This window comes from Mauremys mutica, chromosome 9, assembly GCF_020497125.1.
Source record: "Mauremys mutica isolate MM-2020 ecotype Southern chromosome 9, ASM2049712v1, whole genome shotgun sequence".
Taxonomy (NCBI): domain Eukaryota; kingdom Metazoa; phylum Chordata; order Testudines; family Geoemydidae; genus Mauremys; species Mauremys mutica.
The window spans coordinates 18,227,167-18,515,524 of record NC_059080.1 but is presented as its reverse complement, the minus strand read 5'-3'; the positions used below and the strand labels follow the sequence as shown (position 1 = coordinate 18,515,524).

Genomic DNA, 288,358 nt, shown 5'->3' with positions numbered 1-288,358 from the left:
CATCTCGTCACTCTCTGCATACACCACTCTACGTCTCTTGTTCTTTACATAACAGACATAATGTGAAGGAGCCGCACAAGCACAATGTAGTCCAAATAGCCATGGTTACTGAACATACACAGCACACTAGTAGAAATTTCCTTTTCCCCCAACAGAAATGGGCTGCAGTGCTTCTAGCCGCCACTAGGGGCCATTGGACATGGCAGAGCCCAGCCTGCACATAGAAGACACTGCTGTGGGGAGGGAGCGGGAGCTAGGGGGTGCAGTTCCCAGCATGGCCTGAGGGAAGGAGAGGGCGGCATGCAGGAAACTCTGTGCAAGCCTGGGAATGAGCATTAGGCTGTTTCTCCCTCTGGATCCCTGGGCTCTGCAAGGGGATGGGTGTCTGGGCAAGGGAGGGCCCCCGCAGCTGGGCTCTGGGCAGGGCCGCCCAGAGGGGGGGGGCAAGAGGGGCAATTGGCCCCAGGCCCCACAGGGGCCCCCACCAGAGTTTTTTGGGGCCCCTGGAGCAGGGTCCTTCACTTGCTCCGGGGGGCCCGGAAAACTCTTGCAGGACCAGGCGCAGGAGCTTCTTCCGTTCCCGGTCTTCGCCGGTGGGGGGTCCTTCCGCTCCGGGGCAGAAGGACCCCCCTGCCGCCGAATTACCGCCGAAGCGGGACCCGCCGCCGAAGTTCAGCCCGGTCTTCGGCGGTAATTCGGTGGCGGGGGACCCTTCCCTTCCGGGACCCGCCGCGGAAGTGCCCCGAAGAGCCCCCCGCCGCTGAATTACCGCCGAAGACCCGGCTGCACTTCGGCGGCGGGTCCCGCTTCGGCGGTAATTCGGCGGCCGGGGGGGCCCCCGCCGCGGGTCTTCGGGGCACTTTGGCAGCGGGTCCCGGAACGGAAGGGCCCCCCGCTGCCTTAGACCCCAGGTCCCCGGAATCCTCTGGGCGGCCCTGGCTCTGGGGGTGGGGGAGGGTGTGAGTATTTGGGCCGGGGGGGCCCATAACTCTGGTGGGAGGGTGTAGGTATCTGGGCTGTGGGAGAGGGGCAACATTTGGGCTCTGGGGAGAAGGGGGTTCAGATGTATTGGCTGGGGGGGGCCTGCAGCTGGGCTCTGGGCGGGGAGGGGTTGTGGGTGTCTGGCCCCCTGGCTGGGCTCTGGGGGGGGACCAAGGGGGCAGAGAGACAGGAACGGGGTTGTCATAGGGGTTTCTTTAACTCTCTGCTCCTGGGGGAATTTTTGTGTGGGTTTGTATCGTTACAGACATACTTGCTGATGGGTATTTTGAAATAAATTACCAAAATAATTGAAACTGGCATGATTATGTATTGTTATTTTGACAAATAAAATTTGCAGAATTTAAAAATATTGTACGCAGAATTTTTAATTTTTTTGGCACTGAATTTTTAACTTGTTGATGGAGAATGCCCCCAGTAGTAATATATACTCACTGCTCCTCCGGTGGGGTTCTAATATGTAGAACTCTGTAAGTCCCACCATTTAAAGGGCTACCACTCTATTCCTATAAACTACATCCACCATTTATAAATGCTCTACATAGTGTGGCTACAACATACAAATTAGAGTATTTCAGAGGTACTGACCGAATATGGTAACCCTGCCATGAATCCTATCCAGTTGTTACTAGAGCACTCATTTCCGGGTATAATATTACAGAAAGAACCTAGAAATTCCTGACCAGGATTTTGAATCAACTAAAGAAGACAGGAATATCTACCCACCCAAAGAATCTGACCCAAATTTTAGAATGGACTAAGAGCATGCTAGAATAGGACTGTTAATGTTGTGTATTTGCTCATATAGCCCCTGATTTAGCTGAATATTTAATCACATGCTTAACTATAAATGTTTTGCTGCATCAGAGCTGGAGTATAGATATGTCCAACACAGATGTAATATGCAGTCTTCATTCATTAAGAAACTCTGAGTAACTTGGCCTTACATTTAGGGATGTCGTTTTTCTAGCTTTTTATCTGGAAGTCACTTGAAGGCCTTGTACAAAGTGTCTCTTCCTTCATTTTTTAAAGAAAAATATAGTACTGATCAAATAAAACTCTATTTGGTTGGGTCTCTGTTTAATCAAAGGTGGCTACTATAAGAACACACATTTATTTAAGCTGTGAACATTATCACTGCTCAGGTGACGTTCCCAAGTTCACTCAGCCAGTCAGTGGCAGAGCCGGGATTAGGAGGTCAAGAGTTCCTGACCTGACTCCCAGTCCTACACAGACCACTAGGCAAATCTGCCTCCCAATGACTCTGATTCTGGGCCACATTGCAGCCCCTTTATGCTGCTCCAGTGGCTATCCCCATGCTGATGAATTCCCCAGATGCCATAGGACCCCTATCTGGCCACACATGGCCACCATAACTTAGAGCAGCCTCTGGGGTTTGGGCAGGCCCCCAAAATTCAGAGGGCACAGAGGTGGCAAAAAGCCACCTTTGCCTCTCATCTGGGCTTTGCCTGCTATCTTCTGCTGCTCAGGAGATGCAGCAAAAACGAGGGCTCAGTGAAACCCCTTCCATGTTCTGCTTTAACCTTTTTATAATGGCACATTCTGGCAGAGATGCATTGAAGGGATAAGCTGAAGCAAACCACTGACATATCCCCTATGGAACCGAGGAATATTTTGCAAACTAATAAGGAACACCGTTTTTATGATGTGGTAGAATATGTTCTGTTTGTCACTAAAGAATGTCCAGAATCCTCACAAAACTCCCTTCCCTTAGCCTCCACTCTTTAAAAATTGCATCACTGTTGTAGCCATAAAACCAGTTAACAGAGTTTACCATGGAATAAACAAGAGAGAGCATCCATCCTTGTTCTTTCTAGTCATATTTTCCCTTATGACTCATAATCAGCTCCTGCAAGCAGAAGTTAGACTGGAGGACAAAATTTTCTGAAGTTATTCTGAGCCTCCCCTCTGATGGTCAGATCTTGGTACAGTCCAAAGAAATTTCAGGTTAAGAAGCCAGGGACAGTTTGTTTGCAGTATTGATTTTGGAGATTTTGTTTGCCTGACAGCTCAGGAGCAGAGACGATATAAGCCAGGTAAGTGCCAATGTTAATAAAGCTAAAATGTGTTTAGTGGATTTGCTTGGTTTGTTACCAGAAACAAAACTCTCTGTATAGTAATGATAATCACCACTTCGATTTCACTTTGATATCCAGAGTAAGAAAATGCTGTACTTGTTATAACACAGTAAGATACATACTTTAGATAATCATGGCTGGATTTGATACTGAACTCTGATTGAGGCTTTTGTAAATGGTATATTGTAAAAGCATGACTACCCAGGCATTTCTTCTGAGATAACCAGTCTAACATTACATGGAGTCTGACTGTTCTACAGGTGTGACTTCCACACAGACACAAAAATCAGAGGGGCCAGTGTTGCTAAACAATGTGATTACAATCTCACAGTTAAACCAGTTTCACAGGGGGTACGGAATTGCACCTTCTTTGGTTTCAGTTCTTGTTGAGGACTTTTCTATTGCAAGTCTCACGTGGGCATCTTAAATCTTTCTTTAGAAGAGATGTTGATAATATCTAGCAAGAAGTAGGTGCTTAGCATCATGGATAAGTAAGCATTCAAAATAATTTAACAAGAATACCACATATTCATGGACTCACATTCATTAATTGCCATGGTCATCGTTAAAACTGAATAGAATGTGAGAGCAGGAATAAGAGTTTTTAGGAATTGTGAAGACAAAGTTGCCTGCTTTATTTTCAGACAGAGAACATGTCTAGAAGGATTCCACAAACATTTCTATCGGCACACTTTCTCTAGTTTGTATACTTATTCTTAATGCTATCCTGGCTTGCACTAGTGTTAATTGCAAATATATCATCATTCAAACATACTCAATTATTTCCTTTCCAAATCAAGAGTGTTGTCTAAGGCTCTGACCCTGTGCTTCTGTAATTAATTTGAATAATAACTAACTGGTTTTATGACCATTGGATAAATCACTTAGGGGCAGCTTTTAAAAGGCATTTGGGCACCTTAAAATTGAGATAGGCACCTAGGTATTTTTGAAAATCCCATTAGGCACCTAACTCCTATTTGGTGCTTTTGAAAATCCGATTAGGCAATTAAATGCCTTAAAATCTGGTCCTTAGCCACCTTGGCTCAGTTCCTCAAAGATATTTAGATACCTAAAGATTCAGAAAAGTGCCTAATGGAATTTTCAAAAGCACCAATGAGAGTTAGGCACCAAGGTACTTTTAAGTATCTGGACCTTCGTTTCTCAATTTTCCCATCTGTAAAAAGGGAATTACTATGCTGATCTATTTAAAGGACAGGTTGTTATGAATAATTTGATAGAGTTGGGTTCTATATAATGTGCAAGGCACCAAACTGGGTGTGGTTTGGGGCTACACCGCCTCAGAGAAAGCAGCAGGAGGCAAAAATGCAAAGTATCTCAGCTGTATTTTTTTCATGAGAAGAGATTAGCATACTACGCTCCTACTTTCTCAATACTTGAGAAGTAGGACAAGAAAAATGGTTGTATAATCTCCTTAAGACTCAAACTTGGGAAAATGTATGCCTAGAATATTTATTACTATGTGTACATTCTGATGTAGCTTTAAATGGATAAAAGGTCACCAATGCATACACAAAACATGATCATAGGTGTACATATTCCTTTTAAGAAGGTACTCTATACCTGAGAACAGATGCAGCACATTTGCCTTAGAAGGGATACAATGGTAAGTGGATTCCATGCATCAGCATGTGTACATCAACAGCAGAAAATGTGCTGGTACTTTCCACTCCCCACCAATAAATGTAGCTTTGATTCAAGCACCATCCTTTTTCTAAAATATGCCTGACTTTTGATGAAATGTTAGACTTCTGAGCTAGTAATCCGGCTTTTCTGTGGAATCCAGCTCTTCTTGATCCTTCACACATGAAGGGAAAAGCAGTTAGCATATATTTCCCAGGCAACTATGTGATGAGAAACTTTTCCTCTACAGGGCAACTGAGGGGGAAAGGACTGGACAAATCCAGAAGTGTTTCTCTAGGTACATGTATTGTAGTGACTCCGAGTGGCTATGACTGAAAAAGTTCCATAATCACCAACTCTTTTTTTGGGGGGGGCACGTGTGGAGTTTACTTGGTTTGCAAATTCAAAGTTTTGTTTTCTAACTGCCAGCCCTGAAAACTCAGTGTGGGCTCTGAGAGTTCATCTGGCTTCTTTCTACCTTGTGCATCATCACCAGTAATAGAGGTCCTTAGCTACACCTGAGGAACCCTATTGCCTTCAGCTCATGCCCTGAAGCACTTGAGTAACCTCGTTAGCATTAAGTGAGTTTACAAATTTGTAACTGATATAATCCAGAGAGAATAGGGTTGCACAGATGTAGCCTAGGGTCATTTTTGTACTTTCCTGCAATTCTATAGCACAGTTCATCTAGAAGGATCTCCAAATGTTTGCCAGCTTTGTATATGGCTAGGTTGTGACTTCAGACACTGCCTGACCAAGAGATTGTGCATAAACTCCACCTCCCCAGGAGTAAAACCCTGGGAGGGCTTGTGCTTCCCTGGCACACGTGTGATTCAGATTTCCATCCTTGCTTTCACCTTGAGCCTAGAGATTAATTCACTGCTGGCCAGTTCCAGAAGTAAATTACTACCCACTCCACAGTAACAAGTAGTGGCATAGAACTAAGGCTCCACCCATTCCCCCCGTCTACTCCCCATCCACTTGCTCCAGGGAGGGTATAAGCAGGCAAGCAGCCCTGTTTGTTGCTGCAGACCTGAACCTCAGTTACGGTAGCCTGTGTAGGGACATAATAATACCTGTAGTACAAGTCAGAATCTAGCCCTTAGGAATTGCTTCACCCATCACTGAAAAATTCCCTCCTGCTACGGTCATTAAAAAAATTATTCAGACAGGGTGTATCACATCAACATAAACCAAGCTATAGGGTGCAATTCATTGTTGCAGAACTTCAGTGAAGCAGATGGAGTCGCATCAAGGATGGACTTGGGCCAGGAAGCTTCAGTTACAAAGAACACTATAGTTTGAAGGGTAACATAAAGCCTCCTCTCTCCTAGCTCCCAGTCCAGAGGCGGTGTAGGGACAAATTAATAGGGTCAGAAAGGACCATTGTGATCACTTAGTCTGACCACCTGTATAAGACAGGCCACAGATCTTTCCCCAAATAATTCCTTTTGAAATTATACATTATCATTGTGTGATCAAAAAGAAAAGCCTCATTAGAACATCATAATGTAGCTGTGGCAGAGCTGTTGCTAGCTTTGGTACCTCCCAGTGCCAGAAAATGCATGTGCCTGCTCGTGTCCTCCTTCACCATAAGAATTAAATCTGACTGCAAATGGAAACTTCACTAGAGTTCCTGACACCATCTACTAATAGCAGTTGTTGCTGTTTCCCTTGGTAATGGCCAGTCCCATCTGATTACCTCTGGCCTGCTACTCCTGTCTGCTCAGTACCATCCCTCTCCTGTATTTCCCCAGTTGGTCTGAATATAAAGATAAAGGACAAATATTCTCACCAGAAAGTTTAAGGCAAGATACCGTAGGTAGTTTTCCCCTTTGTAGACATACAGCAAGAAGACTGCCATAACTGTACAACTAAAAATGCTTGGCATCTCTTGGCTTATTTGGTTACACAGCCTTACATTCATGTGTCTTTCCCTTAGAATATTTCTTCAACTGAACTAAAAGCTAGTTTTGGATAGAGAAACCTTCACATGCTTAATAAAGTACCAAGCTATCTAATAGTTAAGCACATATTTTCTTTTCAATTTTCCTTTCTAACAGAGTCACTTACTGCTGGACAAGAGAAGGGCTAATGCTTCAGGTCAATTTAGCTACCAGCAGAACTCAGATCATGCAATATAACTTGGCAAGTCAGCAAACATATGAAAATGTTTCTCTCTATAATGGTTCTGAGCGAAGTACAGATTTCACAACTGCTTTGAATTTAGCCAGGCTTTTAGTACAGACTTGAAAAACCATCACTTTATAAAGCCCTTAAATCTGAGCAAATAGAAACAAAGCACTATAAAATTCTTCTCCTTGTTTCCTGGAACCTCTTTACATTAGGAATCTTTCAGGGAAATAGTTCAGAGCTTGCAGTAATTTAAAGCTTCTGGCTGTAAAACTAGTTTGCTGGTCTAGTGGTTGTGAAGTGAGTTCTTGGAGTGCAAGCTACCAGGAAGAGATGCATGTTGACTAAAATACCAAAAGGGTATGTTTGATCTCAATCAAATAGCTGGCTTTTTACTTTGCTGGCTCATTGCTTGTGAGATTCTTTGTTTTTTAAACAGGAGTAGTCAAAGGAACAAAGAGGTTGTTTTTTTTTGGCACAAAATATCTAGCAGGCTACACAGTGTAGCTAGAAAGGGAGTGGGGAGTGGATGAAACAAACTGAAAATCTTGACTTGGGCTGTGAAAAATGATTGAACTCATTTAAAATCTGGGTGCACTGGCAGTCTAGTTACATTAGCCCAACTCCTTAAAAGTTCTGCAGCCCTGCACAGAAGCTGTTCAGATATCTATCCTGAGCAACTAAGCCCCCCTCCACCCATCACCAGCCAGATGAGGGAAATACATGGAGGTCATCTCAAAAAGCTTAGTGGAGCATGGAATAGAGATTTTTGAGACAGGGATGTTGTCCTAAGTCTGTCTTCTTGGGCTTCACTACAGGATTCAGTTGGAAGGAGAGAGAGCTTTTATCCAAATCCATGCACAATTGCCGAACAAATACAATACATATGTGGCTAAAAATTCTCCCTTTTTGTGTTGGCTTTTGTGTGAAAGCCTGTGTTTGTGAATTCTGTGTACAGAACTGTCTGTCTGGACGTATAATGAAATAAATGAATTTTCACTAAATCAGGCCCCTCTCTTTGAAGATAGATCCAGATTAGAAGGCAGCACTTGCTGCAGCATCTCAGAGAGATGTTGCCCTGCAGAATTGAAAAGCAGCTTTGTGCTTGTTTTTGTGAAGGTGAAAACAGCCTTTGTGACTTCACTGTAACCTCACTGCTATAAAAAGAAGATATGCTTGTAGACAGCAAAACACACTAGTTGTGAATAGCCGTGCTTAAAAGACATCATTTAAAAATCACACTTCTTACTGAGTAGTCCCATGTAGGTTAGAATGTTTCAGAAACACCTTTGATGACCAAAACTGGCAGATTAGCAAAGAAATATTTTTCTCTATTATTTTCAGCATGTTTCCTGTGTGCATTTGACAGCGCTTTGTGTATAATAATTCTGACTGCTTTCCCTGCATGAACAGTTAGTGAGCTTTCTGTTTTTGCTTTTGTGGGTCTTCCACGCAGCACCGGGGCACAGAACCTTTAAAAAAAAAAGTTTTTTTTAAAACCTTAAAACTCAGCAGGGGCACTCAGAGGGATAGTGCCTAAAACTGTTCTTAAGTCTCCCTACACAGATTGGATTTCGGGTTCATGGCCCTTTAATTTTAGAACTACTGATAGTGCCAGGACTCTATTTGCAGCTATGCTGAATGTGATTTAGCTCTGTGCTCGCTCCAGCTGGGGAAGTGTGGCTAGATAGTCATTGTAAGTAAAGATCAAATAATACTGTTCTCTTGCAGTTAAAATAAGGAAGGGGCTGTGTGAGTAGGATCTTATCAGAAAGGAGAACTGCCTGGATTACCTTCACTGTCTGTGCTGATAAATTTATTCCAGTCAAAATCTCCTGGAAAGGAACAGTTCAGAAAAAGTCTTCCAACTCTGATGCTAGTCCCTGAGAAGTCCTGAACATCCTCCATTCAAGTTGATTTCAACGGGAGTTGTGAGTGCCCAGCACCTCCCCGAATAAGCTTTCAGGTCTGCTGCTTGATTGTGTTGTACTGGGCAGGGGAGTGAATGAGGCTTTACATTCCAGTCTCTGGAAGCTTAGCTTGGAGAGTCTAAAGAATGTAAAAGTAAAGAGTGCCACTGTAACTTGATAAAGTCAAAAGGGGGGGTAGTTTTACTAGAGTCTATAGACTTACAGGATTTTTCTGTCTGAAGGAATTGCTTTCTTTAATTACTGCAGCCCAGCCTATATAGCAATGCTGAGGAGGTTCTCAAATTGTGGTAAAATATTTTTAGGACTACTCATTAGCAAGCATTACACAGGTGATGTTTCTCATCACATCACAGCGTACTGAGCCCTAGTCCAAGGCATGCAGGAGAGGTTGTCTAGCCTTGCTGTATTTGCTTGTGAGTCCAGTAAGTGCCAGTAGTGTAAGATGTAAATATTTGATAGTAGCTAACCAAGGGACTAGGGGGTATGCTGTTGAAACAACATCCTTCGGCCCATGGCAATATCATCTATTTCCTCCCTCCCTCTGGTCACTGTAGTGTCTGAGCACCTCCCTATCTTTACTATAGTTATCCTCACAACACAATGCCTCTGCAAGGTAGGGAAGTACAGCTAGCGAACATACTCTCAGAGGTGGATGTTTTACCCTCACTGAAGTAGCAGAAATCAGTTGGAGCCAGGCTTCTAAATACCTTTAGGATCTGGGTCTAAATGACTTGCCCAGGGCCACACAGGGCATCTGTGGCAGAGCAGAGAAATGAACGAGTGACTCCCAAATCGCAGGCATGCAGCCTAACTCCTGGGCTATTCTTCCTCACTAGTATGCCTAATAACGAGCAAAACTGACTCCTTCCAGCACAGCTGCCCTGGGTCCCAGCTGGCTAGGCAGATATTGGTTAGATTATGTTCTTTATTGTATGGCTGCCTTTATACACTGCTGCAATATAAGATGTTGTGTTGTAGCTGGGGGGGATTTTAATCCTGAAAGGATTGGAATTCCCATCCAGCACAGCACATCAAGAGGGGGGATGGGTAAAGTCACTACAAACCTAGCTCTGTGAATTATGCAATGACAAGTTGAAACCCTTATCCCCCTGGAACAATTTTAAAAACAAGCATATCTTGCAAATAGACTCGTAGTTTGGGATCTTAGTCAGCCAGTGGAGACTTTTTAATGAGAGAACGTCAATGAGTGTTATCATGAGGTAATAATCTGTATTCCATTCAAATTAGAGTAATTAATTTTTCTCCGCTCTTGCTCTTTTTTTTTTTTAATTGGTGAAGTATTCTGCACTTGACTTTGAAGCAGGCGGGGGTGGGGGGGGCGGGGAAGAAGCAAATCTACTTAATATTCCTTTGTCTTTGGAGACCAACTGCCAAGCAGGATATCTCCTTTCAGGATCATTAATGAGAAAAGAATTGCCCTTAAGAGAAGGGAAACTGTTTAGAATGATACAGTAGCACTGAGCTGTTTTGCCCCTGAACAGCCAATTTTCATACTGTTGAGCTCAAAGGCTGTTTGTATTGACATAAGGAAATATCTTCCTCTTTGAATCACATAGATGGTAAAAGTCTAATCCTGAAGGGATTTGAAATACGCCCATTGACTTCAGTGTGGCCAGGATTTTCCCCAAAGTCTTTATACTTGGGCAAAACTCCCATTTGTTGTCAATGGGAGCTTTGCCTGAGTAAAGACTGAGAACTTATTAAGCAGGCACTTCAGGATTTAGCTAGAAATGGAAAAGAAATACAGAATCATGGTCTACCACTTTTCTAGTGCAGGGTACTCCCCCAGTCTCTGCTGCGCCTTTCGGCATACACTAACATCAATACAGATCAGAGATTTTGGCTCTAAAGGAAAATCTGCCATGCTTAGTTACAGCTTTGGGCCAAATTCTGGCTTCAGTCCGTGTGCAAATAAATGCAACAATGGAGGATGCACATCTGATATCAGATTGCTCCTTCCACTCCAGTGGGTGAAGGTGCTAACACCTAAAGAAGATCATTCTGATACTTTGATTAGACCCGGGTGAACTTTTTCAGATGGAAATTTTGTTCACTGAAAAATGCATATTTGAGACAATAAACACATCTTGCAAACTTATATCAAATTCACTGAATGGTTTCAGCTGGGGAGGGGGGAGAAAAATGCCAAAAAGGTCAAAATATTTTGCCTTTTTTTTTTAATTCAAAATATTTATTCATGTAAAATTTTTGCTTTGATTTTATTTTTAAAAATCATAAAATGGTAAGAAAACCTTAAATGAAACTAAATGTTTCAGGTCAAGCAGAAGATTTTGTTCAACCTGAAATGAAACTTTTTTGGCTTTTGCATTTTTGCCCCATAACCAACCAATCAGTTATTTGCACAGCTCTAACTGTAATTGCATGCCCTGTTGCATGTTATTGCTCCCTCTGCTCAACAAGGATGTTTTACACACACAGTGTCCTCTACTTCAGTGACAGTCTTTTTATTATTGCAGATCATTTCAGGGGAAGGGGAGGATGTGGCCCTGAAAATATGAGGGAAAGAAGAGGCAAGGATTCACCATACAAGACATTCCAAGCAGAGTGTCTTCGTAATCCACCCGTCCTTTCTCCAACAGCCTGGCCATGTAGAAAATGGAGCTGTGCAAAATGTTATAAAAGCCATAGACAATCCTAAATAATTTCTGCGAATAATTCGTGGTTTGTAGCATGTTTACTGCAAGTATAATACTTGAGCGGTGTGATTGGTCGCCTAAATCACATGGCATGTTTGTATTACCTGATTGCATAGTCATAACTCTTAGAATCAATGCAAACACAGAAAGCAAGTTTCCTATTCACTTTCCACCAGGATTCTCAAATACCTGCTGCTTCTGTGAACATTGCTGTCAGGAAAATCAATTCACTAAAATATCTGGAAAAAGCAAAACCAGCCAAAGCATATTCCTTTAAAAATTCAAATAGCTTCTTGTGGAAATTGTGTTGCAGTCTTCACCCACCTCTAGTTTGCACTGTTCATGCATAGAAGTGGTGACAATTACTGGGCCCCATTTTCTACTTAGCTGTTGGAGAGAGGAGGGGGTGATTATGAACACACTCTGCTTGGAATGGTCTTGTATGGTCACTTTCCAGGATTATCTGGTTATCTTTTATGTAATCATCTCCCTGCCACTGTGGTGGCTTGGGGCACCTCGGTCCCTCCTAGTCCCTCCCTGTAGCATATCATAATGTAGTCTCCTGTATGCTGTAATATTTTGGTTTCATTTCAGTTGCTGGGGTTAAGGTGTGGGTGCTCGGTGGTGTTTAGTGCCCTGTGATATACAGAAGGTCAGAATAGATGATCTGGTGGTCCCTTCTGGCCTTAAAATCTATGACTCTGAATCCCACCAGATGGAAAGGAGACAAAAACCTTCCCAGGTACTCTAGCTTGGGAGCACACACCCACTCTGTTCAGAGTTTACCTTCCAAGAACCCTAGAACCATGAGCAAAGAAGGAAGTGCCATGCACCTGCTCTGTCAAGAATCTTCTTTATTATTCTTCCTGATGAGATGCATCTTCAGAGTTCTCTCCAACTCAAAAATTAAGGCCTGTGTAATATCCAAAAAGATAAATCCTTTTGAGACTTCATGATCTAATTCCAGCCTAATCTAATTTGTAATCCACCTTTTATCTGACAGCAGTCTATCATTTTGCCTAGAACTACTGGTTGTGCAATCTGTATGTTTTAAGAGCATGCTGAGGGGGGAATCCAAATTTACACAAATTATTAATCTTAATCTAGGCTGGACAGAGGACTATGTTTTCATCCGTGAAATCTTTCAAAGATCAGAAGTATCATGAACTCAAGCAGCAGTGCATCAAACAAGGACGACTCTTCGAAGATCCTGAGTTTCCAGCATCGGACGAATCCCTTTTCTACAACAGGTGCCCCTCTGGAAGAGTGGAATGGAAGCGGCCAAAGGTAATTTACACCATTTGTGATGAATAGAGCCCAGTTTGTGCTGTTCATCTGCAAGGTTAACAGAATCCTTTTAATTCCTATTCACCCTTCAGGAGTAAAATATAATTTACAAAACAATTCTTCTCCTTCCTGTCCCACAAAGCCCCTCCCTCCACCATTATTTCATACAGTTGTAAGGTAGAGACAACAGACTTGCTGTGTCAAATTGCTGTCCAGACTGCAATAATGCCTTAATACAGAAAGACACAATGTGAATTAAATGCTGTGCATGACTAATTGTGTTTTTTACTATTGATAACTCTCTACTATAAAACCAGAAATATGAAGTGACTATAATCTTAGTTCCATTTAAATCAGTATTCTCTGAATTCACTGAAAAAACTCAGTACAGTAATATGTTCTTGGAGTAAAATATTAATTACCTGGGTCAGTCTGCAGAGAAGTCCCTTTTTGGCCTACTGTGCTGACAGAAGTAGTACAATAATGTGACAGACTTGGTTTAATCATGGTTTCAATCTGTGATGTATTGAAAACGTTATCAAAACTACAAGCAATCACTTTAAGTTTATAAAGGGTTTTCTGGTCCTCCTTTCAGGCTAGGGGGCTCTGTAGGGAATTGTGCAATCTGAGTTTTGAGAATTCAGTCTGGAAAGACCCAGCCTACAGGAAGGTGGCACGATTTGTGCCTCTCTGCCTTGGGAAACAGCCTGCTTTGTCTCTCTCTGGTTTTGATTCTTGTGTGTGAGGTTCTGGATTTTAAAAAGAAAGTAGTGTTCTGTTGCAACTTTCCAGCAAGAATATTTTATATAACATATCTGTTTATGTGCCACTAACATAACACACTTCTTTATCTGACACTTCTGGAATCCCTATACAGGAAAATAGAAATTGCCATATAGCATTTAATTCTGTATCTGTTTTTATATATCACTCATCACCAGAGTAGCTGAGTGTCTTCCAGTAGTGCATTAGAATCATAAAATATCAGGGTTGGAAGGGACCTCAGGAGGTCATCTAGTCCAACCCCCTTTTTCAAAGCAGGACCAATCACCAACTAAACATCCTAGCCAAGGCTTTGTCAAGCGTGACTTTAAAAACCTCTAAGGAAGGAGATTCCACCACCTCCCTAGATAATCGATTCCAGTGCTTCACCACTCTACGAGTGAAAAAAGTTTTTCCTAATATCCAACCTAAACCTCCCCCACTGCAACTTGAGACCATTACTCCTTGTTCTGTCACCTGATACCTCTGAGAAGAGTCTAGATCCATCCTCTTTGGAATCCCCTTTCAGGTAGTTGAAAGCAGCTATCAAATCCCCCCATCATTCTTCTCTTCTGCAGACTAAACAATCCCAGTTCCTTCAGCCTCTCCTCATAAGTCATGTGCTCCAGCCCCCTAATCATTTTTGTTGCCCTCCACTGGACTCTTTCCAATTTTTCCACATCCTTCTTGTAGTGTGGGGTCCAAAACTGGACACAGTACTCCAGATGAGGCCTCCTCAATGCCAAATAGAGGGGAATGATCACATCCCTCGATCTGCTAGCAATGCTCCTACTTATACAGCCCAAAATGCTATTAGCCTTCTTGGCAACAAGGGCACACTGTTGACTCATATCCAGTTTCTCGTTTACTGTAGTCCCTAGGTCCTTTTCTGCAGAACTGCTGCCCAGCCACTCGGTCCCTAGTCTGTAGCAGTGCATGGGATTCTTCCGTCCTAACTGCAGGACTCTGCACTTGTCCTTGTTGAACCCCATCCTTGTTTGGCCCAATCCTCTAATTTGTCTAGGTCCTCTATATCCTATCCCTATCTTCCAGCGTATACCACTCTTCCCAGTTTAGTGTCATCTGCTCACTGTAGGGCTCACACTACTTAAAGGGATCTTACTCTACAGAAAGGTGCCTGAGAAATCGCAGGGAATCCATCTCCGTAATGGAACAGAATGGATCTGACATGAAATGAAATGGAAAGGAAGGTGGCTGCGATACTGGAATAGAGGGGGTGCTGCCTCCAAAAGGGGCTTGTGGAGTCTTCCCTCTCCTCTGAGCCCTCTGAAGTTGGGTGTGAAAATGTCAGCAGGCCGTTTTCTCATCCCTCCTGCTGATGCATGTCTCAGGCTCAGCTCTATCAGGTCCCTGGAAAAAATATTAGCAAATGTTGGGTTTTTTTTCTTTTTTCTTTACTGATTTAGGGAGACCGGGACAACATCCTGGCTGCACTGAGGTTGATAGAAGCTTTATCATGGATTTCCATAGGGATGGGACTTCACTTGAGACTTAGATGTTTTAAAAGGGTGACAGTTGCCTGACAGGTTGCAAATAACACAGAAAAAATAACGAGAAGTCCTTGTGGCACCTTAGAGACTAACAAATTTATTTGGGCATAAGCTTGTGTGGGCTAGAACCCACTTCATCAGATGCATGGAGTGAAAAATACAGTAAGAAGAATATATATTATAGCACATTATATTGCTGTATTTTACTGTATAATATAGCATATTGTATTGCTGTATTTTTCACTCCATGCATCTGATGAAGTGGGTTTTAGCCCACAAAAGCTTATGCTCAAATAAATGTGTTAGTCTCTAAGGTGCCACAAGGATCCCTCATTACTTTTGCTGATGCAGACTAACATGGCTACCACTCTGAAACCAATTAACACAGAGACATTTGTACTGATGACTGCTCCTGGGCTATTTTAGTAGTATCTGCCTTAATAATAATAATCTGCCTTAATAGGAACCAAATGTCACATTGTTCTCTTCTAGCTGCTGCTGACATGCTGTGGTTTGAGTTGCTGATATTATTTTATTGGGGTCTGTTAGTCAGTTTGCAGTGGGGGTTATGGGTTGTTAATTTTGCATTCCTGAAATTATTCAGAGTAGGACATGAGCAAATAATTCAGAGGGAATTAAAATAATTTTAACTCTGCTGAACCATATGGCTTTCCAATGGAAAATGTAATTGGGTTATATCTGGCCAGATAAGGGGCAGCAGAGTGTGGAAACTCTGTAGTTGGATCCATAACGTGTTTTCATCCTTAAGTACAATGAGTTTGGTGGCCTCACTATTATACACAGCCTCAGTTTTTGGCTAGCAGATAATCTGCATGCAGCAGAAATTTAGGCGGCTTTCTGTAAACACCTGAATTGCCTCCTACCCAGACAGTGTGTGTGTCCTATTCTCCCACACATTTAAGACTGGGGTTTGGTATCCTACAGGAAAAAGAAAGGCAGGTGGGACCAGTTCTAGCTTGCACTGTTCTGGTCTGTATAGATTTAGATTTTTTCCATGGTGCTGTTAATTGCACAAGCACAAAAATAGAAACCTAAAAGAGTTTAGTGAGCAGAGCATGTTTTCCAATTAAAAGATTAGATTGTGCACAGGGAAAGTGAAAAGCAATTTTATTATGCAAATAGCAATCCAAGTTTTAGAGAAATGCAGAGGTTCCAAGGATTCATTCAGTGTTCTCGTGTTTGTTGGGGGTTTCCTCTCTTCTCTGAAAAGGAGAGAAGGGAAATGCTATGAAAGCACTCACGGAAACACAAAGAAATGAATTAACACAAAGAGGACAGCGCTTCCGAGTAGAGAGGGATGGGAACTGAATCATTCTGTTTCCTCTGAGGTGAGCAAAAGATCTGATGATGATCCAGGGGAAGGCTTTGTGCTGCACTTCCTAGGGGGCACAGCGTGGGAGTTGGAGTCCAGACAAAGGTGCTTTAAGCCACCTTTTGGGCTGGCCTATGGGCCACTGTATGGCTGCTCCTGAGCAGAGACTAGCGGAAACACGTTGTGCCTCTTCAGCCTTTACGATGGGGCGGGGGAGGACTGCACAGGAGGGCAGTGTAGGTCTGCTGTTCCTATGCTGCCTCTGCACTGGAGGAATTCCTCAAGGGGCCTGTTTCTATTGTTAGCCAAAAGGGCTCGATTCCCCCTGGAGCTTACCTAATTACACCAAGGAGGCACGGAGACAGGAAGACGAGTACCACACCCTTTATTGATCGGTCAGCTGAGCGGGTGCTCTGATCGGCTAGTGCCAGAAGAGAGACACACCCCACAAGCCCGAACGGGCCTTTTTATAATCCGTAACAAACAACTTAGCCTACGTTTGTCTACGTCATTTGGTTGACCTGTAGAACCTGTACATGCATCTATTAGGGGATAATTGGATACGCAGGATACATATATCATTTTGTGGGGGCTACAAGATGCATCTGTTGAGGATACATTTGTCATTCTGAAGGGGACACAAGATACATCCGTTGACCCTTTGTACTAGATACTTTGGATGCATACATGTGAACGCAGCTGCATACACTTGGGGAGCCAAACAAGCTCATAAGCAAAATAGCTGACATAGGTAAATACACGGCCTTCAGTCTAATAAGTTCTGTAAGCTTTCCAACACGGTTTGGGCAAGCATAGCATAACTTTGGTTCACTCAGGCCTAATACAAAAAGGCTTCATTAGCACTATGGTTTTCCAACACTATCCACTGCAGCAGAGGACAGAATCTGCCTTCCACTAGCTAGCAGGGGTACCAATAGCTGTGAAAGTGCATCAGCAGAGGCTTCAGCATGGCTGTATGAGCCTGCCTGGCACACTGGGTAATTACTCAGGTGGCTACCTGCACTGAAGTCTGTACTGCTGTGGCTTCCCTGCTGTCAGCACGTGAACCAGCTAGATTAAAGCTAGCTCAGGTATGTCTGCATGTGCACTTAAACCCCTTGATTGCAACATAGAGATACCCTTAGCAAGAGACATGGGCCTGCGGCCTGAGCACAGGACAGGGAGCTAGGAACACCTGACTTCTGAACCTGGCTTTGACACTGACTTCCTCCATGGCCTTGGGCAAATCACTTCAACTCCTTGCTTCAGTTTCCCCATCCATAAAACATGGCTAATAACACCTCCATCCCAGGGATGTGGTAAGGCTGAATTTGCCAACATTTGTACAGTGCTTTGGCTGTGAAAAGAGCCATGTACGTTCTAAGTATTAATAGCTTTACTCTCAAGTCCTGTCTCTGTCTAGACCTTTGCTGAGGAATGGTGAGAACATGACTGCCAGTCTGGTGTTCTATTTTTAGCATGCATTAATGCTAACCCCTTGCTTAATCCCTAAAACACTGGCATTTTCCAAGCAAAATTAATGCTAAGGAGGCCGTGTCTATGGAGATATCTCTGCAGAGGTTTTGCTCTGATCTGCTAAAAATAGGGCTTCTACTGTGGCGTTTTCCCCGTCACTTTCTTCCTCACATCAGCACCTGCAAGATTAGTGTGTGTGCTGTTTGTAAAACCCTGTCAGATTAGCAGCAGTACCAGGCTATCCTGATTGCCATTAATAATCTGTTTTTTTAAAACGTCCCTTGAGAAGCAGAAGAAAGCCAATATGGTCTTGTTAAGTGTTATATCCAAGGATTAAGAATTTGATAAGACGAAAGGCACCATGTATCGCACTGCAATCCTCTGATGATGGCTGAAATTCACAGCAGCATATTCACAAAGAGAGAGAGAACTGGGGTTTCTATACAAATGTTCCCCAGCCAATCAGCTATCTAGGGCCAAAAGGGCAAGTCTCTTCAATGCACTGTGCATTGGGTTTTTGCACTACTTGCGTGCAGAAGTGGCACTATTATCAGTGCGGCTCGATTGGCAGCATGAACCAGAGGTTCTGGGTTCAAACTGCGCACAGGAGTTCAGACTCACAGACTTTAAGGCCAGAAGGGGCCATTATGACCATCTAGTCTGACCTCCTGCACATTGCAGGCCACAGAACCTCTCCCACTCCTGAAATAGACCCCTAACCTTTGGCTGAGTTACTGAAGTCTTCAAATCATGGTTTAAAGACTTTAAGTTACAGAGAATTCACCATTTACACTAGTTTAAACCTGCAAGTGACCCATGCCCCATGTTGCAGAGGAGGGCGAAACCCCCCCCAGGGTCTCTGCCAGTCTGACCTGGGGGAAAATTCCTTCCCAACCCCAGATATGGCAATCCGTTAGACCCTGAGCATGCGGGCAAGACCCACAAGTGTCTTAATAGGCAGCAGGTTTAAAACAAACAAAAGAAAGTATTTTTTTCACACAATGCACAGTCAACCGGTGGAACTCCTTGCCAGAGGATGTTTTGAAGGCCAAGACTATAACAGGGTTTAAAAAAGAACTAGATAAATTCATGGAGGATAGGTCCATCAATAGCTATTAGTCAGGAAGGGCAGGGATAGTGTCCCTAGCCTCTGTTTGCCAGAAGCTGGGAATGGACAACATGGAATGGATCACTTGATGATTACCAGTTCTATTCATTCCCTCTGGGGCACTTGGCATTGGCCACTGTCAGAAGACAGGATACTGAGCTAGATGGATCTTTGGTCTGACCCAGTATGGCCGTTCTTATGTTAAGGCAGATACCTGGGAAAGAATTCCTGTAGTAACTCAGAGCCTTCCCCATCGAGTGTCCCAACCATTGCTCATGCTGTAGTGCAGTATGTGGTTGGTAGCGGGCAGCCACTGCATGAGAAAGGTCTAAATCTACTTGGAGTATCTAGCTCCTTGTTCTCTACAGTGCACTGGGAAGGGTGCGGCATGGTCTGCTGACTGAGCATATCCTTGCCTTTGAAGAAAGCAGGCCAATCAACAGCTCCAGTTTCCACTGACATCAACAGGATTTCTGGGCACTTGCTGCTTTCGAAAATAAGGGTAGACCACCCTCCCTGTGCCTTTGGTTTCTCATCTGCAAAATGGGGATATTAATACTTCACAGGGGAACTGGTGCGTAAGCAGCGAGGGTTCAGGTGTGCTTTTGAGGCACAGGTCTGCACTGGGGGCAAAGCAGAGGCACGGTGCCACCAGGGGATCTGTGGGAGGCATTCTAAATGCCTTCCAGAGTTCCCCAGCAGGCAAGGAGCATGCTTCCTATTATGCCTCTTGATGGCACGAAGCTTGCTGCCTCCCTCCCCGCCATTGCTCCCGCACTGTTCCATGAGATCGTGTAGAGGGGGAGCAGGGCCATTGACCCACATGCTGCCTTCGGGGTGCGATGAGAGTGTAGGCGCTGCAGTTCGGCTTGCCTCTTGCGTAGGCCGTGCATGGCCAGGGAAGCTGCTTGCTCCCTTCCCAGGTGGAATCAGGGCCAGGCAGGCACCGGCCCAAACGTACAGAAGTGTGCTGAGATCCTGGGATGGAAGGGGCTGTCTGTGCTCGGAGAGCTGGTTGGAAAATGCCCATTGTCTTTCACAGGGAATTCTGACTTTTTTATTTTTTTCCAAAATATCTTGCAAATTTGGGGGATTGTTTTCACAAAATTGAAACCAAACCTCTTTACTGAAAATAGAGGGAGAGGAATCTGACTGAAACAAACTTCCTGAGAAAATATTTGATTTTATTTTGTGTAGGAAAAATCTAGTTTCCATTTTAAAAAAAAACATCCAAGAGAAAAATGTCCTACTAGTTATATTCAAATCAACTCGTCCTGTTCAGCTTACCTGGAGTTTCCATTCTCCCTGCCAGCTTTTGGAAGCATAGAGTAGAGTTGGAGGGGAGCGTGAGTGTCCTCTGTGGGAAGCCTTGGACTAACCCAGAGAATTACAGGGATTCTCTCCCAGCCTCCTGCTGGTAGTGTGGTGTGTCCTCAGCTGCGTACCCATGCTAACCCATTGATGTTGGACAGAAATGTTGCCTCCTTGTGGCAGTTATGGTCAGCACCAATCTCTAATGAACAATTGGCTCTTCACCTCTAATGAAAACACCAACAGATGGTGCAATTAGCCTGAGGGGGAGATTTAGGATTTTCAATTATTTAAACTAAAGTTGAGAAAGTTTAAGGCATCACCATCAGAGGCTTTCCTGGCAAAGGCTATTAAATCCCAATTCGATCTTTGTCAGTGGTAAGCAGATAATAATGATGATTCCCCTGTGTAGGGAGGACATCCTTGATTATACATAGGGTTTCCTTTCCGAATTATTTGTGGGGGGAAAGTGATAGTCAAAACTATAACTCGCTTCTCTGGGTTTCCCCAGTTGGCCTTTTCTCAGACCTAGCAGGTTACTGTGTGGTTGTAAACAGTGTTTTTGCTGTGCTCTGCACAGCAATGAATAGAGTATAATCAGTGCCCTAGCACACTGTAAAGATGACAGTGTGGGTTCTTTTCCTGGAGGATAACACAGAAAGACTCTTGCTGGGAATGTTGCTGTGATGTTATTTGCCATTTCTGAGAATCTGAGTCCCAGAGACAAAATGACACAATGGATTCATTTTCCCTCTCTCTTTTATTAAATACACATTAACTCCATCATGTTAAGGGTCAGATATTTAGCTACGAGGCTGGGGATTGCATAAACATGGGCCACTCTTTGGATCTCCTGGGTTTCTAAAAAGCTGCTGTGTTGTTTATGGCCCCAGTTCTCTACTCTACTACTGCAACTTTACTTGGGTGAAATTCCAGTGCTTTCAGGGGGGTTACACGTACTACTGGTATCAGGGAAGGGAAAGCCAGGCCCCCGTGTGTTCAAAGTTCTGTACAGACACCAGTTACTCAGGTAGGCATGGTGAGTATTACCCTTGGTTTACAGACTGGCAAACTCAGGCAGAGAGGTGAAGTGACTTGCTTAAAGCTCCACTGCAAGCAAACAGCAGAGATGGCGTTAGAACTTGGGAGTTCTGGCTCTCAGTCCCAGCGCTTATTTTCTCAGGATTACGCTGGTCCTTGTGACTCGTTGGAAGGGCTGTCAGTCATCCTAGCCACCAGTGAATAAAACCTCTCACCAGTTGTGAGTGCTGACTTGGGCATTTAAGGCCCCTCCTGTAGTCAACACCTGTCTTGGAGGAACATTACAGAGCTCCCTCTGAGGAAACAGAAGGCTTAGTGTTTTGACAGCATTTTTTTCCCCATGTGCCCTTTGTTTACAAAACACCTTGTCATGTCGGAAGCTGGTGAAAGGACTTTAGCCCTCCCTCCTTTTCCTATCCATTCCATGGCTGCACTGACCTAAGGATGCCAGTCAGGTTCAAAAAACATATCACTGTGGCCTCAAGCAACAGAAGCGCTTTTAATTGTTTTTAGTGGCAAACCCCTCCCCGCCAAAGCATCCGCATTTCTCCTTTGAAAGTTGTGGTCAGCTAATGTGCAAATTAATACAAACAGCTAAGCCCCATATAATGCCTCATTTGCATCTTTTAAGCTCATGCAGAATAGATAACTCTGGGATCGCGGATGTGTATTTCTAAGTAAGCTCAGCTGAGCTTTCATAGTGTTCAGGAATCTTTTTATATGGATCACAGGCCTATTTTCTTTCAGCACATGGAGGCATTGGAGAGAATATCAAATGTGCTTGGGAATGCAGATTGCTGTAGGAAACCCAACCTCTACCAGTTTATGGTTCTTTTCTTTTTCTTCTTACTGGGGTCCTCTGGTACTGGAATAAGGAGGAAGTGGACTGCATTGAAGTAAAGGGAGGAAAGCACATCAGAGGACTTTAACATGCATGAATCTAATGTAAAGTTCAGGTGGCTGCTTTTCTTTGCATCCCAGGGGTCATAATGCTTCACACAATGATTGTTGTCCTGTACAAATGATATATGAAACATGGAGACTTATGCTATAACAACTATAAGACCATATATTGCCATTTAAAGGCACCTTGATACATTAGTTCCCCTGTAAGGCAATCAAAGGGGTTCCGAGTGGATTATTAAATCTTCAAAATATTAGCTTAATATTATAATATGCGGTGTTATACATTGTAATTATCCACGATTAACCATAAGTGCACTGAAAGGATGGTTAATACTTTAGGGCCACAATTTTACTTTCCGTTAAAAGCAGATTTTAATGTTGAACTTGACCTCCAGATTCTCCCAAGGGACTTTTTGCTCCAACCATGAGACAGTGCAAATGTGGGACTTATTCTAGGTCCTACCATCAGCACAGCTGTGCACATAGGCTAAGAGAGTACACCAGGCATATTTTCATCTTTGTCGGGAAATAAGCCAATATGTGTGATTGGTGTAATTTGTTTCCCCTTCAGCCTACAGGATCTGTTAAAAAAGACGTATAAATAATTATATGCAAAAGCAGCCTTTACTTTAAAGTAAGCAAACTTTAAGACCTAAAACTTTGACAGTATCTCTTTAAGGAACTGTGCAAAGTTTAGGATCCAAATTTAATGGTTTTTTTTATATGAGAGAGACAAGATGGACGAGGTAATATCTTCTATTGGACCAACTTCTGTTGGTGAGAGAGACAAACTTCTGAGTTTACACAGAGCTCTTCAGATTTAAGTATGGCAATCAGAGGGCTGATTGAAAGGTTTAGGCAGAAATATTACAGTCCTGCCATGCAGGTTGAAATTCTGTAGGCAAATATATCTGATGTAGGCAGCTATATATGATGTGATTGCGGGTACGGTGGGGTGGGGGAACCAACAAAAGAAAATCATTTTTAAATTACAGTAAATGATCTATCTTCTTTAGTTAGCCTGTGTATTCAGTACCCTGGCACTGGGTGCTCATAATGAGCTGTGCATTCCTTAGAAGCCTGTAAGTGAAGTCTACCAATACGGAACACTTGATTTGATAAGGGGTTACAGCGTCCTTGGCTCCTGATTACTCTGCGCCCTGCTATAACCATCCATCATTCTAATACAAATGCCATTCTTCTAACTGTGAATCGCTGCCTTCCAAGAGCTGGCTGATTTAGTCACTGTTGTAAAAGGGAAAAGTGGCTCCTGGGGAAGAAGACGTTAAATCCATCCCAGCTGCTGTATCTCAGATGTTGGCACAGTTCCCAAAGATGCATGTGGCAATACTAAAGCATGCTCTTCACATGCGTTACCCTAGCAACTGCACATTCAAATGGCAGAGAATGGCAATGACATTCCGCAGACGTTGCAGTTATTATTAAGTCACATTGTCTTCAGGTTGTTAGTTGTAATTTTCAGCCAGATGGGGAAAAAACCTCAATGATATTCACAATGAATTGCCACCAAACCAAGGTCTTGGGGTAACCAGGACTCCTTCATTATGTGTATTTCTTTGACAAGTTGAATATTAACCTTCATTCCCTTCTGAGCCTTGTTTTCTTGCTGAAGGAACTGGAATCCGGACTATCAAGCTCTTTGGAGTGAATTAGAGACTTTAATGAGGTTCAGTTGAGGATTTAAGAAGGTGGCTGGCCTTAGCACAAGTCCAAGATCCCACTTTTGCCTCCTTGCGACTCAGAATTCATAAACTTTAAAAATGGGATCTTCAAAGACACCTGAAAGGTTTGGATGCCTGCTGCCCATTCATTTTAATGGGAAATTGCTGTCCAAAAAGCGGTCTTTAAAATTCTCAACGGAACGATTTAAAACAATGATCTCTGGTCAGATTCTTCTCTTGGCTGGGCTGCTGTGAATCTGGGGTAACTGGGATCAGAACCTGGCCTCTTTGCATTTGGTTTCATGACATTGGTTGATTTTGATAACTTTCAGCAGGACCAGCAAATATATAGTGTAAAGTTGGGTTCCATAAGGCGTTATTGTTTGCATCTTACCCTGGAGTGACAGAAATAGACTAAAGCTTTGTGTGTGTGAGAGAGAGGAAGCTGAACTAATTAAAACTAAATGTATATGATTTTAGCAGTGTCCTGGGATTGCTCTTGTATATTGGGACTAGTCTTTAGTTTGGAAAAGAGAAGACTGAGAGGGGACATAGCAGCAGTTTTCAGGTATCTAAAAGGGTGTCATCAGGAGGAGGGAGAAAACTTGTTCACCTTAGCCTCTAAGGATAGAACAAGAAGCAATGGGCTTAAACTGCAGCAAGGGAGGTTTAGGTTGGACATTAGGAAAAAGTTCCTAACTGTCAGGGTGGTTAAACACTGGAATAAACTGCCTAGGGAGGTTGTAGACATTTATCTAACCTACTCTTAAATATCTCCAGAGATGGAGATTCTATCAGGGATGGTCTAGACAGTATTTGGTCCTGCCATGAGGGCAAGGGGCTGGACTCAATGACCTCTCGAGGTCCCTTCCTGTCCTAGAATCTATGAATCTATGCTTTAAAGCCCAGAAAGGTGCTAGCAACGCTTAACCAAACATTCTTTCCTCGTTTAAAATTATCCTTTGGAATGTATGTGGATATTTTTGTTGACTATCGGTTATGAAGTGTTTGTCCTGTTCTTGACTTTAGTGGCAGTCCAAAAAAATAACCTTAATGCTAATTTAGTGTTCAGAAGCCCTGTGATGAAGTCCTCTGCCTAGACGATGGGCAGTATGTACAGCACCGTGCACATAAAGCGTGCTAAGTGCCAGTGGAAGGCTTTTCTATAGCACTTTACCATTCCTCAGAAAAGCACAGATACCGAACCTTAAGGATGCATATTTTTATTAGGGGATTGAGATCTTTCCTTTTCTGAAATTCCAGCAGGTGAGGTTTGAGAATCCAGTTTGGACCAACCTCTAGGATTTAGACTGGAAATGGAATCATGATCATTTTCAAACAAAAACAAAGAACTGGGTATGTAGTTCCTCAAACAGGTAAATGGAGATTATCTAACTTCAGGTGAAAGATGTGAAGATGGATAGTGTATTAAAATATTGAAGTCTTGCCCATGCGTACACTAATTCAAATAGGCTTGATGAAGGATTATGCTGAGTGTTAATGGCACTTGTGTCTGGCCCTGTGTACACTGTCTCTCTACTTGTAGGTCCTCTTTTTTTGCCCCTGAAAAATTGACAAATGAGTGTCTTAGAGAAAGGGTTCCAGATGAGCAAATGACTTTAGCCTCAGCCTCAGTGACATGGTGGAAAAGCAAACCAGGAGATTCCTAAAAATTATCTTAACAGTTACAAATGGAGTTTTAAAAACACCCATCAGAACAAAACACTCTAAGGCTTGCACTAGGATAGAATAATTCAGACTGTGTTTCAGGGACAGTGTATAATTTATAATTCACATCTCTGTCCTCTCATTACTGATGTTAACTACGGTAATACCCTAAACGTATATATAATGCATCAATCAAAATACAGCAATAATTAGAATCCGTAAGGGCTTTGATGCAGGGACCAGGACAAAATAGGTAATGGCTCAGCATAGATGGTACTAATAGAAGAGTAACATGATTATTACTCCTACCCAAAGAAGTTCTTGTGATTCTTTTTTAGTTAATCAAAGGACTGGTCAAAAATTGGCTGTCTGAAACTTTTTCGAACAGAAAATTGCATTTTCAAGTAGATGAACACTTCCACAGATAAGGTCTGCTTGAAAACCTTTAATTTTTCTTTGAAAATTCCAAAACCAAAAATATTCAGTCGAAAACAGAAAAAAATATTTATTTTTGTGATTTAAAAAGTTGAAACTTTCTGAAAATGTTGATTGTGCAGGAGTGCGGAGGGGGAAGGAGGGTTGTTGAAAATTTTCCACTTGGAGGAGAGAAGGGAGAACAACATTTTCTGACCCACTCTAATTGATAACCTGACCAAGTTCCACATAATTTTTCTCATGTGTGATTAGAAATTGTTGACTGTGTCCCATGAAACGTCACACAGGACTTCCATGTATCTTAGAAAGTGTGCAGGGAGAACAGGATATTCAGATGGCATCCACCCAAATAGTTCCAGGCTTTAAAACATTGTTTGTTCTCAAATGTTTCCTATCATTTCCCCCACAAGGTTTTGATTCCTTTGAATGGCGTGTTCTGAATAGAAGGTGACATTTTAATATCCATGTGAACATCTCCTTAATTTTGTTCCCCTCTCTGTGTTTCCGCTCTGCGGTTCATGGTTTTTCTTTTCTTTTTTTTTTTTTTTCTTTTTCTTTCTCTTCTTTCTACTGTTATAAGATTTCTCTACTCCAGTTTCCCCAGAAATTCTTCCAGGTCAATCATCAATGCTTTTGTTGTTGACAGTTCAGCTGATGGTTCTACTCAGAACCTTCTCCAGCCTGGATCATAATATTTTCCAACCCGAACTTTGGTCATCCCCTGTCTGGTTTAGGATTTTATATTGACACCTATCATCACAATTTTGAGTGCCTCCCAGGTTAAGTAAATTCTCATAGTAAGATTTCTAGAGCAGTGGCTTTCAACCTTTCCAGACTACTGTACCTCTTTCAGAAGTCTGATTTGTCCTGTGTACCCCCAAGTTTCACCTCACTTAAAAACTACGTGCTTACAAAATCAGATATTGAAATACAAAAGTGTCACAGCCACACTATCGCTGACAAATTGCAGACTTTCTCATTTTTGCCAATTATAAAATCAATTGGAGTATAAATACTGTACTTACATTTCAGTGTATAGTATATTGAGCAGTATAAACAAGTTATTGTCTGCATGAAATTTCAGTTTGTACTGATTTTGCTAATGCTTTTTATGTAGCAAGTTGTAAAACTAGGCAAATATCTAGATTAGTTGATTTACTCCGTGGAAGACCTCTGCATACCCCCGTGGGTACATGTAACCCTGGTTGAGAACCACAGTCCTAGAGCGTGTCTTTTGCTCTTCTAACTTCTCTGGTTATTGGAAGCCTTGGGGTTTATTTTTGGTTTCTGCTTGTGGGGAAGGGTGTTCTTGTTTGGATGGTAGTAGGGGAATAAAGTTATTGTCATGAGTGTCCATTCTGGTTATGAGGAAAAGATTTATTATACTGGATTAGTCTGATCTCTTCTCTGTCCAAAACCACCCAGAATGTCTTGTCTCTGGTTCTCGTATGCTTTATTCTGCTTTTAGTGATTTGCATTGTCCCAGAGAAGCACAGTTGTCTTAGCATTGATGATCTAAGTGTCAGCATTACCTGGGTATAAAACCTCATGCATGGAGTTGAGACAAGACCCTTACAAACACAGCTGACTAAATCCGTCATCAAACTGCCATTTAGGAGAGAGCATCTCGTATTAGCCCTGTAAATCACAGCTGACAACTGGCATCATCATAGTGGTCTGGGGAAATCACGGAGGCAGCAAAGAGTATTTGATATAATCCTCCTTTGTTTAAGATTAACATTGTGATTTGTCTGCTCCTGTTGTCAGCTAATCTCTTTGGGAATATATTCTCCAAAGAGAAGAAAAAAGGCCTGTGTTGCCTGCATGGAAGAGACAGCAGTAGCAAGCTATTACCCTTCCCTTGATGTTTTAGGGCTTCTGATTACAGGATCCCAGTGAAAAGGATGCTATTCTGGCTAGAATCGCTACCTGGGCCTGAGCTGCTGTTCCCTGAGTCTGCTCCTTGTGTTCAGAGACAGATCAGCCTGAGCAGTGACACTGATCCCTTCCCAGCATGTCAGAGTCTGACAGACGTTCTGCTGCATGTCCCGCCTCACATTCCGGCAGACACTTTAATTAGAGCATTTACTGCCAGGGGTGTGGGCTTGAGAACAGTTATGTTGACATCTTCTGCAGCCTTGGATTTTTGTTCTCTTTTTTAAAGTAACCTCAGTCGCTGAAATGCAGCAAATTGATTAATAGGCCTTTCGCTGCAGGCTCACTTGATGTATGTTGAACCACCAGAGAACTGTGTGCAGATTGTGTTCTGTATCTGACTGAACCCTGCATTAAAGACAAATTTAAAAGTGAAGGTCAAATTATGCTCTTGAGCAGACCAGTATAAACCAAGAGGAATGCCCCTGAATCTCTGTGCACCTCCCATAACATCCTTACCAGTATCCTCCATTCTGATTCCAAACAGAATCATCGGATGTGGAGTCAAAAGGGACTCTTCTTCCCCACCCCCATATGCCTACAGACACCCCATCATACACAGAATATTGGCAGGGACCCTGCTAGGGGAGTAGTGCAGGATGTAGAAGGAGATTGGGTTTTGGGTTCACACAATTATGTCAATGTGAATCCAGGAGAAATCCGTCACATTTCAAAAGCAGTGTGACCCACAATGAACGAAGCATTGTTTTAAATTACATTTTATGTTTTATTTTAGAAACAGTAAAGAAAACAATACATTTATACTTTCTTCCCCAGCAGCGCCAGTTTTGAATCTGATTAATAAGAAGCATGGTGGGAAAACACAACCATTCCAGATGGATAATGCATTAATGCTCTATGGGGAAAGGAATCCAAGGATCATGGAGAGGTTCCTGGAGATACAGCAGCAAAAACAGCCATCTTCTGAAAGGGCTTGTGTCTATTTCCAGAGACTTGTTCTTCCTAAGAATTCTCATTTTCTGTTTTGTCTGGGTTCTGTTCCTTTGTCCCTGTTGGACTAGCCCAGATGATTGGTTAGAATGTGAGCAGAGAACAATGCTCATTGTATAGAGAATCCCACCCAGACAGCCAAATGAGAACTACCTTATTCTGTTAATCCATTCTAGCAGCTGATGCTGGCTGCAGCCAAAATTCAGGCCTCAGAGGGCTACATTCAGCTGTATAAACCCTTCCCACTTCCCAATTTTAGACAGGAATCTGCTTTTCAAATTAGAGCTTGGATTCCTTCTGCAGACCGTTGCTAAGATAAGCATATTGAAGAGCACAATTCTCTGGAGTCCAGCCACAAACTCTGAGTTAGTGAAGGTCTGAAAACCGCATGTAATATTTAACACAGGCTTCTGCAACACAGAGGCTCCCAGGGAAAGGGTCCCCTATTCTTTGCAAACACCTCTCACTTTAAACCTGACAAACTCACTACACCAAAAAATATCTTCCAGGATATTTATCTATAAAGAACAACATGTAAGGTACCCATAAAAAACTAGTAACTTATATTTGTATTGAAAGTATGCTTGACGGACTTGGCATAAAAGTTCGTCACCAGGGGATAATGTTTCAGTGATAGCTCATTCAAGCAAGAGAGAGTTGTCACCCTCTCCTGGTTAGTTGGTGATGTAATGCCAGGCTCAATTGTTTAGATTTGCTCAGACCCAAGAATATTGATGGAAAACTATCAGAGATAACAGCAAGGAAGCTACCTGAAAGTAAAAAAGGAACATTACAAGAAGACAGGAGTTCGCTTTGACTATGACTAGAATCAAAAGACTGTTTCAGTATAATACCAAGGAGGGAGAGGTACTCTGGGTCCACGCACAGGAGGAAACCTCTGGTGGAGTGGGAGTGTATTCATGGAAGTCTGGATCCTGGTTCCTGTGAGAGCAGCCAGCTCTGCGACAAACTGAACTTTCAGGGGAAAAGTTACTTTATTAAAGAGGAAAGGTAACTATTCAATGTAGACCCAGGTTCATGTTTTATCATGTTTTGTACTGGAACCATTTGTTCCCATCACTCTCTTGTTTCTCATGAACTTTTCATTGTTACTTAAATAAACCTACTTTTTTGTTTTATTATAAGTGCTCACAAGAGTGGTGATTTAAGGTAAAACTAGTAACGTGGTGGCACACTGCTCCTTTGGGGGTAGAAGATCTGGGATTTCTGTTAGTAGCCAGCATGAGGGGCTGGATATCACAGGGGAACACTTCAAAGTGACTCTGCTGGGGTGCAGCTCTTGTTAACCTGCAAGGCAAAGGCAGGGCTGGCATAGCCCAGAGGAGAGTGCTTGAGTGGCTGAAAGGCTGGTGATGTTATGGAGCTAATACTCAGTCACCGCAGGCAAGATTCCCTGATGCTGCTGGCAGGGGGTAAGGAGGTGCCTCACAGTCCTCTGGGAACTGTCACAGCTTCCATTTCTGTACCTGTGAAAAGGCCCCTACATCTTCCCGGATTGCATATGGGACCTCTGCTCCTGGCTCATTAGAACTGGCTTCCCAACTTCCAGTCATGCAGCTCCTGTCATGTGTTGAATTAGAAGATACTTATGTCTGATAGTGGTAATATGCCAAACCTTGCACTGGATAGATCTCCCTGTCATCCTCCCTAACACAGAAAATGGGAATGGACAATGTAAATGGCCCCACACATACACCCTTGTGGAGAGCATAGCTCTTGGGAACTCTGGCACCGAACAGCACATACTCCTGGGCTGTTTGGTTTAAAGGATTTCCTTTTTCATTCCTGTCCTTTAGCAAAGAATTCAGATGTCCAGGTTTTGCCTTCAAAGACACAGGCAGTGCAAATAGGTGTTAAAATAACTTCAGCTTGTTCTCCTAAATTGCACAAGGAATGTTGTTTTAACAAAGGTAGAAATCAAACAGGAGGGATTAGTGAGCTCAGCTAAAGTAGTACACCCCTCCAGGAAAGGAAAAGGGAGGCCCGGCGCGTGTGTTACATTATCAATAAAGCACTTTGAGTCCAATCCTGGCCCCCATCTAAATCCATGGGAGGTTCTCCATTGCAACCAGGATTCTGCCCCTTGAGTCCCGACCGTCTTGGCAGCATGGGTGTGACAGGCTTTATGAAGATTTTTTCCACGTGTGTCAATTTTTGTGTTTGGACCAAGTGGTAGATTTTTTTTTTTAAACAAACTATTCTATCCTTAACTCTTTAATGACATTTCAACGTGCTTTTTCCTAGCATTCATACATCTATAAAATGTTACTGGAATGGAGCGACAATTCCCTCTTACATTTTGCTTTGTTCTTTTTATTTTCCCTGGGGAAAAAAAGAGCAAATGCGGGAGAAGAGATTTCCCTGGGCTATAGAGCCATCCACCTCTACGCTGATGCCTCATGCTTAAGTTGTATGTTATCGTCTGATGGTTTTGGGGACCCTGTCTGAAAAGAACTTGAGGTCTCAATCTAGTTTCTAATAGGTGTCCCCCTCACAAAAACTCGCCAGTATTGCTGGCACCCTTGTTGGTAGCCTCACCAGAGAAACCAAAGACTGAATGAACAAGAAAAATGAGCTGCTTTTGTTTCCTTAGAGGTGGTCCCTCAACATCCATCCCTCTGTGTATTTATATGGCTGCCAATAGCATGGTAGCTGAGCACTCACAAGCTCCTGTAAGGTAGAGAACTGTAATTACCCACGCTTGCAGAGGACGTCTGTCACAGAGCTGGGATGTCCCAAGTTCTAGTCCATTGCCTGAGCTACAATTCCATCCTACCTCTCACTGCCAAGATACAGAGCAGTGCTGAGGAAACTTGCATTACCACTGTCCATTCTTTACTTCTCTGTTGCTATATTCGGGAACCTTTCATGGGGTGTTTAAATTTATTTACACTTGAAGCAAGGACACTGTTTTGGAAACGGCAACCTTGTCAGCAGTGATGCATCCAAATCGTTCAGGGATGAAATGACAGGCAAACATTTGTAAATTACACATATGCTGGCCAAGCAGACAGAGCTTCAGATGCCAATATTTTTCTCATCCGTTTTGGCAGTTTTGCCAGTTAATGTTCCCCTCCTACAGATGGGATGGAGACATGTTGGGTTTTTTGTTTGTTTGTTTTGTTTTTGGTAGTCTCTGAAGAAAAGACCTCAGCGTCACCTCTAGAAAATAAACACTAGACTTTTAGGTTTCTGAATGTTTCCTTAAATGAAAAGTTTAAAATGTCAAGTTTTTGTTTAACTTTGTAATCTCTCTTAAATTAAAAACAGTTTCTCACAGAGTCAGCTTCAGTTTGTCCTGAGGCAAGGACCTAAGGTGACCAGATGTCCTGATTTTATAGGGACAGTCCCGATTTGTGGGTGTTTTCTTATATAAGCTCCTATTACCCCCTCATCCCCATCCTGATTTTTCACATTTGCTGTCTGGTCACCTTACAAGGACCTGATGAGGACGATGTAGCTATTGGGCTCAAAACAAATGCTGTAAGACTGAAAAACTGAGGCCAAGATCCTCAGCGGGTATAACTCAATATTTCTCTGACTGCTATGTTGACTCCAACTAAGGACTGAGCCCTGAACGTCTGGCTTCATTCAAGGAAAGTTGTAGGATGAATATGTTGTTTGGAAGGAAAAAGCATTGTTCTGTTGACACTTCACCAAAAGTTGCCGTGCCCTCTAGAAATGAATTGGAAGGAATGCACTGCGCATCTGAGTTTTGTGCCGTTCTTGAGTTTACTTCCATATTTAGAAGTGTAAGGGGATGGGGGAAAGCTCTGAAGTTTGAGGATTCGTGAGCCATTATTTTCTAGGCTTGCAAAACTAGTTCAAGTTTTCATACTGTTTTTCCTGTGATTTAAATGCATGTTTCCTTCTAGGGTAATTCAATTTATAAATTAAACAAATAAAGCCACATGTTTTTCTAGCTAACTGGAAGTCTTTTCTGTCCTTTGCAGATAGAAGAGCCTCTTAAAAGCTTGTTTAGCACAAGTGAGCTTCCTTTATGTGGCATCTCTCAGAGCTTTATTACCTACTCATTGCAAAGCTTTTTAAAATACTACTAATTTGCTCCTTTTGAGTTTTGGGGGCATCTGTGAAAATGCAGGTTCCGGTTAAAAGGATTCACAGCAGCAAAAATGTAATGAAAGTTGAGAACAAACTTTATTCTACATTTTCTGCATGTCAGCAAAGTTTTTTTTTCCCATTATGCATATTTGAGTTTCAAGCTAAGGTAGTTGAGTATTGTCACTTGGTAGAAATCACATGACATTTCCTCAAGATCCCTGAGCCTACTCTGTGCTGGTGCGGTAGGTCAGCCCAAACCATCTTGACTTGATCACTTATGTCTGTGTGAGAGGACGGTTTTTCCTGGGTGAGTCTGCTACAGGCCCCTTTTGAGGAAGAGGGGTTAGAATAGCCACTGGTCTGGATAGTCAGATAAGCATCCAACCTGTAGGAGACTTATCCAGAGTGAGCTCTGAATCTGTAAATATTTCCACGTTGTTAGTTTTATATCCCTTTTTCCCTATGTTGAAGCCAGTTTTATGTTTTTATATTGTGGTAGTACCCAAAGGCCCCTACATGATTAGAGTCCCATTTTGCTGGGCATCGTACAGATAGGAAACCTGGTTCCCGATTTGAAGAGCTTATGATCTAATTTCAGACAAGACACAAGTGAGCACGGCAGCAGCAGGGAAACAGAAAGGAGTTCAAGTGGCTACGCAGGTTGTTAGCTGTGTGCGTGACGTGATGATTTGACTCAACTAATTGTATTCTGTTATTTTTATTAATGTAGCATTGCAGTGTTGAGGCTCCTTCATTGAGTGTTTCGGTCTGGGGAAGACTTGTTGGTTGCATGCTGTTCTGGTGGTAACTATGTGGTTTGCGCTGTTGTTTTATGGTCCATGCAGCTCTGGAAGCAGAGCAGGAATTTCAGTTGAGGAAACACAACTGAGCTGACACCACTTGGAAAGTGTAAAATATTTCCTGTTCCTGTAAGCTATGATTCCAAAGGCACCTTGTCACACCCCATGTCTAGATTTTATGTAGCTCAACAGCAGCTGTGTTCAGCCCCTCCTTTATACATTTAAAAAAACCCAAAACCAATCAGGTGAGAGAGTAGGAGCAGCCCCTTGTTCCCTTTCGGTTTCTGTAGTGACTTTTCCCCTTAACACAACAATAATAGCAAAAAGAAACCACACAGGCACAGTAGGGTCTAAATAACCATGTTTACTACATATGTACAATGTGTAAGGCCTAGCTACATATACTCATTCTGCTCAGGTTGGATTCTAAAACCTAGAACACAGTCTGTGAGCCCTCTAGTGGCACTCACTATTTAAAGGGATGCTACCCAATTCCTGTGCACTACAGCAGGGGTCAGCAACCTTTCAGAAGTGGTGTGCCGAGTCTTAATTTATTCACTCTAATTTAAGGTTTCACATGCCAGTAATACATTTTAACATTTTAGAAGGTCTCTTTCTATAAGTCTATATTATATAACTAAACTATTGTATGTAAAGTAAACAAGGTTTTCAAAATGTTTAAGAAGCGTCATTTAAAATTAAATTAAAATGCTGATCTTACGCCGCCAGCCTGCTCAGCTCGCTGCCACCCTGGGGTTCTGTTCACCTAGGCCGGCAGCAGGCTGAGCAGAGCATGCGGCTGGGACCCCAGACCTGGGGGGTGGGGTTCAGGGGTCAGGGCAGAGGGCTGGGGGAGGGGGTTCAGGGCAGGAGGCTGCGGTGAGGGGGGATCAGGGCAGAGGGCTGGCAGTGTGTGGGGGTGCAGGGCAGAAGGCTGGGTGTGTGGGAGGGTTCAAAGGTCAGGCAGAGGGCTGGTGGTGTGTGGGGTTGCAGGGCAGAGGGCTGGGGGATCAGGGCAGAAGGCAGCGGTGGGGGGGATCAGGGCAGAGGGCTGGCAGTGTGTGGAGGTGCAGGGCAGAGGGCTGGGTGTGTTGGGGGGTTCAGGGCAGAGGGATGGGACTGTGAGGATGCAGGGCAGAAGGCTGGGTGTGTGTTGGGATGAGGGGGTTCAGGGCAGAGGGCTGGGAGGTGCAGGGCAGAAGGCTGGGTGTGTGGGGGGGTTCAAGGGTCAGAGCAAAGGGCTGGGGGGTATGAGAGGTGAAGGGCAGAATGCTGAGTGTGTGGGGGGGTCAGGGCAGAGGGCTGGGGGGTATGGGGGGTGCAGAGCAGAATGCTTAGTGTGTGGGGAGGGTCAGGGCAGAGGTATGGGGGTGTGGGGATGCAGGGCAGAATGCTGTGGGGGGGGGTCAGGGCAGAGGGCTGGGGGGTATGGGGGCTACAGGGCAGAAGGCTTAGTGTGTGTGGGGGGGAGTCAGGGCAGAGGGATGAGGCTGTGGGGATACAGGGCAGAAGGCTGGGTGTGTGTTGGGGTGGGGGGGCAGGGCAGAGGGCTGAGTGTGTGGGGGAGGTCAGGGCAGAAGGCTGGGAGAGGGGGGAGGTCAGGGATGAGGGCTGGGGTGCTCGGCTTGTAGGGGTGCTCCCAGCCCCCTGCCCTGAGTGGCTCAGGGCTGGAAGGGATATGCCCTGTTCCACCCCTTTCCCCAAGGCTCCGTCTCTACCTCTCTCTGTCTCCTCTAGGGAACTGCCTGCAGGCTGTTGCTCTTCCCCCCTCCCCCTCCCCCTCGCTAGGGCCATCAGCTGATTGGCGCAGGGACGGAGAGGGGGCGGGGCAGGAAAGCACCACTCTGGGGGAAGAAGCTGGGGAGAGGGAAGCTTAGTTGCCGCAGAACCAAGCTTCTGCCTCCTGCCCCCACAGGGAAGAGCGGTAGGCGGGGGGGGGGGGGCTGAGTGGGGCTGGGGGCCAGGACTGTGGCAGGCGGCTGCGTGCCACTCAAAATCAGCTGGTGTGCCATGTTTGGCATGCGTGCCACAGGTTGCCGACCCCTGCACTACAGTTTCCATCCATTTTATTTTATATATTAAACATATGGCCTGGCTCAACTGCTTGCTTTTTTCTCTCCAACATTTGTGGTAGCCTGCAGTAGAGAAGACAATGTTATCTGGTGTTGCTATTTAGACTGTAAGTTCTTCAGTGCAGAGACCATCTCTTAAGTGTGTATGTACAGTGCCTAGCACCTTGGGACCCCAGTCTCAGTTGGGGCCTGTACATACTGCTGTAGTACTAAAAATGCTGCTGTCTGAGACTTTATTTGAACCTTCATCCCCGTGACTGTGTGCAGGGAATAAGGGCACTGGATGTACTTGTATTTTAAAAGAGAACAGAACATTTAGCAAACCACAACATTAATAAAAACAGACATTTTCTGCTTCGTGAGAGTTAAGACATTTGTGTTGCTCTTTTCTCAGGTTTTCTACTGACATTCCTTTGGCAGTGTGGCTCCAAATGAGTAAACTGGCTAAGATCTGCTTCAGAAAGTGATTGAATTGTGTGAGGGTCAGGCTAAAAATGACTAATTTTTCCTAGGAAGTGGCCTATGTGATGGACAAGAGTGATCCAATTGTTGGTGCCATGTACTATCAACAATGATTTCAGGGTCCTTTGTGGGTTGATAATGTTTTAAGACTCCAGTTGACTGGAATGGTTGGTTCTTTTTGCACGTAATTAAGAAATTACATAGGACAATAAAGGAATTTTATCATGACCTTGAACTGTTTCCGTAGCAATTAGAGACGGGATGAGGAGGCAGTATTGGACTCCAGGGCTGGGCTGAGTTTGTGATGTCAAAAATTTATGAGCTCCTCTAGTAAGATTTCAGCTCCAAATGGGGGAGATCACAGGATATCTTTGCAGATTTGTCATCTTCACTGGTGGGAATTTTGCAAGGTTAAAAATTCTCACTAAAACTCCATCATCTTGGAGAGAAATTGTGTGATACTTTAGCCACATTCAAACTGAACACAGAAATTTGTTCAGACCTGGTTTTGGAGGATCTGACCTAGAATCAGAAACATAGGGAAGATACCATTCCAAAATTGTGACTCTAGGGAATTATGTTCTCTTCTAGGAAATTATGTGCCGAATCCTGTGAGTAATCCCACGGACATCAATAGGCATATTCATGTAAAGTTGGCAGGAGCTGTCCTTGTATTGTAGATTTCAAAATTTCTCTAGCTGTAAGTCCACTAAATTTGAAATAACACGCTGCCTTTACCAGCAGCCAGAAGGCTAATTTCTTCTTGCTAAGCATAGCACTGATATTACTGAAACACATACCGGTCGTTGCTGTCATCCTGGTCACTTCCTACTAAACTACTGGTTCTCCAAGTGGACAACTTGACACTCGTCTGTATCACCTATGTGTGCTGTATGACCCTTCCTTGGAGACGTAACTTACATGAACAAAGGGGTTGAAACACTTCATCTAATCAGAGTTCAAGTTATTCCTGATGAATCGTTACCCACAGTGTGAGTCTAATATGCAACCTCATCACTGTATCGAGTTTATTTAAACTTCTGAACATTCCGGTATTTTTAACTTGAAGTTTCTTGATAAAATGATCATTTATTGTATAGTCTTTATCTGTTTTCTGACAGCTGAGTGGTGCTGTTCTTTCCTAATCTCAGTGCTGGAGAGTAGACATACTGGTGGAGTTTTTCCCAAAGGAATTATAAGCCCTAAACTCAGAGTTCTCTTATTTACATCACACTGGGAAAATATTAGACTAAATAGATCCAACAGCTGCACCATGAGACCGTACAGCATCATACACATAATAAACAACTTATTTTTATGGCATATCTCTGCAATGAAAGCTCTTCTAGGAACCTCACAATTCAACCATACAGATAAAACTGACTAAACTTCAGCCGAGATAAAATCATGATCAAGTAAACATTCTGACAAGGCTATTCATTGGCTTATTATTCCCAATAAAGCAAAGGTTTTCAGTCAATATTTACGTCTGATTGTATCCACTTTACTCTCTGCTTCCAGCTCTAAATGGAAAACATTCCTGGGGCATGACAGTAGTCATGGGGTTTCAGTCACTTGCAGTTGGCATCAAAGTAAAAAGAAACCTCCAGGAGTGAAATAATAAGTCTGAAGAATGAGCACCTCAGGATGTCAAGTCGTGTTTCTCTTGATACTGGCACCGAGTTGCTGTGGAAAGGTCACTGCACAGCTGGGGCCTGATTCTGAACAGAAGTTGCTTACCCACAACTCCTACTACTACCAGTGGGAGAAATGGGTGTTCAGCACCTCTCAGGATCAGGCATTTGTGTCCTTTTCTTTCTTTCCCTTGCACTTTCAGGAACTTGGTAAAATGACAACAGCAATTGGCAGGGAGGGCAAGAGTGAAACATGTGAGCCCGTGTGAGAGATGAGGATGGGGGAAAGGAAGGTAAAAGGAGGGAGAGCGCATGTGAATAGCAACTCTGGCAATGACCAGGGAGGTTAATGGTTTGCTGATCAGCCTTGGGTTTTGCATACCACCTCATTAAACCTTGAGACAATACTCTAGGCAAAATCAGAGTGGTTCTCAAGGTGAGAGAAAACTGCATGCTGATTGGCTGGCTGATGAGGAAATCACAATTTACTTCTGGCTTTGAAATCTACTGTCTCTTGCAGTCAGAGAAGCTTTCTCCATTTCATCGCTTAGAACCTAAGAAACTTCCCAGGCGCTGATAATTTCTTTGTGGTTAAATGAACAACATCCTGAGCACTATTTTAAAGGTTGTCATAGAAATACAAGCTGCTGTTGATTTCCAAAGAGTGAATGAAGCACAAAGACATCATCGGTAGTTTCTCTCTGTTTATAACAGTTAGCCACAGTGATATTTGATCAGCTGAGTCATAAGCTTCTGGTACCAGAACCAGAGTTAAAGAGGATGCATGTTCTTACAGATGTTACATTTTTATAGCTGAGTGTTCAGACCCTTAGGCAAACAAGCCGTGGGATTGCTTAAACTGGTCTAGTCGGTTGCACAGATTGTCTGACATACACGTGTCACACTGATTTGATTCTGTCTGTTCTCCACTGCAAATTTGTAATTGTTCCTTAGCAACATTTTCTATAAGTTATGCTCCCTAGTTGTAAAACAGCTACAGTAGCATCAGAAACAACGCTTGCACGGTTCAAAGTGTTTATCCTCACACCGTAATATTGTGCTGTTTTAATATTGATTTGCAGTCAGAAGGGACTAGATAATGCTGTAGGTCTTCATTCTCATGGCGGCAACTTAAGCCCATGCTGGGGCAATGAATGACATGAGTCAATCACAACACAAAGACCTACCCTAGATAAATGAGGACTGGACAATGGATTCCCAGGATGGCTGTAGCCTTGAGCTACAGTTGTGGGTTCTGATGGTCCAGCAGCACTGATTACAATTCCCTATAATGTATCTGGTCTATTGATGATTAATAGCAGAAACTATTACCCTCATTTCTACATTATAACGTTTCCCAGGATGAATGTCCAGATGAAAATTTAAGGGTCTGATTCACAGCCCATTGAAATCAATGGGCAACTTAATGGAAAGACTCCATTGACTTCAACTGACTTTGGATCAAGCCCCGAAAGAGCCAACCTGTATTATCTGGTACCAAACTTATGTCTTATAAATAATATAACTGAGATTTAACTTGACCCATCCAGCCTCAGCTACCTTTGCATATGTTAAACGGTTTACCTGACTTGGTTTCAAAATGTAATGTTAAAGGTATTCTAAAACACTGAACTACACTTAACAAGCTTTTGTGTTTTAGGGTTTCTTGGTGGGGATGTCAGGGGAGAACTTGTAACCTTTTAATCCTTGTGATGTGAAGGAAGAATACTTCTAGCTACTGGTTTCTGACTACTTATGCTCTGTGGCTCAAAAAAAAAAAAAAAAAAAAAGGAAGACAGCTTTAGTTATGCAAGCGAAGTTAGAGGGGACATCCCCTGGTGTCTGGTAAAGGTGTCTGATATAATTTGTAGTGGATAGGGAAAACCAATATCTGGAGAAGAGCAAGAAGGATTTTATGTCCTCAAGGAAAGCGTGTGGGAGAAGTACTGCACGTAATAAATATTACTGTCTAGACTGAAACAAAATCCCACTGGAAGCAGGATGGGGAAAGCAGAACTTTCAGGGCTTTCTTGTGGAAGAGGGCTCCTTTACAGAGGTGGGTAAGCAATTTTTGCTCTGTGCTTTTTAATTGCACTGTGTGTGCCATGTGTTGTCATTAACGTGTGTCATAAGGAAGGGGAAAGGAGAAAAAGGACACAGCTTGTAATCTCATCAAATCTGGCAGCATTTGCAATCATATGTAACATCAGGCGCAGTGAGCCTCTCTTGTGCCTATAGCATCACTCACCTTCACGGGGGCAACATGAGCTTTCAGCCAATACAAACCATCCCTTTCATCACTTTCCACCCTGAGAATGTCTCCGAGAATACTTGACACTATTTCTGCCGGGCACTGGCCATCCAGGGACAACTACACTGGCAAAAATCAGAGTTCACTAAAATCCACCTAACTTTCCTCTTGTAAACAGCTGATTCCCATGCTGGCCATGAACAGAGCTACTAGGCTGTGTCCCGATGCCGACCCCCTGAGACCTTTCAAAATGTCAGACTGGACAAAACCTGGAGAAACCAAGCCCATAGGCCAATATGGTGCTTATTGACATAAGTGTAGAACAGCTAATTCCTCAGCCAATTAGACAAGAGTTCAGACAGCTAAACCTGGGAAGTATTTATTCCATACTAGGATGGTTCTGAATATCTCACTGTTATGAAGAATTGTGCAAGGTGATGTCCACGTTTTTTGTTTGCTTGTTTGTTTGTTTTGTTTTTCTCCCATCTTATGAAACCAGTCCAAGAATTTGGTTGCAAAGCACGTTTTCGGAAAGCAGTATAATCCAGAACTGCTAGATTGATGGCCTTCTGTTTTGGCTAACTAGGACTGGATTTAGAGCCAGTGTCTGATCTAGGAAAGTCTGACCTGTTACGTAGCTTTCAGTCCTTTTACGTAGGAGTCAGGTCCTCGGCTGATATAAATCACATTATATCCATTGATTTAATTAGGAGCTGTGCAAATTTACACCAGTTGAGGATCCAACTTAAAGTTGCTCAGATTTGAAGAACTGAGACTCATTAGAAGCTGCACAGAATTTCTCTCTCTGCATTTGCATGCATTGCAGACACATTTTGGGTTGTTCTCAAATCTTAAGATTTCAAGTGCTCCAGAAGAGATGATGGGGCATCCAAATTTTCTGCATGCCATTTTCATCTTCAAAGATTCTGCTATTTAATCAGTGCACTGAAATAATATATGCCATAATGTATTCAATTCATTAACTACCTGGGGTCAGATGGTGAACCCCTTTATTTCTATTGGTGAGAAGTTATTCACAGAGTCCCACTGATTTCACTGCTTGCATGATAAGTGTTCACCAGACTGAATAAGGGCTCCACCATCCATCCAGCCCCCAAAGTGTATAGTGTCCAAGTTGATACTTGCTTTTTGACAGAGCCATATCCTTCCAAAACCCCATAGAAAAAGCATTTTAGAAGAGAAAATGTTGGATGAGAGCCAGTCAGAAAATGGTCTGTTTTAATGTGGGAAAATGTTGACTTTTTGTCCAAAAATTAAAAGTTGAAATAGTCTTCCAAAACCCAAGAATTGTGGGCCCAAAACTTCCAGTTCCAAAAAGAACATTTTGATTTGAAAATTGTGTCATGATGACTCAAGGGAGTTGTAGTTTGGATTCCTCCTGCTCCTATACTCTTCCCTAGGCTGGCTACATCTCCCATGATGTACAAAGGTCTCCCACTCTTGCTGAGCCACAGTGGTTTATCATGAGAGGCCCTGGCCATGGTGCATCTGAGAGATGTAGTCTGGCTGGGGAACCTGCCCGATAGAGGAGAATGGGGGCATGAGGCACCAGAACTACAACTACCATGAGGCACTATTTCCACATAAAAATCTTTTTTGGTTTTGGCTAGAAGTTTTCAGATGTTCAGTTTTTCAACAAAAAGTCTAAATTTTTGGGTGTAAAACAACCACGTCCCATGAAAAATATCATTTTGTCAAAAACTCAATTTTCCATCAAAAAACTGTTCTGTGGAAATGTTTTGACCAGCCCTACTTTGGATGGATTGCAGTTCACTAGGTCATGGTTGTATCTCCTTTCTTGATTGAAGGATATTGGGATGGATACCTGGCAGGTCACTGCTGTTGATAGGTGGTGGTCTGAAAATTAGTCAACAAGGTTCTAATGGAGGAATAGCTAGCACACTAAGAGTATCATCTTTACGTGTCAGTCTACTAGAAACACAACAAAAATTGTAATAGATATACTAGAAATCTTTCTTCCTCTGAAGGAAGAAGACAGAAAGAACTAAAGGCCACAGCAGGTCAGTACTTTACTCCTCATAAAGGCAGCCTTTATCTAAAATGAATACTTGAACTATCACAGTATTTCACAGTAATGATCCAAATCACTGTGGCCTAAAATAATATAAGTATCACAGTGCTTGGGGCCAGGGGTCTAGAATACAGTATCTTTCTAGAAGAGGGCTGGAGGCTAGAGAATCTCATTGGTCTTTTTCCAGGTATACATGGCAGAAGGTTCTCAGAACCATAACTACCTCATTGTTTATTGGTGAGGTTCAATGGGAGGTCAGCCTTTCTGAAAATCAGCTGTAATCTTTCCAGCAAATGTCAGCACTCTCGATGAGAACTGCACCAGAGCTCTAAGGATCAGGAAGAAAATGGTGCCAGACAAAAAACCACACCACATTTCACAGCGTCTTTTTTTCCCCCTAACACCGATTTAGAAACCTCCCCTCTCCCCCAAAATGTGTGTTGTGGAGCCTGTGTGATGCTCAGGCTGGTGGGCCTTATGCAGCTTTAGTCATTGTTAGCCCCAAAAATAAAAACAAAAAAAGATTTATATCAAAATGTTCGTGACGCATTTAGCTGTGCAGAGTGATTTATATGAGGCAAAAAAAGTGTTGCTTAATCTCCAAATAATGCAGGCTCCTAAAGTGCAGTGCCGGATGTATGATCAACAACCCATAAAACTGGCATGCTCTTCTTCTCTTTGGATTAGCTTGCGTACTTATAGTTGGGTTTCTGTTTTTAAAAGTAGTGGGCCATGCCCTGCTCTAGTTATGGATGGGACCGAGGGGGCCAGGGTGAAGGGAGGATAGAAATTGGCCAGTGTATAAACAGCAGAATGAGAACTAGATCCTGGTCTTACATTGGGGAAACACCACTGATGTCAGTAGTTACTTCCTGATTTACACAGGGGTAAATGAGATTATGACTGGGTCCTAAATCCCGAATGAAGGTCCATCGGCGCACACTAACCTTTCCTGTAACTCACTAGTCATTTTACATTCTCAAGGCAATTACAAGCTAACAGCAAGACCTATTGCATGTGATTATTAAGACGTCTCTTTCTTCATTCCATAGGCATGGCAGCCAGGCTGCATACTGTACAAAAAGCCATCTCAGACATAACATTTTAAAAGGCTTTTTGTGACTGTTTGAGCATCTGGCACAGTTGAACTGATTCTTTTATATGAAATGTCATTGCCTTGACACCCAGCCCAAAATGGAGAAGGACTTGTAAATGTGCCAGCACAGCTGGGAGCTCTTATGGGACAGACCGTCTCCCCTACCTCTCAAACCACACAAACAGCCCAGCAACTGTGTTCTCCCCCTGCCTCCTTTTTGATGTTGTTGTTGCTGCTTAACCAGAGGGTAAGCTATAGCCGAGGGTGAACTTTCCCATCTGCACTCAATAGCAGGAAGGAGGAATTGCCACAGCTGCCACCACACCTCAGTGCCCATTGAAGTAGGCCCCGTGTGAAGAGGGGCCTGGAGGAGGGCATGACCCAAATCTGTGCTGAGCATTGTGTCTCAGACTCCCCCTGCCTTATGTAAAATGAACTGCCTGGGGCAGGTACTGCACACACTATGCAGATCTCATGGACCCAGGGTAGGCCACAGATCCCAGCTGTCTTATGAGCAGACAAAGAGGTCTCACTTTTAGATCTTTGAGGCTGGGATTTCCAAAGGACGCTTAGGGAGTTACACACCCAAACCCTACTGGAATTCAGTGGCAGTTGGGCACCTGCCGCCTTTTGAAAATCCCAGCTTCAGTCACTGCACTTGCTTTTTCTTTTTTCCTCTCCCTGAATCACTCTCCCTTATCCATCCCCACCCACTCTACCACCCTCTCTTCAGCCCCAAGTTCGCCAGCTCTGACGCACTTCCTCACAGATCAGGTCCTGCCCAGCACCAGATCTCTGTAGCCTCTCAGAATGCTTTACAGTGTAGTTTCAATGGCACTGCTGTGAGCATTGTAGTGAACTCATTAATCTTAGGGTTCGCAGAATTCAATTTTTGATCATTTTGATGGATAATATCGACATCTCTTCTTAAGCCTTTTTATCAATTATCTATTTAAATGTTTGCAGTTGTGGGATATGGGGGTGTCAGAATGGGGGGGAGTCGGACAATAACTTTTTAATGATAGGAGATGATGAGATTCAAAAAGTCAACACTTTATAACCTTAAAACATAAATTGTCACTATCACATGTCAGAATAGACATACTAAATATCCTGAAATCAAACTCTAATAATTTTTCAAGCAGAGTTTTTCTGTGAAGCCAAGGTCATAATGTTACTTTATGGCTGCTGCTAATGTTTAGACCAAGACACATTTTTACAGATGAAAGGAGCCATTTACTTAAGCTAAGCTCCTCTAAAGTCCATTACTCCTAGTAGTGTGAACCACCCGAACCACTGCCAGAGGATAACAGGTTGTCTCCTCTACCTTCCCATTCACAATTAATTACACATTTTGCAAACAACCCTCTAGACTGGAATTAGTCTCTCAATAGTGTCTAATTCTCTATTGTGATATTTTTCCACAAGTAATATCAGTCTTTCATCGTCTTTGAAGAATCCCATTACAGAGAGATGTACAAACCATTTGATGACTCGGAGTGAAACTAGTAAATCTCTGACCTTTTACCAGTTATATCTTGGGTTTTGAAAAATATGGGATTTCTCAAGAAATGTTTTCCTCGGGTGGGGGGAATCCACATACAAAATCCAACTCCCCCACCACTCAAACTCTTTTCCAGCACCTTGTGAAGTCCCAGCCTACAGTTTGTCAGTCCCAAGCAGAAGAAAACTTATAATATATACCAGCTAAAATTGTAGTTTGTGTTGTGTATCAGGTACAGTAATGAGCTCTACCATATTGACCTGCTCAGTATTCTGTGAACTTGCTTACTAGCCAGTTCATTTATTATCGTCACCATTTCACAGCTCGCCAGTTTTCAGAAAGTGCCATACCAGTTAAAGTAGGACAAAGGGGTTCAGTGAGCCACTTTCTTTCTCACAGTATCAGTGTGTGATGACATTAAATTACAGATATATCACTCAGTTATAAGAATAGGAAATGGCACAAGCAGAATCCAATTACCTGAATAAAAGTCTTGTCTGAAAATAGGGACATCATCATTTTCAGTGGACTCTCAAGCAGCTATAACCTCTTGCCTCCTTTTCAGACTCCATGCAGACTCTATACAGTTGGCAATTCTAATTCTACACATAATGCAGATATGTGTAACTGAAGAACACCAGGGAGAACTGAGTTTTCTAAGGCAGAATTATCTGAACATATAAGCAAAATACCCAAATATTTTCTTCCTGTATTATTTACAGCAATGAGGTTACAAATTGACTGAGAAGGGACAAACAGAGCATCATATATGGAAGAGGGTTTCCTGCCAATATTTTAGCCCAGATTCTGCTCACCTGCACCAGTTTTATACCAGTGTATTTCCATTGATTTCAGTGGATTTGCACCTAAATAACAGGTATGGGATCAGAAGAGGCTCCTGGGAGCCCTAAGAAACAGCATTATCAAAAGCCTGATGATCATGATAGTTGCAATATAGATATCTCTTAAAGAAAATCTGGATTAGATGGAGCAATGGTTTCCTACACTATCAATTCCTCCTGATACACTGCAAAAACAATGGGAAAAAAAGGAAACAGTATATCACTACAAATTTTTTTTCTCCTGCTGATAACAGCCCACCTTAACTGATTACTCTGATTAACTGAAAACACCCATTTTTTCATGTCCTCTGTGTATATATATCTTCCTACTGTAATTTCCACTGCATGCATCCAATGAAGTGGGTTTTAGCCCATGAAAGCTTATGCTCAAATAAATTTGTTAGTCTCTAAGGTGCCACAAGTACTCCTCGTTCTTTTTGCTGATGCAGACTAACACGGCTACCACTCTGAAACATAGGAGTTATTTGTTTGCTTCATCTAAATCCAGATACTATGGTCGTGGGTGCTATTCCAGTGTCTGTAATTAATAATAAGAAAAATATACATCACATCATTTGTTTTTGCTTAATGTTTAGCTTCAGATATTCCAAACATGCTAAATATTTTAGTAGGTAAAAATGCATCAAGCAGGCTCTTAAAAAAACAAGGAAGAAACACGGAGGCAGTGCCGATCAGCTCTTCAGCCCAGTGTTTACTTTGGGTCATAGTGGTCAGTTCCCTCTAATCATATCCACATGCTTGGCATTTTGACACAAGCTGCTTCGGGACTCTACATAAGACTATATGAGACACTTGACAAATGTCCATATAACTATCCCCTCAATAGTTTAATATGGCTATTTTTGGCAAGGAGAACAAATAAGATTAATTTCCTGTTTGGACATGTCAAATATGGGTGTGCTTAATTTCTTTCAATATATTTTTTTGGCTTCCTAAAGAGACAACAACAAAAATGTTTGGACTATTTTGTTCCTGAGAACAAATCCACCCCATGTTAATTATGCCAATGACAACATTTCAACAGGAAAAACAAACTAGAAAATATTACTGACCGTGTTACTTAGAAGTCTAGCAAAAGATAATCTAGAGATTTATCCTCATTGGGTTTGGAATGTTTACCACCATTGCAAAGAAAAGGCCAGGTGGTCTAAATTGTAGCAAGAAGCTGAAGTTCCTGCCCTCAGTTCCTGTGCTAAAGCTCCTGTACATTCTGGCTAAACATAATGAATCTGTCAATCGTGCAGGTAAGTAATCTGTGCATAGCTGACGCCAGCAATACCAGATTTTCCATGTACTTTCTCTTGTAACTTACATTATTCAAAGTTTCTTGTAAAATTTTTAGTACATGAAGTCTACTTGTAAGAATTACTGACAGAAGAATAATAAAGCACTGACTAGTGATCAGTTGCCTGTGTCTCCGAATGCTCAACAGTTCTCCCAAGAAATGCTGTTAAATGAGTAAAATAGTACTGGGATAAAAATTAAAAAAAAAACAAGCCCAATATCCTTTTTTTAAAAAAGAATCCATCCCTCCATCGCTACCCGCTCCATCTCCCACACTCGTCCCTGCTACTAACTCTGCCCCTGTCGTGCCACCGTTTCAACTCTCACTGCCATCCCTCTCTGCCCCCCACTTCTCTTGCTGTCTCTAGAACGCAGTTCAGCGGGTACTGAAGTGTGAATTTCAGATTACCAAGCACACACAACTTGCAAGGTGCTACTAGTTGTGTTATCTCTGGGAACGTGGGGCTGGAGTTGCATAGACCCCAAGTACTGAGCATTGCATGTCAATGCGGTATGATTTCAGAAGAGCTACTTTCCCGAGGAGCGCGAGATGAGTGGTCGGTAATGCTAACAAAGCCAGCACTCTCAAAAAGCTGTGTTCTTTCAGCCCCCTGTGCTTGTTGAATACTTGTAGCTGCACGCTTAGAGCCACAGGGCTAAATCCTCAAAGGCTTTTAGGTGAATTTCATTGGCAGTTAGGTGTCTAAATAACTTTGGAAAACCTTTGGGGGAGGCAAATTAAAGCCAATGTGGACAACAAGGCTAATGTTTTCACCTCTGGAGGTCCCCGGTTCAAACCCTGAGGTATCAGCCATGATAAAAGCCATGACAGAAGCAGTAAGATGATAGCATTCCAGTGTGAGGGGCAATCATGTCTTGCCATGTCTTCTTTTGAGTCCTTCGCTCTGCCCAAGCCTACCCCTCCCTTCTTTTTTCTCCCAACCTTGTCTTTGCAGCAAGTTCCCTGCTCTTGGGTGTTTAGTGATCACTCCCCTCTCATTCATGTCTTTCCTCAAAATGCACTGTCAGATGTTACCCTCCATCATTCTGTACATCCATTCATATTGTATGAAGAGCTAGAAACTCAGGCAAAAATGTTCAAATATGGTGCCTAAATTAGGCGATTAAATCCATATGTAGGCACCTAACTGTATGTCCTGACATTCAGAGAGGCAGAGTATTTGTGCTCTTTTTTGACTTCAGGGAGAGCTGCAGAAGCTCAGCACTTATTAAAATCAAGCCACTTGTTTAGATGAATGGAACTAGGAAATGGATTCGCATGTTACAGGGCCCTCCCACGCTGATCCTTTTGCAAGACCCATCCCTACTTATGGATTTCAGTGCCTAACTTTAAGCTTCCAAGTTTGAACATTTAAAAAAAAAAAAAGCTTAAATGCTGCAGACTGGTTGGGGCCATCAGAGAAGTGTTGCTGTGGTGTGTGATTGAGAACTGCTCCATCCAACTCTTGGCTGTAATTACGATGTAATATGTCACCCCTGAAAAAGTTCCTGTGTATAGGGCACAGCTTCCACAACAGCCATGGTGCAACTGATACCTGTTAATACTAATGCTCCACTGCTGGAGGGTTCTGTGGAACCATGGAGAACTAGAATTGGCCCTCTCCAGCCTGCTCCTGCAATTTCAGTGCCGCTCCGGGGTAGTCTACATGGGAGACTCTGGAAAGTTCATCAATGAAAGGTGTGAAGTTAATGCACATAAGGTAAAGCCCATTGAACCCTCATGTGGATTTTCTCATTCAGGACTAAAATAGCCTTAGTGTACGGTAGCTTAATCCTCCATGCTACAGCAAACTTGAGCCATTTTACTCCTAAATCAGATCATCCACATGGGGGTCTAATGTGCATTAACATCACACCTTTCATTGATTCACCTTAGCTTTCCTGAATGTCCCTGTGTAGACCAGCCCTTAGTCCCATCAGTTCCATTTCTAACTCCCCACTGGGCTCTTAAATACTTTTGCTCCCAAGCGTACCAGTAACTTCTCTTTTGTTGTGTAAGGAGCTCTGTGAAGACCCACACCTGTTTGTGAATGGAATCAGCGCCCATGACTTGCACCAAGGGAAGCTGGGGAACTGCTGGTTTGTGGCGGCTTGCTCCTGCTTGGCTCTTCGGGAGAATCTCTGGCAAAAGGTATGCGACCCAATATGCTGGTGCTTGACATAAAGCCTGTCCCCAAAGGAGAGCTGAGTGCCCTGAGCTGAGGTGTCCTGCAGTGGGGTGGGACAGCTGTCAGTATAAACCCTGCTCATTTTCCTTCCTGTCAGTGATAATTTAGCATAACCAATGATCCACACTTCCTCTCCCTTCCTTCAGGAAGAATATACAGCTGGGGAGTAGCAGGCATTTGAGGTCCAAATTTTCATTAGCTGCTCATTTTTGTATGCCGTCCCTCTCACCAGTTGCTGCTCCCATAGCTTGTTATTATGTGTCTTGCCCGGAGGACAAGAAAGCAACTCTCTACTGAGCTGACTCCCCCAGACCTCATTGGTATCAGGCAGAGGATGTAGCAGAACCAGGGGGCACCTGCACTGTGATGCTTCCATCAGTCACTGCAAATATCACCCCCATGCCATGTAGCCTCCCTCAGGATAGGTTTTCATTCTCTGTATGGATTGCACAAAATGGGACTTTAGGTACTTTGGGACCAAATTCACTACTGGTGTAGGTGGGTGCAATTCTACTGATTTCAGCTTAAGATCTTCAGAGGCTGACTGGGCTGCCAGAGCAGTGATCTTTGTGGTATCTGCCAAGGAACCAGCTCAAGCCACCCCCTGATTAGGTCTCACTCGTGTTTGGTGAACTGTGCTTCTCTTCATTTCTCAGGTGATTCCAAACTTTAAGGAACAAGAATGGGATTCAAAGAAACCCCAGAAATATGCTGGGATTTTTCACTTCCAGTTCTGGTATTTTGGACAGTGGACTGACGTGGTCATAGATGACAGATTGCCAACAATTAATGGGGAGCTGATCTACTGCCATTCCAACGTGGAGAATGAATTCTGGAGCGCACTGCTGGAGAAAGCTTATGCAAAGTATGAATTCGCTCAATGTCCTTTAGTTTAAGTGATTTCAGCTACACATAAAAAGTCACTCTATCATTTCAGATGCTACTGATTTCCTTTCTCACCCCTATCATATTTCCCCCCCATGTTACTTCCCAATTGTGGCTGCTCTTGGAGAATATGTACCTTTGAGACTGCGTCCAGAACCCTTCATTAATCCACTACCAGGAGCAGAGCTGGTCAAAATCAGACTTGTCATTATTGTGAAACATTTCAAACTTTTTAAAAAATCATCCGAATTCTGGACAAAAAGCCAGCATTTCATTTCATTTATTTATTGCAAAAGAAAATTCTGGAAACAAAAATCATTTCAGGTCAGTCAAAACATTTCATTTTAATAAATTCAAAGTGTTTCATTTTGATCTTTTTACATTTTTTTTTACATTTTGAAATGAAAAGTTGCTTTGAAATGAAGAATCAAAACTTTTTTTATTCTGAAAATATGAAAATTGGACGTGGCAACATTTTAAAAAATCCACATTTTTTGTTGAAATTGATACAATTTGGGGAAAAAATCAAAACAGCATTTTCACACATTAAACTGTTGTGACAAAAAAATTCTGACCAGCTCTAGCCAGGAGGTGCTCCTAAGGCAGTGATTCCCTTCCTATGCGTCTTACAAAAAACATGTTTCCTCTTCATTACATCTAATTCTAGCAATTCAGAGAGCAGGAATCTTAGGGACGCTCTCAAGTCTATTGCATAGCAGTGTAACAAAGCTTTCTTCCCAGTTCCCTGCTGTTCCGACACACTTGTCATCCTTTTTCTGGATGGTCTCAAATATTACACAGAAATAATCCCATTTGGCTTGGTTTTAACAGCCATAAGGTGAGTCAATTTGTTCCGCCTTACCTCTAGGCTGGCTGAGTCTTATGAAGCCCTGGATGGAGGCACTGCCGCAGATGCAATTGTCGATTTCACTGGAGCAGTGGCAGAATCCATTGACCTGGTAAAGGGCAAATATTGTGAGAATATTTCTGAGCAAATGAAGCTGTTTGAAGATTTGCTGAAAGTACATAAAAGAGGCGGGTTAATCAGCTGTTCCATCACGGTATGTGTGCAGACTTTGATATACAATGATTTATTCTGATGAGTTTTCTTGCCTGGAAAAACGATTTTAGCATAAATATATTCAGCATATCCTTAATTTGGATTTTGAGAAGGCTGTTTGTAGAAAGCTAATGACTTGGCAATGCTGTCAGCCAAGAACAATTCCCTAAGCCACCAGCTATAATTCAGGAAACCACAGTCATGCGCCCCACCATTGACCTTAACATGGATGTGAAGTTCTCTCCTTTCTGAATGGAGAGAGGTACCCACTTTTTAAACTTGAGCAGAGATGAACAAATTTGGAATATCCTGACTTCCAACCGAGGCGGCTGGCACCATGTCCCCTTAAGACATTTAACTTCTTGCTGAAACCTGTTTACAAAATCACTTTTCCAAGCACTGAGCTGCCAGTTCTTCCTGCTGGTGGTGATGGGGCCATCTTTGTGTCAATGTAGTACCGGAGCTGAGTGGAAGTGGTGAGCTCATCCAGCCATTCAGAGCAGGAACATGGGCTTCATGTTTTTCACTAAAGCTTCTGGTCAAATAAAAATACTGTGAATACTTGCTGGCTAAGACTGTCCTATACATATTTACAAAGCATCCAAAGTGGGCTAGATGCTTTACAAGACAGCAAAGAGACATGCTCCCTGCCCCAAGAAGCTACCAGCAGGATTGTGAAAAGTGCTGGTCACTGGTCTAACTCTGCTCTCCCAGAGCCTATGCTAAAGCTCCCACTGACTTCAGTGGAAGCAGGGTTAGGCCAATGCTGAAAGCCATTGAAAATCCCACCTTAAGTGAAGATGACATCACGAGTGAAGGGAAAACAAACTGGTCCCCATGCATTTTAGGATTTTCTGTGAATTTATTTTAAAATTATTTAGAAACTGTGTTTAGTTATTTTCTGGACAGGAGCCCTGGGGATAAAAGGGAGCAGGGATAATTCCATAAGATCAAACAGGGCAGCATTAAGGTTCTATGAAGCTCCTGGCTGCACTGCCCTCTCCTTTCAATTCTGGCGACCTATAAATGTCAAGGCTAACCTCTGTGGGCTTAGTCAAGTCACTTAACCTCTTGGCTTCATTTCCTTCTTTGTAAAATGGAAATTATACCACTTACCTCCACCGTAGAAGTACTGTGGTGATTAACTGGTTAGTACTTATAGTCTGCAATATGAATTCCCAACTACCTGCTTTGTCTGGAAATTGTTCCTTGAAAATATGAATGTATAAACATTGGCATGTGAGTGCCGATCCCAGAACAATCAGCTCTGCCCCACTTCTGCAGCAGAAAGTTGGTGGTAACTGAAAGATTATCCCATGACTGCAAAGCAAGTCAACTAAGTGTGTAGGTCCCCCAAAGAATCATCGCTCTAACTATGACTGGGCATCCACTGCTTCAATGCACTGCCTCTTTTCACCAAGAAGGGAGAGCGTAGTGCCTGGGAGATGGACTACCAGCCTACAGAATGGAGCATGATGTAGTTTGGGAGCCACATGCTCCCATTCTCCAGCTCCCATTCGGCACTGCAGCTGCACTTCAGAATCCAAATATTTGGGGAGTTGATTTTTTTTTGTTGACAAAAACTCAAAATGTAAAAAAAAAAATTCTGTCAAGCTCTATCACTAACTTCCCCCAAAGCCTCAGGCGCGCATCCTGCTTGGTAATGTGATGGCAATGGACAGAAATACCAGGGAGGTGATTTAAATTATCACTAAAAAATGCTGAGGCTGTTTATTTAATAGCAAGAGCTTGGGAAAAAGGTAAAAGTTTAGCTGGTTGGAATAAAATTAAGCACTTGCTAGTACTTTCCATTCTCCCCTGGAGTTATATTTCTTCCCTTTGAATTAATCAAATAAAATACAAATGCTTCTCAACATTGTTATGCAGGCACTATATTTATTGATTTATCATGGTCTGTAAAACTGCCTCGCTAGCATTTTACCTCTCAGCTCCGATAAGTGTGTTATACGCACCACAGTGCTTGCTAACAGCAGAATATTTAATACTTAAGTGGCTTACATCCCAATTTAGAAATGACCCAACATGCTCCTTTGTTTACAGAACATCCCAGGGCTTGTACATGTGGTAGTTCAAACAGAAGGCAATTTACATTTCTTATTTAAAAGGGGGGGAAAAAAAACTTAAATAGAAAGTGAAAAAGCCAGGTGCCATCCTGCTGAAAAGAAGAGTGCAGTTGCTAATGGAGATTCTTCTGGCTCTACGGTTTAACAAGCAGGAATGGTTATAGACTCCTTTGCTGTCATGGAAACTTGTGCTCTTATTTGTGAGGAGTACAAATGAAAGAAAGTGTTAGATTGGCGGGGGGGAAGAAAGCCCTGGGAAATGTCAGTGGCTCTCAATATAACATAAGAACTGATTCTTTATGAGCTGTTGTCGCTGAAATACACTGTGGTCTTGGCATTAGTCCTGGAATTTCTAGCTCATCAGTCAGACCTGATCTGATAGTTAGAGGTGGTGAGAAGTTGCGCTGTTGCTTCTTTTTTTACTAATTTATATACCAAGCTGCTCAAATCTTCCAGCTGATTTGAAATGGGTAAGAATGTCTGGCATGGTCACACATCACCGTCAGTGCTGTAGTCCATCCCTCTCCTCCCACCAGAACAAAGGCTGGTATCGTCGCTGAGATTTGATTTTGGTTCCATGCAGAGAACTGAGAAATGCAATGAGCCAAACCCTAACAACTCATTCCTGCTGCTCCAATGGGAGTGTTGGTTGTGTAGAGAGTATGTAAGGCCTGCAGGACCGGGCCCAACAGGAAAGAAAAACAATATAAGGGCCTGATCCAAAACCCATTTATTAAATGGGAATCTTTTTTTCCATGGGCTTTGAATCAACTCCATCTGCATAAAACAGATAGAAATCCAAGTGCAGGAGAAACATTTGTCAAACATTCTTAGATCAGTAGTTGATCAGGCCTGGCAGTACACCAGGGTAACACACTACTAACCTGTTACATCTGGAGACCTGGGCTCAAATCTAATTTAAGGTCCCCTGAGGAAACTCATCTGATAGCATCAGCATACACAAGAGAGGCACAGACTGTCACACAGCAGTAGACGGCACACAGGGACCAGCATAATCACTAGAACTGGGATCAGTGGGTGAGAGCCAAGGTCAGAGTCAGACCAGGTTCAGAGTCGAGGTAGTTACTAGGCAAGAGTCAGGGTCCGGCTGGGGTCAGAGACTGGAGACCAATAAGCAAGCTGAGGTCTGGCATCACAGTAAGCCAGAAACCTGCCTGGTTGCCCAGACAGCTTCCTGGGCCACCCTCTAGGGTTAAATAGTGAGCATGGGACAATCAGAAGGCCACAGGGTGCTGTCTCTCTGGATTCTTTGGGCAGTACATGCTGCGGTGCCTAATCTCCACAGTACTCCCTGGATTTCACTTTGTATGGCCTCCTGGTAGTGATGTGAGAACATCAGCTGCCCCAACCTCCCCAGATCAGGGTTCTAGTCCCCTAGATCCTTAGGCTGCCTGATACCAGACTAGAGGGATGTTGGCTTTGATCCATTATGGCAATTCCTCTGTTACTATATTTCTACAAGGAAACCCACAGTTGTATGTAAAAAAAAAATAAACCTCTTGACTGTGTATGGCCAGGTGCCCTTATTGATTTTGAAGTTCATATTAGTTCCTTGTGGGATTTTTTTGTGTGCTGCAGACCTCATCCCCCAATGACACCGAGGTGGAGACAGAGATGGGTCTGATCATAGGCCATGCCTACTCGGTGACGGCAATTCAGAAGGTGCGCCTCGGAGAGAGGCTCCTGTTCTCTTTTAAGTCAGAAAAGCTCTTCATGATCAGAATGAGGAATCCATGGGGAAAGAAGGAGTGGAACGGTGCATGGAGTGACCAGTACGTGCTGGGGGCTTCTGTGTCACAATAATTCAGCTGTCATTTTTGGCTGCTGGAAGTTAGATGTGTGATTAAATGCTAAGAAACACAATGTTGTTTGCAGTGTTTGTCCCAAGATACAAGAGACAAGGTAAGTCATTTTCGAGCTTCCTTCCCCAGACCCAACAAAGAGCTCTGTGGAGCTTGGAAGCTTGTCCCTTCCACCAACAGAAGCTGGTCCAATAAAAGATACAACCTCACCCAATTTGTGTCTCTATGAAATGCAATGTCATTCCACCAGGCAAGAGCCTCATTGACATTGACATCTCTTCCCAAGCATAGCAGCCTATGAACAAGTGGGATGCCACATCCTGCTGCAATGGGGGAGATGTGGCTTACTTTACATTCTGGACTGCAGCATGCCTCTTGCAGCATTCTTTTGGCAAGCAGCATGGTCTGTGGTTGAAGCCTAAGGATGATGAATCAAGGACAGGAGGTCCATTCTCAGCTGCGTCACAGACCCCCTGCATGATCCTGGCAAGCCACTGAGCCTTTCTGTGGCTCACTTTCCTATCTGAAAAATGTTCCCTCTTAGGCTATCTTGAGGTAATGATGAAATGTGCCATCAAAGTGCAAATTGTATTATTTCTGAAATGACTTTCTAATGGATCATCACATGGGTCATGGGTTCTGCAGAGACCCTTCCAGCGAGTTAAGGAGGAGCAGAGTGACTGGTTCTGCTGGGTTTGTTCCATGACCCGAGGCCTTAAACATACAAGAAATAAATAAACATTTCAGTTGGCCATTTCTAGGGCATTTAATCAATGCTTTTAACACTTAATAATATGATACTCCTTAATGACAGTGTACCAACTTCCCTGTCTTTCCTCTTTTATCTGACAAAGAGGCTGTTACTTTCAGTCGGCGCTTTATCCCAGTTTAAACAAAGTGCTGAGCTGGCCAGATGCAAAGAGAAACAAGTTGTCTTGATTTATACTAGAGACAGAGGGCCAGATTCTGAAGTGCGCTCTCAGCCCTTTCTCTGGCAAAACTCCCTTTAGCTTTGGTAGAGTTTGGCATGAGCAAGATCTGAGGAGCTGGCCCATTGAAAAATCCACACCCCTGAGAGACGTAGTTATACCGAGCTTAACGCCATGCTATGTCAGAGGGAGAGCATCTCCCGCCGACATAACTGTCACCTCTCGCAGAGGTGGAGTTAAGCTGACAAGAGAGCTCTGTACTGTCGGCTTAGAGTGTCTTCACCAGATGTGCTACAGCAGCACTACTGCATTGGTGCAGCTGTGCTGATGTCAATTTGTAGTGCAGACTTGTCCTTAGGGCTTGCCCACGTGAACAATTAGACTGCGGCAAGATGGGATGTGAATCTATCCCACAGCAGCTTGCTCGGTCTAGATGTTTGTGCACCCTGCTGATGCACATTAACAGTTCGCCAATCTGCTTTGATCTAGGCCTGGTTCGAAGAGGACTGGGCATTAACAGTTTGTTAGAGCACTTTCATCTAGGGTGACCAGAGAGCAAGTGTGAAAAATTGGGACAGGGGGTGAGGGGTAATAGGAGCCTATATAAGAAAAAGACCCAAAAATGGGACTGTCCCTATAAAATCGGGACATCTGGTCACCCTACTTTCATCTAGCCCTCCTCGAAACAGGACTAAATCAAAGTGCACTAGCAGACTGTTAATGTACATCAGCAGAGTGCACACAAACAGTGAGATGGCGGCAGGCTAATGTGGGGTTGGTCACACCCCAGCTTGCCACGAACTAAATGTTTGTGTAGCCGCCCCTTAGATAATGCCTTCCCATCCAAATGAAGAGCATGATAAACAGCTCAGGAGGAAATTCAGGCTGTGTTTCCAGAGCAGCTCATGTACATTTTGAGGGTCCTTGGGGAATAAAGCCATTCTCATGTGGAAATTTCATCCAGATCTGACCTTCCAAGCCAACGGCTCAGCTATACTGAGGGAGAGGCTGTCAAGGGAAGTAAATCAAGTGCTGCTTTAAATGTGTTTAGCGTTTTGTCTTTAACCATGTATCGGGGCTGGTTTAAAAAATGCCTCTGTGTGAGGCAACAAAACTTCCCTATACATGATTCACCTCATCAGTGCTCAGACGATATTTTAATGTGAGGGGACAATAAAAGGAATTTTTTTTTCCAAGTGAGAAGATTTAATTTCACGTATTAAACCACTTTTTACTTCCAGGTCCGAAGAATGGAAGAAAGTGAGCGACTCGGAGCGTAAGAGCTTGGGACTCACTGTTCAAAATGATGGCGAGTTCTGGTGAGTAAAAATGTCTGTTGCTTGGGAAACCTCTACTGGAGCTGGCTAAATTCAACAGTTGTTATTCGTCCCAGTGTTGTACCTCCCTCAAGTCTAATTTCTATGAATGCACGAGAATCTGTGATTGTTCTGCAGCTACTGACATTGGATATTAGCTACTGGTGTTTCTTCAGATTCTCAGAGAGTGGGAATGGAAAACATGTGAAAGAAACAATGGAACAAAATACTTAGGCCTGAATGAGTACTTACATTTCAGGCACCTCAAAGCCATAATCCTTCAATATTTAGGAAAATTCCCTTATTCCTAAGTTGATTTGTGCATGGCACGCTATCAAATGGCAGGCGTTCTCCCAAACGGCATCTAAAACTGTATCTGCCTAGTACTGTATTTACCTAATGGATTTCCAATCCACCCATCACAGTAGTAGTGAGGTACCTGTAAATAAGGGTGTAATTAACTAATTTTGATCCTAGTTATTGTTTCCCAGGCTTGGGGCGCTGTATTCCAGAGAGAATCTCTGGAACCTTGATGAGTCAGCTGGGAGGGGTCACTATCGAAAGACATTCTCCTGTCCCAAGGGTCAGTGTGTCACTGCATACTCTTAGCTTTGTCAGAACTGGGAACAAGGGGTTAAATGCAGAGTTTGGTTCTAGGCCTCTTCTATGTCAGGAGAGACCCCAGTCCATGATTACTAGACTGACCCTACCGGATTTTAATCTTCCGGACCATCTGCAATTATGTCAGGTGACACAACTACAGCAATGTTTCCTGGTTAAAACACTCTTATAGATGAGACTTAAATGGGTTTTAACTGTGTCACATGCCATAGCACAGTTTAGGGACAATGTTAAACTGTATTTAAATCCTGAGTACACTCCAGGAGGGACCCACATTGTAACCATGTATTGAAATGGTTGCTTGCGTGTTGTAGATAGAACCTTTGTAGCCAGTACAGAGATGGCATTCGCCCAATGCCAGACATACAGTGCCAGTTCCAGCCCTGTGGTTATAACCGTGTTCTTAGGATCAGATGGGTTACGGTCAAAGACGAGTGATGCCTCAACTTGAGCTTTAGAAGGTGCCATACGGTGTCGTGCCACAGATGGGCATGATTATCCTTTTTATGCAGAGCTTGAGGCTTTTTTACAAATCATGCCTTGCTTATGTCCCTGGCTCAGGATGACATTTGATGACTGGTGTCAGAACTTCACCGATGTTGACGTCTGTCGTCTTGTGAACACTTCGTACTTCAGCATCCACAAAACCTGGGAGAAGAAAATGGTGCATGGGGCGTGGACCAAGCATTCAGAACCACTGAAAAACCGCTCCGGAGGATGTTTCGATTACAGAGCCACCTTCTTACAGAATCCCCAGGTTGGAGTTCATTTACACTGAATCGAGAAGACAATACTTGGGTGTCAATGGTCACTCTTGAACAGGAAGCCTGTGCGTTTCCATTTAAAAACCACCTGGGAGCATGTTGTTTCATAGATTCCAAGACCAGAAGGGACTGTGATCACCTAGTCTGTCCTCCCATAGAATGCAGGCCATGAACTTCCCCCAAAATAATTCCTAGAGCAGAACTTTTAGACAAACATCTCACCCAGGTTTAAACATTGTCAGAGATTGTCACAGTATAAAGACTCATCTATGTTTCAGTGACCTATGTAATACCTTGCAGAGTATATAAATATTTATTTAAAACTCATTTTTAGCTATATTGAGCCTGGCCCACATGGTCAAGGCAGGAGGAGGTGTCCCTCATGGATGATAATGAAGGGAGGTGAGGATGTCAGGATGGCTGAGTGGTCTAAGGTGCCAGACTCAAAGTGCCTTCCTTTCTTGAGGGCTGGGTGTTCTGGTCTCCGAATGGAGGCGTGGGTTCAAATCCCATTTCTGACACATGGGTAGGGAGATAGCTCAGCGGTTTGAGCATTGGCTTGCTAAACCCAGGGTTGTGAGCTCAATCCTTGAGGGTGCCATTTAGGGAACTGGGGTAAAAAACTGCCTGGGGATTGGTCCTGCTTTGAGCAGGGGGTTGGACTAGATGACCTCCTGAGGTCCCTTCCAACCCTGATATTCTATGAATTCTATGAACCTATTGCCCTGAATCCATGTCCATTCTCCCAACACCTAAAGGAACAGAGACTTTGGCTGAGTGTGATTTAAGGAGTATCCCTTTGCACTGATTAGGTTCCTTAAGAATATATAAAACCCCATAATATGCAAATGAGTTGGAAATTTCCCCAGAGTCGACTCTCCTATTGCTACTCACAAGCCTCTCTTTTTCTTATTCTAGCTGATTGCTCTCAAGCTATCAAAGTTAGCTGGTTCCTCGCTCTCCCCCGTGTCATACATTGCCAGCACAGCGCATGCAGAGTCAGATGCAAAACTTCCATTATTGTCAGTGGGAGCTGGGCACTCAGTGCTCCATGTATTACTTTGAAAATTGACCTCTCTGTTGTTGTTTTTTGCAGCGCTCCCCATGCTTTCAATTGCAGAGACTGTTTTTGTGCCTCCTTGTCTACATTTAGATGGGTGGTTTCTGTCAGCATTCCTTCTATTTTCTTAGCAGGGCATCAGAGAGCTGCAATCTTCATTGCTCAGACTAGGAATCAAATGTAACTCCCCGTTTGTCCTTGCCTTTAGGTGCCTAGCAGGGAAGAATGGCTTCTCTTCTATCTCTTCCACAAACAGTCTCCCTTGAAAAGGATCAGAGCTCGTGTGAATTTATTCAGTTCATATGGGGGGGAGGGGGCAGTTCCTCTTTCTGATCCTGGATATTTTCTTAGTATTTGTGTAGGTCTACTTTTTAAGTGTTCAGCTACTAAAAAGAAGAGTTCCCGATTGTAAGAAGAATGTTATAGATCACATGCAGTGAAAAGAGCTCCTCTTATTAAACCTTGTCTCTAGACTGATACACTCAAAGATTGACAATAGCATTCCTGTGAACTCTTTACCTTTACTTAAGGACAAATTAAATTACCTTGTTCCTGTGCCACATACTACAACAGTCTAGAGACCATTTCTGTCCCTTACCCACCTGAGGGAATAGTTGAATTCCCTTGACGGGCTCCTCTGAAGCAAATATTTTCACAGAGGGATTATGAGATATCCACTTCCCTGGCAAAATAAGAGAATTTAAGCATTTTGATAGTCTACTATCAGCACATGCCCAGGGCTAATTTCTCTTATTGGTTACTTTATTGGCTACTAGGAGAACAAAATTGGAGCCAGAACAGCGGTTCTCACTATTTATCGCTCCTCAGGTAGAGATTCTTGAGCCCTCTCAGTCCTGACTAGAAACAGTTAAATCAGAAAGAAATAATAGGCCGCGAGCCTGGGAGGACAGCTTTCCTTTTGCCTCCTCTGCAAGAGATGGACATTTCCTCAAAGTTAAAATGATACTGCCCTAAAGCGTGAGGGTAAAGAGGAGAAAGAAGGGAAAATGCCTCATTCTACAGGGCAGAGTGACTCAGAGGAATCTGAAATCACCAGAAGGTAGATTAGATGATAACAGCACAGGCAGTCCCAGTGTCCACCCTTGAGGAGAACTAGTGAGGAAAACTTTTCAGCAGCATCGAATGGGAGAAAACTAAACATACCACAGATTACTTTACCCTCAATACTGGTCACAGTGTTCCGGCATTCTCTTTAAAACATGAAGCAAGATCAGTGTGCTGCACAGTCGGGCCGCATTGCAATTTGATGCTGTTTTTCATTTGCTTCATAATCTGGTGGTGGCGGGGGAGATCCAGTCTTCCTAATCTTGACATAAATAGCACCATTTCTTTCCCTTGACAATTTCCTACAACTTAGATTTGCCCCTTAGTGGCAAGAATGTGGAAGGAACAGGGAACTTAAAGATATCTGTGAAGGGGGAAAGAATTTGGTGTTTGGCCCTGTCATGAATAGTTAGTAAAGGGTTAAAAATAGTACCTGGTGGGCACCTGACCTGAGGACCAATCAGGGAAGAGAATTTGAAATTTCTAGGAGGGAACTTTTTCCCTCTGTTGCTGTGTGTATTGTTCTTAGCCGTTTTGGAATTACAAGGGTCCAGACGATTTAATCAAGCTTCTACCAGCTTCCACCTTTCTGAACTAATTTCTTCTAGTCAAGCTAGTGAGTATTAGAAAGATACGTTGTGTCTTCATCTAATAATCCTATGTTTGCAATTCTGTGTGTTTGTTATTGATTATTCTTAATTCTGCCTGTACTGGTTGTACTGAGAACGAGAGAGGATTCTCTCCAGAACTTAGCAAGGTTATACCCTATGAGGGTCCGGCTTGGACTCATAGAGATTCTGTATTTTTCTTGTTTTTCTTTTAATAAATTCTTTCTATAAAGATTTGATTAAATCCCTCTACTGTGAATACAGGGGGTGGGCTAAGAAACTCTCTCTCGGTGGTGAGACGGGCTTATCTCCGGGTAGAGAAGGGAGGGGGAAGAGAGAATTCCTCCTGGGTTTGATTCAAGCTGTTTGAATCAGGTATCTCTTTCCAGTGGCTAGGAGAGAGGGGAGGGGGAAGGTTCCTCCTCTGTGAGTTGATCTGTGTTCCCCAGGGAGTGTCTTTGAAGGGAGACAGGGGGAAAACAGGGGTGTCCCGGCCCACGTAATTGACCGAGGTGGTGGCAGCAAAAGGGAGACCTACCCTAGGATTTTAGGGTGGGGGAATATATGTGGGTCCTCACTTTGAAACCCCCCAGTTTCAAGTGAGGGTAGACTCTGACAGGCCCCGTTTGTGGTGTAAAAAACACTCTTCGGGTCTTCTTTCGTACATTAGAAATTCTGGTCTTGTCTACCCTCTTTCCTCTGAAACCCACTGAATCGCTGTGAACTAGTAGAATAGTGATACTATAATTAAAAAACAAGTGAAGCATGATTCATTGAGAAGAGGAACTGCTATTTATACAGGCTGTACAAATATTTTGATTTTTGTTTGGTCTTGTTGAAACCTATTCAACTAAAATCCCTTAAACATGGTTGGGATAAAATATCTCTTAGTTAAAAATGCAAATCACGCTCTCAATCAAGTTTTCTGAGTCTTCCAAACATTTTCAGCAAAACTAGGAAAGACCAAATCAGACATTTCTGAAGCAACTGAGGATCTGGGGGTGTGGAACAAAGAACCCTTTTCATGCTTGCGTTATACATCATCAAATACATCCCATTTGTCATTTTCATGTCACCGGTAAGGAAAATATCTGGAGTAAACAGGCCCTACTTGGAGATCCATGTAGAAAAAAAGCAAATGCACAGTCCAGAGTTTGTTGTTTAACTTTATCTCCTTACCCCTTTATATTTTTTAAGTTTTTTTTTCTATTGTTTTCAGAGCACATCTGCTGTCATGCCACTTCAATAGCTACTATTCTCTTTTAGCATGCACTGAATGAATCACTGGCTTCAATATCTCTGATACTATTACTTTCAAAATCCCTACAATTGTAACTAATTTCCAGCTACAACTTGTCGAGAATTGATCCTGGATGCAGAACCATCATTCCAGGGACAAACCCATTTCTGGGTACCTCTGCAGTATGCCCTTGTGTACAGTATCCTAGAGATGTTGTCCTTAACAGCTGGTTCTCTGTTCTGTGTCTCCCCCTTGCTAGTATGTCTTCGACGTCAAGAAGGTTGAGGACAAAGTGTTGATTTCACTACAGCAACAGGATCAGCGCATTTACAAGAAAGATGGGAAAGGGGACAACTTCCCCATTGGCTTTGAAATATTCAAGGTAGGCCACCATCTTCATTTGGGTTCAGAATCGATCTGACTTTAGGAAGCCTGCACCTGACTGCAGCTTCATCTCGGCAATGGGTGTTTGGCAGGTAGATGTATAATTCACACAGGATCTCTAACTGCCCCCAAGATCTCTCAACAAGATTCTTGCACAGTTACTGCAAATACATAAACAGATACCATGGCCATCACTGGGACCCTTCAGTTTTAAAGCTCAAACCCCGGCCTCTTGAGCTAAAGGAGTAGCAGGATATGGCAAGCCACATGCGGGAGACATGATTGTGTCCACTCAGCCTTCTCCTGACAGCCTCTACTATTGCACTTATAATGATTGTATAAAACAGTTCACACAACACTAGAGTTGATGGGGGAGAGCGGAAATTGCAGAACATTTTGAAGTATCTTTCATTCCTCAGGTTTTGAAATGAAACAACTTTTTTAGTTTGTTACAAAAAATTGTCTAAAATGTTCATGTTTGAAATGTGAAGATTTTTGGGGGGTGGCTGGTTTTCATAGAATCATAGAATATCAGGGTTGGAAGGGACCTCAGGAGGTCATCTAGTCCAACCCCCTGCTCAAGGCAGGACCAATCCCCAACTAAATCATCCCAGCCAGAGCTTTGTCAAGCCTGACCTTAAAAACCTCTAAGGAAGGAGATTCCACCACCTCCCTAGGTAACCCATTCCAGTTCTTCACCACCCTACTAGTGAAAAAGTTTTTCCTAATGTCCAACCTAAACCTCCCCCTCTGCAACTTGAGACCATTACTCCTTGTTCTGTCATCTTCTACCTCTGAGAACAGTCTAGATCCATCCTCTTTGGAACCCCCTTTCAGGTAGTTGAAAGCAGCTATCAAATCCCACCTCATTCTTCTCTTCTGCAGGCTAAACAATCTCAGTTCCCTCAGCCTCTCCTCATAAATCATGTGCTCCAGCCCCCTAATCATTTTTGTTGCCCTCCGCTGGACTCTCTCCAATTTATTCACATCCTTCTTGTAGAGTGGGGCCCAAAACTGGACACAGTACTCCAAATGAGGCCTCACCAGTGCTGAATAGAGGGGAATGATCACTCCCTCGATCTGCTGGAAATGCCCCTACTTATACAACCCAAAATGCCATTAGCCTTCTTGGCAACAAGGGCACACTGTTGACTCATATTCAGCATTTCGTCCACCGTAACCCCTAGGTCCTTTTCTGCAGAACTGCTGCCCAGCCATTCGGTCCCTAGTCTGTAGCAGTGCATGGGATTCTTCCGTCCTAAGTGCAGGACTCTGCACTTGTCCTTGTTGAACCTCATCATATTTCTTTTGGCCCAATCCTCTAATTTGTCTAGGTCCCTCTGTATCCTATCCCTACCCTCCAGCATATCAACCACTCCTCCCAGTTTAGTGTCATCTGCAAACTTGCTAAGGGTGCAGTCCACACCATCCTCCAGATTGTTAATGAAGGTATTGACCAAAACCGGCCCCAGCACCGACCCTTGGGGCACTCCACTTGATACCGGCTGCCAACTAGACATGGAACCATTGATCATTACCCGTTGAGCCCGACCATCTAGCCAGTTTTCTATCCACCTCACCGTCCATTCATCCAGCCCATACTTCTTTAACTTGCTGGCAACAATATTGTGGGAGACTGTATCAAAAGCTTTGCTAAAGTCAAGAAATAGCACATCCACTGTTTTTCCCTCATCTACAGAGCTGGTTATCTCATCATAGAAGGCAATTAGGTTAGTCAGGCATGACTTGCCCTTGGTGAATCCATGCTGACTGTTCCTGATCACTTTCCCCTCCTTTAAGTGGTTCAGAATTGATTCCTTGAGGACCTGTTCCATGATTTTTCCAGGGACTGAGGTAAAGCTGACTGGCCTGTAGTTCCCCAGATCCTCCTCCTTCCCTTTTTTAAAGATGGGAACTACAGTAGCCTTTTTCCAGTCATCTGGGACCTCCCCCGATCGCCATGATTTTGAAAAGATAATGGCCAGTGGCTCTGCAATTACATCCGCCAACTCCTTGAGCACCCTCGGATGCAGCACATCCGGCCCCCTGGACTTGTGCTCCTCCAGCTTTTCTAAATAGTCCCGAACCACTTCTTTCTCCACAGAGGGCTGGTTACCTCCTCCCCATACTGTGCTGCCCAGTGCAGTAGTCTGGGAGCTGACCTTGTTCGTGAAGACAGAGGCAAAAAAAGCATTGAATACATTAGCTTTTTCCACATCTTCTGTCACTAGGTTGCCTCCCTTGTTCAGTAAGGGGCCCACACTTTCCTTGACTTTCTTCTTGTTGCTAACATACCTGAAGAAACCCTTCTTGTTACTCTTAACATCCCTTGCTAGCTACAATTCCAAATGTGATTTGGCCTTCCTAATTTCACTCCTGCATGCCTGAGCAATATTTTTATACTCCTCCCTGGTCATTTGGTCAGTCTCCCACTTCTTGTAAGCCTCTTTTTTTGTGTTTAAGATCAGCAAGGATTTCACTGTTAAGCCAAGCTGGTTGTCTGCCATACTTACTATTCTTTCTACACATTGGGATGGTTTGTTCCTGCAACCTCAATAAGGATTCTTTAAAATTACAGCCAGCTCTTTCTCATTTTCCCCCTTGTTTTTCATTTTACCAACCAATGCAACAGAATGAACAGTGTCCAAACATTTGTCTCTTTTCCCCCTGTTTCCTATGGCCACATTGAAAAGTTACAAAAGTTGAGGAAATTTTCAAAAGTTGCAAAGTAGCAAGAAGAAAAATGGGGGAATAAAAAGCAAACTCTGGACATCATTAAGTCTCACTTTCAGGCCAGAAGGGACCAGCATGATCATCTAGTCTGACCTGCACATTGCAGGGTACAGAACCTCACCCACCCATGCCTGTTATAGACCCCTAACCTCTGACGGAGTTACTGAAGTCCTCAAATCATGATTTAAAGATTTCAAGTTACAGAGAATCAACCGTTTACACTAGTTCAAACCTGAAAGTGACCCGTGCCCCATATTCCAGAGGAAGATGGAAAATCCCCCTCAGTGACCTGAGAGAAAATTCCTTCCATACCCCAAATGTGGTGATCAGTAAGACCCTGAGCATGTGGGCGAGACCCAGCAGCCAGACACCTGGGAAAGAATTCTCTGTAGTAACTCAGAGCCCTCCCCATCTAATGTCCCATCACTGGCCACTGGAAACATTTGCAACTAAAAGTCACAGTTCGGCCACATGCCATGGTAGGCAGTCACATCATACCATTCCCTCCATAAACGTATCAAGCTCAGTCTTGAAGCCAGTTAGCTTTTTTGCCCTTTCTGCTCCACTTGGAAGGCTGTTCCATTCAGGGGAAAAACAGAAAAAGGAAAAAAAGCAGGGGGAAGAGAGAGAGAAAAGGGGAGAGAAACAGGAAAAATGAAAACATTGAAAAACATCAATTTTTCATTTCTGATTTTGTCAAAAAATGAAAAATTTTCCAAATAAATTCAATTATTTTATTTAGGAAAAAAGGGCAGTTTTTCATTTTAAAAGATCATTAAAAAATTCCAACTATCTGTATGTAACACTAATATCTTCTTTTAAGTGTTGAGTGACATTAGGTTGCTATGAAGTTTGCAAGAAGCTTTCATTAGAGATTGCAATGGTTATGTATCTGCTTTTCCACTCTTAGATTTTTCAATCATTAGAAACATTCCAAGGATGATCACCACTACTATTATATTGTTAAGTATATTGCTGTAGCATCCCAAAGGCCCAGGCAGGACCCCATTGAGCCTGGTACTATATAATCATTGTCCCTACCCTAAACAACAGTACACAAGTTGATTGTGCCATAAACAACAAGTTGACATTTACATTCAATGCATATAAATTTGATAATTTCACAGTATCAAAATATATTGAGACTGTAATTAATACATTCTTATGGAACATAGCGTGATTTGTCTATTCCGTATTCTTGTCTATTCAATAAACCTAATTATAGGAAAACAATCTGAATATAGGATAACATTTTCACAAAAATTTCTTCTTTTTTGTCTGTCAAAATTTTGTTTTTTGGAAATGTTCGACCAGTCTTACTAACGAATGTGGCTTATTACATTCTGAAGTTTAAAAGTCAAATTCTCTGCTTCATTGAAGTCAAAGAAATTATGCCAGCAGACAATTTAGTGTTTCTTTTGCAACTAGAATGGCTGGAGAAATACATACATGTTGTAATGATTCTGTAGAAAATGTTGCAGTCCCCCAGAAAAGATATTGCTTCAAGGTTGCTATCCAAACATAGATGTCAATCAAACATTTTCTGTATTCAGATTAGAAGCAACAGCAAAGGGCATTCCACACAAAGTGTGTGCACGTATTCCTGTGTTACAGATTGTACATTTTGAGAGGTTTCAGAGTGGCAGCTGTGTTAGTCTGTATCAGCAAAAAGAACAAGGAGTCCTTGTGGCACCTTAGAGACTAACATTTATTTGAGCATAAGCTTTCGTGGGCTAGAACCCACTTCATCGGATGCATGCAGTGGAAAATACAGTAGGAACATATATATACACACAGAGAACGTGAAACAATGGGTGTTGCCATACCAACTGTAAGAAGAGTAATTAATTAAGGTGAGCTATTATCAGCAGGAGGAAAAAAAAGACTTTTGTAGTGATGATCAGGTTTTGAGAGGCATTTATATGCTCTTGTGAAGGGTGCCACAGAAGAACCTCAACATGCAGTAGAGACATTTGTGTGTGAATGAGTCCCCGGACAAGCCTTCGGTTGCTATTTTCAGAACTCTGCTGCTCTATTATTGCAGCTCTGCCCTTGGACGCATGTACTGGCAGCTCTCTCTGCAGTGGGCCCTTTGAAAATAAAGCAGCTTCACTTCGTGTGCACGTGTACGAACGTTGTATACGTAGTGCAGGTAGAAAGGCTTTCCCATTCTCCATTTGGGAAAGAGTGCTGCAGTCAGAGCACTGAACTGGGAGTCAGAGCCTCTAATTCGGCCCCTGATTTTGTTTTGCAAGTCATTTTACCTCTCTGTGCCTCATTTTCACCATCTGTGTGATGGGGATAATGATATTGATCCTCTGTAAAGCTTTGAGATCCTTGGATTAAGAGCTCTAAATAAGGCTCAAGTATTATTATTAATATGATAAAATATTTATCTTTAAAAAATGTGGCCCATTTTGATTGGTGGTGTTTGTGGGTGAAGGATGATGTCAGCCAACTCCTTTAGCACTAAATCCATTTTAAACCAGATTGTAATGTATAATGATGCCCAGGAACTGCCTAAATGTACCGTAGGGCTGGCCAGGGAACCCAACATTTGATTTTCCTGCTCAGGTGACAGCACATCATTGTGTATGCATTCACGTCTCATCACTGGAAACCAGAACCAAACAATGCAGCAAGAAAGACTGTGAGTGAGAAATAAACATGCCAGATCTTGTTGTGCTGTGTAACTGTAGGTGGAGCTTAACAGAGACTATCGGATACACAAGCTGCAAATACAAGAAAGAGTGGCAACCTCCCTTTATGTCAATACACGCACTGTGTTCCTGAGGAAGCTCCTTGCACGGGGTCGCTATGTTCTTATCCCAACAACACACTATCCCGGTATCGTCACTGCATTTATCCTGAGGCTCTTTACAGATGTGCCATCAAAACTCAGGTACTTGCTACTTTACAACAGTATAAAGGTTACTCCCACTGAATCCAGTTCCCCTTTCCCCGACGTGGTTAACCCTCCAAAGACCATTAGGTCACGGAAGGCGACTCTGTCACTCATTGAAGTTCATCCACGTGAATCTTTGCTCTTATAAATGAAGGTTGGTTTTTCAGTGCTTCGAAGCTAGATGCAGCCAGAATTAGGCATCTAAACAAAAGTGATGTGATTTTTTTCAGATGTGCTAAACACTCTCAGCCACATTAGCTTCACTGGGAGCTGCGGACACTCAGAATCTCTGAAAATGGGGTCATTTTTAGTTGTCACAGTTGAGGGGAATGGTTCTAGCCACCACCTCTCTTGAGTGGAACATGCCTCTTGTTCCCTTCTGACCAGGGTATTTCCAAGGTGTACAGTCCCCTGACCATACTGGGGTAGCCTAGCAAGACACTGCCTAAGTAGACCTGCTTACTTTCTCCTCAGAGACTAATAACCGAGTAGTTACCCATTGTTATAAGGTATTACACAGCTCTTCCTGTGAAAGCCCATTTTATTCTTAAGGTAAAAGCATTGCAGAAAAAACACATTAGAAACAGTAAAAGAACCTGTCTGCATTCTAATAAATTTCCCAGAGGTCACCCCAGGCTTAACATGGGCTCTGTCAGGGGCAGTCCTTCAAAACCCCACTCAAGTGCTTTCCTTGTGGATTCAAGTTCACCCCAGGTTCTGCTCAGAGCCTGTGAACATGTTTAGTTCACCCTTTATACAGTGCAGGGGGTCATTGATCTGGAGTTTCCAGGAGCAGGTAAGTAGCAGACAATTGGTTTCTCTCCCCAGGGCGTAGCGTCAAAAGGATGGTTCCGAAGTGGGTCAGTTGCATTCCCCTTGCCCCGAGGTATTTCCTAGGAAATCCACTTTGCATGCATTGTTCCAAAAAGTCCTGTGAGGTTTCTCATAACTCCCAGTGATTGCATTAATCCTGTCTTCCTGCTTAAGAAGTTCCATACAATAGTACATAAACATTTGCATTTTTAATACAATGGACCTGAAAGGTATTAAACCTAATTCAATAATGTTTAACTTAATTCAGTAAAGTTTGTCTTGTGTCCAAAAGTTTGTCCAGGACATTGTCAGCCTGTCACAGTAGGCGCTAAAGTTTGGGAAATTTTTGCACCTGGGTCCAACTTTTATAGTCACCATCCATTCTGCAGGTGCAATTTTGTGGGCACTAATATTTGCAAGTGCAGTTGAAAACATTTACTTGTCTTGCAATCTAGGTCACAAACCAGGAGGTTGGACGTGCCAATGACATCAAATTTTACACCTGCAAAATAGGATACTGAGTTGAGGTCCCTGTCAGAAGTCAGCCTTCAAAACCAGTCTTAAGATATGTACGTTTTAGAAAGCTCATAGAATTGGGATTGCATGGTGGGCAGCTGCAATGCAAATTTCCACCACAATGGCCTGATTCTGAGGGGATCACCTGTAGGGATGATAGGATAATTGTCTCCCCATAACCCATTCAATCTTGGACCTCTTTACTGTGACATTTTCAACATGAGTACCCGTTTGTGCTGTTGGGGGAGAGGTTTATTTTGATCATCACACTCACATCACAGGCCACTGCACAGATGACAATAACATCTTATAAATTGCTATGTTGGTGTGGATTTTAACCTGGGTATGTACTGATGGAAAGACCCATGACACTATTACCACTCTCTTCAGCCATGCCATCTCCCAAACACATGCTCACTAATGTCAGCTAAACTAGTGTTTCTCAAACTGGGGCCGCCGCTTGTGTAGGGAAAGCCCCTGGTGGGCTGGGCCGGTTTGTGTACCTGCCCCGTCTGCAGGTCCAGCCAATCTGGCCGCAGTTCGCTGCTCCAGGCCAATGGGAGCTGCTGGAAGCGGTGGCCAGTACGTCCCTTGGCCCGTGCCGCTTCCAGCAGCTCCCATTGGCCTGGAGCATCGAACTGCAGCCAGTGGGAACCGTGATCGGCCGGACCTGTTTGGCAGGTAAACAAACCGGCCCGGCCGGCCAGGGGCTTTCCCTACACAAGCGGCGGCCCCAGTTTGAGAAACACTGAGCTAAACAGTGAACCTTTTTGTTCATTGGGTCTTATTCTTCTCTCTTTCACATAAGTGTAATACTGTCAGGGGACTAGCCTGCAGCAGAACCAGTCTCCCGGCAACCTAATGAGTGCAGCTGGCCCTGATAGACGCTGTCTGATTGACTGAGCCACCTGACAGGTTGAAGGAGTCAGCTGGCTTCTACTTAAGCTCAGTAGCAATAGCATTCTAGTGGCTGCTCAATGCATCCCTAGCCCGCAGCTGTGCTTGGTCCAGATCTTGCCTCTGCTTCTCTCTAGTCTTGCTCCATCCCCAGCCTTTAACTGCTCCTTCTCCAGCTTCTTTCTGACTCCCTTGGTTCTGCCTTCTGACAGCAACTCCTGTTAACCCTTCCATTGAGGCTTTGGTTTGTGACTCTCAGCTCTGATCTTCTACCCCATGTTCTGACTGCAACGCCGGTTAACACTTCGGCTGTGACCCTTGGCTTTGCTCCTCAACCTGCCCCATCTAGGCTCAGCTCTAACTGATAGGCTAGATTCTTGCTCCAACCACTACACCAGAACACCCATGAGTGGGTCACTGACAAAATCTGGAATAACTCAGTTGAAACCAATGGACATATGCAGGGTAAAACTGGTGCAAAATTAAGATTAGGCCCATTATGTTTTTGCATTGATATTAATATTGATGACTTTTAGTGTTTTTTTTTCCCCACGTGGTGTTGTCATATGAGAGATGATGCCGTTTTTATTTACTTAAATATAGGACATTCCTGTAACAGAAACCATTGGTAATAAACAGGTGAAGAACTACAAGTCTGATGTTCCAGAAAGGTCAAAATTCCACTGAAGTTCCCTATTTTGTTGCTTGACCTTCCTCGCCAAAGATTTATAATCTGTCTGAATTGCTTAATCTTGATCTTTCAGGGAGCTGAAGCTAGATAAGCCTAAACGGACATGCTGGAGCATTCTGTGTGGTTACCCTCGCATAGTCACCGAAATTAAAATTCACTCCGTAGAAGGTCTACAGAGGCAAGACAGATCAGGTGGTAAGTGCAAAGGAAGACTCAGGAGGAGTGGGAATTGCTTGCTATTTCCTCTGAGGCCATGCTCATTTGAGATGCAAATTGTTCACTTCATTAGAATAATTTGTGACTTTTAAGCCTTAGCTGTTTGTGTCTGGAGAGGCAGGGAGGATCATTTAGGGAACACTGGGATATTGGAGCAGGCTTTCGAAAGGAGAGCTGGGGTTAAGGAGGCATCAAAAAGCGACAAGAGCTATGAGTTAAACATGCTGGCCCAGATGGTGAATAATGGGCAGTCACTTTTGATGAGCATGTAGTGGGGATTATTCAGAAATTCACAGCAATCATTTCCTCTTTGGGGTTACTTATTGTGAAAATTGAAAATTGCCAGTGAGTCAGCTGGATGGAACTCCCTGTAATGAGGGCCATTATGCTATATACATCTAACCACATTTCATCCAAGGACTTAAAAGTACTTTACACTTCATAGATTCATAGAGTTGAAGGCCAGGAGGGACCATTAGATCATTTAGTTTGACTCCCTGTTCATAGGCCCTTACATTTCACCCATTTACCCCTGCAGTGAGTTCAGTAACAGAACATATCTTCCAGAAGAGCATCCAGTCTTGGGTTGAAGAGAGGGAGAATCCACCATTTCCTTGGTAGCTTGTTCCAGTGATTACTCACCCTCACTTATTTCCAATCTGAATTTGTCTGGCTTCAGCTTCCAACCATTGGTTCTTGTTATGCCTTTCCCTGCTAGATTAGAGCCCTTTAGTACCCAGTATTTTCTCCCCATGGAGGTACTTACACATTGTAATCAAGTCACCTCTCAATCTCCTTTTGATAAATTAAACCGATTGAGTCTCTCATTGTAAGGCACTTTCTCCAGCCCTCAAATCATTTTTGAAGTTCTTTTCTGCACGGTCAATTTTTTTAATATCCATGTGCACACCAGGACTCTCTACAGTATTCCAGTATCTGTCTTGCCAATTACAACTTAATCACTGTGATGTAATTACTGTTCTATTACAACTGTTTGGGGCTTGGTAAATCGAGCAGAGAGGTTAAGTGACTTGTACAGCACCAGTTATGTGTCAGCGTTTATCAAAGAGAAAAGCTGTCTTGAAACGGAGAGGCCAGAACCTCTCTGGTGTCTGCCACTGACAGCTCATTAAGACTTGCCTCATCACTGTCCTTTGCTCTCTGTCTTTTACATCCTCTCTCTGTCTGCCACAGTTACATTATTATGCCTTCCAATGACCAAAAGGGATAGTCGTGGGCAGAGACAACTGGCAGAGAGTAGTTGGTTAAGAGAAAGCAAGAGGGGGAACAAAGACAGTCCGGGTGAACCTGGAACAAGAAACAAGTAAGACTTCAGAAACAACGGCTTCCCTGATGTGTTTGCTACAGAGAGAGCTTCAGATTTGGTTGGCTTGAAATCTGAAGCTGAGTTGCTGTAACTCCTTATAATGGAGAAGTAATTATAGTGAGACCTGTGGATGAACTTCTTAAGAAACAGTTGCTAAGAATCTCCAAACTGTTGGATAGAATGCTGCTTCAGTTCCCAAATAGCAACCAATATCAGTATTCCTCTGAGGGACTAACTGCAGTCTCCGCTGTACAGGTCATTTTTGCTAACTGCAGTTGTCTTTTCAGGGGATGGGAAGGAGGAAATTGCTTCAGTTCATTTTTCTTGGCAGTTTTCTTTCAGGGCTGCAATCCTGTTATATGTCATTAGACTTCCGATGTGCACGTAATATGGCTCCACATTCTTGGAGAGACCAGATGGATGGACAAGACCAAAGGGAGCGAGACCGGCAGAGGGGGGGGTTTCAAGAGAGGCAGGGCATTCTTGCTCTTCCCCTCAAAAATGACACTTCCGTTTTTAGACTTTTTTTCTTAGTCCTTTAAAATTCCATAAGCATTTTCCTACCACATTCCCGGCAGGAAAACAGTCAGGAGAGAGAATTGGGTTCTATCACTTCACAATCCCTAGCACTCTTGCAGTGCTGACAAGATCACTAAAACAAACTTCCACTGCTGCCAAAAAGCTGGCTTCAGCTCTGGAAATGAAGCTGTGATACTGTCTATCATTTACAATGAGGACTTGCAGCCAGTGATTAATAGAAATACCTACAAGATGGTTTCAAAAACCTTCAGAGCCAGATTCTGCCAGCCTTACATGCAGCTCTCGCTGTGACACTGTCCATAGCCGATACCCCAGCCTAGTATTGCTGGTGTGCTTTGAGGAGCTGTGCTTAGACGCGGTGATATTACACTGGGGACCAGCTCCCATTCATCTCAAAGCACCAGGAAAGGACTATGTGGGTCTCAGTGAGAGCTTTCCCATGCGTGGGGTGCCATGCGGGATTCCACGTCCCTTGCGCAAGTACCCAAATACCAGCTTTATCCAGTGGCCCCTGAGTGCTCCTAGGTCAAAACTCATTTAAAAGCCATGACCCACTCCAGCCTCCTGTCTAATCAAAACAGCGGCGCATGGAAGGAGTCTGGCAGCAAACCCAGTCAGGACTGATGAGTGAGGGTTTTCCCTCATGTTAGGTACATTCAGTATGTTTGCTCGGAAGGAAAATAAGTGCCACATGAAGAGGTGCTCAGAGAAAGCTTGTTGTGCCCAGAGCACTAGACACGTTGTCTAAGGTTAATTCAGTCTCACATAGTGATTAGCTTCCTGGTGGCAAGCTCATTGAGACCTTGCCTTACAAGATGAGCCTCTTGATTGCTTTTACCCCAACAACATTTTGTGTGTGTAAATGTGAATGTTTTCTGACTCCGGATGTGAGCTCCTCATTCCTTCCACATCCGTCCACTCTGCTTTGCAGAGTTCCTACTTCTAAACCTAACTTCCTCCCTTCTTGCCTTTAGCTTCCATCATCCATCAGCTACACTGTCTGTTGTGGAACTGGCAGGATCAGTTCTGTATAAGGCATCTCTCCTGTCCCTTGTGGTAGAGAAGAGACAGGACTTAGTGGTAATATAATTGGGAATTTTTTTTTTTTTTAGCCTTTTGTACACAGACAGGATCCTGTAGTTCTTTCCAGCTCATTGAATTGCTGACTCGGTCTCTGCTGTAATGTTATCACATCGGATATCTGTAAATTGTGACCTGGGATAAGCAGTCAAGTAAGGGGCTGGTTACCACACAGTAGTATCCTATACAGAAGGGCCTGAACTGGAATGTCTGATTTGAAGAGCCTTGAATCTGGTGGAAGTTTAGATTTGGATACACTTAAAGCCTATCTGTAATATCTGAGAGCCGTTCTATGGACGTATATCTGACCAAACTACTCAAAAATTGGAGCCAAAGAGATCTCTGTCCATGGCAAACACACACTGCAGCATGGCTCTTGTTCTGGTTATTGTGACAATGTTGCTTCCTGCCACCGGAACGTTGTTTGGTTGGTTTGTTTGTTTTTAAAATACTTGCTCTGAAGGCGCCGCTTGCTGCTACTGTAGATGACCTGTCCTGGCCAATTAATAGATTGTTTGCTGTTGACAAGGTTAAGCTATGAGTCTGGTCGCTCAGATGTCAGAGACACATTAGCATATTTTCTGCTTTTCTTGGAAGTATCCAGTTATGAGTGAACTCATTCTGAGATTTAGCCAATTACCATTAAGCCAATTATGGCGGCAGACTTGCAAGGGGATGGAGAAGGGATGTTTGCTTTGGCTTTTCTTTCTTCATTCCAAGTCTATTTTAAAATCATCCCAGCTGCTGTCTGTCATAGTCTTTTCATCACAGCTAATCTCTAAGACCAAATAGCCCTCCACCAAGTTTTCTAAAATGTTGCCCCTGTAACTTCATGTTGGACTCCCATGTTTAATTCTTTTACTTTGTTTTAACTGCTCCCTCTCTTTCCAAAATGGTATTTTAATACTTGTCACTAATGGCTGTTTGATAAGCAGGAAAAGTGATGGTGCAGGAAATACCTTGTAAACATCCTGTGAAGGGGGAGAGAAAACATTTCCGAGTGCTGTACTCGGAGCCAGGGCCGGCTCCAGGCACCAGCTGAGCAAGCTGGTGCTTGGGGCGGCATATTCTATGGGGCGGCATTTCGCCCAATCCTAGGGCAGAACGGCTGGTGTGGGTTTTTTTGGTTTTTTTTTTGGTTTGCCGCTCCGGCCGCCCTGTAGGGGGCGACAGTGCGGAGGAGGGGGAGCGCCCTGCAGCAAACTGGGCAGGGCAGCCCCTGTTCTTCCCTCTCTGCCGACTGGAGCGGCGCGGAGCCCTCCCGGCAGGCGGCGCAGTGGTCGGGACCGCGGGACAAGTGCCCCGCTGAAGCCCTGGCCGCCTCCCTGCTCTCTCTCTCCCCCGCTCCCTCCCCGCTAGACTGGACACGCACTCTGCTGCACGTCTGCAGCACAGGGAGTCCCCCTGCACCCTGGCTCCGGCTGCCCGGCAGGGTTTTTTTTTTGTTTTTTTTCCCCCTGCTTTGCCGCTCCGTTTTTTGTTTTTTTTCCCCTGATTTGCCACTCCGGCCGTGCTGCAGGTCCCTCCCCCCTGCTTTGCCGCTCCGGCCATGCCCCAGGTTTTTTTGTTTTGTTTTGTTTTCTTTCCCTGCTTTGCCGCTCCGGACGTGTTGCAGGTCCCTCCCCCGTGCTGCTCCAGCCGTGCCGTAGGGTTTTTTGTTTGGTTGGTTTTTTCCCCTCCTGCTTTGCCACTCCGGCCATGCCACAAGTTTTTTTGTTTTGTTTTCTTTGCCGCTCCGGCCGTGCTGCAGGTGTCCCCCCCGACTTTGCTGCTCCGGCCGCACCACAGGTTTTTTTGTTTTGTTTTGTTTTCCCCTCCTGCTTTGCCGCTCCGCCCCCCCCCTTTTTTTTTTTTTGCTTGGGATGGCAAAAAAGCCAGAGCCGGCCCTGCTCGGAGCCAGCTCGAAAACTTGGTGTTCCTGCCCAATTTCTAATACTACTATAAGCACTCGCCTCTATTATTTATTTTGCAGTAGTGCCTAGCCCTCACGCTTATAGATCAGGGCCCCACTGTGCTAGGTGCTGTACAAACACAGAACCAAACAATGGCCCCTGCTGCAAACTGCTTACAATCCAAGTAACTGTAATCTTCAGGACACTTCATTAGTTTAATAACAAAATGCCATGTCTCGACGTCTTTGGTCAGTTTTTATTCAGTCAAGGGAGGTTTTGCTGAATAAGGACTGAGTACAGGCTGAGTAAGGACCTCAAGATCTGAATTGAAGAACACTTTTTCCATATAATCTTGAAAGCCTTTGCCTTGTACAATAGCAACTTATTGTGAATGGTCTTGTCTAGAGTCAGTTATTATCCATAAAGCAATGGGCTGCCTGCACCGTCAGGCTAACTCTGATCAGATCTCACTGTGGCTTAGTAAAGCTGTCATCTAGATCACTACTTTTCTTGGGGCTATATTCTTATTAGCTTTTGGCTCTCGCTCACGATTTTGGCTTTGTTTTTGTCTCTGTGTTATCCTTAAATTGCCGTGTCCCCTCTGTCTCACAGCCACGGGACTGTGATAGAGCTACTGTCCTGGTGTCACGTTGGGATCTGAACTGCCAAACTAGCGAGCCTGGTTCTTTACCACCTGGCACCTGTGTAGTTACTGATTCCTGTACAACGTGGGTATGAAATGCCGCCGTTCTGATTCAGTAGCCGTTACGCCTCGCTTTGCACAGGAGTAAACATACAAATAGCTGGGCAATAGCGAATCAGGCCCTTTAAAGCCACTAAGAAAATCTTTGTCAGATCTTTAGGCATCACATCTCTTTTGAGCCATGTTTCTTCTGAAGATTGTACCATTTTTCTTACAGTAACTGAAAGTTCAGCATTCCAGCCAGGAATGAATGAATGAATGAATGTTTCTTTCTTTCTTTCTTTCTTTCTTTCTTTCTTTCTTTCTACCAACTCCTGAGCAGGTTTAATTAGTTTATTAAAATGTTAGCCTTTCTATTTCTTTTGATTAATTAAATCATCTGGGTTAACAGCTCTCTGCGGCAATACAGATATGCCCGTTAACTATGAGAATTCTGTGTACTCTCCTTTCTGTTGCTTCTCTGTGCCTGTTGCTTGCCACATTGCTATTAACAATCTGCTCTAGCATTGTGCTTTGCTATTTGCCTAAGGCCACAGTAGTTGACACCATTTTGTGAAAAGATCCCATTTTATTCAGAACCGTTTTCAAAATGTCTTTGACTAGGGGTGGGCTCTTGTGTTACTTGTAACAGACTGTAAGCATGTGCCCCAAAGGCTAAATCAACACACTCAGTGACACAGAAATAATTGTTTACCAAAAAAACCCAATAAATTGCTACCTGCTGCAGTAATCTGTAAGTGCTATGTGTTGTCAGGGCAACAGTCCTATTCTATGGATAGCCCATATTCTGTACTCTGGCAAGTCTATTCCTTTCTCTTAAATATCAATGGTTCTTGCTCTTTCAGAAGCACTTAGCTGTTATCTTTGTTTGTTTGTGTGAGATGTTGTTGTCTGTCCTTGTGACCAAGTAGATACACTTGAGAGAAATGATATGTAATATCAGTTATTAAGGAACTACAGTCACTTTAAATTTAGTGGCTACAAGGAAGTTACACCTTTACATCTGGTTCTTTGTCCAAAGACCACAAACAACCTCTTTTGGAGCAGAGAACTGTCAACATGCAAATGGATGTTATTCCAATTGAGATATCATCTAGTAATGAAGTTCCGTTGCATGTTGAAAAATTATATTTACATTAATATTATATATTTAATATAAAAGTAGAAACAAAAAGAATTGAAACGATGTCTAAATGAAATGTTTTTACCTTATCAGAACCAAATGTTTTGAAATTATTAAAATAAAATGGGAATCTAAATGATTTGTTTGGACACTTTCTTGTAGACAATGGTGTCAAAAATGGACATGTTCCCGTGAAATGTTTCTTGACCAGCTCTGGTCCTAATACCAAAGAGGGTGTAGGTCAGCTCTTTCCAACTTGGATGTTTAACATTAGGCTTCTAACTTTGTGTGTAGGGACCTACATGAAAATGATCTGGGGGGTTTCGAGGGCTGGTTTTCATTGTCTTTAGTGGGAATTAGCACCTCTTGACCATCTATTTCGGTGCTTTCATATGGAGTTTGATGGCTACTTTTATACACACAAATTTTGTGTCTTAATATCTAGAGAGGTGCCAAGGGGCCTCACACTTTTACTTTAAAAACGGTCTGGTGTGTAAGCCGGGAGTAAGCTAGAGAGGGGGAGTTTGTCAAACAGACCCTGGTGTGGGGAGGAGGGAGAAAACAAAAGGTGAAGGCAGTATGGTCTAGTGGCTAGAGCTCTGGACTGGGACTCAGGGGCGTGGGTTCTATCCACTGCTCTGCTTGGTGTCATTGGGTGGGTTGCTTCCCCCCTCTACACCTCATTTCCCTATTGCTAAAGTGGAGTTAATGCTAATGACCTCCTTTGTAAAGCACTTTGAGGTCTACTATCAGCACTATATAAGAGCTAGGGGGTATTGTTAAGAGATCAAGCATTGGATTTTGGAAACACAAATGACCTTTAATAATGTGAGAATTGTACTCGCTTGTTTTAATGCATCTCTAACTACAAGGCTGTATCCCCTCTCGCGAGGCTGTTACCCAGACCTCAGATTAGCCCTGATCTTATGCAGCTTACCTTTGATTTACTTTGAGCTTCCCTAGGATTTCTGATGATAACTGGGCTGTTACATTCATTTTGCAGTTACTGTGTTAACCAAAGTGGGAATAAAAAATGATGATCTGATCTCTGGCAAAAGGCAAAGGGAGAGGGACTTTTCCTGGACATTCAGAGATACGGGGCAGGACATTCCTAAAATGTGCTGCCAGGATGCTAGTTGAAGAGAAGCATGAGCATGGCAAACAGCTTCCAGCTGCAGGGAATGCACAAGGATGTGTAATAGTGGCTTTCTTTGTATGCAACCTGTGCCTGACTCCTAACAGAATAGGGCAGGGCAGAGATAGTGACAGCAACATTAATTTCCCTCCTCCTACATCCACTTTGCACCAATTCCTCTGACCCAGTCTCCCACACTGAGCAGAGAGCGGTTAGTCACCACACATGGCTGTAACAAGACTCATTGCTTGAGTCTCTGGAATCCTTTTTGTCAGCTTGTCTCTCAAAGCATCAGTCCTGCCTTTTAAATACAGGCTGTTCTTTGAGACAGGCCTATTGTTGGTTGTGAGCATAAAACAAATCATCAGCCAGTTATGCCTGTCACTTCGGAAGGTGTAAAATAACCTCAGCTTCTGTCTTTTCTCCTCGCTGTGCATTTGTTTTGTATCGTTCCATTTAGAAGGACCCCAAATCTCTACCACTTCCCCTCTTTGTCTTCTGCATTGACCCGGGGCTGGAGGGGCAGTGCTGGGAGGAGGGTGGTGATGGTGGATATGTGGGTATAATGTTATACCCATAGTATTCGAGCTAGGGTCAGAAATGGCTGCCACTCTTTTATAAAAGAGCAGCTGAACAGAAAGGCTGGACTCGTACTTGGACAAGAGGTAAAGGTCAAGCTGGCTTGGCCTCTCTACAGGAACTCGGACTGCCGATGCTCTTCTGACTCCTTCACATGCCCCGGATTATTAAGGATGGTTCATATACTATAAGAGCCAACTCTGACCTTCCCCTCAGCACTTTTGAGCACACCTTTGTTATGCTTTGGGAAGCTTTGGGTGACTTTTTCCTCCTATTGCTTTTCATCTTCATGCCCCTCCTTCCGCCAAGGGGCTAACTGCTGTCACTCACTGTACAGTTGTCATATTACTGGCCTGGGAATGGCTATGCAAATTATGATATAAGGTAAGAATGGGAGTGACTATGCTGATCACTTGCAATCTGTGCCCACCATGAATTAGCTGTTACCACTGGCCAGACTCAGATCGAGCCGTGTACTCATCCAGTTAGGAAAAGTACTGCCCCTTTCCTCCACCCATCTTACCCTGTTATACAACATTCCTGGGTGCTATTGACAGAGATGAATTAAGTGATGCACAATTTCTCAGCAGTTGCCTCTTCCAGACATTCCTAACTAGAGGGATCCAGCCTTCGCAGCGGAGCACAGGGAAGCTAAATGACTCTCTCACCATCCTACAGTGAGCCAGGGGCAGGATCAGGAATTTGCAAACCTGTGCTCTCTTGCCCTCTCCTGACTCCAAGTCAGCCACCTCTTCTTGGTCCCATCAATGATGCCTCCATGAGTAGTTGGCACTTGTTCCTCCGACTCTCTCTGGTGTTTCTGACTCGGAATCAGTTTCTCAGCTAGTCCAGTGGGACTAATAAACTCTGCTGACTGTGTTTCAGGGGCAGATCCCTACCTGATTATCAAGTGTGAGAATCAAAAAGTTGGCTCTGCTGTCCAGCAAGACACCGTCAGTGCCATTTTTGACACACAAGCACTTTTCTACAGAAAGAACATCAAGCATCCCATAATTGTCCAGGTAAGGAAGGAAATCCCAGCGCCTTGCAGCAAAGTACGTGCTCCCACAGGCAACCAGAGGAATGCTACAGCAGGGAAAAAAGCCAGGTCCATGTGCAGTTTATTCAGCAATGCAAAGCAGCAGTGGGGTTTAAACAAACGTGACACTGATGGGCTAAAGGTCTGACATATGTTAACTGCCCCTTCACAAGATCAATACCCAGAATTGGGGCTGCTGATGCAGAAGAATACGAGAATTACTGCTTCTCCTTAACGGCCCAATGGCTGGAGCAATTCAATTTATATTGATTCTCTTATATCCACCTCCCAAAATAGTAACCATTAATAATACCCTGACGTTACATAGCACTCTTCATTTGTAAACTGCAAAGCAGTTTACAAAGGTGGTTAAACTCCTTCATCCCTATTTTATAGCTGAGGGAACTGCGGCATAGAAAAATGAAGGGATTTGCCCAAAGTCACTCACTGAATTAATGGCACAGCCAAGAACAGAATCTCTTGACTCTCAGACGTGTGGTCTGTATCAGTTAAACCACATGTCAACCTCTAAGTAAGAGGAGTATCAGTGCTTAGAGGAGGCTATGGCAGTGCAGTTATGGGAGCATGCCCTCACTGAAATCTGTTACAATTGACAGTTGCCTAGTACCATAAGAATGGAAAAAACTTGAAGTCTTTTCCTCCTCCTTGGTTGGTTCAGTGCTTCTATAGGATTTTAAGAATAATCCATAACTCAATCCACTGCTGTTAGAAAGGAATGCCAGAGGGGGAAGCTAGCCTCGTAGTTCTGTAAGAGCAGTTTACAAACTGTGAACATTTCTGACTGTTCACTACACTATACCTAGAATTCCACTGGCACAATTCTCCTCTGAGCTGAAAGGGATCTGCTCAGTCCACGAGGAGCAAAAGGAGGCTGAGAAAGCAGGTATCTCACAGCCCTCAGAATATAGTCCGGGTATGAATATAACCTAATAACACAGCTGATGGAAGGGGTCTCTGTTTCCCAATCAGTATGGGCAGGATTTATCCTGGGGACAAGTCACTAACAGAATGGTAAGCCTTCTGGGGATCAGGCTAACACAGCCCCCAGCACCTCCATGACACTCCACACAAACTCCCACTTTTCCAGGTTGACTGAGGCAAAAATAGAGAAAAACATTCAGAATTACACTGCTTCACAGGCCGAGCCAGATGCATGGCCCAGTGAAGACTGCCATGTGCCACTGTGGCAACACAAACCAGCCTTAAAAGCACTTACATTGGCAATGGAGGATTCCCCCATATGGTGGCGGCAGAGCTGCATAGAGGTGCCTCCTCCTCTGGCGGAGGAGGTGTGGCTAGGCCAAAGGAGACTGGACAAGACTCCCTGGCAGGAACAGCCCTTGTGGCCATAGGTAGCTGAGTAAAATGCAAGTGGCCTGGAGCCAGGACTGGGCTGTAGAGAAGAGACGACAAGCTGATTAGATGCAGGTCTGGATTGGTGATGAACCCAAACAGGCACTTTCTTTTCCTTTTCTAGGTTACATAGGAGGCCAAGCAAAATGCTGGGGGTTGTGTTTTCATCTCTTTATTTTAACAGTTTCTGTAAATGACTAGGCAAGTCAGGAACAGCCTTCAGGTTCTAGGTAATTAGCCAAATTTAGACCCCACTCATTCCCCACTCCTGCTCCAGGAGGTTAATGTGAGTGCCCCTTATCCACCAGGAATGACCCTTTTCAGTGGTGTGTGACAGGGAAGCACTGGCTGGGCTGCAGTTATTTCTGTTCCCTTGTAATTGTATGTCTAGGTCTGGAATAGCAACGTCTTGTGTGACCAGTTCCTTGGACAAGTGCTTCTGGCAGCACTCCCCGGTGACCCCAGAGAACCGCAGACTCTCCAGCTCCGGGGGAAAGGTGGCCGAGACGCAGACGAAATGCCAGGTCACATCACCGTCAAGGTTGTTTCCAGTGATGACCTCATGGAGCTATGAATACCAGAGCCGCGCAGACCCAGACAAAGCTGTCGCCTCGCAGCAAGAGCGCTTGTCTGTGCTTTCAGTGTGAACGACTCGGGAGCAAAGGTTTCCAGAAAGCCTTCTCTTGCTCAGTCTGACCATGGGGGGGATGTGTGCAGGGGAGGGGTGAGGTGGTTTTTGTTGGTTTGTTTGTTTTGTTTTTTAAAGGAAAAAATATATAATGCAGCAACTATGGCAGGAGATGGGCCACTCTAAAATTCAGTGACAACACTCGCTGCCAAACAGCCACCTCCCCATCCGTTCCAGCTGGGGGTGACATTGCAGTAGATTGAGGCGCACAATCCTACAGCGCAGTATTTTTGTTGTTGTCTATTTCAGGGCGACAGGAGCAGTGCCAGGCAGGAAAGGTGCTAATGTCCATGGTGCACAGGTGTGGGGGATGGAGTGCAGGAGCTGGCCCATGACTAAATCCATGCCCAGCCTTTGAAATATTTACCCAGCACCCTGTTGTTTGTGAGGGATTTGTCTGGGCTGTGGTTGGTTGAAATGAGTTATTTTCATTTAATCCTACAATAATTTGTATTAACAGCACTATTATTACTACTAATCATACGTGACTATGCCTCAGCTGAAACATCATTGCTAGAACAATTGGAGCAGTCATTCAAAATGCATAGGAGTGGGAACCTGGTGGGGAAAAAAATCCCAATGTTAAAATGATAGACCCAAATCCTGCAGTCCTTACTCAGGCATTGTAGCCAATGGGAGTTTTGCCTGCATAAGGGCTGCTGGATTAGACCCCATATTCCCTTTTCCTGAGCCAGCTGAGCTCACAAGGGCAGGTTTCTGACCGCAGGAAGACACCTGGAAATTCAGCAGTGGCTTGGATCTAGTACAAACTTTTAGTAATGAGATCCTGTTTGCAGAGCAGCAGTGCTCTAATAAATGAGACGCTTTAAGAGAGGAATATCATTGTTATTAAACATGCAATTCACGTCACCCACACAAATGAGGATGTGCATGACGACAAATTGAATTGAGGAGGACACAATCCTCCCAGCTGCTGAGAGGGATATGAATGAAAGGCAAAGTCTTTGGGGGTTGGTTACTTGATTGCATTCCCCTGAGTTTTGAATACACTGAGCACTAGTAAATCCTTGTGTCAACCAAATATAATGCAGGGCAGGCACTGACTAAGTTTTCCTACAGAGCAACCCAAGGTACATGGTTCCTTTCAACCTGTGCATACAGCACAATGGTGGGGTTCCCCAGAGCAGAATCAAGCCATATTGTCAAACTGTAGCAATTCCAGGTGTAGAGTAATTTCACAATGAAATCCCAACCCTCAACCTTCGACGACTTTTATTGCTGTTGCAAATACTGAGCTTGAGCATGAAGCTCAAAGTTTCAGGTTGCATTTTCAGAAAATTTGAATTTTGCACTCAGCTGGAGGCTAAACCAGGCATTCTTGTGGAATTTAATAGCTTGCAAGATGGTCCAGAACAAAATTACATGACTGTTTTTTTGCAAAACATTCTGAACATTTGTTCATGCGTTTTAGACCCACCGCTGCTGTGTGACCATCATTTCACTGGTGTGCTGAAGTAGGTATGGAAACACACGAATGCTACTGAGCCAGTTGGCAACCATCACTTTGGTTTTGTGTGTGAAATATTTACATCCATCTTAGGCAATAAATGTTGTGCCTAAGCTGTTTTGCACGGTGACTGCATGTGTCAGCTCAGACCTGCATGCCTGGATATTTCTATTGTCTGTAATTTGGTGTTTTTAGCTTTTGTTTTGATTGCACGTCTAAAGTTAAACTTTCCCATATAGCTCAGGCCCTGACGAGCATCAGTGATAGGGAGCCACCGTGCAGACACTACACAGTATCCTGACTCTGCATTAGGAACTGCTTGCCTATGTTGGGCCTGATTCTTCTTACCCGCTATCTTATACCATTGTAACTCTACTGGCTTCAGTGGAGTTTACTCTTGATCTACACTAGTGTAAGCAACAGGAGAATCAGGCCATCCTGTATACTATAATTAGGTAAGTACAGAAAGAGAGCAGAGGATCAACCATGCTGTCCTATCCAAATAGTCTCACCAGGTCAGTGGAGTACAGCCAGCGTGTAGATGAGTCTCATTTTTTCTAATTTGACTTGTAGAAGATAATGGTGCCCTCCCAGGATTCAATGCACTGGATCTGTTACAGCATTCAGTGCCACCAGTTTCCAGGCGCTGCTGCTTAAATCATGTCTTTCCCCTTTCATTGCATCTGAGTGCACACATATTCTTGCTATGAATATATCCTCACTACTAGCACTGTCCTGTCTCCCCTCCTGGGCAATAGGGGCGGTGGGGATTAGCCATTCGATACCCGTCTATGTGTCTTGTGGCTGAATCCCGTTCAAAGCTTTGACAAATCTTCCAAGTAGTCTTCATTCCCTCTTAAATAGTGTGACCTCAAGCTCCCAGCCCCTTGGAGAAAATGGGCCCGATCCTCAGTCAGCATAGCATCATTGGCTTCAATGTAGATGCATTGATTGACATCAGCTGAAGGCCTGGCCTAAGACAGCCTCCTACATTTTCTAGCATGACATTTATGGTGCTCTCTAGTGTAGTTTACTGTGCTAGAAAGTATTGTGTGTAGCTTCACCGTTCCTTCCTCCTCCCCCGATTTCCCCTGTGATTTCCTCCCATGCCACTGGAGGTTTCTCCCAGACCCCAGCCAGAGAACGGCTTGTTCCATGAAGCATGAGAACTGAATGTCCTCGTGACTTTACTTTCCTGGTGCAGCATCAATTGCTGTTCTTATTTATGGGGAAGTGTTTGAAACTAAAGCTGGTTGCTCAGTAATATGCTGTGGTAGCGAGTTCCCCAAGCTAACTACATATTAGGTTAAGATATATTCCTTTCATCTGTTTTAAATCTGCTTCCCTGTCATTACTCATCACCCTCTTGTTCTCGTGTTTATAAATACTTCCCACCTGGTAGTCTCGGGATCATTACATCTCTGTTCTTCTAACATATTTGCTTTTCCTCATAACTCCTGGGGAAAATGCTGGTACGAAGCCTTTCCAACACAGCTGTTCCCTCCAATACTGATGCTCTGGCCGGTGACTTGCACCTGACCAAATCAAAGCTAGATTCTCAGATGCAGCTTCCTGTAGCCTTTCTGCTCACTAAAGGCCTGAACCCAAGCCCACTGAAGTCAATGTAAAGAGACCCACTGATTTCAGTTGGCTTTGAAGCAGGTCCTAGACCACTATGAACCTAATTTTTCAGAGGTGCTGAGCAACTCCAGTGGGACCCAAAATTTGCCCAGCACCCCAAATTAGAGGCCACTTTTGAAAAGGTGGGTGTTTAAATGAGATCAGCATGATCAATTGTACATATCACCATTGTGCCAAGTTCTCAGTTGGGATTATCCCTGCTGGAAGAAACGTTCAACTCTTGCACTGCTGTTTTTCATGCTCAAAGAGCATTTTGCAGAAATGGCACTTCTGTGTCTTCGAAATACAATCACATGATGTAAAATAAACATTTTTATCTTTATTGGTACTATGTTCTCAATGTCATTCTAACTGGAGCCAGCAAAGGCAACCTTCGTCTTGCCTTATGGTAAACTGGACTTCGGAAAGGAAACGTTTTCCACACTTGACTTTGTCCATTACAGGAACATCTGCCCCAATCCGCGATGCCATCACCCCAGAGGGTTCTCTGTCTTCTAGGAAAGACAATTGCCTTAGCAGCCTAGCTAGCAAATATCCACTAGAAATGATACAACACACACATATGTGCCTCCAGCTAGTGCCAGTTCTGCATCCATGGAAAGAAAAAGCAATTTAAAAAAGAATTTGCAAAAAGAAACTTGGCACTGTGTCAGACTGTTGCCAGGTCTGTGGGCTCAGCAGCACAGTCCATTTCAGGGGCAACAAGAGACCCTTGTGAGCAGGTTATAACTGAAAAAAGGTCTGATCTGTGTTGAATACAGCAGAAGCCCAAGTGTGCATAAGCTGGAGCTCCAGCCTGCACTAGGGCATGTGGGAAATGAAGCTCCTGAAGAAAGCAGAGCTCGGGGGGGAAATAAACTCCAGCCCTCTCTGACTTGTGCCCATCCCATTTTGGCAAAGGGCTGTTTGGGGTGGATGGGATAAGTGTCCACAATGACAATTTCCACTTTTATGGAGCCTTTCATTAGAGGCTCTCAAAGCACTTGGCACAAGTTGGTAAAGCTTGTTCTCTCCATTGTACAGCGGAGGCCCAGCTGGCCCATGTGACTTGCACAAGGTCACACAGTACCTAAGTGGCAGAACAGGAATTTGGGCTCCTGCTTCCCTGCCCCATGCTCAAGCCAGTAGTCCCTGCAGTCCAGTACGCACCCTCATACTATAGGACTGCATCACCTTTCTCCGGGCACGTGGCTAAGTCTAGGCTGTCTCTCTTCTCCTTTCCCACCTCTGCCACTTTGTGGGCTCAGCTTTGTAGCAAAGCAACGTCTACTGGCAGAGTGAGGAAGCTGCAGCTTGATCAAAGGTATTAAATTGCTTTACTGAAAAGGCAGGCAGCAGCTGCATTATTAAGGCCCAATCCTACTGCATGCCCACTGAATTTGCCCATTGATGATATTTTATGGCAGGGATCGGCAACTTTTGGCACATGGCCTGTCAGGGAAATCTGCTGGTGGGCTGGGCCAGTTTGTTTACCTGCCACATCTGCAGGTTCGGCCGATCGCAGCTCCCACTGGCCACGGTTTGCCACTCCAGGCCAATGGGGGCTGTGGGAAGTGGTGCAGGCCAAGGGATGTGCTGGCCGCCTCTTCCCGCAGCCGCCATTGGCCTGGAACAGCAAACTGGGGCCAGTGGGAACTGTGATCAGCTGAATTTGCAGACACAACAGGTAAACAAACTGGCCTGGCCCGCCAGGTGCTTACCAAAGGTTGCCAATCCCTGTCCTATGGCTTCCCACAACTAGCCAGTGTTGCCCAAGGGATAGTGCACTGTCTTGGGCCTCAGAAGCCGGGGAGTCTATTACTGGCTTTGCCACTGGCCTGCTGGATAACCTTGGGCAAGTCATTTCACAGCTCTGTGCCTCAGTTTTACCACCTGTAAAATGGGGATAATGTGCCTCAGCTCCTTTGTAAAGTGCTTTGAGAACTCATGTGTGGTCCTGGCTGAATTTCTTGGTTCAAAACATGGCGATTCCTCCCCCCACATACGTACCTGCCTTGTTTCTTCATGGCCACACAACCCTCACTGATTTTTATCCTTGCCTGGGGTAGGCAGGGACAGTTTGCACTCCACTTGCTCTGGATGAGCTATCCTCATGCTGGCGTGCGAATTTAACCAACCCATCACATTCTTCCACAGGGCCTCCCTAGGAGCGAGCCAAAACCTCACACTATTACAGCAGAGCTCCCCCCACCCTCCTAGACAGCAACAGTCACTTTCTCAATAGATCTGTCCAAACAGCGTCATGCGTTGTAAAGCGCTGGTGATGGGCCTGGTCTTGGACAATGCAAATTAAGCCAGTCCAGCTCTCAAAGAGCTTGCGGGCTAGTGGCCAGGCAGCTACTGGAGCTGCAGGAGGAAGTTTTAAGGGGGCCTTTTCCCTAATGCAGCTGTAATGACTCCACAGTCCCACGGGGTGGCACTGCTGCTCTACAGTTGGGTGGCTGAGACACTTAGTTAAGAAGATTTAGGACTTTTTCTACACTTAAAACAGTACCTTGGTGCTTCACCGCAGACATGGCCCCTACGCCACCAGGAGCCCGTCTGCCCTTGGCATGGTGACCAGACAGCACGTGTGAAAAGTCGGGGGGGGGAGCTAATAGGCGCCTATATTAAAAAAAAGGCCAATGCTCAGGCCTGGCCCTATAAAATTGGGACCTCTGGTCACCCTACGGCCCCACGAGCTGCAATACTGGGTTTACAGTGATGCCAGTGGCACCATGGGGCCGGCCCACACTCAGAAGGGGCCCCAGTGCCTGGGCCGTGTCCCTCCACCCCCGGCTCTGCCCCGAGGCTCCACCCACAGCTTGCTCCTCTTTGTCCCCTTGTTCCACCACCTCCACCCCGGTCCTGCCCCCTGGGCATGGGGCCCGTGGGCACAGCTGGGCTGGGCAGGTTCTCTGGGGTGGGGGGTCATGTCCCAGGGGGGGTCTGTCCCACTCCGTAGCCCAGTTCCATCGCCGAGCAGTCTCTGCTAGCCATCACCTGCGGGGTCCCACCCACCTCCTCCTGGAACCAGTGCAGGGGCCGGCCCGGTCCCCGCTCCCACTCTGGCCTGGCTGAGCGTGCTGCTCCCAAGGGGCTGGAGCAATCCCCAGGGGCTGGAGCAATCTGCTGCCTCAGCCCAGCAGACATGGACAACTCTCAGTGGGGCCAATGAGTGTGGCGAGGGGGGGGAGGGGGCGGTCAGGCCAAGGAGGAGTGGGTTCTGTGGGGTGACCCTGGGCAGTGTCGGGGGGGGGGAACTAGGGGAGGGCTGTGTGTGTTGGGGTGCTGGGCAGCGGCGGGGGTCGTCTGTGTGGGGTACTCCTGGGGAGGGGGAATAAAAACAGGTTCCCCTCCCCTCCGCCCCGGTCAGATGTCTTTGCTTCCCTGCAGAAAGTGATGGAAAAGAAAAGGGACGCCAGGGTGGCGGGGGGGGGGGGAACACACACATGCTGGGGATGCTCTTGGGGGCAGTTGGGGGAGCATTGCCTGCCCCAAATAGCGGTGAGGGCGGGGTTACACAAGGTCACATGCCACTGCCCCACCCATTTCTGCAAGTGCAGAACTGCCTGGCTGAAATCTGGACGCCACAAGCCCCTGTGCCTCTAGATTCCCCCACTGAGCCGCCCACAGAGACACCCCCTCCCCCCCGCCATCTGATTCCACCCACACTAAGCCCCTCTGCACGTGGCTCCTGCTGCCAGGTTGAGCCTATCCACAGCTGGTGCACATGGTATGGAGGGGCAGGGCCCTAGGGTGTTTCTGGGGCAGGTCCAGCCCTTGCACTGTCTCAGAGTCTGGTGTAGCCTCACTGCCAAATCCTTGAACCAGGGTGGAGGGAGGCTGCAGGGTGATCACTCACCTCCATGCAGCGAGTGGCCTGTGCTCCCCACGGGCATGCAGGAGCCGCCGCATTTGTTTATTGACAAATAACATTTGCAGAAGTTTAAAACATGCAGATGTTTAATTTTTTTTAAAATGCAGAATTCCCTCAGGCATGTGAGGCGTTGTGCACTTGTGGTGGTTGGGGGAAGAATGCAGGGTGGGGGGGTGTGTGCAGTTGTGGGGACCAATGGGGGTGTGTGTCTCTGGATAAGGGACACTGGGCATAGCAGGTTGGGGGGGGGTGCTGGGCATAAGGGGGGATACGGGGGACGGGGGTGTGTGGTGTGGGCCTGCCCTCTGATGGCCAGTTTACATATGGCAGCTGCGGGCTGCAGAGCAGGGCCACCTCTGTCCCATCACCCCCGGCCCGTCCCTTGCTCCGGTGACTGCTCCCCACACACACACACACACCATGTCCAGTTGCTGCCATGGGGGGGGCACTAATATGTTTGGTGCCAGGCCCTCATAAGGTTAAGCTGGCCCTGACAAGGTGCTAGCATGGGCACTGGAAGAAGACTAGTGCTGGGCTACTTTGGGGGTTAGCTAGGTGTAGCTATGTCACTTGGGGAGCGGGGGGATGGATTGTAGCTATACGGGTGTAAAAGCCTAACCTAGGCCTCCATTAGCGTTTTGCAATGGTGTTGCCGTCCTGGTGGTCCCAGGCTGTTCATGAAAAACAAGGGGCGGGGGTTGGGGGGGGGGGGGCGAGGCAAAAGCTTTTATGAGCACCAACTGCTGTTGGTGAAAGAGGCATGGTGTCGAGCCCCACAGCACACTTTTTGTGTTCGAGAATGTACTGGCATCTTTCTCTGCAAACAAACAAACAAAATCCTGCTTGGTAGCATCTGCCCGGTAGCAGTGTGACATTTACTCCACTCATAAAATGGTTGCTGGACTGGTCGCACGACTCCCCACCCACCCACCCCTTTAGTCTTGCATCATACAGCTTGGCCCTTGGTCCATGGGCAAGGACTAAAGTTGGCACTAAAGCAGCGAGGTAGGGGTTGGCAAAGCAGTTTGCTTGTGAAGCTGCTGTACCACACGGCTGTGTTTCATGGCCAGCAGTGGTCCCTGCTACATTCAGCAGCATAGCTGGTGTGCTGTGCTTGCTGGCCAGGACCTACTGCATTTGCCAGCAAGCCGACATGTAACACAGCCACTGAAATTGGCCCCCTTACTTCACTTCCATTTTGCTGGAGGCCTGCAGTGTGCCACATTGTGGGCAAAGGAGGAATGGCACAGCTGTCCCCAGCGCTGAGCAATGTGGGCCAGCATGCTGAAATGTGGAGCAGGAACCACTGGCTTTTCTTTGGCTCAAGTTATTGCTTGGTTGGCTTTAGGAGTAATGTGTCCAGGCACGCTGGGGGGGGTGTCAGGTCCCTGCTGGTGTAACTTGCACGGCCTTCAGTGCCATTTTGCTGGCTTTACCGTGGTGTATGTGAGGGCAGAATATGAAGCCAATCAATGATGTTCAGTGTCGGCTTTCACGCTGCCCATTGGCTTTAGCTCACCCGACCTGTCGCTGACCTCACAATAAGCACTAACTCCACCTCCTCAAGCTGACTGTCTGCCATACACCCTGACTGCACCCAAACCAACCCCTCCTCCTGCTGCTCCCCCAGCGTGCTGCCCCCCTCCACTGCCGACCCCCTGCAGCAACCCTCTGCCAAGTGGAAAAACCTCTCATTAGCACTCCCGCTCCCTCCCCCAGGCACCAAGCCATGAGAAGCACTTAGCTCAAAGGCCAGCCCCTCCCCGCCATGACCCTGCCTCAAAAAGAATTCCAACTGCCCCGCCCAGCTGCCATCCCATGTGCTCCCTCCCCCGATCCCTATAGCGCCGTGTTCCATTGGCACCTCCTGCTGACTGCATCTACCATGCCAAGCCCCAGGTCCCCAGACCAGACAACATGCTAGCACATCTTCTGCAAAATGCCCTGCTCACAAGATGCCAGCCCTTACGACACAGCCATGTTCCAGGGGATTATGAATAGAAAACAGGTGGCGTTAAGCCTTGGAAGTTGCTACCTTGTAAAATACACACTGAACTGTCCCCCACTTAATGTTGGAAAGAGTGAGGTGGGGAGCACACTGGAAATATGGGGTTACCTCACAGCCTACTGATAGGCTGGCGCATCTTATGCTGTCAAGTGCACAATTAACAATCCACTCCCGACTCAAGGACACAGGCATGTAGAGCACAGGACATGCTCGCTGTTTCGTCAGCTGTGCGCACCAGCCTCCAAGGCAAATCATCACCGTCTGTCAGTGTCTGTTTGACATGAGCCTCTTGCAAAATCTGGCCTACAAATGATTGGCAGCATTTGACTTTTGCAAGACAGATTCAAATGGTCACATTCTGCCCTTACGTGCACTGTTCCGGGGTTGGCCATGTTTAGCTAACCCTTGCAAACATTAGCCTCACAATGCCTCTGAGAGTCGGGGGGACTTGTATGCTCCCTATTTTAATGATGGGGGTTGAACGCAGAGAAAATAAGGCCTGATTTAGAAAGGCATCTAGCTGCCTAAAGTTGCAAAGTGGCACCTAATGGGAGTCATAGACATCACCTAAACAAGTTGGGGCTTAACTCAGGTGCTTCTGAAAGCCCACTTGGTGTCTGTGATGGGTTGGATCACAGAAACCCCCTAGGAGCTGCCACCTGATGTGCCAAGACTATCTCTGCTCCTTGCTTTCCCTGCCAGCTCAGGAGTCCAGCACCCTGTCTTGCTGAGCCAGACAATCCCGTCTGCTCCAACAAAGACCCAGGGTCTGAATTACTTGCCCCAAAACGGCAGGTTTACCTGAGAGCAGCTCACAGAAGTGTGCTTGTCTTTAACACCCAGCTGCCCAACTCCCACTGGGGTCTAAACCCAAATACAGGGGCGGCTCTTATGTTTTTTGCTGCTCTAAGCACAGCAGTCAGGAGGCCTTTGGTGGCACGCCTGTGGGACATCCGCTGGTCCCGTGGATTCAGCGGGGGTTCTGCAGGTGATCTGCCAGTCCCATGCCTTCGGCGTACCAGCTGAAGGATTGCCAACAAGGCCGCGGGACTGGCGGACCTCCCGCAGGCATGCTGCCGAAGGCTGCCTGACTGCCGCCCTCATGGTGACCGGCACGCCACCCCCCGTGGCTTGCCGCCCCAGGCACGCGCTTGCTGCGTCTATGTCAAGCATAGACTGCATACAAGGCAAGGTCAAGACAGATGTGAGTGCCTGGATTCTGAGTGCCTCACCTGGCAGATGCTCACTTTACTATGACTGGCATGCTGGCAGAGAGAGACATGGTGGGTGCAGTAATAGTTTTATTGGCCCAACTTGTGGTGGTGAGAGACAAGCTTTCAAGCAACACAGAGCTCTTCAGGTCAGCCCTAAAGCACTCTCACCCACAGAAGCAGGTCCAGTAAAAGCTTTTCCTTCACCCACCTTGTCGCTAATATCCTGGGACCACTACCTTGCATGCTGTAAAACAGTTCCAGTGCTTTTTGGCATCTTAGCAGAAGGGCAGGGCTGCTAGTGTTAAGGTTGCCCAATATTTCCCATTAGAAGCCACTGTTTTCAGTTGTTTGTAAATTTGCCAAACATTAACAGTTTGGAGTTACATTTTTACATACCACATAGCTGCCGCAGCAAAATTTCAGTCAGAACAATTCATGCGTTTCTGATGAGGCTAGTGAAAAATATGTGATTTTTGTCTATCTTTTCTTTGAGACTCTCTAGTGTCCACCTCCACCCCCACCCCTACCCCTACTTACTTTGGAGCAGGAACTTGAAATTTGTTGGTGTGGGGGGGGGAGGGATGTTTCTGTCAGAGATGCCATCCCCATGAAAATCCATCCAACTTTGTAATTGTTCACAGGTTTATAACATGACCAGTTTGTGCACGCTCAGTGGAGACGACTTAAGTTTTCACCTCTAACTTCCCTGAGGATTCCATCCACACTTGGCATGTTCCAGCCTGGGGCAACTATCTCTGCAATTGCAGCTCTGGCCCGCGGTGGGCCATGCTATGTCTGCCTCAATGCGAGCAGGAAGACTGTCTCTCCTTTGCTCTCAATGCCATCCCTGCTGGGCCTGGACAGCATGGAATAGGAAGCTGTCTGAGCAATTGTAGCGGGGGAAGTGGATTGGGACAAAAAGCCTGGAGAGGAGAATGAGAGGAGACTGGAACTGGAGGGGAGCAAGATGGAAATGGGATCTAGGGGCTGGGTTGGGAAAGAGTGGGCAAGGAGACTGACAGAGCTGGGGGAGGGGCATATTGGAACTGCCTAGGCTAGGAGCCTGGGACTAGAAATGGAGGGATGAGGAGAATGGGTCTGGGCCAGCATCCAGAGGTGAAGACTTGGCTTAGGATGAGAAGCCTGAGGCATGGAGAATGGGACTAAGTGAGAAAAGTGGCACTGGAAGGAGGAGCCAGGAATGGAGACGAGACTGGGATAGGGACGATTTTGGAGATGGGGCAGACAGGATCATGCTTGCAGGGGAATGGGGAGAATGGGCTGTGGCCACTAGAGCAAATTCCCCTCGACTCTGGAATGGAATCCAAGATTCCTGAGTCTCACCATTCCTCTGCTGTCAGCAAATATCTGTGAGACCCACTGGCTGGCCATTCTGTGCCCTGAATGAGGCAGGAGTCTTGTGATAACCGTGTGTGATAATGTAATTAGCGACTGTCTCATAATGCATGTGCACAAGAGGCCAAATTAAGGCTGCACAGGCCATCTTAATTCTGGCATTTCTTGGCTTTGAGTGCTTACCTCTGCAACCATAATAATGTTCTTTTAACATGGGGAAGGTGTGTGTGTGTGTGTTAGAATAAAAGCTAAAGCTCCTCCTCCTTGTGACTTGTTTGTAGAGGCAGGGAATTCGGCTTATCTCCAGCTGTGTAATACATATTCATTTATGGCATTTTATGGTTTATAAAAATGATAATGGGCAAAACATAAACTGAAAAATCACGGCACTAAGTGACGTTTCCAAGTGGCAGAGCAGTGAAATACATGGCTGTCTGGAGCTTTATAAAGCCAAGAGATACCAAAGCTCCAGCATGCAGATGGAGGAAGACAGGTAGGAGGACTCATTGAGGACTGACAGCTGATGAGTTAATGTGAATGAATGTTTTGTCTGAATATAACTATATGAATCAGTGACAGTAGGTCTCAGAAAGGCTTAAAACACGAACAGTGTGAAGGAGTGACGTCTGCCTGAATTTGCAGACAGCCTGGAGGAGGGTGAACTACCCTATGCAACTCAAAAGAGGTGTTATCTCCAAGACCCAGAGCTCTGGGAGCTTCTGCCAATGCAAACCCCGCAAAGGACTGCGTGTGTGGTAGGAAGAAAAGACTGCAGCAGGCCCAGCCCATACCCTGCTGCCATTACACTTCCCACCCATATTCCAAGTGCGGGAAGAACTACAGGGGGACCCATGTCACGGGGTGCTTAGGGCCCAAGATTATCTTAATCCAGCCCTGATATTATTTTGCTGTACAACACAGGGAAATCCTATGGAGAGAGCTGAGAAAACACAGGTCAGTGGTATTTATAACTTTTATTTGCAATACTTTAGGTCCAAGTTTCAAACTGCAATATTTTTACACTCAAGACACAGTCATGCACAATCCATATTTCAATTTTCTATTGCTTCAACCACAATTTAAAATAACTTAATGTTGGAAAGAAAAAACTCTTAAAAAAATGGATGCTGAGGTCAGTACGATGGATCTATGCCATCAGCATATTTACAAAGTAAATAACTTAGTTCTCTCTTTAAAAAGATTGTAAGTACCTCTTAATCCAAAGTTACAGAAGAATTTCACTACACACTTTATTATTTTTTTTTTACAGATAAACACATCCTAAAAAAAGGAATGTACAGCAAAATGAGATACATTTTTGATAAACAATGAAAATGTGGGATCCTCCTGTTTACTTTTGTCTGGGTACCCTGAAGAAAAACCCAGCAGACACTAGTATAGCTGTAAACTATAACTGCTTCTGATTGACCGGGAGTTTACAGGTAGTTAAAACTCAAGTTAATGGTTGCAGGATTCTTTTGCCAAGTCTTACTAGAATGTATATGTGTGTACAGCACACGCAGTGCAGTATAAATATACATATACAAGCTCTAGAATAGCTCCCTGGTGTAGGCCCTGGACTCAAGTTCTACCCATAAGGTTAGTTATGATTTCCACCATGGCCTTCTGGTCTGTACAGTACTTTGCAATTGGGTCATGTCCGTAGCTCACTCACCCTCCAAGTCCAAGCAGCCAAACTATGGGATTTGCAACCGAAGAGTTGACCAGCCTTTTTCTGTTGTTCTACAGACAGATTTATTAACCCAGCCTAAGACTAACATAAAGATTCAAAGCAATTGTGCACACATTTCGTTTGTAACCTGGAAGTTCAGAGGTCAAAATCTTAGCAGGCATGGATGTAAAAGAATGCCTCAAAAGTGCAACATTCGGCCTATTACATGTAAAGCACCATGTGCAAAAGAACAGGCTGGGTCTTACCCTCTTGCACATCCTTGCTTACCCTGGGAATACTTCCCAGCAGCCAGCACATAAAGTGACATTCGGTTTGGGTGGCTCTGCCTTATCAGAACCTGCTAATTAAGGGCCAGCTGCTGCTGTCATTGAAGTCAATGGCAAAATTCTTACTGATTTCAGTGAGAGCAGAACTGGATCTATTCCCTAAATGTGCAGTAAGGTTGGACAAACGAAACAGAGAATATTCAGCAGCAAAACGATTTTAGTTTAAAACAAATCAAGCCAACATTATTCCCTTAAGTCTCCTACTATATTATGCCAACATGTCACATCTGGGAGACTCAGGCTCAGGAATGTCTTGGGATTGAAGGCAGTGATCTAGTGGAGGTTATGCCCACGAGGGACTTGCTCTCCAGGCTGAGGATGCCAATCTAAAACACTGCTGTAAACAGGCAATCGAAAAAGGACTGAAATGAGAAGTGTGACCACTTTGTCTCTGAAAATGATACTTGGTTAGAAGCCACTGAGGATGGAAGGAGCAGAGAGGGGTGCAGAAGGAGTAAAAGCACCCAAATAAAACACAGCGACTAGGAAGAGCCGTCACAGCAGGGGGTTAACTCCCTTTTGCTTCTCTCTTTGGAACCATTCTTCTAGCTGTTCCAAGTCCCTGAAGGGAGTGAAGGGGAAGACACACAAATGATAATTGCTAGGTACACGTATTTCCTCACTTGTAGTCTGCGATTCAAACACGTATTTGAAAGTGTGCATTGACACTGCTGAGAGCCATCTGCAATGATTGACAGCTCACCGCTCCTGATTTCAATCCTCTCTTTCCCTACTTGCTTTGACACCAGTCAGTAGGCAACTGGTAAAAGCAGGTGTCACTGGCCAGGCCTTGCAGTAATTGAGCACTAAGCATGAGTGGCTATGAATGTGGGCCCCACTGGCTTGGAGACAGCTGCGCCTGGCACACAGATGCTAATACAGGCATTTTTAATCCTTTGGGAAAATGTCAGGTGCAAAGCCACCGTGTGCCAAAAGTAAAAAAGGTCATTTTTCATGAAAGCAACTTTAACATTAATATATTATCTTACCCACTATTTCCTTAGGCTTGGTCTACACTAGGGTGGGGGGTCGAACTAAGGTACGCAACTTCAGCTACGCGAATAGCGTAGCTGAAGTTGAACTACCTTAGTTCGAAGTACTCACCCGTCCAGACGCCGCGGGATCGAAGTCCGCGGCTCCCCCGTCGACTCCGCCACCGCCGTTCGCGGTGGTGGAGTTCCGGAGTCGACGGGAGCGCGTTCGGAGTTACAACTATCGCGTCTAGATTAGACGCGATAGTTCGAACTCCGAGAAGTCGAACGCTATGCGTCGACCCGGCAGGTAAGTATAGACCTGCCTTAAGTCACCATCAGATTCTGAAACGTGGTGCTTACTCAGAAGAATAGCTAAGCAGTGACAGTATTTGCAGAATCAGACCGCTGTCTGACCAGAAGGCACCAATGAAGAGAACATAAACTTCTTTCCCCCACCCTGCCACACCCTTTTTGAGACTGCAGCTTTTCCCAAAGATCCACACCGCCTGTGCATTGAGCCAAAACAGGTAGATTTCACCTCCAAGTAGGGGTTTATGCATTTGTAACACAACCCCAGTTTGCTGGCTCATCTCTGAACCATTCATAAACAGGGGAAGGTGTAAGTAAGAGTCTGCAGGGTTCACCTAGAGAACGATCACTTTAGATCAAGGACGGGCATGAGCAATGAGGTGTTTTAAAGATACTTGAAGATCTCAAGATGCAGATATTCTGGTAGAAACCCGAGCGAGCTATCGGAACGGTCGTTCTTGAAACACAAAGGTCCTTTCCCTTGTCCTGAAAAATATGGTTTAAAAATGAAGCTACTTGCCCAGTCCGAGAGAATAACTATCTTGAAAGCTGGAGGCTTTGCTTCTGGGCCTTTGTCACTTCCCCCCACCGCCCATCTTTAAGTTACTGAGCGTGAATGAACGATACTCCATTGGGGAAAGATGCAGGCTAGTGGCCTTTTATACAGCTCATAAAGGCTAATCTAGTTTTGCTGTGCATGCCCTGGTGTTTCAAGCAAAGCAATATTTCCTCCTGCCTTCTCTGGTAGATTTTATGGAATCTCTCTGGCTTGTCAACCAAGTTGTATGCAAACCCGCTGAGCAAAGAAATATATTTATTTACATGTTTCATGTGCAGTACTGAGGAATACTCCTTATGTAGCCAAAACTATGACTCCATTTTGGAAGTAACAGCTACATAGGCAATTGGATATGATTTAATATTTCCCTTCGTTAGTGACTGGAATGTGCTTGGGTCAGAAACTGGGGGGACGGGCTGATAGGAACTATAATGTTGAGATGCTCTCACTAGCCTCAAAGAAACCTGAACAACAACAGAATAAATAAATAACTGAGCTCATCTGTGTACAATGAGATTTGGCCAACCAGTAGCCAGTGATGGAAAACAGACACATACGTATTTACAAAAGCAGAAAGACACAACAGGTGATAACGCAACCGTTGCCCGATACTGTGACCAAAACCTGAGAGCACTGTAAGATCCAGCAATTCCTCTGGCTCCCGTGAATGCAGGCAGAAGCCTTGTTACATGTAAGGCTTTTTTTTTTCCTTTTCCATTTTCTTAAATAAATAATCTGTCCTGTGCTTCTCAAACTTCCCTGATTTTACAGGTTTCTTGCTCCTGTCTTCGGACCTTTCGGAACCCTGGCGCGCTAACGGCCGTTTTCACACCTCATCATTCCGGGGACTGGAACAACATTTGAGATCTGGAAGTTCTTTATTGTATTATGAATTTAAAAATAAAATAGGAAAAGGCAATTAACCAGTCTATTAATACCTGGAATGAAAGTGTCTGAAACACGTACAGTATGTTTGTCTTTATATATGCTTTTGACAGGAGGAACAGCTTCTCTCTAATACTCCTTAAAATATACATAAATAATTGCCTAAACCAGGGATGGCTCTCAAAAAACAAGATGGTACCAGAGACTCATCTGATTGCTTGCATCTTTTTCGTTCTGCAAAGGCAATGCCTATCCTGATGTGCTATTTTTCAATTCTGTAATTCACGCACAAGGCCTGTCTCTTTCAGGATTGTTTTCCACTTCCACGTCTGCCTCCAAATCCAGGAGGATATAAAAGCCGCTGCTATCTTTCTGCATCCACTGGCTTGAAGCATTTAGTGCCACAGAATCTCCCAAGTGAAGAGATTTAGGAATGCTACTACTCCCTTATATAAAGGGACATCAAGTAATTGGTCCCTTTTACAGAGTACTCAGCTGGGCAATTATAGCTTGTGTGCTGGATGCAATCACTGGCAGGAACTGGATTTCTATTGAATCTTGTCGGCATACTAGGAATTTTTTTAAAAAGTAAAATCTCTGGATTTGCTGCTGCAAAATAAATAAATATTTTTACAAATAAAATAAAAATTAAGGCCTCTTATTAAAGCAGCTGCATTTAAAAAGCCAGTGTCAACAATATTTCACACACTGGAGCATACACCATTTTGAAGTGTATATCTTTGATTATACCTTTTTAATTTTTTTCTTTGAAGGGTGGGGCTGGGATAAAAAGGCAAAATATTTATAGCTGAAGAAAACAACTAGGGAAAAAACCCAGCAAATGGAATAGCATAACCTCCCCCAAAAAAGATTTGTCCTGGATATCCAGCAGAAATGCTCCACAGAAAGTGCTTTCCTTTCAAGGGACGGATGTACGCACCTTTGTGGATACAAAGACAAGAAAAAGCTACCCTGGAAATAGAAACTGTCACTTGTTTACTTCTGTGTGGAATTTAAATTTATTTCTTTACGATTGATTCTTTACCAAATAAGGTTGGGCCGTCGTGAGCTTGAATCACTGGATTTTCAAAGAACCCTAAACTCCCATCTCCTAGATGTCTAACCTGAGTGGACAAAGACAAAAATGATCCCACTACAGAAGAAGAATCTTTACATATTTGGGCATAAAACAAAAACTTGTTCTGCATCCCAGGAGATGGGGGAAAGTTAACTAGCAGCTGAGTATGGTAAACTAATAAACACTGCCTCAGTCAAGCCCCAAAGAAACTGAGGTGGACAAATAATGAGGGTCAGCCAGTTGGCAATATTAATGAAAGTCACAACCCAAAGATCTCACTAAAAAATCCCAAGCCAAACGAAGGCTCAAGGCCTAATCCAGGGAAGGGCTGAGCACACTTAACTCTTACGAACTGCAACATGAGTTGAGGATGCTTAGTACCTCTCAGGAACGCTCAGCTCCTTGCAGTATCGGAAACTAAATGTGAAGTCACGTTGATCTACATTCAAGGATTTATTATTATTTTTACAGAGGCGGGCTCCCCGCTACCAATAGCCACATCCTACTGTTGTTTCGAAGGGTTTTGATTTTTAAATGTAGTATTAACCTTAAAATCCAGCAGCAAATATTTTGCTGAGTGAACGCCAACCAGGTCTGTCCGTTCACATAATACAAATTGTTAATTAAGCTGTTCTGCTCCTTTACAAATAAATTTACGAGCCAGTACAATCCTCAGTCATTTCCAGCCATTATTCTCTCCTCAACATACACATACTAGCATCAAGGTGAGTTTGGTGCATGCATTGAGGGGAGAGGTAAAGGCTGACCCAGTTTATGGCCTAAGAGTATTGATGTACTCTAGTCTGCATTTACCTTTCCCTCCCTTCACCCGGCACTACAAAACCGCTTGTTTAAATACATTTCCTCCACCATCCTTTGTTGCATTGGCAGCAGAGCTCAATAGGATTATTCACATGACTAAGGGGCACTCATCGGAGTAACAGTTTAGAGCACTGGGCTGCCTAATTGATTGGGAATTTTACAGATGCTACCTGTCCTTTTTCAGCAGTCACACGCCAGCCATGGGGATGGGCAAACTTGGTTCAAAGAATCGCTAGGCTGAATTCTGCCCCTCTATTACATCTGTGCAAACCCAAATTTAAATAGGGCTGCAGTGGCATGGAGGCAGCCGATAGCAGATTTCAGCCTCCTGTTGGTTAGGGTCTGATGCTATGAACAGCTGGTGTAATCCCGCAGGGTGCTGAGTGCCTCCCGTCTGCAAAGGGGCAGAGCATCCTCAACTGCCCTTCTATCTCACCGATGGGGAAGTTGTGTGCTGAGCACTTTGCAGGAGAGATTCAGCACCTAGCAAGACTGGGCCGCCATTTGTATTACAGCTTTGTAGCAGACGAGCCCTTTCTGAGCAAACTTGCTGACCTTTCTGCTTTTCAGTTTACAAGAACTTCACCAAGGCAAAAGTACCATTGTTAATTGCACAAATCATGCTGCCAAGGACCCAAACTCTGTATGTTCACGGTTGAAAGCGTATATCTCATCAGGATTCTCTTCCTGCTCGGCGGCTGATTTATTTTTGGTTGGAAAAGCACTTTCACTTTCATCCTTACCATCTAACAGTACCATGAATGGGCAAATACTAGCGAATGGGTTGTATTCAAAAGACAACTCAGCCTGGAGGAGGTTTCTCAATGCAGGAGGGACCCTTCTTCCGTTCCAAACCAAACCAAAAAACTCAGAAAAGTGATTGTGAATCTTTAAGAACCAACCAATCATTTAACAGTGAAATGCACAGGATGGTCACTGGGAGTCTCGCGACTGAGTTCGTTTGATCGTGGAGATGGCTGAGACAACAAGGCGATTTCTGGCCTGGCAGCTCGGTTTTGGGCCCTGTTTCAGCTGAGAAATAAATTAAGAAATCAGAGAGCAGGAAGAAGACACATGATAGGTTTCTAGTCCTCAAAGAGCTGGAAAACAGCTGGCCTCCATCATGACTGTGACTGTTCGTTTGTCCTTATGTCTGCCTGTCCTGCAGCACAAGAATTGAGGTTTTACAGAGTTTTGTTCAGTCCTGCTCTGGAGGGATCTGGCCTGGGGTAAAGCCAGTCCACAATGCTAGCGGCTGCTGTTCTTAATTGCTTCCTTTGCTGCAATGATGAGAGGAGTCAGGCTGGAGAGAGGCTTGGCTAATTTCAAAAATGGATGCTATTAAAAACAGAAACAGAAAGAAAAAATATTCATTATTTTCCATTCACAGCCCATTTACCCTAACTTTCAAGCAGCTTTTTTGTTGTCCTTGCGCCATACTTAGGCTCTAATTTAAAAAGACACAATACTATGGAACTTTTCAAAACGCGAAGGACAAATTCATCTCTGGTGCAATTCTAGCGACTCCAGGGATGAATTTGGCCCAATCTTATTGCAGGCCCAGTTCCTGTATTCAGAACCTCTGAGACGCAGGTTCACATCAGTTGCCTTTTGCATGAAGGCAAAATTCAGACTACAGGGTGCTAGGTGACAGAGTGCACATTGGCCTCTCATCTCTGGGGCCAGACTTTCATCTCATTTACACCCGTGTTTCAGATTTGGTTAACTTCAAAGGATTTCCTTCTTAACTGAACCCAGGTAAGTGGAGGAGCATCAGCCCCATCTCACCCCCCCCTTTCCCCGCCCTATTCAAATGCCGTTACCTGGTTCTGAAAAGGAAAATGATACACATTACAGAACAGCTATTGCTGGTGTGAAAAGTGCCAAGCTTGAAGTGTAATGCACTATGATGATCCGACTACACCAACTCCTTGTATAGCTAGTGGGGCTCCATATTTGGAGGACACAAATGCCACCACTGACACGGACTTTTCACTTTGCAATCACCTCCCAAACCTGTGCCCATTTTACCTGCAAAAGCTCCTTGGCAGACCCTCGTCTGTCTACGTCCATCTCCAGACAGCGGTTCAGAAAGTCTCGGAACACAGCAGAGAGTCTCTCAGGATTTTGAAGTTCTGGGGTTCCATTAGTAGCTATCAGATACAAAGCCTAGAGAAACATTAAACCAGAGGGTTTAACCTATTAACCTCAATGTCTAATATGTATTCCTGTTTAAGGTCAGGTCTACACTCGCAACTTTTGCTGGCAAAGCAATGTCAGTTACAGGTGTGATTTTTGAGTGACACTTCTAAGCTGGCAAAAACCCTAGTGTAGACGCATAAATGGCTTTTGTCCATGTAGCTTATTGCATTTTCTAGCCCAACAAAAGCAATTTTTTGCTGGCATAAGTTGTGCCTGCAATGGGGGAGGAGTGGGGGCTGTTGGTATAGCTACCCTGGCAAAACATTTAAAGTGCAGAGCAGGTCTAAACACATATTTCAAAGAAACAAGGAATAATCCAAGTGCATGTCTGCAGTGCTCACTGTTCCCTTAAACACCGCTTCCATATGACAGAGTGATGCAGTAGATACTTCCATTCATTCCGGACAACTGGTTATCACTGTGATTTTGTATCATAACTCAAGTGCAGTGCACCAGTTATCAATTCAGAGAGGAAAATAGGGAAATTTAGGACTTGATTTTCAAAATACCTACAATTGCATGCCCATTTTGCATGCCCGCTTACCAGGTACACAAAGTAGATGGACAGCTGCATGGTACAAGTTGCTAGAGAGTAAACTGAAGGTTTTACCAGCTGGGCAAGTGACAATGGGGGTCTGATCACCACGGGGAGAGGGAGGGAAGTTTGGGACTGCTGGCTAAGCACATTAGCTGGATGTTTTGGCAAAAGTATAGGGGCATGTCTACAATACAAAATTAAATTGACCTAACTTATGTCAGCATACAGCCGTCACAGTAATGATATCACTTGTGCATGTCTACACTTTGCTCCTTGTGTCAGCGGTGTGCGTCCTCACCAGGAGCGCTTGCACCGACCGAACTGTCAGTGTGGGGCATTGTGGGATGGCTCCTGAAAGCCAGCAACAGTTGATGTAATCAACGCAGTGTCTGCACTGACACTGCATCGACCTAACTACATTAACATTGGCTCTACACCTCTCGTGGGGGTGGAGTTATTCAGTCGGTGTAGTGAGCGAGTTACATCGGCGGGAGCAAAATTTTAGTATAGACACTTACAAAGTTAGGTCAATTTAAGATGCCTTGCATCTACCTAACTCTATAGTGTAGACCAGGGCTAAGAAATTAACTAGTTAATGCAGACATTTCAACTGTATTCTTTGTTTCAGAGTATGCAGCCCATTGAGATGAACGCGCTAGTTCACACTTCAAAAGTGATTGTTTCAGGGAGTCTGAAGACTCAGAAAGCTAGAACTATATGCGTTATGCTTGTTTCACATTTTCAAAGTCACCTTCTAAACCCAAAGGCGTAGAAACATAGTTGGAACAAAATAAAAATAAAGGTGAAAGCTAAGATTCTGAAGCAAGCTAAGCATTCAGTGGCAAGGGTTGAATTCCACAGCAAGTTCCATGGAGCCCTGACTAAGCATCCACTGGGTCATTTGAGTGCACAAAAACTCAGTTTGTGCACACAACCACGTCATCAACAAATAGAAGCATGGCACACAATTGCACATGCATTTGTGCCCCTTCATATTTGAAAATACGGTCCTTAATGCTGCTGGATAAGGAGCAGCATAGGTTTGTCATGAGCTGAGGACACATCTATGGACCTCTAACAATGTCTTGTACTTTCATTCTGCTCTCCAAAACCCAGTATGTTCGCTCTGGATATCCTGCAAAGGGAACATATCCAATGAGGCCTGAGTGAAGATCATTAGACACATTTCACTTGTGATAGAGGCCTAGAAAGTTGAAAACCTATAGCACAAGCCTGTTATGCCACTACAGGATGTTGTTACGACACTGACAGTTTGAATCCTTTAGTAGGTTACAAAAGGGACCTATGGAACCCTACCAACTCTTTGCACTTGGACTTTCAGAATAGGAGGAGGCCTGGAAATCTCCCCCCACTCCCCCCCAAAACAATGTTTCTGTTAAAATAGTACCAGTTCTGTCCTACTAGCATTCAAACAGAGAGTCACCAAATCCACTTTTATTACCATCTTAAACATAGAGCAAGGCTTCCTAGGCCTAAAAGTTACCCTTTTAGAGCAACTGCCTTACTCAAGCAGATATTTGCTTTGATCTTAGAGGGTACCTAGAATGTCAGGACAGATTCAGGTTTCATTTACACCACTATCCATCCAGAGTAAATTTGACTTTGCAGCTATCTATGGATTTACACTGGTATTGTTCAAATCTGTGCCACTGTGTCTGAGGACTGCCCAGTTCATAGCTGAACTGATCATTTTCAGCTTTTATCACCTGAATGACTCCATCCAGACTGGAGATATTCAAGAGGTCAGATGACTTTTTGTTTCCAGTGGACTTTAAAACTTACTGATCCCCTTTTGTTTGCTGTAGGCTTAATATCGATATACGAGTTGCATCTGCCCTGTTTTGAATTCCAAGTCAAACAGGAGCTGCAGGTGAAACGCAGTAGCCCTTTTAGAAGCTGACTCACTGTGCTGATTTCATCACAATACATGAGTCGTGAGGAATAGTCATCCTTAGCCAGGCATTCCACTTTTTTAATATTTCAGGGGAAGTGGGAAAGGAGGGAATTGTATCATTTATGTCTTGCAAAGCAGGGCAGGAAAAAAATGTCCAGTATATAGGAAGTGAGCAGATGTCACATTGGTAGTAACTGAACTGCAAAGGGGCAGTAAGCATTTGGCATAGAGAAAAAAACAGGAAGGATTCAGCAGATAGTTATAGCTGCGATTTGGGAAAGTTAGATACAAACCTTATATGGGTCACATTTTCATGCCCACGTGTGTTAGGATCAATTTATGAGGAGACTCAGGCTGGGAACTGTAGCGTCCAAAGCACTTTAGAAATATTTTGCAATTTTTGATGAAAACTAATGCAATTACTGCAACAGGTGACTCACAGATAAAAAAGAAGAAAAATGGGGGTTTTTAATTGAAGCTTGGGAGATCCAACATGGATTTAAAAGTATATTGTGTTTTTGTGCACTCAGGCTTGTATCTCAGGGCCTGAGTGCACGTCTGGCACAGTGAAAATCACTGTGAAAAGAGAGTAACACTATTGCAGGCTGTATTCATGAAACTGGAAGCAAATCAGGATCTCCAGAGGCCAGAAAAGGGCACGTGTCATAGACTGTCTCTGAACACTTGTAGTTCAAAGTGGAATGCGTTTCCCCTGCGCCTGGGAAATGACACAGGCTTTTGCATCAGGACGGCTATTAACTCTGACGATGATTAATGACCTTTAAATGCCTTTATTATTTATTTATACATTTATATTGGTGCCAGCAACTAAAGCACCTGGGCACCTTGCATTATTAAAACAATTATTCACAAAATAAAGTATCAACCCTTCAGTTTAAAGCTTTGCAGAACTCCCTGAACACAGACAAACCCTTAAACACAACCATTACAATGACCTATAAATCTGCCAGCAAATTGGCTAAACAGGTCTATGCCTAGAAGCTCCAAAGACCATCCATGGGAGCTGGTTTCAGAGGCATGGACCCGTCACTGAAGATGCCCTGAAGAGTTTACTTCTGGGAATTACAGTTTGCCAAGAAATCATAACTTCAGCAGGGAGAGAGACCACCTCTTTGATTTAACCTGGGTGGGAAGAGGTATAACTGAATTTGAATGCAGTCACAGATGAGAAGCCTAATTAGCTTTGCAATAATTGATTTGCAGCTTCTAGAGGAATCCTAATCCGCTCGCTGATATCATACAGTAGGGAGATTGCAGCAGGTGAAAATCAGCTGCATTTCAGAGGGCCAGCTGGAAACTTCAGTGATGCTAATTTTCCTTGCCAGATTTTAGGCCAAATCCTGGGCATGAAGGTTTCTGCAAGGGTTCCCTGAGGAAGATGATGGGGTATGGAATCATTCTCCCCACAAAGGAGCAGAGCACATCTGGTTCTGTTCAGAGGCCACTGCTTTAGCACCAGGGCTGCAGTGATAGTGTCCACTGCCCTGGCCTTTTGGAGGTGGGGTTCCCACTTAGTAATTATCAATCCACTCGCCATGTCCCTTCTCCCACAGTGCCTCCGTGCAGTGGTGCAGAAAGCACTGGACAGAAGCAGTCTGCAGGTGCAAATTATTGTGTCCAAGCGAAGGAAAGCCCACCGTGCAGCCCTTCCACACTTAGCACCGCCTACCCCCAAACTGTGGCTTTCCAAAAGAATCGAGAACCTTTTGCAAAAGGCTCTGCAACGTCAAGTTTGTTAAAGCCCTAAGGGCGACTTCATCCTTATTGTTCTTTTCCTTAATGGCAATGACCAACACAGTTTCGCCTCCAACGTTATTTTTGTTCATTTACCTGTTCGTTCAGAGGCAGCGGTCTGTGTGCTGATGTGTGCAGGCTGGATATCACAGATCAGAACCTATGAGCATGTCTACACTGAAATAAAAGGCCTGGTGGCACGGCCAAGGCTGGCCTGGGTCAGCTGACGCTGGCTTGTGGGACCTGGACTCACGGGGCTATACAACTGCAGTGTAGATATTTGGACTTGGGCTGGAGCCTGGGCTCTGAGCCCCCATAAGGGGGCAGGGTCTCAGAGCCTGGGCTGCAGCCCAAGCCCAGGTGTCTACATTGCAATGTTTGACTCCACTGCTATGGTTGCCAACCCTCCAGGACTGTCCTGGAGTCCCCAGGAATTAAAGATTGTCATGTGATGAAACCTCCAGAAATACGTCCAACCAAAACTGGCAACCCTACCCATTGCCTGAGCCCGAGTCAACTGACCCAAGGCCTGAGACTTGGTGCCGCAGGTTTTTTGCTGCAGCATAGACGTACCCCAGGAGAGAACCTAGAGGCCATGCTTTGTTCTGATATTCTCTCTACGCAAATCTAGAATTATTTATGAAATGTTAATCCATGGTCTGAATTCCTCCTCATGCCACGGGATAGGAGATACAAGCTGTACTTCCTCTGGTAAATGTGGGCTGCTGTACCACTCCAGGAATCCACCCCAGGGAAGGAGACAAGTGTTTAACTGGGTGTTCGTTCAGTCATACAATTATGTAAGATTGTCCCTTAATATTCACTCATTTAATATGCAAATTGATTAACATAGGAAAGGACTAAATTTCTTAGGACAAAAATGTGAACTGCTCCATAGTATAAATGCCCCAATTTTTTTACTACCAATATTTGTGTTAAAACGTAACTTTAAAACTGCACTTACTAATAAGTAATTACAGATTTCACTATAAGATAAGGCATTTCATTTATTTAACAAATATACACTGATCTGTGTTTGGGAAAATTCTCCTCCCTCCCGTTCTGGTTGAAATTCTTTTCACAAGACTCCATCAGCTGGAGAAACTTGGACTCAGAAAGATTCTTGTCATCAGAGATACAGCAGAAGGAGCTTTCAGAAAACAAGCAGACATACTGAGAATTTTTTAGCAGCCCTGAAGGCAAAAATGACACATATTGAGAATAACTCCATGTCACTTCTCTTCCCTCATTTATGTGCCTATAGCAACAGTGTATACTGGTATGCTGCAATGATACTGTTGAAACGATATCAAGCTTGTGTGGTTTGGACAGGATTTTGCATCTAAAAGTGGGACAGCATAGAAGGCCAGTGCTATACGATTCCGCTTGCACCTTACCCTGAGAGGATTTTCATTAAGGTACGGGGGTTCTCCTTCCACCATTTCTATTGCCATGATCCCTAATGACCAGATGTCAACTTTGGGGCCATATGCTTTCCTTGTCACTACTTCCGGTGCCATCCAGTAGGGAGTCCCCACCATTGTGCTCCGTTTGCTCTGCTCAGGTGTGATCTGAGCACAAAACCCAAAATCAGCTGCAGAGAAGGAAAAAAATACCGTTAACACCAACTTGGGCTATGAAGCAAACAAATACAAACATTCCATGCTCCGCACAAGAATGCATCAAGGTATCTGGCTGGAAACATGGCCACGCTCTTGCTTACATAACAGGATATAGCCAAACTACTATTGAATTTGACCATTTCAGTTCTTTTAACAAAGTTGGACTCTACAGCTCTTATTTATGTAAGAAACTCCATGTCTTTCAGGCCCTTAGATCAGAACTCTGGGCTCTGAATATAGTCAAATAATTTTGAGTCACCTCAAAATTCTGAGGTTCTGAGATTTCCCCGTGGTGTTAAAATTATTCTAAAATGAAACATTTCTTGGCTGCAGTGGCCAAGGTACTATCACTTCCTTCCGATAACTAGCAGTCAGTTAGCAATTCCACAACCACCACTGGAATAATGCCACCTGAACAAGAACACCTACTCAATTTGACAGATCCATCCATCCCGAGAAGAATGTTGTCACTCTTGATGTCTCTATGGATCACTTGGTTTGAATGCAAGAAATCCAGTGCTTGCAGGCACTGATATAAAAAAGGAACATAAAGGTAAAAATTAATGGCCTGATTTCATTATATGGGGGGATAAAAATATCATTAAAAGATGTAATTTCTAGATGAATTGTGAGTAATGGCAGAATATTGTGCTGTCAAGTGAAGTAGCTTGCTGCTTCAACACTATTAGAATAATAACTTTCTAAATGAAGGCACATTAGATTTTGAATTAGAAATGTCAATTATTGTTACAGACTATAGCCTGGAAGCACAGACGGAATGATTGCTGCTACAGTGAATTTTGCCATCTCTATCCCATATGACAAACTATTATTTGCCAGAAAAGAAAAGAAGTTCTTTCAGTATGAACTGGATCACTACTGGCAAAACGCCGCATGACAAAGACTTTGGGGTTACAACCTACGGCAGATTTTAAAATATTTTTAGTCACATAATTTCTCATACTTGAACAAATTAGCATTTGTTTTTACTGGCAGTTTTTTACATTCTGTGGCAAGACTATTTCCCTTTAAAGGCCAAGGAATAAGGTGCACTGCTGAATTTCCGCAGGTAAACATTCAAAGAAGCAAAGCTAAACACTACCAAATCACCAACAAGTGCCATCAGAACTGAACTTTACTACAAGGATGACATTTTTCAGCAGAACATAGATCTGATTTCCTTCTTCCTTCTCCAATATTACAAAGACAACTTATCTCAAAATACATCTTTGTTTATCCTTTACATTCTTACCACACCATTACACACTATCCCAGCAAGCACATCCATGCATGGCACCTCTTACCTCCCTACAGACAGCTGCTATCTGTCCTTCGTCCATACAGGTCTCTGTAACCACGTCCGTTAAAGAGCCTCCCGCCAAGTACTCCATAACTACCCAAAGTTCATCGCCGACTAGGTAGCTGAAACAAGCAAATGAACACACCACCACATCAGTGAGCACAACTATTTACAGAGCTGTTTTGACAAAAGAAACTCACAGATGACTTTGCCTATTTGGCATTTTTCATTGATAACCAGCTAGCAAAGAGTCCTGTGGCACCTTATAGACTAACAGACGTATTGGAGCATGAGCTTTCGTGGGTGACTACCCACTTCGTCGGATGCATGTGTCATGTGTGCATGTGTCATGCATCCGACCAAGTGGGTAGTCACCCACGAAAGCTCATGCTCCAATACGTTTGTTAGTCTATAAGGTGCCACAGGACTCTTTGCTGCTTTTACAGATCCAGACTAACACGGCTACCCCTCTGATACAGATATAATTAACTGTTCACAGTGTTAGAAGAATGTGTGTAGTCCAAATGAAAAGGTAATACATTATAGGCAATTACTTTAACTATACAGCAGGCTTTAGATAGTAAAAATGCAGTTTAGAAAATGTAAAGGATGTTAAACTAGGCCATCTCACATTACTTGTTTATATAGAAATATAACCATTAACGACAAAAGGTATAAGATGCACAGCAGCCAATGGTGTCTGAAGATGGAATTTGATCAACAGTTTGGAAAACCTTGAATAATATAAAGCCAGGGAAAGGAAATCCTTCATGTGCTGCCTGCAGAAAACACAATCCAGCAGTAGCTGTAACGTTTTTCAGAAGCAAAGGAGTGACAATACAGCAAGAACATTTTTGAGTGCATTTTTGAAGCATCCATGGATATACAAAAACAATTTTAAAACTGATAAAGCATCAGTTTCTGAAGTGCTTTAAACATGAACATTTAAAAAAAATGAAAAAAATCCCAACAGGAATCTTGTCTTCACTGAAATTACATGAATGGTACCCTAGTGGGAAGCACCAGTTGACATAGATTCTATCACTATATGCCAGTGCCCACTTTATAAAATAGGAAGAATGTGTCCTACTAATAAAATGTGCAGATTTATGTAGTTATTGATACTGTTTTCAGTAAAGGCACGTGCTGGTCAAAATCTTCAAAACTTGTGTCTCCATAGTTTGCGGGAATCTTTCACATGCACACATGAAGGAGAGTTTTCTGTATGCTTGTGTAAATGGATCCTTATGTTCAGTGATCAGCTTTGTGTGCACAAATGGTCATTTGCACACAAAATTAAAAAAAAAAAGGTCTGGCTAAATCTTTGACGCACCGTATATAAACAAGCTCTACAATGCTAACGACTGGCACAACTTACCTGTCTAAATAGTTAACAATGTTAGAGTTCTTATTTTCCCTCATGACCAGGATTTCATTAATAATTAGTTCCTTTTTAGGCTGCTGCTGGAGATTCATTTGCTTTATGGCCACCTACAATGACATTTTGTTAAATACTAAGTTGAATAACATCAATGAATGAAAAAGAAATAAATGTGTTTGAGACCGTATGTTTCAGAGCAGCTGAGAACTATACCAAACTGTCCCTTTATTAGGGCTCAGTAACTTGCATTGCAATACTACACTTTATACTTTGAAATCCACACTACTTCACCCACTACTTGGGTGCCAATTACAGAGTACACTGCCTTACACGTCTTATTGTGCAAGGTACATAAAACGGCCTTAAAAATGGCCTCTGCTACTTAATATCATTAACATTCTGCAGTCCTAGCTTATTCCAAAATGGCCTCAATTCATTGCATTCATTTTTGCATGTAATTAGTGATTTTGGTACTTTGATTAAAATAAAAAAATAAAACCATCTTGCAATAGTATGGCAACAATACAAGTTCAATAACTATTCTCCCCAGGGAAGATTATTTATTTCCCTTACATAAATTATATAAAATGCATATATCAAATTCATACAAAAAGTGACATTAAAAGAACATTATTAAGGCAGAAGAGACATACTTAATTCTGGCATTTCCTAACTTGAGTGCTTGATTTGGCAACCTAAATAACAGTCTTTTAATGAAGTCTTGTGTGCAATTTTCTAGGTTTGTAAAAAACAAAACAAACAAACAAAAACCTGTAACCCCCACTACCCAGATATTCCATCACATAGCATCATACTAGCACCACGGTAGGTCATCAGCAGGGTTAGAACCTCTAGAGCCACCACACAGAGCTCTGCCACTTGAGCTAATGAAGTAGCTGATAGCAAAATTTGGTCCACATAGAGGATGACAATCTATGTTAGAAGGGAATGAGATACTTTGCCAGCGGGTTTCACAGATGTTTGTCAATAGCAGAGGAATGGTGAGAGGCAAAGCTTGGGTTCCATCCCAGACTGCAGATTCTTCTGCCCATATCCGCCCCAAGTATGACTTCTTTTGCCATGTCCTCTGAACTGTCCCTACCCCGGGCTTGTCTCTTCTTCCCCACCCTGGTTGCTCATCCCAGTCCCGTTCTCTTCACCTACCCAGTCCCAGTCTCCACTCACCAGGCTTCTTATCCCAGTTCCACTCTCCTTGTCGTAGTCTCTCCATCTAGACTCTCCAGTCCAGTCCCAGTCTTCACCCTCCCCTGAGTTCCCAGGCTCCTTGCCCAGCCAATCCCAGTTCACCCTAACCTGGCTTCTCATCCAATCTATCTCCTTCCCTCCCACCCCTGGCCTTCCGTCACCTTCCCACCTCTCCCTTGCTTATGTTCCCCCTCCTCATTGTCTTCCTCCATGGGCTCTTCATTCAGTCTCCCCCTTCTCCCCAACTCTTTGTCGCACTCTCCTTGCACAGCTGGTCCCAGTTCTCCCCCTGCACACTGGTTTCCAGTATCAGTCTCCTTGCACAGCCAGTCCCAGTCTTCCCCAACCCAGATCCCAGTCTCACACTCTTTGCCCAGCCAGTCCCAGTTTCCCCCCAACCCCTACTCCCTGTTTCCCCTTTTTCTCCCCATCCACCACCCTCCTTGTCTGAATCTACTCCTAACCCTCACCCCAAGCCTGGCTCTTGTCCTCATCACATTTGAATTAGGCAGCTTCCTTCTCCACACTGCCTGGACCCAGCGTTGGGCGTGCGGGAGTGGTAATCGTCTCTCTGCTTTCATCCCTGGGGCCCAGCCCACCGCAGCAACTTCAAGGAAAGTGCTACTCAACCCCAGCTGGAGCATGCCCAGTGCTGACAGAATCTGGGGGAAATGAACTGCTAAAAATCTAAGACATCTCTTCTGAGCACACATAGTGATTTTTCAAACGCTTATAACATTGCCAAATTTGAGCAGATTATCAAATGGGATGCAAAGGCACATCCCTGATAGAAAGGCCAAATTTCAAGTCCCTGCTCCAAAGCATGAAGACACTAGAGATTCTCAAAGAAAAGGTTGCCAGAATTTTTAAACAGGACAAAATAATGTAGTTTTCAATAGCCTCATTCTCAGAGATGGCTGAACCATTTTGTCTAAAAAAAATTCAGAAATAATGTGGCCTGCAGCAGATCTCTGGCAACTGAAAACAAGGGCTTATAATAGAAAATGTCAGGCAACTGTTATCTGTCCCATCTATAATATGCACCGGAGGCAAAATTCACTCCAATCCAAAAAACAAAGGGTTTGAATGGGGAATGAATGGAATCCAGCCTTTCTAACCTGGGACAAGCAGCCTTTCATGGCCACTACTCCAGCTCTGTGTTGGCCTCTTTGAACCTGGTTAGGAAATCGCTCCCCTGGAATGCAAGTGAGCAGGAACTGTAAGGCATCCAAACAAGGCGCCTCAAATAGACCCCTCCCACAAGAACTGGGTAAGGTCCCAATACTCGAAGCACTTATACATGTGCTTAAAGTTAAGCACATGAGCAGTCAGTCAATGGGATTATTTCTGTGATTAAATTAAGCGCGTGTGTAGACGTTTGCAGGATTGGGGCCTAAACATCTATTTTCATGGTAGACGTTAACTATTCTAAACCATTCTAAAGGGTACAGGAACCCGTATACAAATCCCATTACTGTATATTAGTCACATAATCAGTTTAATGTGTTTGTGTCTGATCCTGGGAGAAGTCGCTGGATGCTTTGGTGGTCAGCACCTCTGAAAATCATGCCATTTTTATTTGGATGTCTAAATATAGCTTTAGGGGTCTCACTTTAGTCACCTAATCTTGCAAATGTTGACCTTTATACAGGATTTTATAAAATTTAAAAAACTTTGCTTTGAAAAAAAAGAAGAAATGAACATGAAGGTGACAACCAAAAGTAGCAAAACTTGGGAAGTTCAAAGTCAAGACATTCTTAATTTAAGATCTCATTCATTCTCCACTCCCCGCACCGTGACCAGCTATTGCGAGGTCACGCTTAGATCAATGTGTAGTGTCTTGTACTGTGAGACATGACCTAAGCATAAATGGATGTTTTAAGGACAGATCTTTACCTTTAATTTTGAGTTTTCTTGTTTTTAATGGTCTGGGTCAACCAACTTCAATGTCACTAAAATATAAAATTGTGGCTTAATAATGCTCTGTCTTTAATTAATATTTGCAATGCACTTTGAAGATGAAAAGTGCTGTAGATAAGTGTTAAGTGTTATTACTATAGTTGAATCAATTATTAAGATAAATTGGAACCAAGTGACGGAAACATCCATCAGCTAATCTGACAACAGGTTGTTGTGTTAATACATTCAGTAATTAAGACAGAGCTAGCATGTCCTTCTGTGCAGGATATAACTTCTCTTTTCATATTCCTTCTGGTTACACTTTCTGGCAGTGCTTAATAATGCTATTGGACAACTTTCTCAGGTCACTGCAATGAACCGTATTTATTCCTAATACCAATTAGAGATGGGCTGAACTGTTTGACAAACCCTGGGTATCTTCAAGCCTGGGGTTATCCATAAGTCTGTAGTTACGTTAGAGGATGCACAATCTATATTTCTCACTAATCTAAAGTCTGATCTACACAAGTTTTTTGTGTTGTAAATTTACAGATATAAGCTCTTTTGATATAAATACCTTTGTACTGGTATAACTGCTTCCACACTACAGGATCTTTACCTATATCAATTTCTAAAACCAGTGTAGTTAAATCAGTAACAAAAACTATATGTAAACCAGCAATAGGTGCTATCTGGGATGCCTTTACAGATTTCGCTCTATACCGCAATACAACCAGGAATGCTGGAATAGTCTAGGTTGCTAGTTGGGATAGATAAAATCTAAAAGGCTGCAAGAACTTGTTTGAGGAAAGAGTAGGTAGGGAAAATATTCCACTTAACAACTGGCCATACTAAAGGTGAGATTCTGGTTCTATTTAAATCAATAGCAAAGCAAAGTAACTGATACCTTAATGTTAAGCTATATGTGAACAATGAGTATGACATAATATTCATGATAAAAGAAAAAATATTGAAGAATTACATAAGAATCTGGATTTAATATTAGCACTCACCTCTTGTCCTGTGGCAATGTCTATTGCTGTATAAACAGTGCCCGATGCCCTAGAAAAAAACAGCAGCCAAGAAGTGAGGAGATGTCCCGTGCCTTTGAGCAAAGTTAAATGCATGCACCATATCTCCGCCTAAGATGTTTACAAAATACATTTATTCAGCCAACACAGTATTTAGCTGTGTACAACAAGCCACCGCACCATGCAATGGATGCAAGATAAAATCCCAAGCTCAGCACCTGAGTGAAAAGAGCACCCTGAGTCTTTTGTTGTGACTAGACCTGGCCAAAAAAAAAAAAAAGGGCATTTTTTTCCATGAAAAATGCTTTTTATTGTTTTTCCCTTTTTTTTTTAAATGAAAACCCAAAAAATGTTCAGGGTTGTTTTTTCTTCCAAAACCCAAAAAATTTTACACATCCAAATTGTGACAAAAAAATGAAAAATTTTCATTTACTTCTGTTTTGTTATTGCAGGAAATAAGATACATCTCCCAACCAGTTCTACCTGTGCCCCCTCCAGATGATTTAGGGGTTCACTTTATAGGCTTCAGAGGGAGCTGTGCTCAATCCTCCGTTCCTAGGAGTGCTCTGGGGACTCTGGCAGGGGAGGATAAGAAAGCAGGCAAAAATTAGGGAAAAGGATTCCCTTTGTAGATCTTCCAGGAGTCACAAACTGAGGATTATCAGTGCCTGAGATGCCCGTTAGTTTACTACCCAAAGATTACAGCCTACAGTGTGTTTGCTTGTAGGCTTTCTGCAGAGCCACTGTTTGGTTTCTTTAGTCTTAAAGCAACAAGCAACCCTTGACAATATCTCAGTTTTCCTAAAGGTTTATCTTAACACTGATGAAAAACATCAAGATTTAAATGTGGTTGAGTTGAGCTCCTAATGTTTTTTCCTAGCTTCTTGGATGAAGCACTGCAAAGTTTATTTCCTGTTCTCAACATCCCATTTTCTATTAGCTCTCTTTTGGTTTTTCAACATTGCACAGGTTTCCTGATATTTTAAACATTTTCCTCAGAGCCAGAGCTTGCTGATCTTCACAACATGGATGGATGGTTTAGGAAGCCTGAGGTTCTTCTTGAGGCAGAGATCTTCTGAGGCCTCGGGCTGGCCCTGAGTTAACTTGCTATATTGCGCTAAGTGATTTTTAATTGTATGCATGCATTTAGAGATGATGTTAATTTTATTTGTAAAATTCTGCTAGGTGAGAAGTCCTAGACTCCTAAAAATGAATACAAATAAATAAATAAGAAGCCCCAGATTCCTAAGCACGTCAAGTCACTCGACAGCTTCCTATTTTAGGATGTCAGACACTTGAATCCTTCATCGCCCTTACATTCACGTTTCATTTTCAAAGCAGACCTGGAGTCTGTCATAGAGCCACCAGAAAATAAAATGACACACTGATCGGCATATGCAGATTAGACAGTCTGTTTTTTCCCCATCTGTTCATGATTAAGAAAGATTCTTTCCCTACAGTGTTGTGGATGACTAGAATTGGGAAGAGGTAATACACAGAGTAAACCACCTATTGGGTTTAAATGTCGAGGGGCCATGGTAACATTTGTTAACACGACTGGAGGCTAACACCTGAATTAAAGCATTGGGTCTCAAACTGTGATCATCTAGAGATCCTTTCCTGCTTGTCTGCAGAAGTGGATGGACCAGGATGGAAATTTTGGGAAGGGAAGCTGGAACGTTTACTTACTCTGAGTGAAAACCAGCTAATTTCAATTGAAACCAGTTAGTGTTGCCCAGCGTTACATGACGTTCATGTTAGTTCTGTTCACCTGGAAGCTGAAATATTTCCATAGCATTTTAATTTGCCAGGCTCACTCTTTTGTGCACCACAGACTGAGTGCCTGTATTGGAAACAATGTTATCATTTGGCACGCTCTGCATTCTTTTAATATAAATGCAAATGAATTTTTCTATGACTAACTGTGGAGATTAATCCAATTTGTTTTCATAAAAATCCAACAGTTTATTCAGGGTTGCTAATACTGAGCTGTACCTCCTTAGCTCACTCCTGTTAGGGTTTATTTAAAACAGCTATTTGAATTAGGATGCTTTTTTGTAGGCTCCAGGCTATCTGCTAAGAATTTAGATAGGAACCAGACACTGATTTGAGCCAGTGTAGCCTTCTCTATCAAGCAGCCATACCTATGTTTCCTAGGTATCTTGAAATGTCCTCAATCCTAAACCAAGGACAACCCCCATTCAGCTCTGAAGCTCACCTATCTCCGAGTGTGACTCTGCTGACTAATGTACACTGTTTACTAGCCATATGGAGCACTGCTGAGTGATTGCCCATCCAATTCACTTTTCCTTATATCCAAAGCTCCTCTTCAACTGAAGTCTGCCTGGTAACCATGTCTTCCCCTGTAGTCTCCAGTCTCCTTATTAACAGCTACTGAAAGATCTAACCACTCATTTCCTATTCTATTTCTATCTTCAATTTCATATTAACTGATTATTTGTAATAAATGCCAGGAAATCAGCTCAATAAGCTGTGTCATCTTCATTAACATTAACTAAATACATAAACAGCCACATCATCTCATTTACTGTGTCCCCTCCTGTAAATAAGCACATCAGCTCCTTGTCTCACTTGAAAAGCAAAGCCTGAGTGGATAGCATCCTCAGAACAGACTTCACTTCCCACGTGCTTCAGCTCTCTTTTGGGATCTGTATTCAGTGCAAGGTAAAGGAGCATTTACAATTCCCTTTTGCCAGACTTGTGAAATACGTGGAATGAAACTTTGATATCAAAGCGGTCAAAATATATTTTCATCTTGGCTATAAGATTAAACTTCTGTCCTGTCCTCATAAAACCAAAGGGGTTGTTTTTGTACGCTTTTTCTTTGAATGCAAACACTGCTCTGCCTTTGTAAGTCCTTAATCTGAGTCATTATATATTTTTCACATTTTAAAAAAAGATGGGAGTGTCTCAAAAAAGTTTCTTTCAAGGAAGCCTGCAATGATTCAGATGCTAATCCAAAATTCTGTGGTTAAAAAATCAAACAGGAATTCTTAAGAAAGTTGATAGTGATGCTGATAGTCAAGGCTGCTCAATATTTTTCATTATAAGACCCTGTTTCCAAGTGCTTATAACTTTTCCAACTTCAATCATTTGGGATGAAATTTTCCATGCGGGATGTTAGTCTCAGGCTACTTTTTTTTTAAGCTTCAGCTAAAAAATTGTTTTGAAAGTTCAGCCATTTCCAAGACTGTTATTTTGCCTGTTAAAAAAATCCTACAACTGTTTCATTGAGAAGCTTTAGTAAATTCATGTTTGGAAGTAGGGACTTGAAATTTGGTGGAAGAAAGTAGGTTACCCTAGTGTCAAGGGTGACTTTTGCTGTCCTCCTGACATTGAATGAGGCAGGGTAAGTTGTGTAAACGAAGTGTGAGATCATTTAATTAAATACTATCATAATGCAAATGCACAAGCAACCTTAATTGCGTCATTTCCTAACTTTTAAAAGCTTGACTTGACTTTACAACTTTAACATTGTTTAAAATGGGTTGTTGGGGTGTTTTGGGGAAGCTTATATATATGAAGTTAACAAGAGATCAAAATGGTTCTGGTCTATTTCAAGTTGAATTTTGGGCAATAATTCCAGACCGTTCTTATTTTATCTAAACTTCTTTGCACGTTCATATTGTGGAACAAAATGTTTGCCATCAAAATAAGTTATTTTGGTAAAAGTAACATTTATGTGCCTTGCAGTTCCCTGACAACCACTGCACTCGTCACTATCTATAGTTCTAGGGTAAAGTGATCTGCTTAAAGGGAGAATGTGTTCGCTACAGTCTTAACATTGTTCTTTAGTGTCTGGACAGAAAAAGAAATGCAGAGAGAAGGAGTTTGTTTCTATAGATACACAGACCTTCCTTGTGTCCATTGCTTGCTGTTTTCAGCAAAACTTTCCACTTACAGGCAAGGTCATGGTGTGTGTGTCTCTCTCCCCTCCTCCCTCCCTCCCCAAATTCACATAATCTCAACTAAACAAACAGCCTCTTAATTTCTTTGATAAAATTGCTGCCTAATACACTGGAGTACAGCATGTTAAATTTAGATTTTCTGTGAAGTTTTGCGTAAAAGTGAATAACACATAATGCTCCTATTCTAGACGCTCAAAGTAAGAACGTTGTTAGAATAATGGCTATTAAAGCTATGCCTGCTTCTAAACTCTTGGAAAGATATTTGCTTCTACAATGATAATACATTGTTTAATGTACAACCCAGGCAAAAAATCTTATGGTTTCCCATAAGATTTCATGATGGTTATCAGAAATGCAAAGACTTTAATTCTTCTGTAAATAATATTTTGTGGCTGTGGTAAATAACTTGCAGTAACACATGGTATTAGTGTTTGTTTATCTCATCACAGGATTGCAATTATCTCATCTTTGTAATGCACAGCTCCGGTGAGAATATGCCTCGTGCTTAATCTACATGTGATTAGATTTGTGATTTCACAGGTCAGAGAATTTCCACAAAAACAATACCATAAAGAGGCACCACCATAAGCATAGGAAGACAGAAGTTCATTGAATTAAGAACTCAAGAAGTTAAAGAAGAGACTAATTTCTCACTACTTACATACATGCGGTTTGACCCTGTTTACAAGATTTACATTCTAAAATGTATATTTATGGACATTAGAAAATACTCACATTGGGACTTAAGATGATCAAAAAGTTCCTATCTAAACCCATTTAGAGCACCCTGTAAGGTGGACTGCGGCTTTGTTATATTATTGTTCATATTATGTTTCATTTCTCGTTTAACTCTAACTAGCAATTTGACGTTGTACAATCAGAATAAAGATGTAGTTTTGTCTATTTTAAGTGATATAAGGTAAATGAAAGTAATGAAAGCTGACATTATTTGAAATTGTCTTCCCATAACTGCCCTTTCAAACTAGAGTCTTTTTATTATAAATCTAAAAGAAAAAGCAACGTGAGCTTTAAAAGACATGGTCTCTTCTTGTTCTGCATATACCAGTTCCAAGTCAACCAGAAGTTACAGAAAATTCAAATCCAATAATATATACAATGCACAATGATACCTGCTAACCTCAGTACCCTTAATTCAGTGATAATTATTGGTGGTAACCTGAAGGCCCAATTCTGCTCTTACATGATGTAAATCAGGAGTAACTCCACTGAAAACAATGGAATTACAATGTTGCATAACTGGCTGTGATGGAAAAGAGAATCAGACCCTATCTGTAGTCAGCGTTAGTATTTAAAATGCACATCACACACCACACAATTTCAAAATTATCTTGTTCTTACTAGTCTGATAAAGTATACATGGGATTCCATTCTGGGTAAACGCCTAACACTTTGAAGACACCATGTTTCTGATTACTAGCAAATGCTGTCTTTTATGGCAAGCTATTGAGGATTCTGTGCATCAGAATGGATTGCATTTCTGTATACATCCTTTTCATTACATATGCTGGGAAACAAAGGTTACTTAGCCTCTGATTTTTGTTCTCAAATTACATGATTTTAAACCTGACTCCTGAAATATTTTCTTTAACCACTAAATGATTTTTGACTAATGTCATTTTGAGCTGTACAATAACACCCATCAGTTAAAATGATAAATGGCATTTTTTATGCAATAAAGTACAAGGTAATCTTCTGTTTCTCTAGTAGGCCCATGTAATTCTTGGTCATATCAAAACTGGCTTCTTCCATGAAGGCAGGTGAACCACACCACACAGATGAGGGATGACAAGTTTGCCATGTGCCAGTAACTTATGCAATCAAGCCAGCCATCATGAACATTTCTTTAATGACTCCTCTTGGCCGCAGGAAAATACTGATCAATGTGGAGAGAACAAGTACAATCGAAACAAATATTCTGAATGTATATGTAACTCCCTTGACTTCAATAAGGTAATGCCAGCAAAATATTTGGCGCATATTTATACATATAACTCCAACTGTACTTACCCTTGACCAATTTTTTCAAATCGTGTATATTTCTTCTTAGGGTCACCAACACTCACAATGCTTCCTGAAAGAAAAAAGAAAAGGAAGCTCTCTTGAAAATGAGTATTATATCTTCAGTGACAAACTGTGGCAAGTCAAAAATCCACCATTACTGCCTGGCATTACTGCCATTCTGTGCAGTTTAGATTCAATATGATACTACTAGAGCACACGGATTAGAAATAAGAGTAGCAGTTTAATAATTCAGGTGGCATCTACTTTTTTTAAAATCCATTGATGAGTATGTTTGCCTCTGGAGCTGGAAAGAAAACTAAGAACACGAACTCTGGAGAAGAGCTCACATAACACTCAGACATGAGTTAACAAATAAATATGCAAATGAGTTTGTATGCTTAAATGTTAATGAGCGCTAGCATAACAATGCTAATTTCCTCAGAACTAGCTAGTCTCTTTATGATTCCGCAGCGGGGTTCACACTTTCATATATTGAACCCAACTTTGTTTTTGGACTCAACTTTTATAAACAGTTGCCATGTAGAGACTAGGAAAAAAATTTCCTGGAGTGACTCTCCATTAGCCCTTCCTTGGTTTGCCTTTTAAAAAAAAACAACAGTTAACAGCAAATAATTAATCACAGGCTTTTGACAATCTTTATTGTGTAGGCTTCATTGTGAAAGAGGTCGAATTCATTTATATAAGAGCAACACTCTTGTCTTCAGTCTGACTTTGATCAGTAACAAACATTTTACTCGATACTTACAGTGTACACACATGCTAATCTCACTACATGAAATGGCATTTTAAATGGATTAGAAGAGCAGCGGTATTCTTCAGACTGTAGCTTTTACCTTCTTTTAAAAGTTATCTACATTAATAAGGTGCTGGTAATTTTATAAATAAATTGATCTCAACAACAAGCTATGGTGGATGGAGTGCTGCCTTCTACTGAATAATTATTGCAACAACGGGCATTGATTGAAAGGCTTTGCATGTAATATTCAGAAAGTTGCAAATGAATTAAGGGTGGGATTTTCAAAAGTGTGATTTAGGAGCACAAGTCCCACTGAAAACAAAAATCCTAATAATTTGGTAGTTTCTTGCTTGGCCAGAAGTGTAAATGGGCTGAATCAGGAGCAAATAGGGCAGTATTTGGGAAAGAGTGTGTAAGCAGAGTCTGAATGAGCTCTCGCCTGACATCTAGTGGTGAGCTGTGGAAAAGGACTTCAGGAGCTGATCTCATTTGCATGGGCACACCCACTCTGCCTAGGTGCTCAGCATGATGGGACTGCTTGCCCAAAAGATCACTTGTGGCTGGTGTTAGTTCCCCAGTCTCCTTGCTATGCTTGTGTGAATCGAGGGCAGCAGAACTGTACCTGGCATACGCCGATTGAGGGACTTACCCTCAGCTGAACAGCACTTGCTAGGCAGGGGACATGGGTTCCAAAATGCAATGTGTTAAAAGAGGGTGGGGACTGGTACTTATACCTGTTAGTGTGGGTCCAGTTTAAGGGTCCTAGATACCATTTGACCCCCTCTCTCTTTCCATGGTATAATAAAAGAGCTAATTTAGTCTCAATTGAGGGTCATGTTACATGCTGCAGAGCTGAAATCACTAATACCTAGATCTAAGTATCAGACCTACTTTGGGACAGTGTCTCTATTGCAAGAGACTGCACAGTGTTCACCAGCAATGAGACTCCTCCACTAACAGCTGAGAGCTGTGTTAAGTGGTGGGTCCTGAAGACATCTTGGCGATTGGCCATCTGTGTGGCTGGTGGAGAGGCTCAGCGAGTGGGTGGCTGGTGGAGAGGTGCAGCCAGCAGAGAGGCTGGTGAAGAGGTGTGGCCAGCAGGGCAGCTGGCATAGAGGCACAGTGAGTGGGTGGCTGGCGGAGAGGCATGGTGAGCGGTCAGCAGGGTGGCTGGCCAAGAGGGCCAGAGCAGAGCCCCACAGAGAGGTGTGACAATTGGCGGTAGGGTGGCGAGCGAGTGCCCAAAGCACAGAGCGTGTAAGGTGCCTCCTTACCCAGGGTGGGAAGTGAACTCTGCAGATGAACCTCTGAACTCTGGGGAAGCACTAGCCCAGGACAGCAACTGTGAGTGGGATGCAGAGGAGGGACGGGCATGTTAAAGGGACTTTTGGGTTGCTGGACTTAAGAACCTGACAAGAAAAGGACATTGCCCAACTTACTTGGGAGCGGGGTCTTTTGCTCATGGTTTATGTTTATAAACCCTAGTTGTGGTGTTTTCCCAAATTAATGCTGAGTTTTTCCCCTCCTTTTATTAAAAGTTTTTGCTACACTCAGACTCTGTGCTTACGAGAGGGGAAGTATTGCCTCTTAGAGGCGCCCAGGGGGTGCTGTGTAATTGTCCCAGGTCACTGGGTGGGGGCTTGAGCCAGTTTTGTGTTGTATTGGTGAAAAGGAACCCCTAGATACTGAACCCGACCCTCGTTGCTGCTGGCTCCACCTGGCAGAAGGGTTACATGTGCTTAAATTGAGGAATGAAGCCACAATTTTATAAACCCAAATAATACAAAATTAATGTTACTTGTTCTAGTCCATTTTCCTAGATAAAACATAAAAACTGATGAAAAGTAAAAACTAAAGATTTAATGGCAGGGTAAATAGCTACTAAAGATTTAATGTACAGTGTATACTCCTAAAATATGTTGAGAAGATTATTCCTTGACTGAGAAAAAAATGTCTGGAATGTGATGATTTTTGTGCACATATCTGAAAATTTACTCTTCTCTCTGTCTCACACACACGTTTGCCTGTAATTCCAAATTATGGACATCCAGTTGAGCTGCCAGTAATTGTAAGTAAGTCTCTTTTTCTCTCCTGTCTACGGTATTACTATGGAGCTCAGTGCTCTGGTATCTAATGCTGATGGGCGTCTGATTGACTCCTCTCTGGCCATTGCAGTGGGAAGCACAGATGCTGTCTGGTGCACCCTTTAGTAAAAGAATCCTGCTGGTCAAGGAAAGATCCCTAATGGGGAACTGTCGGGAATGAGGATGTGCTGTGGCATGTGCTATACTACTTCCCCAACCAGGAGCATCATGATCCGCCAGCCAGCATTTGCTACTGAGTCGAGCATATGTTCTTGCTGGCTGGAGGTGCAGCAACCAGCTCCCACACACCTCATCCTATAAGAGTGCAGCGCAAGGTATTCTAACTGTATTTTCAGACTCCCCGTCAAACATTTATTGAACTCAGGATTTCAGGGACCTTGCTAAAAGTTAACTAGTTTACATTTAGGTGGAAAAGTGATAATCCCCACTCACTGACAAATGATTGATAAATGGAAGAGAAATGGCCTCTCTTCAAGTGTGTCATGGGTTTGCTCAAAGCAAACTTCAAACAGAATGACAGCACTGAAATGCTATTGATTCCAGTCCACTTATGCTCTCTGAAGTTGGTAGAGTGATTATATACAGCCACTAACCAACCCTTTCCCACAGATTGAGAGAAGTGCAGTAAATGTGTTTAAAATAAAAATAATAAAATTGACATCCAGAAAGGAGAAATGAAATGATTAGATTTTAAAGTAATTAAATACTTCCTATGATAGAGCAGTGATTTCTGAGGAATACAGAAACAATTTCTCTGCATTGCTCTTTCAGTTGTAGACACACAATCACAACACTTTACTGTCCTCTTTATCCAGAGACTTTTTTTTTAGCAGGGAAAAAATATATTACGAATGTTTGTTATTTTAAGAAACAGTAGTGTCCCAATGACAGTCGCTTGGTATTACCCGTAATTAGAATGAAGGGCATTTTAGGCATAAAGGGAACTCACACAAAAATGCTTCATGGTGAGTTGAGATTCATTATAGCAGAGAGGAGCTATATAGCAAAAGAGTCACTTCTTCACCTTGGGAATAATGATATGCTCTCCTGATCCTCTGCAGTGGTGAGGAACACTGGGCTCTGGGGCAGGGTACACCTTCATTTTCATTTGGTAGATGATGCAGCAAGATGAGCCAAATTCTGTTTTACTCCACAGGAGGGACAGCTGCACAGAGACTTACTTCTCCTGCATAGAGCAGCGGCAAATGCTCTTTAGCCTGGTCCATGCCACAAAAAATACCTGTTGCTGACAACAGATGCAGCTGAATTGATAATGAACACCGTTTAGCACCAATCAGAGCCTAGAATAAACTGTGTTCAGCATCCCTTCAGAAAGTGTACTTAAAACCTGCGGTCTGCAAGGTAGTAACTGCTGCATTCCAAGGGGAGTTCCGCAATGGAACTCTATTAGAGCAGTGATGCTTCCTATAAGAGCGAGCTTCCTTATAGGAGTAGAAATCCACTGAAATGAATAATGAAAGACGGGAGTTTTACTATATTCCATTTTGCTGCAAACAGAATTTCACTACAAAATGACTGGTAACTTATAGATAGGGATTGGGATGCGTCTCTACAGAATTGTATCTAGAATCACTCTAGGGCTGTATTGAATACTACTAAATCTGTGTCTGTATTGACAGCAATAGTGTACCCATCAAGAGGACTTTCCGGGAGCTCACTTAGAGATGTAACAAGACACTGGTTTCCTGCTACAAGAGATCAGAGAAGAAAGAGACTAACAAATACATTTAGGTCAAAATTTTCAGAAGTAGCACTGATGTTGGGCATCTCAACTTTCAGGTGCCTAATTTTGAAAATTACTTTAGTAAAATTAGTTACAGTTTCTCCTCTCTTCTTCCTTTTACACCAGTGCAAATCAGAGTAATTCCACTGAAGTCAACATTACACTGTTGTAAGACCCCAATTCAGGATAGCACCCCCTAACATGGGTCAGCACTTAAGCATGTGGCTAACTTTAAACTTACAGTGAAGAATATGCATAACTGCTGTCCTGAACAGGGATGGACTTAAGCGCATGGTTAAGTGCTTTCTCAAATCAAGGCCTAAACCAGGCATATATGAACGCACAATCAGGACATTTATGTTTTACAATTATAATGGAAAATATTAACAATTTCATTGTAGACAGAATTTCATTTTATCCCATCTCAATACTAGAGCATTTACTCCCCAGTAAAATATGTGATGAAAGCAATCACAAAGGGGGAGGGATAGCTCAGTGGTTTAAGCATTGGCTTGTTAAACCGAGGGTTGTAAGTACAAACCTTGAGGGGGCCATTTAGGGATATGGGGCAAAAATCTGTCTGGGGATTGGTCCTGCTTTGATTTGAGCAGGGGGTTGGACTAGATGACCTCCTGAGGTCCCTCCTAAGCCTGAGAGTCTATGATATTTCACACAAAAGAGAATTAAACTAATTTGAAGGCTAGGGTTTCTTTCTAAAATCTCCATGTCACATATTTGCTCGAGGCAGACCTTCAAAGACCTTGCTCATGTGGATATCAGATTCCAGAGCTAGCAAAAGGAGATCAGGTGGTCATAATGCTTCAAAGAAATAAATGGAAATAAATCCAGGGCTCAGTTCTAAGCTGAGAAACATGGGCAATTATAGCTGTACATCTTGAATAATCCATTGCTGCAGGTATGCATGCCTCATGAAACCAGGAGTGTGCCTGGGGATCTCATGTTAGAAGCATGCCTCAGATATGTAGCCTCAGCTAAAGTAGCCATTATGTGTTAATATGCCCTGGATTTACCTGCACTAGAAAAATATCTACTAACTCACTTCATTGTCTCCTAGGTACTACTTCTTTGAGATCCAACTCTTAATAGATCTACCACAGAATCATAGACATATAGGACCTGAAGGGACCTCAATAGGTCATCTAATCCAGTCCCCTGTGCTCAAGGCAGGACTAAATAATAACTAAACACTCCTGACAAGTGTTTGTTTGTCTAACCTGTTCTTAAAAGCCTCCAATGATGAAGATACCACAATCTTCCTGGGCAATTTCTTCCAGTGCTCAACTGTCAGTTTTTCCTAATGTCCAACCTAAACCTCCCTTGCTGTAAATTAAGCCCATTGCTTCTTGTCCTATCCTCAGAGGTTAACAAGAACGATTCTTCACCCTCTATCAATCTACCAGTCAATCTGCAAAAGGCACATTGTCACTAAAAACACTACAGTAGTGTTTGGGTTCTCACTTCTAAGGGGTAAGCATTAGGATTCATATCAGATTGTAAAGATTTTTGTTAGTTAATACTAGCAGTGATGTACAAGGGACACCTTGAGCACAGGTACAAGCGTTAACATTTGCCTGGTCAGTGAAGAACCACGCTCTCTGCTGTGACAAGGCGGCTGTTATACAGAGCCTGTTATAAAAGCGTTGCATTACAGATTATCTCAAACTTTTATTCATTTTAAGGACACATTTTTCTCAATTCAGAATGTTGTTGACTTCAGAATCAAATTTAAAATGTTAAAAAAAAAAAAGATCTAGAACTCTCCACTCAAATTATTTATCAACTAGTTAGAGTGGGGAACAGACTGAAATGGCCTATTCTTGGAATCTGAGTATCTGTCTGCTAAGAAAGAAGCAACGATCAGTCATTTTGCTTAGAAGCCTGAGTAAATCTCTTTTGCTCTAGACTTACCAGGATTTGGTGTACATCCTTGGACCATGACCAATTTATTTTTTGGCGTAGCTCACAGGTAGACTCATTACAGAATTATTTGGTTATGAATTAATTGTGACAAAGTCTCATGTACATACTACAATGGATGCATTGATGGTTAGCTACTGAGAGATGCTTGCAGAGATGTAACGTAATCAGTTCTCAACGATTTTTAATCAGCATCTGATTACCCCAGATTACTGGCACCAGCTTCTTTTTATACACTTTTAATGAGTGAAGCTAAAAAGTAAAACTTAACTGAGTATAGTATAAAGACAGATTTCCATTATTTTTTTCAGGGTTTTATAACTTCCATTGTTTTTTATCTATCTTGATTTGATAACATACACGTCACAGCATTTGAGCACCAAACCCAGCTCCAGCACCCTTTAAAATGCATCCTGTCCTGCAAGAATGGAGCATCTTTATAAAAAGGGACTTAGTCTTTTAAAAGGATCACAACTTTCAGGGCATGAGATTCTCAGAAGGGAGGAGGAATTTTAACAGGGTTTGACTATGTCTATGAATTACAGGGTGACTGTAGTAATACCATATTTTGTTGAGATCCCAACAGAATTTACAAGCTGAGTAGAAACAGGCTGAGATGATGCCTAGTTGGAAGAACTCCAAGGAATACTTAGATGCTACAGGAAGTAGTAGTGGGTATTCCATGAGCAGCACTGTAATGTAGACCCCTGCAACCTGACGGCACCCAGATACAAGTCTCAGGTCAGGTCGAGTATGAAAACGACACTCTTTGGCTCAGGTCAGGACATTTTTAACGTCTGCGTGTACAGACTTCAATTTTCTGATGCCCTCGTCCAACTTCCTATTTTTGCCTCTCTTCTCCTCCCTACTCCCCTCCCTCCCCTTCCCCAGTCTCCTCCCCACCATTCCCGTGCTCCTCTCTCCTTCCACCCTTCTTTCTTTAGTCTCGCTCCTCTCCCCTCCCCCCACCCTGTCCGAGCCTCTGGCCAGTGGCCCATAGCTCTGCGAGCAAAACTAACACCCTACAAGTGTCCGGCATGAATAACACTCTTGGGCTCGGGTTGAGTTCTGGTCAGGCTTTAATATTAGGGCCTAAGCAGACTTCCAGTGTAGTGCTGCTCTGTATTAACAGCTGAAGCTTTCCACCCCAGAGGCTGCTGCATTTCAATGGTTGGTGCCTTGTATAGGTAGTTTTAATTACTGGACCAAATTCAGCCTTGGTATATATAAATGCCAGAGAGCACAGAACTGTAATGAAGATACAGTCATAAGGATCTCCCTTCTATACCACTAAGTCTGCAATCTGAGTTTAATAAAGGTTTATATGAAATCACAACAGAAACAATGGCTTGTAAATATGAGTATTTGCATACTAAGGGCTAAGCTATAGCTTAATGAACTTAGCCATGCTGGGGCGGGAGGAGAGGAGGTGCATGGCCAAAACAGCAGTAATTGGCGGCATTATGCCACTGCAGACCCAAAACATGCATAGTATCTCGAGGGGAGGGGATGCTCACCAGAAGCACTTACTACTACTGTAGAAGAGGTGTAATACGTGTTTTCTGCTCAGCCCAATGGACACCTGTTAGCGACTCAGTAAACCAGGGGTTACTAGGCAACAGTGTTCAGCTTATCCAGAAATGTTCTCTCTCTCTCTCTGCTGCACCTTAGAAAGCACAGGCAGGCAAATCACAGTTGCCCACTGAGAAGGAAGGGATTCCCTCCATTTCTGTTTCCTGTCCATCGAGCACAATTGCTGGGTGTACAAGAAAGCCCAAGTGTCCCAGTGACACTAAAATAAGGACATTCCTTCTGCAGGCATACAGGAGGGACATATTTAGACAACGTTTTATCAAACAAGAGGTAAGGGCAGGACACTTACTCAATTTCTCTAGGATCTCTTCATCCGTCATCTTGGATTTTTTTCGTTGCCGGTCTGTGTTTCTGTACAAAGTGTTGGTGTTTGAGTTCTCAGGCTGAGGGGTCGTAGCCTCTTTAACTAGTGCTGGTGCAGCAACAGGTTCAATTACAGACCGAGTGTAGATCTGCAACAGAAAATTATTTTGGGGTCAGAAAGGTGGCTAAGGAGATGGATCCCCATGAGGTTTTATCTCACATATAAATCTTTATAGGGACTCTGCCAACTTAAGTGTCATACTGGAAAAACACAAAATCAAATTATGTTCCTTTACTTATTATCACCAATGGCAACTTACATTAAGGTGTTTGTGCATTTCTCAAAACAGGGACAATGAAAACTAATGAAGTCAGTTTTATCCTTATTTATAGTCAGTTTCATTTTTAGGTTCTTGGTGCTGCAATTTTGTATTTCAAACCCTGGAGGGGAACATTTACTTGCTTATAGTCTGCTTAAGCTCTGAAGGGTGACTGTAAAAATGACATTGTGAGGCTCTGTGTCTCGGTGATTCAAAATTCTCTGCTAACACGTACAGCCTGGGAACAGAGTCTCAAGCTGGGCTCTTTCTGACCTGGGCTCAAACTCCAGGCAAGAAGTGCTGGGAGAGTAAGAAGACAGACACTTGGGGAAGAGAAGCTGTGCCCAGTTTGGTACTGGGGTGAAAGAACGAAACTCCAAAGAGAGAACAGACACTCAGGGAGGAGAGACTAGGCCCAGATGAAACTGGGGTGAAGACAGTGGGTCTGAATTCTATTTTGAAATACTTTGTGCAGGGTTTAATAAGTTGGACCTCCAGCAGAGGAAATGTGGACATTTTAAGGGGAAACTGAGGCTGGCCTCTGCAGAGCCAAGCTTGGCTAGTAGGGGGCACAACAGGGAAGGCGCATCTCTTGACAATCAGTAATAAAAAGATTTTTGGAACTCAGTGAAAACTGCTGCTGAAGATGCATGAGGCAGAGGTGTATCCAGCTCATCCTCCAGAGCAGTGGTGGCAACCTGCGGCCCGCCAGGGTAATCCGCTGGCGGGCCGCATGTGGCCCATGGGCCTCAGGTTGCCCACCACTGCTCCAGAGCCTGTGATGGCCCCATAGAACAAACAGGAGAAATTAGTAACAAAAACTTATTTTAGGTCAGTTAAGTCAGAACATCTCCTGCAGAGCAGTACCCAGCACTAGCTCTGTGCCTTTGGGATAGACCTTCTATAAATTATTTCTGTTGCACAAGGGCTAAATCCAGAAATCCTTACTCAAGCAAAACTCTCATGCATTTCAAGGGAGTTTCCAAAGGAAAAATTGAGGAAGGAATTTTGGATTTGTCCAAATCCTTTAGGATTGGATCATCGGTTCTTTCCACTCAAAAATGTAAATAATCTTACTATTGTAATAGAGCAAATTAATGTAAATGCAAGACAGCTATTGCTATTCAGAAAGCTGTTTGCTTTTCTTTAAGAAGAAGAAAATCATCTAAAGAAAGGTAATGACATGTAGACATTATTATTTTGCTTCTGGAGCCATTTTGGTCTCATGTTACAAATAACAACAGCTCTGGAGAAGCTAGTCTATCAGATTGGATCTTGGAATCCCCAAAAGTATGTACTGACCTCACAGATCACAGCTCTAAAGGAAATATTAGTCTATCTAGTCCATGCGGTAGGAGTTGAAGTAAGAACATAAAAGAGTTTGGTCTTGATGGGAGCAGTTTCCACAAAAACTCAGTAGCAGCCATGATGCAAACATCACCAAAGCCAACGTCTGCTCAACTGAATCACAATGATCAGGTTACATTCAGCAGAACTGGATACGGCTGATTTGGGGTGGTCTGTATTTTCATCCTCTAAAGAGTGCATTTAGACATGACAGATCCCACTGTTATAATAAAAGGCCTTATTATTTTCATGATGGGGACCACATCTTAATAGAGTCACTATCCTGCGGAATTCCCTCCTTCAATTTGTGATCTCGCAGATCACTTCTCCCATTCACAACTGTGTATCATCCCTGTAGTAACTACAGCAATTGCGTGCATAGAATAGCATCATTAGGAAAACATTTATATATTTTATCTGTCTTTAATATGACAAATACTTTGTCCTGTTAGAAGACAAGGAATCGCATTGTCTATATCTGCTCTACATTTCATCTCCCCATCACATCTGTTCAGTCTCTCTCTCTCTCAGCAAGGAAGCAAGCAGGAGAGCTAGCACTATCATAAGCCTTCTCTCCACTGACCATGGCTAAGTCCACGTTTATATATATGTATTTTAAGTAACACAGTATTACATATACACAAACACAATATAAAAACTGAACTCAGAGTTTCACAATACCTATTGGCATAATGGGAAAAGCTCAGGATTACATGAAAAGCCTCAAATCAGAATCTCCTGGCTTCTGTAGGTTCATGGGAATTAAAAGCTATAGTTAGGATTCTAACACTGAGTCTTCACCCAAAAGGAACTCTATACACTTTCCTATTATAACAGATACATTTCTCAATTATACCATACAATGACAACAGTAACCAAAGCTGCTAGTGAACTTACTGATTTTGTATGCTCAGGTCGTGGTGCAATAATAGGTGGAGGTTCATTGTCGTCTTCTTCTTCTTCATCATCTTCATCCTCTTCTTCTGAAACTGGGGGAGCTAATGGGGGTTCTGATGCAGTTTTTGTGCTCTGTGGATAAAAGGCAGTAGCATAACTGATTGTTCACTTATTTTTTAAAGACAGCATAGGAGGCTTGTTAATAATGTACAGCATTAATCTATTCAGACATAGCAGAGAATTTTACATTTATATATAGTTGTAGAAACCGCAGTTATTAGTTGCATATGGTGCATTCTTTTTTTACGATTACAAATATATGTAGTGTTTGGTTAATTCATTTTGGTGTTTTTCATCTGCCTCTTATTTATTCATGGCCAGTCTTGGTACGGTACTAGCATTTGGGCTAGTGAAGTGTATCCTATGCTGCATTATTAGAGTTAAATAAAGGCAAATAAATCATTCATTTACATACTTAATGGAAGACTAATTCAACTGAGAACAATACCTGAACAGATGCAGGAGTTAGAAAATCACCTCTAGTTCATGGTGTATTGCTTTGGTAACATGTTTGCAGAAATGGTAACAGTTAATTAAGCTAACAAGTCTACCAGTTAGACTAATTAATGCACTTCAAAGCTCAAAGGATCCTTCATTAAGTCTAACAGGAAATTCTGTATTATAGAGAAAAGCGATGCTTTTTTTTATTATTTTACCCTGCAAAACATTATTTTTTCCTGTTTAGATGCTTTTCACATTTATCTTCATCTAATGCTTAATGCTTATAGTATTTCTGCTCTTTGCCAGGTTTCAGTGAATCAGTGTCTAAAGTTAATGGGACTGCAATTACCATAAGCCCAGCTACTATACCTAAAATGTGGACTAATGGCTAGAATTGCTAGAAGAACAATAAACTGGGGGGAAAAAGTCCAATCAAACATTTACCAAATGCTGAAAGGAATTTTATAGGGGGGTTAAGAGAAGGAACACAGAGAATAACATGGTTATCAAAGCAGGATCTTATGCTGACTGGGGACACTTGTTCTAAATAATCAGGTCTCTCACATAACCTGTGAGATGGCCACTTCTCTTCAATACAGTATCTGGTATCAATGTTAGAAGGGACAGAAATGATTGTATGGATCATCCAGTCTAAACCCTTGTAGTTTGCAGAACAGTTCACTACACCATTCCTACCACTGCCTTAATTAATTTGTCCTTAAATTTATATACAGTGATACTGCATCTCCCTTGAGAATCTATTTCACTGCACCACGGATTTTGCTGAAAATGGTGACCTGTAAAAGAAGTTACTAAAGAGTCAAAACTTGAGAATTATATGCTGCATAACCCAACTACCAGGTCAGAGGAGCATTCACCATATTCTATATGATATCATGCAACTTTGCCAGAGCTTGGAGCTGTCTTAGTGTAAGTGGGAAAGAGTATATATTATTCTGTAGCGTATCACATGACTGTAAGGTTTCCTGTTTAATATTCGTATTTTACACACTTACACGTTTTTGAAAAAAAAAATCATGCAATAAAATAATCTCACTTCTATGATGCAGGACCACAACAAACCATTTCCATACCCTAGAAGGGTTCCACGGATGATGTGACAACACTAGAATTGTGATGCTAAACTATATACAATACCAGACTTGTATTACTGGGTGAAACTCAGTTAGTAGGAATTGAATGATTTCTTTGTACTGCAATAGCGCTCCCACCTTCCTTCTTATATAAGATTCCTGTCGAATCCCTTGCATAGGCTATTGTCGTGTAGGAGCTTGTATCTTGCTACTGGTTATATCCCATAGGATGAGATACAGTGATAGTTCCTAAGGACGCCATAACCACTGGTAGGAACCACTTTGAAGGCCATACTGATTATATTCCTATGTGATTGCAGTATTCTTCCAGAAATGTATTTTATTATGGATAATGGATCTGGCTTTAGTTAAAAACTTTAACTGTGAAATTGAGTCACTGAATTTAAAATAAAGGCCAAATCCCTAATTAATGATTGATATTTAATGCAATAATGTTAATACTGATAAACTCAGTCAATATTAATATGGAAGTCATAAATATATCTCTGGGATTTCCACAGTAATTCAGCATTAATTATAATGGACCAATGTTTAAAACATTCTTACAAATTCTTTCAGTGAGTTTTGAATAATTTCTAACCTTATTTATGTTCAGTCAAATAGCTAATTAAATCACAGAAGTACAAAAGCAAAAAAATTGAGTAGAGATTTTATTTTAAGATGGAAAAAAACTACACTAAAGTGTAGTTAGAAAGCCTGGAATAACACACTGTACTAAAGAATATAAATCATAAAGGGCTGGGAACAGTGAGCAATTCCTCGTCAACAAACCCCGACGTTAATCTGTCTGTCAGGTATTAAACAGAAAATTAAAAATAGCCAATGGAATCTAAATACCACTGCTGCAAAGCTGTTGTGTCTGACTTCTTTCAGCAGAGGAGACTGGTATTCTGAATACCAGAAAATTCAGAGTTTATGGCTTACTCCACCACACTTACCCAAACACCATAAATGAAATCGCTGTTATTTTTTTACACTCACCGAAGGATGGGCTGCTATGTATCCGTGGGCGCTCTTATCTGAAAGGTGCAAAGGAAGATTAGCTAGATACTTTTCATAACAAAGCTTGTTCTGGGGAATCCAGCAAAACAAGTTCATCCAAAACTCGCTAGATTTCATTCACAACACTCCTTTGGCAAAACCAGTTACTCTATAAAGATGACAGCAAGATGGTGGAATGATCTGGGCTATTTCTTTACTACAATGTCCACATTTTACTTTAGTGTCTGTTTTCCATGTTTCACTCTACTCCTCTCGTTTGGGATAGTAAAGGGAAGTGGTCCAGCACACGTCCTTCACCAATAGGGAAGGCAGTTTGAAGTCAGGCTTACAATAAAGTCACTTGCATAAAAAGATTGCAAATACATGCATTTTTCTTTCTAGTGGGGTCAAAACCTTCCTATAGAAAAGGTTCAGTATAACCCCCCTCATATTGTTCTATTATTATGAAGCCACAATAGCAACTCCATAAGCACGTAGGTCAGTTTTCCTTCTAAAGCGGATCACCATCCCTCTAGCTTTTGCAAACACACACACATGCACAAAACTCCTACAAGCCTGAAATTTTGCATGTTTGATATCTTATCCCAGAGTTAATTGTTATTTTAGTGGGGGGTAAATTTAAGGTTAGTCAGGCAATCAATTTTTGAATTACGGGTCTCAGTTGCGCCACCAGGTTCAAGGAAGTCACTGTCTTCACTGGCACTGATGGCGGCATTTTTATTAGCTCTATCAGATGAACAACTTCAGGTCAAGAAAGTTACAGATGTTGCTCACATGCTGCTGGATTTGAACGCCACATTAGCAGAAATAATAGCTATGTCTTTACAAACTTAACTGTATCACAACATTTTCGTGTAGGAATCAGCTCACTACTTAGGAGAGCCATGATACAGAAAAGAACACATCATTACTAAAGCCATACACACTCTACTCAGTGTGAAGCCTCTGCTTCCTTGGTAGACATGATTTATTACCCGGCAACAGGGTTCCTTTAGCTAACAAGGAAAAAAAAACAAAACAGAACACGCTGAAAAAAATATAAACTAAAATTCAGAATTATTCTCCTTGAAAACATTTTCTCAATGCTGCTTAGTGACCTTGCAGAATGAACAGAAAACTTAGGAAAAGACAGCAAAGTCACATTTGGAGGCTTCCAAATTATGGCGCCTCAGTTGCAATGAAATCCCCAGAATGAAGATGCTGTAGCCTCTAGAAGTGCCTCCTTCTCTTTGATCCTTCATCCAGATTCCTAGGAAGACTCCATGATAGCAGAAATGTTGTATACATTTCATATATTTATGCATAGCACCTACCTCCTGAGCAGATCACCAGTTATTTGTGGCTTCAGAATGAAAGAGACAGTGACTGTTTCACTCAATCCTCTTATTTAATTTTGAAAACAAAGTAACAAAAAAAAACAGATTATCCAATTGCTCTTCCACATTTGCAACTGCATCTTTGGGAGGAAGCAGCATTCAACTCCAGGATATTAGATCTTTCCTTGTCACTGGAATGTCTTTCTGGTCACTTCTTTGCACTTCGAAGACACTTGTTTTACTTTTGAAGCAGTTTGGCTTTCAGTTTCTTGCACAGCGTGGCTTCAACTTACCTCCTGAAGTAAAGCTCATGTATTTCTGGTTGTTAACTGTCTCTTTGGAATCGTAGAATTTGAGAACATCTAAAACAGCTTGTGGATTCTTCTTTTGCTCTAGTTTTGTTATATTGGAGGTCTGTAACAGCCTGGCCCATTGCTCTGGAATTCCCTGTGGATGCCAAGTAGAAAGAATGCTGATTTAGGAAATTCAGCAGCCAGAGCCAGCATAGTTCCTTACCAAGAATCCCATGCTACCTGTAAGATTACTTTCGGAAACTTTAATTGATGCCTTACATTTAAAATAAGAAACTGACACAGTAGATGTAATCATTCTCTTCTCTATCAAAATACAGAGCTAAAACCAGGATCCAACTTTTAAAAAAGAAAAGAATGTTATGACTGACAGGAAAAAACGTGCATGAAACTCATCTTTAAATCAACTCTGCTCTTCCATGGAATAATGATTTAAGGCTTAGCTTGTTTTCCTGGTGATTAAGTGCAGACATAACAAGACTACTCTCTATTTGTGGACAACACAGTGTATTTTAGGAGCTTTACACTGGATTTTCAATGCTTAATAATGGAAATATATAGTTGCTGTTCTAATTAAAAGATAAACCCCCTCCCTGATACTGTCAAATAAATGTATGTCTAGATCAGGGGAATATTGCTTCTAGTTTGGAGAAGGGGGCAACAATTTGGATTGAAATGTAAAAATTCTAACACCGAGTTGTAACACAGCTGCTGCTGCTAAGGAAGTCTCTTTTCAGCGCCCTTAGCTCTCTATGCTTGTTATTAACAATTTATAGAAAGTCGGAACTCAGAAAACAGGCTGGAAGTGCCAAAGCCTAGCATGAGTTTTCAATCATCTTAGGAGGTAGGGTGACATTTGGAAATTGATCCAATCTCGGAAAGCTGCAAATTTGCATTGGAATATTATTGTTGACAAATTGCTTTAAACATCCAGTATAATTTCCTAAGTTTCAGAATCTACAATTTCCCCCTTTTACCACACAGCCAACATCTAGCAGCGAATTAGAGGAGCTACCGAATAAAGCCTATACCTGAGGTGCATCTAAGCGTAACCTTGGTGCCACCCCGCTCTAGATATACATTTTACATGGCTTCTGCCTACCAAGTTCTCTGCAAATCAATGTGTGACATGGGCCTCCAGAGTTTGGGATTAATGACAAAAATGTGGGATAAGCCAAGCAACAAATCTACTGCACACACATGAACCTGCTGCTGCAGTGCTATGACATCTCAAAGAAGCACTTTGATGCAAGCTTCTTTTGGGCCTGTGACGCACCTCTGGGAGCTTCCCTGTGCACATCTGTGAGCCATAGAGATCTGGCTGTAATGGACGTAAATAAAGAAAGAAAAGAAAGTTAAAACAGAATGTGGGACAACTTAGAAGGTGGTAAGGAGGTGAAACCAATGGGCCGAAATGGGGAAAATCCCATTTAAAGTGGGAGAATTATGAGGTAAGTACCAAATAGATTAGGTGCTGGACAGGCTACAGGAAGACAGACTTAGGAAAAACAGAAAAATCACAATTGTTCCAAAGTTTGGAAGCATCATCCCCCTTTTTACCAGTTTTTTTCTCCCTTATAAAAATATATTACTGAGGATTCACGGCAAGTGACTGGAAAAATTACTCAGTGTTTTTTTTTTTGTTTTTTTAAAACCAGTTTAGCAATTTTTAACAGCTGTATGCAACTTTTGCCATTGCTTTTCCAGTCCTGACATCATAACTGGCCAGTGCACAAGTGAACAAAGTGCAACTGAAAAAGTAGTTGTCGAATTCAGATTTCATATTAGAAGGTCAAGTATTGTTATAATACAAGTAATGTACGTATCAGAGTGAAAAACTTAGGAAACTTTAGACAGACATTTGTTTAGGTCACTAATGTGCAAATTCTTTGGATCTAAAGCCATGACTTCCTCCAACTGGCTAAACTCTTAATCAAGAATCTTTAAAAATTTGGGGTATGGCCAGCTTTTATTCCAGACTGGGGGTCAGGAAACTATTTCACTAAAAGACATGCCTTACAAAATTCACTTTAAAAAACAAAACAAAACCAAAAAGCTACAAATCCGGAGCCATCCTCCCCTCGAAATAAATGCAATAGCTTCTTCAAAATAAATAAATATAAAGCTAAAGAAGCATGCTTCCACCCAACTGTTTCCAGCCAATTTCATTTGGTGCTTTGTGCCCTAATTCCTAGCAATCATGGTTGCTCCAAGCACACTGAAATGGAGTTTTAACATGCATACATGAGTAACAACATAGCTTGATGCTAAAACCTTATAGCTCAGGATCCCATGCAGGTGTTCCTGATTCCAATTCTAGATGCAACGAATAGCAGTCAGGTAATACATCCAGGGGGGTGATTAACATTGGGTGTTAGAAAATTTTCTGTGCATTGCGCGTAACCAATAAAGCAGACATGGCTGGCATGACAACCACTGTAATCACTTGAAATTTAAAATATTTTCACATTCCCATGGCACTTCCAAACTTTTGAGAGACACAGACAGTGCGATCACTAAACACTGGGGATTTTTTTTTAAAAGTTGTGTAGCTAATGGTAGTCCCTTCAGCAAAAATTTACTTACCATGTGACTATTTGGCTGACACAAGACTTGTGTCCAGATTGGGAAAAATCAGGGAAGCCAAATGTAACACAATACTGATATCTGGTGACTGGAATTAGCTCGTGGTTAGGGGGCAAACTGTGGTCCTTAATGGAGCAATATTTCCTTTGACTTGAATGGACTTTTTGCTGTATTAAGTATGGCAGGACTAGGCCTATACCAACAAGCCTCATCATCACCAGGCTGTTCTGGAGGGGTGGGATAAGTATATTCTGATGGTGCAGCCATCTCTTTATGGCAGCAGCCCACTGAATTAACTTCTGCACTCTCATGCTTCAGGAGCAAGTATGTGTCGTTGTAGAAATAACTATCCAACAAAGTGTGGCTGGACAACAGGAAGCTAGTGCCCATAATTTAAAAGAGGAAAAGAGTAATTGAAAATAAATCATTGCTATAAAAGTGGGTCTGTGCACTTTTAGTCCAGAACAGGTGTTGCTTTCTATAAGAGGCCAGGGCCTGTGCTAATGGACTGCTGATGGCATTAGATGTTACAATAAGAAGTCTGACGCTGCAGACCTACTGTTTGACACAATGGATGCTGGCAGCAATATTAAAACTGATCCAAATGCTGATCTCTGAAGTGGAGGTAGAGGGTTCCTCAAACCCAAAATCTTATTTTTGTTGTTGTTCCACTTCTTTTTGTTCCAGCTGACAGGGAAGTGAAAATGGCTAGGATCATTGTCTACTGGTGCACCAGGGAAGATAATTGTGATCCATTTCACTTTTCTTCCAGCCAGAACACAGAAGAGAATGAGCACGGGGAATGAGAGAAAGAGAGAAGACTGAGGAGTGCAGAATACAGAAAAAGGAAAGAAATAACAGAACAGTAACTGGTAGAACATTGAAAAATGGGATCAGAGAAAAGAAGAGCGAACACAAAAGAAGAGGAAGGAATAGGATAGAAAAGGTGGAAGAGAAAGAGATGGAAAATGTAAACACAAAAGGAGGAAAATAAAAAACGTGACAGAATGTAATGTGGAACTGAGAAATGGCAGCAAAGATTAAAGTTACCTGTGAAGTAGTTACAGAGAGAGACAGAATGGGAGCGAGAAACAATAAAATGTAGAGCGAATACCAGAACATTGTTCTGAAATTGATACATTTGTTGCAATTTTCTAAGGGCAGAAGACCAAATCTGGAGGTCTAAACTCAATCTCTACTCAGGCCTTACTTAGGGAAAATTCCAAGTGAAGTTAATCAGTTTTGCCTGAATAAGAACCTCAGGATCTGGCCCAGAATATTTTTTTAAAGTACATATTTAGAAATCATGTCTATTCTTTAAAATCTAATATAAATCTGAGTGTACCATTTTCAAATGACTAAAAGCTCTTAAATTCTAGTTCTCTTATAAAGAGGTGATGCCACCACACAGCTTTCATTTTATATGTATTAATTGATTTTATTTATTTATTTAGGAAGCAGGAATGTTCTAGTTTTCTGAAACATGTAAAGAAACAGAAGAAGCAACCAAAACAAAAATCACAGAAGAATTGCATTTGGTGCCCAGATTTTGGAAGCTGGTGGCACATTGGCCAGCAAGCCACAAAATGATTTGTCCCATTCTCCCTGTTTTACTTACACCGCCAAGCAACACTCGCCCTTCCTACCATTCGGCATGTTTTTACAGCATAGTCTGATCCATCAGCTCACTGGGTACTGAAGGTATGGAAAGTTACTAGTACTGCTAGGCTGGGAAAAAGTAAGAGTAAACTGACTATCGTGTTAGGCTTACTAATTAATTAATGATTCCAACGCCTAACTAGTGACCCAATCCAAAGCCCAGTGAAGCCTCCCATTGGCTTCAGTGGGCTTTGGATCAGACTCATTTTCCCCATTACTTGAGCTGAAACACACTGCATTGACTCTTCCCACTAATCTTACGTGGCAAAGTTGACTGTTCCATTACTACCCTACTCAAGCTAAAAGCATGCCTGATTACCTAGTCTTTGGACAAGGAATACCTCGGAGGTTGTTTACTGAAACAAAATGATCAGCCTTCCACAATGCCTGTTCTGCAGCTTTCTTCTGATGTTTATAGGCCAGTTAGACTATGCCCCTTAGGGCCAGCTGTCCAGACGCGTGTGCGCGTGCACGCTTTCCTTATGTCTTTCCAAAGAGAGTGAACTCTAGCCCCAAAACAGCTTACATTACAAGACTTATCCAGGCAGGCACCTGCGTTCTTCCTAGTTTTCATTTTCCACAGGCACTCTGCTGTTAATCTGAGGGAAGGCGGGAGGAGGAGAGGCGGGAGGGGAAGCAGCCACAATCAGAGGCAAAGTACTGAAAATATCCAAAACCAACAAGTCTGTTTTTTCTCAGCCTGACTGCTGTCATCACCTGAAGTTTCTGGCTGCAAAAAACTATTTCACTGTCAAGGAACTGGGAGACTTAACGAAGGTGCAATATGGAGGTTACTTACAGTGAATTCCCCGGTAACTGCGTCAAACCCCACATGAATCGTATGTTCAAAATCTGAAGGAAGAGAGATCTCAGGACGCTCTTTCTCTTTCTTCTTATTGGCTAGAGGCAAAAATGGTAACATGCACTTATTTTCTGCAGTTTTTTCATTCACAAGTTTTTACAATCAGGTTCAGTCAAAGTAACCATTTTAAACTGGGAAACAATTAATTCAAAAGGGAATCTTATCCGCTAAATAGACCCAGGTTAATGAAGTGCCAACCTAACGTATACTGCTTTTTCGAGGTGGCCCATGAGATTGTATTTGATTTTCTTCACATGACCAAATCCAGATTGCAGCTACCAAGAGTTACGCAAGGAATCCACTTTAAACAATTGTAAACACCTTCTTAGGCATCTATAAAAAGGAATCAGGTAGGTAAGTTATTTCCACCATCATTTCTCTTTTTAATCAAGCCTTCATATCCAGCAGCTAATACGTGATTTATTGTTTCAAAACTCTGAAGCTTGTCCTAACAGATTTTGGTGCTTCTTGTGGAAGGAGCTTGATTTGGGGAGGAAAAAAAATCAGTAAAAGTTGCATTTGCATTTCCTCTCCCTCCTGTTATAGCCCTTTGGTAAAGTATCATATCTCATGCCTGTCCATTCCCAGCACTCTGCTCCACTGAAGAACTGAATGGCAGCACATCCACAACCAGTTTTACTGAATATTCAGCTGACAGTAAACAAAATTTTGGCCCCTGGCTGGTGACCAAATCAAGGTACTTCAGGAACACTCACCTTTTGTGCCTGGCAGAGTTTTTGTGATACTATGAATGACAACCCTTTATAAGACAAAAGGTACCTCCACTAACACATCGAATTAGGAGTCACGGTGAAATAGCTGTATTCATGCAACAAATTTTGTTTAAGTTACAAAAACATCTGGGGAAACCTATCCAAATCCAGGCAGAACCCTAGTTAAAATATCAAATATAAGCTTATGAATATACCTAACTGTAGAACATATTTACATGAACTCCCAAAAACATCTCTAAAGACTACATATAATTCATACACTATGTTCAAACAGCAGGAGTTCACTGACAGTACAAGTTGAAGTATTTGGTTCCTTTGGAGAATCATCATACTTTACAAACAGAAACCATAAAGGTAGATAGTATAGGAAATTGCTATCTGCAGGTTCTTCTTTTATCCTAATGTGGTGCCCAGTGCTGTTGAAGGGAGCAACTTTGGAACAGCTTTGCCACTTCAGTTGACATAGAATGTGCTACAAAGGGGACTAGACTGTATTCGAATTTCTATCTGCCATGTGTTTTAGTGACTAATCCCAATTTGAGAAAGAAGATGTGAATAAAATGTTTATGTAGAATGCACATTGCATCATCTCTAGTGCTTTAAATTGAAAATTTCTGCAATAAACCCTTGAAGCCAACTATTCCTTTCCTCCCTTCCCATCAGTTTAATACAAATATTTAGGAAACCAATTTACAAATTCTCATCACGTTCCTAGACTGACTGGCTCTGCAAATCTGATATGACGCTACACTAACCGTCACAAGGTCTCCAGAGATATATGGGGCCATGATTTGGGTCTTTAGGTGCTGCTGTAATACAAGTTAATAAATAACATGGCAGCTGCAGGCTAAAGGAAGATCTGATATAAAGCACTGGTTGGGGGTGGGGGGAGCACTTTCACCAAAGGTGTGGGAGTCATGCTGTGAATCTGCATGGTTGGTCAGCAACATGCATGACAGTTTAGAAAGAGAGCAAGAAGTGATTGTGCATTCCCTCCATTTGTCCTTCACACTCCCTGGGTGCATTATTAAGGACAGCCAAGTTGTACAGAAAAAGTTGTATGGCAGCAATTTTGTTGAGAGACTTATTTCCACAAGCAAGTTTCCTGTTCTACTGAGAGAGAGTGGTGGGGAACTGAGTGAATGGGGTCTTTGTTCTATAAATATTCACATTTTGCACTTTTACTTGCATCTGAGCCAAGTCAGACTTCTACCTTAAACACTAAGCTAGTGGCTTTTTATTTTGCCTTTCCTGATGAGTGCCAGCGCTGAGTCTGCCAATTGATGGCATTAGTGAAGTCCCTCATCTGGTGCCTGAGCTTACTGTGTGTGCATGCATCCTGCACAATAACATTGTCAAGACACAAACCAGGTCCCTCGCAGGCAAACCAATATGAGCTGTGCTAATCTCATTTCAGAAGGAAGTGTTTCTTTCCCTGTCTGACGTTAATGCCACTTTACACATCCAGTTAGTTGGCAGAGAAATGTCAACTTTCCCCAAAGTTAGTGCATGCTGCCCTTCGTATTGAAAGTAGAGGGTATTCTGAATTCTTTATTCCCATGTCCATAGTGTTGCATTTATCCCAATTAAATAATTACCTGCTGCATTTCTGCCCAAGATCCTAACCTCTACACACAATGTTAACTGATCATTTATTTTCCTTCAGCACTTGGAAGAGACAAGGGTAATATAGTACATCAGAATGCAAGTTGTTACTTTATATAAGGAGTTGTTACTTTAATTTTCAGTAATAAGAGGTCATATCCTTTCAGTGTATGTAACCTTTTATTGTATATAACAAAATTGGCTTTTCCAAGCTTGCCACTTGCAAGTGATTGCAACAAAAATTGGATTTAAAGGGTCATCAAGTTCAGTTTAAAGGGACAGTCAAATCTGTAAGTGAAATTAGGTGCTATATTGTATGTTCTATCAAAAATTGGAACTTGTTATCCTTTACAGGATGCTCATTCCTGGTGACAAGCATTATTGATCACTTCAGGAGACTTGGCATGCATGCATGGCATACCTCTGCTTAAAGACTCAATTCAAAACACTGATAACATGTAAATTAAATAAGGAATTAGATGTCTATATTTAACCCCACTGTCTAAACATTTTGACACTTTTCTATGCCCTGCAACCCAAATCACATACATTCTATGTGACGCAGTGAAATATAATGTGATGGACTGACTCCTCTGCAAGAATATCTGTAATTCTTGCTTGCTTATGTTACAAATGATCTCTGATAAATTGGCCAACATAAACACAGCTGTCAAAGTCTGGGAAATGTGAAATCACCCACCACATCTGCAACAATTATTACAGATCAAAAGATGACAAGGAAACAGACAGCGTTCTGTCTGGTTTCTCCCAGTCACACTATTATTATGCTAAAAAAGCATCTCTTTGGCAGTAAACTGTGACTCAGCTAAGTGGTGACTTTTTCTTTTCTCTTGTAAGGGAAAGAACAGCTTGCCCACTTTTCACCTGCTCATTTTCATTGTTTAATTCCCTTCTATCCCCGTTTCATTCTGTTCTTTTCTATGGGTCCTTTCTTTTCTCCACCCTCTTATTGACTTACTCGAATCATTCCTCCTTCTCCCTTCTTTTCTACCCCAGCATCCCCATTCTTTTCTTTCTCCTCCTTTTCCCCTTATCCCGTCAGGTTTGTTCTTCCTCCATTTTCTTATTTTTTATGTATCTGAGGAAACTTAGCTACCAAAGGCCAGATTCTGCTCTCAGCTACACCAGTCGAAATCTTCATTGGGTTTAACAATGTTAATACTACTATCATTTACACCAATATAGCTGAAAAGAGAATCATATGGATACATTTCCTTTGTGATAATTTAGGTTTAATTTCCTGTCATTTCCTTACTGAGCCACCACTTCCCGCTATGCGGTAGTAGTTATTTTTGCAGAGCAGCAAATGCAGGTGATTCGGTGAGAATGGAAAAGAAGGCTCTATCTACCGGACTGCAAAAACCCCAAACACCACCAAAAAATCCCACCCCACAACCCAGGCAGTTTCCTTGAATGGCTCTGCTCCCAATTTTCTTGAAGAAACAGAGCCCAGCTGAGAGGAGACGCTCAGCCTCTGAATCCCCCGTAGCTACTGACTACTATCATTATTACTTAAGGAAGGTGGTTAGAGCACCAGCCTGAGACTTACAAGACCTGGTTTGAATTGTCTGCTCTGCCACAGGACTTTCTGTGTGACCTTGGGCAAGTCACTTAGTCTCTCTGTGCCTCAGTTCCTCATCTGTAAAATAGCAATAGTACTTCCCTACCTCACAGAAGAATTGAGGAAACACACATTACAGACAGGGGAACTTAGATACTGTAGTGATTACGAGCATATAATTACCTAACAGAAATTATTTTTATTGTGGTAGCACGCAGGGGCTCTAGTCATGGATTAGGCCCCCCTGGACTAGGCACGGTACAAAGAGTTTAGGAACTAACTGTAAAATGAGAGATAACAGGTGGATACAACAATCAGACAGGGGGAGCACAAGGAAACAATGAGACAGTTTTGGTCAGCATGATAAGTAGCGGTCACAGCACACCAGCTGCCTACCCATTACAAGAAAGCAGGTTGACAGAACATTTCAAGTAGTTTAGCACTTCTCAGGCCTGGTGAATGAACAAAGAATACAAATGTCCTAGTCTGTTTAAGGAGAAATATCCTATGATTCTCTTTCTCGCTCACTCTGTTTAAAAGGTCTGATAGCAGGATATTATAATAAATATCTGATGCTGCAATCAGCTGCACTGGATCAAAATGGGCATGTTAAAGTAACATTGTGTTTTTGTAACGAAGACTTTTAAAGTGTGTCACTGTGTAAGTTGTGAAGAATGCACAAGCCAGCTGATACCCTGACATACAAGCCAGCTATGAGATGAATCCACTTCAAGGGATTTGGCACATCCTGAGCATCAAAGTTAAATATTCTTACTATTTCACACAACAAAATTAAAATACAAAATCCTAGTCACTTCACTCCTAGTCACACCTGTAGTGATGAAATCTAAATGACTGCTAAATTGATTCTGAACTTCTATACGAGAAGAAAATTAACTACTTTTTTTTGCTGTTGCAGATTATTTTGGGCAAAGGTTCCTTCTGGATCTCCCCTTTTCTGCATCTGTTTCACATACTACCTCATGCTGAGGAAGTTTTCCCTCAGAAGACAGTCAACACCACTCTGATGCCAGCCAGAAGGGGAAGTGACCCAAGTCATTCTGTCACCCCAGGAGCTATGGTGGTTTTCAATCAAGGGAGTCAAGTCAAAATGTCACCTCTTATTTTTAGTGCTGTGTTAGAGCCAGAAGAGAAAGTGGTTTAAATAATCGGGGCTGAGCCAGAAGTCCAAAGTCCTAGGTGGGATACACTCAGGGGCCAATAGACCATCCTCTCCCAGGAAAGAGGGAGAGAGATGGACACAGAAAGCAGCAGCAGGACTTGTAAATAGCAGGAGGGAGAACACTTCTCTTGATGCAGATGGTCCTCCTGGAGTATTGTCTTTCCTTCCAAGATCTCCTTTCCCCTGTTCCTCCCCGGCTGCTGCTTTCGATTCCACCTGCATGGCCACTCTACAGTGGCTAATCCTCCGCTTCTGTTCGGCTGGGGCTTCCCCCACCCCGGGCTGTGGCCCCTTACATCACAGGCAGCAAGCTGCTTCCCATGCACTGCGCTGCACTCTGGGCCCCTAGGCAGCAGTGGCTGGGAAGAGAGTGCTGCGCACTGGGGGGAAAATGCCTGCACGGGACATCTCCAGCTGTCCAGGCAATAGGGGTTGGGGCAGGGAGGCGCCACGGTCCACAGACCCTAGGACCGCACAACAGTGACAGCCCCTATGGCCATAGCTCAGTGGTTTGAGCATTGGCCTGCTAAACCCAGGGTTGTGAGTTCAAGCCTTGAGGAGGCCACTTAGGGATCTGGGGCAAAAATTGGTCCTGCTAGTGAAGGTAGGGGGCTGGTCTCAATGACCTTTCAAGGTCCCTTCCAGTTCTAGGAGATTGGTATATCTCCAATTATTACCTATCCCCACCCAGTGACTCAACCCTGACCCAATGCACATACACCCCTAACACCACCAGCCGTCCCACAGCACATAGACCCAGACACTTCCCATTACACCCTGCCCCAATGCACGTACACCCCTAACACCGCCAGCTGCCCCACTACTCTCGTCCCACAGCACATACACCCAGACCCTGCCCCATTGCACATACACCCCTAACACCACCAGCCGCCCCACTACCCTCGTCCCACAGCACATACACTCAGACACTTCCCATTGCACATACACCCCAACACCACCAGCCGCCCCATTACCCTCATCCCACAGCACATACACCCAGACACTTCTCATTATACACTGCCCCATAGCACATACACCCCAACACCACCAGCTGCCCCACTACCCTCGTCCCACAGCACATACACCCAGACACTTCCCATTACACCCTGCCCCAATGCACATACACCCCTAACACCACCAGACGTCCCACTACCCTCATCCCACAGCACATACACCCAGACACTTCCCATTATACCCTGCCTCAATGAATATACGCCCCAACACCACCAGCTGCCCCACTACTCTCATGCCACAGCACATACACCCAGACACTTCCCATTACACCCTGCCCCAATGCACATACACCCCTAACACCACCAGACGCCCCACTACTCTCATCCCACAGCACATACACCCAGACACTTCCCATTACACCCTGCCCCATTGCATATACACCCCAGTACCTCCAGTCAGCCCCCACTCACCTCTGAATTCCCCAACACCCCCAAATAACCCCACCCCAGAAATTCACCCCAATACATTCATAACATATATGCCCCCATTAACGCCTAACATCCCCACTGAACCCTAGTCCAGTAACTTACTCTTAATACACCCTCAGACCCATCTCGTGCTGACACACTCCAAACACCCCCCTTAATATACAATCAATGTATCACGGTTTAAGAACTGTACGCACAACATCCCCCTCTCCCCCATACACTCACTCATGCAGTCCCAACTCTGGTTATTCATAAGGCAAAGTGCAGCAGTAGTCACAGCTCCGCCTTATGTGCTCCCCAACCCTGTGTTGCCCAAGGCATCTCTTACCCATCCTGTGCATGCTGCATCAAGCCACTGAAATGCAGCTATTAGAGACTTTTCTCAAACTTCATTAAAATGGGGTACTAATAGCCTCTCCAAACAGGGACGAGTGGCTGTGATTATGTTACAAAGCAGGAGTCTGGAGCATGGTAATCTTCCCCATGGTGCAGAGTCCTGCAGGTCAGAAAATCGATTGTGGCACCAACCTGGAACTGGGAGGAGCTCCGCTGCTCTCAGAGTAATGTCACAAAAAACCTTCTGACACAAGGGGAGATTTGCATCATTTCCTGTCTTGGTTCTGATATAAGACTCACTTCTATCTTTACAGCTGCAAATGCATTTCAACTAATGCAAGGCAGCCTACTGGCTTAACTGTAACTGCATTTAAAATACCCATCACCTTACCTTCCTTCACTCTGCAAATGCATTTAAAAATACAAGACATAGTTCTCTCCAGAAATTCAAATAACACAACATACATTCCTGGTTTACTCATTGAAAAAATCCAAGACACACTTTTACCGTAATTGAGCACATGTTTTGTTGTTTTGTTTTTTTTTAATTACGCACCTCCTTCCTCATCACTACAAGTGCAAATCAAAGCAAGACCCCACTCTCCATTCTTTAAATGCAAATACATTTTTTTAAAAATTCAAAACACACGCCTCCCTTAACTTTGCAAATGAAATTTGAACCTTATTCCCTTGGTTACACTCTGCAAATGCAAGACAAAAACCCAGTCTAAACCGCAACTGCATTTATAAAATGCAAGACCACGTGTGTTTTACTGTTCTGGTCAGCGACCCAAAGATAATGAATAAAACATCACCTCCTCCTCTTTGAAAATATGGCATTAGAATGATAGTGACATAAGGCTTTGGGGAGGTTTTTAATTAGCATGCCCCACCGATGAAACAGGGAGAAAGCACAGGCACAAAGTAAACACAGCAACCAACAAACTAGGGGAAGAGAGAAAAGTAGCCCCTTTGCACTGCTGATACATTACTTTTATCTCCTCCTCCTGGGAAGATGGACCGCAGCCTGGCCTTCTTGTTCTTCTCTTCCGGGGCCATGGGGAGCGGTTTGGAGCTGTGGTTCAACGCTGAAGAGTCACGGTTGTTGCTGTTCATTCTCAATGGAGGGGCTGGAGGTTTCTCTTCAATATCCAGACTATCGGACATCTTCAGCAGCCCTCACAGCCTCCTGTAAAAAGCAGGACAGAAAGCTACAGATCACCCAGCTTGGGATGCTGGGAGGGGAAGAAAGAACCAAGGAGGGGCATTGGTAGAAGTTTGTTTTAGCCTTTCGAATTGGGTACTCTTGGCGCTATAAATAAATACTACTGCTAATCATAACAATGGTCAAATAAATGTTAAAGCGTTTTAATCCCAGTTAAAGCTTTTTAAAATTGTATTTAAAACTAATTTTCTTCCTACTTCGAAACAGGGGTTTTATCTCAAACCAGCACAGACCTACCAGAGCAAAAATTAGAGATATTCATTGAAAATATCTGACATTTACAACTTCTGCAATGCAGAAAACTGCTTGGCAAGCGGGTAACAGGTCACAAATAGTGATCCCTGTTTCAGGTTTACTGAGAGTATCCCAGGGAGTGTGGGGCTTCACTGGAAGGGGGGCATTTTTTAAAAGAAAACTATTCTAAAGCAATAATTTAAAGTATTTTACACATAAAAATGAACCATATGTTTGCCTCTAAATCAAGATAAAAAAATCAGAAAAATCACCACCACATATTGGAAACCATATTATGATCATCTTTTGGAAGCTTCAAACTAAAATCAGCTCTGAGTCCCACCCCACCTCTAGTGCTCTGTATTACCATACAGGTTTGTTATTGTAGGGTTGCTTATGATGCTTGGCTGACTGTACCATTTTGTTATTGTATGGTTGTTAATGATCATTGCTTTGTGCACTGGTTTGTCACTCGTAAGTGCTGGGCAATGTATACTGGTACTGTACATTACTGTAGTCACAAGTGCTTTTTTGCTTCATAATTGTAGTATTTATTTGGGGAAGAATTACCTAGAAATAATTATACAAGTTTTGCAAATAGACATAACGGGGGGTGGGGGGAATCAAATTTTGCATTTCACAACCTCTCTCCAAAACTGTAAAATAAAAAAATCTATGGAGATATACCTATCTCATAGAACCAGAAGGGACCCCAAAAGGTCATTGAGCCCAGCCCCCCACCTTCACTAGCCAGACTAAGCACTGATTTTCCCCCAGATCCCTAAGTGGCCCCCCTCAAGGACTGAACTCACAACCCTGGGTTTAGCAGGCCAATGCTCAAACCACTGAGCTATCCCTCTGGGGTAACAAGCAAGCAGTAATTTGGTCAAATAAAATCTTAATACATAAGACCTGAAAATAATATGTGATCCAGAAAGGATCATTCATACAATGTTAGATATAGTAAACTTTTTTAAAAGGGTCCAATTCTACAAACACCCTCCCTTCAAAAACCCTCCATCCAGAAAGGGCTTATATAACCCACTGGTGAGTGTGTGTTACTTACAGCTCCCCATCTGTGCTGATCCGCAGATGAGATGAGTTGTTACAGCCTCCAGCTAGGCAACCAAGGCTCTTTAGCTTAAGCTGAAGCAGCTTGTGCTTTTAACTCTGGAGGCTCCCAGCATGTGTGTCGGCCAAAGATGGCAGCCATCACACTTGCAAGGTCCCACCCTGAGGCCCTGTAAACGTAAATCTTATGCTCAAGGTTTGGCCAAGTGAAAGTTATTGTTTGCAGGATTGGGGATAACGTCTCTAAGAGTAACTGTGTTAACACTGATAAAGCTAAAATTCTGTCAAGACTTTCTCCTATAGTACAACCGGTTTTTATGCGTTAATAAAATTCCCATTGGCTTCAGTGAGAATCACATGCACATATACACTAAAGGATTGGTTCCAAAATTAGAGACGTTCACCCCAGTATAAATTTGTTATAAAAACTTGGAAAAAATATAATGTTGGTTGTTTTTAAAGTACTGCACACCAATTGATTGTTTCGTGATTTTTGGTCTTTATTACTGTATTTATTTTACCTGAATTTAGCCTTCATGAACTCACAGATTGACAGGCTTTGAGAGTCAAATCTTTTTCCCGCAGCTAGGTACAATACAGGAAGGGGCAGTGCAAAACCAGCTAACGTGCCTCATTCTTGCGCTGGAGATGTGAAAATGGATTTTGCAATGAGTGGAACTTTAAATCCAGCTCCTACAAACTAGGTTCTGAACTGAGACACGCCCCTACTCCACCTCACCCCATTTCATACAGGCTATTACTAAGGCTGTCGATTAATCAAAGTTAACTCACGCGAGTAACTCAAAAAAATTAACTGCGATTAAAAAAGTGAATTGCAATTAATTGCACTGTTAAGCAATAAAATACAAATTGAAATGTATTAAATATTTTGGATGTTTTTCTACGTTTTCAAATATATTGACTTCTATTACAACACAGAATACAAAGTGTACAGTGCTCACTTTATATTATTATTTGTATTACAAATATTTGCACTGTAAAAATGATAAAAGAAATAGTATTTTTCAATTCACCTCATACAAGTACTGTAGTGCAATCTCTTTGTCGTGAAAGTGTAACCTACAAATGTAGATTTTTCTTGTTACATAACTGCACTCAAAAACAAAACAATGTAAAACTTTAGAGCCTACAAGTCCACTCAGTCCTACTTCTTGTTCAGTCAATTGAGAACCACTGCCTTAGGGTATGTCTACACCCATGGCTGGCCTGTGCCAGCTGGCTCAGGCTTGTGGGGCTCAGGTGAAGGGGCTGTTTAATTGTGGTGTAGATGTTTGGGCTCAGGCTGCAGCGCAAGCTCTGGGACCCTTCTACCTCGCAGACAGAGCCATCCCTTGGGTAGGGTGAATCAGGGTGACAACCCCAGGCCCCGCGCTTTGGGGGGCCCCGCGCTTTGATAAAAGTGGGACTGTCCCAATATTTAGCCCTTTGTCCCGTGTCCCGACTGATGCATAATTGGGACGCCATTTGTCCCAATATTCAGGTGAGGAGGTGGGCGGGAAGCTGAGGCAGGCAGGCAAGCGGGGTAAGGAGGCGAACGGGAAGGCAAGTGGCAGGTGGGCAGGCAGGAGGGGGATGAGGAGGTGTGTGGATGGCAAGAAGTAGAGTGGCGGTTGGGCGGACGGGGGGAAGGTGCCAGACGGAGGGTGAGGAGACTAGCAGGGAGGTGAGGGGCGGGCAGGTGGGTGAGGAGTCATGCAGCAGGCAGGTAGACAGACAGCGAGGGGCAGCATCCTAGGATTTGAACTGCAACCTGGGCCCAAACATCTCCACCGCAATTGAACATTCTCTTAGCCTGAGCCCCGCAAGCCGGGCCAGCCACAGGTTTTTAATGGCAGTGTAGATACACCCTCAATGTATTATAAATGGTTCAGTCAGCTTCCAGCCACAGTATTTTTCTCTGTGACAAAGAGGTTTATGCCCTCCTCACATGGCCTTAGACAATTCTTACAAACTATGAGCTAAAGGCAACAATAATCTCAAAGCCGTTTATTTATCGTTAACCCAGCTATAAATACTTTTCAGCGCGCCAAAGACAGCCTTCACCCTCTGAGATCACTAGCATTAAAGAGATGATAAAACCATTGAGGCAGCTTTTTTAATTTGTTATCAAAAGAAAGGCGCTTATTTTGTGAAGTCTTTTGCACTGTATGAAGTTTCAGCTCTCCCACAGAATGGGGACAACTGAATCTGTTACTATATCTGTTTGTAAGCAATGCCAGTTTGCTGAAATAGGCCTTCCCATGGGATTTCTTCGCACAAAGAATACTATTAATGGTTTCTGGCCCAATTTGCCTATGATGTAATTGTTTCCAAGATCTTGAAAGGAATACTATATTTTGTTCAGGGCTTCTTCAGGCTCAGTTTCAAGAGCCGTACGCAGCAGAATTATTCGCTTCTAAACCAAATAAGGGTGATAGACTAAAAGGTTTAACGGTTGATATTAACTTTCTAAAAGTGTCTAAAGGAAAAATAAAGCAAGTCAGGGAGGCAGTGCGCATGGAGACACTTTCAATTTATACTTTTCCTGCTCAAGCCCCATCTGCTGTCCTTTTCGTTTACATTTCAATCATCGTAATACAGCACTGGATTGAAACAAAAGAAAATTAACTGTGCCGGATTGGACCTGGCCTTTGCGGTTCCCTACAGGAGGCTCAACATTCCTATCGCCCCAGGAAGCAGTAAAGTGACAGGAAAGAAGTAGCAAAGGTGGGTCCTCCAGGCCTGTTTAGAGAGGCCTCATGGAAGCAGCCGATCAGAGACCACCAGGCTCAGATAAAAGGAGATGCCTGGCCTTAGCAAGTTCAGTTCCTGGCTCGGATGGGAGGGGCAAAGCCCTGCGGCTAGAGAAGACCCTGAGGATGCTGACTCTGAGGTAGGCTGGAGATAAAAGAGGCCCAGCAAAACAGCCGCATTAGATTGAAGAAAGCAATACGTGTCTGCTGTAGATGGGGGCCATAGGCTGAAATCTGGAATGGTGGGCAGGCCTATGTTCCCCTACTAGCCACAGGTAAAGTGGCATAAATCCCAAAAAGGGGATAGGCCTTAACTGGGAGCCTAAACAAAGGGCTGAATTGAAGGGCCCCAGAGCTGGGGCTCAGGACCCTAGAAAGCGAAATAGAGTGCAACAAATAAGCAGGTTAGTACCCCGGAAGGGGTTCATTTGGACTTTGTGACTGGGCTGGAGGGACAAGCTACTGAAGATTCACCATGGTCAGTCAGCAGCCTGCAGGAGGCACCGGGGCAAGAAAAGGACTGTGGTACTGTACCCAGCTACTTGGAGGCACTCAAGAGGTGAGTGTTCCTTTGCACTGTCATACCCAGCTTGGAGACGTCCACCATAGGACTGCACAGTGTGTCCATACTTTAAAAAATCCCTCCTGCCCATTGGAAGTGCTTATACCATTCCTAATCAGACACCGCTACAATTACCAAAGATTTTCCCTTTGTTCAGAGACACTAACAAGACTGGAAGATCAAAAACTGGCTTATGTTTGCAAAGGCCATAGTTCTTTGCATGTGGAGTTTACTTTTCAAAACAATTCTTTAATTGCTCTCATCAATAATGCTGACAATAAACCAGTGAGTCTATAGCCCAACACTCATGGGAAACCGCCTCATTACAAAATGGTATTTACATCCCACTGATTATAAACAAGAACCTATGACTTCCATGACATAATGAGACCAAATTCCTTGTTAAGTACCCCTAAATTCTGCAGCAAAGTTTATTTATTCTCTCTCCTTCACTCCTATTCCCTTCTGTACTCTTAAATACACACACTTCTGATCACAGATGAAAAGACTCATTGGCGTAAGATTCCTTGTTGTTTATTTTGCACAGTGATTGTTTTTGAGAATGGGTGTTTGGTTTTGGTTTTTGGCTATGTTCTCCAGGTGGCATGGCTCCCTGGGCCTCAGCAGCCATGATATTATCCTGTGACCCAGTTCAGAATCTCTTTAAGTGCCCAGGAAGGTGAAGAGCGTGTAGCCAACTTCAGCAGCTCAACTTAAAAATCCAGGGCCTGGCTGATTCCCTGTTTTCCAGGCAGCACAACTGGCCAGTCTACACTTCTGGTTTCCTCCACTCTTGGTTGCAAGATAGATTCCATTTCTAGATCCCTGACCCACGGCTGCTTGGTTTTATAGAATGCTGCATGAAGCATGCTGTATTACTCTTCCTTGTGGGATAATTTGGACTACAAGAGGTCAGGTCCCAGCAGCACAGAGACACAAAACAAAATATCCAGTGCCCACTACAGCAAAACTGCAAATTCCAGGACAGAAGTACTGAATTCTCAGCTTCTTGGAAAAATAGCCCATTCTATGGCCTAATGATTGCGGAATCCAAAGGACAGTGACTGAGGTGAATGGCAGTTCAAACCTCTCAGAGCTATTGTTTCAGGCTCTTTGCAAACTCAGGAAGACAACAGTATTGTTTACACTAGTCATATTTTCAAGATTCTCTCTGCAGCCACAGGGGCTAGAAACGTTAAAAGAACTGATTGTAGAGCACTATTTTGCAGTAAGGTGTAAATTCCCTGGTAAATTCTGCAGCCACAGAACTACGGAATATATGAGCCCCAATTATAAGCAATTCTACAATACAACTATGAACAGGCTAATACTGTTGAGCAACCTACAGCAATGTACCAGCACACACCATCCAGTAAGAGTAGCATCAGGTCATCATCAATTGGTACTTGCCTCTCCAGTTACCACCTCATCTGCCTTCTCCCTTTCATCTCTCAGAGCTCATTAAACATTTTGTTTTCAACTGCTGTCTGAAATTCCTCTCCTCAAATTCCATCCTAGACCCTGTCCAATCCAAGTTCTGCCCTTTGCATTCCACTGAAATTACGTCTGTTGAAGTCCTAGCCAAAGCCCAGATCTGGTGCTCCAACCTCATCCAACCTCACCATAGGCCAGGGGTCTCAAACTCAAATGACCCCGAGGGCCGCATGAGGACGAGTGCATTGGCCCGAGGGCCGCATCACTGACACGCCCCCTTGCTGCCCCTGGCCCCACCCCCAATCCACCCCTTCCATGAGGCTCCGCCCCTGCCCTGTCTCTTCTCCACCTCCTCCCCTAAGTGCGCGGCTCCCCGCTCCTCCCCCCTCCCTCCTGGAAAGTGCTAAGCACCACCAACAGCTGTTTGGCGGCTTGGCGGTGGGAAGCGCCAGGAGCCCTCTGATTCCCAGCCGCTGCGGGCAGCTCGGAGCCTTCTGATTCCCAGCCGCGGCTGGGAGTTAAAAGGCTCTGGGCTCCCCGCCACCGCGGGCAGCTCGGAGCCTGCCGCGGCGGGGAGTTAAAAGGCTCTGGGCTCCCCGCCGCCGCGGGCAGCTCGGAGCCTTCCGGTTCCCAGCCGCGGCGGGGGGTTCACAGGCGCGGGGCTCCCCGCCGCGGCGGGCAGCTCGGAGCCTTCCGATTCCCAGCCGCGGCTGGGAGTTAAAAGGCTCTGGGCTCCCCGCCGCGGCGGGCAGCTCGGAGCCTTCCGATTCCCAGCCGCGGCTGGGAGTTAAAAGGCTCTGGGCTCCCCACTCTAGAGCCGGCCCTGGTGGGGGAGCTCCGCGGGCCGCAGGGAAGAGCTCCGCGGGCCGCATGCGGCCCGCGGGCCGCGTGTTTGAGACCCCTGCCATAGGCCATGCTCCTCCTCTTGAAATCTTGTCCTGCATTGGCTTCTGTGACTGTCCTCTCCTGGTTCTTCTTCTACTTCTCTAATCACAGTGTGTCTTTTGGAGAACCCTCCTTGTCACCCCTCCAATTTTCTGTGGGGGTTCCTCAAGGCTCTGTCCTTGGTCCCCTCCTCATCTCCCTCTACACCTTATCTCAATGTATTTCACCCACAAATTCTACTATCATCTCTATGTGGCTGATACACAGATCTACTTCTCTGCTCCAGACCTGTCTCCTGTCCAAGCTAAAATCTCCTACTTTCTCTGACATCTCCTCATGATTGTCTAATCATCAGCTCAGGTTCAACATGACTAAAACAGAGCTTGCAATTTTTCACCCCAAGGCCTTCCTATTCCTTTCTTGATCACTTTGGAAAACACCACCATCCTGCCTACCACTCAGGCCTATAATCTGGGTGGCATCCTTGTCTCAGATTTCTCTCTAGGTTCTCACATCCAGATTATACTTAAGTCTTACAGATCCTTTCTGCAGAACATCTCTAAGATACGGTCTTTCCTATCCATCCACACAGCTAAAACTTTCACCCATGCACTCATCTTGGGTCTCAGTTACTGTAACATCCTTCTCTCTGGCCTTGAACAATGCAATCTTGTTCTGCTCATATCCATTCAGAATACTTCTGCAAAGATAGTTTTCCTAGCTTGTCACTTTGAACATGTCACCCCTCTCTTTGCATCTCTCCACTGGCTCCCCCTTTTCTATCACATCAAACATAAGCTGCAGATCTTCATTTTTAAGGCCCTTCATGGCCCACCTATCATCTCTCATTCACTACTGAAATGTTTACTCCCATTTCTGATCACCCCATGACTCATCCCCCCTCACCCACTTGTTAAAAACGAGTACTTTGTGCTCTGTCCCATGTTGCCCTTCACACCTGGGAGTAGTTCCCTGTAAAACTAATGCATTGTCCTTCCTCTCCTTAGCATTCGTGCCACTATGCCTACAAAAAATTGAGAACGTTTAGGCTGCTGGTGTGCTGAGCCACTGCCCATCACGGTGACCAGTATTGTCCCAATATTTCCTTGTGCTTCCCATCAAGCTATCTGTATCCAGCTGTTGTCCCTTGTCTTATACTTAGACTATATGACGTTTAGGGCAGGGCCCATCTTTTTATTCTTTGTACAGCTCCAAGCACAATGAGGTCCTGGTCCACGACTATGGCTCCCAGGCAATATGATAAGCCATAATAATAATGCCAATTGTGGCACTCGCTTATGCCAGCTGTTAGTTAAATGGACACAGTGGCACAAATTTTCTGAATAAAAGAATCTTTTATCTATGTATCTAGCTGACCATTATGCCTTTTTAAACAGTAAAACAAAGAAAAATATAACTCCACACACTACATGAATAATTGCAACTATTATAAACCTATAAGCCCTAATTTAGCAATGCCTCACATTTAGAATTGCTTTTATACAAGTCTCGCAAAGCACTTTCCAAAAATTCAGCAATTAAGCCACACAAAACGCCTATCAGGCAAGTAAGCATTATTTGAGCTGAGCAAATCATTCAGATTGAATCATTTTTTAATTTACTCTCTGTTTCTGTTTGCAACTAGTCTGTAAGGAGCTTATAATTCTCTCTAGTGTATTCTTTATTCAAAATTATTCCCAGAAAACTTCTACAAGTAACTCTTGGCCTCTGGACTCTTCCCAAGCAACTCATTCTGAGGACTGAATGTTCAAAATTCAAGCTGTGTCCAATCCAAACGCTTCTCTTCTCTGATTGGATAAACATAACTTTTAGAATCAGGTCTGAGTCCAAATTTCATTTGCACTAAATGATTCTTTAATGTTGGTTTCAAATTCACTATTCCATGAACATTCCTGCCAGTAAATTCACTTACTAGAATCTTGTCAGAAAGTGAACACAGTAAATTTGATGCTTTTGAGAAAATATGTATGGAAATTTAATGGAGACGATTTAGATCTGGGTGACTATCATTCCCACTTGTCTGGCCCAGACTGCCATGTGACTCAGCCAAGGTCACACAGCGACTCATTAGGAGAGCTGGAAATAGAACTCTGCACATTATTGTGTTTGTTTGTTTGTTTGTTTGTTGTTTCACAAGCTCTACTACCAAGATTTTTCTTTCAACTGAATTTCATTTTAACAAACTTTTCAGCTAGTCTCCTGTTCTAATCATTTGCTACAGTACTTTCCATAGCTTTTTGCACTCTTATTCTATACAGGAATCATGTCAGCAGTATCCAACAGTATGAAATAACGTGTCTAATAAGATTTCACCTCATTGCCCAGCCTGAACTCTTCTTCCCACCTGGTGAAGACTTGCTGTACTTCTCCAGGTTCCTCAGCATCCTGATAGCCATTCCCAGCATCTGCTCGGTTCAGCTGTATGGGACCTCTGACTCCCCTCCATTTCTATAGGCCAAGGGTGTACAGCAAATCACCTATACCACATCAGAGGCTCAGTATGGAGGAAGTATTTATTCTGCAACATCTTCACTCACAAAAGCAGGGTGTAGCTTTTCAGTCTGAGCCCCAGTCCTGCAAAGCACATGTTTAACTTTACCCACTGAAATCACTGATGCTTAAAGTTAAGCACATGCTTAAGTGCTTTGCTGAATCTGAGCCTAAATGCATTGGATAACCTGGAATGAATAGCATGGTCTGAATCGGATAAGGACACTGGGCATGCACTGCAGCAGTGAGACACCAAGGAGGAAAACAACAGAAGGAGGGAGAGTCACTATCTGCCCTGCAGGACCTGGATCCAGGCCTAGAGCACATCCTGGCAAAACCTTTTCCTTGTATGCACTTCTCATCAAAACATAACACATCCAAACTCTGCAGTCACCCCATGGACCTGACCACATGATGAACCATTCAAGCTTTGCCCTGAAGGTTTAGGATACCAGATTGAGAATGGTGAACCTCTTGCAGAAGGGGAAGCTGACTAGGGTGACCAGATGTCCCGATTTTATAGGGACAGTCCCGATTTTTGGGTCTTTTTCTTATATAGGCTCCTTTTACCCTCCAGCCCCTGTCCCGATTTTTCACACTTGCTGTCTGGTCACCCTAAAGCTGACATATAGGGAGGGGAAGCAAGTGTAAGATTGAGTTGGATAGTAAAACCAGAGCTGGACACAATTCAGTCAGTTTATTCACTCCCCCAAAAATGCAGCTTTGGGGAGACAAACTATTTGCAGAATTGGATTGGTTTTGGTGAATAGTTTTGGCCAATTAAAAACCAAAAAATGGAAAAAGTTGAATTCATTTTGACACTTTTGAAATGAAACAATTTGATGTTTCACTTCAAAATGTTTCCTTTAGAAACAGCTAGATTTGGCTTACGGGTAAAAAACGTCAAAGATGTAACGAAACAAAAAAATAGTTTCAGGTAGAACTAAACTTTGTTGTTCTACCCAAAACTGTCCACTTGGCCACCGAATTGAAAAAAACAATTATTCACTCAGCTCTACCCAGGAATTCCCAATGACCAACATTGGGCCAGATTTCGTGATGTGCTTTTCAGGAGGCACAGCTCAGGAGAGGCAAAAGGTAGCTTTGAGCTATCTTTGCACCTCCTAGATTCTGGGCTGCTCCAGGGACCAGTGCTAAAGCTATCTCAGGGACTGCTCTAACTTATGGCAGCTTCGAATTACAGAAGCCCAGAGCAATCTGACATGCCTCTATCCGTGGAGCTCAGAGGGAGAGACAGTGAAAGGCCACAAACACACTGCCCCTGCACTGGGGGAATTTCCCCAGGGACACTCTGCCCTTTAAACTGTCCCTGTAAAATGGGCGGTAGCAGTGCTTATTCCTCTAGATGTGCTTCCGCAGTCAGTGAAGTGTGACCTAATTGTGGGTCACAAGGGAAAGGCTGGCGGATCATACCCCACTGACTAAGAAAACTGAAAAATCCCTGTGTCACTAGGACACAGATGACAGCCAGGGAAGAGGAGAAGGAAGGAGCAGCTCTCTCTTCTCTCTCCACCACCTATCCGCTACTATGGCTACTGCCTCCAGCCCATTCCACCCCTTAGTGCCCACCCCACAATCCCAGAACAACTCATAAAAAATTTTTTTTGTCATTTTGTGAATCACAGACCAAAAGTTGAGCACCACTGCTCTGGGCCCCAGCATCTAAGTACAGTGCTTAGTTACCACAGGGATGGACATTATGGAAAGAGCTAGAAGAGATAGATAGGAAAGACAATAGAAACGTATTAGACCACTAGAACCCATCCTTAGAATTACAACCTTTATTACATAACATTTCCTTCAGTCCAATCAAGCAATAATGACATCAGGAATAAATATTCATGTGTGAGTGGGGGGAAAGTCCACAAGATCTTAATTAACACTTCAGTTGTCTGTTGCAAACTAAAAAAGAACCCGCAAGTTTTCCCTGTTTATTGGTACAACCCACTAACAACTTCATGTAAAGGCTCTATATAGCAATAAGCATAAGAAGCTAGTCTTAAAATCAGTTAGGTCCATCAAAGACCCTTGCCCCACACATTCCAAACAAAAAAATGTTTTCTTGGGATTTGTCTACAAAGGGAAATTATACCATTAAAAAGTAGGGTGTGAATATAAAGCACTATAGTTTTAGTGCCTTTTTCTGATTTAGCTTATGTTGCTTTGTAAGCAGTTTAAGCTAAGCCAAAAAAAAGCCACTCTTATTCTGGAATTAAGGAGGTCCACACTGGGGAGTTATACTGGTTTAACTACAGCAATTAACTACACCAGTGTAACTGGAAAAAGATCCTGTATAAACAAGCCTTAAACACATCCAACTGGAACTGAAATTGCTTCAGCCTGTTTCTTATGCCAACAAATAACACACTTTAGCACTTGAAGTTTGACTTGCTTTGTCTGACAGTGTTCGACTGCATTTCATGTGTTATATGCAGGGGAACACAACGTTCTCGAGCATGTACAGTCAGAAGATGGACTGCTGCATCTCTTCACTGTCCAATTACCACACCCACTTTTCCCTGGCATGGAGTTAGTGCCAGAGAGGAAGGATGGTTCAGTGGATTAGGCTCTAAACTGGAGAACTGGGTTCAATTGCTGGCTCTTCCATGGAGTACTTGTATGACCTTGGGCGATCACAACTTTCTCTCTTCCTCGGGTCTTGTCTATGCTACAGATGCTTTACATCAGCAGAGCCCACTACTGTAGATGCAGCATATGCTTACAGGAGGAATTTTTCTGCCGGCATAGCTACACTACCTCCCCAAACAGCATTAGGCTGAGTCTACACTTCAGTTATAGCAGCATAGCTATATTGGTCAGAGGTCTGGGGAAAAAACCAACCCCCTGATCGACAGAGCTAAGCCAACAAACCCCCAGTGTAGACATAGCCATGTTAACAGAAGAGGGCTCCTGTTGACCTCATTCAGGGCGGAGTTGACAAACTCCCTCTGTTGCTGTAAGTTTCCTTCTTGACTCCCACCTTTTTCTTTCTTGTTTATTTATACTGTACATTTTGGGGCAGAGCCTCTCTCTTACAGGTATGTACGCCTATCCCAATAGAGTCCCATTCTTGCTTGTGCAATAATATAAATCAAGACTAGCTCTTGGTCCTACATTCTTTTGTGAACCCTAAACTCCCATTGAAGTCAATGGGTGTTTAATAACATAACTGGCATTTCTCTCATTATGTTTCTTATTCTGTGTATATGAAAACAGGTCACGAGGAGTAGACTTCATGCAATTTTACTAGCCCAAAGTCGTCCTGTTTCCCTCACCCCTGCTGTGTTGGTGCCTTCTCTGCTCTTCTCAAGTTTACTCTGTTTGATGCATTCATAAAAGTTCTGCCATGACAACATGAGAAGCATAAACTAGCTGAAATATTCTTGTTTTGAACATTAATATCTAATTACTTTGGATCCTCCTCCAATGACACACTCCTCCTGGGACACATGGAGAAGTCAATTCTGTCTTGAGATATGTGCATGTCTTTTGGGGAAGTCAGGGGGAGGTGTGTGTATCACAGGGCAGAATACAACTCCCCACTGCTGATGCAGGATATACTTGGCATGTCCTGGTTCATGTTCCACTAGACATGTGCCAGCTGTACTAAAATCACCACACAGGCTTTGGAAGGGATGAGACGGTTTAAGCAAACCTTGGTCAATTGTTCCAATGGATAATTAACCTCCCTGTCAAAATTATACCTTATTTCTACTCTGAATTTGTCTAGTTTAACTTCAAGGCATTGGATCATGTTATACCTTTCTCCGCTAGATTGAATAGACCACTATTAAATATTTGTTCCCCATGTAGACAATTAAACTGTAATCAAGTTGCCCCTTAACCTTCTTTGTTAAGGTAAATAGATTGAGCTCTTTGAGGCATGTTTTCCAATCCTTTAATCATTCTAATGGCTCTTCTCTGAACCCTCTTGATATATCAACATCCTTCTTGAACTGTGAGCCCCAGAACTGGACACAGTATTCCAGCAGGTGTCGCACCAGTGCCAGATACAGAGGTAAAATAATCTCTCTCTACTCCTACTTGAGATTCCCCTGTTTATGCATCCCAATCACATTAGCTCTTTTGGTCACAAGGTCTCACTGGGAACTCATGTTCAACTGATTACCTGCCAGATCTTGTCACTGTTTCGCTAGATGGAGTCTCCCATCCTGTAAGTATCGCCTACGTTCTTTGTTCCTAGATGTACACATTTAGCTGTATTAAAATGCATATTATTTGCATGTGCCCATTTCACCAAACAATTCAGATTGCTCTGGACCAGTGACCTTCCTCTTCATTATTTACCACTTGCCCAATTTTTTATATTGGATACCATCCAGAGGCCTGTTCTGTTAGGTGCTGTGCAGAGCTTCTGGGTTCAATTACAGGCAGGCATACATCGCTCATTTTAATTCCCCGGGGACAGTATTTTTTTTCTTTTGTTCCCCACCAGGACTTTTTAACAGCCAACTAACTCTGTATATCTAACATTCACTTGCTGTGGTAGTGATCCTACTGTGTGTAACAGCACATCTACCTGGGGGGTTGGGATTATGGGTCTAGAGCCAGGGCTGCCCAGAGGGGGGGCAAGTGGGGCAATTTGCCCCAGGCCTCGCAGGGGCCCCGAGAGCCCTGGCCCGGTGGCAGTCCGAGTCTCTGGCGGCATTTCGGCGGGTGCCGTCGAAGTCCTGGACCGCTGCCGGGTGAGTACAAGCACCGCAGCTCCCTCGCTTTGCCCCAGGCCCCTGTATCCTCTGGACGGCCCTGTCTAGAGCAGGCTGTAATGGGGCAGCTGCCCCACTCTGGTGTGGAAGGGGTTAAAGCAAGCCAGAGAGGCTGCGCAGAGCCCCAGCCTATCCTGGAGGGGCATACTGGGAGCCAATCAAGTGGAGGCTTGAAAGCAGCCTATCAGGGCCAGGCTGGGCCCTATAAGAAGGCTGCAGGGCAGAGAGGAGTGGAGTCTCTCCCTGGAGGGCAAAGGGAGAAGAAGTGGCTCTTAGAGAAGCACCCAGGGCAGGGCAGGGCAGGGCAGGGCAGGGCAGGGCAGGGCAGGAGAGGGGAGGGGAGGGGAGGGGAGGGGAGGGGCACTCTTGGCTGGCGACTGCCAGACTGGGGCCCTGACACAAAGGGGCACAGAAGGTGCTGGGGATATGGGGAAGTGGCCCAGGGAAGCAGGCAGTAGACGAGAGTTGGAGGAGGGCAGTAAGTGGCTGCCGCTAGAGGGTCCCTGGGTCGGGGCCCAGAGTAGCGGGCAGGCCTGGGCCCCCCACTTGCCAGTGATGAGAGTGGCTAAGCCAGGCTGCAGTTTGCCCTTGGAGGAAGGGGCAAGACTGAGGACTGCAGTGAGCCACTGAGGCGAGTGATAGAACCAGAAGCTGCCGGTCCCTGGAAGGAAGGGAGAGCCAGTGGAGCAGGCACAGCTGGAGGGCAGCGTCCAGAAGCGGATGCCACAGTCCAGGAGTGACGGGGGTCTGACGGTGGAGACGGAGAGAATAACGGTGGGTGAGACACCACTAGCGAAGGCGTGCCGCTGAAAGGGCTAATTCCCGGAGCAACCAGCAGGACTTGCCACGGTGGCAAACACAACCAATGGCGTTACACAGGCAAAGGGGAAAAGCGCAGCTGTCAGTGTACACATTGCAAACTGCCAGCTACTCCCCTGCTTTGGAGCAATAAGACAGGAAGAATAGTAGAATCCAAGTTTTCTCCATCATTTAAGTAGGTTAGAGGAAAATTTAAACCTACATGCAGGAAGCACAGCAAGAGCCACACAGAACTTTAGCTGAATTTTTAAAAGGGGCAGCTGAAAAAACAATGTACAATTTTATATCCTTGTTATAAACCTGAGTTAAGGCAGTTGTGGGTTTGACTGCACAAAAATGCCTGGCTGCAGAGTTTTTCTAGCTTTTCCATACAGTGTCCCCGTGTTGCAACAGTAAGACAGTTCAGGACTTCCCTCCCATCTAGACATAAAGAAGAGGCAAAATGCAACCCCCTCCCCAGCACATGTTCATGGCCATGTAGGGATTGTGATCCCAAGCCTGAGAACACCTGGTCCATAGTAGTATTAGTTGCATAGAAAGATGGGAGTATCTAGAACTAAGTATGATCCAAGGGTTAGAGCAAAGTACCTGGGCTCTAGTCCCAGCTTTCTGCCACTGATTCAAGATGTGATCTTGGGCAAAACACTTAACCTTTCTGTGCCTTAGTTTCCCTCCATGTATTATACAATGTATCGCAGAGGAAATGGGGCCCAAATTTTCAAACTGCTCCAGCAAAATCATGCAAATCTTCTGATGCCAGCATGCAAGGCAAGGCTGCACATGCCAGTGTCTTCGTACAACAGCTTACGTGCACATTGAGGGATTTTTAATACCTCAGTCAGAAAGGTGTAGCCGAGCACATGCACCTTTTGAAAAACGTGAGCCTTCGTCCTTTAATGAATATTTATAAAGTATTTTGAGATTCCCCAGTACAAGTCTCTAGAGAACTGTAAACTCTCAGGATGGCAGTAAGCGCCAGTGTAATCTGGTATCAGGTTTAAGTAAACACTAAAAACTAGGACCCAACAAAAATGCATATAAACAAAACAAAGAAACAAAAGATCTGAAGAAAGATGGTGGGGGTGGGGGAGCAGAAGAGAATGGGAACTAAAATAGATTCCTAGTGTGTCAGCCTTTCCCTGCCAGGCATACCTCAGAGTTCTGGCATAAAAGTTTTAGCCTGGATCTCTTAAAACAGAGAATGAGCATTTACCCTCCTGATGGCTGAAGCCCACCACTCTTCAGTAACCTCCTGCCTTCATTTTACAACAACGTCGGGCCTTTACAGGAACTTTTACAGAAAACGTTACGAGGTCTTACAAGGCACCAAGTGACTGCTGTGTTCTTGTGAATTCCACAGAAAACAGACTGAAAACCAGGCAGGGAGCTAGAGGGTAGTGAGGCAAGAGATGGACTGAAGAAAGCTTGAGGATGCATTTTGCTCCTCCATCTGTCAGTGTTCCCTAGTCATTGTAAATAAGGGCCTGATACACACATCCAAAGGACATGTAACCCTCCCTGAAGTAAGCGGAAGCCCTGCTCCGATACAGCAGGAAATGCCTTATTGCTGGCAGGGATTGGTTTGGGAACTGCAATACTTCACATTTCCATTGTGATTACTTTACCTGGGAAGATACTTCCCATCTGTCCCAATTATTAGGAACATCCCTCATTTCAGAGCCAGCGCCACCTCTTACATATGTATGCGCTGCACAAGCCCGCATTGATATGGGCTGGAGTACAGACTGACTGTGTCACTCTCGCACTATCCCTGAGAAAGAGCTCATTTGCTTGGTGGCGTAGGGCAGCTTGGCCAGAAGGCATACGCACTGCAATATGTCAGGAAAGTTCCTTCCAGGGCTCCAACCTCAGGGCATTCATGGTGGACCGTAGGAACCCTGCAGGATTTGGGGGAGCCAGTGCTAAGCTGCCAGAGTTTCAGCATGCTAATCTCCATCACTCAGGTGTGTACAGTCAGTCTTGAATTTAGCTCTCGTCAGGGGAAAATACCCTGATGAGAGTTGTGCCTTTTTGCTTCTTTGTTCTGTCTATAGAGAAGAAGGATGTGGTGGTTAGGGCAGCAGCCTGAGACTCAAGAGACAGGTTCAATTCCCTGCACTGTCACAGACTTCATGTATGACCTTGGAGAAGGCGTTTACTCATTGTAAACTAGGATGACAGCAGGCTGCAGTTACACAAACATCTGGGAATGATTGGTATGCTGGCAAACGGTGAGCAGTCCACGTCGGGATCTACAACCATAAGGCATTACAAGTCACCCCAGGTTACAGGGCAAGGGTGAGGCAGCTCCCTCCCTTCCTTCACTGGTCTGAACAACACAGAAGTCCGTATGTCACAGAAGTGACAAGCATTTGTATTATAATTGTGTCCACCTTTGGGGTCGCTGTCATATTTTAAAGGCCTGTGCAGTACTGCCAGCACCAAGCATTAAAAAATTGATAGTTTGGGGCCTGACTCATGAGATTAACTATTATTTTTTTAAAAATTCATATGTTTAAGTCAATGTGGGAATCTGTATATATTACCTTCTGGGTTTAAAGCATTTAGCTTGTGTGTCTTCAAGATCATGAGGGCATTTAAATGAAAGTGGAGATTTCTTATGTAATCACATAACTTTGAAGAGCTGGGGCTTTCAAAAAACAAACATGAGGTCTGCAACAAAAATACAAGAGTTGACAATACTGCCTGTGTCGCATTTAAGACTGATGTAGTGTGGGGAAAGTATTACTTGTGCATCCTACCTGAGCGGGCAGCACAGAGATTCAGGAGGTGAAGTGAAGAATTTGGATTTGGTGGAAGGTTCAATTAGACAATAAGGCCCGGGTACTGTACTGGGCTCTGTGTGGGCAAAGATCACAGTGCAGATTTGGGCATTAAATCCTCAACATATGAACCAAGGGTTGCCAGTTTGCTCTTGATGGACTTGAGGTCTGAAACTATCCAGAATGAAGTAAAGGACTTCAGTGAATTTTAAAGTTGCACAAGAGTTCTGCTGAAGTATTGCAGTACATTTGTGGATTTGCAATCTCAAGGCATCTGACACTATTAAGTAATGAAAAGATATCTTCATGAGTGCAACACCTGGGCAAACTTCACTTAGAAGATCAAACAAACTTGAAGGAAAGCATCCTCCCACCTTTAAAAAGTGGAGTTTCTTCTACAAAAGCAAGTCATTCCTTAAAGCTTAAATAGCTCCTATTTACAAGAAAGAAACAAAGAGGCAACCACACACACCACCCTTGGTACACCCTTCCCCTCCCCCCCCTCCAAAAAAATTGCCTTGCATTTGCAAGCATTTCACAAAGTATAGGCACACCTGTAACCGGAGGAAATTCTGAGGGGAAGAGAGAAGGCTGAGACTGCTTGTAACCACACACCTTATTGCCAGAAAGGATATGAAACTGGATCTCTTCAGTGGTAAAGCTGTCAGCAGGAGCAACAAATTATTCATTAGGCTTAAACAGGGGCAGATACTATAAAAAACAAACTTAATATTCTAGCTACAGAGACTTCTACCAATAGAAGTCATAATTTTGCATGAAGGAAGGCTCATCCCCTATGATGGATTTTAGATATACTTATCTAATCATTATTATAGTTTTGCACTCTTAGGGTCCTATCCAAAGCTTAAAGTCAAAGGAGAGAATCCCACTGACTCCAGTGGACATTGTAACATGCACACACACCCTTCCCATTAGAGCAGCTCAACATTCTTTTCAAGAACTAAATTTAATTTTGCTTCACAAACCTTTGTGATGAAGACATGTTATCCCCATTTTAAAGATTAGGAAACTCATGTATAGAGGAGCCAAATCCTGCAAGCTGCCCTCAACTCCCTCTGAGGGGAGCTGCTGGTATTCAGGACCACTGAAAAATCAGGCTGCTTATTCTGAAGCCTTAACATAGTGTAGGTTCCTAACTTTAAGCACCCAAGTTTGAAAATTCTGGCCTAAGTGACTTGATCAAGTGCTAAATGCACAAGTTTTGGGAGTGAACAAGTTAGAGACTGGGGGAAGGCTTCAGAAAGTGTACCTGTGTATGCTTTTAATGCTAGTATCCAGGTGACATGTCAAAAAGGGTAACTGCAAGGTTACACTGGCATTTTTGAATCTGACTTTTAAGCATGCATGCACCTGGTTTAGGTGCATACCAGTTCTTACACATATGTATGCACACAATCCAGATTTGCACTAGGATTTGAGAGCCTAAATGTATACATTTTGATAGGCATGTGTTTCATAGAATATTAGGGTTGGAAGAGACCTCAGGAGGTCAAGTCCAACCCCCTGCTTAAAGCAGGGCCAATCCCCAGACAGATTTTTATCCCAGTTCCCTAAATGACCCCCTCAAGGACTGAACTCACAATGGTGGGTTTAGCAGGCCAATGTGCAAACCACTGAGCTATCTCTCTCCCCATAAAACTTTGAAACTTTGGACATCCTCATTTATTGCATTTTCATTATCTTAGCTTGCAAGAGCATTCACTTGTGATAAGCATAGCACTTTAGAGAAATTATTTCTATATTTTCTTTGTTTTTAAGTATTTCTTTTTACCTGGGACAGATGTATGGAGAGGGATATTTTATGCTCATAGACTCATAGACTTTAAGGTCAGAAGGGACCATTATGATCATCTAGTCTGACCTCCTGCACAATGCAGGCCACAGAATCCCACCCATCCACTTCTATAACAAACCCCTAGCCTATGTCTGAGTTATCGAAGTCCCCAAATTGCGGTTTGAAGACCTCAAGTTGCAGAGAATCCTCCAGAAAGTGACCCGATGCTCTTACAGAGCCTTTTATCTCAGGTTCACAAATCCCTTTACACCACTAATTAATTAAGCCCCATGACACCACATGGGTATATTGACGTTTCCCTAGTCTTAACTCCAGTAATCTCAAAGTGCTTCTAGAATGAACCAGTGTGCTGTTACTAAACAAATCACATACTCTTCTGCAGAGTCAGAATCAGAACCATGGTCTTTCAGCTCCAAAAATACACGTCTCTGCCACTTGAGCTGAATGAGTACGTGGTACGCTCTGTCCCCCCAGGTAGTCAAAGCTCACCCTGAGCATCTGATGCTAAATGGAACTCAAATTCAAGTACGACACCAATCTGTAATGAATGTAAAGATGAAGAGAGAGAGCCAAGGAGAGGGTTAATTGACTGTCCAAGATCCCACGATGGGTCAGTGGAACTAGGGAAAAAATAGTTATATCACCACCTAGCTCCAGCATAGTGCTTACAGAACTTCAGAGCCTCAGCTCCCAGGTCTTGCCTGCTCTAACCGCTAGCAAACACTCCAGCCAGTGCAAAGAGCAGAATCCAGGTGCTCTTTGCTCTACCAATTGCTTACAGAATGTCTAGCATGTAAAAATTGTTATTTTTTTAATTCAAGTCTGCAAAATGTCCACTGTAATCCAAAAGTAAGCAAACGATCCTAACAGAGGGTGCATTCTAGCCAAGAGAATCATCTTTCACATGACATTTTTGCATCTGAGATGTCTCATATAATCACATGACTCCGAGGGCTGGGGCTTTTAAAAAACAAACATGAGGTCTGCAACAAAATTACAAGAGCTGGCAGTATTGCCTGTGTCACATGTATCACCAGTGTAGCCCTGTCCAAACAAAAGAATATGGCCAGGCAGTTTACCATTCTGAGGGATGAAACCTACACAGCAAATTGATCAGTCTGCGTGCAGTGCTAAGATTCCCAGCATTCACCCTGTCACTCTGAGCCATGATTTGTGTGTCTAGTATGCCCAGGCCTCGTTTCTTTCTATAGAACTTGCATGGTCTTCCGTCCTGCTACATGTCCCCTGCTGCTTTGACATCTAAACACCTGCCTCTAGCCACAGGGAGCAGGAGTACTCAGCAGTGTCACTTGCTGAACACCCTGCCTTTCTGCCAGAAGGATTGACAGTGTCTCCTCTGCAAAATTTCCAGCCTCCTGCTGACCTGAGTAACAAGAATCCAAAGCTCTCTTCTCAAGTCAGTCTCTTTCTCAAGGTCCTTATTAGGTGAGACTATTTCTTATTAGAACACACTATCCTAGGTCAACTGCTCTTCTGCCCAGAGCTGTGATTTGCTCCTTTTGTTCCAACAGGCAGCTATTTTGGCCTTCTGTGAATGTCGCTGATTAGTCCTCTTCTCTGCAGCACTAGTTGAGGCAATAAGGGCCAAATTTTCAAAATATCTTGGTCCCATTTAAGTACCGAAACAAGTGGCTGGATTTTGAGTGTTCGGCATTCGGCATCCAGCAGTTCTTATTGTTCTTAAAGGGAGCCACTGGGAGTTAAGTACTTTTAAAAGTATGGCCCTAGATCTTCATGTCAGAACTCAAGTTGGAAGAGCTTTTCCCCACTCCATCATCTGCTTGCAGTGTAGACATACTTCAAGTGTGTCTATGTAACACCAACAGACCCCGGTCGTCGGGATTAAACCTGGGACCTGTGGAGCTAAATACATGAGCCTCAACTGCCTGAGCTAAAAGCCATATAGCCATTAACCAAGGCTGTAGAGCAGACTCACTAATTTCTAAGTGGTCTCGGTGCCACTAGATGGGACAGAGCACCACACCCAGCAGGTGCGTGGGGTACATCTACATTACGGGTTTCCACCAGTTTAACGAGATGATTTAAAACTGAATTAAGCCAGAGCAACTTGTGTAACAGACAAGGCCTGAGATTCCTGTAATCTTGTGCCTTGCTGATGAGACGGTCTCCAACTTTTGGTCCTTTGACTTACTAACAGGGAACAGTGAGTCAACTGATTTGGAGAGCAGGAGTTTTCTTCTACTCCTCACTTCATTTACACCCATGAGAAAAATTCCCCTCAATAACTTGCTAGCAACAGCTGTTAAAAAGACAATTGTGCGCGCGCGCGCGCACACACACACAAAAGTTATTTTGTATCATTCGGCTATCTCACTAATCTTCTTCCTACTGAACTCAGTCGATATAGGGTAGCAGGGTACTAAGTATACTTGGCTAGATTATCAGTATGTGCTGCATGAAGCACCGCTGTTTGTAGGTATTCAATCAGCATGCCATTTCAGATAGCACCCTTTCCCCAAAATCTCTGGCTATACGCATTTGCTTTATATAACTTTAAGAAAGAAACAAAGAGGCAATAACTCTTCTCCTCCCCCATCCTCCCAAGAAATAAATGACCTAGCAAGCTGAGTGATAAAAGAATGGTACAATAATATGTCATTAAGCTGCAACCAATGCTGGTGGAGAATGGCTAAGGGCCTGCCAATTAGAAATAATACCTAGGTATATCTAGATGCTGCACTGAAGCATGCAGAGAGAATATAAAATGTCTTGTTTTCACCTAGAAATGTTCAATAGTCTTTTTAGCTAAGATTGTTTACCCTTTTGATTGGGATGAATACTTTTCAGAGTCTCAGCTGCCAGGGGCGGCTCTAGCTTTTTTGCCGCCCCAAGCACAGCAGGCAGGCTGCCTTCGGTGGCTTGCCTGGTGGAGGTCCCCAGTCCCGCAGATTCAGCGGCTTGCCTGCAGGAGCTCCGCCGGTCCTGCGGCTTCAGCGTACCCGCCGCCGAATTACCACCGAATCTGCAGAACCGGCAGACCTCCTACAGGCGCACCGCCAAAAGCTGCCTGACTGCCGCCTTTGCAGGGACGGTAGGGTGCCCCCCATGGCTTGCCACCCCAGGCATGCACTGGGAGCGCTGGTGCCTGGAGCCGCCGCTGTCAGCTGCTGTGGATGTTGTCTCCTTTTCCATCATACTCTTGCAGTTGTTTGATTTTTATTTAGTATCAGAATACTCTCAATCCCCAATCCCTCCACCCCGCACTCAGTGGTTCATAATTTGTGCCAGGCTTCTTGCGTTGCAAGCACAAATGGTATCTGCTATTAGAGAAGGGGAGAGGGCTCACAGTCAACTTGGCAGGACATGATTGGTTTAGAATGATCTATATTTAGGAGGTAAATACTAACCTGAGCTGGAGAAGCCAACTGCCTCATTCCAAAGGCTGCACATCTCTCAGCCTGCACCAGCAGCAAGACCATTCTTGTGTCCAGTCTGAACTCCCTCACAGGACAGCCCCTTGGTGCCAATACCTGGTCCAAGAGTTTCTTGCCAACCAAGGTCACATCTTAATTAATTCGAGTCCATAGTGCGTCTTGCGACTGAGTAACTCATCACAAAAGTCACAAGGCCTCCACTCAGGCAAATCATTATAGCTCCACTGTAGTCAGTGAACTAGGGGAACACTGAAGTTGACTATCTATCCCATCCTTCCTTGTGCACACAGAAAGCAACAGATGATATCAATATGCACGCAGAAATTAGACCACAGTGACCTCTTGACCAAGCCATGCATCAGGACTGCAGTGAGTTACCCAGCTGCAAAAAGCAAATGTTTTCAGCAGTTTCTCTATTGTTCACATTTAGGAAAAATTGCATTTTGTCCTCTCAGGGGCTTCCCTTGAAGGGGTAGCCTTGTGGTTCAAGCACAGTCCAGAGGGTCAGAAGATCTGTACTCAGCTCCCAGCTCTGCCAGAGACTTCCAGAATAACCTGGGGTGAGTCTGTGCCTCAATTTCCCCATATATAAAATGAGGGTCTTAGCACTGGGGTAGTGAAGAGCTATGCAGCTTCTTCACTAATGTCTGCAAATTACCTTGAGCAACTTGAGAAGAAGGGGCTGTAAGTGCAGAGTCTATATATATATATTTGCACAAGTCTCCACTTCTGGCAGATAAGCTCTACATAGCTCGAGGGGTGCATGCTCTGCCTGGTGTTCTACCCTTTGACATGTAAGCTGAGTTGGCATGCACCAGCCTGTCTGAATGGTTCAGGGCCATGCGTATTTTGTTGCTGATTTCACACATTTGCATAGGTTAATACCCGCTGTCCCTCTGACCTGGCCAAGGCATACAAAAGTGCAGACTCTTCATTTTAAATTTCCATGTGAATCTAGTTTTTGTTAAAAGTGCCTCACCAGCCATCTGGAGAATGAAGTGCTGTATTTATCCTCTGAACTGGTGCTGCACAGACCTCGGCAGTGCAGACTTCCCCACACTGCTCTCTGCCCCCCGCTAAAGGGAACTAAAGGGACCATCTCTAGGAGCAAGGTGTTATTTGGGTCTCTATGGCCCACTTGGTCCCTGGCCTCTCTGCTGAGACTGGCAATGAGTTTGCCAGTTAGAGCCAGCTGTACTAGTGGCATTTGTGTTGTAGACATCAGTGCCCTGGGAAATGGATTGTATGCTACATTCACTTAACAGTCCACTGACCGGATATTAGATGGCCAGAACTTTTGGTGACTACTGGTCTGGATCGTACTGAAGAATGAAGATTCCCCATTAAGGATGCAGTTTTGCCACCCTTGCTCACACTGAACAGCACCTTCCGCTGATTTCCATGGGATGACTCTAAGGGTAGCAGAATCAGGCTCTCCCCACTTCCTCCCTCTGATCCTTACAAACAAGTAATTGTTACAACTTTCAGAATCTCAGCAGGGATTGTCGGTCTTGTGTGTTTTCACAGCACCCAGCACAATGGGGCCCCATCCCAAACAGGGCCTTTGAGCGTTACTGTAACTATTTACTGCTACTATTGCTAGCAACAGTGTCAGCCATGATACATTTGGGCAGAAAAGTTATTATTTTCATGGTCACAATTTTAAAGATTGCCAGCAGCACGAGTATAATTTCTTTAATTAGTCACTGTGTGCCTTGATCTGGTTCACTTACATGGGTGTTATATCATGAAGCACGTGCAGTGAATATACAGTTATGATTCTTGTGCAGTGATACTGTTGAGCAGTGGTTCCCAAACTTGTTCTGCTGCTTGTGCAGGGAAAGCCCCTAGTGGGCTGGGCCGGTTTGTTTACCTGCCGCGTCCGCAGGTTCGGCCAATCACGGCTCCCAGTGGCCGCAGTTCGCTGCTCCAGGCCAATGGGAGCTGCTGGAAGCGGGGGTCAGTATGTCCCTCAGCCCGCACTGCTTCCAGCAGCCCCCATTGGCCCGGAGCAGCGAACCGTGGCCACTGGGAGCCGCGATTGGCCGAACCTGCAGACGGGGCAGGTAAACAAACCGCCCCGGCCCGCCAGGGGCTTTCCCTACACAAGCGGAGGAACAAGTTTGGGAACTACTGCTGTAGAGGATATAAATGGGGATGAATAACACACAGAATCCCCATGAAAATTACATTTGCCCTGCACCACCTCAAAAGAACAAGCTATAATTGCTCCAAATGGCTTTCTGGAAGAGGGAAATAGGAGCCTCCTTGGACTGCTGCTCCCACCCCAGTTTAGGAAGCATCCCTGGCCTTGAGTAGGAGAAACTTCCACCACACAAGCCACTTCTTGAATGAGTGGGTAGTGAAAGGAGTCAGCTACAACATACATATACAAGATCTCTGGGGTCTGAGAAAGGAAGTCCTGTGAGAGGAAGAGGAATTAGCTATTGGCAGACAGCAGGTTAGGTGGACGTGTATTGGGAAACCATAGTAAACTAAAAACAGTGTGCTCATTATACATCAGGACAAGGGTTTTGCATTATATTAAACAGAGCTATTTTATAATTCTCAGTCATGTACATTACGTGAAAATCTGAGCTCAAGCCACATATGGCCCACAGGACACTTTCTGTAAGGACAGCTCCTACTGGACTGCAATCCATGTCACAGTGCAACTAATCACAGACTATCAGAGCCGTTCTAGCAGATTTAGTTTTTGCTAAAAGTAATCCCACCACCAAACTCAGACATTAGATTTTAAATCTATTTAAATCCCAGAAGCTTGACTACAAAATGACTCAGCCTGTGAGAAATCTCACCAACCACCAGTATCTTGATCTTAACTGAAATCCAGCTTGAAGATTTTCTTCATTTTTTAACGGGCTTATCTTTCCAGGAGCTAAGCCCGGGGGTAATGGGAATCACAGCTTCCCAACACTCTGGGAAAACAAAGCAAAATTGGTTCTCTCCGCTCTACAGTGCCAAAGCTGCAATCACATCGCTAGGATTACAAAAGTTACGAGGCACAATTCATGCCTGGTTGGGATCCATAGATTCTCTGATAGGACGGGTGGAGTGGGTTACAATATTCCAGTCTTGTCAGAACTGACACAATGGCCTCATTTTTATCCTTAACTACTTCACAGGTAATTGGACTGTAATGTAATCAGGGGATGCGCTGAGTTGAGCAGTATCACTTCCTACTATTCTAATGGAAACCTGCTGGATTTGAGGGCACTTGGGCTTCTACCTCTTGTCACCAGGGAGTGAGAAGAGACGTTGGTTAAACACTGGAATCCCAGATAGCAGGAATGTTGTTCACAACACAGCCTCTGGAATAAGGGGATCCAGAGAAATAGCCAGTAAAACATGGCTCCAGCACGTACATCTGGCCTGAATTTTTCACTGTGCTGAGGAGGAACTCTGCTCTCACAGATGGCTGCTGTTAGTGGGTGTTGGAGCCCAGCAAGGAGCAAGCGAGCATGCAATATTAATAGCATCACTGAGAAAATTATGAACTCACAGCAAAGCCTTGGAAATTGTTTTATAACATTTGGCTTCCAGACCAAGAGAAAAGCAAAAGGTACTAAGCTCCAATTATACATGTTTGGAGGCTTTTTCTTTTTTAAGCTGTGATTCTGCAGTTTTCAAACAAACAGACAAAAAGAGAATGACCCTCTAAGGACATCAAAAAGCTGTCATCAGCTGTAGCTTAGCAAATCCCAAGTTAAATCACTGTTTTCCTGTCTGTTAACTAACAGAAGCCAAAGTTATTGCACAACAGGCTGAGCAGTTCCTATTGGTTCTATGTTACTGCTACGATGCAGTAATAACTTTGGAGTCTAGAACCTGAGTTTACATGAGAGTAGTCCTGCAGGAATTAAAGGAGCGAATGCAACAATGCATACGGAGCACTACAGACTAGTTTGCTGGGATTTCCTTAATAACACATAATAGATAATAATAAATGAATAAGTCTATTCTCCCCCACTACAGTACTCAGGAACTGTGCAGAAACACATGGCCACAGTTAAGATGAGCAGGGGTACTTGTGCTTCTATATGTGGAATGGAGCTGCTAGCAGGGCAATGCCTGTAAGGACCACTTGGCTTCAGAATATGAGTTAGGAACCATTACAAGTCAAAAATATTACTGCAAGGAACTAGTTACTACCTTTGTATCACCACTGCCCTCTGTTGAATGGAATAAGAACTGCTTGGCTGTGTGTCATGGGTGCTACACTGCTAACAGCTAATGGAGATTCTCTTCTCGCTTTTGGGTATGAGGAGGATCTGAGTTTTGTCACTGCCGAGTTCCAAATGGTCATGGAATATGGCATAGTGGTAACTTTGAAGTGCTAATATAGTTTTAAAATCACTTGTATTATATCCCTTCAACTGCCATATCTGCATGGAGTTTGAGACGACACCACAATCTGATGACCAAAATTAGACACTTCTGTTAGAGTGCGTGAGACCATAAACAACTGGGACTGGATGTTTGCTGCTCCATGCAGACAGGAGATATAACAGGAGAGGGACTGACAATCTAACCCATTTGTTCTACCTTCGCTGCTCTAAAAAACTTTGGATCAAATCCTTCCATCCCCAGTGTTTTATCTGGCTGAAATATACAAGGCCAAAGTCAGCCCTCTGTTACACCTGGCAGCCTCACTGACTTCAGTGCGGGGTTGGCTAAACATTCTGAAGTTACATCCCTTGCATCTTGATGTAGCTTAGACAGCATCACCTCAGGTTACATTATGACAGATGCCTCATCAGGTGTACCTCAGACTGGCTATAAAGATATGGTGATGTAACCTGACATGGAAAAAAAACCCCAACAACAATCATTCACATGTCGAAAACAAGAACAGCACTTGCAGCAAATAAAGAAGCAGTGTAGTCCAGCGATCAGGTCAGCAGGCTGGGTGTCAGGAGACTTGGGTTCTATTGCTGTCTCTGCAGCTGACCTGCTATGCAAGTAACTTCATTTCTCTGGCCTCAGTTTCCCCATTGGTAACACAGGAATGATGATACCTGCCCTCCTTTGTAAGTCACTTTGGATTTGGGGATCAAAAGTGCTATACAAAGATCAAGGTATTTTTATAAATCTAATCTGCCCAACATGTTTTTTTAAACCCTTTTAAAATCTCTCCTTTGCAGTTCAGTCTGGATAATTTGCTATCTGTGCAACTCTAAAATTTACCCTGTCAGAGCCTAGCAAAGGTGTAATCTCATCCCCAGGCTTCTATGACTTAAAAATTTGGAGCTTCTCTTTGTGGATGAGATGTCAAAGGAACATCTCTGTGAGCCTACAGCCCTTCAATACCCCACAGCCCATGCATTATTCTCACTAAAAACTGACTAGTTTAACAGGCCAGAATCAGGACTTTTTTCCCTGCTTTCCTTTTTTAAGACAGGACAGACACAAAGAGAGTGTGAGACAGAGACAGAATGTTTTATCCTAAAGGCAAAGGATTACTGCATCATGATGTAATGACCTTGCTCAGAAAAGAAAAAGGTTACTTCCATGACAGTGTGAGTTGAGAAAGATCAGCTCCTTTGCAGAACAGGGTAAAACAATGTCCATTTAAAGTTAAACTAAAGAAAATGTAAAACACTTGTCCAGTGAACTGGAAACAGAGAGAGCAAGCTTCAGCCAAATTGGCCTATATAAAATCTCTCTGCAGACAGACACACACACAAAACATTGAATCAAATGAGTAGGCGTGCTGCGTAGGTAGCTAGATACTGCAAGCAGATGTCATTTGGTTTTCTGCACCTTTAAACAGCTGGGAATCCCGCTATATGGGGACCTGCAATACAGTGGCCACTTTGTGTTTCACTTCAGGTGCAGAATGTTGCAGAGAGAGTCACTGGGGTTTCTCTCTAATGGAGATTCCATATTTGTTCTTTCCTTGCCATTTTCCTAAATCTAAAGATCATGCAGATGAAGGAGCATTTTTTGTTCTCTGGCTATAAGGAAAACAAGAAGGAATTACTTAGATTGTAAACCGTATGGGGCAGGGACTGTCTCTTTGTTCTGCGTGTGGTCACTTGTCCATGACTAGGGCTCCTGGGTGCCACTGAGTTTATTATAATTGTCTTTTTGTTCTAGTTAATTAGCAGTGCTAGGAAAAGATAAACAGTATCTATAGTTAAAATGGTTTATATACATCTCCATCCCAGTGTTCTAGTACAATATGCTTCGGGCCCTTCATTTTCGTTTTTTATTTTCTTTAATTTTTCCCAGGAATTTATCCGTGTTTATTACTACAACAACAAAGATAGGTGAAAATCAGTGGGAAAAAAGTGATCAATAATTTTTCTGGGTAAACATCAGGGTTTATTTTGGTGGACGGAAGGACGGGGAAAAAGAATTCAGTACATCAATGCTTTGATGAATAGAATTCAGTGTGGTTTGCTGCAGAACTAAAACAGAACTCAAACTACAATGCCACCCCTGCGTTTAGGAAAACAATACATCTCTAATGCCCAAATAAAACTTCTCAGTTTACTGTTATAGACTGAGAACTATCAGCCCATAAATACTTACATGTAATAATTGGGCCACACTATTTGCAGCGCATATACTCAACTTCATCCTTTTCTCCTGTTTTTGTTTCCTGAACACTTTCAAATAGTTCCTTGTGTTCCGAAACGTATTCTGGTACAGACTTTTGTTTTCTTTCCATTTTTGCATGTCAGCTCTCTAACCCGTTATCTGCTAGCAGCTTGAAATTGTGTATGCGGCGAGTGTGAGATTCATCAGCACGTTCAGATGCGCACGCACTCCAGAGCTTGCGTGCGTGCCTGTCTGTTGTATGTATCTTCTAGACTAATACATAGCCTTACTTCAACAGGCAGCTTTGCATAGACACATAGACTAATGTATTATCGTAATACGTGACTCCTGGGGGAATTCTGCGCCACTGTGCAATGCAGAATTTGTGCAGAATTCCTTGTTTCTCCCACTGCATTTGGGCTGCAGAGCTGCTGGGCGCCACTAGGCACCACTAGACCCTGCAGAGCCCAGCTCGCAGGGAGCGGAGTGCCATGCCTGGCGGAGATGAAGGCTCTGCATGCTCTAGCTGCATGGCTTGATCCTCATTCTCCTGGGGACGGGAGAGGGCCCTGGAGACCCAGTTCTGGCAAAGGCTGAGGAAGGACAGGACCACACCACATCCCCCGATGGGACAGTAAAGAAGCTGGGGGGGAGTAAAGGTTCTGGGGGTGCAGGAGTCTGGGCCAGGGGCTGCCCCACAGTTGGGCTCTTTGGAGCGGGGAGTGCAGGTGTCTGGGCTCTGGGGACCCCATGCAGCACTCTCGAGCGCCGCCCAACTGGAACTGGGTTTTCATAGGGGTTTCTTTAACTGTCTACTCCTGAGGGAATCTTTTTTTGTTGTTGTGTGTATTGTTGACATACTTGTTGACTGGTATTTTGAAATAAATTATCACAATAATTGAAAGTGGAGTGATTATATGATATTATTTTGACAAATAAAATATGCAGAATTTTGCAGAATTTTTAATTTTTTAGCACAGTATTCCCACAGGAGTAATACATATATCTCATACATTGCATTGTATTTTCCTAATAAAACAAGTTATTTTTTTATATATTTGAATGATTCAAAAGTAGGGTGAAAATCGGAAAAAGCACATAATTTTTGTAAAACCTGGGATTTTTTTTCTATAAATAGTTTTAAACTGAAAACGAAGGGGCTTAAATATGCTGCATTCAAAACTCAACATTTACCATTCAGTGCTATTGCTTTACTGAGGTATAGGGATCGCCATTAAAAAGACAATACTTACTAAAAGTTACCACATAGTGGTAGAGATACCATGTTTTTCCCCAAGTAAAATAATAGGCAGTAACAAGCAATGCTGGTGGACATTGACTTTTAACGGTAGCCACTGCCTCTCTTATTGCAGCTATATGAAAACACTGCAGGAGCTAGGGTGTTGAATGCTAAGTTTTTAAATGACGACTGTTCCATAATCCTAGCATTCCACTGGAAATACTACCACAAACACACAAAGTTCTGAGGCTGAATTGGCACCAGATACTTTCAAAAAACAAGTTGATTTTGTTACAGGGCAGAAAAAATTGGTTTATTTTTCAGCACAGGTTTATTCAGGCAGGAATGGCCTCTGATAACGTGTGTACACTGCCTAGCATATCTGGGTGCCCACCACAGTTGGGGCCTTTAGGCGTGACACAGTTCAGGGCAACTGCACCTGTATTCTCCCTCCACGGTCCACCCAGAGCACCCAGTCTAAGCCCCTGACTCTCAGATGTCACCCCCCTTGGAAGCCCACATCTCTCTCCCTCCTGACCAGGAGCTTTTCTAGGCTGCACAATTCCCTGCTTATACTGTGATATTCCCACCAAGGCAGATTGTCTAAGCAGGCCAGGGTCTACACTTCGCTTTCTCTTTGAAGGCTATGAACAATGTAAGCAGTTAGGAGTTCCCACACAGCTCTTTCTAAGCAAGCACATTTATTCTTAAAGTAAAGGCATTACACAGAAAACCTATTAAGAGCAATAAAAGAACCTATACCCAAGGTAATAAGTTTACCAAAGGTCACACCCCCAATCTCCAACTCCAACAAAGGCTCTGGTAGGAGTCAGTCCTGCGACTCTACAAAGGGGTTTTTCTGTGGTTGCAAGTTCATAACAGCCTTAGTTCAGCCCAAGCACCCCGACTGGGCAGATCAGCTTATTTCTTTAGACACTTTGAACCTTTTATCTCAAACCTTCAGAAACAAGTAATCAGCAATTACCCTCCACAGGGCTTAGCTCAAAGGCTGGGTTTTGCAAAACTGCAGATGGGAATTTGCATTCATCTCCCCATCGAGATTCCCCAGGCCAACACTCGATACTGTTTGTCCCAAAAGTCCATTCTCGTCTGGCACATTGTTCAATATAATCCTTTGAAATTCATAACAGCTCCCAGATTTGCATCCCATCTCCCACCTAGAGAAGTTACAATAATAACTGCCCCACAATAATACATATCCTTTGCATTTAATACAATGGACTCCAAAGTTACTTAAACTTAATTCAGTACGTTTTTTTTAAGGCTATTACAGGAAATTGCCACATCTGTCACAAGACGCTACCATAATACTAATCATATTGTTACTCCAAAGTTAAATGTGACCCATTTTGACAAGCCTCTAAAACAGCCTTCATGAGTAGATATAATTTAGGCTCCCAAGAGCTCAGAATGTACCCACTGCTGAAAAGCGCTGGATTCCGAAGCCTACTACCCATAACCTTCTGATGCCAACATCATACATTCCAGTGACAACTTTCCAAGCCCTGGGGAGGAGCCAGCTTCAGGCTGTGCCACTTTTTCTGAAGGAAAGGGAGAGTACGGTAAGTAGGCTTGGAAGGATTAGACTTTTATCAGTAAATGTCGGTAAGCGTCAATTTCACTGTACACACACAAAGCCATGCAAAAATATTTCCATTGCTAAGAATTGAAATGTACAGGTTGGCAAAGTCAGATAAATGCTGCTTAATAACTTATGAGAGTCTGATTTACGGATATTTACTTGGTGTATTTTGACATGTGACTCTGACTATTTGTTTTTTAACGGTTACATAGCTTTAACTTTTTGAATTCTCATGGTCTATTGCCATTAAATAATTATTGTCCGACTTCTCCTATTGTCTGAGCCCCAGCAATAATTTTCCGCAAATGGGAAAATTTAAGATCAATACAAATCTAAAAAAAATACTTTCAAATAAACATCAATATTATCCATCAACGTTATAGAAAGACTGAATTCTGCCACATCTAAATGTTAGGTTTGGTCATCTTATCGCCACACTCCATGAAACTGTGGAGCCTCTCATGCTCACTGACACTGTATGACAGAACTGAGAGCCATCACAGGGGGTCCCTGTGCTACTTAACTCCACCAGAAAGCCAATGAGCATTCTAACAATTGTTTGTGCTTTGGGGGCAGCTGGGAAAAAGTATGGACAGATTTTTTTCCTCTCCTTGCCCAGGAGCAAATGCCAACATAGCTATACCGGTATAAATCTACTGCTATAATTAGAATTCCTCATTTGAACTCACCATTCTGGAATAAAAGTGACTATATTCCAGTATACTTTCTCCACTTTCCAAGTAGACTAAGTATATTAGAATGAAATCACATGTGTTCCAGAACAGAGTGTCCACATGGGGACCTATACCAGTATAACTATAATAATATCACTATAGCTATGCTGGAAAATTTCCCTGTGAAAATAACACTGCCATTCAATGTGGTTCAGTGAGCTAAACAGAATGAACAAAGATCAAACTGCATTCAGTAGTTGATTTCTGGCACCACCTATTGGCTGGAAAACTCCATCCACATGATGTTGCTGCAAGATCTCATTGGACAAGGGGAGAGGCAGGTCAGATATGTCCAGAAGTGAGAACTGGAGAACCATCATTCCAGGATACATGTTCACAGCCTTCTACTACTTCTACTTACAAATAACAATATGGTGCTCAGTATTCCTCACATCCAGGTAACTCTGTATTATAGCTATTCATGTAGAATGCACCATAAGTGTCCAGGGTGCTTTACAGGACATGGAAAAGGACAAGGTCCCTAACCTGAAGAGCACGCAACTCTAAGACCAGATTGTGGATATCAAGTCAGTGGCTGCAGCGAACGTAATGACAATGTGGGGGCACCGCCCCCCAGGGTGAGCCCCTGGAGGCAGTCTGCCTGAGGCAGCTACAATACCTCTGGGAGCTCAGGGAAGAGTTGCTATTGCTACATCCCTTGAAAAGAAGGGTCCAACACGTATTTCCAGTCCCCTTGTACGGGGCCAGCTCTGCTAGCCAGTGCAGTAAGGACAAGGCTAGGGCTCCACTCTCAACCCACATCACTGGTGGCACTGGGTTCTCTCACCAAAATTTTTGGTGGCCTCAGTGTGCGGCCACCAACTCTTGCTGGTGGCCGCTCTGGCAAATTTTCCCTAAAATACTTAATTAACTTTAGGAAAAACAGATATGCACATGTACACATCCAAATCACTAATTTATTTGTGTCATAAGAAGGCAGTAGGAAGTAGAGCTCCCCATTCAGCACACCTGGACTAGAGCGTGTCACGGAGCAGGAGCCCCTCACCCTGCAGGGAGCTGCCAAGCAGCCCCGAGCCTTTGAGCTGCTGTGGCAGCTACAGCAACTGTAAATAGCAAGTGCAGACCAGGCCGGGGGAAGCACTGACCTGTCTCTCTGTCCCTGCCTCCCAATGCCCTTCGGTGAGAGCTTGTCCTGGGGAAGGTGGGGAGCTCACTGGCCGCCCCAGGGAAGGGTCGGGAACTCACTGGCTCCCCGTGCCCCAACTGGGTGGGAGCAGGGGAGCTGCCCGGGGGAGCGCCACGGCAACCGAACACTGACAGCCCCATATGTCACAAGAGGTGCTGGCTGCTTCCCCCAGGAAGCTGCCCGGTGCAGGGGGCCAATCCCTGCTAGCAGCACCAGTGCAAACACTGAGGCAGCGCGTCTCAGTGCCCTTGGTAACTGCTATTCAGGAGCAACAGCTGGGCGCTGCAGGGAAGGGCCGCTGCTTTGTCCCTGACAAATTCTGCCCGGGTCTTGGAGGCTGTCGTGGCCACAAAAAAATCCACTGGTGGCCGCATGCAGGCGTCTGCCTTTGAGAAATGCAACTAGAGGACTCCTTGTGCTCCCTGGGTTCAAGGAGCAGAACGCTGACTGGCCCCTCCCAGGGATGCAAAAGGGAGAGGGGATTCTCCTCATTCCCTCGCTCTCGCACCTGTCCCATTAGACCCAGTCCGGCCCTAACTCAGACAAGTACAATTCCTGGGACAAGAGTTCCAGTGTCAGAAGGACAAGCAATGGGATCATCATAAGGAAGCTCCAGAAAAGAAGGGATCAGAAGGTGGGGAGGGGGCGAGCTTGGCACATGGGAAGTGAAAGGGTCATCCAAGCAAAGGGGATGGCATTAGAAGGGTCGAAGCCAAGAGTGGGAGAAGGGCACCAAGGGGGGAGTCTGGGGAGAGCATGTAGAGGAGCATAGGGAGTAAGACACAGGGTAGGAAGACGTAAAGACAGAGATGGAGGGAGGGATGGACTTGAATCCCCCAACCTGGACTGTATGAAAACCTCCCCCTTAACTTTTTGGACTGAGCATCCCCCCAAAAAAGCAAGGAGCCTCCCTGGTTCATCAGTACAAAGAAAGAATTAGTGCTGCCTTATTTTCTTCCTAGAAACCATTCGCTTTGCCCCACTTCAAGCTCCCCCAGATCCAGTGAGGAAGAGGAGGTCACAACACAATACGCAGAGATGGGGTCATTATCAGCCACCATAAGAACTAACCAGGATGCTGACCTGAACCAGCCTGATGCCTGTTCATTAACGGATCAAATGAGGATCTGAACAGCTCTTTTCTGGAGCAGGCGGACAGCATTTCAATTGCTAAAATATTCATGCACCAATAGGAGCCGTGGTCTCAGTGTCTGCCCTGAGACAAATGAACCTCAGCTCAAAGCACAATAGTCTGTGTTTTACAGAACAGAATCAGAATTAAAGGCATTGTCTATGCTTCCACCTGTACAAATACTTTTTTTCGACAACTTTAGAAGTGGTGGTGCAAGGATGTCCCAAATCCAAGTCCAGGATCATCCAGGGAACAGGGTGTGCGGGAGGGCCGAATGGCAGCATTGTAGCAAATTATGTACAGGAATTTAACAAAGTGACTAGCATCCCTACCACCAGGTCCATAGTACAACTGCAGCCACAGTTCTAGCAAACAGCACCACATTACTTCAAGCCTGTGGCTGGCAAAAATATGAGCTGGCATCTGGGCACTGCAGGTCCAGTCAAGAGTTGCTGCAGAAAAGCACTGGACAATTTTAGGTCTAGAGGATTTTCTCTTTTACAATGGAGAGACAGGGAGGAGGAAACAACCCAGAAAACATTACGACCTTCACCACCAACCAGTAAGAGACAGCTGCATTTTCAAAAGGCCTCCCAAAATAAACCTGTATTATTAGCGCATATGTAAGGTAAGCTTGCACACACAATAACCTGACTGTTTATAAAAATAGGTGAGCATGGAAATATTCCAGAGGCATTCTTAGCACCCCAGATGTAAGAAGGAAATGAGAAAGTTAAGGTTAACACTGACTCTTTGAAGGTTTGCATCATACCATGATCTGTAATATTGTAATCACAGGTTATTTTAGATATGCATGTGTATTTAAGGTTATAAACACTAGTGGAATACAGTATATTACATTCATAAATAACCATACATGATTGCAGGGCCAGATCAAGTCATGGACACTGTAGGCCTACCCCAGTGCTGCAGGTCCTGGAGTCATGAGATTACATCAGAATCTCTGTTTTGTTTTAAAATGAATGAACGTTCAAGCCCACATGGTTGTAAAGAAAAGTTTGCAAACATGACTGATGCATTGGGGGGGAGGGCCTGCTGCTGCTTGCTTCTGGGAGTGGTCATGCCACTGCTCCTACTTTCCTGGAGGGGGAGCCCTGCTACCACCGTCACTCCAGATGCTGGGGCAGCACCATAAGAGTGCTGTGTTGTGCCTGATGCTCCAGACTGCCTTAATTCAGCCCTAATCACAGTATTAAATAAAGCCTATATCATAATGTGTCCAGACAAGGGACAGAGTAAAGGTGATGCATTCAACCTTGACTCAGGCATTTTCTGATGTCTGCATTCTTCTACATTGCTTTAACGTCATTTTCCGCATTTGTTATTATTGCTTATCATCAAATCACAGAAATATAGGGATGGAAGGGACCTCAAGAGGTCATCTTGTGTTGAGGCAGGACCAAGTAAACCTAGACCATCCCTGACAGCTGTTTGTGCAACCTGTTTTTAAAATCCTCCAATGACAGGGACTCTACAATCTCCACATGGAAGCCTATTCCAGATCTGAACTACCCTTATGCTGTGCACTCGCTCTTTTTCTCTCTAAAGATCCTTCTCATCTAAGCCTTCCCTGAAACATACCAGGTACAGCTCAGGCAGCAGCAGCACAAACACTGCCACATATGTGACAGATTATTTTACCTGTGTGACTGATGGGTAGGGACCGGGCCTTATTTTGTCTGTGAAGGGCCAGGTCAATTTATGTCACTATGTATTGAAATGAGCTCATTGCTCAGGTGATGCCAATATTTCTAGGGTTAGACACACTTACCTACTTTATACACCCACATGTTCGAAGTCCATCAAACCAATACAAACTCTGAGCTAACCCCTGCTCATGTTACTTGCCGCAACAGTCCCATTGACATCAATGGCAGAGCTCTCTTGAGGGAGGCAAGCAGGATTTAATCCAATTTAGGAGAAGGCTAAATGTGATTTTATCAACCCCCCCCACAGAAAGCTGAGGGATCTTTACAGACCTAACCCTGTTCAGTACTCACTCACACCAGCCACCCAGTCATAGAAGTCTTGTGTAACTAAAGACTAAAAAATTAAGTTTTATGTCTGCCAGACACTGACGTGGATGTAACCCATTAGTGGAAACCCCAGCCAGTGGCCTCGACACTGTATCTATGAACTTTGCCTCTTATCCCAGCTAAGATCTTTTTGAGCTATACACGGCAGTTCTGTGTAATGCAGCAGAAATGGAGCATTCTTCCTGGGGTGGGTCACTAGGGGCTGGTGACAGCAGAAAGCTGCTTCTCTCCAGTTCTTACTTGTGAAACAAAAAAATCCCCCCCTTTGCTCAAAACAATGGTGCCACAGTGCTTTGCTATCTGCTGCGTACTATCGGCAGGCATACCTCATTCCGGAGCGTCAAAGGTAACCAGCAGTCTTCCTGCAGGAGCATGACTAACTGATGGGCTACCAGGGCTAGTAACTGAGCTTCGCCCCTCGCACGCCTATGTGTCACTACTGTATAAGCACCAGGAGACAAAGATGCAGCCTGTGGCGCCCCTGACTGGGCTGTCACTGCCCCTTATTCAAGACTTATAAAGTGGCTCTGTGGAGAAGGGCCCCGGCCACAAAGCTTGGATTTGGATCCCAGCTTCCCCGCATTTTTAGGGACTGTTCGGATACAGGATTTTGGTTCCGTCCAATATAGACAGAGGAGCCAAAATCCTGTCACCTTCAGTATGGCCAGGATTTCACCCAGGGAGTTTGTTCGGGTTTGTCTATTTGAAAGGATGGCGGATCCACAGGTTTCTCGAGACCGAGCACTGTAGGAGTTATGAAAACCTGCCAGAGAGTTATTGCAAGGAGGATGGTGGTGGATCCTTTCATTGGCGAAGGTGTTAAAAGGGGCTTGCGGTAAGGGAGTAGCGGGGAACATATCTGAGCATAGGGCACAGAGCCCATGATTACAAAGGCAGACTGCCCTGGTGAATGCCTGCCACTGGGCTGATCAGAGGTGCAGCTCTCATAAATCGCTGCTGCTGAAACCAGTAGTCCGTGTTACTTTGAATCCTTCTCATGGCTAATAGGAGCAAAGGTGCAGCTCAGACATGCTTCTAGTAACTAAATGAGTAACTACATGAGTAACTAAATGAGTGAATCCAGGATTAGTGCAGCCAGCCATCCCCCCAGGTCTAGAACAAAGAACACCTGTGCAAGTCTAGAGCAATTCCCTAGATCAGATTGCCTACACAATCCTTGCATATCTGCACACACACGCCTAGAGCAACCTCTCCACTCAGCCCTACAGCAACCTACCCACGATGCTACCAAGACCCAGAGCAGCCCACTGACCTGCTCTTTTAGAGCAGCTGTCTCATCCTCCCACCCTGGCCTAGCCCAACCAACCCAACTGCCCACCCTCCTAGCCCAGGGAAACTTTCCTCCCAGTCCTGGAGTAGCCTACCCAGATTCCAACCAGCCCAGACCTAGAGCCAGGCATCCTCCCAAGTCCACAGCAACCTTTCCATCTTCCCACCCAAGCATACAGTAATCCCACCCACTAGTCCAGGCCTCAAGCATCCCTTTTCCTCCTACACCTACAGCAACAACCTGTCCTAGAGAAATCCACCCACTCATCCTTTCCAGACCTAGAGCAATCCATCAATCCCTCTCTGAATGCCCAAAGCAACCTTCCCGCCCAATCCTGGAGCAACCTACCAAAGCGCTCACCAGACTTCGAACCTCCTTTGACTGTATGCCTGATGTTTTTTAACTGCTATTTCTATTAGCAAAGAAATTCTAACTAGTGACCAAATTACTGGGGTCACTGCCACTACCTGTTCACCTTCCAAGGCATGGGTAGGTTTATCGCCCCATTGCGCTTTTCCTCTTTGCCTGTCTCCATCACACGACACAACACAGATGGGTTCCATGAGGGATGAGATAAGTGCACAAGGGCCTTGGCTACACTGGACCTTTTTTGGAAAATTCCCCCGTTTCTACCGTCAATGCAGTAGTGCAGATGGCCCAGCAGAGCCTTAAGGACCATGTTATTGATGCCTGCCCACACAAGGTCTAGATGGCAAGGTGGCAGCTACCTTTGCCCCATCTGTCTGAGTGCCCCACCTTTCCTACCATTGGTGGAACAGAGCCACTGGGAGCAATGGTGGGAAATCTTAAGAAAAAAGTTGAGTATCAGCAAGACCAGTCACAGGGAATGCTACCATCATGGCTCCTAGGCAGGAAGCATGGAGGGTTTGCCAGCTCTCAGCCTCTCGATCCTCTTCTCTAGTCCCAAGCTGCTGCCTTGACCGAGTGAGATTTTCTACCCTCCAGTCCCCTGTCATGCTCGCTCATCCTGCCACTATAGACTTCACCCTTTGCTTTTCCCCTTCCAGCGCTCCCTCCCAGACACCCCACCTTGCCTCCTCCCATTCCTCTTCCAAGCCCTCGCCCATCCCACCTGTCTTCTCCCAGGCTGCCTCCTTCCCCACCTTCCCCTCATAGTCTCCACCTGCTCACTCTTTCCTTCCTCCCAGCTGCCCGCCCTGACCATCCTTTCCCCTTCCCCTCACGCCCACTGCACACCAAGCCCATGCGCCTCTCTGCCGTCCTCCTCGCTTTGCCCACGCCCCCTCTCTCGTCACAGGGCTATCCCGTGCTCCTCACTGTCCCCACACATTCCCCGCCCACCAGCCACACATAGAGACCCAGCATAGAACGTTACCTCATACAAGAGACAGGCGACATTGGGGAGCATTTTGTTTCATCTTCCCCTCAGGCCCCAGCATTTTCTTTTCTCTCCCCCTCAGGCCAGCAGCTGCCTTGCCCACAACCCTTGTGACAGTGAGTCCTGCTGACCATGCTGGGAACAGTCAGATCAGCACCCTGTCACCCAGCAAAGTGGAGTTTGATCTCTAACTAGCCACTTCCCACTGCTACCGCCCCAGCTTCCACGCAGCAAGCAGAAGCATTTACTGGCCAATTAGGAAAAATAAAAAACAAACCCCAAATATTCCTTACATGTGATTAAAAATTTGTTTGGGGGAGGAGGGCGCAGAAGAGCGGGAATGAAAGGTGCAAACTTGTTTGCCAAACTCTCCAAAGGAGTGCTAACTCCTGGTAAGTTTAGCGTCAAAGTTCCCTATTAACAAGAACGGGGATTACTCAAACACCCTGGCTCCCAGCACCCCAGGCCTCTGGTGGTTCCAAAGACAAGTCCAGAGCCAGACCTGCACTTCACAGCTCAGGCCCATGTCCATTCGACATTTCCAGACACAGCGCAATATGAAGCAACAGTTTTTCCCCTTTTCCTCCCCATATTTCTTTACATGGAATAATATTTAAAAGAGTTTGGCTCTATAAAATGCAGTTCAAGTCTAACACCAGAAAAAACTGGATTCTAAAAGAAGATGAATGGGCTTTGGGGCACCAGCGTTGAAATCATCTCCCACTCTGAGGAGAGGAGACTGGAGCAGCAGAGCTGGGCTGTAACATTTCCTCAATTGGCTAGTGTACAATATTGGGACAAAGGGACAACCCAACACAGGGACAGCTTCATTGTGGTGTCACAAACCACCACCATGTGTGTGCATGAGAGAGACCAAAATCGCTGCATTTAATCTATTGGGGAAAACTTAGCAAGAAAGTGTTTTAAAAGGGGTGAATTAGGTGCATTTTGCCAGCAAATGACGGAAGAATAAATAACAAAGAGTCTATAGGTTTTCTTACTCTTCTGCAGAAGCACAGCCTAGAAAACTGCATTGTTGGGATTCGATTTCAAACACACCAAGACAGCTTTTATGGTTGGTGTCTGTGTTGACACAACTTCAGTGCCAATGCAGGCTTTACGGTTTTTATTTTAACCAGGAAGTTATCAATCTCCATTTTTTTTAAAAATTCAGATGCACTGCAATAATACAGGTGTCAAGAATGGGGGAAAATACACAAAACCTAGAATAGACCACCGAAACCTCTCCCCACAACCAAATACCCCACACAGCATCAGTTGTGTTGAATGGTTTCCTTCCCTTAAATACAGTCTCGGAAACAATAAAGGAAATTTAAACAGAACACATGGCTGTTTGTAATGCTCATTGCAGGCAGTTTTAAGAAAGCAACCATAGGCCATTCCTCTCCCAGCTGAACAGCACAAGATAAGGCACCAATTGCACTGACAGCCTGATAGCAAAAATAAAGGCATTACCTGCACTGTGTCCTGTCATACTGCACCCGATTGTCCACCTTCGAGGTCTGGTATTGTCAGTCAAAAGCAACCTCCCCTCCAAGCTTAGTCCATCTGCAAGCTCCCCATTCTCTGTGGAGAGCAGCTTCTTGACCTCCAATCCTAACATTAGTAGCTTGGATGCTTCACTGCCTCCTTGCTGTTCCCTAGCCCATGTCGTCACCAGGTTTTGGCTGCACTCATTGGCGGAGAGAGAGCAGATAATAATACTACTAATAGCACTGAGAGGGCTGGAATAGGCAAATCTTTTGTTTCAAGGCAGGAAACGCAGGGAAAGCTGAAGTGGGAGAGGGAATAGAGAAACTTGAATAAAATAACACAGGAGTGGTGTAAGAATCTCCTCACTTGCAGCTGGTTAAAAAAAAGCAAGTGTCCCAATCCGGAAATGCGTATACATGCGTACACAGACACAGAGACACACACACACACCTTTATATGCAGCACCATCCCCTTCATTCATGGGTTTATTTTGAAGGATAAATGGATCCCTATGCCATACAAAACTACTTCCTGAGCCCAGCAAAGGAGGGAATATTGAGGCATTCAATTTTTTACATTCTTTTTTTCCCATGTGAATTCAGTGTTGGTTTAGGGTGCTGGATTTACAGCCATTGACAATGAAGACAACTGTTTATCCATAGAACACACATTGAGCACAGGCGGGAGTACTGCAACTTGCAAGTTTCCCCAACATTGTCCTGTCAATATACCTCAAGCCAGAACTGCAGGGATTAGAGGATAGTTCACTGTTCTGGGCTCTTTCAACCCTTGTCCTTCATCATATTAAAGCTATATCTGACTTACATCTGTAGGTTTGGGTTGGCTCATGGCACTGGTTTCTCTTTGTCCAATGAGAAGGTGAAAATTTCATGAAACTTGCTTAGGTTTCCACAATAAGCCACTTTGCTAAATGTCATCCCCATGTGTTGCTGAATTCTATGTGCTTTTGCTGCAGCAGTTCTTTTTCCAAACAAACTTCCAGCCAGTCTTGAATAAAGAGGACACTTTTGTGCAATGAGCCATGGATTAGTCCGAAGAGATTCCCATTTCCCCCTAGTGTCTTTTCAGATTATTTTTCTTGCTCTTTCTTTCTGTTTAGGATTTTAAAGCACTGAACTCTGGCTTGAAGAATTAAATCTTCCGAGACAGTCAGATCCATTTTGCCGCTTCTCCAAAACCAACAAGTTGGATTCCTACTGACAAGATAGGTTTGAAAAGCAGAAAACCATCCCATTTTAGTTACAATACTGATGATAATGACCTTACATTTATACTGAGCCTTTTAAAACCATACATTGAGATCACTTTGGCAGCCATTAAAATGTGCCCACCTCTGGGATGAAGCTGAGTGCCTGAGCCTTCTGGGATGAAGCACAATACAAAGCCACGATACGCGACAGTTTGGGGCAAAAAAACGAACAATACCTTTTCCTGGCTGAAACTTCAGGATAAATTTACGCAAGCAGAATGTAATTACCCAAGTCAAAATGTGACCAAGATAACAAGCACGCCCCATCCTACAAAGCACCATGTGATCTTCAATGACCCCATGTAGTCATGCCTGAGTTGTACAACTCATTCAAAAGACAGCTTCTCCAGTAGCAACACCATGCTGGGTCACTGATTCAATTCTGACTCAGAAGAGCAGCCCTTACTGAACTGCTATCACTACTTCCTGCTACACACAGAGGTTTCTCAAAGGTCTTCTATCCAGGAAGTACTAATCTAACCTAATGCTGATTAGCTTGTGAGACCTGATATGATCACGTACATGGTGTGTATGGCAAGGTGGCATGGCTGTTCTACAGAGGATGTCTAGGTAATATTAGTGCCAATATTCACCAGGCCTGCTCAGCAATCTCATGGCAGTGTAAGAGGGGAATCTCTTCCCACTCAGCAGGCAGCAGGAATGGTTGTACTGGTAATTTACATATCACGGACACTGTTTCCCCCATCACTAGGAGAGTTTTGCTGGATCATGAGAGCCAGCACTGGGTGAATAATTTATAGGGAATTGCTTCTCTTTTGTGTTAGGTAGGATGGATTTTCAAAAGTGCCATGCCAATAGCCTAACTTTGCTCCCTTTGAAGTCAATAGGAACAGAGTTAGACCAATGCAGAGAGCTTTTGAAAGTCCCACTGCCCAGAAAGAGCTTGCACTGATGGCAACTCTTGGATGAGTGAGTGAACGGCGACCCAGACATCTACGTAGAACAGGGATTCGTTTATAAATATAATTCAGACTAGCTCAGACTCCGAATCACAGTTTAACAAATAATCCACATCTTTATAGCCACCATTTAAGTATAAGAAATGTGCCCTGTTTGAAATTTCCTGGGGCTGGCACGGCGTGAGGACAAGTGCTGGTCAGAGCATTGCCTAAGATGCACCAGTACACGTCATGAGGCAGAATCAGTGGGTGAATAAGGTCCATTCATTTAAAAATCAAACTAATCATGTGACTTGATCACATGCATTTTTTTAAAAATAGATACACATATGCAAGGGCCTGGCCCGTGGACTCTGCCTGTGTTTCACAAAGACCAGGCCAGCACAGCATACGAAGGGGTCATTTAGTCTCCTATTTGTTCTATCAAAGAGCATAAAAATGAAGCCAGCATCAGAGGCTGGAGGGAGAGAGGAGACTCGTTCTCCCCCTGCACTATTTAATCGGGGAATATGCCCCCAGATCTCAGTTTCCACTAAGGTTGTAACCCTTTTGGGTGCAGAGACAACCGTCAAAATATCACCAAAGCATCGGGGGGATATTTGGCAAGTGATTTATCCCAAAAGTCATGGGGGCTTTTGAATGGTCCTAGCACCACTGCCCAGGGTGGGCCTTTGGGGCTCCCCAAACCCTTGGCTTTTGGGATTGTGGTTTTATGGGGACCCCTTCTAGCCATCTCCAGGCTATTGCCACAAGCTACTCTCAAGCCACCACCTGGCTCTCTGAATTCGAGCCAGCTTATCTACTGAGGTCACCAACCACAAGGGATACTGTGATGATGAGTGTGGTATAAGAACCACCCATGTAGAACAGAATAGAATAGTTGTGGGGAGGGACTGGATCTCAGTAGAAAAACCTATTCAGCTACAGAGAGAAGGCACGATGAAGGTAAAAGACATGGGGACCAAGCTCGGCACAAACATACCCATGCAGTTCCCCTGAGAGGGGGAAGGGAACATCACCCACCTTCAGGATCATCCCTGACCCATCTTCAGAAGCAGCCCCTCCTCAGTAGGGAAGAGAAGGAGCCCCTTAGGGAACAGAGGGGAAGGAACTCTGGTGAAGGGAGATGGGGAGAGATAGAAGGGCGGTGTGGCATAGGAGAAAGCAGGAGGAAGAAGCCACAAAAAAGGTATTTTATTGGCATTTGGGGACTCTGCCTCTGACTGGGGAAGTCCCCCCAAGAGCACAGTACCTGTGGGTCCCCCCTCAAACCCACCCAATCATTCTGAGGTTCACGCACACTGGAGGCTACACATAAGGGGTCCTGCGTGCACTGTATGCTTCAAGGCATGTTGACAAAGGGAACATTGTTCTTTGCATTCTCAAGGGCTAACTGCTTTCCACTGACAGGGAATGATTTCACGGCCATAGAACTGGGAAGGCCCAAGGGCTCTGAAATTCTGCAGTTCAGGTTGGACTTGCTCGGCTGGTGTGGCACTTTGGACAGACAAGGGTTTTGATGTTGCTGCAGAATCCTGCTTAACCTGGTCCCCCAAATCTTTAGTGGGTCACCACAAGATTTCTGTCTCCTACTTACAGAGCACAGGAGAGGATATCTCCCTGCTGGATGCTAATTTAAAGTGCTACATAAAATATAAGTGTATTGAATTGTCATTTATCTGAAAAGTAGATCAGAGTTTGCATTTACACAGAGCCTCCCTTCCCGAAGCATCTTAGGGACCCAATTCAGCCCTGTCAGCTGAGAGGGGCATGCTGAGCACTCCCCACACACTCCAATTCTGTGAATGCCAGAGGCCAATTTAGCCCCTGGCCCATGTTAGAGTAGCTTCAGGAGCTGCCCTACCTTGAGCCACAGCCCCTATGGGCCATAGCAGCAGCCAGGAATAACCAGGGCATAACTTGACCACGTCTCCTCCCTCCTCTGGCCTGCCTCTTACACATCTCCTGCACCAAGGGCTCTTGTGGAAGCACAGAGCTGGCTGCACCAACTCCGTGTTTGCTGAGGAGGCTTCCTACACTGGGATGCTGCTTGGGGGAGCTTAATGGCTGCTTCCTAGTCACTTTGTGCAGACATAGCCAGTGTACGGTGACCCTGATGCAGGAGTGAATTCCTCCTGACAGCTATATCGGTACAGCCCCACTTAAATACACTGGGCTGGAGGGAGACAGACAACCAGTGCATAACCAGGTAGGGGAAAGGGAAATATCAGCAGGATGAGCCCCTATTCTTATGAAACAGGCTGAGGACATTTAAAGTCATTGCAAAGGAGCTGAAATCTCCCTTTTCAGATCTGATCAGATAGTCTGTCACGCAGCGATAATAAATAATAATAATACTTGGCATCTATAAACTCCTGCATACCCAGTTCACCCTGAAAGGACTTAGCACTTACTACAATCATTTATTGGCACTCACCCCGTGTATCTGAGTGCCTGCAAGCTTTGAAGTCTCAATAAAAGAGGCCAAGTACTGTGCTCCCCGGTATTTGCAGAAGACCTGCAAGGATGGCCACACAGGCAAGGAGACAAATCTTTCTTGGGAAAAAAAGAGAGCAACTTCTCCTAAAAGTGTATAAGTTTGTGCTTAAGCTGATTTCTACAGGGAGTGAATTCTAGAGCAAAGTTTCTCAACCTTTTAGATACCAGGAACCGGCTTGCTGCCTTCCTAAACTGTGTCACGGAGATCTCAGGGACCGGCACCGGTGCATGGACCAGTCGTTGAGAAATACTGTTCTAGAGGAGCAGCAATTCAGGAAAGCTCTGCAACCAAATGTCAGAAGCATCACTGCTGGGAATCCTTAGGTCAATACTACTGACATTTATTCAACCCTAATCAAATCTATGGCTCCAGGTACAGCAGTCCAGGTATGCCAAAACTCAGGCTTAGCGACACTGAGCAATCCCTCGTGGCTTGCATTAGGCAGTATATGCAAACGTATCCTCTGATAGTTATGGAACTGGTTCCACAGCATTTACCACACCTCCCTGGCAAACCTGACATACTCTTTGCAATATAGCATGGCTATTAATTGGATGTCAGTGCTTTTCTCTCCCCCTCTCCATCTACAATAATTAGTGGGTGCTGCAAGTGACTTTGTACTTCAGAGGAATTTAGTGATAAGGAATTCTCCCCCCTCCCCTTAAAACAAAAAAAGCAACATAACTGATCTGGATCCTGACTGCATGACTGTCAGTGTTATAGCAGCATCCAGCCTTCTGACTGGATTGTAATTGATCACCATTCTGCAATAGCTCTGACCGAGCCTGAATTAGTTAATTGAAATGCTGTATATTTTGTGTGTGTGTGTGTATGGCCCTGATTACACATTCACCCCTCACCCAGTTTGAAGTTTTGAAGTCAGCTGTGAAGTGATTTGAAATAGTAACACTGCAGACTGGTTTTGCCACTGTGCTGAGCTGGGGTTTGGGGAAAAGCGACAAGGAGGAACACTGCAAACTAAGAATTAATTTTTTTGGACTGGTTGGACTATGATGTCATGGTTTCCCAGCTCCCCCACGATTGGCTGACGGGTTGAGCATCTGCTGAGAGCTAAGGGCTGGTTATTTGCCTGAGGTTCAGACCTTTCAGAGCAGCTTTGAATCATGGCTGGTTGTCGTGACAACCTGGAGAGTGTCAGCTCCTGATAACCGAATAATGAGGTTGTCACCAAAAGGAGTCCCTCCATCAGCAAGGTTTAGTGATCATTAATGTAACTGAGGCAAACGTGTGAGCAGAAAAGGTAGGGAGATCATTTGTCGCTGCTGGCACACAGGACTAGCCTGCCTTGCAAAGGTGCTTCATTAGCTAGGAAACACCTAACAACACATAGCTATGGAAACCAGTTAGGTTGTTTCACAACAGTGACTGTGTCAGAAAAGCTCAGTTATGGGATCTGGTACCTATGGAAATCCAAGCAGAGGAGAAGCAAGAGGAATTCACAAATATTGAACTGAAATGACTCGAGCCAGCTATGATCCAGTATCCATGTGGTTAAACCCTGCACAGTGGACAATGACACCACATGGTCCAGGGTAGAGGGCACGGGACTGGGAGTCAGGAGACCTGGATGCTACTCCTAGCTCTGCCACTGACTTCCTGTGTGACCTTGGGTAAGTCACTGAATCTCTCTGTGCCTCAGCTTACGCCCTCTGTAGAAAGGATAATATGATAATACTTACCCACTTCTGTGAAGAGCTTTGAGGTCTAGGGATTATAAATCCTAACTACTAGTTATTGAGAGAGGTGGCTGGTAGCAATGGCAGTTCCAGAGGAGGAGGAGGACTCATGGTCAAAGATGTGGCTGACCAGTTAGAACAGAGACGCCCTCCACTCAGTGCTGCTACTTTCAATGCCTGCAGTCATTTATATATATAGAGAGAAGCCAAGGCAAGTCCCCTGCCTCAAACTATCTGTTCCCTGGCACTAAACATTCAATATATTCCTACTTTGCCCCCTTTACTAAATATAACCCAGTCTTTTGCATCCTCCTCCTTATGGACTTGATCCTGCATTGACTGAAGTCAATGAGAGTTTTCCAATGGACTGCAATGGGTGCAAGTTGGGACCTATATTATAACATGCTTTTTACCTCTGTGCACAATCACAGACCTTTCCACACACAAACTTGGGGAAATTCCATCACTAAGTTTTGTAAACTGCTGCACCCCCTAAAACAAACTTTAACAGAAGAATGAATTTTACAAATGTCCTGGAGGTCTCAGTTGCTGCTGTTGCACACTCATTTCAAGGGTGTTTTTAGAAAATTCAGATTTTATAATTTTGCTGAAAAGGGAGTGGCTGTGAAAATTATCTCTGTAAATAACTATTCATTAATCCCTGGCTGCAAGAGTTAATTGGCAGAATGATTATTTTTTCCACCTTTCCTACGTTGTTTTTAAAGTACCTACCCCAAATCTACTCTTTCAATGGTAGAAGTATATTCATAAAGTGTTTGCATTTAAGATCAGCTGTAGCTTATGTGATTATATTTTAGTTTATGTTTTTGGCTCCAATCATAATTTGGTCATACTCAAAAATGAGTGCTTCAACTGTGGATTTAATTGAGATGTAATAAGAAAATTAACATATGTCAATTAAACACCAATTGACTATTAAGACTGGGTTTAATAGAGATCTATCTTAATATATAGTTGTTACACCTCATTAAGCAGTTGTTGAATCCCAGTAACTGTTGTTAATAATCAACTGGCATTTAACCCGCATCCAATAACTAGCACTGCTAAATGTAGTGTTGACATACTATGGTGACGGGTAGCAGTATAAAACTCTAAGGTAAGGTCTTAGACGCAGGAGGAAAAATATCAGAATAATAATGGGACACATAATGGACCCTAGGTCCTCAAATCCTGCCTCCCCTAAAAGGAACAATGTGTCGGAATATCCACAAGGAGATCCCTATCCCAGAGTCCACTCCTTCAGGAAAGGATGTTCTGAGACAAGGATCTGAGGCATTGTATTGCACATTGCATGTTCTAAATACTGCATAAGCCTTAATTAACCCTCACAACAGCCCTGTGCAGTAGGGAAGTAGTATTATCCCAGTTTTACAGATGGGGAAACTGAGGCAGAGAGGTGACGTGATTGGCTCAGTGCTGCCCATCAATTCAGTGATAGAGTCAGGAACATACCAAGCAAGTCCCCAACTCTTTGTCTTGTGTACCGTCCACCAGAGAATTTTGCCTCACAATTTTGCAGTCGGGTTTTACAAATTCAGACACCACTCAAAATGTTTCTTTTTAAAACGGCAATGGAAACAGGGGTTATATATTGCCCTGCAGGACTTGCAGCCCAAACCATCACGGCATTGGCCTAGTGCATGAGACTCTCCTAGTCAAAGGTGAGCAGTATGTTCTTATTGGGCAAACAACATTTTAGCTTTGCTGTTTTTTAAAAAAAGCTGCCCAGGATGAGGAGTTACTCGGAGATCTAAAAGCCAGGGTACCACAGGTGGTGGCTTAGGTTAGCTGCCTGAATACATACCCAAGGGGTCTAGACAGGTATGTACTTAAGCCGCTAGGCCCAGTCACTGACTGTGCTACCTCAACTACACTGCTATTTTTAGTGTGCTAGTTTGAGCAGAACGAGCGAGGGTGCATCTCAAATGTAGACATACCCCTAGTGAATAGGGCACTGGACTTGAGGGTGAGACCCTGACAGCATTGAAGTCGATGGCAAAACTCGCATTGACTTCAACAGAACTAGGATTTCACCCAACATTGGTATTATTCTTTGCTCTGCCACTGACATAATGTGTGAACCTGGGCATGTCACTTAGCCTCTCCAGGCTCTGGTTTCCCCATCTATGGAAATGGTCATGTTTACTCATGTTTGGTAAGCACTCTCAGATCTGTGTATGAAGAGTGTCGTGTTAGGGCTAAGTATTTTTGTGATTAGAAGAGGAAGTAGGGAAGTGTTTGGGAACTCATTGTATAGCAAAAATGTCTCAGACAGAGTGGTGTATCCTCAGCTGGCATCAAATCACCGTAGTTCATTGACTCCCATTCTATGTCATAGTTTCCCCATCTGTAGAGTAGCTAGAGCTAAAACGAACATTTTCAAACTTCCATGAAAATACTTGTGCAAAAATTATTCACTTTTTTGTGCAAAATTATTTTCTGTTTTGCAAACAGCTTCTAGAATGGTCCCTATTTTTAGAAAATCTGAATTTTCAACTAAACGGGCTTCAAAAAGCATCCAAAAATGTTCACAAACATCTGCATTTTCTTTCCAAAAACTAGGGGTATGAATACTGGCTCATGTGCCTCACAGGAATGCTGCACATAGATGGGCTCAAGACCTGAGGTTCAGACCTGGATTCAGACTTAAAACTCCAAATACAAACATGGCTGCATTTGGTTAATTTAGGTTCATTTTTAGGTGTGAAGATTAAATATTGTACAGCTGGAAAGCACTATGGTATGAAAGTGCTAAACAGAAAAGCAATGCATAACCTTCTGCTTGTGATATCACAGCTGCCTGGACTGATTAAATCAGTGATTACTGATTACTGAACACTTAGGCCAATGTTTTCAAAAGAGACCAATAAAGTTGAGTATCCAACAACATCAGATGACTTGGGTCTGATTTTCAGAGGTGCTGAGCACCCACAACTTCAGCTGAAATCAGCTGTGTGTACCCAGCACTTCTGAAAGTAAGCCCCCCATTATCCCACCCTGGCATCCCAAAATGGAGGCACCCTAACTAATTGGTCACTTTTGGTCCTGATCCGGAGTGACTCTCAAATGACTTTAACATGGACTTGGCCTCAATACAGTATTGGGCGGAATGAAGATTCTGATCTGAAGCCTTTTAAAGTCAATAGAGACCCTCATTGATTTCAGTGGCTTTGAATCAGACCCTTAATGCCAACTACCTCAGAGCAGGAGTAAGGGAAGAGAAGAGAGAGAGAAAATTACCACCAGGAGAGATCAGCAGAATGGTTTCTAAACTGAATGATTTTCAAAGTCCCGCCCCAAGGCATAAATGTGCCATTTAAGGTGGGAACCTCATTATGAGATGACAACTGCCAAAGCAACAACCACCGAGATACACCAGCTGCTAAGCCTGACACCCTTGAGAGTATCCCTGCAACAACTGGAAAGCTTGTGCTCAGCAGCAATTGAGGAAGCACCAGAATGGCAGCTTTCCTAAGATGAGGCCCTCCTCCCATGGGCCTCTCAGGTGCTGCTGCACCAGGTGCCTCATCCTTAGGAGGCTGAGAAAGTGGCCCCGCTAGGGTTGTTAAGGCCACAGCAATATTGACTCTTGTCCTATGAATCTTTTATGTGTAATTAAAGCTGCTCTGGCTCTTAGACAATGAAATGGTATTAATAGCTTTTACCTTGCAGCCACGATTTTTTTAAATGCCTGCCTGTGTGTCAGAGGGTTTTAAACAGAATCATGTTACTCTTTAGCTCTGTCCCATTTAATGGGGTCATGTTATGCTTCATGAATAGAAAGGGCTTATAAGGGGATACACACAACCATTTTATGTGGGGAGGTTTCTCCCCATCGTCAGCAAATTTTGCAGTAAGGGAAGGTACTGGAGCAACAACTCAGGAGACTGAAGTCTTCTGTTTGGCCACAGAACAAACCCAGCATAGACACGTGGTGTGCAAGCTTCACCCAGCCCCATTACCCCACTGTTAATCATATTCTGTAGAAGCCAGGTGAAAGTCTGACCCCATGGAAGTCAATGCAGAACTCCCACTGACTTCAACACAGCCAGGATTCTCCCCCTCTTATCTCTGGCTAAGAAGGTGTTTCAGTCTCCATGTACACTCAGTCCAAGACCTCTCTGCTGAAGGTGCCAGTTAGGGACACCTGGGATAGTGGTTTCTCTGGTAAGGACATTTGTCCACTAAGAAATGGACTGAGATCACCAACTCCCATAGGCCACCAAACAGTTATCAGAAAGTAACTACTTTCGATCCCTACCAGCCAAGGCTGGATTTGAGTAGACAGCTTAAAGGTGGAAGCATCTATAGCCCATCACCAATTCCCTGAACCAGCCATCCCTCCCCAGTACATCCTTGATCAAGACAATATTTTTTTAAAGGTTTGCTTCATTTATTGCCTGAACCTTGCCTGTCCCTGCCCAGGGTTTGAGAACTACATGGATTAACAGGAGAGAACATTGGCTGATGCTCCTTAGAATCCTAGCTACTCTGAGTAGGCTATTCACTCATATACCTGTCGGTCCTCAGTTTGGTAATGCCTCATGTACCTGGGAGAGTCAACCACTTTACATCTCAGTTAACAATTCACAGATTAAAAACAATGTGGCATTTGAGAGCCCTGCTTTTTAGATCTTCAGAAATCTACTGCAGTGATTGTGGCACCATGGTCTTATTCTCCGCATATACAGATACAGATATATTTATGCATTAATAGTATTCTCACAGCAGTTGGAATGACAAGAATAACTGCACAGCTCTATCATCTGCCCACAGCTCTGATGTTCTGGAAACTTACTTTCCCGCCTCCCTTTCTCTTCACTAATGAATCCTGCTCCACTACTCCCTTTGTTTCCTTCACCGACTCATCTTCACATCTTCTTCCTTACCACCCCATACACTTGGGATGCCTTTCCTGTTTCTGCCTGGCAGGGCTCCGCCTTCTCATCCAACTCTCTCCAGAAGATTCACGTCTTCCACAAAGCCAACACATATTAATACATAGTTGGATAAAAGGGGTGGAGGGGAAAGAAGGAAGAAAATACATTTTGTAAAACTAACACCATCCTCTGACATCGTGGGTAAAATCCTGGCCCCATTGAAGTCAATGGCAAAATTCCCATTGACTTCAGTGAGGCCTGGGGTAGTATTTTGTAATGTGGGCAGGTGGCTGGAAATTAATCTTATGCAGGATCAATTGCTGATCCAGCATAAGATTAATTCTTTGTGAACATGAAATGAGATTATTTCTGGTGTGTGGTTATATTGGTTCAGTATAATAAATCCTTCAGCACCTATTTATCTTCTACGGCTTAAAATGGTACATCATTCACTCCCCAGTATTTTGCTACGAAAGCACGGTGGGCCTGACTCAGCCCATCTACACAGGGTTTATCCTGGGGCAATCAATGGAGTTGCTCCTGATTTACACCAGTGTGAAATCAGAGTCCGGATCAATAACCAAGTCTTTCTTTAGACTCCAGCTTCTACACTTTATTGCAGCTGTGCCAAAGAAAGAGAACAGATGGTATTACATTATTATTGATTTGAGTGGACTCAGAGTTAATGGGTCAGATTTGTCACTGGTGCAACTCCATTGACTTCAGGGAATCTACACCAGGATGAACACAAGCCAGTGAGTTGCAGATCAGCAAAGCCGTTCCTTCTTCCACAAGCGCAGGACACAGTCCCCCAGCACGTGTATCAGAGAAGAAACTACACTTCAGCTGGATTTTACTACCATTCCTTTCAAGCTTTGTGCATGGGTCCCTGTCAGCTCTGCCTCGGTTACTCTCTAATCTATAGGCTCTTCAATCTCAGTCTGTAAAATGGAGCCCACAAATGTGGTGGGAATATGTGGTCCATCTTACCCACTACCTTTTCTGAGCTTTCTGGAGTTGCAAGCTGGAATGTCTGAGTATAAAAGCAGGTTGTCGAGTGGTCAGATTTTCGATTAAAAGGATCAATGGCATGGAAGGGGAAAAAGGCTCCAAGCCAATAACAGAAGCCCAAACCGAATCATAATGCAAAAGGCTAAACTTTGTGGGATTCATTTCTTGAGCATAATTAATAGCATCTAAACCAGCCAGTTGATGACTCTGCATTTCTGATGTTAATTATTTACAACAATCATTCAAAGAAAAAGACAGAAACCCCAATCTTGTGGGACAGTTTTCAGTCTGGGTCTGAAGGGGGGGCGGGGAGATGTTGTCAGCTCGTTCCAGAAAAGAGGACTTCTGAATTTGACTGGCTGACCATAAAGTCACTAACGTTAATAGATAATGTGCCAGGGAAAAAAAACCCTACAACTGTACACAGAAAGAGGAAACACAAAAGCCTTTAAAATAGGCTGGTCCACTTCCCCATTCCCTCAACACATCCTCAGTGTTACTATTACTTTGGCAGAGGATTTCTTCAAAAATCTACACATTCCCCTACCACGTACCATCAGGGTTTCTGTGAATAACATTCCTCCCTCTCACCCACCCACCCATTTCTTCCTCTTAAACTCTGCACAGGTCTCTGGTTTAATGTATTGCCTAGCAGCAGAGACCAAATAAAATGTGAGAGCATGCAGGCTTAATAACGCCACAGGTTACTTCAGTACTGTCTGGCTTGCTACTTCCTGTTCTGTTCAGCCAAAAAGAGAACTAATTAAGAAATAATGAAGTTTGGGGGCCCTGACTCTGCTAGATGTATGTGCAGCTGCAAATACCAAGAGGAAGAAAAGAGGCTTGGCGTGTGGCTTTATCATGTATACTATGGAGAAAGTTAACACGCACTTGGACACATCATAGGCAAGGCCAATAGCTATTTTTAAGATAGAGGGTCAAAGTATTGGGGAAAAAAACCAAACCAAAACAAAGAAATCTCTTCCCATGCCACGGGGGTCCAGAATTTAAAGCAGCAGCAGCATTTCCAAATGTATTGACTGTCCTCAGCTCCGGCCACGAAAGTTAGGAGTTTTAGACAATAGCACCTGTCTTAATTTTCACACTTCAGGGCCTCATCTGATCAACAGCTGGGATCAGGAAGAGATCCCCTTTTGGTATCACACAGTTAGGTGCATTGAGCCAAGTTCAGCTCTCGGTTACACACACCGTATTAATCGCCCAGAACCTAATTAATTATTTCATTGGGGTTGACATCATATGCAATGTTCTGCATTCCTCTGAGACAAGCATCTGGCATTGATCATGTGGTAGGCAGGTTTTGCAGCTAGACAGATCATTTGATCTGCTCCTGTATTCCTATGCTCTGTGCTAGGAGTCAGAGTTCCCTTTGCAATAGACAAACTGACATAATACAAAACAAGGAGTTTAACCCTTTACCCCCTTTAAAGGAAGGTTAACTTTTATGGAGGTGGTGTGTAACACCATGGCAGCTCCCAGAAGGCTACAAGCTTGCACTTGCTCTCCAGCTGTCACACTGACACACATTTTCAGAAAGATGCTTGTTTTTTTATAGTATCAGTGAGACCTAAAGCCTAGGGATTCATTGCTTCTTGGTCATCCCAGAAAGTAAGAGGAGGAGCAACCTCCTTTTGTGGATCTGTGTGATTTAAGAGCCTTTCTGGGAGGAGTTCAGCTCACTGGAAAATGCAGTCCCTTCAGCCTGTCTGCTTACATATGTGTCCGTGCGTGGTGGGTTGTGTGTCCCAATTTTCTTCTTTGTCCTGAAAGTAGCTTTGCAGTTGTCTTGCAAGTTTCCATGCTGGGCAGAGCTGCCTCAGCTTAAGCACCTGCCACAACTATCCACTACCAAAAGAGGCTTCACTGCATAAGAGTAAAATGACTGGCTTGGGCTGACAGCCATCAGCTGTCTATGCACCTGACAGCAAGACAGCCCCTCGGTAGAGTTGCTTTGTGAAGCACTATGGACTCATAATCCAGCTAAGCAAAGTCATCCTTAAAACACAACACCCAATCTTTTCTTTTCTTCTTGAAAGAAAACTGACAAGAACCACATGCCAGATCATAAGCGCCACTATGGCTGCATCTCCTTTTCTCTTATCCCCACAGTACCCACCCTGGGAATCTCATTTAACCCCTGTTGGTTAACTAGCGGGGCTGGTTCACTTCAGAAACATTGCTGAGCAACATCACTTTCTGTCCTAGTTCCTTATCCCCATTTTAAGAACACCCAGTTACTAGGGAGTGATAGGACTGTTACAATGAAAGGTATTGTCCAGTTTATACCCCCATTCGGAGAGGAGAACACAGCTGAGCAAAGGTCAGAACCATAATCTGTAGCATCCTGGGTGTTTTCCTGATACAGTTCCAGCAGCTGGAGAAGGGCCTGAGTGGCAATTCGTGGATCTGGATCCAAAGTTCAGGTGGGTTCGGAATCAAGGTTTTGGTTCAAGGTTTAGGGGGTTGGAACAGGTCTCATATGAGGAGAGATTAAAGAGGCTAGGACTTTTCAACTTGGAAAAGAGGAGAGTAAGAGGAGATATGATAGAGGCATAGAAAATCATGAGTGGTGTGGAGAAAGTGAACAAGGAAAAGTTATTTACTTGTTCCTATAATATAAGAGCTAGGGGGCACCAAATGAAATTAATGGGCAGCAGGTTTAAAACAAACAAAAGGAAGTTCTTCTTCACACAGCGCACAGTCAACCTGTGGAACTCCTTGCCTGAGGAGATTGTGAAGAGGTTTAAAAGAGAACTAGATAAATCCAGGGAGGTTAAGTCCATTAATGGCTATTAGCCAGGATGGGTAAGGAAGGGTGTCCCTAGCCTATGTTTGTCAGAGGGTGGAGATGGATGGCAGGAGAGAGATCACTTGATCATTACCTGTTAGGTTCACTCCTGGCATTGGCCACTGTCAGCAGACAGGATACTGGGCTGGATGGACCTTTGGTCTGACCCAGTATGGCCAGTCTTATGTTCAGCCTCCTTGCAATACAATGGAAGAATGTGTTTGCATTCAACACAGAGAAGTGACGCCTATGACTTTTGATCAGCTGCATCTTTTTACTAGGCGTGTGCTATCCAAGTTCCGTCTGCACTGAGCTTCCCTTTCAGGACATTCCCAGGGTCCACAAGGAAAATTCTGAATAGTCTCTTAATGTGAGCATCATGCGGGCATGGAGCTGCACTGGGACTCACTCACTCTGCTGCCAGTGCTGGGCTGCCGAGTTATTAGGGCTCAGCACGCTCACTGGCACTCCACCAGCGATGCAAGTTTAAAGGGGAACTCCATGGTGTTGATCAGGGTGTGCCCTCGACCTAATCAGCTGCAAGTCCGACCCAGCCAGCATTACCAGCCAGCTTCTCTCTCTGTTCGAGCACAAGAGGAACTGGGTGGTTTTGTTTTGTGCTGGCTTCATGCAATGGGACTGGATTTTGGTTCCATTCACTCAGGTTTGCACTCTCCAGAGATTCGAGTTCAAGCAAACCACAAATCTCAAAACAAAACGCAGCCAGTGACACCAAGTTTTGCCTGATTTGTTTTATTTATTTATTTATTTTTAAAAAGCTAGGTCCTGTCCTGGCTGCTGCTCATTAGCTGCCACACACGGCCATTCAGTTCCAAACAAGGAGAAAGGGGCTAATCAGCTACAGGCAGCTCCCGGGGAGGGGGGGAGACAAGACAGTGCTTGTTTCAAAGGCAATGAGTGATTTCCCTTCACCCAGGAATAACATGTAAAAAAGCTCAGAAAGTCTCTGAAAAACAGGGAGGAAATGCTGTGTGTGTTCCTGGTCATCACAGTAAGTGACCTGGGTGTTTTTCATTAACAATTGCATCGACCTCCATACAACAGAGGGTGGTACATGGCCCTATATCGAAGCTGCAAAGGAGCAGTTTCAGGGGAGAGCTCTCACCTTTCAGGCAATGAGCTGGGAAGCTGAGCTCTGAGAGAGTCGCACTCAGCCCCAGGATGGATACAGAGCCCGCAGCTCGTGAAAGGAGACGGAGATCTGGTTGCAGTTGGGCTCCACGTGGGTTTGTCATTAAACAATCGATGGGCTATATACATAGCTTCAGCTAAAGCCACACAGAGCCAAACACCATCAAACTCTGAGATGTCTGAAAGCTGGTTCTGGACTCCAGTTCTGTGGCTCAGACCCATCTCTAATGCTGGCCCAGCCCATCTCCCCTCCACAGGGAGCTGTACCTTTAAGAGGCTCTGGCAAGAGCCAGTTGGAGCTGGTTGTTCTGTAGCGGCTCAGTGCTGCTCCAGTGGCTCTCAGGCACTGAAGGAAGCAGACCTTGGTCAGTCCTTGGCTTGGAGGAATTGCTTAAACCCACATGGACAAAAAAATCCGAGTGGAAGAATGGAGCAGATAAAAGCTCCACCAGGGTTAAAATGCTCTGGAAACATGGAAGACAACAGGAAGTTGAAAGAGTGTTTCACGCAGTCTGTGCAAGCAGTGGGTGTCAGCTAAAAGGCAGTCAGAAGGTAGAGTTATTTCCCAGCCTAGCTGAGTCTGAAGCACTTAATATGTTTAACTGTCTTCAGTTAACTCAGGCAGAGGCGGCTAACTACGAAACTGTCGCACAGAAATGGTGCGGGGGGGTACTACGCTGCACGGGAAAATGAAACTTGAGAGTTAGGTTTAGAGCAGACCATGAAAAGCAGGTGAAACCATCGAAGAGTCTGTGACTGATCTAAGGCTGAAGATTTTGAGGGGCTGAGTCCACGAAGTAATTCGAATTTGCCAAATAAGTGAAATCACCCAGTGCAGACACGTTCATGGAGGGTGGGCAGAGCTCCGACACTGTGGACATGAGAGAGAATCCAAAATACTCCAAAAAAAAAGAGAAGAAACCTGAGGCAGGAAGACATGCTGGCCCCACCAGGTTCGATGCTCCACCCAGGGAAGGGAGGAGGGGGGAAAAAGAGAGGCTGTCACTCCCATTTGGAGGTCTGTTCCCCTCACTGCCTGCCTCTCTTGTTCTGCCTTCCAGCAGCCACCCGGATTTGTCTTCTATTCTCACAGGTTGTGCGATGCCCAAATAACCTCAGAAACATCCCAGCCTAGGCCTTTGGCCTATTACACTTAATTTCATCTGGCAACCCGGCTCTCTCAGAAACGATGCATGCGCTGGAACACATTGATTTTACTGAGGTAAATTACAATTGTGAGCAAAATGCAGGGACAACCACTATGACAAAAGGGATTGCCACACCCACGTGCACGTTGCTTCATGCTACTACAGCCAATTAGCTCCCTGCTGAATAATAAATCACTTACCATCTTGTCCTCCCTGCCCCAAGAAAGAGGAACTCTTTGGTCATTCCTTTTGCCTCACTTACCCTACTCTACGATGACATCCTTTGACAGGCAGAACACACTACTCTTCCGAGTCAGAAGAGAAGCCGTTCTCCTCCCTCATCTGTGGCTGCTGAAGTGAGCCATCAGTAGCTGATGATGCCAGAAAGCGTTCTCTTCTCTGGAGTCTAATGGGAATTTAGTGTCACCATTTTCTCCCATCAGGTGTAAATGCCATCATAATCAACAGCCAGACCTCACCACTCAGCACTGATAGCGAAGAGCTCGTTAATGTGAACTAGGATCTCCAGGAACACAGGGTCCAGTGAAGTCATTTTGAAACTATTCAGATAGCACTTGAAATAGATGGTGTGTCTCCAGTTGTATTCCCCATTCCCGTTTCTATGCTCTTTGCATTAGGAACCTCTGCTTTGCAATATAAAGCTCTGCATGCAAGCAAGGGGAGGAAGACTTTCTGCCTCCCTGCCGAGCCTCAATTTTACTACAACGTTTTACATCCGTCATTTAACTTGAGTTTATTTACTCCTTGTGGAAGGCACTGCACAGCACAAAAAGCCAAAAGCCATTCTTCAGCCACAGAGTGGGCACCAGCACTGCCAGCTACTTTCACAGTCCACCCTACCAATGTGCTTCCGTTGTTAACTGGGCTGTATCCACATTCAGACTTTGATCTCTCTTGTAATTACCAGCATGGGCATCAGTTCAGGACAGTTGCAGTAATGAGCTATTGTGATGCTGACGTCTGTCCACTAAGAAATGGACTGAGAACCAGTTGATTTCAATTATAACCAAATTATCTGCTTAGATTCAGATTTTTAAAAAAGAACTTATTTCTACTAGGACAGAATGGCAAAAAGGAACAGTCTCAAGGCTTGAGGCCTTTCCATTTTCTTGACATCCCTTAAATTATAATGTACATACACACACACACAATTGAGTGACGTTCCTCAATATAGGACAAATAGCAATGTCTGCATATAGTGTTGATTCCCAGCAAAATACTTCCTTACCCTTGTTGAAATACTGTATGTGTTTGATGAAGTGGGTATTCACCCACAGAAGCTTATGCTCCAATACTTCTGTTAGTCTATAAGGACTCTTTGCTGTATTGAAAAAGTCATCTGTTTTTAAAGACCAAATATACTTCCCATGTGACTCCCTTTTAGGGGACCTGTGCAACATATTAGCTGCAGATGCCAGTTTGAGTATCCAGTTCATGCCTGATGTGTTTCCTCTTAAAAAGCCACTAACCTAAGGATTTCCTACTGGGGAATTCTCTACCTCACAAAACCAGCAGCTCATCAGCATTAACTGGGCCTGGGCAGACAGGACAAGACCGGAATGAGACATGGAGACCCAAATGCTCTCTCACCCTTGGAAATGTTCCTGCCACGCTAGGATTGAAATGTGGTGGGGTGGGGGTGGTAAGGACACCTTGAAAACTTTGCATCACTACTACCCAGGCTCTGTTTATTCTGTGGAGAGACAAAAGATGATATTCAGTTTCCAGTGCGAACAGTCCGACACCTTTTGCCAGCACTATATACATTTTTGAAATCTTCCCAAGTCTGGTGCAGAGGGAGAGAGAAGCTAGACAGGACTTGTGTACATGGAGGATATTGATTGGCAAACTATTGCGGAGTAGTTTCGGTATAATGTAGCTATTCTGGAATAGCTCCTCTTGTGTAGGCTATTCCAGAACAAAAGTGGTTTGATTCCAGAGTAATTATTCCAGAGTAAAAGTCATTTGAATTTCAGACTAGAGAGTCCAAAGGGGAACTATTCTGGAATAGCTATTCTGGTCAATTTCATTGTGTAGCTAAACCCTATTTAGGTGAGCTGCTCTGAGTGGAAACAGATAACAGCCCTGGCCAGCAGACTTAGAAAGGCAACAGGTGAACTGACCCTAAGTGAAGCCCATCTCTCACCACTCACATAGAAAGCTTTGAGATGAAAGCTATCCACTTGCTTTACTGTACTAGATACTTGCCTTTCAGCCATTCACGCACAGAACTATTTATGTGCCAGCGGCCCACTCAAATGTCAGTTCACACACAACAGCAGTGGATCTTCTTAACAGAAAGCGATGAGGTTACAGATAAAAGGGTATAGGGTAACACAGGAGGAAATGACCTCCTGACCTGCCTGGCCTGAATCTGCAGTTCATAAATTACTGACATGTGATGGACTACAAGTGAAAACGTATTATTTGGATATATCCTGGGTGCCATTTACTGGCACCTTATCTACTGAGTACTTACATATAAACAGGCATTTCTTTCTTATAGAACATTCATGTACCAATGTGGATGTAGCCCACTGCTGGATGGAATTAATAACCAAGCCCATGTGAGCAGTGAGTTGTGTGATGTGAACTTGATACCTTGAAAACAAACCTTGAAAACAAACCACTGTGGTAAAAATAAAACCTACACCCTTTTCCAGTTTGTCACCATATCAATTCACATCCACCATAGACAAATAAATCAACTGTATTCATCTCCATCCATAATCTGTCTCAAGAAACAATTAATAAAACAAACTGGGCTTATAGGCATATTTGTGAGGATGATCTTTAAGGAAACATCTGAAATATATATACTCCATTGCTGCTTCTGCTACTGGAGTAACACAATAATTTATGAGCAAAATGTGCAGTCTAGTATCAGGGCTTGTAACCAGCTGGTACACTCATATGCCATGTTGGCACCTCCCTGGAACTACTGTTCTCTTCTCCAGAATCTCAGCTTTCTTTTCTTTCTTTATGTCAGTCTGTAGCTGTTACGGTTGCAAAGAAAATCCCTCAAATTGGATGTACAGATGCCTGTCTCCGTCTGCAGAGAACCTGGAACTAAAGCTCTGAAAGGAGTGAACTGCCCCATTCATCTCAGTGAGGTGTTAACTCAGATGCAATGATTATCATTTAAATGTCAGTACTACTAACTACTATATTTCTCTTATAAAAAAGGAAAGGGGATAAATCACAGATTTCCACTATTTACCGTGGGGGTTGTCTCATTTTGGTGTCACAAGTGGGTGGTGTTTAGGAGATACCACCACTTATTGTCTCCCCAATCAAGAAGGAGACAAGACCAATGAGAGCAGCAATGAACATATTCAAGGCCCACCGAACAGGAGCCAAGTGGCACACACCACCATTATTTGAATATCTGTACAATATACTCTATGAATGGTCTCATTTTGGCAATTCACATGGGTGGAGTTTATTCTGTGGGAGAAGTTTGAAAGACCACCACTACCTTCTCCCATGTCACCGATTTGACTCCAGTCTATCAACTACCATGAGTTTACACTTTTCAGTAAAACACCAAGGACCAAGTTCCACCCTCAGTACAAATATGAACTGCCATTGATGTCAATTAACACCAGTAGTTCTGGTGTGCATACTTTAAAAAGGATGTTGACAGGTTAGAAAGGGTTCAGGAAAGAGCTACAAGAATGATTTGGGGTCTGAAGCAAGAGACTAAAGAAGCTCAATCTACTAAGTTAAACAAATAGACGGCTAAGAGGTGACATAATCATGGGTTATAAGTACCTACATGGGGAAAGGATTTCTGATAGTAGAGTGTTTTTTAGTCTGGCAGATGCACTGGCTGGACGCTGAAGCTAGATAAATTCAGACTATAAGGTGCAATAATTCAGAAATAAAGTGCAAAATTTGTTCAGTGAAGGTAGTTAACTACTAGAATAACTTACTTAAGGATGTGTTAGAGTCTCCATCACTTGAAGTCAAGATTGGACGCCTTTCTAAAAACCGAGCCCAACCAGAAGTTATTGGGCTTGATGCTGAAGCCTCTTGGTGAAATTCTACATCCTGTGGCATGCAGGAGGTCGGATGAACTGATCATAACGAACCCTCTGGTCTTAAAAATCTACGAATCTGCGATCACGAAGCTTTGGTGAGGCTTATGAAAAATACCAAAATGACAGCATTGGAGCCTGGAAACATTTAACCAATGAACAGGTACAGGAGAGGTCGCAGTATGTGGTAATGATAGCTCCCCCACATGGTACCGCAGTTAGTATTTTTAAGTTGCAGAATTTATTTAAAGGCTACACTGGGTTTCCTCCCACATCACACTACAAATACGAAACAGAATTCTGATGTAGATAATACAAGAATGTACATGATGCACAGTTCACAGCACCCCACACAGGTAACATTTTCAGAAGCTTCTGCACTATGTATATTATTTGTATTGCTGTAACCATGCTCTATACCCTCTAGAGCAACTTTTCTCCCAGAACCACGGGCTTTGCAAGTGTTAACTTTTGCACCCTGCCACACACCTGTGTGGCTTAGGGAAGCACTTTTATCTCTCATATACTAATTAGGAATGTAAAGGCAAAAATTTGAGTGATTTGCCCCAGGTTCCACAATGAGTCACTGGCAGAGCCAGGACTAGAACCCAGAACTTCTGACTCAGTCTCTAATCACCAATCACACTTCGTCCCTAGCCAAGATTGGCCTAATTTTCAGAAGTATTAAGCACTCAATTCCAGGTGCAGACAATTGGATCTGCAGGATTTTAGTACCTCTGAAAATCAATGTTTAGTTTGTTGATGATGGACGGACATTTAGCTGTAAATTTGTCACGTCCGTCCAATACTCAGGTTCAAGGTCTGCAGTTAAATTCCATTTCCTACCAAAAATGTTCTAAAAGTGACAATCTCAATATACTCTGCTCTGCAGCAAGGCTGGCAGACCAATGGCATTATTTATGACATGATTATCTCTCTCATTCCTTGTTGTCAGGGCCACTACAAAGAACACCTAACAACTGAAAAAAAATGGCAGAAATTAATGCAGCTTTTAGACTACAGATTGTTTTTTTAGGAGGTAGGGACTAGACGGGATGATCTAGTAGGTCATTTCCATCTCTAAATTCTATGGTTCAGTGAAATCATTGTGCATAGACTGCATAAACATACATTTTACTTGCTTATGCCTACAACTGTCTTGCAATTTCAGGGTTATGATCAGGAATCAACTAGGGAAAAAAGTACAACTGTTGTCAATTTCTATATTATTTTGAAGTGTAGATTCTACACAGAAAATCATTAACTAGTGTGTGTATGTAAAAGGACACATTCTGTATTCTGACCAGCAAGGAAGAGTCGAGAAAGGTTTACAGATAATAAACACTAAAGAAAGGAATGCAACCAAAGTTGCAATCTAAACATGTGGTTGAAATTGAAATGTAGGTATAAAAACCAAACTGCAAGGCATTAAGCTGTTATTTCAAACACTAGCATGAGTTCACGAGTGAGCAGAGGTGAAATGCTAAAAGCGATACAGGAAACTGCTCTCGGATGGACTGAGAAGCTGATCCAGAATGTTGAATATATGCCCAGGGCTGCACTGCACAGGCTGGATGTCCAAGAAAATCTCATGCCAGCCCAGACACCCTCAGGAAGCAGACAACTCCAGTGCTGAGTTGCATAAGCATTTGGCAGACAAGAAGGGGGGGGCGGGGGGAAGTCTGAACTCTGAAGGTAAAAGACAAACATTTCAAATCAAGTAACAATACGTTTCCAAGTCAACAGTGATGCCCAGCGACACTGCAAGGAGATTCTGGCTGGCTATTGCCAAATGTTGGGAAGGAATATTGCTTTGAAAAGAAAACGGGGTGTAAGAAGGAGTTAAAGTTAAAAGCCAGTCAGTTATTTCTGATTCAGCCATTTTCCCTGGGAGCATTTGCAGTAATAAAGAATAAACATAAAGACAGAGGATTTCTCTGTTGGCATGGCAGAGGAGCTCATCAGCACTCAGCTTCAGAATCACAGGGAAATTGAAAGTCTCTTGGTTTTTAGCATGAGACAGCCCAGACAGACTGAAGCCGAGGATGTAGTTAATTTTAAGGCATGACAACAAAGCCTAGACATGGTGTCACACTGCAGTCATGCTACATGTTGCTCAATGCTAAAGTAAGGCCAAAGAGCAAGAGGAAAAAGGCCCTGTGATGCTTATGACAGATATGGAGCTGCTCTGTAATAATTTATGGATATTACACGTACTGTCTGTTTGTCTGACTGTTGTAAAAGAATCCTGTATGAATTCAAGGGGTTAATTCAAGCAGAGGTTGGCTACACCTATCCAGCAAAGAGGACAATAACTTCAGATAGCCACCCATTTAGCCACACTCGAGGGACAATACTAGACTCCTTTGCTTTGATGCTCTTCTCTGACACCACCCACCAATCTCTCATCAAGCTTGATAGACCCATTTGTCAAGGTAGGGAATCCCACTTTGTAAATACAGGAGCACCAAAAAGCCCAAAAACCAAGGGTTTATCTACCCTTGAAAATTGTCTAAGATTAAGGTAGGGTATGAATTTAAAGTGCAATCGCTATTCCAGAATAGCTATATGAGTGGACACTAATTCTGGAATAAGAACTCCTTGTTCCTGTGCCTTCAAAAAAGGTGGGATAAGCTAAATAGGAACAAGACACTCTCATTCCAGGATAAGTTTGTCCACACAGGGAGTAATTCAAGAATAGCTGTTCCTGAATAACGCCGTGTGTAGGCAGTTTTAATATAAAGTGTTTCTGGGGTGGGATAAAAGTGACATTCTCAAGGGCGGAGGAGTGGTTGTTGGGAGTTGCTGATGAGAATTAGTTTGCTTGGGCACAGACCTCACAGGCCAGGGCTCTGCCTAAGGGCTCTGCCAAGGAATAGCAAACCTCTAGGTTAGAAAAATGTATGTACAGGCCTTTTATTTAGAGCTGGCTGGGAAACTTTAGTTGGGATGACTTCCTGATTGAAAAAGCCCTTTTCATTTCAATTTTGAAAAAAAAAAATCATCGGGAAAATCAAAATGACAGCTGCCTGGCTGCCTGGAAGGCTCTTGTCAATTTCACCTTCCACCTGCAGAAAGGTCATACAGCTATAGGGTGTTGCTGCATTATAGGTGCAGTGCTTTCTCAGCTAGTTCGATCATTTGACAGTGCTCTGAGTTCTGGTTCCCTGTGTTTTCATCTGTCTTCCTGTTGCTTCCTTAATAATCAGACTCTCTCGCCCTCCCATCTTTGATAAAAGCCTAGTTATGGATACACACAGGAGGTGAAGACATTTAATTTGCATGGCTGTCTTTGCATTTCAGACTTATTTGTATGAGACACTGCCACCCAGCAGGATTTGCACATGCACCAGAATGAAAGACCGGCAAGAAATGAAATACTAAACTGATTTGTCTCCTATAAAATGGTAATGATATGGAGGTTTCACTAATGTTTACTGTGGAGTGTTTTTAAGCCTCTAAGCTACAGAATTTTCAGGTATAAAAGGGCCTCCCCCTTTCCCCAACCCCAGAATCCTATTTGCTTCAGATTAACATGACTGACCTGAACTTCACTTGATCTTCTTTCATCTCCCAAGGAGCAGAGTCTGATTTTAATGCATGATTTCCCTGTCATCATAAAACATTATTCAGCTGCATTTGATGGGAGAAGGCATGCATTAGATTTCTATTATGTTAACCTTACTGCAGCCAGACAATCATCTTATTTAAATCTTAGCTCTATTAAAATCAAGTAACTTATGGAAACTATATGACAGACACCACATACCTGTACTGAACGTACCAAGGATAGTCTCTGGAGACCCTGGGCCAAATTGATAGGGGCTGCAAACAGAGGTGAAAACTACATGCCGATAAGAAGAGGTATCTCACGCCACTGCTGATAAACACCCAAATCTAAAAGGTGTCCCCAGTTCCAGAACCACAAGGCAGGGAGGAGATGACCTGCTTTCTCCAGGCTTCCGAAAATGACTGCCCAGTCCCTTTCTGCAAGCCAGATCTCCTACGTCACACAAATTATTCTGGCACACATATGCGGCTCTGTGCTGAAAGAATGGCCATTGGGCAATTAACAGAGCAAGCGTTAAATCTGTCTTGGTCTTTGTCCTACATCGGTGTTGTAAGATTGAGTGAATCCTTTTATTTTGAAAAACAAATCTCAGGGCCAGTCTTCAGCTGGAGTAAGTCCATGCCACGCTCCTGATGGTTTCAGTATTTATACTGGCTGAGGATTTGCCCCACTATTGTTAGTTGTACTGAGGCTTTTATACATAACGCTACCTAAGCTAGCCTCAGGCTTGTAATGGCCCCGGAATACCTCCAGAAACCAAAGACGAGTCTGCTTTTCCTACAGAATCATCAACCGGGACAGGAGTTTAGGGTCTTTGGCAGCAATGTGCAAATACTCAAAGGGCAGATACAATCCATAAAGCTCAGCATTATAAGTCTCTCTACTGAATATCAGTGCCTTGCTGTAAGGAGATCTCTAGTAACCCAAGAGATGATAACTGCATTACCAAGGAGCAGTGTTAATGACCAATTTTAGCCCTCCCGAGCAAGGAAAGTAAGACTAACTGCCCATGGCACCTGAAAAAGCCCAGCACACATTCCCTTCCTTAGCTACGTGGAAGAACTGCGCAATTCTTGCTTCTTGCTCAGAAGATAATTATCTCTTGCATAGCTAAATTTACTAAAAGAAAAAAGTATTTACTAAAAATCACATGTGAGTCATGAGAAGAACAAAGACATTTTAACAGGCCAAGTGCCCAGAGGCAATCAATAAGAATACAAGAGTTGTTTGTGTGCCTATCTTCAAAGCACACACTTCTGTTCCTGCCCCATGATTCCATCTGAATATCAAGACAGGCCATTAGTTAGTTAATTTCATGTGGCTTGTGATATACTGTACACAGCAGTCTGAATAAAATGTATATGTGTGGGCACATGCACATGCTACAATATCAAAACCAGAGCTGTGAGAAATGTTTCAGATGAATAGTCCATTTGCTGGAAAAGGCAGTTTTAGGGTGCCCAAAAACAATTTGCAAATTCGGGTCAAATATGGTGACTAGTTTCAGCTGAATATTTGGTTTTATTTAAAAATTCAAAACGGTTGGTTTCAACAACCTTTTTTAAACAAAATGTTTTGACTTTCAATTTCAAACTGATGTTTCATTTTAGCTAGAGTTGTTTAATTATTTTACAAGGGTAAAATACACTCAAAAACATGAAGAAATGAAAAAAAATACATATATGGTTCAGCACAAACAAAATGTTTTGTTTGACCCAAAACAACAATTATTTTAATTTTTCATTTCTGCAAGAAAAAAAAAATGTTTCAATTGTGGTTCAAAACTAACCAATGTCTTGGTTCTTTCAAGGAACCAAAATATCAATTATTTGCTCAGCTCTAATCAAAACCACCTCTTTATTGGCAATCTCCTTGGAGAGGGCAAGGATTGAATGGGCAATGAAGACTCAACTGCAGAATTCTACCTCTCTGAGGGACATTCCTCTAGGTCTGGACTGAGGTGCATTGGCAGGACAACATGGGGCTGATTAGTCTATTGCTGTCCATGTTGTACCTGTTTTGTTCTGACAGGACCATGAAACAAGCACCTTTCATCCTACTTTGTGGGTCTGCTGCTCTGCTGCATTCTGAGGTTATTGGGCCCAGTTGAAAATTTTGTCAATGAAATGCAGGTTTGTGTAGTTCCAAGATACAAGATGAATCTTGATCAATTCAAAGCAAACAAACATAGGGGAAAAAAGTCAACACTCACTAGAGCCGTCAAAAGTTCTCGCATTAAATCTTGGCCACAAACATAACAAGCTCTGTGCAAATCTGAAACGGAATGCCCAGAGTAAAAACTAGCATCTTAATGAATTCAGTCTTCCTGATCATTTGTCTCTCTCGCCATCACAAATGCAGAAGACATGCTCACAATTGCTCTCGTGGATAAATTGTTATTTAGGATTTGTCTGTAGTATGTCTAGAGTAAGTAAGGGTTTATGAGATTTCCTGTCAAAGCAATTGCCATTACTGTACCAAAAAGGACACTTTTACTGTTAAACAAATGGTTAAAAAGGATGCTGTCAGGTCAAATTGGGCTCAAAATTTAGGTTCTATAAAAATTGGAGTTTACAGGATCTGAGGGGCAAGAGAAATGTTTCCATTATTATTTTTTAAAATTTCAGTGGAAACCTGCTTCTTTCTAATATTTTCCTCCAATGTTGTATGAGAACCAAAACATGAAATTGACTAGAAATAAAAGTAACTGACTAATTTTGTGTGTCTTTACTGTGTTGCACATTTATGTCAAAGGTGCTCAGAGCTCTGGATGGGCATTCTATGGTGTGGCACTTTCTAAAGAAATAAATAAAGGAATGAATAAATAAAGAAAGAAAGAAAGAAAGAAAGAAAGAAAGGGGGGGAGGGATAGCTCGGTGGTTTGAGCATTGGCCTGCTAAACCCAGGGTTGTGAGTTCAATCCTTGAGGGGGCCATCTGGGGCAAAAATTGGTCCTGCTAATGAAGGCAGGGGGCTGGACTCAATGACCTTTCAAGGTCCCTTCCAGTTCTAGGAGATTGGTATATCTCCTTATATTACCTAAATTATAATCATTTGCTGTGTCCAAGATACGTGGAATGCAAAAGGTAAGCAAAGAGCATAAACACTGAGACAAGGAAATTCAGTTTTTGTTATAATGTTTTCTTTTAACTTGACTCTGTCTCTTGGGCAATATGTAGAATTGTCTTTAAAAAAACAAGCATCTAATTCATAATTCAGTTTTTTGTTCAGTGCTCCAGGTGAGAAAAGTCAGAGGTACAAACTGCCATGTAGATATTCTCTTAAAAGAAACTGTGATTCCTTAGCAAGTACATCTCCTTACTCGTGTAGTAAGCAAATGACCATTAATCATGACTAAAACACACCAATTCTTCTCTTCGTGAATGCAAGGAACTCACTTTGATGTTTTTGATACGCTCCCTAATGTAAAGGAAAAAGGAAAATGCGGGGGGAGGGGTCAAGAAATTAGGTAAAGCATTGTAAAACACAAGGGATCCTGGGAGAAAGTCAACACAGAGAACAATAGCCCTTCAAATAAACCTCAAGCTGCCAAACTGAATCCCAAATATGTTCTGTGCCTCGCTTTAATATTATACTGCTTTTCCTTCAATACCTTTTGTTAAATGGAAGTGTTTGTATCAGATCTGCATTGAAAGAATGTACTCCTTGGATTCAATTTGTGTTCCCTTCCAGTGACACTTTGCTGTTCTCCTCTGATTGTCTTTCCCCTCACGGCCCCCTTTTGTCTTGTCCCTCCAAGCAATTGCCAAGGGACACAGAATAAAACATAAATTGGTTAGCGGACCCTAGAGTGATGTGCAAGACAACGCTCGCTGGTCTGAAGCCAGCTGGCCCACGGCAGGGTACAACACTCTGGGTTCCCACCACCAGTGTGCAAAGACGGCTAAACAGAGGGCATGCCGAGCAGTGCAGTCAAGATTCTGCAGTCCCTTTTTGTCATTTTACAAACTGGTTGGGAGTCACCAGGGGTTTGCCTAGGGAGCAAAGCTTAAGTTTTCCAAATGCCGTGAGAATTTACTACGCATACACTTGAGGACAAAGCACACGCACAGAGAAGCTTTCAGTGTTCAGTAGCAAAGGGTTACTTGGATACAGCTGAGTCCAAGCTAAAATGTGAAGGTTCATCACTTCTCTTCCACCACAGGTTAGCTGTTTGAGGCTACTGGCTGTCTCCATCCCACTCATCAGAAATATATTTTACACATTCCTGCCACATCATGATGCATCGTCAAAGCATATTGGCCTGGAATGGAACAGATCCTCTGAAGGAATCACGGGTACTTGTAATCCATTGCACTACTGCCCAAGGGAAGAACCCACCCAAGAGAGGGGCTAGTGGTGGTGTTATTTGTATTGCATTAGTGCCTAGGAACCCCAGTCAAGAGTCAGGCCCCCACTGTGCTAGGTGCTGTACAGACAAGCAACAAAGACGACAGTCCCTGCCCCACAGAGCTGACAATCTGTATGATCACAGGGCTGGACTGTTGGGCAAAACAAACAAAGGTGGGCAAGAGTGAGGGATGGGGAGCTGAGCTACCAAACAGAGTTGAGCATAAAAGCACAAGTGAAGCTCAGCACTTGCCTGATCGATACCAGATGGTAGCAATTTTTAGGCATCCCAGCAGAGACAGGTTTGAAGGAGGGATTTGAAGTTGTTAAGATGTCAGCTACCTTAATTTTGCTGTCCTCATTGGCAGCGCAGAGGCAAGGATCTGGGTATATTTATAGATCTAATAGATAGGGCAAGGCTAAATGGTAAAGAGCCTTAAAGGAGAAGCTTATTTGATTTTTCCACAAGCAGCAGCCAAAACCTGAAACAAAAGATTATGGTCGACTACTTTTTGGTTAAGTCTTCTATACACAAACTGTAGCCATGTACTTTGAATCTGAATGGCTTTGATGTTAAGATTAATGGAAGCAACAAAACAAGAAAAAACAAAAGCAGTGTCCATGAGCCAGCACCTACTATATCATCTCTCTCTCCCACAATAGCTGCCCCTGCCAACAGGAATCCAGACATATGGTTAGGTGCAGAACATAGTAAAATAAGAGGCGCAGCTACATCCGCCAGACGCTCTCATGACACTCTTATAAGTTCTCCCCAAACTTTGAAGTACAATTCTGCTCCACCTTTTTATAATAAAAGCCATGACCATTTTGGGTTGGCTACCTCGGACAGAGATCACTATAATCTTATGAACTGTACAGAATGGTTATTGTTTACAACAGTTCACAAAATAGGCTTCCAGTCAAATGCCCATTTCTACAATGTTGTTTATCCCTGATTGCTGAGAACAGTATGGAACCACAGGGTATTGTGTGTGGCATGGAGACCCTACATTTTTTGACAATTGAGGCAGCACATTTGCTAGAATACAGTTGCCTTAGCCTAACTGTATTAATGAAACACTCTAGGGGCTTCTCTGTAGGCCAGCACATGCACTATGGAGTATTATGAAGGGGAGCAGGGAATGAGGTATGAGAATAGAGAAAAATGGGGAAAAAGATTGTCAGTACTTAGGCCTTGATTCAGAAGGATACTTAAGCTCATGCCTAAGGTTAAGCCTGTGAGCAGGCCCACTGAAGCCAATGAAGCTATTCACATACCTAAAAATTAGCCACGCCTTTAAATAGCTTGCTAAATTGTGATTTTAGATTGTGAACTCTTTGGAACAAGAATTATTGATTACATACTTGTGCAGCACCCACCATAATAGGGTCCCAGTCTTTGTGGTGATTATAGGTGCTAATGCAACACACAGAAGTTGTAGTAGTTTAGTTTAAATTATTTCATGGCATAAAGATTAGCCTGAAATTGGGAATTGTGAATCCTGCATTTTTCCATAAGCAACACTTGTGCATCAAGGGTGAAATCCTGGCCCTACGAAGCCAATGGGAGTTTTGCCATTGATTTCAGCAGAGCCAGGATTTCACCCCAAATGTTTTAATAAGCTGATTACCACTAGTAAAGGCCTGGCATCCTAATCAGATTTTGGTTTGGACCATTAAGGATTTCCTCTTGGTTGCTAAACAGAACTGAGTTGTCATTTCTGAGCCTTGCAAATGATGCCACTGGCAACCATGCCTACAATTTGAGGAAATAAAACCAGGGACAAAAATACTTGTGTACAGTCTGCAAATAGATACTTTTAGCAAACGCATTTATGAAAGTGCTCAGTGACACAAATGACACCTCAGTGAAAAGATACTGTCGACAGAGGGACTGTCTGACATAATTTTTTTTTACCTTCATAGCTTGTATTTTGCAGGGCTTTCTATTGGTAGAGCAACACATTACGGATTTCCTTTAGGCCTTCTGGAAGCCAAACAGGAACACTGGGGAAATGGTATAATTGGTGACTCCTAACCGTCCTCATCTTCTTTCCGTCCCTTGGAAGTTGAAGGCTTCTCCATGGTGCCACTATACATCCCTGACGTGGCTAAGACGACCACGATGGCTCTGCAAAGATTCCTATTTTATCTCCATCTGCGATCTTGTCCTTACTATTCATTTGGGCTCCATTATACCATATGCATGTAATCATTATTTCTTGGCTTGTCCTTGTGATGTTACCAACCCATTACTAGTTTATCTTCTACACAGTTGTCAAGAGAAGAGGATCTTGATCATGGTTTGCTTTCTTATCTGTATTTTTGTTCTCCTAGCTCCCACATACACAATGCAGCACACAAAGGGCCAGCTTTACAAAGGGATTTAGGCACATAATGGGACTTCAGTAGGAGATAGGTGCCTAACCTGTTTAAGCAATTTGGAAAATTCCACTAGGCAACTTTCTGCCTTTGTACCTTTGCCAATCTGAACCGAGCACCCGTATTTCTCTTCTTCGATGTCCAGATTTTGGCTTCTGGATGATCTTCCTCGTGAGTGCTCCTATGTCTGTTATGTAGATCATGGCTGGCAGTAATTGTTTCAATAAAAAAGTAGTTAGGCAAAGTGGAACTTTAAGAATAAGACTAGTTAGTGTAACTCCAGTAGAAAACTTCATGTCAAGGTTTAGCTTGTGCTGATAAGAACAGATGCTGTTCAAATATGCAGCCTATGGAGTTACACCAAATATGAACATGGCCCAGCAAGTGTCTGTCTCAGTTTGGGGAAATAGTTTAGCAAGAGTTTATGATTTATATCTATATGTACATTCACCCTACATTTTTACTGAGAGGCTGGTGCAATAGCAGAAGCATTTTGGTCATTAAATCACTATAGTGCTGTAAATCCTGAATATCTAGCGTCATGCTAATTATAGCATGTTTTCACAGATATTACTAAACCTTGACACTTTGAATGATTTCTAGGTATGCATCATTTGGGCAGTGCTATAGTTTACATTATCTTTTGCACTCCGTGTACTTCATGGATCTTTTTCTGCTACCTCTTATCCACCTAACCATTCCTTCATCTGTTGAAGATATTTGTAACCATTCAGAAGTGGGCTCCTGCAGGACTATTGTGCATTATGTTTTCATGACGCAGAGATCAAGAGAGGAAACTTTTGGGGTCAGTGAAACATGTCAGAGTTAGAATCATCACCACTTCTTAGATTATTGTTCCTGTTCACTAGGCCTGGAGACACTTGAATTTATACTCGATTCCCAGCTCTCCAAGATTTGCTCTTTTCACTGATCCAGCACACAACAATAAGAGCTACAGTATCATCTCAAGACACAGGAGTTACATATTCCTAATGGATTTAAGGAGCAAAGTTTCTTGATATTATCTACAGTTCTCTCCATTTACACATGTAAGCATTAAATAGAGGGGGTTGGTTTTGTGGAACATTAAAACACCTTCGGTAGGGAGAGGAGGATGTAAGACTTGGACTGCCTCTATCTGTATTCATACATACCAAGAGGTTTGTATAGATATCCACATGCTAGTTTATCATATACACAGGGTCAGACTGCAGGCTAGTAGGAAAGTTGGTCATTAAGTTTCAGAAATCTTGTCAACCTGCCCAGCTGTAGCTCTCAGGAGAACACTCAACTTTGATCGTTTCCTTAACTCTCCTGCAGTTCTGTTTATGATCTATTAAGCCAGACTCTACAGAAATGTTAATAACTCAAATGATCTTGGTATGCAGGAGGTCATTTTTAAAGCATCATTATGTGTGTTATAATGTTTAACAGCCAAACACCAAGGCACCTTTGACATTACCCAGTACAGTGAAAAGCATATGGGGGACAGTCTTGTTTTACTCCTAATCAAATTGAAATTTCGCTTTGTTTCAGCAGCTGAAGGTTGTTTGCATTTGAAAAGTGTTGCAATGCCCAGCTATAATGGAGAGTCAAGCAATTTCCCCACAATTAGAGGCCCGATCTTCTTCTCATATACAGTGTTGTAAATCAGGAGCAACTCCACTGAAGGCAGAGCAGTCACACTGGCTCAAAACCAGTGTCAGCAAGTGGAGAATCAGGCCCTGAGTTTCTGGTTTAAAGTTCATTCAATTTGCTAAATGAGTTCATTTCAAAGCTCATTTGGCAGAAGTGTATACAATAGCAGCTGCCACATTCCAGTACCTTCTGCATATTGGTCTTGCTCATGAAGAACCACAAATAGGTTAGTATATGAAAGGCAAGATTATGTGCATCCGATATACTGTACCGCCTGAGTCTATCTCCTTAGGCTGCATTACTGACCTAAGACAAAATGCAATGGGGGACCTCTTTGCTGTTGAATGAAGAACAGATTTTATATCTCACAAAACTTACTCTGCACGGCACAGACTCCAAAATCAGATTTACCAGAGATGATAAAAAAATCTCGTTTCCTTCATTTCTAGCTTGGCCACAAGTTATCAGGCTCAGTGGAGGAATTATTGGGTGAAATTCTATGACTTGACTCATACAGGAGGGCAGATGAGATGATCAGTGTGGTCCTTTCTGGTTTTGAATTTTTTGCCTCTCACTCTTCCCCCATCCCCACACTGAGCTACGATGACTCCACCTGCCATAAAGCAGCGGGTAAGGAAAGAACCGATCTGTGTCACAGGTACCTAAAACCCAGCACCATTACCTCGCCCAATTGCTAAGTCCTCCTCCAACCTGCCGGTCTCCTCTCTGCTGATTTACAAATGAGGCAGGCAGGCAAAGGGTTATTGATTGGACCTCCAACCTCTGAAGTGTAAAGTACCACAAGGCTGGATGAGAGAATCCATCTCTCGGTAAGGTTTTGTAAAGAGCATCCCCTAATCAGACTGTAGCACATACAATGAGAAACCTTTTAGGGTGCTCATTACAAAATCACTCCTGCATGCTAGAAACAGATACAGACAATCTGATCAGGGTGTATAAATCCAAGCTTAAAACATGCCTGCCAGGATTTATAGCCCTCATACCTTAGTGGCAAAGCTTCAGCATCACTAAATCAGTCCCTCACTTTATAAGTGTGACGTAAGGATGAGTAAATCAACACATTTCAGTTAGGGTGATTTTCACTGAGGCTATTTCAACTGGGTGCTTTGTCAACATGCCGCAGGATTTTCAAATCTGTTTCTGACTTCTACATCAATCAGGTTTTTTAGAGCTAGCATCCCTAAGTCCTGAGCCGCAGGGAAAGAGCCATAAGTCAAAGCGCAGGGTCAAATCCTGCCAGGCACAGCATATGGAATGGCAGCCTGGGGGTTCAATTCTAGCCGGGGACATGTGGGTTTTGTTTCCTTTTCCATCATCGATTCATGGGTCAATCACCTAGGCTCAGATTTTCAAAGGTATTTAGGCAGCTGCTGGAAGCGAAGGCATATTTGAACCTGTTGTGGATTTTAGCAGTCTGTTCTGATAACATTTAACAGCATAAGCAGTCCTGTGTATGTGTAAGAAATTGCAGAGTAGTCGTGTTCGTGAGAACAAGAACAGCTAATGTAACTAAAAAGCTAGAAAAGATTGCTTTGGACTAACACCAAGCCTGTACTGCCAGGGGAGGAAAGCTAACATGGAAATGAAAGACTAAACCTTATACAAAAAATTATAAATAATTGTGTGCAACAAAGGGAGATTTAAGCTATATTGTCCGGTGCGGGAGGTGACTGTGATGAGATCGTCCTGAGTAATTGATCGCTTGTGAGTAATTGATCACTATTCTGAGTGTTTTGCCTTAATAAATATGTTAGAGCCATCTGCTGAGTAAGTGAACCTCAGTCCAACAGCATCTAGCTGCATCTCTGCACCTCAGTTTCCCCTCTATAAAATGGTGATGATAGTACTTCCCTACCGTGTGTTGTGAGGATAAATCCATTACAACAATTGTGAACTGCTTGGACACTATGGTAATGGGAGCAGTACAAGAGACAACACTAGCTAGCTATGAATGCCCATGCCTATGCCCATGCCTAGCCCAGAGAAGAAGCTGGGTTTCTCCTGTTCCAGCATTCACCAAAGCTTACAGACAGGTTGCTTTGCAGAGCCTATGTGATAGGAGTGAGAAAGGGGCATCCCAGAATGGGACCAGGGAGTCAGCACTGCGGTCCCTATACATCATCAGTACTATTATGCAGTGTCCAAAAATGTGGAAGGTGCTTTGGAGAGAGTAGACAGACATCATGCCTGCCCCAAAGTGTTTTGCCACATCTAAGCGAGTGAGAGTAACAGAAGGCAGGGAGGACGGGCTCTTGAGGTTATCCACTTTGGGGGTGGGCATCTCTTCCAGTGCCATTAGTTTACATAGACATATATAATGTGAGTAAGGGCTAACTCACCTCCTAAGGGTGTCACTGGAATAGTAGGATTTTTGGGAGGGGTTAAAAGAAAAGATGGTCTGACTTGGCTAACCACTGGGGGAAAAGAGCAGGGAGAAGAATGGGAGAAGAAAATGGGTGGGGTAAAGGCAGCACTGGCAGAGCATAGTGAGTTGCACAACAGGATTATAAAGGCATGGGGGGATACAGTGGGTCTGCAAGAGATCAAATGAATCTTTTAAAAATCACAGCTAAGGCTCTTAATTTATGCCTCTATATTACAAATAATTCTTCACATATTTAGGAGCAAAACCTCCGCCAGTCCTGAATTACCCCGTGCAAAAATATAGGTGCTACAGAAATCCTAGTGCAAGGATTCTAGGCAAGTGTATCCAATGGCCTGTGGTGGGATGTTAGATGGGGTGGAATCTGAGTTACTACAGAGAATTCTTTCCTGGGTGCTGACTGGTGAGTCTTGCCCATATGCTCAGGGTTTAACTGATCGCCATATTTGGGGTCGGGAAGGAATTTTCCTCCAGGGCAGATTGGAAGAGGCCCTGGAGGTTTTTCGCCTTCCTCTGCAGCGTGAGGCATGGGTCACTTGCTGGAGGATTCTCTGCACCTTGAGGACTTCAATAACTCAGACATAGCTTAGGGGTTTGTTACAGGAGAGGGTGGGTGAGATTCTGTGGCCTGCATTGTGCAGGAGGTCAGACTAGATGATCATAATAGTCCCTTCTGACCTTAAAGTCTATGAGTTTATGAGTCAATAAAAGGGATTTAGGTGCAATTAGCTGAGTTTTCCTCTTCTAAACAGATACACCTTGATTCTCAGTGAATTTCAAATGCAAATACCAATCCCCAATCTAACCTTAGATTGCAGCTTTCATGTTGCAGTGTGGCAACGAAAAAACCAATGCTAGAATTGTCTACAATTTGGCAGACATGAAGTTGATTAGTGCTGTACATGAATCACTGTCTGACCTTTGCATTTATTTAATTCAGCAGCGATGCTCATTTGAATTGATCTAAGATGCCGCTTTTTCTGAAATGCTGTCACACTCATGCAAACAATCCTAATGGATATATAAAGAAACAGATACGGTGCCAGTCAGGAAACAATTCAAAAAGTCCTTTCAGAAAGTTCTGTCTCTGCTGTAGGGAAAAGTATCGCAAATAAATTGGCCTGAATTTTTCCCCTTTACATTTAAATAAAACTAACTTGGAACGTTTTCAATGGAACTTTTTTCATCAGAATATGCCCATTTGTCAAAACCAAAACTTTTCATGGGAAAGTATCAGGGTTTTTAACTTCCTTTTAAGGCAAAGATACAGTAAAATGTTAACATTCTACACTGTACAGTTCTTAGTAAGGATCAGGTAAAGACTTTGGCTTGCTTGCTGGGGAGCCCTCTTTCGCTGAGGATGCTAAAAAAAGGTGACCAGCTTTCTAAATACCGATCCTCTTTCTGGCACTTCTCTTGTGTATGTACTTGATGTGGAAGCTTTTCCATTACAAGCACAGTCCATATTTTACTATACCACAGGAAAATATGTGCCATACAAAGTCTTTTCTCAATTATAGAATATCAGGGTCGGAAGGGACCTCAGGAGGTATCTAGTCCAACCCCTGGCTCAAAGCAGGACCAATCCCCAGACAGATCTTTGCCCCAGATCCCTAAATGGTCCCCTCAAGGATTGAACTCACAAGCCTGGGTTTAGCAGGCCAATGCTCAAACCTCTGAGCTATCCCTCCCCCCAACTATAAAAAAAGAAATGAATTTGTTGTTCTGCTTAAAATGTCGATTCTGTACAGAATGGAGCATTAAGTAAGCAGGTCAGGGGATCTCTGGGAAGTTCGCATTTTGTTATAAGATCAATCTCTTTAATAATTTCCTCCCAAAACCTGGGATGAAACTTTTTTAGGTCCAGGCTGGAATTTCTGATCAAAACCAGAAAGAAAGTGAGTCTCTCTCCCTCTGGCTCAATGAATATTTAATTTATACAAAGTGGGACAGTTCCAGCTGAAGAGATTGAGAGTGAGCCTGAGTTTACAATGTGTCAGGTAAGGCAGTGAATCAGGAAAAGAAAGGACTCCACAGGTAAATGCTCTAAGCACTGGACTGGAGGCTAATTTAGGGTGGATCCGTGGGTATCTCTCTCTCTAAATTTCTAAAGTTGCATTTGAGAGAATTTCATGGTAGTGGGAGATGGCAGAGTGGACAGCCCTGAAGACTGGAATCCTCTCATCATCCACAGAACATGTACAACACACAAAGAGCAAGTTTCCCGTGCACCACTCCATCGACATGCCTCAATCCTGATCTGGGAGGGGTAGGATGATAGTACAGCTTCCACTCAATACTACTGAGCATCTCAACTGTAGAAAAGTATCTACTATATAGGTATCCACCTTAGTCTTTTCCTATTTCAGTATGATAAGAACCATTTGTTCAATATCAACAATGACAGTTTTACAATCTTTGGAGACTTAGGCCATGTCTAAGCTACAGACTTCTGCTGGCCTATCTGTGTTTGTCAGGTATGTGAAGAAGTGTGATCCTGGGCTGACATAGGCTATATCTATACTAGAGAGCTTACAGCGGTGCTGTTGTTAGATCTCTCACGTAGCCGCTCTATGCCAACGGAAGAGAGCTCTCCCCTGGACATAATTAAATACCCAATGAGCAACATAACATTTGCTGACTGTGACATTCTGTAACTTGTGGGAGCACCCTACACCCCCATGTGCATCTTTATAATATGATTGTGTGGTATCCAATGCAAAGTTTGTCATGTCGGGTGTCTTCGGAAGGCTCATGATGCACTGAGCATTGATGTTATAGTAGTTGTTACAGTAAAGTTATACTAATGTTATAGGTTGTAATTTCATGTATGCAGTTATGAAGCTGAAAATGTGTCTTCATGGCTTAAAATAAGGCAGGCAAAAACTCTCCAAGAGCAGACAGGCAGTTCACACCTCATAGAATCATAGAATATTAGGGTTGGAAGAGACCTCAGGAGGTCATCTAGTCCAATCCCCTGCTCAAAGCAGGACCAACACCAACTAAATCATCCCAGCCAAGACTTTGTCAAGCCAGGCCTTAAAAACCTCTAAGGATGGAGAGTCCACCACCTCCCCTAGATAACCCTTCTAGTGCTTCACCACCCTCCTAGTGAAATATTGTTTCCTAATATCCAACCTAGACCTCCCTAACTGCAACTTGAGACCATTGCTTCTTGTTCTGTCATCCGCCACCACGAAGAACAGCCTAGCTCCATCCTCTTTGGAACCCCCCTTCAGCTTAATTGAAGGCTGCTATCAATTCCCCCCCTCACTCTTCTCTTCTGCAGACTAAATAACCCCAGTTCCCTCTGCCTCTCCTCGTAAGTCATGTGCCCCAGTCCCCTAATCATTTTCATTTCCCTCTGCTGGACTCTCTCCAATTTGTCCACATCCGTTCTGTAGTTGGGGGACCAAAACTAGATGCATCAGGGCATGTATGGGACAAACCCAGCCCAGCCTCACAGGAACAAAGGACACTGGCCTAGGCAGCAACAAAAGGATCTGTTGGACTCTCGAGTGAGTCACCCCCCTTTCTTTGGTCAGTTTGGAACTGCAGTGAGGTAATGCTCACCTGACTCTGAAGGGGGGGACAAAGCCAAGAGGGAAGAAAGAACATGATAAAAGGGAGAGACGTTTGCCGTGCTCTTCCTCTCTCTTCCACCTACGTCTACAGACACCACCACCAAACGACTCAAGCTCTGATCAAAGGGGACAGCCTGGCTGAAGAACAACCAGCCAGCCTGTGGTGAGAAGCAGCTACGTTTGTAAGGGCATTGAAAGTGTTTAGATCAGCTTAGAATGTGTTTTGCTTTTATTTCATTTGACCAAATCTGACTCGTTATGCTTTGACTTATAATCACTTTAAATTTATCTTTATCGTTAATAAATCTGTTGATTCTACCTGAAGCAGTGTGTTTGGTTTGAAACATGTCAGAGACTCCCCTTGGGATAACCAGCCTGGTACATATCAATTTCTTTGTTAAATTGACGAACTCATATAAGCTTGCAGTGTCCAGCGGGCATAACTGGACACTGCAAGATGGAGGTTCTTAGGGTTGTGTCTGGGACTGGAGATATTGGTTAGTGTCATTTGGTTGGACAATCCAAGAAGCAGCTTACATGCCAGAGGCTGTGCGTGAACAGCCCAGGAGTGGGGGTTCTCACAGCAGAGCAAGGTAAGGCTGGCTCCCAGAGTCAAGGATTGGAGTGACCTAGCAGACCACCAGTCCGGATAACACCAGCGGGGAATGTCACACTGACATAAGTGGTAGTATAGACATAGCCATAGTTGTGCTGGCAGAAGTCCCTAGTATAGAAGCAGTTACACCAGCAAAGTTGTTTTTTTACGGATATAGCTTGTTTTGATCGGTGTTGGAAGAAGCTATTCCAGTAGAAGCACAGCTTTGCCAGTATAAGCTGCATTCACACTAGGCGTGCTATGCTAGTGTAGTATACCACTATTGCTTTTCCAATGGGAACTGGAGAGAAGTTAAATAATTAACATCTAAACATCAACCTGCTGTTGAAGCACTGAGTATACTGTCCATCTATAAGCACATAAAAGCAATTGGGATTAAGGTTTGTCAGGAAAGAGCACAACGCTTTGCGTTATCTGCACAAGCACTCACGCCAACCTGAGTCTGCTTCAGCTTCCAGAAAGTGGACCTGTTCAGAGACTTCACAAGCGTTAGCGGAGTCACTCTCCAATTAACAATACATCACCTCATTGATATTGGAGCATAAGCTTTCGTGGGTGAATACCCACTTCGTCAGACGCATGTGGGCAGTCACCCACGAAAGCTTATGCTCCACTACATCTGTTAGTCTATAAGGTGCCACAGGATACTTTGTTGCTTTTTACAGATCCAGACTAACATGGCTACCCCTCTGAAACTTGACGCTCATTAATATTGTCACTCCCACATTAGTAACTTGATACCTATACTTAAAATATTTATCCACACTCCACAAAACAAACGTTCAGTGTTGAAATAAGGGTGTGGGTGTGCATAATACACCTTTTTTAAAATTAGTTTTATGAAGTAGGAGGTGAAATTATGCACATTACTCTTCGGTCTCCAGAGAATTGCCGGTGGTTTCTATACTTACACATTTAAAGTTGTGTCAGAAATTCTTTCGAGAGATTTTGATCCTGTAAAATGACATGAAATAAAAGGGGGGAAGGGGAGGAATCAGAAAAGAAGTTCCTGCCACATCCCTAACCACACCAGAAGCTAATGAGGTGTTGATGACTCAGAGATTTTTCTCCTCCTCCTCCGGAGCCAAGCAGCAGGAGGCTTTCACACAAGTGGCAATCATAAAATTGATCAGGCTATCACGGGACTGTCATCATGAAGTGGAAAATGTATTAAGGAGCATTTGCTATTCACTGGCAAGTAGCCAGGCAATAGCGTTCTCGTACATTGACAGCAGCATGGCTCGAATCCTATGCAAGTAGAAGGACGGGATCTTTCTTGCTCTAGCTGGTGGCACCTAGATGAGTTTGTTCTTTGCAGTGGGGGATGGGATGGATAGAATGAGAGTTGGGACCAGTGCTGGGTGTTGCATTCAAACAAATCAAGAGTCAAATAACACATTGCGTCTGACATGAGAAAAAGGTGAAAATCCATTGGTTAAATTAAATTATTCATGGATACATATATATTTTTTTGACTGGCTTCGATTGGCCCTCACCTTAGAAAAGGCTGCCTCCTTAGCCATCCAGTTGTTGAATGAACATATAGGAGATCAGTCATCCAGCTGAGCAATGAAGAAGGAGAAAGCTGTGGTTCAACTGAAAAACATGGTGGTCCCTGCTCCTTCAGTCACCTCTCTCTCCAGCCATACTGCCACAGCTGTGGTCAGTAAGGGCACGTGAGTTAGATCCCCCTCACTGTGTGAGAGAGAGGATTGCTGGCTGGGCAATTCCCTGTGAGGGTGCTGGGAGTCTGCAACTTCCTCCCTTCCTTACCCCAAAATAGCCACAATCAGGTGACCTTCCAGGCACCCTACAAAAGACATCTGTTTGACAGGAGTTTGCAGAAAACTGAGGGTCTGTTTCCCAGGATGCTGAAGGAGTAGAAGAGAGCTTTGGTTGGTGGCTGGCAGAGCTCCTGCTGACCAGGTTGTGTTAATGCTGCCGAGATTTGAATTGTATTGGTAATAGGTGTTAGGGCTCCCAGAGCCTTGGATAGACTTCATTTTGGTGATTTTTTAAAAATCGAAATAAATAAATCACAAAGGGGAAGGTTCTTGGGACTCACTCGAAGGTGCTCCGCAGTCAGGTCAAAATACAGGAAGGGAGACATCAGGGCCTGAGATCCAGTGGGCAAATTACGTACAGAAAATGAAAGTTTAGATAGAGAAGTTAAGTACAAGCAGCACATATTCAGCCAGGAAAGTGGCATTCCCAGTCCAGCATTAGCTGGTGTGATGCAGAAGGAGGGGCTTTGTGCATCACACTAGGTGCACAGTGACAAAACAAGAGTGAGCAGTCAGCCTGCCTCTTGCACGTGTTTCCACACTGCACACACACATGACCCCGCTCTCGTGCCCCAAAGCGTGCGACTCTGGTGCAAACCAGGGGAGAACCACCACCAGGGGGAGGAGAATGGTGTGGCCTCGCCCAGCCCTCCAACCCACAACACAGCCAGCTTTGGTCAAACCAGTTTTCTTGCACATTTGCTGAAGTAAGTGGAGATACACCCCTGAGGCAGCTACTGGGAAGGATCAGTAGCAAGGCTGTCACTCACTCGGGTGCATAATCTTTGCCTTCTCCATGAGTCCTATTCCCCCGTGTTTGGCTGGTGCAAGATTTGGCAGAGCCCTTTGTTGAAGACACGCAAGGGGCAATAGCAACAGAGAGAAGGGCATGTTCTACACATTCTGATGTTTCTTTTCCATAAAACTTCAGCATAGTCACTCATCATGCTATCACCACCCCTAAGGTGAGCTGCACAAAGGCCATCCCAGACCCTCAGCTAGTGTAAACAAATGTAAATTGAGGCACATGCCAATTTACACCCACTAAGAATCTGGCCCAGTGCTCTTATTTATATTGTAGAGTTATATGTTATACGAGATAGACGTTGCACATCGGCTGATTTGTAAGTAGAGGATGTTGCAAGCAGTTGAGATGTAAGATGATTGGTCCCTGGCCTAGAGTAGCTGGTTTACTTATTTAGATTTATACATATACTAACAAAAAGCGTCTCTCTATATGCCCTTGGTGAAACCTAAAAACTACACATAACACCCACCCAAAGTTAACGTAAGCTGGTGTTTGGCTGTTAGGTCTTGCTGAACCCTCAGGGCTAGTCTACACTAGGAGTGTTTCAGTGGAGCAGCGACACTGATGCAGCTGTGAAGACGCTCGAAGTCAATGGGAGAGCGCTTTCCCATCAACTTAATTACTCCACCTCCATGAGAAGCGGTAGGTAAGTCGGCGGAAAAAGCTTTCCCACAAGCATAGCGCTGTCTACACCAGGTTTAGGACTGTGTAATTTACATCACTCGGGGACATGGATTATTCACACACCTGAGTGATTAAGTTATACTGGACTAAGTGAAGTGAAGGAAGTGTAGTAAGCCCAACTGACTGCCATATTTGGGGTGAGGAAGGAATTTTCCTCGGGCCAAATTGGCAGAGACCCTCGGGGAGGGGGGGTTGCCTTTCTTTGCAGCATGGGGCAAAGGTCACTTGCAGGTTTAAACTAGGGTAAATGGTGGATTCTCTGTAACTTGAAGTCTTTAAACCATTATTTGAGAACTTCAGTAACTCAGCCAGAGGTTAGGGATCTATTACAGGAGCTGGTGGGCGAGATTCTGTGGCCTGCAATGTGCAGGAGGTCAGACTAGATGACCATGATGGTCCCTTCTGGCCTTAAAGTCTGAAGTGCGCAGCATATGATTCAGTACAACCCACTACAGCTCCAGGTGAACGAAGACAGACGTTAATGTTAATGTTAGTGAACAATATTAAAGCTACTTTGAAGGAGTTAAATCTGGGAGGCGCAATGAGTTTTGTTAGTTGTTGACTTGGGTGGAAACTGCTACACCCTATGAATCCCATGTACCCTCCTGAACAGAGTATTAATCATGTTTTTTGTGATGTGGGCAAATGCTCCATTTTGGTAACTTCAGTGTCTTCTAATCTGAAACTCACCACTCTTGCTTGCGCTTTTGTTTTTTTTAAATCCACACACTTGTAATAGGTTTCACTACTAGAGTCTGGCTGACAATCTGTCACAGCTAATCTCTCTCTAAAAGAAATGCTGCGGGACACAGACGGATCACAATTCATTGAAGCGTCATTGTTTTGGGTCAGTTTGAATGTTAACATTTTATCAAGGAACTGGAACATGCCCGAAGATGATCTCTAGCCTGAAGCATCAATAAAGGCCTTTGCTACCTTTAAACTCTTGACCAGATTTTTTTTTCCTTCTTGCTTCACATTTCCATAAGGGGGGAGAAATAATTAGCTAGATCCCCCAGGGGCAGTTTTAAAATGGGCAAAATTTTCTTCTCAGTTCCACCACTGCAGCTCCCGTTGTTACCGGTAAACGTTTGTGTCCCTCTTTTGCTTGGCTTATCATTGTGGAGCTCGATTTCATTTATTGAATTAGGAGCGAAAGCAGCAGGAAGCAGATATGACAAGCTCTGCCAGATAATCCTCCATTTATCTTCCATAACCTCAACCATGAGGTCCTTTTTTTCATTTCACTTTAAGATTTCTGACTACCTACCAGACTGATTTGTTTATCTTAGGAAAAAAGGTAATTTGTCTTCTTAGTCAGATCAAGGATTTTTGGATGTATCAGCAGAGAAATGGATTGTTGCAATAGGATTTTTTTTTGGTAAGTTACATGTTTAAATTTATGGTGTTAAATCAGAAAGAATAGATGGTTAATTTTCAGCATTTTGTGGGCCATGAGACCTGCAGTAACCCTTTAATAACAAAGGGAGTGGCATGCATCCCCAGCCTCCTCTGACCCAGACACACATTCGATCATATAATTATATTGCATTTTAATGGACTTTGGACAACTAACTCCCTTAGGTTTCTTGCAAATCCCAGCTTTATATAGTAACTCTTATGCCAAAGTCCACTACAAACTCATATACAAAACAAATACATTTGTATATTTTGAGCTACCATGGAAATGCAGCCACCTCCATTGTGGAACAGCACCTGTTTAACAAAGCACAACATTCTAACAGAAGCGAAGAACACCGTATCCAACTGCTACCAGCTGGGGAAATTCAATAGACAAAATGTAATGCCAAGACACCAGGTTTCATAGCCCTACTCTCATAATAATGGACTTTTATGAGGATCAATGGTCAAGGTCTTCCATAAAATCAGCATCTGCAGCGGTACAGTCCCTCTCCTTCCCACCCCCACCCCCCCAATCACCACACAGTATTCACTCAGAGGGAAGAGCGACACTACCCAAGGCACCTGGGTGTTCCTTAGAGGGTTCCCATCCAAACGCTAACCTGAGCTGTGCCAAACCTTGTTTAACTTCCGAAAGTTGACAAAGCACAGTTTAAGGTAGCACGGCTGCTTGGAGATTAAATTATGGGTCAGAAAACACAAACTCTCTCAGGGAAATAAGTTTGCAAATGGAAATAATCATTTTCGTACAATCCCGTTTTAAGGCTTGCAAGACGTATTCCACATTCCCAAATAGCCTTTATCATTTCTCTCTACGATTAATTATTACACTCTTCTTTTCTCACTCTCCGCCTATACATTGTCACCTCTCATTTATATACCACGCGGGTGACTCACTCGAAAAAGGATTTAGTCAGCTGTGAACGAGAAAACTAGGTACTGTACTTATGCATGGACTGCCCAGGAAAGATCTCTGACAACGTTTGGACAGTTCTATTTAGATCAGTGCCATTGAAGTGAGAACGCTTGGAAGGCCTAAGGAATAGGGGAAAAAGAAGAGTCTCACTTCTCTTCTTTGGGCTACGATCTCCAGATTTTACGGTAAATTATTGCTGTGTGGGTATTTTGGGAGGGTGGGGGTGCAGGTGCAAAGAGCTCTTCCCTCTCTCTCATCAGTGCCCACTGCTCTAGCACAGAATGCAGCCACGATAAAGCAGCCCATACTTCCTGAACACAAAGAGGGACTTGGACCTATAATTTATTTGTATTTTGGTAACACCTAGAGGCCCCAGTCATGGACCAGAACCCCATTGTGCACACACAGAACAGAAAGAGTCCCTGCCCCAAAGAATTTGTAATGAGGGATATACCAAATTCACAGACATGAAAATCGCGTCACGGACTGTGAAATCTGGTCTTTTGTGTACTTTTTACCCTATAGGGAGCAAAGATTGTTCACCATGTTTCTTCAGCACATCTAGTGGCATCATGCTCTGTAAAAATGTAGTGTGTGCTGTAACCATCACTTTGGTGCTGTACCGTCTTCCTACCCATCCACTTCAGCGTGCCTCTAGCTTTTGGGGCTATAATTGAGTCCTTAAGGTGAAAATTCTGGTCTTGCTTACTCTTGTGTAAATCCAGGAGTAACTCCATTGTAGCCATGGAAAGCCTGTGGTGGTCAGATCAGAATCAGGCTCACTGGGTTTTTAAGCTTATCTTTCATGATCTGTCTGATCAATCAGGTAGCCACAGGAGTAATACATTAATGTTATTTGTTGAATCATGGTTCATATTGCACGGCAACGGAGACTCCAGGGAGATATTGAAGATCATCCACTTACTTTTGCTTTACTAATTTGTATTGTTCTGCTGTTCCCTCTTTACATGCCTCATCTGATTCTTACAGTTCTTGTTTTTTATTATTATTAAAACGAGTAACAACTGGGGGTAACATAAGAGCTGCTGAAGGTTAAATGTCAGAGCTGGACTGGTAAAGACAGACTTTTAAAGGTTGCATGAGAAATTTAACTGAAGAAAAATAGTTTGTCTTATTTGGGGTTTGTCTGTAGAACTTTCATGCATATGACTTCAGTTTTAAGCTAAGCTTTTTCATGGTAACATTATATAAAGAACCCTAGAATGATGATCTAGGCCATTTCCAGTTGCTGGGTCTGTAAAATACCATCCTTAACTCAGTGGTTCTCAACTAGGGGTACATGTAACCCTGGGAGTACGCAGAGGTCCATCAATTCATCTAGGTATTTGCCTAATTTTACAACAGGCTACGTAAAAAGCACTAGCGAAGTCAGAACAAACTAAAATTTCATACAGACATTTTCTTGTTTATGCTGCTCTATATACTATACACTGAAATGTAAATATAATGTTTATATTCCAATTGATTTACTGTATAATTATATGGTAAAAATGAGAAAGTCAGCAATTTGTCAGACATAGTGCGCTGTGACACTCTTGTCTTTTTAGATCTGATTTTGTAAGCAAGTAGTTTAAGTGATGTGACACTTGGTGTATGCAAGACAAATCAGACTCCTGAAAGGGGTACAGTAGCCCAGAAAGGTAGAGAACCACTGATTCAACCAAAACTTGATGACAAAGAATGAAAATGATGCAGAAAATTTCACACCATTCACTGATTCAAGTGTGATCCAGGTACAATAGATAGTGACCAAAAGTTACTAATCTGTTGCCAGTTCATATTTGAAATGAGTTTGGGGACCTCATTTGACACTAAGTGATTGTCTTACCAGATAGGCCAAAATAGGAGCCACGGAGACTGAAAAGCCCCTTTTATCTGTTGAGTCCATCCCAACAAAACAGTGTTGGAGTCTCTATGGGGCAGCAGAAAAAAAGGAAAGCAGAAAAAGCTACTCCTGCTGTAGAAGCCAGCACCTTCCACCAGCCCTTAACGTACTCATGTTCTGAAAAGGAAAAAGGCCAATTTCAAATAAAACCTTATTAATAAGAATCACGTGGATTTCAGAGTGCTATGCCAGCAAAACAGGTGCAGCCTTCTTTTAAAATGAGCCTAATAAGCTGGGAAAACCATGCCAGTCTGCATATACTGTACGTTAGCTAGACACTTACTTATTTTCCCTGACAAGGCTGACTTCCAAGATTCGGTTGAGAGCATTACAGTCGGTGAGGATGAACCAACCCACTGCTGCATGAAAACTGCCTCTGCTTTGGCTAATCCCACGCACCTGTATCTGCTCTAAAGGACAAATAATTATACCATGATGTTCGCTATCTTCATGCCTTGATGTTGCATGGCTAGCTCATAGACACAGCCTGGCTAGACAAGATCATTTTTGCTCTCGGGCACATCAAATTATCAGCCCTTCACAGGACTCAGCCCTGCCAACCACAGACCCAGGAAAATCATGCCTGTCCCTCAAATTTCAGGTTGAAGGGCAACAAAGTTCTACAGGAACCACAGCTGAGGAAGGACAAAGGACTGGAAATAGCAACTGAGGGCAAGTGAGGAAGATCTCTGAGGGCAAGGAGCCCTCCCACAATGATTTTGGTTTATTATTTGACCAGGCCCAAGCTTGATAGCTGTAAACTAATGTCAGGTGTGTGAGATGAAGATACATGTTTTCTGCTAGTAAAAGAGCTGTTCATCTGATAAATTACAGAAGATGTATCATGGTCACTCATAGCTATTACTAGAGAAGGGCAAAAGTGGGAGCTGGTTTTGATCCCGGTCCTATTCTAGCTGAAATCCCACAATGTGGGGGATAGGAGAGGAAGGCAGATAAATGGTTCCAGTTTTGGCCTATCCTGTTTACACATCTAGTGTCCAATAAATCTTCCAAAACCAAGTCTTAACTTAAACAAAACTAGTTCTGTCTGAGAAGTGCTGAGTACTGGCTATGGTTCTTAATGCCTACAGCGGGGCAAAATGCTCCAACACACACTTCTGTTAATATTCATTTCAATTTTAAATACATTCACTTGGGCTGTATCCACACTACTTTAGCCTTCCCTTTCATTGCATCTCCTAGCAAACAAGTTTCTTGGCAAGAATAGTTGCTGAAATTTTCAGATAGCAAAATTCACATTTGTGATAGTGAGTATTTCCGCTGGAGAATTGAGTCCAGAAGTTGTCCTGATCCCATTAAGGAAGAGAAATATACTGCTGCCCCTTGAGCCTCAGCAGTTAGCTGATGGAAAGGATTGTGCATGGTTGTTTCTGTTAGGAGAAGAAATTCATGATGCAAGTCCAATATATTTTTGGTGCAACCTTGTTTATTTACAAAGAATGTTCAAAAATTCCTCTTTGCCTCCAAGCAACAGCAGGCAGTTTCCTTGCTCAGAATTCCCCGAGTCTCCTTCTCCAGAGAGTTCTGTGCCCAAGAAGCTCTGTCTCTCCACTTCCTCCCAGGGTCACAATCACAACTGCTTCTTTAGCTCTCTGCTGTCTTTCCGCACCTAATACAGACATAGGCGCCGACTTATATGGGGCTCTGGGGCTTTAGCCCCAGGAATAAATCCCAAGCAGGGGCTCTGCCCCACCAATGTTTTTTCTCCCCTGCTTGGAGCGCCCCCCCGCCGCCGCCGCCAGGGCTGGAGAGCTTCCCCCCTCCCCTCCCCTCCCCCAGAGAGCTTAACTGCCTGAACGCAGGCAGCTGCATCTGCGTGTCTCAGTCTCTTCCTTGCCGCTCAGCAGTCAGCAGTGAGTGCAAGCTGCTGCTGACTGTTGCTGACTGTACCATCTCCGAGTGGAGGGGGATGGGGAGGGGGGCCCGCCGTGCTGGTGGCAGCCCTCTCCTCTGCCCCACCCTGGAGGCTTAAACGCAGGCATGTCTCTCTCCCTTGCCTTGCCTGTTGCCTCTGCTGCTGCCGGCTGCTGTTGCTTGCTGGAGCACTGGCTGGGGGAGGGGAGGGGGCTGTGCCATGTTTGGCATCCCTCCCCTCCCCCTACCTGGAGGAGATGCAAAGGGCACTTCTGGCCAGGACTCGGAGACTGACCTCACCCACCTGAGCAAGTCCTGGGCTTCCGTGAGTTTGACCCTATGATTCCCCCCCAGCCCCCACTCCTGCCCAACGCTGGGGAAGGGGCAGCCCCATGCCATCCCCTCCCACCGCCCCCCCCACCCACTGAAGCTACGGTGAGGGGCTGCAGGCTGCAGCAGGGGTCAGGGAGGCAGGAAGCCATATGAAGGCAGTGCCCCTCCCCTCCAGCATCCACCCACCACAGGGCAGATGGGGGAGGGGGATTCATAGACCTACCTGAGCAGCTGGGGCTTGGGTGAATTTTATGACACCCTGCTCCCCTGCCCCATAGCCATCACCATGCAGACCCCACTTCTGCCCCATGCTGGGCAAGGGGCAGCCCCATCCACAGTGAAGTTATGGTGAGGGGCAGCAACATGGAAGGCCACCTGTGATGGCAACCCCCACCCCCTAGTACCCATCACAGGGGAGGTGAGTGGGCTTTCTGGACCTGAGGGGCCCTAGGAAGGAACATATGCAGTGATTGTGGTGCAGAGTGAGTGTGCTGTGGGGGGCAGGGGGGAGAGGAGGGGTCCCTCCCCTGGAGCTTGCTGCTGCCAGTGGTGGTGATGGGGAGTCCTCTCTGGCCCTAGCCCTGGGGCAGCCTGTCTGCACCCCAAGTTCCTCATCCTCAGCCCTGCCTCACCCCAAAGCCTGCACCCCCAGCACCGAGCACGCTCCTGCACTGTGAACCCCTCATCCCCAGCCCCACCCCAGAACCCTCACCTGAGGGGAAAAACATGCAACTTAAATTTGGTGGTCAGTTTGGAGTATCATTGTATTTAGCACAATATTTGATTATTTTACACCCTTCAAAGTATGTAACTGGTCGTATACAGGTGTTTTCTCTGAATACTGTCTGTGTGCCTCAGTTTCCCCAATGCATTTCTTAAGGCTCTAGATGGTGGAATAAGGGGGTGTGATTGTTGTAAAGCCCTAGAGGGCCAGTGTGATGCTGTCTGCACAGAGAATGGCTGACACCCTGTCTCCAGGCAACTGATGGCCTGGGCCACTCTCCTGCAAGGTGCCAACTGAAGGTGTTGGAGAACAAAGAGATCAGGTGGCCTCCTAATGCTTGGAAAAGAGACAAAGGCCAGAGGAGGGAGTGTCAGTGCCTGTGCAGACTTCTGGGAAGCGCATGGTGTGGAAGGGGATGCTGGGATGCTTTGGAACAACTCCATACAAAGCCAGTCAGGACTCTGGGGGAGCCTCCTCTCTGAGCAGACTGTCTCCAGGGCAAGAAGCTTACACCTTCCTGGGTCTGACCTCGGAGCATTCAGCCCTTCCACACTGTGCACTTTCCGCAGCGAGTCTGTCCAGGCAGGTCCTGGGGCAACCAGAGGTCCCTGCACCCCAACTCCGCAGTCAGATGTGACTCTCAGCCAGACAGTAAAACAGAAGGTTTATTAGATGACAGGGATACAGTCTAAAACAGAGCTTGTATGTACAGAAAACAGGACCCCTCAGTCAGGTCCATCTTGGGGGGTGGGGAGCCCAGACCCAAGTTCTGGGCCTCTCCCGATTTCCCCAGCCAGCTCCAAACTGACACTCCCTCATCTGGCCTTTGTGTCTCTTCCGGACAAGGAGGCCACCTGATCTCTTTGTCCCCAACACCGTCAGTTGGCACTTTGCAGGGGAAACTGAGGCACCCACACAGTATTCAGAGAAAACATTAAGAACATTCCCACTTTGTCACAACAGGTGCAACAAAATTTAATACCGTATATTAGGTATTAATAGACAAGTGCTGCTTCTGACTTTCCACTTTTAATTGACCCTTGTAATCTTGTGGTGCTGACGCATTGTAGCTTCATTTTATATCAGTTTACAGGGTGAGAGCGCGGGGGGGGGGGGGGGCACCATTTTGGGCCCCACCAAAAATTATACGAACCTGCCGCCTATGAATACAGACACACCAATCCAAACTCTCATCCCCTGCCTTTGCAATCAAAAAAACCCATGGGCTAGGGTTTTGCTTAGGCATCACATGTGTCTTCTTGGGCAGCAGTTTCTATTGTTTCCAGCTATATCGCTATATAAAGAAACGTAACTGCTCTCTCTGTTTATCCTAAATAAAGGATGCTTAGTGCTCCCAAGTCTGTGATGATCTTTGAATCAGAGACACCCTTGATGGCAACCATTAACAATTTAACCAACTATGTGACTTATTACACATGTCCAATCAAAACAGCTCATATTTCATTATCTTGAATACTCACAATGAAGAACTCATCAATCAGCTGCTTAAATAAGATTATTTCCCCCCCCCCGAGATTATTCAATGAATAATTTTTAACAATAAAATTAATTCCAGAGAAATCACTCTCCCTTGAGACAGAAAAAAAATTAATGGGAAAACTAGTTTAATACATTATTCATTGTGAGTTATTCACCTATCTCCAATCTCTAGGCCTTAATAAATAGAGGATTATCTTGTGGTTAAAACACAGGACTGGACATCAGGAGACCTGGATTATATTCCCACTGCTGCCCCAGCATCAAATTCACTGAGGGTATGTCTTCACTACCAGCTGGATCGGCAGGCAGCGATCGATCCACTGGGGATTGATTTATTGCGTCTAGTCTAGACGCAATAAATCAATCCCCGAGCAGACTCCCATCGACTCCTGTACTCCAGCTCAGCGAGAGGCGTAGGCAGGGTCAACGGGGGAGCGGCAGCAGTCGACTCACCATAGTGAAAACACCACGGTAAGTACGTCAACTGCAGCTATGTTATTCACATAGCTGAAGTTGCGTAACTTAGATCGATCCCCCCCAGTGTAGACCAGGCCTGAGTGTAAGCAGGCACAATTCCAATTCAATTGTCCTTTCCTGCATAACCTATGGCAGGGCATGTCGTCTCTCTGTGCCTCAGTTTCCTCATTTTACAAATGGAGACATCAGTTACTCTACCCTCACAGGATGGTGGGAAATTTAAAGCACTTTACAGACATGGATGAACTGAGATCCTAAGACAGAAGGCACTCCAGACAAGGACCCCCTTATGAAAAATTATCTGTCTCCTCTCATTAGACCCATGATATTATTGGGAGATCTTCAGAAGTTTCTGTACAGATCATTCAAAATACATTAAGGCCCCTGATCTTGCAAAGTGCTGAGCGCCTTCAATTTCCAAAGATCTTAAGAGAGGATCTGTAAGCAAAACCACATGCATCTTTTCCCAAAGCTCAACACAGAGCTCAGTTTTTAGTTATCGACCATGGTGAATTTTGCACTGAACCAGTACGAGCCCAACTGATTTCTCCAAAATCTGCATCTAATAACAGTCAGCTAGTGATCAAACAGCCAAGAGAAGCCAGGACTTTTCTTCTTGCAGAAACTGTTCTCCAAACTCTACCTTCCCCCAACAAAGAGTCGGAAATGGTTTGAAAAAAATATTCCTTGTGCTGAGCAATCCAGTTATATTCAATTCACAGTGGTTCTCCTTTTGTCAACTAATCCTTTTTCAGTTCTTGTTAACCAGTTTATATAGCAGTTAGGCCCAGAGTCCTGATTAAATACAAATAATTCATTTAATTATTGCAGCACTGACCACTCCATTTCCCCACAGCAATACAAGAGGTTGGAGATGGGCCTGCCAAAGCACAGTACGATCTGCTCTGCAAAGAGAATAAAGCACCCAAGGTACTTTCACTTTAGCTTTTTTTTCTAGCTTGAAAATCTCCTGTGCCTAGCGGTACATGAGACAACCCACTTTTCCCACTGCTGTCTATCCATAGCAAGATGTTTGACTCCATCATACATTGGCTCCATGATAGCAGCATCCTTTCCAATCCTCCTGCAACAGCTCATTCGTTATCTTCCAAGTGTTCTCTTTCCTCTAAGTGGGATCCAATCTAAGACCTACCTTGTGCTTCTGCCACAGGGGAGCCTGATAGTATGGCCACAGAGAAACAGCTACAGTGGTTTAATTACTGACTGTGCAGTCCACTGACCCATGCGGCACAACACTTCCACATTGGTTACATGATCTCTCCCATGAATTTCCAAAATTCTTCTTAAACAATGCTGGTGGAGTTTCATTCAGCTTCTTGTGTACTTCCACCAGCTGCCACCTTTCCAAGATGTAAATAGTGTTGGGAGGACAAAAGTGTTGCACAATCTCATTTTAGTGTGTAGATGTATCTGCTCCCACTTCCAGGTGTTTAACAAATGGGAAAACGATGCACTGGCTTTCTCAATTTTTGCCTTCACTTCCTTAGCGAGCTGGCCATTAGCAGATATTGTATTTCCAAGATAACATCATCTATCAACTCTTTCATACTCTTCTCCATCAATCACGCATCCACCCTCACTGGACCTCCTGATAGGAAGCTGTGAGTCAGGCTAACAATCTGGCCATGTAAAAATGCTTTCTGTTACAGAAACAACTGAGGCTATGTCCAGAGGTGAAAGTAAGCCAGTACGGTCCAGTATGGTGTACTGGCAAGAGCCAGTACACAGCCGACTGTACCGGTAGGGGGCAGCTTCCCCAGGCCAGCGATTTAAAGGGCCCGGGGCTCCCAGCAGTGGCCCAGCCCCAGGTCCTTTAAATCTCCGCCAGAGCTCCTCTGCCGGAGCCCTGGGGTAGTGGTGGCGGCCGGGACCCCTGGGGCTCAGGTGGCAATTTAAAGGGCCTGGGGCTCCCAGCCACCGCCACAGCTACCGCTACCATGGTGCTCCCAGCCGTTGCTACTGCAGCCGGAGCTCCGGGCCCTTTAAATCTCGATTTAAAGGGCCCGGGTATTTAGAGGGCCCGCCTCTTCTGGTTGAGGCCCCACCCCCCCTCCTCAGGACTCCAGCATACCGGTAAGTCCTTTAAGTTACTTTCAGCCCTGGCTATGTCAACACTATGGACCTTACAGCAGCACAGCTGTACCACTGCAGCTACACCGCTGTAAGGTCTCCTGTGTAGCTGCTCTATGCCGGCGGGAGAGAGCTTTTTAATGGAAATTTTTTCCATTAAATCCCATTTTTGGCTGAACATTTTTGACCAGCTCTACTTGTTTCATGCTGCATGTTGCCCCAAACTACACCTCTTCTGCCACTGTTGTGCGAGGCACTGTATGCTGATTGTCAGTCTGCTGCCCTCCACTACTGAGATGACTGCATTTCTGTGGTGCTGCATGCCTGTAGCTTGTGAAGTGCTGCAAATAAATTAGCTCCTCCCCCCTCAGACAACTTGAGAATTACAGATAATGGTCAGATCCTCAGCTAGTGGAAGTCATCAGAGCTCCATTGTGACCTTCTATGCATAAGGTCTTATCGGTAGGGTGACCAGATGGCCTGATTTTATAGGGCTAGTCCTGATATTTGGGGCTGTGTCTTATACAGGCGCCTATTACCCCCAACCCGCATCCTGATTTTTCACACCCGCTATCTGGTCACCCTACTTATCGGTGAAACTGTACCCAGTGCAAGATTTCCGGACAATCAAGTGTATCAATAAGGCAGGCAAAAAGGAAGCATGCACCTTGGATAGAAATAACTGACCCACATATAAATAGAAAAACAAATGCATTTGCAATTAAATCTTAGAGGGAGGCTGTTTGTCCTTAGCAGTTCACTTTTCCTTTGGTAAAGTCCCTTCTATTAGCCAGTGACCCTGAATACATATCTGGCTTTCTTTCATCAAAGAAAAAAAAATCTGTGAAAAGTGGGGTTGGGGGAGGACAGTCTCCCATCCTCCCATGCCACAAAGTCAGAAAGTAATTTCCAAGAATGTTTGCACTGATGGTCTCACATGAAATTCACATTCCCTGGGACATGGAATTTCTGGGGACTTCTTTTTCTGTCAGGGAGAAAATAGCAAGAGGACAAAGCACAGCAGCTGAATAATGATTAGGGAAGGGAATCCGCCTGGCAGCATGAACAAGGAGGGAAACGCATTGCTGGACATGATCGCAAAATGAAATTAACACCTTCCGCTTTCTGGATCCCTTTCCCATACAGCTGACTCAGGGGTCCCATCAGTGTCCCCTGATCTCGTTTGTTACCTTCTCTGACACTGTGAACACACTTTTCCCACAGTAACTGAGGACACTGTGTCGTCTATCTTCAGCAGGCACTGCAGAGCTAGACTTACACGTTTATTTAACATTAGCGGTCCAGAACAGCATTGTAATTGGACTGCTTCTATCACAAAGCCTTGTGCCAACATGGGGAGAGGAGCGAGGGTGCGAAATCACAAGCTGGCAGACAAGAAGTGTCCAGAGGACAGCTGCAAAATGATTGGTAAATAAAATACTAGTTTACAATCAGAATTCACTTATGAAATAGGCCCAAACCAAAATGCCATGACCCTGACCTTTGGGGGAGTTTGGCTGTTAGTCCGACCTTCCCACTAGACCTGGATGGAAAATGATTTTTTCCTGTCCCATGAAAATTCTCAAGATTCTGGCAATTTTTCCCATCCTGAATCAGGACAAAAAGTCAAGATTTCAAATATTCTCACAAACTGAAAATCCACAAAAAAAGTTCAGGACAATCTTTAAAAAAAATTTAAAGTATAATTATCTTAAATTTTAAACCAAAAAGTAATTCTGAACTGGAAAAAGTGAACATTTTCCTTTTGAAGATGTCAAAATGGGATACTAACAATTTCAAAATTATGGGTTTCAAAATTGTTTGAGTCAAGAAATTTGTTGAAATTGACCCTTTCCCATAAGAGGTTTGTTTTTGACATGCCAGTACCTTTTGACAAAGATCATTTTATTGAAAAAATTCTCAATCAGCTCTACTTCACATCAGACCAGACTAATGTACTGACCCAGAACACTAAAGACTAACATCCACAGCTCTGGGGGATTTAGGCTTTGATTTCAAGCTCTCTGCAGCTGGGCTGAACCAAAACTCTGGATCCAGACACCACTGAACACCAGGAAAATTCTGATCTAAAGCCAAAAACCTGTTGCTCAGGCCCATCTCTAAATAACAGAGAGGAGTATCTTTATACTTGGGTTGGCTAAGTGCCACATTTCAAGAGATATCATGACTCAGAGGAATTCCATCCAGAAACTTAGCTCCAGAGGGCGGGTTGAAGGAGGCAGGCTGGCCAGAAGACAAGGTCCTGGCCCTAATGAGAAGGAATGAAAGAAATGGAAGACAAATGGGTAAGGTAGACGGAACGAAGACAAAGGGGCTGATCCTGCCCTACTGAAGTGATTGTGCTCTCTTTGGCAAATTTCTAATTAAATGATTAAAAAGAATTCTCTACCTCAAGCTCCCATCCACAATAGGTCCTAAAGCACTTAGGGGACCCATCCAAAGCCCACTGAAGTCAACGGGAAGACTCATCAATTTCAATGGATGCTGGATCAGGTCCATTGGGCAGGGCAATATATGTGTTCCTTCAAGAGACGGGGGAAGTTTTCAATGGCAAAATAAAAGGTGCAGTGGAGAATTTCACACAGCTGAAATTATCCATTGGATCATGACTTTTCGTTTTAAACAAAATTATTCACCAAAACAATACGCCATGTTAGACTTTTCATCTGGGAGTATTAGACCTTCATACTTTTTGGCAAAGGTTTAAGGCCATAAATTAGCCCTGTTGTAGCCAACAAGGAGAAGTATCTTTCTGCCTGAAATGACCCAAGTGTTCCATGAAAGACCTCGGCGTGGCTCAGAGCAGTTCCCTTTCACGGTAATATCTTTACAAGCTGCTTACAGCCACTTAGCGGTGTCATTAAGCATTTTTCAGCAAACGTTTTATTATGCAGATTGGAAAGTTAATCAATTAATTAAGCAATGTGCAGCATGTTCTGAGCAGCTAGTTCAGCGCACACAGGAAGAAAATCTACCATACTCTTGCTTCCTTCTCCCGGGCTCTTAAACAACGTAAACACCACTCTTCTCTTCTGCAGACTAAATAAACCTAGTTCCCTCAGCCTCTCCTCGTAAGCCATGTGCCCCAGCCCCCAATCATTTTCGCTGCCCTCCGCTGGACTCTCTCCAATTTGTCCACATCCTTTCTGTAGTGGGGGCCCCAAAACTGAACGCGATATTCCAGATGTGGCCTCACCAGTGCCGAATAGAGGGAAATAATCACTTCCCTTGATCTGCTGGCAATGCTCCTACTAATGTAGCCCAATATGCCGTTAGCCTTCTTGGCAACAAGGGCACACTGTTGACTCATATCCAGCTTCTCGTCCACTGTAATACCCTAGATACAGTATGACTTTACATAGAGTAACACAGTGTTGCCATACTGGAGCAGACCATTAGGCCATCTACCCCAATGACCTCCATGAGTGGCCTATTCTACAAACAGGTAGAGAAGAGGTCCCCAAAAGGTTTGCCAACTTTCTACTCACACAAAACCAGAAACATTTTCCCCGCCCCCTGATCCGCCCCTCCTAGGAGGCCCCTCCCCCTGCTCACTCCATCCCTCACCCTCTGTCGCTCACTCTCCCCACCCTCACTAACTCGCTCATTTTCACCAGGCTGGCTCAGGGGGTTGCGGTGCAGGCTCTGCCTGGGGGTGTGGGCTTCGGGGTGGGGCCCAGACATGAGGGGTTTGGGGTGCAGGAGGGTGCCAGGGGATGGAGCCAAGGGGTTCGAAGTATGGGAAGCGGCTCCAGGCTGAGGCAGGGGGTTGGGGTGTGGGAGGGGTATGGGCTCTGGGCTGGGGGTGTGGGTTCTGGGGTGGGGCCAGAAATGAGGAGTTCAGGGTGTGGGAGAGAGGCCTGGGCTGGGGCATGGAGTTGGGATGCGTGGGGGTGAGGGCTCCATGCTCTGGTGTGGGACTGGGAATGAGGGATTTGGGGTACAGGAGAGAACTCCAGCTGGGGCTGAGGAGTTCAGAAGGTGGGAGGGGGGATCAGGGCTGGGGCAGGAGAGGGGGTCAGGGGTACAGGATCCAGGTGGTGCTTAACTCAAGCAGCTTCTGGAAGCAGTGGCATGTCCCCTCTCTTATGTGGCAGCACGGCCAGGCGGCTCTGCACGCTGCCTCGTCTGGAGGTGCCACCCCTGCAGCTCCCATTGGCTGTGGTTCCCAGCCAATGGGAGCTGCAGAACTGGCGCTTGGAGTGGGGGCAGCACACAGAGCCCCCTGGCTGCCCCTAAGCCTAGGAGCTGGAACGGGGCTATGCCGCTGCTTTCGGGAGCCAGAACAGGCAGGGAGCCTTCCTTAGCCCTGCTGTGCCGCTGACAGGACTTTTAATGGCTCAGTCAGCGGTGCTGACCGGAGCCGCCAGAATCCCTTTTTGATTGGGCACCTGGCAACCCATCCCCAAACTGAGGGATGCAGCCCCCTAAGGGGGTGCAGAGGAACATTTGGGGGAGCGCTGCAGGGCCCAGGCCAGCCCCCATGGGGGGCGAGGAGGGAGTGCCACCCAGCCCTGCCCTGTCCCCTGCTCTGCTCTGGTGCGGCCCCAGCTCCTATCACTGTGCCTGGCCCCAGCCCCAGCCCCGCCCCCGGCCTCAGCTCCACTCCCACCCCAGCCTCGGGCTCTGCTCCTGCCCCTGCCCCACACTCCTGGCCCCCTTGCTCCTTTCCGCCTCTGTCTCCCCTGCCCCAGGAGCCACGGCCTCACTTCCAGCCCCGGCTCTCAGCAGGGGGAGTGGGCGGGGCGGGGCTCTGAAAAGTTTTGGGACCACTGACGTAGAGGCAGCAACCACCACCAACCTCCCAAGTAAACCTAGGGCCAAATCCTGTCATCTTTACTCTGACGAGTTTTCCATTGAAAGTAAATGAAACTTCTCACCAAAGGGAGGATTACTTCCATAAATAAAGGTTGCAGGGTCAGGCCCCTTGCTAACTGGCCAGTGCTATATGGGATGGTGTGTGTGTGGAGGGAAATCCCTTCTTACACCCAGAAGCATGAGCTGTGATTTCCTTTATCGTGGCCATAGCTTGCAAAGCTGCTAAAGCTATTAGCACTCATAATGTTTTCCAGTCCTTTCCTCAAATCCTGCTGCACAGTTTGCGCACAGATGACGCCTTGTGGTTGTAGATCCCATGAGTTAGCTACACACTTTTTAATGAAGAATTCCCTTTACATTTATAGCTCAAGTTTCTCCATGGCCTCCCAAGGTAAAGAAGAGGAACAGAGACTAACCGTCTTCACTATACTCTTACATACCTTGTTCAAACCCCGTCGTGCTCTCTCTGCTCCCCAAACCTCCACAATCCCTGCAACCCTTTAAAGCTCACAGTGAAAATCTACCACTGCTTGTCAATTTTCTGCAGTTTTCCCCAGACATTGGACCCACATTTCAACTGGCTCCTGGATTTTTCCTAATGTAGTTTCTGCAGGGACCTTGTTTGTGTTACCTTTCCAAATAGAGAGTTAAATCTACCCCATAGATGGCTACTGAACCCTCTTATGTACTATAGACTACATGAGAAAGAATAAAAAATGGCAATGTTTTGCCTCCATGGAAAAACAGCCTCCTTAGGCAGTCTGCTAATTCATCATCACCCATCCTTCAAGGCGTTTTATTGCAGCTTTAATACCTTTTGTTTCTGTGGAAATGCAGGTTTGCCTTTCTTTTCTCCCTGTAACATGGCAAAACAGAGAGAACAAATTCCCCCCACCCCCGACCTGACAGCTACAAGTGACACTAATAATACTTCACTCCTTGCTGCCTCCTGATTATATCACAAGAAGAAGAACTGATAAAGGACACCAAGAGGCAATATCCCCAGTAAAGATTGGGAGCAGCAGGTAAATTTGTACATTGTGCTTTGAAGTACTGATGGCTTATCAGCAAGGTTGTGAAGACAGCATTATATACCTGGTTAGGGACAGACTGAATAATCAAACTAAAACAGAGTCTTATGTAAATAACTTATCAGAAGGTTATTTCACTGCACTACATTCTGAATTCGCAGGCCAGCTCCCTGCCCAAATATCTGAATTAGGTGCTGGGGAAATCTGCCAAGACTCTCCCCGCAATGGCTGGAATCATACAAGCCTGCTTAAGAGGTCCTGTCTATACCACAGGACAACTATGTGCCTGACACAGTACTTGGTGGGTAATGCGGCTAGTTGCCACGAATCCTTAGTGTGCTTTGACCTTGTGGTGTCTAGATACAAATGGTATTTAGAGCCAGCCATGCTAAAAGTGGTCACAAACTCAGTGATACAAACTGGGTCCCCTATCTCTGAAGCAGTTGGCATAGGGATGGGGTCGAATTTCAGTCTGAATCCTGAATTCTTATTTTGGAACGATGGTTAGAAGAGCTATTCCGTTGTTTGTAACATTTGTTTTAGGACAACCTGATGTCACTCTGAGTAGCTGATTCCAAATGTGTCAGTTTTGCCTCTTCAACAGGACAAGAGAAGGCCAACTCCATTCGCCACAGATCTATTTGTTTTCTTGCAATAGTTATACACTTTAACCCCATACCACTAGTGTGTTTGCACTAGGAGCAGGAGAAATCACCCTTTCTTCAAATCCTTTCTGAGGTTCCAAAAAAGTCTGGCATATTTCCCCCCTATTCTCTTTCGCTTTCACTAGACCTCTATTTTTGGCTAGAAGCTGAACTATATTGTGAGAGAGGCTTCCTCAACACCACCACAAAAGCCTAATTGGAACCAAGATGTTCCAGAATTCTTGTGAGAAAATTCATCTTCTTGAAACCACCTGTGCGAGAGTGCAAAGCCCAGAGGTTCAGAGGAGGCAGCTAGCTCATTGGGTGATTGGTCAAGCCATATAAAAACTGCTATTTTTTTGGTTTGCCTTCCTCTGGTTCAAACCAGAGATAGGCTCTAACCAAAAATCTTTGATCTGAAGAGTTGCAAACTTTGGGAATGTTTCCAAACTTTGTGACTTCAGCGTCTCTCTAATTTAAACTTCATTATGGTTCAGCCCATGGCACTTGGTATGAGCTTTACATTTCCAAATGAATCCAATACACAACAAGGGTGAGATCTCCAGAATGCAGTCACCCCCCAGTGCTTTGTCTGAGAACCTTTTCCATATAGCAACCACCTTTTCTATACCGAGCATAACTCATTGCTCCTGCCTCTCCTGGACCCTTCTCCCATTAGCTGGGACTACCATCCCAGTTAGCAACACGGGAAGGGGAGGATGGTCTTGTGTCCCGAACACCTGTTCATGACCCCCAGGTTGCAAATCCTTATTCTAAGAAGCAAGGAGGGATGCCACTATTAAAGGGGCTAATATTCACTCTATTTTGAATGTGTAATGTGCTCTGTGGCTCAGCCTGAATTTCAAACCAGCTGGCTGATCGTGGGGCAAACAGCTGCTTTATTTGTCAGGCTTCATTGTCTGTTCACTGAAGAAAATAAAAAAAAAAGTTTAAATAAATCTAAAAAGAGTTCCAGCAAATACATTTACGTCTTTAACTTTCCCCCATGCAATCACACACACACACCCCTCATCACTTTAATGAGGTCAGTGTTAATTAACCCAATTTAAAATCCCTCCTTTGAATAACCTAAAAAAAGCCACTTTTGTTTTACACTAGTGAGCTACATTATGTATATTTCCCAGCGTGCTATGAAAAGGCAACTTGTCGTTTGGCAGGGCATTACTTTACTGTATGCAGTGTACAGTCTGTCTCTACACTGATGACTGATTAGAGAAAGGGCCACTAATAAAGGAAAGTGTATAGGGTAGAGCGTTTGCCTATTTAACTCAATGGCAAAGTAGGGTCATGGAATTATAGGAGCCCTTTCAGCAGGCTGGGATAGGACCCTTTTAGAAAGGTTTGACTGTACTCTGAACACAGACAGGCTTTGTTTTCAGTGTGTGTATGTTTATTTGATAAAGAGCAGTTAAAGTATTTATTACATACCAATGTTAAGGGGTCTCCTTTCCTCTGGTCCTCACACACATGACTCGATTTCTCCTCTCCACTTACCAACCAAGCCCCTCAGAACACATCAAACCCCAGAGGACCTGCTGGAAAAGCCTTTTTAAAAAAACCCAATAAGGTTGTATCAAAAATGAAAAAGTGGAGCTTGTGAGTCCTGAATTTGTTGTTAATAAGCCAAGGGGAGATTGACATGCCTCATGCAAAACTGACTCCTAAGAACTGTCTAATGTGATTTCTCTCTCGATCTGAATTACAGAACTTTAAGATTATTAAGACTAAAAGCATTTTCAATTTTTTATTTTACTGTTCAGGCTGTTGTTTACTTGCTTTTTTTGCACTCCACTCAGCTTGTTGCAGTGTGAAACTAGACTATGTGTTCATTGCAAAAAAGCTTTGTGTTTTTACACTGAGGTTATTATCCTGATGTAAAATTGTAGGGTAGATGGAGCACTGACCTTAACATGGCTGGCCAAGGTAAACTCCAGGGAGGAGAGTTTAAGGCTGACCTTCACCAGCTGCACTGAGATTAAAAACTATAGTATTGCCAACCCCAAGCACTCAAAACTCATGAGTCAGGCATAAAAAATAATAAGACTGCCTTAAAAATGATGAGATTTTTAGAATACACTTCAGTCTTATTTTATTTATTTTCTGGTTTCTGAGCCTTTAGGGTTCAGTTGAGCCACGTTTTCAGGCTTTTCTCTGAAATGATGAGCGTTAGATTTATTTTTAATGAAAGCTGAAATTCTCACCTAGTCACAGGTATCCAGGAACTGAGGCTTTAAGAAAATCATCAAATATTGTGAGAGACTCATGACAAAAGCATGAGAACTGACAACACCAGTGCCTTGACTCCACCAGGATTTTATATCAAGTAACCTCTATATAAAAACCACATTTTTTCCAGGGAAGACAAAAACCTATATTATTCAATTTTAGAGAATTCTTTGCAATGATGATTTCTGGCTCCCCCTGTGACATATTCTTTTGTTTTACCAATTTCTTCCCCTCCCCCTCTCCTAGTTTGCTCCTTAGATGTAAATCTTGGTTATGCAGATTTCCAAACTAGCTCATAGGCGAAAGGGTCACTTATAATATTTTAAATTATAGAAGACCAGAAAGGTTGCACGTGCCTCTCTCATTACTTCATGCAACTGCCCTGGAGCAGATCATGCTTGTTAAGACTGTCCACTCTTACCGTGACATACTGCATATACTGTAGCACGGTATCTGCCTTTCTTCTGTACACCCTCAAAATGTATGCATGTCTCTTTATATGGCTTTGGGAGTGATTTTTGAAAGGCGCTGAGCAGTAATTGGAGTTGTAAGTGCTCAGCACTTATGAACATCAGGCCTTTTGTCTTCAAACCCCAGGCATTCAAACACCATTAGTCTGACCCGTTATTTCCTTGTATTCCCTGTCTGTATCCAGTCATTGTCTCTTGCCTTTTACTTAGATTCATAGAATCATAGGACTGGAAGGGACCTCGAGAGGTCATCTAGTCCAGCCGTCTGCACTCAAAGCAGGATTAAGTATTATCTAGACCCTCCCTGACAGGCGTTTGGCTAACCTGCTTTTAAAAACCTCCAATGTAAGCTCTATGGGGCAGGGATCATCTTTTTGTTCTGTGCTCATGCAGTACCTAGTAGAATGGGGTCCCGGCCCCTTACAGGGTTCCTAGACGATATGATAATTCAAATAATAAATAAATACATAATAATAAGAGACATAAAGAATCTCTTTGTGGATCCTGCTATTTGCCAGTTTCAGCTCTTTAGCCTGACAGATCCAAAAGCTTTGCAGTCCAATCCATAGGGTAAGAAGAGACCACAATGGTCATCCAGTCTAACCCCCTGCCAAGATGCAGGACTTGTCGTGTTTAAAAACCATCCAAGGCAGATAGCGATCCGGGCTCCTTTTGAAAACCTCCAGTGAAGGTGCTTCTACAACCACCCTATGCGTTCTGTTCCCTTGTCCCTCTGGTCTTACAGTTAGAAAGCTCTTCCTGAGATTTAATCTAAATCTGCTATGCTGTAGTTTGAACCCATTGCCTCTTGTCCTGCCCTCTGTGGCAAGAGAGAACAACTTTTCTCCATCTTTTTTATGCCAGCCTTTCAAGTATTTTGAAGACCCTTATCATGTTCCCTCACCCCCCTTAGTCTCTTTTTCCAAACTAAAGTTAACATAACCATCCTTCAGCCTTTGCTCATCTAGCTTGCATTCCATCCCTTTGATCACCTTTGTCGCTTGCCTCTGGATCCTTTTCCAGCTTCTCTACATCCTTTCTATACATTGGTGACCAAAACTGGACACAGCATAGGTGCTGGAACTAGGGGTGCTGGGGATGCTGCCACACCCCCTGGCTTGAAGTGCTTTCCATTATATCCAGGGTTTATAGTTTGGTTCAAGGGCTCTCAGCATCCCCACTATACAAACTGTTCCAGCACCCCTGGGACACAGTACTCCAGCTGAGACCTAACCAGCACCAAGTAGAGTGGTACTATCACGTCCTGTGACTTGCATGCTATGCCTCCGTTAATGCAGCCCAGAATTGCATTTGCTTTTTTTGCAACCGCATTGTATTGCTGACTCAAGTTGAGGTTGTGATCCACCACAACTTCCTGATCCTTCTCAACAGTGCTGCTGCCAAGCCAGTTATTCCCCATTCTGTATTTGTGCATTTGGTTTTTCTTCCCTAAGTGTAGCTCCTTTCATTTGTCTTTGCTGAATTGCATTTTGCTGTCTATAGCCCAGTTCTCCAATTTATCAAGATCCCTCTGATTTTTAGCTCTATCCTTCAAATCACTGGCAACCCTCCTAGCTTTGTGTCATCTGCAAACTTGATCAGGATGCTCTCTATTCCTATATCCAGGTAGTTAATGAAGATGTTAAACACCGGACCCAGAACAGATCCTGTGGAACCCCATTTGAGACCTCCCTCCAATCTGACATCATTCCATTAGAAATCCATGCTGGTTGCTAGTGATTACCCTTCATCTTCCAGGTTTTTGAAAACTGAATGTTTTATACATTGCTCTAGTAACTTCCCAGGTACTGAAGTCAGGTTGACTGGTCTATGGTTCCCTGGCTCTTCCTTTTTTCCCCATTTTAAAGATGGGCACTACGTTAGTCCTTCTCCAGTCTTCTGGGACCTCACTTATCATCCAGGAGTTTGCAACTACTATTGCCAGTAGCTCTGAGATTTCTTCAGCTAATTCCTTCAATAACCTGGGGTGAATAGCATCAGGCCCCACTGACTTGAATTTATTCAAATTGGTCAGAAAATCTCTGACATGTTCTTTACTTATCCTGATCTGCATTCCTTCCCCTTTATTGTCTATGGTAACTTCGCTAGCCGTCTGGTCATGTTATATTTTGTGAGAAATGTACCAGAGCTGAAGAAGAGCTCTGTGTAGATTGAAACTTGTCTCTCTCACCAACAGAAGTTGGTCCACTAAAAGATAGTACCTTACTCATTTTGTCTCTCTAATACCCTGGCACCTACATGGCTGCAACACCGCATACATTTACATATAGTAAAAACACCTTGTTTGCTTGCACCAAGTTTACCAGATTGCTCTGTATCAGTGTCCTGTTCTCTTCATTATTTACCATTCCCCCAGTGCTTGTGTCATCTGTAAATTTTATCAGTAATGATTTTTGTTTTCTTCCACATCACTGATAAAAATGTTAAATAAATGTAAGGCCCAGTGGGTCCCAAATTGAGGCCTACAGAGTTGCCAAGCAACAAGCACCTCCATACTGCCACAGGAAGTTCTGCCTCAAGTAGTTCAACAGACAACAGCCTCATGGCACCTGATTACCTCCCTGTCCTATATAAACCCAAGAGCATTCCAGGATGTGTCCAGGCCACACTGTGGATCACTAGCTAGCTGCCACAGCCACCCTGCATTCTCTGTTCCTGAACTCCCAGTGTTGACCTCAACTCTGACTTGCACTTTGACTCCTGCTCGAACCTCAGAACACACACACAGACCCCGATACCCAGTACTGACCCTCGGCCTGATCCCTGACCTGTCTCTGCCCTTCAGCCTGACCCTTGCCCTATCAACCCTAATTCGCAAAGCTCAATATAAACTGGTAGATCAAAATCCTTTAAATGTTGCACTTGAGTGAGAAGGGGATGGGGAAAGAAGAGCCCTGCGTGGAAGTGCACCAGTAGGAGCACGGAGATAATTAAGGACCCTATTCCACAAGCCTGTCTCACATGAGTAGCCACACGGCTATGTGCCTGCCAGCACGAACAGGGATAATCACATTCGTCAGCGTTGCAAGAGCAGCCCCTGCATGTTTCAGGCTAGAGTCACACCTAAGTGAATGGAGTTAAAGGACCAAATTCTTCCCCGCTGTATCTTTAGACCCCAAAACACAGTTCTTCTGCAAGATACAAGTATGTGGGGCAACATGGACAGATGCAGTTGGCAGCACAATTGCAGACAATGTATTAATAAGGCAGCGAGAGTGAGAGGTAGAGCCAAGCAGAAAGAAAAATGAACGCAGAGCAAAAGCCGCAGCAATCTGTCCTGCTTAACATAATTTGAAAGGCCTATCTTTATACAGAATATTTTGAATAGACATGCATATTTACAACCTCCCTTTCCTTCCCCTCCAAAAATTCCCAAACTGATACAGTCAACGGCCCTTTGTAAAACAAACTAAATATACGTGGCTTCTCAAAGCAGGCATCAATGCTCCAAAATATATAATCCTTTAAACCCTTGTGCATCTCAACATTTACTGGGCCTTAGGCAGAAAAAAAAAAGAAAAGAAAAGGACAAACTCTGCAGTACAGCTGTGAAATATGAAATAAGACAGGAATGAGAACACATTCCTTTCTCCAGAGGAAGTGCATAGTGAGCTGCAAGCGTTTTGATCTACCAGTTTAAATTAGGCTTTGCAAATCAGTTGCCATACACACACACACACACAGCCAAGAAATACTGCTTACTGAGTGTAGCTCCCCGCTGCATGCAAGGGGGATTTGTTCTGGTAACAGTGGTAACAAGCAGAAAGTCCATGAACCAAAATGGGGACAAAGACCCCCAAAGTGCAGTGTTGTTGTTTTGTTCTTTCTACTCCAGTAGAAGCCTCTCTCTCTTTATTAGGAAGTGAGGCATAATTGTGCAAGAATGGAAGGATGTGAATCATGCCAGAAAACTAGACACATTTCTAAATCTGTACGGTTGAAAGTGATCATCTAATAATATTATAAAGGAGAAACCTAATGATTAGGGAGGACTGACTGTATGGTTCACTTTCTGAATGAGAGCCACCCAAATATGGCCAGATATTTTCAGCCTATATTCTAGCAGTGGTGCGGATCTCTTCTAGTTCTGCCGGGTAACGGACTATGTGCTACTTCTGCTACAGGGATTACTTTGTAGCATATGATTAGAGACAACAAACAATTCTAATCTATGTAGGGCAGGGATTGTCTTTTATTACATGTGTATGCATGTGTTTACAGTGCCGAGTACAGTGGGGCCCTGATCGTTGACTGGGAAAATAATAAATAATCATCGCCACCAGAGAAGTTCTGTCTATGTAACTACTTATATCATCATGGTATCGGAGCACTTCACAATCAATGATGGATTTATTCCTGGTGAGCCATGGAAGTACCATCTCTATTTTACAGATGAGAAACTGAGGCCCAGGATAGGGTAAGCCAAAGTCACACAGGAAGTCTGTGGCTGGGAGAGGAATTTAATCCAAGTCTGTCCAAGTCTACTGTCTTAACCATTAGATCATTTTCCCCCTCTGGCCTTCCTGGTACCTCTTCTTCCCAGATCAATGAGAACAGAACATGTATAGTGTCCGTTCAGAAAGGAACCAACAGTGTATGGTGCAGTGGGATGAATATGGGAATTTGCTGTAATATTTTTATGATCTGTCTGACTCGGCACCCAGTGGGCGCAGTAGGGTTAAAATGCTGCTCCCTGGGGCATAGCAGGAGACATGCAGTGTTTTTGGTTGGCTGAGGTGATATAAGTGGGTCTATAAGGACTGGCTGGAACCAAAAATATAAATGGGCGCCCCAATGACTGAACAACGGACACTTCACCTGCTGGGGGCCTCCCGGTGTTGAGCACATGAACTCAGCATGGCTTTGCAGCAAGCGGACAGTGGACTGAGGGGTGATAGGAGGCCATGGTAAGAACTGGGCTCACAGAGACAGAGCGGAGCTTACCTGGGACCAAGACAAAGGGACAGAAAGAGACAGGCAGAGCCAAGATGGATTCGACAGCAGCTTGGTAGGTCCTTGGTGTTGGCCAGTCTAAACTTTGTCTTAACGTTGGCTTCTCTACACTAACCTAAGGACTGCCTGGTGCTGTCCCCCATTTGACTAAAACCCCTACTCTGTTTTGACAAGGCTTCATGGAGTCACTGCAGGTACTTGCTGAAATGCATCGATCCCCAATGGGGTTAAAAGTCTATGACCAGGAGTCTGCTTCAGTCGGATTCACTGGGCAGAGCTCACAGCGAGGAACAGGAGGGCTGGAACCTAGAGGCTCCATGTCAGAGGCTTTGAGGCCATGTGACCTACCCAGGTGGAACTGGGTGGCCAGTTGGGGGTCTGGCATGCTAAAAGAGGCTAATTACAGGCTAGGGCATAGCACAGATCCTGGAAATCCATGACATGTGGTAATAAATGAGGCTAGGTCAGATGACAATAAATAGGATGATGAATACTCCAATATGCGGACAATTACATTAGCATTTCCAAACTAAAGCTCTTACTCCAGAGAGACTTGCACACAGGAAACCAAATTTAACAGTCACAGTCATCCCACTTCTTAATGTATTTTCCTCTTACGTTCTCTAGACACAGATGAACTCTCTCTGATCCGTATTTTATGGGGACTTCCTTGAAAATGGAGACTGCTAGCATTGTGATAAATGGCTTGAAAGACTAGCAGCATGGCAGTTTCTGCAAGTGTATCCCTGTCCTCTGCAGAAATGTTTCTTGGCAACTTCTCAAAGCAACAGCTCTCAATGGATCATGGCAGATATCCCTACACCTCCTTCAAGAAATATCACAACAAAGGGATTATTGTTCCTGTTTCTGGAATGATGGAAGCATATTAGGGTAAAAAATAATATATCTAAGTACTAACTCTTATTTCTAACACAAATCAGTTCTGGCCCAATTACTGGCTTCCCTCATTCATCAGAAACCCAAATTATCACTGTCAACAGTTTTTCTACTGAACAGCACGTTTTTATGTCAAAGAAAAACTAAAAACATACCTAAAACATTAAATCAATCCTATCAATTTAAAATCTACCTACAAAAGTACAAATTAAAAACATCAGAACTAATTTGGACATTGTAATGTTTTACTACTATGTAATTTAATTTGCCTGTATACATTGGTATAAACTACAGATGTCAAATATATGTACAGGCTGAAGAGGGTTTACTGCACTGAAAAAGAACTACATTATCCATGACAATAAGCATTTCTCTAAGATCTAACTACTTATGCATTCGATAAGCAGAATATTTTGTACTAACTGATGATCTCTTTAATATTAACATATGCAAATCCCTGGTAGTGCATATAAGTAAAGCTGACCAGAGGACAACAATTTCATTTCATGACAACTTTAAAGGTTTCTAAATTTGTTTTTGTTCCAGTGTGGAATGAAAACAAAACTTTTCAAAAACTTTTATTGAAAACTGCATGGTTCTGAAAACAAAAATTTCAGATCAAAACTTGAGCTGTTTGATTTGGGAAGTTCTCACCCACCACAACTGGAGGGGAGAGGGATTCTGAATCTAAGTTTGAGATGATCTTAATTCATTACAAAGAATGAGCAAAAGACAATATCAAAATACTGTAGTTTTTGCTCTTAGCTATTTATAATATTGGCTGCATAATGCAATGATACTCTTCTAAAGTTTAACTAATTGCACCAATTAATAGACTCATTCTTTCACTCATTTGAAGTGTTCTTATTTGGTTCACATGTGATTGAAGAAATGGAAAAGTGGAAAAATTAATTAAAGCTTCCGTGCACAATTTAGTGCTCTGCAGACCACCGCATGTACATAGGTCTATATATGTACAGATCATTGTGTCTTTTTCACAATAGGGTACTGTAAATATGTTCTGCATTCTGGAAACGGCTGAAGTGTTTGTCCTAATGGTTGGAGAAAGGACTCTCAGGTTATATTCCCAGCTCAGCCCTGATTCACTATTTGAACTTGGGCAAGTTATTTCCTTCAAATCCCTCCTTGAAATTCTTTGCCGTGATACCTACAACAAACAAAAAAGCTTGACAACAGCTAGGCCGCTTCTCTGCTGAGACCACTGCTTATCATACTAACCAATAGTGTCTTATTTCCTTGTACTTCCGATGTTTGTACTGACCTATTGTCTTTTGTCTTACGTTTGGATTGTAGGCTCTTCGAGGCATATGTATGGGGCACAATGGGGCTGCTCCATGACTAAAGCGCCTAGGTGTGACTGGAATAATACATAATAGCCACCCCTCAATTTAGCCATCTGTAAAATGGGATAGTAGTTCTCACATCTCAAAATGGGATTATACTTTTTATGACAGGGGTGTTATGAGGCTTAATTATCACCTAAAGTACCAAGATCCTTGCATGGAAGGAACTACTTTATAATTAAAGTCCCCTGAACTAATAAGTGCAAGCATAATTGTTGTTAGAAAAGGCTTTATTAAGTTACTCACGATTGAGAATTTAGCCATTTGATTTGCCAAGAAGATTGGATAAAGCTGATGATCGTGTCCTTTAAACCTCAACTGGTTTAACCAGCCTGCTCCCTTTGGCACTTCTAAAAATAATCATATCATATAATTTATTTATTAATTTTGATTCATATCAGAATATCCCTTCATTCCTCTGGGGGGCTTTTACAAAAGTTAAAACACACAGTAATCAAATAAATTCATCCTAGATAGAATGAAATGTCCTTTGTAGGACAAAGAGAGAAACATTTTCATAAAAACCAAGGAAGGCCCTTCACGAATTTGTTCAAACCAACTGCAGCTTGGAAGATGGCGCCTTTGTCTAAAATTGGTAGCTATCACATTTTACTGCATTATTAAAAGTGACAATTATCTCCGGGTTTGTACAATTAGAACTTCTGATATTACGGAAAATAACGAATGCACCACTACTGTTCTGGATGGCCTAACACTAATAAAGCAAACCTATTCTGAATGCCCAAGGCCAGGACCTCAGGGACAGCAGATGGTGCCCGGGATACCCATTCTCACATTAGCATAAGAAAAGCATTGAGTGGGTCACAGATTGCCTATAAGCAAGCTTTCTGTTGTCCACACAGTCTCTCGCCTTCTACCAAATGGGACAACAGCATTGTTTTGGTTTTTTTAATTTAGATAATCAGTGCTTCATTACATAGAGAGAGACCTCATTTCACAATCAAGTCAAGCAATACAGAAGCCCACTTCCTTTGTCACTAGTTGGGCTCTAAAAGCTCATCATTCAAATTCTAGGACACACAACAAAAGGAAATGAGCAGTGGTTGATAATATGCATTGAAACACTTAGGACCAAATGACCTCTGGATCTTAAATTAGATTTTTTTAATAGCCTCTAATTCTGTATGTAGTCAAATGCAGCTGCAATCACTTGCAAGCACAAATGGTACTGTTTAGATATCCAGCTACCTGACTGAACTCTCAATTCAGACTTGTCGAGATTCTATCATCTGGGGGCAGAATGCACGGCAGACACAAAAATAGAGTCCAGACTCAGGACTCTGAAAACTTGGGTGTGAAATCCTGACCCCCAACAGTCAATGGACAAATTCCCACTGACTTCAGAACGGCTAGAACTTCATTCTTGGCTCTCAATATTTCTCATCTAACTTTCTGCACTTTTCATGACTGACCACTTGGAGGCCCAGCAACACTGAACAAAGCAGCAAGCAAGTAAAAGCGTCACGGTGTCTCTCCCAGGAAGTCCCAGGGCTTGGCTACACTTACAAATTTGCAGCGCTGCAGCAGGGTGTGAAAACACACCCTCTCCAGCGCTGCAAATTGCGGCGCTGCAAAGCGCCAGTGTGGTCAAAGCCCCAGCGCTGCGAGCGCGGCTCCCAGCGCTGTCCGTTATTCCCCACAGGGAGGTGGAGTACGGACAGCGCTGGGAGAGCTCTCTCCCAGCGCTGGTGCTTTGACTACACTTAGCGCTTCAAAGCGCTGCCGTGGCAGCGCTACCGCGGCAGCGCTTTGAAGTGCTAAGTGTAGCCACAGCCCCAGAGTCCATGGTATCACATGCAATCTATCATGAGGTGTTTACATTTTTCGCTAGAGAGTTGACTTCCACATTTATTACTGTGAATCATGAAACTCAGGAGTAGAATCTGTTTCTGAAACAACCACCATCAGGATATTTTGCGCCCTAGGCGAAACTTCCACTTTGCGCCCTCCCACCCCACCCGCCGGAGCATCGCTTATTATAAACTTTAAAAAACTAATACAGTGAAATGACCTCTTACGCGGGGGTTAGGTTCTAAGGTCAGCGTGTAAGAGGAAAATCGCGTATAGTGAAAATTACCATAAAGTACAGTACACACAGTACACACTAGAACAGGGGTCCTCAGCCTACAGCACGCATGCCAAAGGTGCTACACGAGCCAATTTTTTTTAAAGGCAGGGTCCTGGCCGCTGCTGAGCCCGCTGCCAGCCTGGGGTTCCATTCGGTCAGCCAGTGTATACTGTAGTTTATGGTAATTTTCACTATACGTGATTTTCCTCTTACGCACTGACCTCAGACCCTAACCCCCGCATAAGATGTGACTCCACTGTAGTTTAAAAAAAAATTGGGGGCACCGCTTTTTGGTGCCAGGCCAGTTAGCCAGGGTTGAAATCACCGCTAAACTCAGCTCAGAGGTTTGTGTGTGTTGATGGGAGGGGGGTTATGGCAACACCCAAGTGAAAGCCCAGGTTAATCCTGCAGTGAAGACATACCCTCAAAGGGAAGGGAAAGGCATGGTTAACACACTCTGGATTTCCCCGTTCATCCTTGTTGCCTATTTTGTAACTTCTATGGCTTACTAATTTGAGATAATGTCAAAGAGGATTTTTAATTGGAAAGCATGAAGCCCTGTAAGTTTTGCATGGTGTAAACAACAGGAAAGCTCTATGCAGAGCAGATCAAAAGAGTTTACAAAACAAACCTACCTGATTTGATAACAGAAGTCCCAAGTTTAGTTTCCTATGATTCTGGGGGCGTGTCCACACTTGCAGCTCTGTAGCTGCACTGCTGTAAGTGCTTAGTGAAGACACTACATACAACCAGGAGAGCTTCTGTACTCCACCTCCCCAAGAGGTGGTAGCTATGTCGACAGGAGAAGCCCTCCCATTGACATAGCACCCTCTACAGTGGGAGTTTTGTCAGTATCACTGCATTGTTCAGCTGAGCGATTCAGTTACAGTAAGTTTGTAGGTTAGACCTGCGCTGAGGGTCATACTATTAGTTATTCACAAGTATTCCGAAAACCACCAGATATTTGTGAAAACTTTCATGGATCTAGAAAGTTAAGAGTTTTAACTGAAATACCATTAGTCTGAAAGGGTGGACCAGAAAGTGCTCTCTTTGTTAAATGCTGCCGGTTTCAAGGAATTTAAGTCATATTCTTAGAAAGCAGAGACAATTCCACAGGAATTAGGCCACCCCCCCCCACATTACAGAGAATGACTAGCAAACATTTAACGAATAACCCCTCTTCCAAAGATCATTCATCCCAAACTATTCTACAAATCCTTACAAAGACTTCTGAAGAAAACCAGGACTGGTTTGCAGGGCTGGCTCCAGACCCCAGCGCGCCAAGCGCGCGCTTGGGGCGGCGTCCCGCAGGAGGGCGGCAGGCGGCTCCAGTGGACCTCCCGCAGGCATGCGGAGGGTCCGCTGGTCCTGCGGCTCCGGTGGACCTCCCGCAGACGTGCCTGCGGAGGGTCCGCTGGTCCTGCAGCTCCGGTGGAGCATCCACAGGCATGCCTACGGGAGGTCCACTGGAGCCGTGGGACCAGCGGACCCTCCGCAGGCACGTCTGTGGGAGGTCCACCGGAGCCACGGGACCGGCGACCGCCAGAGCACCCCCCGGGGCATGCCGCCGTGCTTGGGGCAGCGCAAATCCTAGAGCCGCCCCTGCTGGTTTGTGAAGGATAAGCAAGCAAACAAACATACAGTACCAGTTGGCATCTTCATCAAAAAGTGTCCATGTCTGCCTCCAAGACAAAAAGCACATGCAGCATCTTGCAAACTTCCTTCTTTCCCAAAAGCACCTGCTTGAGAAGGAGCGCCATGCAGCAATGGAAATCAAAAAGCTATTTCAGAAGAGATGTTGCCAAAATAAAAATCTTATTTTTTTTATTGCGCCTTCATCTCTACGGCAATTAAAACATTTTAGCATAGTAAGACAGAAGGAGTTTTAAGGGTGACTTTTGAAAGGTACACAGAGCAGTGAGAAGCCCAGCTCCCAAAACCAACTTGGGCAGTGACATGCAGCCAGTTGGTTTCACTTCCAGATTGGGTTTTGAATGCTGCAGTGCCAGGGGATGCTTCAGTCCCTCTAGAACCCATATTCAGAGACATTTTTGACTTAAAAAGAAAATATCTCATGAAAACAAATTATATTCACATTCGGGTCAGTCAAATGCCCTTTAAGACGAAGCCAAAATAAGGGCCTGAGATCTCACCCCTTCACAGAGCTGTCCCCAGACTGTAACACAGCAGGGAGGGGACGGGCAGGGGTGATTCCCACCTCTCTCTCCATCCAGTACACAGAATGAATGCCTGTTTCCACCACCAAGCTCGAGGGGCAAGCAGGAGTTCCAGGCAATCCACACAGAGGCCTTATATTCCTCCCCGCCCCATCCCAATCCGGCTCCTAAGCAGAGCAGTTCTGCTGATAGAGCATTATTGACCCAAAAGGGTCACCCTAGGAATCCCCTATGACAGGAGCACCCACAGCATATGACAGACAGTAGCACTAAAATTCTGCATTGTTTGAAGGGGCTGGTGCTCCCACTCTCTCTCTTTCCAGCTCAATAATCCCCAGCCTTGTTGCGTTCCAAGGAAGGGGACTCCCGTGCCATGGATACAGACTGGGGTCTTCCTGGGACAATAAGGCCCTAAATTCTTGTTTGCCTAAACCATTGACACCTTACTTTTAAACAAAACCCTGACAAAGCTAGTGAAGGAAAGTCACTCAATACCACGCACAGTCCCAGCCACAGCTGATAGCAAGGCAGCTGAGAGTAACATATTTATGCACAACAGAAACTGGCACAAGGGGCAGAGGAAAATCTTTTGTTGTTGCTGCTGCTCATGTAACACAGTTGTCGTTCTCTAAAGCCAATGTACTAATTGCCAACTAACAGTCGTCTCAGCAGTTTAACTCTAGCAAATACAAACAATATTTCAGCATTACTAGAAAATGCAAGAGGCCCCATCTGAGCAGTGAGAACACTAACTTTCTCTGCCTCTTGTTTAGTGTTCATTTCCCTTAGACTCATAAAATCATAGGACTGGAAAGGACCTCGAGAGGTCGTCTAGTCCAGTCCCCTGCACGCAAGGCAGGACTAAGTATTATCTAGACCATCCCTGACAGGTGTTCATCATTGGAGATTAAGAGCAGGTTAGATAGAGATTCCACAACCTCCCTAGGCAATTTATTCCAGTGTGTAACTACCTTGACAGTTAGGAAGTTTTTCCTAATGTCCAACCTAAACTGCTCTTTCTTCAATTTAAGCCCATTGCTTCTTGTCTTATCCTCAGAGGCTAACGAGAACAATTTTTCATCCTCCTCTTTGGAACAACCGTTTATGTATTTGAAAACTGTTATCATGTTCCTCCTCAGTCTTCTCTTCACCAGACTAAACAAATGCAATTTTTTCACTCTTCCCTCATAGGTCATGTTTTCTAGACCTTTAATCATTTTCGTTGCTTTTCTCTGGACTTTCTCCAATTTATCCACATCATTCCTGAAATGTGGCGCCCAGACCTGGACACAGTACTCCAGTTGAGACCTAATCAGCACGGAGCAGAATGGAAGAATTACTTCTCGTGTCTTGCTTACAAAATTCCTGCTAAAACATCCCAGAATGATGCTTCCCTTTTTTTTTTTTTTTTGCAACAGCGTTACACAGCGGACTCATATTTAACTTGTGATACATTTTAACCGCCAGATCCCTTTCCATAGTACTCCTTCCTAGGCAGTGACTCTCCTAACCTAGTAGTTGAAAAGTACTAATTCACCAAAACCAGCCTGGTACGGGTGGAAGTTTCTGAATATACTTGAAAATGTTTCAGCCAGTGAGATTGGTGTAGCATCACTGAATTACAAGAACCATTATCTTAGTGAGGGGTCTAGAGAGACAGACACATGATTTTATGGTTAAACAGGATGGAGAGGAAACCAGGTTTCTGGGTTCTAACCCTGATTTCCTATGTGACCTTGAGCAAGTCACTTAGGGCCCAATTTTCTGAGACACTCAGCATCCAGCACTCCCATTGACTTTAACTGGCACTCAGCATCTCCTTCCAATCAATTGCCTCCAGGCTTGGGGCTTTAAGAAAAAAAACTCGAAATATCATTAGAGTTGGCAATACTGCAAATGGAACATAGCCCATACAAAAGACACGCGTCAACTCTCAGCACTATTCATCAGGCAGGAATTGTAACTATGGCAGCACACAGCGGCCATGCCTTGAGATACTACCTATAGGAAAAATACCACTACGTCAGTGGTGGGTGTCTCTGTGAGGGTGATTCCAGAAGACAAAGGTTCTGTTAGTGCACCTCTCCAGAGCGATGGTCACATTTTGCAGTAAGCGAAGTGCCATCCAATCATGTCAATACTAAGACTTTTCACATTCATTCGAGGCATAAATAGGAGGAAGATCGCTACAAAGATAATTATAAAATGTCACATTTATAAGATCTTCCAGCGCATGCATGCTGTAGAGCTCCAGGAATAGAAGTGTGACAATGTACATTTTTTTTAAATAAAAATTTGGACCAGCTCTAATATCAAGTCTATTCTTCCCTGATTGTGTTAGAAGACCAGCTGGGTGGTCTACTAAAGAATGTTTATTATGCACTACATCATAGCTGAAAGAGTGGGGGGTGTTCAAGTTTTAACAAAGGCACCCTTTCTTGATTATTTTTGTTATTGGCGTTAAATATTAAAAAACAAATATAAGGTAGAGACTAGTATGGGGGACAGATTGTTCTACATCCACCTCTTAAAGGGTTTTTATACTTTCCTGTGAATCACTTGGTGCTGGCCACTATTGGAGACAGGACACTGGACTAGATGGACCTCCATTCTGCTCTGATCCAGTATGGAAATGTTTATGTTTGACTTAAAAAACAACAACACTACAGCAACTGCCAGGCAGTGGGTCAGTTTACCCATCTAACCTCTCGTCTTATTATAGAAGATAGAGGGTTTGATTATTGCCCTCTCCGCACTTCTGCATAAATTAGCCATAGAGGACTAGTCAGAAATTATTACTGAAAATTCAATCATCATGCTCAGGTCAAGGTTCATGGACCTGCCAAGGCTTTTGGAAAAGGTTTCATTAACAAAACAGGAATCGCCCTTAATATCGGGAAGGAGCAAAGACTTGCTGGAGGGGGAGGGGAGGAATTTAATCCCCCAACTTCTCAGTCTCAGGGTTTAATTTATATATTTACAAAGGGACATTATCCAGTAACTTAGGCTACATATTATACATTATTTTCAAAGCTGTTTCTTCATTACCTTAATTTGTCTAACGGATTAGGCATTTCCTTGGATACACTTTGATTGTAAACTCTTTGGGGCACAGACCATCTTATCATTCTGTGTTTGTACAGCACCTTGCACAATGTGGTCCCGGTCCATGACTAGGGCTCCTTGGCCCTACCACAGCACAAATAATAATGGACCATACTCACATCCACAAACTGAATCCTGCTGGGGCAGCTGCTCTAAAGGGTGGATTCAGTGCTAGGAGAGCAGCTTTAAATGGCCAGGGCTTCATGGAAACTCAGCACTTCTCCTCTCCAGGGCTGTACTATGGTCAGCAGTCCATTCCATTAACATATATTCCAAGCCAGGATTTAGGGAGCCCCTCTGTGATTGGACTGGACAGCTCAGGCTGTGTTGAGGCACTGTCTGCAGGGGTTTATAGCACCAGTGTAGCTGACCCAGTCTAAGCCTCTCATATCAGACTCTGTTAAGCCCACATCAGTATAAGTCACCAGTTACACTGGTGCAGCATATCTGCACTAGGGATTTGCACTGGTGCAGTCACATTGCGGTAGCTACACCAATGCTAAAAACCCAGTGTAGAGAAGACTTTAGTCCAGAGCCAGGGAGCACTACGAGGTCTGCCTGTTTCCTGTAGCCTGAATAAAGGGTCAGCTTATATTCATTCTATCAGAATCAGGTCTGTTCTCTACCACTAGGGACACTATAGAGTTCATTGACTTTCTGTGCTGCATGGATGGGATGGCAATAAGGGTACATCTACCCAGCAAATGAAGGTGTGATTGATTGTAGCATGGGTCGGTATACCCATGCTAGCTTTAAGACAGCTATCACAAGTAACATTAGTAGTGAAGATGCAGCAACACAGGAGTCAGTGCAGGCTAAGCACCCCAGTACGACCCCTGGGGGACTCTGAGAACATATTCGCGTTGCTAGCCTGCACCAGGATCTTGCCTTTGCATCTTCACTGCTATTGTTACCTGCATTAACTGGATTCAATCTAGTGTGGCTTCACCTCTCCAGGCTACAATTACATCTTATATTCAGTGTAGATGTACGTTAATCCTCTGACAGAGCTGGGTTGCAACTAACTCATAGCACCACTTTCCCGCCCCTTCCTACGGGCTTTCTGCTACTGGGGACCCACAACTATTGAGCCTGATTGGTCTTTAAAAAAAAATCATTTCCACCCTGAATAATTGCACAAAAATACATTTGGAGTTTTGCATGAAGGTTCAAACATAAACCAAGATTTGCAGACCCAGGATCCTGGATTAATATATGATCCTCAGGCTTACTTGTACTGTAGGAAAGACATCAGGAGCTGCAAGAACAGCAGAGCCCAAGGGACCAATATTTAAATAAGCAGGATACAGTGAAACGTATATTTACCGACAGACCGACTTAAACAAGATGTGCAAAGTGCAGGACCTAAATTACCTGACCTGGCACCTCTGATCGATACTTCAACATTGCATCACCCTCATTCTAGTATAACCCAAAAGTAGAGATGGCTGGAAGTTTTCCAGCAGAATGTTTTTCTGTTGGAAAATGCCATTTAGTTGAAATCAAAAAAATTCAGAGAATGAAGTTGATTCTGATGAAATTTCATTTAAAAAAAAAAAGATCAGAACGGACCATTCCAAAAAGGTCAAAATGGAATTAAAAATGTTGGGATTTCCTGCAGAATGGAAATTCCCAATTTGACCAGCTTGACTAAGAATCATAGGAATTAAATCAGGACCAAGCCTTATTAGCTAAATATGTAAAAGCAGCAAAGAATCCTGTGGCACCTTATAGACTAACAGACGTTTTGCAGCATGAGCTTTCGTGGGTGAATACCCACTTCTTCAGATGCAAGTGGGTATTCACCCACGAAAGCTCATGCTGCAAAACGTCTGTTACTCTATAAGGTGCCACAGGATTCTTTGCTGCTTTTACAGATCCAGACTAACACGACTACCCCTCTGATAGCTAAATATGAATGTTCAATATTTACTGGGAAATCACAGTGTAAGGTTATTAATTTTTTGACTAATCTAAGAAGCCTATGGAAATAGGGAATAACAAGTGGTACTTTTGAAGCTGTAGAAAGCTCACTCACACTGCTCATGCATTATATTATTACAAACAGGAGCGAGGGGTCTTCTGGGTAAGGCACTTAACTGGGACCCAGGAGAACTGGGTTCAATTTCTAGCTCTGCAACAGATTCCCGCTATGACCTTTGGCTAGTCACAATCTCTCTGATCCTCAGTTCTCCATCTGTAAAATGGGGATACTACTACTTCCTTTTTACCACCCTTTGCGTGTCTTGTTTTAGGCCTGATATTGCAATTCATAGTCAAGGATGGTCTGCTGCACATATGGGGAGTCTCCTAGAAGTCAGCACCCATGCTGTCATTGGAGAATCAGAGTTCTCAGTATAAGTTCTTGACTGTCAGGGACTGTCTCTTATTAGATATATGTACAGTGCCTAGCACAATGGGCCCCAATCTTGGCTGGGGCCCCTACGTGCTACTAAAATACAAATCATAATTGTACTTAATCTGGACTTTCTTCAGCAAGGTATGGATCAGCTATCAGCCCATCAAGCTGTTCAGATCCAGCTTGCTTCCGCTTCCACAAAGTTAGACTCCCCGTCCCCATTAACATTTACAAACATTAACCCCAAAACCACCAATAATTCCATCCTCATTCTCGCAACAAAACCAGAATGAGTTTAAATTACCAACAAGGTGAAATAAAATGCATGAGCAAAGAGCCAATACTCAGCAAGAAAACAGACAGAACTGCCCCAGCAAAACACCTGAGATGTTTAGCTTCACTACCAGTGTCTCAAATGTTCCCCCGTCAGTGCACTCAGAGTCGAAACCCACTCAGGGAACTACCATGTATAGCCTGGTGTGCTCTTGACAAACTGTGGTCCCGTAGCCAGAGACAACGGTTAGATTAAGAACCCCCAGCAGTGACAAAACTTCTGGATGTTGATGCAATGGAGCAAGATTTACAAGGAAAATGATCAAGAGTAAAACAAAGAAATAAAAATGAAAGGACCTTACAGGGAACCTAGCCCCATTTGAGGGGTTAAGCCTTTCACTAGGTCAACAGCCCCCAGAGTGCTATTAATTCTACACAGAATTGGGAGACTCATGGTTTTATATCTGTGTTTTAGAATAGTTAAAAGTAGTTTATCTGCATAATTTAAGGTGATGTTTATTGATGCCGTGGGGTATTTTAGGGACAATACTGTCTCTGCAGAACATTACCACCCAGCTGTTCTGCCAGCTAGTGACAATCTGTTTAAAAATACCAGGGAGCATGAAGTCTGTAGTCTGTAAGCACGTGTGTGTAGTCCAAAACCTCTGTGAAAATAACCTTCAGGAATGGCAATTCTCCAGGAGCACAGTTTGAGCCAGCTAAGATATGAAAAAACAATCAAGGCAGCTAGGTAGCTAGATATCAGATTTAATGTATGCTGCTAGCATAGATAAATATTCAGATTTAATTTGGTTATAGAGATCAAACCCCCTTTAAAAATGTGTTCACGTTGTGCAAATAACATTTGATTCTTTTATTTTAATTTTTGCTCTCCTAGCTTGTACACAATGAGCTGGGATATATTTGCAATGCTCTGGCTGACTGAAGCTATTTTTTATATATTCATATCTCTGCAGTCAGAAAACCAGATGCAAAAAAGTTTCACCCCATGCTTTCTGTTAGGCTGTGGAAGCTATTGCTACACCATACAGAAGTGGAGGTTACAAACCCCTTGTATCATTTGACTGTACACTGTTTACCTGTTGTTGCATTTCACCCCAGTGGTGGCAGCATTTCAGTAGTGGGTAAAGTGATTTCAGTGCGATGTGCCAATTACTTTGGCCTTCTCTGTGATAAATGACAATGTAAACGTAAGAGATTATTACCATTATTACTATCAACCCTGAAGGCTACTCTGTGTCAAGGAGAAAGTTTCAGTTATATAAATTCCAATCTCCCAGTTTATTGCCACTGACACTGAGTGATTACATCATTAGCAAGCCTTAGTTTATACAAAACCCATTGTTGACTCAAACAACCGAGTTACAACATGATTAAAAGGTAAAGGCAAGACTTAACCAAGCCCCATAAACCATTGGACACAAGGCTCTCCACTGAGGGAGAGACACCCCCAAAATAAGGATACGCTTGGTAAATAAAGTTAGGCTTAGTGTGGACTTGATTCCACTGGCACAAAGACTAGGCCGATGTGACTGGCAGGGATGGTCTTGACAATACTAGCCCTGCCTCAGTGCAGGGGACTGGACTAGATGATCTATCGAGGTCCCTTCCAGTTCTACATTTCTATGGTTAAGTCCTGTCCACACTACAAATTCTAATCAAGCTGTAAGCAGATCTGAACCATACTGAACCTAGGCCTCCTCACTCAGTTACAGGGCCCGATACTCCTCTCCTCTCTAGATTCCGCTTGGAGCTGGTCATTTATAAAAACAGATACTACATTTTCTTCTGAAGCCATGGGCTGCGCATTAAAAGAGCCAAGGCAAGAGCTCCACTCCCAATCCTCTTTCCCTGGATACCCAGTCACCGCTCAGACCCCCTAACAGCAAAACACAGGCTCACTTTAAATGGCAGATTGCTCTGATGTGAGCCACTATGTGACAACTTCTGTAGGCTCAATGTGGGCTTGAGATTGGCTGGCAAGAGCCGTAGGAAGAGCAGCTGATCATAGCAGCAGTCAGGGGCGGCTCTAGCCATTTCGCCGCCCCAAGCACGGCCGCACGCCGCAGGGGGCGCTCTGCCAGTCGCCAGTCCCGCGGCTCCGGTGGACCTCCCGCAGGCGTGCCTGCGGATGCTCCACCAAAGCCGCGGGACCAGCGGACCCTCCGCAGGCATGCCTGCGGGATGTCCACCGGAGCCACCCGCCGCCCTCCCGGCGACCGGCAGAGCGCCCCCCACGGCATGCCGCCCCAAGCACGTGCTTGGCGTGCTGGGGCCTGGAGCTGCCCCTGGCAGCAGTAGTATTAAAGGCAGTGCTCAGTGCACAGCATGAATACTTGCAGAAGAGGGAGTAAACCGCCTGTTAACAGAATCCTGCTGAACAGGGAGAGATGGCAAACACCACTAGGGACAGAAAAATAACATTAAAAGGGACTAGAGAGATTAGCAATACAAGCAGAAAACAACAAAATGTGTTTCAGCTCAGGAAAATGCAAGTTATCACCACTAGAGAATCCCATTTCAGCATATTCTACCCAGTCCCATATTATACCAACTTCTAGGTTTCCCAACATAGATTCTTAACCAGTATCGCACTAAAGATCAACACTATAATCAACCTCACACAAGCATCAGTGCTTTCCCTGGATACATCAGCTCAGGAAAAGTTCTTCAAGAAAGAAAGAAAGAAAGAAAGAAAGAAAGAAAGAAAGAAAGAAAGAAAGAAAGAAAGAAAGAAAGAAAGAAAGAAAGAAAGAAAGAAAGAAAGAAAGAAAGAAAGAAAGAAAGAAAGAAAGAAAGAAAGAAAGAAAGAATCTTCCCTTTCTCCAGAACTCAGTAGTAAAATGGGAGGTGTGCTTTACAGACCATTCTTAAAGCTCTACAATCAGGTTCCCGCAGCACCAGTTTGGCAGTAGGGTGAGCTACAAATGTTGAACGTCTAACAATAGTCATTTTAGTCTGTTTTAGAAATAAAGCAGGACCCTGTGCGTATGGTATAGAGCTTGAACTCGTAAACTATCTTCAAGACAACTTCATAGTTTCCTGAGGGATATGAGTAAGATTGAGTAACTGGTTGAAAACTTCCTGCTTGCGCCATCTCACTGCTCCCAAAATTATTTCCTCTATCCCACTGTTAAAACAAAATACCCTGTTGTATGCCATTACCGATTCCCCTGGTATGTCACTGATCAGTGTGACTTTATGAGAGGCCTGGCTGTTGCTCAGTAATGGAACAGCAGGCAGAGGAAAATTTTCTGGCTTAAAAACTGGATTAAGTTCCAGTGCCCTGTTTTTTCATTTTGAATAAGTAGGTATGTTGGACCACAGAAATGCAACTGCAGAATTCCTTTGCTTTCCCTGTTCTGTGTGTCTCAACAGATTAGAGACTGATGAGCTTTCTTCTTTTTTGACTATGGTTCTTGACAACAGCTAGAGTGACCATAGTTCCCAAAGGGAAATCGGGACACCACACAGGGCTGACCCAAGCCTCCCACCCCAGCTGCTCTCCAGAGCCCCCCGGCGGCTTGGTGGAACCCTGTTGCCCCCCCCGGTCACTCAAATCCCACCAGCCTCCCCACATGCTGGAACCCTGCCTGCCCCCCTGTGCGGGGCTGACATCTCCACTTCCCCACCCCCACAAGTTCCTCTGACCACGCTGCACCTCACTTTTTTTTACCAAAAAAGTCGGGACGGACGGGACAGGGCTTAAAAAAGGGACTGTCCTAGTCAAAATTGGACATTAAGTGGTCACCCTAGCCGCCACATCTTCACTCGGTAAGAAGCTGGTGGAGATCCACATTAAAGTTAACGTAAGTGGAAGGAAACATGAGTCTATGGGATGGCATTGGACTCACAATCAGGAAATCTGGGGTCACTTCTCAGCTCGGTAACAGACTTCCTGTACAACTTAAGGCAAGTTATTTCATCTACCTGTTCCTTGGCTACCCACTTAAGTAATAATAAAGTGAGTAGATTTTCTACAAGATTTTATTCCAAGCAAAGTCCAATGCACATAAGATCCGGTTACCAGTGTGTTAGTCTAACACAAAGGACACTCGATTCTAAGTGTTCAAGTCTCTCAGCCATAATAAACAAATAGAAGCAGCAACGGAAGAGAGATTCAAATACAATCAGCCCCTTTTTAATCCAAAATTAAGAAATGGTCGTAAGCTTTCCTCCTCAAAAGGTTAAAGCAATAGCTGTGCTAACCCACCTGATCTACACCCGTGATTACATCAGCCAGTACATTGGTCCCTTCGGTTAAGATAAGCTCATCCCAAGCTGGATCCTTGTATGAACCTGACAATCTTGCTCAGATAAGAAATTGTCAGCCCTGCTGGCAAGGTGAGCAATTTCAGCCTTAGTAAGATTTCCACTAGGCACCACATGAGAGTGGGGGAGGGTACGTCATTAGATCACTTGCTGCTGGAAAAAGGGAGAAGAATTTTTCTGCCCCAGACCCATTAAGTCTGTACTGTGCATCAGCTCCTAAGCATATGCGATTTTCCTGCATGAAGCCTAAGGTGATCTCCCTGTTCCCTGCTTACATCCGAAGAAGTGGGTATTCACCCACGAAAGCTCATGCTGCAAAACGTCTGTTAGTCTATAAGGTGCCACAGGATTCTTTGCTGCTTCTACAGAACCAGACTAACACGGCTACCCCTCTGATACTATCCCTGCTCACTATCACCACTGGCCATCATTGTGGCCAGAGCAGGAAATACAGTCTTTGGGTTTCCTCTTTTTAAAAGAAATTAGGGTAAATACAGTAACAAGAGTAAACTGCCTGCTCCCAATACAGTCAATGGCAAGGCTCCCCTTTACTTCAGTGGTGCAGCATGGGGCCCATAGTTTTAGTTTCTACTTGTTTCCGCTAAACAAGTTAATCATGATCTCTGTACATGACATGGCTCTTACATGCTGTTCATCATCTTAAACCACTACTTTAGTAATGTTAGATTAAGATACTGTATTTTTGCCTGACCTGAAAAATAAAACATTTTTTTTAAATTGCTGGTAACACAGAGAGAGTTTTAGGTTGTGAGTGGGTTTAAAAGAAACCCATTAAAATTATTCTCTTCCTGAGACTCTGAAAGTGACTAATACAATAGAATCACAATGAGCCTTGCGTGTCTAGTTGTAAAAAATATAACTGAAGGTATCAAAAAATCGGGGAATTTCCATCTATCCAAAATAATTATTATTCTCAAAATGTTGGTAGAACAGGTAAAGCCCAGACGACAGCCGTGTGCATGCAGTGTCCTCTGACACAGGATTAAACAACCTGGCCCACAGGTATATTCTAAGAAGCACGGATAGCGGTTGCTCTCCATCCCCCCTTCAGCACTCAGTCCAGTTACACTGCTTATTTAAGTGCCTTCAGTCTGTGTACACACACACCCGTCTAGTCCTCCTCACACAAGTGCAGACACCGCCAGCAGAGAGGCGCACGCAAGAACATTTTTCACACTGACACTGCTCCCTGGAGTCTCAGACTAACCAGGTCCGGCAAAATATGGAGAGAGAGAGAGAGAGAGAGAGAGAGAGACAGGCTTGTCCCCCTCCGCTGAAACTGACAAGGAGAGTTTTGCAATTGACAAGTGATGAAACTGACCGGTTGCTACCCCGACTCCCTCCCCTCACTGCCGCATCAGATCTACTCCCTGGCTTTGTTTTAAACGAGCTGCCTTTCTTTTCCACCCCAGACGGAGCTCTGCAGGGCAAGCTGGCAAGGCAACAAAGCAAATGACAGACCTTCTCGCTCGCCTCTTCTGTGCTGGGGAGGGAGCGTTTCCTCTCCCTGGCTTTGCCTGTCGCCGCTTGGCAGGAGGCGGCGAGCAGCACAGACGCTTCCTCAGGGATGCTCCAGTTTCTTTGCTGGCTCTCTCTTGAGGCGTTGCAGGATCTCTGAGGGCTCATCCGCTCCCCATTGCTCGGGCCGGTGGGATTCTTTATTTAAAAAAAATTATCTATATTATTATTATAATATATTCTGGGGGCTTGTGGTTCCTGCAACCAGGCGGAAGTGAAACCCTTCCCCCTCCCTCCTTCCTCTGAGCTCAGCCCAGCGGAGAGGCGAGAAGGGGTAATTCCCAGTCCCCGCGCCGAAGGGCAGGCGAGCGGGAGTGGGGATCTGGGGGGGTTAAAGCTGCACACGGGGCGGGGGGCACATGAGATTGCAGGGTGTTGCCTGCAGACAGGGCGCTACGGAAGCAGCAGCGCCTCGGGCGTTATTCACGGGAGCCCCTTCCAAGGCAGCCAGGCACGTGTCCCCCGCTCCGCCAGGGGCCTGCAGCGTCCCGCTCCGCTCCCGCCTCCTTCGGCGGCGTGTGGCCGGCTGCACTGAAGCCCCTGAGCCGAGCCCCCTGCAAGGGGGGATGTTCCTCTGCCGCTTTCAGTCCATCCAGCGCCTTGCACCTCCGCCCCAGACCCCATCCCCGGTGCCCCAGGCGGGGGGGGGAGAAGGGACTGTCGATCTATTCCCCCGCCCCGCCCTGCCCTGGGTAAAGTATCCCCAAGGGAATGGGGGGGGGGACTTGGGGCTCTTTTCGCACCCCCCGCTGCCTGCGGGCTGAGCTCCCAGCGTGAGTGGGCAGGGGAGGGCGGTTTCCCTTCTCCGCCCCATCCAGGACGGAGGGCCCCGTTTCTTCCCCCGGGGGCTCCCGCTGCAGCCCGCCGGGCGAAGAGCAGGCCCCGCCCCGCGGAGCAGGTGCACAGCGCAGCTGCCGCGCCGCGGCTGCCTGTTGGCAGGGCCAGGGAGGCGCAGCTGGACGCCGCGATCAGCGGCTCCTGGCGGCTGCTCACGCAGCGGGGCCTGGCGAATCTCAGCCAGACAGCGGGATTCCCCCAGCCGCAGCCGGCTCTGCAGCATAAAGGAGCGGCCCGGCGGCGAGGCACCGAGCTGGAAGCACAGACAGGCGATCAGGAGGCTGCAAACGCTTCCCGGCTGCTTAACTGCGCTCTGGGGTGTCCCGCTGCCCCCGCTCCGAGCAAAGTGAAGAGCCCGATTAGGACTTTAAAGCTCAGGAGACCCCTGTGACTAGGTATTTAAACAACAAGTGGAGATTGTCGTTAGCTGTTTGACAACGGTCAGTCCCTTTCTCTTATGTCCTGGAGATATTCTCTCGTACAAGTAGGCTGGGTGACAGGCTGTTAGAGAGGGGAAACACACGTGTGTGTGTGTGTGTGTGTGTGTGTGTGTGTGTGTGTGTGTGTGTGTAACTGAGAGAATCATTGATAGGAAGGGCAATTTTCAAACAATTCATGATTAAAATATAAATCCATCTACCTCTTGCTAATTCTTTGTATGGTTTCTTGAATATTGTATTAAATGTTTTAGATGCACAGGTAGTTTTCTCCAATATATATATAGGGACAACCCAGAAGAGGGCTCCCATGTGCTAGGTACTGTACAAACACAGAGAGAAGCAGCTCCTTCCCCAAAGAGCTTCAGTCTAAATAGATAGGGGAAGGGGTAGAATACACAGCAGAGTGATTAATGAGATGGCTGCAAACTTGATGTTAATTGTACGATCAACCACGAACTATTGTACATATTCAGACACGTTCAGTGCTATATTTCATTGCTTCAGTGTGTTCTATGAAGAGGGAAGAGGCACCTGTCTGCAACCAAGGCACCCAAATACCCCTGAAAATCTGGGTAACATTGTCAGAAACACCCAAGAGACCCATCCTCAGAAGTGACCCCGGATCCCACGTCTCATTGAAAGTCAAATGCTACAGGGTCATCAAAAGATCAAACTGCTTTATAGAACAGTGTACATAAAATGTATATGCAGAGTATGTAACAAACGTGTGTGTAGTGTTTTAGATAAATGGTTCAGATGTCTGTTCTTGGCCCCGATCCTACTTCTCATAGCAGTAAAGTTAAGTGCTTAATTCTTCTGTGCCTACTATGATTTCCCTTGCAAAGCAGCAAGTTAGAGAAGTTGAAAGAGATTAAGTTACATGCAATTACTGTAATCGTATAGGAGGAAAGATTGTAAAATACAGCTAAATACAATACCTTCTGCTAGCTCCTGAGTGACATCCTGTGGTGCAGTTGCTGCATGACCCATTCATTTGTACCATTTATTTGGGGCCTAATCCTGCAAGCACTTGAGTGGTAACTTTACTCCCTTGAAGTGTCTCATTCACTTAAACTGCTGGGTGCTCAGCGCTTTGGACAATCAGACTGTTTACTCAGGTGCCTAAATGAGTATTAGGTACCTAACTTTAGGCTCCTATTTTGTCCTCTGTTTGATGCCATTCACAGACCACTCAATTTCCAAAAATTATTGGCACCCACATTCCATAGTGACCAGCACCTTATGAATATGCAGAACCTCACACAGTATGGTTATATAATTTCAACTGGCTTTATGCATAGGCTGAGGAGCAGAATCCAAAAGGGAGAGATGCTAATTGATCCGCCAACCACAGCAGACACATACTAAGGGTAGGATTCACAAAGATACTTACGCACTTGAGTCCCATAGCAACTCACAAAATTCCACTCAGCTGCCGCCTAGCCCTGTAGGCATTTAGACTCACTCCACCCCTAAGTTTTTCTCCTCTGGGACTGCACACTCACTATGTGCTTAGATAGCTGCCTTCTGCTTAAGCCCCAGAGCAATTCACAAACCAGGAAAGATAAGTGTTCAGCTGCCCAAGTCACATATGGGGGCCTGATCTGGTAGGCAGGCTCTGACCACACCCTCCCTTATAGTCTTTAGACTAGTGGCTAGGTTACTTACTCACTATGTAGAGACCCGTGGTTCAAGTCCTTACTCCTCCTGAGAGGGAGCAGAGATCTGCAGCCTCTTAGGTGAATGCCCTAGCCACTAGCTATGGAATATTCTTATATGAGTCTCCCTCAGTCTCTCCTACTGAAGTTGTTCCACCTTAAACAATGGAATACCAAATCATAATTGAACCAGAGAAAGAGTAGCTTACACCGTCCTACCTCACATAATCCATTGAAATATGAGGCAATAAAATGAAGTCATTAGTTACAGCGTAAGTGCCCAGCACATCAATTGCCATCTCAGTGACTGATCCAGATCCATCGTTAGGCACTCAGCCTATACCATCACTTCCAAGAATCTAGGGTTTTAACAGTGAGATGTCAAAGTCCAGAGTCTGGACATGGACGAAGTCTTCCTATAAGTGTGTATATAATAGACTAGTACAAAGGGGGAGGGCTCCAATACTGACTGGTGTCTCTGGATGCTATTGCAATACAAATACCAAATAATAAAGTACACACAGTACAAGAGCACTAGTCGTTATGATCATTTATACCTTCCTAGCTATAGAGGAGAACTGAAAGGCCATCAGTGACTAAGCCACCATCCCAGCATACTACCATCTATTAAATGTCCATGAGTTCTCTTAAGCGAATGGGGTGGTACTGAATGAGGACAAGTAGCATATGCCAACTGACGACACGTGGAAAGTCATGGGCCTCCAATGGCAGGTCATGACAGGGGGCTCATGTTTGCCAGTTTTGAAGTGCTGTTTCTTTTTCATTTTCTCAGTTTGTGTGTTTTGATCTGGAATTCAACTGACATTTTATTTACTATTTTTAATGCAAAGTCACCATGCATAAAAATTACATTTTTGCCCCACATACTTGCTATAGTATGAAAAGCAATCTGCTGTTAATAAAATAGAAACTAATCCCCAGAGGAAATGAATGTGCTTAGGAACCATGAGCTTAAAGGGGGGGGGAAAACCACTGCTGCATTTGAAATAATGACAAGAAAGTGAACGAAGACTAACATTCCTCTCAAAGTTAGGCAATTTTTGTATAATGCTACTGATATCCTTAATGAAGAATGATGCATTTATTCACGATCGTGTATTTTTACTTTAGCTTATGCTGTACAATAATAAACATCTGTTTTCTAAGTTAGTGAGTAGAATGATGGGTTAGCTACTCACGTTTCCACAGCAGGTCAACTCCTAAAGGTTTGTTCAGGTGCAGCTAGCAGAGTGTTGTACTTGTGGGAAAGGACTGTTCAAAAGTGGAAGTGTTCCAGAGAGAGTCTTCAGTCCAGCTGGGTTGTTCTCCTGAAAAATCCAGATGAAGGATTCAGAGAAGGCAACCCAGTGTGGGAATCCAAACAGAGTGTTACAGTCTGAGTCAAGAAACAAGGCTGAACCTGAAAGCACCCTTTGGCATGTGTCACTTGTATAAGGGAATGATTGCAAGTGACTGAAATGAGGTAGAAAGCAATGGCAAGATTGCAGACTTTTCACAACCTAAAGGAAGAGGGGGGAGATTTTTTTGCCCATCACTGGACACCAGTTGCAAAAGATGTAATGGGGAATACCATGGTTACTTTTTCAGGCCCTGACCCTGCAAAACATGTACACGTGCTTATCTTTACTCACTATTTGTATTACAGTAATTCTTAGAGGCCCCAAGCAAGGTTGCAGAACCATTGTGTTAAGCACTGTCTATACTCATATTAAGAGAGTCCCCAAAGAGCTTCCCATTTCAATAGACAAAAGGTGGAGGGGAACAGCACAAAGATTAAGTGACTTGCCCAAAGTCACATCAGGAGAATGGCAAAGCAAGGGACAGAGGCTAGGTCTCCCGAGTCCCAGTCAAAGGATTTATCCACAGAATCATCCTGCCCCGAGTGTGTTCAGGAAAATCAAGACCTCTGGGAACTGCCCATGAGCAGTGGGAAAAGGAAGTGTCCATCGCAGGGTCCTTATTCAGGCAAATCATCTTGTAATGCTCGTTGCAGGAGGTTGTTGAAATAACTAGCCAGGAGTCGGGTGTGAGCCAAAGAAGTCCCATTGTGAAAGAATAATTATTTCCCCTCTCGAATGATCAAAGGGTCCCTAAATACATTTATAGACTACCAAGAGCTGGACAGCAGCCCATAACAGGAGACAATTAGATCTGCTGAGGGGGGAAAGAAAGTTATTCCTGCCATTTTAAATGTTAGTGGATGTATTGCAGGCAAAATGTGCCAGAGCATCAGCCCTGGAGACTGAAATGCTCGGACTATCCATAGACCATGCACAGCACAGAAAGCAGCAATGCAGGTTTCTCTGTCACACTGCCCCAGCTAATGTATCTGATACCTGGAGGCACCTTCTCTGGAGGGTGTTGGGGTGGAGGGGTTCAGGTTCCTTGCCCCATGTAAACATCGTTTTCTCTGACCCTCTTATAATTTTATTGCACACAGATCAGTCTAAGCATGTTTTCTGTTGCTCTAGGGACTGAAAGGGTTAGCTTACAATATAGAGGCCAGATTCCAGTCTCAGTTACCAGGGTGACACTCCAATCTTACACTGATGTAATTGAGACTGGAATCTGGTCCCCACATTGTAAGTAAACACATTGTCAATGGAGTCACCAGTGCTACAGGTAAGAACCAGGCCCTGTATGTTTTGATGCATCCTGGACAGGGGCGGCTCCAGGCCCCAGCACGCCAAGCGTGTGCTTGGCAGGGGCGGCTCTAGGAATTTGGCCGCCCCAAGCAGTCATGCCTGCGGGAGGTACCCCGTAGCCGCCTGCCACCCTGCCGGCAAAATGCCGCCCCAATCGCGTGCTTGGCGCGCTGGGGTCTGGAGCCGGCCCTGGTGCTTGGGGCGGCAAAATCCCTGATCCTGGAAGTCTGATGACATGCCAATTCACCGATGCTCACTGCTGGTTGTGTTTTTGTAAGTGTACACCATACAGTACAAGAACAAGGCAACTCACTTTACTCTGTTCTAATGGTAATCGTTAGTTGGGAACAAAGACCCTCGCCCCCAATGTGTGCGCTAACTTGAACAAATTGTTGTGCAATTGCTTCCTGGCAATACCTGTTTTCCACCACTAGATGCCAGTGTTTGCATTAGTAGGAACAGCAACTCTCAGGACAGGAGTCCGGTTTTAAATATTCATGGTTAATGCCTCCTTTTATTCTTGTGGGGCTTTGCTTTTCATATTTTGTTTGTTTAATAAGTTACTTCATGATATGGTGAATTACAAAGTCATTTACTAGACTTTTGCTACAACCGGCAGAATGCCAGTAAAATTAAATGAGGCATCTTCATCAGAGTAATTCTTTTTACATTTTTTATTATAAGCTTAGCAGGACATATTTTGAAAGTAACGTGTTTATGCTCCAACTTTAATCACAAAGGCAAAACAACAACTTCAGCTATGAATTTTCTTTTTCAAAATATATCATAGCTATGAAACCGCATTCAACAGCTATCATCTCCCTCACCCATTTAAAGAGCAATAACCTTTTCTGCTTCATTTAGATACCAATTCAAAAAAAAAAATTAAGCCCCAACAACTTCTGGATGGAATGATCCTGCTCCCATTTAAATCAAAGGGACTTTTACAACTGACTTCATTTGGAGTAAAACTGGTGCCAAACAGTGGTTAAGTTACAGGACGGAGTTTTTGAAGGATCATTTCCCTCCGTCATATTATATTCTGGTAAATAACCCTCCATGAGGGACTCTGCTGTTCTTTCATTGCTGTCTCTCAGCCAAGCAAATTAATACAAGAAACTGATGCACCTTCAAACCATCTTCTGTCATCACCGAGGTTCTAAGAAGAGTCCCACCAGCAACCACAGTGGGATTAGTGCTCTCTAAGCCTGTGGCTGATTTACAGAAGGCCAAGGATTTACATTAGGAGGGTCTGGTTTTGCTCATTCTCAGACTGATGCAAATGAGAAGTAAGACTCTATGGAAGATAGCTGAATTACTGATGTAAGACCAATGTTAGATCAGATTCAGGCCCAAGATCTGTATGTTATTTCAAGACCATAATTAGCAAGACGTTATCTCCTCCTCTGGCTACTTCATGTCCCAAATATCCATAGATATTAGACCCGCCGTAGAGAAAATGGCTAGAACTGGAGTAACCTGCTATGACAATAATGAAGTATCCTAGGAGCTTTTGCAGTGAGACGTAGAGCCGGTGTCTTTCTCTACAGCAGACTATTAGAGAATATAGAGCTCTGAGCGTAGAGAATCCCTGTTTTAGTCAGATGCAGGAACAAGACCTCAGAGTGGTTATTTCAATGCTGATGAACCACATCTTCAGAGACTGATTTTTTTTTAAATTCAAACCTTGAGAGAAATATAGAAAAGTGAATCAAGTTCTTTGTGGGATTGAGAGAGTGAATCTACTGGTTTAATAATAGTAATGAGCATGTTTAATCTCCAAAGTACTTACAAACATTTACTAATTAATCCTCATAACATTCCCAAGAGGTAGATACTTTAGTATGTTCATTTGACAGGTGGGAAGCTGGGAGGGGTCAAGTGACTTTTCCTGGGCCATAATCATAGAATATCAGGGTTGGAAGGGACCTCAGGAGGTCAGTCTAGTCCAACCCCCTGCTTAAGGCAGGACCAATCCCCAGACCCCTAAAGGATTGACCTCACAACCCTGGGTTTAGTAGGCCAATGCTCAAACCACTGAGCTCTCCAGCTATCGCAGTTAGAATTAGAACTCAGGAGTACCTGGCTCCTGTCCAATGCTCCAAGCACTGACTAGACCTTTCTCTTAGGCTACTGCTCCCAAAATGCCAATGACCCACATAACTCAGTAGTAAGATGGTTGCCAAGTGTAAAGAACAATGTGACAGATCATCCCCTAAGGATCTGTGCACATAAAGGACCTTCTACATGGCACCCGTCCCTCCTGCACAGAAGGGGTGAGGTTCTGGCATCTCCACAGCACTGTTTCTTTCCTCCTCCACACCCCCTGAAGGACTAAGGTTTTGGAAATGTACATGGGGGAAGGGGAGGCTGGGATGAGTCTGGATGTAGCAAGTTCATCATCTCCACTTCAGAGTTTTCCAGGAAAATTTATACAGTCTGGTCCCCTTTCCTTGTGTAGGGAACCCCCTTTTATGGGTAATCCCAGGAGCAGCTGTTTCCTGAGGGCCTCAGAGTTGCCATAGAGAGATGGGAAGGAGCTGCCTTTACACTAACCCAGAATGCCTCTGCACTGCAGGGAGGAGGGGGAGAAGTCCGTACCAGCCTCTTTAATTCCTTTATGCTGCTCTAACGGTGCAAAGGAACCTTAGGCAGAGTGGAGGATTTTTAGGGGCCTTTCCTTAAAGGTTATTTGGTGCCTTAATATAATTTAAATAAAATCTGAAGTTGGTCCAAACATGTGAACATTTTTTAAATTTCATAATGGTTTGTTCTGAAGTGTTTGAAATTACCCTACTTTTAGTTTTTTTCAAAATTTGTCATGATTTTTAAAAAGTCAAAAACAATGTCAAACGATTATTTACATTTTTATTTCTCAAAGAACATAGTAACTAGTTCAATAATGTTGAATATACACATACATTCTTCAAGGCACAACATTTTTCACAAACAAAAAGAAGAGATTTCCCACCCCACCCCAAAAAATTGTGAAAAGTTGTTGCCAAACACAATTTTTTCATGAAAAATTGCAACCAGTTTTACTCAAACCAAAATGCAACATAAATTGGTAACTTGACAAATAAATGCAAGAGCCTGTGCAACATCACCAGCATCCCACCCCTCACACAACCCCAGCACACACATGATTAGCAAACTAAAAAGAAATCATATTGAGCCATCAGCCCAGAAGGATGCCACAAATGTAGTCTGGTGAACAGTGATTAGAGTGTTTCCATCTGTATCTATACTTGCAAAACAGAGACGTGTAATTCGCCCCCAAACATGGCAGAGGAGGCTGTCTTGACAGATATTTTCACCACCCTGACATCTAACCTTGCCCTGTAATTAACTGACGAGCCACACACATTTCAGCTGGTTTGGCTGCTTCAACCAATGAGTGGCTCAGGACTCAACTAATGTGGACTCTGAATTACCTGCCACTCATAGATTAGTCCTTGTGGTTACATGGAGCAAGACAGGTGCAGAATTGTGGTAGTGTGTGTTAAATGGGAAAGGACATCTACACTGGGGGAGGGGAAATC

The 288,358-nt window shown here is 43.9% G+C and overlaps 2 protein-coding genes, 1 long non-coding RNA gene and 1 other non-coding gene across 7 annotated transcripts; 3 read left to right on the top strand and 1 right to left on the bottom strand.

Annotated features, from left to right (window-relative positions):
- Positions 1-2,905: 2,905 nt before the first annotated feature.
- CAPN6 (calpain 6) lies at positions 2,906-86,802 on the top strand. 3 transcript variants are annotated; one of them, XM_045030469.1, is made up of 13 exons: positions 2,906-3,056; positions 12,589-12,768; positions 49,010-49,141; positions 49,835-50,043; positions 50,932-51,124; positions 54,807-55,000; positions 57,201-57,278; positions 58,458-58,653; positions 62,893-63,015; positions 68,450-68,652; positions 71,646-71,767; positions 81,053-81,189; positions 82,972-86,801. In XM_045030469.1, the coding sequence occupies exons 2-13, from the start codon at positions 12,604-12,606 to the stop codon at positions 83,152-83,154; spliced, it is 1,935 nt and encodes a 644-aa protein (XP_044886404.1). In that variant the 5' UTR covers positions 2,906-3,056; positions 12,589-12,603; the 3' UTR covers positions 83,155-86,801. The 3 variants fall into 3 exon arrangements, with proteins under 3 accessions (XP_044886404.1, XP_044886406.1, XP_044886405.1); XM_045030471.1 differs by lacking the exon at positions 2,906-3,056 and adding an exon at positions 8,510-8,568 and having other exon boundaries at positions 82,972-86,802; XM_045030470.1 differs by lacking the exon at positions 2,906-3,056 and adding an exon at positions 8,575-8,838.
- Positions 23,665-30,008, top strand: LOC123377488. Its single transcript, XR_006582229.1, has 3 exons — positions 23,665-24,023; positions 25,162-25,274; positions 29,598-30,008. It is a non-coding gene; the product is annotated as an uncharacterized LOC123377488 (long non-coding RNA).
- On the top strand, positions 59,071-59,181 carry TRNAL-CAA. Its single transcript has 2 exons — positions 59,071-59,108; positions 59,136-59,181. It is a non-coding gene; the product is annotated as a tRNA-Leu (tRNA).
- An 11,207-nt stretch (positions 86,803-98,009) lies between the features above and the next one.
- On the bottom strand, positions 98,010-279,317 carry PAK3 (p21 (RAC1) activated kinase 3). 2 transcript variants are annotated; one of them, XM_045030768.1, is made up of 15 exons: positions 279,159-279,317; positions 150,491-150,687; positions 142,554-142,654; positions 137,492-137,645; positions 135,862-135,899; positions 133,265-133,396; positions 130,687-130,849; positions 122,267-122,330; positions 116,292-116,340; positions 112,171-112,283; positions 110,797-110,914; positions 109,922-110,021; positions 109,268-109,464; positions 103,492-103,629; positions 98,010-102,798 (listed from the first exon to the last, which is right to left on the bottom strand). In XM_045030768.1, exons 2-15 carry the CDS (start codon positions 150,663-150,665, stop codon positions 102,709-102,711), a joined length of 1,632 nt encoding a protein of 543 aa, XP_044886703.1. In that variant the 5' UTR covers positions 150,666-150,687; positions 279,159-279,317; the 3' UTR covers positions 98,010-102,708. The 2 variants fall into 2 exon arrangements, with proteins under 2 accessions (XP_044886703.1, XP_044886702.1); XM_045030767.1 differs by lacking the exon at positions 279,159-279,317 and adding an exon at positions 192,363-192,569.
- Between the last annotated feature and the right edge of the window lie 9,041 nt (positions 279,318-288,358).

Bases quoted from the DNA above. Each gene is read 5' to 3' on its own strand.
- CAPN6 (XM_045030471.1), top strand. From the start codon at position 12,604: ATGTTTTCATCCGTGAAATCTTTCAAAGATCAGAAGTATCATGAACTC. The intron at 50,044-50,931 runs GTATGAATTCGC...CCTTACCTCTAG, and splicing joins CTGGAGAAAGCTTATGCAAA to GCTGGCTGAGTCTTATGAAG. The intron at 55,001-57,200 runs GTACGTGCTGGG...TTTTACTTCCAG, and splicing joins AACGGTGCATGGAGTGACCA to GTCCGAAGAATGGAAGAAAG.
- PAK3 (XM_045030768.1), bottom strand. From the start codon at position 150,665: ATGTCCGATAGTCTGGATATTGAAGAGAAACCTCCAGCCCCTCCATTG. The intron at 135,900-137,491 runs GTAAGTTGAAGC...TGCACCTTTCAG, and splicing joins CATGAGCTTTACTTCAGGAG to ATAAGAGCGCCCACGGATAC. The intron at 122,331-130,686 runs GTAAGTGTCCTG...TTTTTCTTTCAG, and splicing joins AGAGATCCTAGAGAAATTGA to GAAGCATTGTGAGTGTTGGT.